The sequence below is a fragment of the Brachypodium distachyon genome, chromosome 2, assembly GCF_000005505.3.
Source record: "Brachypodium distachyon strain Bd21 chromosome 2, Brachypodium_distachyon_v3.0, whole genome shotgun sequence".
Classification (NCBI taxonomy): domain Eukaryota; kingdom Viridiplantae; phylum Streptophyta; class Magnoliopsida; order Poales; family Poaceae; genus Brachypodium; species Brachypodium distachyon.
In genome coordinates this window covers 3830831-4092982 of record NC_016132.3, presented here as the reverse complement: position 1 = coordinate 4092982, position 262152 = coordinate 3830831, and the positions used below count along the sequence as shown (strand labels likewise).

Below are 262152 nucleotides of genomic sequence, written 5' to 3'. Positions count from 1 at the left end.
GCCAGAGAATCATCACCGAGGGTCACTTGGGTACGTAAAGCTGGTCGCTTAGTTGTTCTTGTTCGTCCCGACTTCAGGTGTTGCCTTCCAAAAGGGACAGGTCGGAGAATCATCACCAAGTTCCCATGTTGAAATTGTGAATGCCAGGGCTTGTGAGCTCGATAGATGCATGTGCTCTTCCATCACGATTTATTAGGTCTAACCATGCATCTTGTAATGATCTCAAGCCCTTAACGCAAGCTGTTATAATGCAAGCTGTTATAATAATTAGATGATGTTCGGCACGTTATTGCTAGAATTTCCAGTTAATACGGGAAAAATTGAGTAGCAACGAAAGATAATTCAAAATTGAAAACATATAACGGAATTATATGATATCTTCTTTAATTCATAAATATTTTAAATTAAACTAACATAAACAAAATCTGAAAGTGTTCTTGTTTGGAAAGAGAACAAAAAGGACCTAAGGGAACAAATAAATAACTCGTGCTCTGTTCAGGATCAGGAGGCCTGCTGGCTCTAGCACCGGGAAAAAACGCGCTGTGAGAGGATAGCTGAAACAGCCCGTCAATGAGCATATGGGCCTTGCGAACTAGTAGAATCCCTCCCCGTCTGGGCTCAATGTCGTGTGTAATCTCTCAGCGCAGCAGCCCATGTCTAGCATACCGTAAATCCGGCAGGGCTTTCTCCACCGAAGAACGCAGAAGCCCACATCTTCAAAGCCTTCGCCGCAGCCGCAGCCCACTGCTGTTGCTGTTGCTTTTTCTTTTCCTGACAGTATTTACAAAATTCAACCGAATACGCACCAGAAACAAAAGCTCGCAAACTCCTCCTGGGCCCATATTGAACTCGGGAAACTATCTGCAGCTAACTGAAACTCAAATAAACGCTCACAAACTCCTTCCAAGCAGCTGGCCAGCAATCTTTGGTTGAGAAATTGCTATCCACATTTGCCCTTGGTCACTCCAAACAGGCTCTTGGAGAAAAGGAATCGATCCTCTGATACACAAGCAAACGGAATATTCCTGGCTTCCTGCTACTGATCGAAACGAGTGGCACTACATCGAATCATCGATCGATCCTCAAAAAGTACTGAAAGGGAGAGAAGGAAAGAACGCCGTACTGCTTATCGTGGTGTTTTATTTCTCATTTCGTCCATAGCTTAGCTGATAAGGCAGGTGCACGTGCCATCACTAGCTTGGCAAGATCCATCTTTAGCTTTAGGAAGCCACTAATCAACTTGCTAAAAAGCTTAATTTGCTTTGGTAAAAGGATAGATCGGCTCTTTCTTTTTCTGCCATCGCACACTTTAGTTAGACGTCCTATGTAAATGGGAGTGGAACTTCGACATCTTTTCGGTGCAGATGATAGACTTGTCAATAGCGATGTGTCTTTCTTGTTTTATAAACTCTCTCTCCCTCTCTCTCTCTCTCTCACTGTGCGCGGGCAAGCGTATGGTGGTATATATGAGCGTCTACAATATAATTCATTGTTTCTAAAAAACCGTGTTAGGTACTCTATTTGAAACATGGAGAGTTCACAATGTGAGGCTTGATTCCTAAAGATTTCACAGTCAACATTTTAATACTCCATATTTGTAAGAATCTAAAAATTACCCAAAGATGCATGGATCTTCTAGATAGATCGAGCTAGTGGAAAAGCTTGATCGAGCAAACTTAGAAAATATTTGTCGATCCAGCACTGGCAATCCCTATGAATCAAACATGTCCGGCTACTTTAGCAATGATTTTACTTGTAGCATATACGTGATTCCCACAATTATCATATATTCTTATTTCTTTGAAAAGGGAGGATCGCCCCGGACTCTGCATCGATTGAACAGGTCTCAACTTCTACATCTCCTCAGCTCTCCCTTCCTAGATCCTATCGCCAGTGTCTTTGACACATCCTCCTCGACATCACAAGGTAGGAAAGACCTCATCTTTTGTTGTCTTGGTAGTTTCGGTTGTGTTTGTGGTATGTTTTCTAAGTTTGTTTCTAGTTGTTCTTCCATTCATGGCATGAACAACAGTGGACGTCACAATAATCATGTTCCGGCCTCTCCATCGGCATGTCGGATCCTCTTCCGGAGCCTGCGGGGCTAGATCATCATTGTCTCTCCTTGGACTTTTCTTATTCGGCTCTTTCTTTCACCTGAGGTTTCATCTCCATAAGCCGGCCGGTGACTCCATACATGGATGTGCCAAGTTTGGAGCGATGCCGGGACCAACATGCATTCTATCATCGCCGTTACGGTCTTGCCTCTCACGTAGGGCTTCTGTTGTGGTAATCAACAGAAAGCGGGGCATATTTCAGCTTGTGCGGACAGGCACCTATGGGTCTGGCGGTCAAAACCGTTAATTCTTAGAAGCAGCGTGTGTCTTCGTGTGATTGTGTCTCTTTCAATCCTGAGGTCCATCTCTATTTTCAAGGGTTTGGTTTTGTAAGAGCACGTCTTAATTTGTGGTAGTTGCGGGCACGGTAGTCGTTCTTCCACGTTGATCTTGTTTTGTGCTCAGTTTGGTTAATGGACATCTCATTGCTTACTACACAACCTGAAAAAAGGGGGTCCTGCACCTCAATTATTCGCATATATTTATTATTCGGACTGTGATCCACGCCTGTGCTTCGAACACGTGTATGGAGCAGATAAGATTAAAAAACACACATGATAGACGAGAAAGCGAGATCCGGTCCTGTGCACATTATATGATCCTAGAAGAAAGGGTTAGGAAATTATGAACGAAAACGACATGGACGTCGGGAGCGCAACGAACGGGTTGCTATCCTATATGCCGGAAAAGCTGCTGCCGAGCTAGCTAGGTTCATGACCTGGCTAAGGTGTAGCCCCAGGACTATATTTTTGGAAGCATATGTGCAAGTGAATTATATAAGGCGGCCAATTTATTTCTTATATATCAGTAACACTTGGAATTAATTTTTGTAGTACACCGATCAATGATCATCTACAGAGGTAGCTAGAATATCCTGGCTGAAAACTCATCAGTGTGCATGCACGTGACTATTAGCTCATCAGCTCGTGTGTTAATTTACAAAACTTTTTATACTACGTACTACCAAATTCTATCTATCTTGTCTCTGTACGTAGTCTCGCTGAAATTAACATAGGGCGGCTGTGCTATGTGGAGTAGAAATCCGCTTAGGAGAGTAGACTATATATTTGGCCGAAATTTTGGAGCCGTGCAAGTCAGCTCGTTTTCTGCAAATAAACCGACAGGAACCTAACCGGCCGGCAACACCAGCTGCCAGCGTCAGCACAGCCATCAATACAGGTCCAATTGCTTTAATTTGTGCATGCTTTTGTCATCCAATAGCTGCATATATATGTTCACTGCATCAGGTCGATCGATCCCGTAATTTTCCGGGAAGACACCATATATTTTACGCGCATGGTAGCTAAAGTGCATCGAACAATCCGGGTAGTTTTCATTGTAATTAAGGTATGGATCCACCCTTTTGGAACGTACACGTGTCAAGGGATGCCGTTGGTCCATAGTATATACGCTTCTGTTGGAGAGGATGCTACGTGCGAAGCGTCGAAGCCTATGGTGGTGGAAGACGAAAGGGGAGACGGATGGCAGTGGCAGGAGAGGAGAGGAGCCAGGAGAAGCATCCAAAAGCTAAGCAAAAGTTCGAAGGCAGCTATCTAGCTGAGCCAGGAAGTCAGAGATGCTTTAATCCGTAGCAGTAGTAGCTTTCGACCATGCATGCATGGCACGGAAAGCAACCCGTGTAACCGTGTTACTACTGTAGGCAGATTGAAGAAGAAGATGATACACTCCACCAGTTGTAGCGCACGGTGTGAACCTACCTTCTCACCCTGACCTCTTTACATCTTTTCCCTGCTTGCATGCACCAGCGGCCGGGCTTGGGGTTTGATCTTTCCAACGAGATAAGAAAAGCTAGCTGACCATCACTGTGCATGCGTGCAACTCCCGGCGAGGAGGAGGAAAGGAAGAAAAGGGGTGAGGAAAAAGGTAAAGCAGAATGCCGTGCTACGCGTAGTAGCCAAAGCTCCATGCCCCTCCTCGTTGGGAAACGCACATGCACACATGCGCGCCATGCACATAATAATAGTATATGGCTGCGAAAAGTGCAGGAGATGAGAGACGAGATCGATAGAGACCGACCCAACTTCCAACCCCGATCCTATGCGGACCGTGCGGCGAACGGCAGCATGTATGTACGAGAGCTCTTCTCTCGTACGGGCCGTCCATTTTCCATAATCGTAGGATGCAGATCAATGTATACTTTCCTGATAAAATGAGCAGTATAAGGATTTCTTTTCCGCACGGGCCGGCTCAAACGGTGTGAAACTGGGCCGATCCTTTGGTTTCCTCTCTCAACCCGTCGTGCCCGCTCCCTCCCCCGATCTAGTGCCGCCGCCCTCCTCTCCCCCATCCAACGCCGCCGCCGTCGCGCCCTCCTGCCCCACGCGCTCCTCTCCCCCGATCAAAGGCCACCGGCGCTCCCTCCCATCCGCGGCTCCGACGACACGCCGGGAAACAGCCCGCCACCTGTCCCCACCGCCCCGGCGCCGATTGTCCGTCGAGGCGCCCATCGCCGCGCCTCCCGCCCCCGTTGGGAAGGCCCGAAGGACTAGCGGCCGTCCAAGGCAACGGCGACTTGCGTTTGCACATGTTTCTTTGCTGAAGAATGTTCCTGAAGTGGCATGCTAGTGAACCTGCTATTTTTCTGAAGAAAACGGAGTTGTTGCTTTGCTGTACAGGATCTTTCTTCAAATTGATATACTTAAATAAATGTGAATTTACAAGAAATTCTTTGATGTTCTATCATGATATCGTTCGGCATCTTGAAAATTGCAGTTTGCTTGCAAATCTCCATGGATTTTAATCTTGCGAGTGATGAGCGGGCGGAGCGAGACGTACGTGTGCGGCTCTGCCTGCCTGCAGCTGCCACTCTTGCAATCGCCTTCGAACCGATAAATGCTCAGGGGAGCTAGCTGCTGTAGCCCTGTAGAGTGTCATGCGCCGCCAAATCCTGCCAAAATCTCCATCTCCAAATGACTAGCAGTAGAAAACAAAACAAGGATCCTGCCAATCTCCTTTTCTCGCGGTTACCATCGGATGATCCATCCTACGGACTAAATGTTTATATTCAGAACAATCCGAGTAAACCCTTTTTAACTTGGACAGTAAATATATCCACTCTCTGTTCTCTTTTACTGTCTCTTTGGTACTTCCTCTGTCCGGAAATAAGTGACTTGGATTTGTAGAGAGTTTTTTTTCTTGCTCCAAAGAGCCACTCCTCCGTTCCAAATAAGATAGCGTGACAACTTTATCTAAATACGCATGTATCTATACGTGTTTTAGTGAGTAAGAACATAGAGACGGACGATCAAGGGAGTACTAAGTTTAGCTGATGTCTTCCTTTCTTCAATTAAACGGATCTGGAAAGAAAGAAAAAATCTGCTACGTTTCCGCACTGAGTTTTAATACACAGATCCTATCACCTTTCGATTCTGGTTTCAATCGCACAATTTCTACTACATTTGTGCGCTGGTTCCAACCATACAATTTCTAATGCCTTTGTGCAGTGATTCATACCGTAGTTTCTTCTCAGGATTGTAGTTTTCTTAAATAATACTCCCCGCGTTTCGTAATTCTTGTCGAAATATTACATGTATCTAGACGCTTTTTATTAATAGGTACATCCATTTTTGAACAAATTTGAGACAAGAATTATAGAACGGAGGGAGTACTATCTTGTAAAAAATGATTCGGTAAAAATACGTAAGACGACACGAAAATCAATCAAGACAGTGCACCGAATGTGCTTGTGATTCCAACTTTTGTTCAGTCTCAGGATTGTAGTTTTCTTTTAAATTTGTCAATAAAATCTCTTTCGCATAATAAAACACATATAAATACCTCGTCTTTCCTTAGAACCATAGACCTTCTATAGATTTCTAACTATAAATACCCATCTATCCTTGCGTAGCACTCGCACCGCTCCGGTACATAAGCCCCACAAATCTATTACAATATATTAAATTGAAATCGGTGGTGATGGGTGGGCGCCGTTGGTCGGTGTTGGTCGGTCAACTTCGTTAAAATTACAATCATGCCACTGCCCCTTATTTTCTTTCCTTCCTGCCTTATTCACGATTTCAATAGCAGAAATTCTACGGTTTAGATTTACCGAAAGTTATCGTACGGTCCAAATTTGTCACAGCATAATACGAACAGTCCTAAAATAAATCAATCTCCTTAGCATGAAATCCAAAATTCTTCGTATCCATCTCAGTATGAAAATCAATCCAAACCCAAACAAAAAATCTCGGTATCAATCTCAGTATGGAAATCAATCCAATCGAAAAATTAATGTTCAGACTTCGCCTCCACCGGCTCGTGCTTGATACACTTTCCGTTGTTCCGTAGCATCGCACGGATTCTTTTTCTAGTATTCCTAGATCAACAATCTGATCAATGAAATGTGTAGGAGTACTATTTATAACATTTTTACTCCGTTATACATGAACCAATACACAGCAAGTATTCGTCTCTCTGGCCAGTACTCCCTCTGTTTCTAAATATTTGTCGTTGTTTTTTACAAACTTGCACTAAAATAACGACAAGTACTCGCTCCGTCCCATATTAAGTAAGAACATATTACATGAGAGAACTTAATATGGGACGGAGGGAGTAGGCAGCGATCAAGAAATTCACACAAACTTGTAACGCGTCTTGTCTCAACGATAAAAAGGAAAAGGAAAAAAAAAGAACTTGGCACTTGTGGTCGTGAAGTTCCTCGGATGCTGCAGAGCCGACTTGGTTGTGTGCGAGTGGAGTTTTCCGCCGGCCGTCCGTTAACCAAGGTCACTCACTGACTCATCATGGCCTTTCTTGTCATTTCGTGCCAACGCACAACCTCTTAAATACTCCCCAAAATATCCCCCCCTCCCCCGGGAAAGAAAGAAGAGAGAAGAAACAAGAGCAGAACGCACACGGCGACGACGCATTTGGTACGTTCCGGCTCGCAACACCGCAGCCTCTGCCCCACGCGCACCAACGCACGTGCGGCGGCCGGCGGCGGGGATGACAAGGCGGTGCTCGCACTGCAGCAACAACGGCCACAACGCGCGCACTTGCCCCGCCCGCGGCGGCGGCGGAGGCGGGGGCGGAGGGGTGAGGCTGTTCGGCGTGCACCTCACGTCGCCGCCGGTGGCGTCGATGAAGAAGAGCGCGAGCATGAGCTGCATCGCGTCGTCGCTCGGGGGCGGGTCCGGGGGCTCGTCGCCGGCGGCGGGAGCAGGGGGCGGAGGAGGAGGAGCCAGGGGAGGCGGCGAGGGCGCGCCGGGGTACGTGTCCGACGACCCCATGCACGCCTCCTGCTCGACGAATGGCCGGGCCGAGCGCAAGAAAGGTAAGACTGTTTGGTACCGATCGCGCTTCATTTGGTTTGCCCCGGACTATCCTGCCTATGTTCCTGTTCGACGAAACGCGTTGATGAGCGGGAGAATTTTTGCTCCCTTGTTCGCTCTTCTCCTTGATGAAATGATGGATTGCCTCCATGAGCGAGCGAGGAAAGTGGCGTCTTTTGCGCTTCAGTTTTTGCATCTGTTTGCTTCTGGTTAACTCATCCGTCCAGTTCCATCTACCGACCGCATGTTTAGCGAGAGAATTAAAATAGAAATCTCAATTAAAAAAACCCTGCAGATTGCAGCTAGGAGAAGAAAGAGACGATTATTTAGTCGCTTTGCTTCGTATTCTTCTCTCAGGTATCGCATCTTGTGTACGAGAGGGTAAACAGAATTTTGTGGGTGAATCTCATAGTAGTAATTCACTCTTCTTTTTAGTTTGTCCACTATAATTCCATTTCTGTTGTTCACAACTGTTCCAGAGATTCATATCAAGATGCCTAATTAATGACAAGGAGATCTCAATTTTTTTGAAAGATGCCGTATCCTCTGAATATCAAATCGTGGCAGGTCCCAGGTCCATCAAGTAACCAACAAGCACTCCGAAGTTTTTGGTCTTTTGTTTTTTGTGATAAGAAATTATCTTCAAATGGAGTAGTTTGTATGACTGCTTTAAGGATTTGTTTTATTTGCCAGACTTGCTACTGTCATTGTTGAGGATGCAAATATTTAGGAACCGTCCAGAATGGCCGACACAAATAAACTTAGCTCAATATCTTTTCCCACCTAATTAAGCTACATGCACATGTGCATCACAAGACCTGTATAGATCACATTCCGGAGAGATAGTGACTGGCTACGACTAAGGAGCCGCACAAGTGCCCCCCTCGTGTCTCTTTGACCTTTAATTTAATCACCTGATCCTAAAGGAATCTAGCCATATTAATTTCCAGCTGTTTTGACCAGTCCTCGATGTTTGCAGTGATATGTTATTTTATTGTATGATTGTACGAGAGAGGAGAGACTTTATTATTTGGCACTTGGCTTCAGGGAAACTGTAGGAGCCAAGTGCCCTTTTAGTTGCTTACAGATTAAGGTAGATCTGTGAGATCACTTTTTCCCTTTCTCTTTTTTGCTATTGTATTTTGGTGTTGAATCATCTGTTCTGATGGTTACATAATGAAGTAAATTAGGTCGCTACAAAAATTAAGACCAGAATGAAAATACTTTATACTGGATTGAAAATACTTCTAGTGGAGAGTTCCCTTGTTTTATATTAATATAAAAATGCTGACCTCTTATCTGGCAACATCATGCAAATGAAGCTGATCATGAATGCTGCACCATGCTATTTCCATGTGTGTTTAACTTGGAAGGTATTGAACCTTTGGGACATTGGATGCCATATGGTTTGTTGTACTCGTTAACATGCATCCTTTCGCCACTGTAAATACCTGCAGCATGTTACATTTAGGAATTCACTCATGTAAAAGTTATAAAAATTGACACTTTCAGGGGATACATCCTGTTTTGAGAGATGCAGAGATTGTGGGTAATCTTGGGAAATGGAAGAGAAGAAATTTAGCGGGACAAGGATACTGATTTAGTAAAATAATACTGCCGTCACTATAGAATGAAATAATCTTATTTTGTGTGCGAGCAATTCTAAGTACTGTTCCATGCCCTATTTTTCTACTGGGAACTGGGCTTCAGTAGCTAATTAGTTTTTATGTTGTTGAAACCTTGAAGGTCAAAGACTCAAAACCAGGTAATAACAATGAATAGTTTAAGGGCATCTCCAATGGTTGATACTAAGCAGGTACTAGTCCTATGTGGCGGAGAGATAGGTAAAAAAGAATAGTACCTGTTACTTGCAGAAGTAACAGCATCTACGCGGGAACCAAGAACAAAAGGAGGGTGACGTGTGGGTCCATTAGGAAAGAGAAGTGAATAAAAAAGAGAAAGAACAGAGAGAAACCATAAAATAGAAATTAGTAACAGCTTGTTGTTGAAGATGCCCTAACACCATACTGGATTATAACTGTCTCTTTAATGCAGCTGCCTACTTCACCGGCATATTTTCAGCTTCATGAAAAGTTATTATTCATCTGATCTCAAACAAATTGAAGTATATAACAGTCACATCTAAGACATCTCCCACTAGATTCATCGAACAAACTACTTTCCATAAAAAGGTAAAGTTAAATGCATTGAAACTAGAAGTCTTTAAGCTCCTAAAGAATTTCTAAACAAGTTTGTCTGTTTAAAGGCCTAATAACCTTAGTATAGCTGATCTGGAAAATGATCTAGCACATCAAATGTTAATAAATGTAGTGAACCTGCTTAAGCGGAGCCTCAGATAAGACATATCCTGCAAATTGGCATCTCTACTGCCTGAGGATTCTGGATAAAAGATAAATATATCATGGAGGTGAATTGCCTAAGAAACATTCTGTTTTTGCCATGTTTATTTGCTTCCAGAATGTTTGTGGAGACAGCCTGTAAAATATTTGGTTTTGAATTAAGGTATTCGTTTTTTACCAGTAAAAAGTTTTGAGTAGTGAGTATTTAGACGCAAAAGTAGATTTTTTGTGGCCCTATGGACTTATGCCCCTACGAGTCTATGACCCTTACAAATCAATTCTCCAAGGTTAGGGATTTAGACAGCTCACTCATTATGTTAATGTAAAAGCATTTCCCCTTAAAAATTTCGTGTTTTTCGTGGTAACAGCCTATTCATTGAGAGTTTGAACTCGGCAACTTAATTTTCCAGTTTAGGAAATAATATAATATTAAATGGGATGCAAATTTATTTTCCTTTTCCCCTTTATTGAACTGTTGCTGTGTAGCTGTGGTGCCGGATAGTCTATTCTCTATTGCTTGAAAGATCCAATCTTGCCTGAATCAACCAGCATATTATCATACGATGCAAATTATGTATTTAGGACACACTAGCACAACGCCCGTGCGTTGCTACAATTTACATTAAAATAAATTAGAGTCAGATCGAGCCCATCACTAATAGGCTCGATGCATGCATTGTATTGGTAGTATTTTGTATGTGGTTCTTTCAGACTCTTTTGTAAGAACCGGCTTTAATAAATAAATGGCTGTGTAAATCACTCGATGCAGAGGCCAGGGTCACATCTCCTTTTCGAAAAAGAAAGATGCAACAGGTGGTGTGACCTGAAGATGAACGGACTTCCACAACACCACCACTCAATTGACATCTTTTATAGGAGTAGTGATATACTAAAATCACTCGATTGAGAAGTATCAAGCATCTTAATTGTAATACAGTAGGTAAACAAGTTTTTTTTCTGCTTTAGTCTAAGAATGCTAGAACGCTGTTATGGTTATTGTTCTGTTTTTACGTTTCTGGATCTTGCGGTGATGTATCGGAGTGTTGTATGAACTTCATGGCTGTCTATGTTATGGTCGGTCCAGCTTCCAATCATAGACTTATTTTTGCTTCAGGTACGCCGTGGACTGAAGAAGAGCATAGAATGTTTCTGATGGGTCTGCAGAAGCTTGGTAAAGGAGACTGGCGTGGGATATCTCGTAGTTTTGTTGTTTCCAGGACCCCAACTCAGGTGGCAAGCCATGCTCAAAAATACTTTATCAGACAGACAAACTCGTCAAGACGGAAGAGGAGGTCAAGCTTGTTTGATATGGTCCCTGAAATGGTATGCAATTCTTGCTTTATGTAATAACAGGGATGGTCTGTCTTCTCCACATAAGTTAAACTACATGCTGATCTTTGTGCTTTCCTCTTCAACTTGAAGCCAATGGACGAGTCCCCAACTGGCGCTGAAGAGTTTATGGTCTGCAGTACTCAAGAAGAGTCATCAAGTTCAAATAAACTGTCACTGTTTCATCTTGGGCAACATAAGGAAGCAGAGTTTGATAAAGATGTGCCAACTATGCACCTAAGGCAACACAAGGAATCTGAATTTGCAGAGCCTTCATTAGAAGCTCCAGATTTGGATATGAACCATGCTGTATCGTTCAAGGCCGCAACTGTCCAGACAATGCCGGCATTCTACCCAACATTGGTCCCTGTTCCACTAACGCTTTGGCCTCAGAATGTTGCTAATGTGGAAGTAGCAGGCACAACCCATGAAATCCTGAAGCCCACTCCTGTGAATGGAAAGGAGGCAGTAAAGGGAGATGAGGTTGTCAGCATGTCCAAGCTCAGCATTGGTGACGGTAGCTCTGGCTCATTGGAACCTTCTGCTCTCTCTCTTCAGCTTACCGGGTCGACAAATACAAGGCAATCAGCTTTTCATGTGAACCCACCAATGACTAGAACTGACCTAAGTAAGGGAAACAACAGCCCAATCCATGCAGTTTGAAGAATCATGGAATGGGCCTGCCCAGTCAAGTCTTACAGATTGTATTAATGGTCCCAATACCCTATAATGTCGCGTAAGCTCCTGAGCATGTATTTCTGTACTGTAAGGGTTCTAAGCTAATGTATCACCAACTTATGTTTCTTTTCATTAATAAAGGTAGAGATACAGATCTCAATGAAAATACCCTATCATTTACCTGTCATCAATCTCAGACTATTGTTTCCTTTGGATACAACTTCAATGCTTTGGTGAAAAGAAAATGATCTGTAGGTTTTGGCATGTAACTATTTATATGTACATATGACTTCTTTATGGTTACAAATTCACACACAGGCGTGTTTGCTAATATTCATGGATTTCTTATTCCCAAACATTACTTCATGGGTTTTATTTCTCAAAATTTGGCACTCTTACTTGGAACTTAAATGCTGAAAGAATGTTTCTTTTGTTTTGGAAACTTATAGTGATTTGGGTGGGTGGTGGGGGTTGTGTCAGCTTTTAGTTACCAGTAGAGGGCGATATTCTTTTGGCTCCACAAGGAGATAATTATTGTTAATATTTCAAATGGTATGTTTCTTAAGACACAAACCTACTGACTCCTGAATCTGTAAAGTTTCTCTTAGTGCCTACTTGTAGAACTAAGTTGTTCTTGACTGCCCCTAATTAAGTAGACTAATTCCTTCATACAAACAGAAGCAGTGGATGATTCCTGAACAACAGAATTGAATCTAAAAAAGAAAAGCAAGATCATTTCGACATTTGAGATGGCTAAATCTAAAGTAGCAGGTCTACAGACGACAATGTGTGCCTTCGTTTCGCTGCTTCTTTTTTCCGAATTATCTGTCTGCTCAACTTTTAGTTTTCAGTCTTGTAAGTTCTGCTAGGTTTAAGCATATAAATTCAGAATTATACAGAAGCATACCATCATGGGTTTGACTTGATATGATCCTCTTAATAATCTATTTACGAAATGGAAAATGTCTGGAACCCTGTTTATGTGAAATTGTATTTTCTGGTGCTATCAACCGACTACATCACTTGTTTCTTGGTGTATTCCTGAAGGATTTCTCCTAACACTCCCGATCTCATTTTTATCCTCAAGCAATGAACTTACTTTTGCCATATCCCATGTTCATATGGATTCCACAGGTCAGTCCAGAAGATGAAGGGGGAGATCATGATTTATTTTCAGGTAACAATGTCCTATTCTCAGTTGGTGCTCTTACCAGCTTGCTTGCCAATACGCGAGCTAAACCACCGTGCTACTATATTGTACAGACAGACAGATAGTTGTGCGACAAGTGTCTAAATGTGCGGTAAATTCAAGAAGACGAAAAATGGATCTTGTACTGCAAAGAAAATAATCCTAATATCCTAATTATCCTCTGTGATGAAGAAACAGAACATGACTAAAGACCAAGGTTTGTCTGTCTTTGCATATACGATGAAGAAATAGAACATGATTATAAATTTGGAGGTCTCTTGTTAGAACATATATGCAATGATTTGTCAAAGTGCTGTAGATTAATAAACAATTTACAAGTTCTTGTCAGATGTTTCACTTGTTGACTACGAATTTTCTAGGACTGTTATACATCGTGATCCTCAAGAAAAGACAGATAATGAAAAGAAGGGATGGGAATCAATTAGTCTGCTCCTGGTATTGTCAACGTGATCTTTGAATATTAGGGTTTATTACCTGATTTAGTTTTTGTTTATAAATATACCCCACCAATGACCTATTGAATTCAAAATTTTGTCATATTTTACTGTTGGTGATACTCTATCCTGGCGAGTTCTTATAATAGAAAATGTAGTATTTTCTTTATAATGGAAGAGCAGTGTAACTCTAGTATAAATAAATGGGTATAAATAAATGAAGCATTTGCTCAAACATAAAAAACAGAGGTTGTTTTTGCCAAAAATCAAATGAAGGAGTGTGTTTTCCATTATCTTTTATCGAACACACACCTAAGTGTGTGTCATTTTGTATTAGAAAAAACACCGAAATGGCACAGGTGTTGCAAAAACCAACAAAAAAAAACTAAAAACAAGAGTGGCCAGAGGCCAAAAAACAGAAACAGAAACTGTGCACCTAGGCTACACAAGGTCATGCAGTCCTGAATATTTGAGATGCAATGAAATTTTTGGGATATATTAATGAATTCCTAATCTCCAAGTAACTTGTGGATGTGGCACATCTAACTTGAATAAGTTGTTTCCTCAAGAACGGGAGTTGAATTGTTAGAGTCAATGCCTTATTAACTAGACAGATTAACTTTGGAATCAAATTGCGCTCGCTGCAATTAGATTTGATCTTCCGTCTGGTAATGCGCTGTTAACAAATAAAACGTTGAACCAATCACCCATGTTCATGCATGATCAGTTGTTGACTATGACTAGTTTTTCTGACACCAAATTTCCTGGATTTAGTTTATTCATTGTTGAAGCACATATGTCTTGCGAAGAGTTGACTTCTTTCGGTGCAAACGGTGAGTTGGCTAAACTGTTGGCGCATAAACTGATGGCCACACATGATTATTTTTGGCAAATTAGTGTGGACCTTAAAAAACTTCATTCATATATTGAGCTTCTAATTATAAAACAGAGAACGTCATCAATGTAACAAATGACACAAAGAGGATGATTATATGAAATCAAGCACATCTTATCCGGTGCATGCATGTCCTCCATTCTTCCATGAAAAATTCTGTTCCTTTCAACTTCAAGTGCAGGCCGGCAGGAGCAGGAGAAGCCATTGTTCACGGAGGAATGCAACAATTGTCAACGTGGCGATCAATAGAAGATATGTCTCTTAACTCCAGTATCCAAGTCGTCGATAATTAATCTTCTCTCTCTCTTTCGATGAACATAATGTGATCTGCCAAATCCAGAAAATGCACTGCTGTTACGTACTGCCATTGTTCCTAGTCAATGTTTCTCTACCTGCAGCGGTGACACATTCAGAAGAACCTCATGCTCTCCAAGCAAAATATTTGCCTCCTCGTCGTCGTTGCCATCGTGCCCGATTTGATCTGATCCTGAACTAAATCTCGCGGGATCCGGCGGACGGCAGAGCTGAGTGTTCTTCGTCAACACAGAATCGGGGTAAGCGATAATTAGACCGTCATTATGTGCATACATATTTTTCTCGTAGATCAGGAGGGGTTTAATTAGAGGATATGATGGCCGTGTCAACTTACAGAAGCAGGATTCTAATGGCTCAAGTCGATCGATCGGTGTCAGGCATGATCCTTGACACGCAATGAGATCTCTGGAGAGTTTGTGTTTCGTCTGCAGATTGGTTCATGCAGGGGGTGGGTGCTGACCATGGGCCTTTGATAGCGCTCTGACTTGCACCATGTTTCTTAGCATGATATCTTGGTGAATCTGGGATGCGTCCGACATGTAATGTAATCTATGATCAGTGGCCGGTCTCCGCTGGCACCCTGGACAGGTTCTTGCTTGCAATCTTGCTGTTAACACAGTTAACTAAAAAAAATATAGCAATACAAGCAAAAAATGGAAAAAGATGGTACATATTAAAATCAGGTTAAAATCAAGATAAAATAAGATTCAGTGCTCTAAAAAATATATCTTATAAGCACTAAACGTGTTTGATAAAATGGTCTTTTTTCTTTGTGAAATTTACAAGCACGTTAAGGACCCGAACTTTTACATATGTATATATTTTTCTCAGAAAAATTGACATTTGAAAATTCTTTTTTTTTTGTTTCCTTCACGTGGAGCTCGTACTTTTGGGAGCACCTTTGAACTAGAACTACCCTGAGGCACTTGCAAATTGCAATTCTCTCCTCTACTTAAGTTCCTCTTGAGGGAACAAAGCACCTGCTAATCCTTTCTTATGGTTGGCCCAGGTTAGGTCTGACTATATCGGCTCATTGGCTTGGATGGCGCCATGTGGAAGATGAGAGAGTTACGCTTACGCACTTGCGCTCCTCCCCTGACTTGGCCTCAGCCCTTGTTTTGCTGAACTCGTCCCGTGTTGTCAGCTTGTGGTCTGAGATGTAAAACCTAAAATCCTGTTCACTCTATCACAAGTACATATATGCCTAGTTTAAAGCGGATTGACCTTGTTATCATCATTAGATGCATCACTTAACATTTAACATATGGGACAGAAAGTTCCGAGTTGTCTTTACTGTCAAAAAACAAACAATAAACCTCGAGCTGTCAATCAAAGAAGCAGGCAGGCAGCCGGGTGATCTGTCAAGTAGTAGATCTTTAGACAGATCTCTGGCGTCAGGCAAAGGACTCGGCTGCTACCTCAGATAATCCCGGCACGTGTGTGTAATAAGTATGTACACTCCAGGAACACAAGACCAAGTGTGCTCAAATCATTGCCGTTCAAAACGAAGCGAAACGAGCACTTCTCGGTCTTTTTAATATGGAAGTCATACGCATGTGGGTTTCGCGTGATCGATGCAAACCTTAGTTAATTTGGCCTGAGATTTGGTTATGGTATTATGGGTCCATGTCGCCTACGAACGGACTGACCAAAGGCATGCAAGCAAACGATATTAGAAAATATGTGAAATCCTGAAAATGTGTGTGGCACGGGTCAATTTTTGTGTGACAAAAATCTTCAAATTTGGCCTGCTTGGCCTATCGATTCCTCAAGTGCCAAAACCATAACGATGGCATGGCAGGAGTTTCTCACACCTGGCGCACAATCGATAATTTTTTACAATAATCTAGAAAATAGGAGAATTTTTTTTCCTGCAAATTCAACTAAATTTGAAGATAAGGTAGGAAAGATTATAAATTTCAGGAAATGTACATGGGTAAAATGTTCCGAAATGAGATCTAATTTGTGCATCCACGGACGCCCTGAAATTGGGTGCCGAGCCTGATCAATTTACTGTAACCAATTAAGGAAGTGTGCACGAATATATAACCAACCAAGAGCTGGTCATCCAGGACATAGACAACTCCTGGATGCATGCATGCCCGGTCTTCGAGTGATAGATATATCATATACGTGATCCTGCAAGATCTTGCAAAGATACTGCAAGATCTCTGGGAAAGATCACCAAGGGAAGAGTGTGTGTGGCTTGCCGGGCAGAAGCACCGGCCGGCTGGTTTCTTCGCAAACATGCATGTGTATGATCGATGGGCTAGCAGCACACGCACGTTAGGTAGAAGAGCAGATATGTGACAGGTTGAGCCCAAAGTTGTCCTATCAAAAATTTGGCTAACCAAATAATTGATGATGGTTTTGCTAGCCTATGAGTTGGCCAACTTTGGCTAAAAAGTTAAACTAAAGTTGACTAGCCAAATAATTGGTCACCATCCAAACAAACACCAAATTTTAATCAACGACAAAAAAATTGACATGGTATGTTTTGATAGCAAACCAAACATACCCATAGGTCAAAATCATACGCCCAAATCTCATAATCAACTAAGACTGGCGTGCATAACGCGTACGTTAAGTATGTATTGAGAGGATAAAACTAAGCTGCTTGCTGATCTTAGTCATATTTTGCTTCCAAACTTGCCAAATTTGAAGTCACCAAAATCGGCGAATCGTTTGGCCAATGTACGTAACAAAAAATTTACCAAGTGCTATCATACACGGAATACAGATGCAGTGCAGAACCAATCAATTAAACGGAGGTGCGTCCCGTAGCTTGAGCTAGCGCGGCAATGTGCGGCTGGGAAGCAAATAATTTAAATCGGCTCTAAATATGTGCGTGCCACAAGCACCCACGGTAGGCTAAGCTAGGGGTATAGCTGTGGTCTGGCAGAGATATGGTATGGAACTATGGATGTACATATCATGGAGCTAGGTGCATAACAATATGTAGTATTCAGAAGAGCCTGACACGCTACTGCTACGCTTGATTCGGTGTGTGAGAATGGCAATGTTACCAAGATGGATCGATCGATTGCTGTACGTATAAATGTATACATGGTCGGCGATTTTAGAAACCGTCCAACCCAGTTGATCCAACGGTGAAAAAACAGGAAGTACTAAAACGTACTGAAACAAAATTACTGAAAAGTACTAGAAAGTACAAAATTATTGATTTATTTTTGAACCAATTTTTTTTATCGCGTAATCTCTCCCGTGCGCTCCGTTGCTGTTCGCGGTGCGCACATCAAACTCGCCGACCTACCCCTGGTCCCCTCCATCTCCATTCTCTCAGTCTCTCACCAGTCACCTGTCTCCACTAGTCCAGCAGACCAGCACCATCTCTCTCGACACAGCCGCCGCCCGCTGCACCTGCGCCCACCCCTGGCCTCCTGTCTTTTTCTCCGACGAGGCTCCTCACGTGTGGCAGCGGCAGTTGGATTGGAGTCCAAATCCAGCAGCTAGCAAGATTTCTTGATTTCGGTAGGACTGCTTCTGATATGAGATCCCATGTTCTTCTCCGATGAGGCTCCTCACGTGTGGCCTCCTGTGTTATTCTCCGATCGAGGAATAGGATCGATGCCAGTGGTAGGGATAGGCGTAGCGAGAGAGAGAAGCCGGTATGGGCCAGGAAACCAGCCCGTTAGCCATTTGTGGCCCATGAAAATAAAACTCTTGGGTACAGATTAACGGACATAATTAATTCTTGCAGGAGTACTGGAAAGTATTGAGAAGTACTCGACAATCACCGTAAAAGAGCTCATAAATGTATGGATTGCATACGGTGTGACTCAAGAATATATATGTATGGTCAATGATACGATCTAGCAGACTGCTACGTTATGCGTAACTAAAATTTAAAGTAGGCCTTTCTGATCCGATCCTCCGGATGTGCTAGTATAGTAGTATGCCCTCTTCTGAATGTGTTGAAATTAAGATGCCTTTGTCGCATCTACTATCCGTGTGTCCGTGTGTGCGCGGGAGCGTGGTCGTTAACAACGTGCCGAATTAAAAGAAAATTCTTGTTGATTAAGCGAGATATCCGTCCAAATATGTGTGCATTTCTCTATCCAACAGAAACCACGCATTAAATTTGGCTGTGGAAAGGAAAACATATCGATAGATTTTTCCTCTTTCGCCTCTCGGCATCCTCTTTCGCAACCCTCTTGTCTGCCTCTTGCTCTTGCACTTGTTGCTGCTTCTGCTGCCAGTCGACCAGTGTCGTTAGTGGGTTGGCACGCACCTATCAATTACTCAAAAACATGAGACAAATGGGCAACGATGTCAATACCTTCAGCCGGATTTACGATGCCAGATCAGAGTATGTCACAACCATTTTTGTTAATTGTTTGTCTCTTAAACGCTGAGTTGTTGAGAAAAGGTGAGCACTGTAATAAAAGAGGGCGAGAGCTAGCAGCTTGGCAGCCCGGGTGGGTAGGAGAAGCAGCAGCAGGCAATGGGTGGATGTGTGGACTGTGGAGAGAGGAGGTGGATCCCCTGATGTAAAGTCGGTGATTTTGTATCCACTGACATGTAGACCCCAGCTTCATTTGTCAGTGACCGTTGAAGGAAGGTGGATCCTACGTCAGATGATCGAGAGGTAGAGAGTTGTCAACATAAGATTTTGAAAAGATAAAGAAAGATAAATAAACATTTTCTAGAATACAAGATAGATAAATTTTAAGGCACACCCAAAAAAATGAGCCATACATCTTATGTCATCAAATATTCAAATGACACGTATATACTTATTAATAATTTTACCTCTTGGCGGCAAGCAAGAAGCTTATAAGGACATGCATAGCGGTAGAGATCGTTTTCTCTTATTCCCATCACACCATTTAGAATCACTACTGCACAGAGTTGCTTTGTCGAAGGCAAAAACACTCAGAAACACCCATTTTGCGTCCCTTAACTGAAGGCCTCCGGTAAAGAGTCTCGGTCTGAACAGTTTATGGTGAAGGTGTCTTTGTCGAAGGCCCGAGGAAAGCCTTTGGCAAAGCCCGATGCCATCAGCAACGATCGTTTTTCCGGTAGTGAATACAATAAAACATGTCATACCATATATTTTTTCCTTACTATGCAACTCTTTCAAGTAATGCTCAAATGAATATAAAAATGCATGGTGATCGAAATTAGTTAAGAAAACGTATGATGAAATCTAGCACAAAGAAAAAATTGTCTTATCTTTCTTAGGAAGAAATCATCTCTTACGTATTTATAGAGGAGATTTTCTTTTGGTGCCATCTCTTGCAATTATGCATGCATTAATATAAAAATATACGATGATTAAAACTAAGAAAATATGTGATGAAAAGATGAGACCGATCTAGTAAAATGAGATGAAAAGATGGAATGCAGTAGTAATGAGAAAAAAAAGGCATCTTTCTTGTTTTGAGTCCTCGTACCTTTTCTTTCTAGTGCAATGAGAAAAACTGCTATGCAGGGTCAATATGGACTTTACACCTTGCACAAACAAGGAAGTAAATGATAGTTTTAGAAAACAAGGAAGGTAAGTAATAAGCCATCAAAGCATAACGTTGTAATAAATTATTTCTAGTATTACCATGTTTGGCGCGTTACGTACCCTTGAATCATTTTCTAAGATACTCATAAATTCATATGAGTAGTAGTATAACCCAATGCACCCCACCAGCTGGCGCCAATGCCCACGGTAGCCAAATAATCAGACAGCCAGCCGGCCAGCAGTAACAAATTTCCACAAAAATATACTCCCTCCGTTCAACGAAGTATGTCTCAATTTTGACTAAATTTGAATGCATCTATACACTAGATCATGTTTAAATACATTTAAATTTTAACAAACCAGAGAGTATCCAATATGATAAGCACACGAACATGCAGTCAATTTTTTCTCCTTTCCCTCAGCTGGTCAACAATAAAAAAAGAAGCTTTAATTGGCAGCAGCTAGCATATCCTCGGATAGACACAGGATTAGCACACACGTCTATGTTACCCGGCCGGTCGGCCGATCCCCTCCCCCCCTATCTATAAATACCGGTGAAAGCGCAGGACTGCAAAACACACCACAAGCTAAATTTACCTTCCTAAACGCGTCGTGCTCGCTATAGCTAGCTTAGCTACAATGGCGGCTGCCTACGTGTTAGCACTGGCCGCGCTGCTCGCCCTGGCGTCATCGTCTTCTCAACAATACGCAAACGCACAAGCGTCGCTGCTTCACGGCGACGACGCTCTCGCGGCGCTGGCCGCGGCGGGGAAGCTGCGCACGGACGCGACCGCGACGGCAGCGGCGTCCACGGACTTCGGCAACATCACGTCCGCGCTGCCGGCCGCCGTGCTGTTCCCTTCGTCCCCGGCGGACATCGCCGCCCTGCTTCGCGCTGCGGCGGGCAAGGTCTCGTTCCGGGGCCGGGGCCACTCCGTCATGGGCCAGGCCCTGGCCCCCGGCGGCGTGGTCGTCGACATGCCGTCCCTGGGCCTGGGCCTGGGCTTGTCCGGAGCGCGCATCAACGTGTCCGCGGACGGCGGGTACGTGGACGCCGGCGGCGAGCAGCAGTGGATCGACGTGCTGCGGGCGGCGCTCAGGCAGGGCGTCGCGCCGCGGTCGTGGACGGACTACCTGCGGCTCACCGTGGGCGGCACGCTCTCCAACGCCGGCATCAGCGGCCAGGCGTTCCGCCACGGCCCGCAGATCTCCAACGTCCTCGAGCTCGACGTCATCACCGGTGCGTTTTACGGTTTTTTTTTTAACGTTTTCCATCGCTCACGCGGGCCGGACGCAGCAGCTGGCATGCGAGCGCAAGCTAGCAACGCGCCGCGTTCTTCGTCTTGTTGCAAGTTATAATTACGTACACCGCACTGCATTGTCTCGATCTGTCGCTACCTTGTTCAGGTGCAACTCGCAACTCTCCGGTTAATCCCGTCCGGGGACGCATATACGCACCTTTCTTTGTAGAGATATCGTACATAGCGGCACGTCGGAGACGACCTTGGTGTTCCACATGACCATATTTAACCGGAAAATTAAGGAAAAAGAACTGACACGCGACATGGATTTTACATTTCGAATGACATAGGAAAAGAATATCGGCATTAATTGCATTGATATTTAATTAATATGGCCCCTTCAAAAAATAGAATAGTTAAAAATATGAGTGAAAATATTAATGATGTAATATTGATATTGTAATAAATTTTATTAACATTGTAGCAATAAAATTTGGTTAATACGAAATCGATATTCAATGAAATTTGATTGATATTGGGATTATTGAGCTTGGTAGATAACAGAGCCCGTAGAGAAATTGCTCGCCACAGTAGTCGTATTATAACGTAAAACTGGCGACCAAGCTTATTACAGTGATCTTCAGTAAAAAAAAGATAGTATTGCTACTCTACACTACTCCCTCCAATACATAATAAGTGTCTCATATATTTAGTAAAACTAGTACTGTACAAAAACTGAGCACTTAGTAGTAGCATAACTAATTATCCGCCGGTTTAACAAAGCAAATAACCACAATTATATTAACAATCGTTACGACGGCCGCCGTCGTCCGGAAAAATAAATAAATCCTATGCTACCCATTGGCCCTAGTAGACCCAGGAAACCATCTCATAGAGTGGGCACGAGAGACGGAAGTTAGACTCGCTGAGATTGGACCGGAAAGATCAAGAGGGCATGCAGGGGCTAGCCAGGTCCATTGGGCGGTCGTATAGAAATTTTCCTTCGACGTCTATTCATTTGGTTTTGCCGGGCGGCGCGCATGCAACAATACGTGCATTGACTTTTGACATTTCCCCGCCCCGGCGTCCAATTAAACTAGTCTCGATCTACCTGCGCTGACCCGGTTGTTAATTATAATTGCAACTTAACGTTTGCATGCATCGCAGGCAACGGCGAGACGGTGACGTGCTCCAAGTCCGAGAACGCGGACCTGTTCGACGCGGCGCTGGGCGGGCTGGGCCAGTTCGGCGTCATCGTCCGGGCCCGGATCCCGCTCGAGCCAGCCCCGGCCCGGGCCCGCTGGGTCCGGCTCGTCTACACCGACTTCGCCACCTTCTCCGCCGACCAGGAGCGGGTGATCGCCGGCGCCGCGGATTCGGCGTTCGGGGCCGTGAGCTACCTCGAGGGCGCGGCGTACGTGAACCAGAGCCTCGCCTCAGGGCTCAAGAACGCCGGCGGCTTCTACTCCGACGCCGACGTGTCCCGGATCGTCGCGCTCGCCGCCCTCCGGAACGCCTCCTCCCTCTACGCCATCGAGCTGACCCTCAACTACGTCAACGCCACCGCCGTGGACCAGGAGTTTGAGGCGGTGGTGGGGGAGCTTCGGCACGAGACGGGGTTCGCGTTCGCGCGGGACGTGGCGTACGAGGCGTTCCTGGACCGGGTGTACGAGGAGGAAGTGGCGCTGGAGAAGCTGGGGCTGTGGCGGGTCCCGCACCCCTGGCTCAACGTGCTGGTCCCAAGCTCCCGGATCGCCGACTTCGACCGCGCCGTCTTCAAGGGCATCCTCCAGGGCACCGACATCGCCGGCCCACTCGTCATCTACCCGCTCAACAAATCCAAGTAATTAAGCACGCACACACACTCACTTCGATCGATCAGCAATGCATGATCAATTGAAGCTTTTGCACGGGGATTAACGTGATGGCGTGTTTGACTGACAGGTGGGACGAGGGGATGTCGGCGGTGACGCCGGCGGAGGAGGTGTTCTACGCGGTGTCGCTGCTGTTCTCGTCGGTGGCAAACGACCTCAAGAAGCTGCAGGCGCAGAACCAGAAGATACTGCAGTTCTGCGACATGGCCGGGATCGGGTACAAGGAGTACCTGGCGCACTACACCACACGGGGCGACTGGGCCAGGCACTTCGGTGACAAGTGGGATCGCTTCGTCCAGAGGAAGGACAAGTACGACCCCAAGAAGCTGCTCTGCCCCGGCCAAGACATCTTCAACTAGAGCTTAATTTGTTAATTATGAGTAGCTGTTACTCCAATTAGGTTAGCTAATTTGTACCGGTAGAAACAAAAGTGTGCGAAAACCTCCACCTGCATGTGTATATTCCGAACAAAAATAAAGGTCATGGTGATGGAAAGAATAATTTGTTGAGAGGAAATCGCACGTCGTCATGTTCCTTCATTTGTAAAAAGTCGTACACAAAGTCGTACACCGTCATCTGTAACAGACGTTTCGTTTCATTAACCTGTAGATACATAATTAACTATCTTTTGCTTCTAGTTTGGTCACCGAAAGAGACACGTGCTTCTGAAACTTGCACTGTCATCTCTTTAAAATGAAGGGTCGTTACATGATCGATTTAACAACCATTTGACAAAATTAGAAGATAGCTAGGTCAGTACGTCAACAGCTTCTTCTAAAATTGCATGTAACTTGGGACTGCACTCTCCCAATTTAATCGATGCTGCACAACTAACTCGACTGATGAGATCGAATTAACTCCGTCGGCAGAGAATTAGCGAAACGTTACTATCATTGCTAATGTGGGCATCACTCGCATGAACGAATGAATGGCCATATACCGAGATTGTCCGTAGTGGAGCACCGGAGCATTTGGAGGAGATGCTCAGGTTCTCTGGAACTCGGCTGAACTTTTGCTTATTTTCTCTGCACTTACCAAATGCATGCACTAGCCCCGCTCACAAACCACGTTCTAAAGAGAAATTCAGAAGCAAAGCTAAGCGCAATGGTTGACCTGAATAAAAGGCGGTCGCAGATTATTGGCGTAGTTACCATCACACATACGCAAGCCCAGGCTAGAGCCATCCTATTGCACGAGCGTATTATGTTGAGACGTAGAGTTTACTTTAGATTTTTACGGAAAGGTCAATGGGACTTGGGCAGCGATGTTTCGAGGCGAGCATGCTTTGTGCCGTTCGGAAGCTAGACGCTTCGTGACGTAATCTACTTGACGGCACTGGCAATGCCAATCTGACGTAAGCACCTGCGTAGATTAATGGAGGAGTCGCTTATTGGACGCCATATGCTTTGGCAACGGCAAGATGGCACGCAACTCAAGTGGGCGGCGGCAGTTATGGCCCGCAGCACGGGAACACGGCCCGTGATTACGTCGGGCGAATTGTTTACATCGGCATTTCGGAGCTGCCACAAGTAATTAATTTACAGTATATACAGACATGGAATTCACGCATGACATCAGTCGCTGTTCTCCGGCGACGCGCAATGCTGTTGCGCTGGTGTTTGTGCTAGCGCCGGAGTGGCGGGCTCCCACCTCCACACCTTCAGCTCGCCGGCGCCATCTCCAGTGAAGAGCAGCCCGCCGGCCACGACCGCCAGCTCAATGGCCTTCACTTCTTTCTGGGAGGAAAGCTCGCCCATCTCGCCAAAACTGAAAAATCAAAGGCATCTTGTCAGTAAGGCGGTGGCGCGATGTAACTAAGCTTTTTTTTATCTTCCTTGTCCAGTGGCACTTACGATGGCAGGTCGAACAGGCGGATGCGGTTGCTGTTGTGGAGGGAACAGAACAGAACTGGTGTGCTTCCTACACGGTGCATGCCGAAGAGAGTACGCAATCCCTGCAACAGAAGGCAGGTCGATGCCAGGTTCAGCGACACACGAAAGAAAATTCAATTGAAGACTGTTGACTGTTGGAAGAAGTTCATCAACAAACAATTACCCAAGCACTATTATATCGCGGAAGCGGAAGGGGCTGGACAGAGCTTATAAGTTTACTATAACAGTGGTACGTTCATGACTTGGAAGTACCAAAAACTTGACATGTGAGGAGTGCTTATCAGATTGTCAGAATACTGGACAGAAACATCGAGAACAATATCCAGTAATCTTGCATTGTGATCGGTTCCTACTGAATACAGGACAAACATATCGAGAACAACATCTAGTACTATTGCATTGTGATCGGTTCTTACTGTGCACAGATTTGTCAAACATTCAATCGTGCCTACACATTTCTATCAGTTGCCTTCACAGTTCTATGATACACGGGTACGTACTCTCACAATCCTAACTCTAGGCAGACTGGCGACCATCTAAAAGTTCCAAAGCAAGAGAGCTTCTATCTGGCTTAACCCTTTATGCACAAGAAAAACTCTCAGCAAGACCAAGAACAAATATAATACAGGCTCCAGCTCCGTTCCAACATGCCTTATGCAAGTCCATGTATGTCTGCGAACTATATTGCTCGACGAATGCAGACAGAGTTCCAACTTCCAGCAATGAAGGTTTTCATGAACTGACAGGAACGTAAGATGACCAAAGTAACAAGGTTCCATGGATAGAGAGCCAGTTCCAATAGACTTGTGGAAAGTTCCATCCACGTGCATGCTGAAGGAATTAAACGCACAAACAGGGATGTAAAACAGCACCGTATACTGCCCGCCAAGCCCATATATTGCATTCCCTAAGCTGTTCCAATTGCCCTTGTCAGCTCGTTTCTACAGTCCCAGACATAAACGGCAGCAAATGGACAATAAGTGGCAGCCATTTACATCCCTACGCATTACTCTGAATTGGGCGCATTACTCTGAGAAAAGATCTTCGATTTGATTCTTTTACAAAAAATTTGGCTATGGATTTTGTGACGTCACTTGAGAACAGACAGGTGCGGCTCAACGAAGCAACGATCGAGCAAAATTTAAATGAAATACAAGAAAACAAAGTAACAAACAATGAGCTGTATGTAGAAAGTTCAATTCCATAAACAATTTTACACATAATAAAGGAAGAATGCAGAACTTACATGCTCCTCAGCATGGGTATATATCACTCGATGGTTTCCAGACTCTGTAGCGGCCCAGACCTTTACGGTCTTATCCAGAGAGCAAGATAGTAAATTTTGATCCCAACAGAGGACAGAAGTAACAGCAGATTTATGCTCGGAGAGTGTCTCAATGCACTGCAGAGTTTTAAGGTCCCATACCTGATAAACATCAAGAATACATCAGATATAAACATAATATTTAGTAGTTGACAGAAAAAATAGAAGTCTTGCAGCATTTTCATACTTTGATGGTCTTGTCAAGTGAGCCAGAGTAAAGCCTTGTTGCTGAGGCAGAAAGTGAAATCACATGACGCTCGTGGCCAATGAGGATTGACACCGGTTCCGAGTCATTCTCCTCAGCAGGAAACTTCCAAGCCATGATGCGACCGTCCGCCGTGCCAGCAAACAGCATCTCATCCTTGATAGTCATGGAACAAACAAGCCCAGAAGGTCCTCGAAGACTTAATTTCATCCCTGTCCTTGTGTTCCAGGCCTACAGATCAGTGGAATAATCAAGATCCAACAATTCAACACCCAATAAGACCAACATATATAACACAAAATATACATACACTACGTAAATCATAATTTTCAGAATAATTACCTCCACAGATTTTGGGATTCCAACAAATACCCACGTGTCATGAGTAATCATGCAGCCAATCTTCCCTCCCATCTTGATGACATCAACGCACTATTGCATAAACATTAAGAACAAAGAGGGCAATATGATAACAGATTAGATTTTCTTCTCAGTTCTTTTTTTTTCCGCTCTGCTAGACAACAATCTTTTCTCTATGTTTCTCCTGTTTTTTCTTGAATCTTCTCTTTTTTAAGGTCATCTCTCTTTATCGCTCTCTTTTTCCCTTCTATCTACATTCTTTTTTCTTATTTTTATTCTTCCTATGTACAAGAATGCATGGTCATTTGCCAATGACACGAGCACTGTAATGACAGAGAGCCTCTTATTGCTTGCCAGCCAACCAGCCTGATGGCCTCCACCCTCCAGAAACTGATCCAGGGGACACGATCACCACAAACTGGCGAAGATCTCTGAGGAAAATCAGTCCAACATCTAGATAACCGCAGGCAAGGCAGACCAATTTGAACCAGAAGCAACCAGAGGAACTCTGACCATCTGATCACGCAGGCAGCACACATCAACAACAACAACAACGGTCAAGAGACGATTTGAAGCCATAGACTGATAGACACACTGACCATCACAAAGCAATCAAAGAACTCCCCAACTGATCAGGCAGGCAGAACAAATCAACCAACACGATGTGATACAGGAACCAACGCAGAAGCAACCCCAACTTGAACCGTGCATAAAGAGCTGAGGAAAATGCCCAGAGCGGATAGCCCAGCTACCTTGCCAGAGTTGGAGTCCCAAACGCGAACAGAGCCGTCGGCGCTGCCAGAGTAGAGCTTGTCTGAACCCATCGGCATAGAGATCCCACTGATAGTCTGCAGAATTCGATGAATTCAAACATAAGATCCCAGCCCCTCACAAGTGCTCAAAGCAAAACAAATTAACATGTAGTTACAACGTAACAGGTCACTGATTCCCACACTACGCATCCAATACGAACAGCGCGCACGTCATAATTGTGCAGTTTTACACAGAGCCAGGGAAAAAAAATACGCACCTCCGTGTGTCCGGCGAGGGTACAGAGGAAGGAGAAACCGCCGGTGCCACGGCTCTCCTCGACCGGCAGCACCTCGTTTGTCTCGGCCGGCTTTGGATTCGACTTCTGCTCCCCACGCCGCCGTAGCGTAGGGGCTGCAACATCCGACGCGGTGGCCTCCTTGCCACAGCTCGATCTGGAGGCTGCCGCCTTCTGTGCAGCGCCCAGGAGCCTCGCCGTGGCGGGTTCGAGGCGGAGGGGAGGACGGCAGACCTTGGTGCAGCCGCCACCGCCGCCGCCCCTGCGGGATTCAGAGGGGCGGGCGTACGGGCTCCACCGCGTGGGCGCGGGCGCGGGCGAGGGCACGGCACCGCCGGCACCGAGGCGCGCGGAGAGGGAGGAAGAGATCGGCATGGCGGGATCCCGTCGAGCGGAAGCGCGGCGAGGTCAAGGGCGAGGCGGCGCTAGGTTTTGGCGTGAGGGGGACTAGGGGAGGCGGCGATCGCGTCTGCGGGGCGTAACCGCGTGTGTATCCGGAGACGAGGGAAATAGCGCCGAGGACCGAGGCGGTTGCGATGTGCTCGTTTGACAACAGTTTCTCCTCTATTTTCTTTTCTTTTCTTTTCTCTACTCCCACTCGATTACGTATTTATTTAACCATAAACTCTTTTCCGACTGGCTCATGGTCAAATTTTCTACGCTGCTGTTTCTTCTTCCTCTACACGCAGTACAGGTCTATATGTATTATAACCTTGTACTTATAATCCTTTATATCTAAATAGGAGCCTGTAACTGATTCCTATCAACATGGAAACATGACATCTAGATGTATTTTAATCTTTTATATCCGTTATAGAACCAAAAGCTCTCACATGGTTTTTCGTAATCAACATCTATAGATCAATCTTTCGCATTTTGACGTCCTTTCATATGAGCTGCACACCTCAAATAATGAGAATCTAAGATCGCTAAACGCACCAGGACCGGACACACAACCCTTACAAAGTAAGCTGTGAAACCGTCGCTCCGTTGATGAATTGGTAAGGAAAAAAGACCAAATACACCAAAAGACGAGTCACAAGAATCACTGACTTGACTTCGTAGAGTAGGCTGCAACACCAACATCAAGACGGGGACAGAATCAAGACACCAATCTTATAGACCACGGCACTCTACCGTCAAGATGACACCACGAAAACACACAAACCTAACCAGATTTTTTTTTTTACAAAACTAGATGTCAGACGTTGATTCAAGATAGGGATTGTTGTAGTTCCATGATATGTAATGATTTTGTTTTCTATGACAGAAAATGCACGCACGTATGCAGATTTTCCTCTTATGTACCAATTAGTTTCGATTATATGTGCTGTTACAGAATGTGCATCACAAAGATCAAATGGAGTTTGGCGAAGAACGACTGGTGTGGATCACCAGAAAGTTTGTGTCTCATCTTGAGTTGCATGCTAGGTATGATACTCAGTCTGTACATCATTTTTTGGTTTCACGTGTCACACTTGGTCATTTTTGTTTGCAACTGGCCGTGTTTACGTGGGGCATGCCGCTAGGTAGTCCACTCCCACCTTATAATAATACTTCGTCCATTCCAAAATAAATGACTTGAATTTGTATACATTCTTATACAACGGAGGGAGTATATATGTATCTGGACGTCCGGTCATAATGTTTCCATTTTCTAAAATCTAAATGAAAGTTGTCTCGCGAGAAAATGCAGCAACACACCACAGCGAAGACACCGTCATCACGACTTGACATCAAATCCGAGCACTTAAAAGACAGTATATCCACAATCACAGTATCTTGCCAGATATTACAGGATCAAAATCACAGTATCTTGCCAGATATTACTGGATCGAAATCTCAGTATCTTTCCAGATATTACAGGATTGAAACGATAATATCACCTTGTATGTGTTAACGAAAACCATCAGGAGCGTTAGTTCTTGTCTTATAGAGTCAGATACAACAAAGGTTACACATTGATAACTCAACGCAAGGGGCAATGTCATAACATTGCAAGAACAGACACAGCAACAAACGTCAGCGTAATCACATCTCCCCCTCTTCAGTTAGCTTGGGTATTGTTTTTAACTCTGTGGTGTCTAAATCCTACAAAGAATGGATCAAGAACACCTTTATATATACAACAGGACACACGCTGTGACTACACATGATTAAGAGGGGTGTGAAAGTATGCATCTATAACCACTGCAGTTGCTTGTTTGACCTGGTCAATAAAGAAAGGCTTCGCTACCCCAGTTCTTTTCTTTTATCAACTCCCAAAAATTCGAGTTGTAAAAAGCTACCCAAAGCACCTTAGTTACAGCGCATGTCATGACTGCCAAAATATGCTTGGGTCATTACTGTATACTGCTCGGTCTTGAATCTCTAGATTACCAACATGCCAATCGACAAGCCTTGCTTGAATGCATTTCAACAACATGAGTCCAGTCGGAAAGAGCCACCAGCCACTTTCATCCCTGCATAGGATTTCAAAATGTGCAAGAAAATAGAGGATGAAGACAATGCAGCCAAAAGGTTTGGACACCTAAATTAATTGAGCTTTTTTTCAAATATATGCTTGTGTTTAGCAGAGAAAATGATTCTTACGTTCCCAGGTTCCATGGCTGTGTGCTTGGATGTCTTTTTGTTGACGACGTATAGTGTACCAGACCGCATATCAACGCCACAACCTGAACATGCATGTGAAGAAAGTTATGGAGATATCAGAAGCAAAATCCCGTATAGACAAGCTAATATTGTTGCAGATGTTCCCTCAAAAAATTGTTGTTGCGTGTTTCATAAAAAAATGTTGCAGATGTTCCTAGAGAGACAAGAGTCCTCCAATTTTTTGAGTACTCACAACATTGACCAGTGAAGTAATGTTCCACAATGCATATACACGAGCAAGGCCTGCTGACCGCCGTGGTCCATGACTAAATAGAGCATTTATTCCAGCAGGGAAAGGCGATAGTATCCCGAGAGGAAGAACAAACAGAACCAAGAGAACATCTGCCATAGAGTATGAATATAGCTGGAGAAAAGTAAGCAACACTAAGCTGAAATCTGCGAGAAGCAATATTGAGATTACTAAGCCAACAAGATCCTGCAGTTAAGAATAGAACTATAGTAAGTGCAAAATTTCATGATTCATAATTCAGTCACAATCATTCAATAAGCTGAAATGGTAGCATAGAAAAACCTGATGACCAACTGGTTTGGTATTGTGCAAGATTAGAGAAAAAGGGTATAGGAGATCGCCCCTGTCTTTAAGTGTCCTTAAAGTATTACTATCGAGAATGCCGCCAGTAATCCTTTTGCGCATAAGAGCATCCTTGATCCTTGAGCGGCTTAGTTGATTATCAGCAAGCATGTCATGCACTCTGCATGATGCAACTAAACACTATGAACAAATGGAGCTAAACAAGAAAAATGACAAATTCTGAGGACCAAACAAATAATAACTTACAGTGAATGGTGCTCTATTTTAATTCTAGGGCTGCCATCAAGTTCAGCGGTCAATGGTTCTCCTTCAACAGCATAAACAACAAGACCAAGTTGGCAGTACCCTAATGATGTAGCTTGGAACCAGGCAAGATCAACACGGACACCATTCACGCCCAAAGCAGGATTAGCATGAGTTTCAAGCCAGTTAAGGACAGGAAGAAATGTTACTTTGAGATTTCCACGTCGAACCAAACGCAGCTGAGCATTCAATCCAGCTACAAGACGGTGCCATATTGAAGAGGCTACAGCCTGTAATGTATATAACTTCAGGCTCTAAGGAAAACTTTGGAGCATGAACGATACAGTTTGAAAGATCTTAAGACCATACCTGGCTCATAAGACTAGCGAGCACACTGTCGCTATGAAGTGAAAATGGAGCCATGTAACTTCCATCACCACCAAATATCAAGGACATAGGAAACCTTTGACGGAGTCGAGGAGGAAGATCAGGCCTTTTCTCATCTCCCCCAAGGAAGAAATCTAAGTATCCCAGCATAAGATCTGGGGTTGCAGTAACCTGTAGATTGGGGAAATAGGTGATGTCTTAATTTCAATCGTGGCACATTCCTTTTACCCCAAAACATAACTTTGAGTTAGGAAAGATGAATTGAATAACCAGTTTACAACTGACACTAAAAAATTATATAATACAAATGGATCACCCCTGAGTGATTTATCTAAAACTTGAATTTAATCCATGTTGATATCAATAAATTTATGCACAATTTTCCTGTTTTACAGATTACTCTAAAAATCGATATTCAAGCTAACAGCAATTTATTATCTATCCATCATAACAACTTTAAAAGTACTACTTCTGTTGCTGCTATTCCATCAGTTACAAGACAAATAACAAGTTTCAAAATGTAACTGAAAAGGCATTCAATATTCTGAGTAAAACATGACGATGGTTAAAAAATTTAAGACTAGTGAAGGAAAAGATAAAAGATAAACTCATATTATCAGCACACAAACATCAAGTGTTTCCCGTTGGAAGTATAATGAAATGCAGAGTATCGGACCTTGAGACCTTCATAAAGCGCACGTGAACGGCAAGACCGTAAGCATGAATGATCATACTCAGATCGAACAAATTCACGAAGTCTCTGTAATTTCTTTCTTCTACGCCACTGTTGCCATGACCAAGCCAAGGGGTATGCAAGTATACAAAGGATACTGTAAATTGATCCTTCCCACCACTGATAAGCTGCAAGGGTGTTTATCTCATCGACAAAGCGATTAAAGGCATCCTCATACCTGACAATTCAAAGACAGCACAGATAATCACCAAAAACATTATTTCATGATTTCAATAGGACATCCAATAGCCTAGGTTTTGAATCATAAGAGCAAATCAGCAAATCACTGGAGACTATATTGAGCAAAATAACCAAAATGGATAAATCTGTGGAGTGACTAGGTCTACTTGAAGATGGGTACATACACAATCTCTGTAATTTGTTCTGGTGGAGTGTGTGGGAGATGCCAGGGTTCACTGAAGGTGTTTGGACCCATGAAATACATCCTGTGTACATGACCATGTGATTCTTCAGCTCTATTAGTTTCCAAGACCTGTAGCAATAGCAGAATTTCCACTTTAATTCAGCTTGCTCGTTTTCTCAAAACAGTAATCAGGATATTCATATGATATTTCAAATTAAATATGAATGGACCTGCACAATCCATAAAGTACCTCATTCAGTGACTCTAGGAAAGGGAAGGAGTGATCAATTTGCGACCCCTGTTGAGTTGGTGCTGGACCAGGTAACTCATCGGTGCCAACGAATTTCATCCGAGCAACACTTAAAACAGCTGCTAACAAAATAAGAAGGCCTGAAAGAAGTAGACCAAATAACCAAGGCCCCCCAAAAGTGTATATTAACTCTTCCAGGGCAGTATAACAGTGGGGCATACGATATCTATCGGACACACATATGTACGGGCATGGAGTTTCAGCAGCACCTCCTGTCAAACATAACGTATGCTTAGAATATTCAAGGTAGAAGTATCACCTTACAATTAGAACAGCCTCAGAATGAGATGTTTCCAAAGCAATCTACACTATATATCATGAAAACAGAAAGAAATGGCACATTGGCAAGAAAATATAAATCTACACACAACAGAGTTTAATGTCGTTACAGGGATATCTCAAAATAAGCACAAATGATTTCTTAGGTTGCACTTACACTATATACCATGCCAATCATATATAGAGAAAGTATTACCTCGGACGCTTGTGTATACAGCACGGTGAGGGAGTTCGCCTGAAGGGCATCGAAAGCAGAGTGATTTTGAAGATCCAGTAACATTCTTGTATGTTCCCAAAGGGCATTCCTGCGTTTTCCAAAGAAACACCTGCATGTTAAGTAGCAACTAGCAACAGAATTACAATTGACATAGGCATATGGCCACCACTATGCAATTAGAAATGTGATTGTTCAGTATTCCTGCTAAATGGAGTGATGGACACGAGAATTGCAAATAAATAAAAAGACAAAGGATAGATACCTTTATGACATATAAATAAGTTACCTTGCAAAATGTACCATAAAGACCTTTTGGGCAAGCTCTTCCTGTAACTGTTCCATTCTCGCCAGGAGATCCTAGCCCTTTACTGATGCCTCCACTGTACAAGAATATACAGACAGCATATTAACAATACATATAGGGGAAAATACCATACTACCGGATGTAGCTCTATATATAGATCTTATAGAGTTGTAGTCATGCAAGATATAACAACTGCTGGTAATGAAAGTAAAATGCTCGAATTACATTGCATCATGTACATCACGACTCGGTCATGGATTTTAGACAAGACATGTAGAGAAGTCAAAAATAGATTCCACGAATTGCAATATTTATTTTGAATAACTGAAAATAATAAACTCCCTAACACCATTAGCACTAGGTGGTATGCCCTAAACTGACAAAATTACTTCAGATTTGGAGTATCATGTATCCTAGCTTTGTAAATCCATCCAGAAAACCAGAACATTAGAAGTAATATTAGAGGAAAGATCAAATCAGACCTTGCAAGTATTGATCCTTTAACGGCTGCAACGGGAAGATACTCATCTCCGGTAGGAATGTCAGACCAATGGAAGTGGATCCTTCCCCCTCCACCCCCACCACTGCCAGCACTTCCAAAGCCCCCAACACTCGAAAGCACGGAGCTCCCCGCTAGGGACAAAGTGTGCACAAATAGAAGAATTGTTCCCCCAGAACCACCACCAGGTCCAATGGAAGCATTGGCTACAGCATCAGTCGAACTGCCACCATTTGATTCTACTGTACCATACAGCGTGAGACTTGGCAGAGAATACTCCCATGAGCCCAACACTGCGGTGCAGTTACAGCGAGCATAAGAGACCAGTTTCTAAGATCTGCTATGCTTCTATGACTAAACATGGGTGGGACATAGATATATGTGTTACCTATTATACCACCACCAGCTGTGGAAAACCCTGTGGTGTCATTGCCACTGCCACTGCCAAGTTCACAAGGCAAATCAGCATTACCATATGTAGGTCCACCCTCAGCATGGCTGCCATTAACAGAACCACTCCCCCCTTTACCACCATGTCCACCACCACCACTTAGGCCACTACTTAATAATCTTCCTCGTCCTATTCCACTTTTGCAGCCTGAAATTAGGAGAATTTGCAGACAAAAGAAAAATTTAAGTTCATCAGAATATTTTGAAAGATATGCTGATAGAAATGCACCATGAAGTAAAACAGAACGATCAAAATGATGGTTCATCCCATGCCCCGCAAAGGGGTTTACACCGGCGTATCAAAGCAGAGAATATTTAAGTAATCTGAACATTCGATTAGCCAATGAAGAAAATGCAGGGATAATAATATACAGCACGGAAAATGGAAAGAAAAACATCAGAATGCCTAGTTTTTACTCGTCTGGTTGGAATTCAATGTAGCATGTATTTTACTACTGCAAAAAAATGCACCGCGACATTTTCACAAACTAGTTGAATCTTAGACATTAATGTTGACATATGTTGAAGCATAAACACTGTCATCATAAGTTCATAAACAAGCAACCTGCAAATTTCTACAGTATTTTTCAAACATGTGACTGATACTCACAGGATCCACAGGAGACATTTAAGCCATTCCTAGAACTACAACAAAAGGTCAAAGAATATTCTGGCAAACAAAAGAAAGGTGGCACATTACCCAAGCCTGTTGTGCTAATGGTCCCAGATGTGTGCACAGTGACACTTCTTGCCCTATTGAAATGAATTACAGTTCCTTGTATGAGACCCCAGACATCAATATCTTCTACCCGGCACACCTAAAAGGAAGAGTGGTAGTAATGTTACCAACAAAGTACCTTTAGAAACACCACATTGGAAATATGAAGAAAATCAGGATACCTGGAGAGTAAATGACAGTGAAGAATTCAGATTGCAATCTTCCGGTGGATGAATTATTTCTACAGGACAGGTCTCGTCTTCACAGTTCAGCTTTGGGGCCCTGGTAGATGTACAATACTTTAACGAGCAAAAAACTTTCCAGCACAGGAAATATGTCAACAGAACATCTCAACACAATAGTTTACGGGTTGAAGTATTTACACGTCACCGTTACTTCCATTTACAAGTGGACCCCGTAAAATGGCGCCAGGTCCAACCTGCAAAATACATAACCATCGTAGATACTTCTTGCAATAGTTACAGAATGGGTAGTTGCCTCATGAAGCAACCTAAGCGACATCAAATCAGTGAAGTTAAACAGCAGAGAGGACTCATCCTGAACTAGAATTAACTTTCAGATCCAATTTGAATGAATAGGAACATATGAGAGCCATCTTAATCAGGACATCTCTATAAATGAGACCTATTTAAATCCAGCATCTGGGTTCGATAAAGTGGGGGGAGACACTGCAAAGGCTATATCATATGTAAACAAAGAGTAAATTGCAACAAAGAAAAAAAATCATCTGCAGCTGAGTATCATGACGAGGATGTTTGGCAAAAGCAGGAACAAAGAAAACAATTGCATGGTCATTGCTGATAAAGAGAATCCATAGTGATGTGCAAGAAATGAATATGCAAAATAACATGTGGACACAAACAAATAATTTGGTGATGGATATCTAAAAGATACAAAGAGAACATGTTATTTCTAAAGGAATGAAGGATATCTATCATACTCGTATGCTGTAGAACAGTGACAAAATAAGGCGTGGTGCCTCGATCATGTCTCCATCTCCAGACAAATTCAGCAGACCTTGACCACGAACTCCAAGATTAGCCGTAGAATGTATCACAGATGATTCCTGACAAACATATAAGATATTGTGTATACGTCAATGATTCCTGACAAACATATAATAAGATATTGTGTATACGTCAAACAAAAGCAGCAAAAAGGAATAGTGCATTAAGAGTGAGCCAATAATGAACCTTCAAAACTATCAAATTGCTAGCATCCAGCAAGGAAGTTGCAACTACTGAATCTCCACCACCATTAATTAACATTTTGGAATTCCACATGAGGAGCATCTTAACAGACATTCTCAAAGCACCGAACACCTGAAAAATAGTTCAAAATAGAGCATAGATTTGACACATGTAAACTAGATGCACCAGAAAGACAGCAAATAACAAGATGAACAACAGAATATCACCTTGATTGTTGAGTCACTCATAAGAAGCTCCTCGGCCATCATTTCAAACTCAGAGTACGGATAACGGGTCAGTCCAAATGTTAGAACAGCACCAGATAGTAGGCTAAGTTGCCCTTGGACCTGAAAATCATAAATAATTGATTGCAGGCTACTTTAAAACACTTAGGAAAAGAACATGGAGTCAGTTTGAGACAAAAGGGATGTCCACAGATACTGCCTTACTATAAGGGAACTGCAACTTGCATTTTATTTATAAGCATAAAAGGAAATGCAGAATAAAGTCGTGAAAGAGTTTTTTTTTTTACAAGCAAGAGAGCACAAACAGATTCCCCAAGACTACTTCAAGATGGCCATCAAATGGGCATTCTCCAAGTTTAAATGTTGAAGTAATTTTTTCACATGATATGCACACAGAGAACAACAGATGTAAACCTTCGCACTTCCTTTTGGTTATAAAGTAGCATAAACAGCTGTATCACATTGATAAACTGAAAATACCTCAGATGATTACAAATATAAAATCAAATATGCATTCCTCTTTTTGCAGAGAGTAGGATAGATAATTTGAAGAAGAATTAAAGGACATGAATACACATGATGACATGATCAGAGCACTAAATGGATCCATGTAAAGAACAATCAGATAAATACGGAAATGATGTAGTAAGGACACCATAACTGGTAGAACCGTAGTTATTATAACATTGCAAAGCCTTCAGTACCTGAACACGACTCCAGAGCAAGGGAACAGCAACTTTGGCATGATTCCTGATAAAAACATTTGTCCATAGTGGCTGATATGGGAACTCTAACAGAAGAGTGTCAGTCTGTGTACTCATGTTGTTGTTGCTAACAACAAGACTCTTAGGTACTGCATCATAAAGAGTTCCAGCAGCTCCTGCATTATCCGGACAGCCCGAACTCCTTCCACCTGTCAAAGGCGACACGCTTTAAATACAAACACGAAGAAATCATTAACGTTGTCTAGACAATAGATCTATCCCTAAATTAATAAGTTACTCAGCCTACTCAAACTGGGAGCTCCACTTCATCCAATAAACATGTTGAGGCCTAAGAGTAAGCGTACAAAAGGAGAAGATGAATAGTACCAGCATGCTTCTCAGCTGAATAGTGAATATACGAATATTATCAATTTTTTTAAAAAGCAGAGCAATCAGGTGATCAAGTCTCTTGAAAATGCAGAGATGCTAACCTTCACGGATACAAGAACGTTGAAAATTAAGATGACAGGATTTTGAAAGGCGACTTCAAAGAGCCAAAATTTCATATGACGGAATGGGCAACATAGAAACAGAAGAATATGGTAAAAGTATGAGTATGAGACAATATATGCAGATCAACAAGGATGTAACAGCATATGGTCTGCAACTTTGTACTAGCATCCCATCACAGAGTAAAAAAAAAAAGAATTAAGTGATTAAGTTTGAAGGAAAGATAAATGTGCATCGCATATTCAGATCAAAAGAAGTTACCATGAACAAATATCTGGGTGTCATCATGCCGACTAAAAACATTTATAGAAACCCGTCCTCCACCACCCCCTGCCAAACCATTGCCTCCAGAAGCACTGATCTTGCCACCACCATGCCTGTCACCAACAAAATATCAGAGGCAAAACCTGCAAGTGCTCACTGCAATACTGAAATACAGAGTCGAGGGATTTACAACAAAAGTAAAACAACATTAATCAGGCTAAAATGGCAAGACAGCATAAATTCTTCAATTCAAATGACACCGGTAATAAAACTAGCTAGGTGCACAGCAATACATCGAAGAGTTGTCTCCCCACTGGTCGGCGGTTGCTAGCATAGAATTCGATCATGATTGCAGTAGAATACCTGTTTTTATATATATTTTGTGTTACTGTGAAGTTTACTACCAATACAACGAATCCTTGCTAGATTAACGCACAACACAACAAACTTTCAACACTAGTTCGAACCAGACTACACTACTAGAATTTTAAGTATACGTTATGTTCTTTAGGTCATTACAGTTTGTGTGAAATCATCGATGAAAGATCGTCAAAGGGTAACCTGCACCTATTATAGTTACATCTTAAATTTCAGTTCACCAACCAGTTCCCCAAAAGCCCAAACATGTAGTGCAGTTGCTAACTTCCTGCATCATTATAACCCGTGGTTATCACAATATAAACACTGTCATACAACCCCACCAGTTCCTAGTGAACAGGGCCTACCAGTTCATGATCACAATCTCCAATTCGGGAAACCATTTACTAATCTTCAAGCTTATCAGTTAAATAGCTTAACTGCTGGTGCATCAGTTCAGTTAAGGAAGAACGGTGGGTATTAAAGCATTCCAGAAACACTCACATAGTAGCAGCCTTAATATAGATGCTCCCACCAGAACCACCCCCGCCCTTCTCGTTGCTATCCCCACCATCGGCGAGCACTGTACCATTCATTAACAGGTCCTCCGCAAACAGCCACAAGATGCCGCCACCGACGCCTCCGTAGTCCTTCTCGACACTGGTAGAGCCCCCTTTGCTTCCGTAGCTGAACGGGTGCTCCAGGTCTGACCACGCGTAGGCATCACCGCCCCACGAGTCCTCCTGCGTCTGCCCATCCTTGACGTAGCAGCTGGCACCGCGGCCGCCGTGGCCCCCTCCATCGCCGTGCGTCCCCGTGGGGACGCCGCTGGTGCGGTCAGGCGGATCGCCGGCGAGAGCGGTAGTGTTCACGACGACCGTGTCGGCGATTGTGATGTTGGTGGCGGTGAGGGAGACCATCCCGGCCGCGACGCGCACGCCGCGGCCGAGCCGCACCTCGCCGGAGAGGTTGGCGGATATGACGCACCCGGGCTTCTCGCAGGTGAGGGCCGCGCCGGAGATGAGCACGAGGCTGCCGCTGCCGGTGATGTAGACGTCGCCGCCCAGCTCGACCTCTTCGGACACCTCGCAGCTCGTGCTGAAGTCCCCCTTCCCGTGCAGGTCCCCTTCGCAGGTGGCCGCGGGCGCCTCCGGAGGCGGCGGCGGGGGCGGGGGAGACGGCGGCGAGTAGTCGTGCCACGTCAGGATCGAGTACGGGTCCGGGTCCGCCCGATCTGACGCCTCCGCCCCGTGGCCCCATCCGGCGCCACCCGTCCCGAGGCCTCCAAGCGCAACAGCGAGGACCAGCAAGAGGAGGAAGCGGGCGCGGAGCTGCAGGCGGGAGGCCATGGGGTGGGACGCATCAGAGTCCAGGCGGTAAGGGGTTAGCGCCAGCCCTAGGGTTTCGGACGCCGCGGTGGTCGCCGGAGACGGCGAGCGGTTCCGGGTTGGGTTTGGTGCGCCTCTAGTGAGAGTTGGGTTTAGTTTCTCTCTCCCTGGCTCCCTCTGCTTTCCTCTTCCTCTCGGTGGTAATGGATGGGGGAAGACTGTGGGGAGAGGGGGAAAGCGCAAAGGCGTGGGGGTCGGATGCACGCCGCACCGTCGGATGCGCGTCAAGATTCGCGACAGTTGGTGGCGGTTCGGCTTCGTGTGTGGACTGCGGTGGAGACAAGTGGAGCGGAGCAGAAGACGCTATTCCTGTTTTTTTTCACTTGTCATTTTCGTTTCTTGTACACTTCCTTCCTATGGACTTCGCTAGATTGTGTTGCTTGGGCAGGCCTCTGTTTTCTCCGGAACTAGCGATGCTTGCATTTACTCCCAGCTGCTATGTCAATTTTTGCTGACAGCAATTAGTGGAAGGTTTTAGGTTAAAAGGACATGTTAAGTCGATCAAAGTGCATGGAGAAGAAAAAAAACTTGGGCAAAGTGCACGGTGAGCTTTCCGAAAAGAAAAAAGGACACAGGTTATTGGACTTATCTGGAACCTTATCGAGGAAGACATCCGAAAAAGCCACCGTCATTTGCAAATACGTCCCTCCCTCCCTCTTCCCTCCTGCCGTCAGGCCACCGGCTTATCCATTTATCTCTTTTTCTTTTGGCCATTCATCATGTATATGGGCGCTATTTCTTCTACGTGCAGAAACAGTATATTTCGAAGAAAGGCAGAAAAAGAAATATCTCTTCTATTAGTTCTAACCTTCTAGGCAAAGTTTTCAATGAACAAAATGACCGAGCACTCGGTGCTCGTGCGTTGCTACTGAACAACAAAATTCGTTCTTGCGGTTCAGGCGTTTAGCATAACGTGTGATTTTGTCTGTGTAACAGCTCACCATGTATATCTTTTGTACGTGTGTAGTTCCCGCAAAGTGTTTAGCATACCCATATGCGGTGTATATTTGCCTACAGCGCTCACGACGTGCAAACCACGTCAGACCAAAAACAAAATAGATAGTGGGTCTACCGATTGCGTGTCGTGGGCCGCTTTACTCGCAATGCTTATCCTATCTTCTATATAGGTCACGAGACTAAACAAATTCTTCCCACCAACACCGTAAATTTTGATATTGTTGACACGCTAAATAATGAAAAAGATCTGTAAAGAAATAATAAGACAAAAGACATACTTCTATGTATACGCAAAGAAAAAAAGGCAATGTAAAAATTATAGAAAGCCGACAAATGGATATTTTTATAATATTTCTGAGGTGGATCCTGGATCGAGCCAGAGCGTTGAAAATGGTCAGATTCAAAAGAATTTACACCCTTAACTACATTAGAACCTCATAGTTACACCAGAATGAACCCAATGTTTGGTTTTTCTGGCTCTGCCCGTGGAGATTGCTTCAAATAATAGCTTCAACAGTTAATTTCACCTAGTTACATATGTGCATGTATTGTATGAATGTGTTTTATATCGGATACATAGTAGTCGAAAACTCTATTGGAAAAGGTTGTTGCACAACAAAGATCAAAACATTATCTGTTGTATGGAAAAGTATAGCACATCATACAATTTTCCCAACGCTATGGTTTGTGCGCTCCAACACAAACCATCCCAAATTTGAGCCACCAATATACTGTTTGGTTGCCCTGCATGAGTATCTCGGCCCAACCCACTGGGCCAGGAAAGGAGATGCCCGTATTGTTTGGTTTTCTACATTGCATTTGAGAGGAAACTAGCGGGTATTGTTCGGTTACCGGTATGATATGTATTTTGGCTCACCGTGTCAAGTTTAAGCTAATTTTTTAAATAATACAAAATATTTAATCATTTTTGAAAATAAGACGCGCTTTTAAAAATTTACAAAACTAGGCCACCCGCCCAAGCCGATTAGGGGCAGTCAACGACTAATCGGCTTAGGCGAAGCTGATTAGTTCCAGTTGGCCTGGGCGAAACTGATTAGTTCCGGTTGGTGTTGCCCAAGCTGATTGAAACTAATTAGCTTCCTCAAACTACTTAGTTGCATAATCAATGCATGTTTAAATGGATGTAGCTTGTGTTTCGTCCACAAATCCATCAATTCAACTGAAATTAAGAGAGCAAATTAACAGAAGCTGGTTACAGAACTAAGGCACGATTGCACTGAAATTGAAAATTAAGAGAGTAAATAGTTCAATCGTGCCTTAGTTATTTAACCAGCTTCTGTTCAATCGTGTCTTAATTTCAGTCAATCGTGCCTCAGTTCTGTAACCAGCTTCTGTTAATTTGCTCTCTTAATTTCAGGCGTGCCTTAATTTCAGTCGAATTGTGGGTTTATGGACGAAACACAAGCTACATCCATTTAAACATGCATTGATCATGCAACTAAGTAACTTGGGGAAGCTAATTAGTTCGAATCGGGTTGGGCGACACCAACTGGAACTAATCAGCTTCGCCCATACCAACTGGAACTAATCGGCCTAGCCCAAACCGAAGGCGTATTATTTTTGAAAATTCTGAAAAACACGTATTATTTTCAAAAATGATTATTTAATTCATATTATTTAAAAAAAATAGCCAAGTTTAATCGGTTGCCTACACCAGCATGTTTGTGCTCACCAGTCTTCTTGTGAGTGGTAACTGACAAGCTTACCCAATACATATAAATGGAGTTAAATTAAAATTTGGCTATGCCCTATCTCCTTTTGATGCATTTTCTAAGTTCTAACCATTTCTCACGTACGAGTACAACTTCTTCGATGATATGAGAATGCAACAAACATACAAATTTGTTACTTTCCATGTCACTTGGTTAGATGTACGACAGTTTCTAGCGAAAAATGGCAACGTATCCCTGACAATCGGAAAAATAAATAAATAAAAACCAAACCACCTGCCTCTAGTAGTCTAGCATGATGGGTGAGACCGCAAGACATTCAGAAATATGTGCTTGATGAGGAAACACGAGAGTATACATTAATCAATACAAAGATTTCATCTTGTTGTTTCTAGAAAAAATAGCGCGCTTGATCGATGTGGAAGGAACTATAAACAGGGTGCAATGTGTATTTACGAAAACTGTTGGGCAAAAGAAAGATCGCTACCAGGACCGGATGGCTTCCCTGCTGAATTCTTTCAAAAGTTCTGGGGTATGGTTAAAACTGATTTGTTTGAGTTATTTAAGACTTTTCATGCTGGCTCTCTAGACTTATCTAGAATTAATTATGGCATGATAACCCTCCTTCCCAAGGGGCAGGGGGCTGATAGTTTACAACTTTATAGGCCCGTTTGTTTGTCTAATACCTTGTTTAAGATTTTCACTAAGGTAGTTAATAACAGGACAATGCTAGTAGCTGATAAGGTAGTTGATAAAGTTCAATCTGTTTTTATTAAAGGTAGGTACATTTTAGATGATGTAGTTATTTTGTGTGAAGTAATGCATAGTACTCATAAGAGCAAGGAATCAGCTGTTCTCTTTAAAGTGGATTTCGAAAAGTCATATGATAAAATCAATTGGACCTTTTTACATGATATTTTAGGAATGAAAGGCTTCCCTACTAAATATATAGATTGGGTTATGAGTTTTGTAACTAGTGGCAAAGTAGGTATTATTGTTAATGACACTTTAGGGCCTTATTTTAGAACTAAGAAATGCTTGAGACAAGGAGACCCCTTTTCCCCTATGCTTTTTAATATAGTAGTAGATGCTTTAAATGCTTTAGTCAAAAGAGCTCAAAAACAGGAGCTTTTGCCAGGAGTTGTAAATAATTTGGTAGAAGGTGGCATTAACATGTTACAATATGCAGATGATACCATTTTTTTGTTTAATGGAGACTTGGAGGGGGCTAGAAATCTTAAATTCTTGCTTTGCATTTTTGAACATTTGTCTGGACTAAAACTTAATTTCCATAAGAGTGAAATTTTCTGTTTTGGAGAAGCAGCTGGTAGACACTTAGATTATGCAGAGATTTTCACCTGTGAGATAGGGACTATACCTTTTAAGTACCTTGGTATGCCTTTGCATTATAGAACCCTAGGCAATGCAGACTGGAAACCAACTGAGGAGAAGGTAGAACATAAACTAGCAAACTGGAAAGGTAAATTCCTTTCCATAGGAGGTAGACTGGTTTTAATTAACTCTTGTTTAACTAATGTTCCTTCTTATATGATGTCACTGTTTAGAATTTCTAAGGGAGTGATTAAGAGAATAGATTTCTTTCGGGTTAGACTACTTTGGCAAGAAGATGATCATAATAAGAAGTACCACTTGGTGGGTTGGCCTGTCATATGTCAACCTAAGGACCAAGGTGGTCTAGGTGTGCTTGATATCAATGTTAAGAATATTTGTTTACTTTGTAAGTGGCTTTGGAAGCTTGAAAATAGTGAGGGCATTTGGCAGTCTCTGATTAGGAATAAATACCTTCAGGATATGTCTATACACCAAGTTAATGTTAAATCTGCTAAATGTCAGTTTTGGGCTGGTATGTTAAAAGTGAGAGATCTTTTTTACTATTTCTGCACTAAACAAGTTGGTAATGGTCAAAGAACATACTTTTGGGAAGAAATTTGGCTAGGTAATACTGCTTTTAAATTTAAATTTGCTAGACTTTTATAATCTCACAGATAGAAAGTTTATTACAGTCTCTGCCGTTTTTAAATTTAGGCGGCACCTTAGTGGAGATTTGCTTATTATGTTTAAGGAGATGGTTAGCTTATGTGAACAGGTAGTTCTAACTGGAGACAATGACAGATGTATTTGGACTCTTGATAAGAAAAGGATTTTTTCTGTCAAGTCCCTATACACTGCCTTGATTACTAGGCAAATTAGCTTTCTTTTTAAGCATTTCTGGAAAGTTAGACTCCCCTTATAAATTAAGGTTTTTATGTGGCTAATTGTTAAGAGAAGTATACTCACTAGGGATGTTTTGTTACATAGAGGGTGGAAGGGCCCAAAATCCTGTGTCTTCTGCCCTGTAGATGAAAGCATAGATCATATTTTTTTGCATTGCTCTGTTGCTAAGTTCTTATGTAGTGTAGTTGGTTGTACTTTTGGTATTAACAAGATCCCTGTTACTATGGAGAATATTTGTGACTGGGTGTTCACCTTGTGTGAGATCGAGATAGGCAATCGGGGGGGCGGGGTTTCCGAAAGTTCAAACCCTAAATCACATTTCCGTCCGTGATAGTAAAACAGCCGTAACTTTTGATTGGATGAACCAAAAAATACGTATGAGTATGCAAAAGAAAGGTATTGAAATCATCTAAGAAACGCAAGAAGAATCAGCTCAATTGGACTTACCAATCAAAAGATATGATCAAATCAGTAACAGCTGACAGAAAGTTACGAGAATTAATCTATAATCGATTTCGAGGAATAACAAGAAAGATGAAGTAATCGCGATCTTCCTTGATCTTGTGGTAAACCTGCAGAAAAGTATTACGAACTCGTGATAAACCTCCAGTAAAGTGTTAGAAAGATCTAGCACGAAGAATCCACGAAGATCCGAGAAGAACAGAGATGACACCGCCAACGAATTTCTTTATTGCAACGATGTTGATCGATTACAAAAAATGCAACCATGCATCCAAGAACTCTCTAAGAATTGATCTAGATCCAAAGCTCTGAGTTCCCTCACGTCCTTGCTGAAACCCTAGTTAGGACGCCCTCTATTTATAAGGAAAAATTCGCGACCCTAAACCGAGTCCGAATCCAACACGAACTCCTCTGTCCCGGTCGGTATTTTGCCCGTGGGGCCCGCATACGACCTTGGATTGAGATGACTCCAAAAGCAAAGTTGTTAGTCTCGACGACCCGCACAACTTTCATGTGGACCACTTTTCCATCCGATGCCATCTTGATGACGCTAATGTTTAATCTTTAAACAGCTCTCATCCAGCCACGGCTGGACCTACATATCTTCACGTCGATGCCACTCCAAGCATCAACTCTTCTTGTGATGTCTTCAAAACTCGACCATCACGTATCGAATATCTCCAATACCGTACATCTTCGGTATAAACAACGTACAACAAACCGGTGCCCTCCCGGATCATCGTAGCCTTCACTTCCATTGTTCCTTTGCACGAACGTCCCGCATGACCTTGATCCTCGACCTCAGCTTCTCCCAAGCTTCGTCTCTCGATCCTGTCATCAACCACGTTCCTCTAGCTCCGGCAACACCTGAAAGCGAACACACAAATAACCAGTACGAGCACAAGTCCACGACTGACTCAGGGTAAGTTTCACACAACTCACGTCATGTTTTTCCATAAAAACTAATGGATCAGCACACCACTAACAAAGCACTAAGTCCAAACAAGATACTTTCACACCTTGTTGCTATTGGTGTCTCAGCACTTTGCTGGACTGTTTGGAAAACAAGAAATGAGACTTGTTTTCAGTCTAAATTTCCTAAAGATCCTTCTAATCTTGTGTTTCTTATGTGCTATTGGATCAAGTACTGGGCGAATCTTCAGAACGCTAGGATCAAGGAGAAGTTGATGCTGGGGGCTGATCTGTTGCAGTTGGTGGCGTCAGACGTGTTAAGCAAAAGGCACGGCTGGGGGCTTTACAACAGGCGGATAGCTGATCACTGAGATCCTTTAAAAAGTCTTGGTTCATGTGTTTATTTTTTAGCATATCGGCTGTAATGAGGACCTCCGTAGTTTTCTGACTTGAGCTGGGAGCTATTTACTTTTCTGCATTTATTTTTTGCTGAGGCAAAGACTTCTGAACTTCAAAGACCTTGTAGTGATTTCACTAATGAAATCGGGATCCCCCTTCTTCTAAAAATAAGAAAGAAAGATCGCTGTTCTTTCTGCTTTCCTTTCCGGGTAATGCATTAAAACGAGGGCTATGTATGGCTGTCAGTCAAGAAAAAAAAACAAAGACTGTGTATGGCTGTGGTGCCGCGTTGCAGCCATCGCAGGAGCCCATATGTGCACGGGCGTGCTGTTGATATTTTTCACAAACACTTTTTGAAGATCGTGACATGCATCAAAGGCTTTCATTTCGGTACAAAACGACTAGCCAAAAATGCATCAATAACACAATCACCAAAATGTAGATCCAAGCAAGGATGCACGCTCTTTATTTTCACGCGGACAGAACGCGAGACACGCTCTGAAATTTTCACCGAACAGAAGGTGAGACAAGCTGACAAGGTAAAAACGGAGCTCATTTGGAACATTGCATATGTCTTTGTCCGTCTTGTCGTGAGCTTGCGGCTGCGGAGGACGGCAGGAGGTGTCGCAATCTCCATCCAACTTACTTTATGTGCATTTATTTAAGTAAAGTTAAGGTCGGTTTTGTCAGCGTGGTTAACAAGTCCGACAGGGCAACATGGCAGGTAAAATCCTACCTCGGCTCGGCTGATAAAAACGCAAGTTGAGTTAAATTAGCCGTCCCGATGAAAGCAGTCGTGTGTGATAGTGGTGTTCCTGTTGGTAAGTCAGCTCGGACGAGAAAGTGATCCTCTGAAGCTATGTCTTGCTGCTAGAGTTCTAGCTGCTTCTTTTCTGCGCGGAAGGAATCCAAACACTTGATTCGTCGAAGCAGATTCTGCTAAGATAGAAATCCAACGGCTCACTTGACGACCCACGTCTAGCTCTAGCCGGACCTATCTTTGCCTCTTGTTTTATACAATTATACTACTCACTCCGTCCAATAAAAATGTCTTAGATTTATCAAAATTTGGATGTGTCTAGACATGACTTAATGTATAGATGCATTTAAATTTAGTCAAAGTTGAGACATCATTTGTTGGACGGAAAGAGTACCCTCTTTCCGTGGTTAGTGAATGAAGGGGCGCAGGTAAACAAACAAATATTGCCGGCGGCCCGATGTCGAAACTCGAAAGCGTCATCCACAGATTTGCTACGCGCGCACTATTTCGGGACGGAATACCGCGTTTCGGTGAATATTGAGAACTAGCCATATCATTCGTTTGCTCGAAATATAAAAAAAGTCATACGCATTCCGCCTGAATTCTCCTGCAAGCATCCATGCCCTCTAATTTACTGGTATTTTACCAAGCATCACGATCACAAAAGAAGAGCCTCTTGACATGACATAATCCTCCGTTCCAAAAAGAAACATGTCATGATCATGCAGTCTCATCAATCACCATTCAGATTTCTAGATCAGGAACACTATTGCCGGGATTCCAGTTTCTCAGATTCAGAGCCTCATCAATCACCACACGACGGCCGGTGACATTTGACACGAACGCCTCAACACTCTAGGTTCTATGCGCACGAGCGTAGTACTCCGTAGGAGTAGAACAACAGAGCCCGCCTGACGGCGCCCTTAACACTCCGGCCCACCATATCGACATACCTACCCACCTGCAGGCTACATCCACAAGCGATCTGGATGAAGTTAACCTCTCCAAAGCAAGCAAACCGTCCATCGGAGAAAGCAGCTTTAGATTAGAGCAGCAAATGCCATCACGCTGGCTGGCGCCGTCAGGAGATTTCGTTTTCCGGGTGTCAGGATCAAAAATTACATCTTTTTTCCCCACCCGGCTGCTTCGACGGAGCAGCGAGGGGGTCACTGCTGGACGTAGGAGTCGATCGAGTCGCCCTTTCGGCCAGGACGAATGACCCGTGAAAGGGACCAGGAACAAGAAACTGGGGAATTGAATTGAATTGAATTGATACGGGCCGGTATTACTGGTAATGGATGGATATATCACAGCACAGGAGCTATGCTTATGGATCGGATCGGGCTGAGAGGTTGAGAGTTCCCTGCCCTGCAATGCATCCTACTATCCCTGGACCTGGAGTCGTATTCAGGGCCTCTTGTACGTATATGTCTACAGATCCACGGCAAAACGGATTAAGGGATACACTTGGTTTCTCTCAAGATCAGGCAGGGTTGCTTCTTTCTTCGCAAGCGTCGCTGTCTTGGACTCCTCGGCGTTGTGTTTCGGACCAAGCAGTGGGTAGCCCACTGGAACCGACTGGAATCCATCGAGTTGTGAAAAATCAACTGTCATCTTTCTCCGGGCCAGACTTCGGTTCTTTTTTTATAACTTTTCAGCGAGCGACTGCCGTGCACCGGTTTTACTTTACCTACACTGCACGCGGAGGATCGAACATTGCAAGTCTGCAGCAGCACGTTTCACTGTCTCGGGCTCAGACGTACTATACGTGGGACCGACAAAGCCCGTGCGTGCAGGTGTTGTGTTGAGCTGCCGGCAGACGAGATGAGCGGTGGGAGGCCGAAAGGTCACAAGCGCAATGGGCCATGGAGCTTTTGAGTCTGGCCCAAAATGTTTCGGCTAATGAGTGGCCCAACTCCACGGTTAATTCACGACCGCGAGGACGGCTGACTGCGTGTGGGTTGTAGAGGAGGGACTGCACGATAAGGGTTGGGCGCGTTTTATTTTAGCCTGGCGATTATCTTATTTCTTGATTGGGCTGGGGACGTGTGCTGCTGGGCCGCTGGGGGTACGGATGGGCCAACGATATGGTTTCCTAGCCGAATTAAAGGCCGATCCGAACTGAATTGGTTCGATTGTCGTGGGGTGCAGATGTCATGGGATGGCTTATGTTGGGTCGATGAATGAATGAGGATCCGGAGGAGGGAGGACGTGAAGAGAAACACGCACAAGCACTCAAACACACGCAGATTTACTCAGATTCGGAGCCCTCTTGCCGAAGTAAGACTCCTACTTCTACTTTGTTGTATTAGCCGACATAACAAGCGCTACAATGGCGTTACTTGAGTTGTATCTTGAGGAAAAAGAAGAAGGGAAAAACCCTATATGCCTAAGTCTTCGATCCCTCTCCAGGGAGGGGTGGTGCTCTATTTATGGACCGCACATGTCCCACTGACATGTGAGTCAAAAGCTAACGTTATCTTCTTTGGGCCCTGCTGGGCACACGCTTTGGTTCCCTCCGGGTGGCACCGCAGGGGACAAGACAACTTTACTTTTCCTGGCGCTTTGCAACAAGTACTGCTGACAACTGCCGTCATGACCCTATCCGGGGTCATCCCCCGACACTAGTCCCCGAAGCTGTTAGTTAAGCACTCTTGTTTGTTAAGCACCATACTTTTAATTTATTTAAGTTTTTAATTACTGAGTTCCCCAACGAGTCCCCGAGTTTATTTTTTCTGTTAGTGAAATTTTATGACTTTGTTTCTTTTGTCTGCCTTGTCGACGTTCGACATATGAATCGCAAAGTCATAGAACAACTCTTTCAAAAAATTAAACTCGACAGACTCGCTTGGAAATACCCGAAAACAGAATGAAATGCCGGGTTTAAGTGAAACAACGCGCATCTCGGCTCGCTTCTTTGTTTGTTTCCGCAGTCTTTTTTCATGTGTTCAGTTATCTCGTTCCCAATCACTAGCTTACCATGAAGACGGGTTGCAGACAGCAGCGAAGTCATAGAGGGGATTTTCAATACCGACGTAGTACTAAACCGACATAAAATTACACAACTAAGCCATGCCGACATACAAAATGATAATTGCAATATAACACATAAATAGCATGAAAGTCCCCGAGTTCCTTTTGAGAACCCGGCGGACAATTTCATTGTCTCAAAACATTGAACATAAGAAGAAAACGATACAAATACTCATCTTTCAAGTATAGAACGGACGAAGTAAAGCTGCATTCCATGGCCTCTTTGTCTCCTCGCCTGACCGGTCCATCCTGTTTGCTTTGGGATCCTGCGCATCTATAAGATAGTAGGAATCATTGTGCAGCGCTTTGCTCACAATGAAGGGTCCTTCCCAGGGGGGCGACAGTTTGTGCATGCAGGCACCGCGACGTAAGCAGCGACTGCTTTCCCGTGATAAAGATAACGTTGCTTTACTTTGCGCCGCGCGGTGAGGATAAGATCGTTGAGACATCTCAGCGCTGGCCGAGATCAGAGTATTCATCCTCATCCTGCAATCTTATAAGACAAGATAGTTATGCCGGCATTCTCTAGGTATGCCGGCTTAGTATTAGTTTGTCCTAATGATGCCGGCATACATGATTATGCCGACTTTGCCTTCGTCATCTCGGCTAAAGCGTGTCGTCATTACTCTATCCGGGGTCATCCCCCTGACATCGATCCTCTCTAAAAAAAAACTGAATTGGTTTGGTTAGACAATAAAAATGATATACGGAGTGTACTATTTCTTTCCCTGTCCAAATTAATTGCCGTAGCTTTAAAATTCCTAAAACTACTTGTAAAGGTATAACAGACGCGATAAGAAGACAACCGGAAACGTATGCACTGGTTTGCCTGGTGGAAATTATGCGTCCCCAAAAAACAAGGAGGTATGGGTTTTCGTGATATTCAGTGTTTTAATCAGGCTTTATTGGCGAAACAAGCTTGGCGTCTCCTGGATAATCCTGACTCACTTTGTGCTTCGGTTCTACGGGCGAAGTACTACCTAGATGGCAATCTTCTGGCTGCTACATTGGGTAAAGAAACTTCTTTTACTTGGCAGAGTATCATGGCCGGTGTGCGTACACTGAAGCTCGGCCATGTATGGCGCGTCGGTAAGGGTGACAAGATAAATATTTGGACAGATGCCTGGCTCCCTAACTGCTCTTCAAGACAGATTATTACTCGTAGGCAGCATCAACTTGTCTCCAAAGTGGAAGATCTTATTAATCCGGGAACGAACCAGTGGGACGTTGATCTTATTAACAATCTGTTCTGGTCGGTTGATGTTAACCGAATTCTGGCCGTCCCAATTCCATCGTTTGACATGGAAGATTTCGTGGCCTGGAACTTGACAAAGTCGGGCGTTTTTTCGGTGCGCTCGGCGTATGCAGCGGAGTGGGAATTTCAACATGGAAGGAAACTCCGGCGCACGAACGGCATGGGACCGGCTGCTGACCACAAGGCTTGGGAGGCAATCTGGAGTTTACGAGCACCGGCAAAGGTGAAAATATTTATGTGGGAACTGTTGCATGGGGCTCTGCCTTGCCGTTCCATTCTTGTTGATCGACATATGAAGATCTCTCCCTCGTGCCCTATGTGTTCTAGCGGACCTGAGGATATTGCTCACCTCTTTTTCATATGCCCTAGAGCTCGTGCTGTGTGGCAAGAACTTGGAATTCTGGATATCATCAAGGAGGCATGTCTTTTTGATCGCTCTAGATCCGCGATTATGGAGTTTCTGCTCTGTCACCCATTCAAATCTCCGGTACAATCTGATCACATCAGAGAGCGGTTGGCCATTGCCGTTTGGTTCTTATGGTGGGATCGGAGGCGCTATGTCCATGGCGAGCAGATTGGGACACCACAGCGATCTGCTTTCTCTATCAATGCCCTAGTGGCCAACTTCGTGGGTGCTGCGTCCTCACGGAGCTCCATTGTCAGGCACGGGTGGGTCAGACCTCCGTCAGACTGCGCTAAGCTTGATGTTGATGCATCCTTTGATGCGGATAACCTCTGTGGTACTGTGGGGGCCATTATTCGTAACCAGGCAGGCGAGTTCATCTCTGCCATAAACAGGAAGCTTGATGTCGTCCAAGACGTGCTCTCGGCGGAAGCTCACGCCTTGCGGATCGGGCTGGAACTTGCCGCCCTCACGGGCTGTCACCTAGTTGCCGTTTGTTCTGACAACATGGATGTTGTGGACGCCATGAACAGCGATGGACCGAACTAATCCACGGCGGCTGCCATCTTTGATGATTGCTCCCGCCTTGCTTTAGACTTTATGAAGATTTCGTTCAAACATTGCCCAAGGGAAGCAAATACAGTGGCTCGCGAACTAGCTGCACTGGCAAAGTCCTTGCCGCCCTTCACCTGGTTTCATGATCCTCCTCCGACGATAATCCCTCTCTTGATCAAAGATGTAACGCTGGTTATAAATGAATAAAGGGGTGTTTTGCTGTCAAAAAAAAAATGCCGTACCTTTGTATCTATACATGAAACATGTCTAGACCTGAAAAACGATATACGGTTCCCACCCTTATGTGAATGTGATGCACTCATGCATGACTCATGCCACTAACAGGGTGGTACACGTGTTCGGAATTTACATCATAGTATGGACATAGTGTGTATACATGACACTCCATCTAGAAATAGAAGCCGTATAAATTTATTGATCGTAAAAATTTAAGGTTTAATAATCAGGCTTGTAGCAAAAAGATGTTAGCATACAGTACTATTATCAAATCAATAAGCTACAAAAACCATATTTCCTGGAAGATCTAGTGATCCTGATTCACCAATGTAAAGATGTTGATTTTTTTTCTACAGTTTTGCTACTTGTTAGGCGACTGAGAAATAACTATTTCTTAGTCAATGATAACAACCTTTTGATTCAATAATTGAGATTCATGTAAAATTAGTGTAGGTCCGATATATAAGAAAATTTTCATTGGATGGTTACGATTGTTGACTGAGAAATAACTATTTTTTAGGCGACTGAGGAATAGTAGACACTCCCTTTTTTCTATACACTGGTCCAAACATTAAAAAGTTTGAATTTGAACAAAATTTCCATGTTTTTGAACGGATGGATAGTACTACTCCGTACTACACTCCTTTGTTTTTTTACTCCTTCATTCGATCGTATATCCTTGTTTAGAGCTTACGATCGAAGATTTGCTGGGAAGAATTGCCACGCGCCGTCGCTCGAGGCTGCACCTGGCGACCGGGCCTCTGCACGTACACAGCAAATTAAGCGCAGCTGACCAACTATGACTTTATCTATTCATATAGACGACCTAGAGCTAGCTCGACACGCGAAACACGCGCGCATGCACTACTTGTTTTTGTTTGATCAGAGGATCCGACCGGGGAGGGACCAATTAAATATACGTGTAGCATAGGGTCATGTGTACAAGTGTCGGTCTTTGCAACAAGTGTCACTCTCCCCTGATTGTCTGGAAAACATAAAGTTCTTTAACAAACAGTACGTACAGTACACAGGACGCAAATTCAGATGCCTAATTAAGGAAAATCAATGTATGATATTGTCACAAAATAAAGTAAAATAAGAAAACAACAAAGTATGGCCACAGTTTTAAAACCGGAGCTGTCGGTCTCATGGTTCAGGTTTTTTCGATCGATCAAACCGTTTCTAAGATATATAAAGTAATATTTTGAGTATTTATAACAGCAGAATTTAGTAACTTTTGATGTCATGTCCTATGTTTTTAGGAACATAAATATGCAGTGATGTGCTTGATCTACATCGTAAGTTTTCTTATCTTCATGGGGAACCTAACGTGGATTTCGACCAAATAACTTGCTCCTGCTTGAAGGATCATTTACCTCTCGGGCCTGAAGAACTACACAAGCTGGATAGCAAGCCCATGGAAAAATATGCATGCCAATGGTTGACCCGAAAAAGAATGAGGCACCGAGGAACCGAGAAGGAAAAATATTACAAATTAAAATAAATTAGTTGGAGGAAGTTGACAAATACTAGTTGGGTTTAGTAATTAATTGGACCTCCCTCTAGCTGTTTAATTGTGTAGTTTGTACTTTGCCACAAATTCAATAACTAGCTAGCTAGGTGGTTGGGGTATGTCCCCACTTTACATATAGATGGGGAATTTTAGACTGTCGTGGAATGTTCACAAAACAAGAGCATATCCCTGAAGGCGCAACGACCATACATAATAGAAAAGGGGTTCAATGAACACATGCACCGCGGAACAACACAGGGATTGGACCGATGTTCATGAAAGCTCTCCCTGAATTTTTTGTAATAGTATATGGAAACAAATTTCCAAGAATGTGTGCTGTTTTTCGTTTTATGATTAACTCTAGGTTACTGTACGTGTGCATATTGTTAGTTATATAATTAGGTGTTTATTGCTGTTCGCAGAATCTGAAAGAAGGTGGAGTGACCTAATTAATTAAGCACTCCATATATACAGCTTCCTGTCATTTTTTGTACTCTTGAACTTTTGTTTAATTAGCAAGAAATCCGATCTGGGGAAAAGACAGATGAGTATTGACTCCCACACTATTTGACTTCATACGTATCGAACTCACAAAATATGCATGGCTGTTTTACATTTGCTAGTCTTAAACGCAAGTTGAGTATTGGATCTTAATTTGCTTACAAGAAACTGATCTAGTACACTGTCAAAACTTAAGTATATCTGCTTAATTATGAGAACCTTAATATATTAGAAACAGATACCCATGTCAATCCTCGCAAAAAAAAGATATCGATGTAAACAAAATTCTTAGCAAAAAAAATCTTGCAATCGTGTACATGAAATATCAGCGAATACAGTACCAGGTTCAGAATTCATGAACAGATTCAACTCATCCAAAGGAAGCTATGCCCTGCAATCAGCCCTACAGGGAACACATGTTCTTTGGGAGAGATGACCTCTAAGGTTAAAACACAGAGAGAGAGAGAGAGAGAGAGGGAGAGAGAAAAAGAAAACACCTAAGGTTCCAACCATGCACGCATTCAAGGCATATGCATCTCTAGATATACACATGTTTTGGACGAAGTTTACAGCACTGAACAAATCATTCAGAGTTCTGCGACCAGCAACTGACGCACACCGCGCGCTATGGAACTTCATCTTGTGAAAAAACTTTGAAACCTGGTCTCTGGAGAAGTCAGGCCAACGACGACCCCTGTATGTATTTGTGCTAAACAATATCTGTAATTCTGTATATATATTGCCCCTGGTCTGCATATCTTACTGAAAATGGAAACCAGGAATCAATTCATTAGTCAGTAGGGAAATCAATATATATGCAATACAGCTAGTATTTTACTGCATCTATATATGCAGAAACTAAACATGGTACATAAGATTTGGGAAATTAAGAAGTTCATCTTAGTACGTATGTAATTAACTTGATCAGCAGCTAAAAGGGATATGGGGCATGGTGAACGGCTGACAGAGAGAGGGTGAGCACGCGCAGCTCCCAGCATGGCTCCTGCATGCTAGGAAACCACCGCGTGTGCTCACTCTCTTCTGTCAAACCTCCAAAGACCCAGCTCCCCTCCATCTGCCTCTTCGATCATGCAAGGCAAATACTGCAAATTAAAAACCGTAGCTACTATGATGTGTATGAAGTATGAACAGCTGCGTGTGATCGCATGGGAGAAATGAAGCCTCATCAGTGGCTGGCTGACAGATAGAGCAGTGAGCACGCATAGCTCCCTGGCATGTCCTTGATGCAAACGAAACACCATGGGTGCTCACTCTCTTCTGTCAGCTTCCACTCACGACACCATTTCTCTTCTGCACATCACACATGTAATCGGCTCAAAGGAAGAGATCAAAAGTTACACAAACACACACACACACACACAGAGAAAGATGTAAGTAATGGCTGACAGAGAGAGAAGTGAGCACACATAGCTTCAAGCATGAACGCTCTTTCTCCCTCTCTCTGATTCACCATGCAAGAAAGGCACCATGTGTGCTCACTCTCTTCTGTCAGCCTCCATCTCATCACTCCCTTCCTCCCAACTCCCAAGAACAAACAAACAAGATAAACAACGCTAGAATTGAAGAATTCGATCTCCTCTGAAAAACAAGCCAGCCAATCTCCCTCGCTCTCTATCCCCTGTCTCTCTCTCAACTCATTTGGTACCTCCATTTAGCTACTGATCTACACAAGTACACTTGCATCTCTGCAGAACATTACTGTTTCTTTGGATGGTGAGAGTTGCTATGGGGATGCTACGGTATTTATAGGGAAGGGAAAGGACTTAAGGACGGCCGGGGTACTACTACTAGTTGAGCTATGCATCTGTGTTCCCGTTTGAACGGAATAAACGGGAAGATGCCTCCATTGGCCACACTGATGTAACAAGAGAGAGATGCATGGACTATAATACTCAGCCTATTAGTATAGCCACCTATAGCTAGCTTCTGTTCCATCTTGATCTCTTCTGATGTGGGACAAACATCCCATGAAAGAGATAAGCTTTGCCTTGGACCGTCCAGTCCAACCAACTAGCTAGGATCAAGTTCTTTCGAATTTTTAATTTGCATTATTGTTTCCTGGAGCACTATGATTCAGCAGTATACATGATTATCTATATAAAAATGAACTCCATTTTTGCAGAATCATATTTTTTCTTTCCAGGCATACGGGAAGCTTGTAGTAAAATATTGCTGGTGTATGCATGCATCAACTGTACTCCTGACCGAAACCAATGTTGACAGTACTACAGCTTGCAGCTAGGGGCGCGAAGCGCAGTACGGAGTACCAGTGCAGTACTACTTGTCCCAATGCGCCTTGTGATTCTAAACCAAATTAACCCACATGCACATGCATGCGCATCCTGCCCCACCGCCTCTTCCAGCCAATCGCCGGTGGTCATGCCATTCCTCTGGCCCTGATCTTTATCGTTCTCTCTAGAGCTCCTCTCCCTTCATTGAGAATCTGCAACGACGCAGAAATACTGTGCCGGACAGCCTGAGCATGTTGACATTTGACCACCGCAAGCTAAGCTAGGCGCTCTGTCTCACCTCTTGCAGCTACGCCTACGCGTGCATTTTTATTTTCTTCTAACCATGCATGCATACACTGATACACGCGATAAGTTTAAGAAGAGAACTCAAACTAGTACTCCCGTGTGCATTAAGAACTGGCGAGGTGCTGATGACGTTTATGCTTACTGAATGTTCTTTTTGATGTAAGATTTTCGTGTTCCAATTAACACATTTCTTACAAAATGTTAAATTATGTAGTGTAGTGCGTTTTGAAGAATCCACTTTGCAGATGTCACTAACATGTTGTTCGGAGATGTACTGGGAGTAAATTTCAACGAAATGATTTTCTATGAGAAAGTTTAGATCCTCACAATTAGTTTACAGTTTTGGCCTACCGTTTGTCGTATGTTGTGTGGTTGAATTATTCCTTGCCAACTCGTGCATATGCATACACACGGTGCAATGTGGTTCTTATGCTCTTCTGCAACTATAGGTGTTCCATTTCATATTTAAATCGTCGTCTGAATATATGCCTAAAAAATATTAACTTAAACATACCCGCATATATCATGTGTCTTACGGGATGCCAATCTCATAGATACACGCCAAGAAAGTTGAGCAAAAAGTTCAAAAGTTGAGAAGATATGAAAGTAAACCGTGTCCTGATAAAAGAAATACTAACCTCACAATTTTCAGTTTACTAGCTAAATGTCCGTGCTCTGCTACGAAATTAAGAATTTGTGTTATGCATGAGTTGTTTAATATATCTGTTGCTCATATTTTTAAAATTTCTGATAAATAAGAATTATGTCAAAATATTATTTTTGAAAAATACAATTACTCTTGAAAGTCATGAAAACCAATCAAACATAGTCAAAATATCATGATACGTATAGAGTGAGTGGCAATTAGATGATTCCATGGCCTTTAAGAAGTAGTCTTGTTGATGTGAACTCGCGACCACCAATTCAGATCTTTATAAGAGCATCCTCAACAGCTTGTCTTAATTCGGCTATCTATATCTCAATATAGACAATGGTCTAAAAAGTTTCTTTTCTAAAATCTTATAATCCTCCATCAGCTTGTCTATATCTGAGTCGTCTATATTGTCTCTCCTATCTTCATAGCTAAATCATATCTAGTGGGCATTTGGACATCGTCGCAGGATCGTCTATATATGGACATTGTGGAGAGAGATTTGGACGATGTCTAAATTTAGACAAGCATGTAGACAAGCTATTGGAGCCTTACTTTGCACTTTGGTTGTTTAAATGGCATATGGACAACCATATACACAAGCTGTTGAGGATGCTCTAAGTGTAGAGATTAGCCAAGGAGTGCCTAGTTTGGTGTTACATTGGGTATTAAAAAAACATGCACATATGTGAATCCCTCTCCTTCATTTGTTGGTTGGTTCCACGTTGGGAACCAAAGATACACATAATTAATGTGTATGTAACTAATATTTGCTTATTCCCAGAGCAAATGGACTAAAGTGAAATTTTGAAATTTTTGAGATGTGCCTAGCTAGTAAACTGAAAAGGAGAGTAAATAATAAGAGGATCCAGTTCGAATTAATTAAAGTATGTGTTTTCCTCCATGTACGATTGGATGTTGATCTCTGCTCCAACAAATCGATAGGCATCATCTGTACAAAGGCTTACTCTTAAGCGTTAGGCACAACTAAACCTTATTGTGCAAGCGTTCCCCCTCTGTTAGTCACAACTAAACCTTCTCGTGCGAGCGTGCCCCCTCTCCCCAAAATCACATCACCTTCTTCCTTAGCACACCGCTCCCTCCTACACATGCTTCTTGTCCTGCATGTCCTTGTTATATGACCCCTTCCTCTCCCCAAAGCTGCTGCCTAACCTCCCGCTCTGCTGGGCCTACACCAAGTCTGGACATCCGCTCTGATACCAAATGACAGCCCCTAGCTCGGACTAGCTCTCGCTCGCTCTTACGGACGGAGGTAGAAGAAGGAAACAAGAGATTTTTTCTGGCGACGAACGCCCTGACGCACAAACGTCTTGTATTCAGCTCGAACTGAAAATCCCCAACTAACAAGCAGTGGCAGCTCATGCACACGCGCAGGCACGCAGCTGCATGCCCACCTCGCTCGCGATCCGCTCGCCCAGGCCGCGCGCACGACGCGCTCGTACGCGAAGGACGCGGCCAGCTCCAACAGAACGCCAAGGCTACCCCTGCTAACGACTCGGACGCGGCCACGCACCAGCGTCCGACCTGAACCCGAACACACACGCACACACACATGGCACACCCGCCACGGCCACGTACACACTAGACACGCACACGCTAGTGGCTTATTCCTAACATAGATGTCAAAGTAGGGCGTCAGTGCCCCGATAAATTATCCATTAATTGTAAACATCTGGAGGCATCATATTACCTACTCAGCCCTAGTAAGTCCAGTCGATCAATAAAGCGTTGAAATTCTGTAATCAATTACGCCTCCATACAATGTGCAATTGTACAAACATGTCGGTTAGATACACCTTTGTCCTTGATAATGGCAACAATGAGACGCTCAACTGCATGTTAATTGCAACACTTCATCGAGCTCTCCACCAAGTCGTTCGTTAGACTATAAACCTTATAATTAATTGACCATCTCCCTGGTTCATTACATCTCCTCTAGTCTGGTTTCCTATCTGGAGGGTCAAATATATCGACTAAAGAGGGGTAAAAAGGAAAACCCTATAACTATTACGCTACGTGGAGAAAATGGTGCATGAAGCAAGTAAGGATCCTACAGTGCACACAATTATACTTAAGGGTAATCAACTAGTAGAATGTGAGTGTGGGATGTAAGCAAGTTGAGAGAAGACATTGTTTTTAATTAGGAGTCCAGATCGTTGGTAGTGGCACAACTGCTCATCTACGTTGGAGAGACTTGAGGTCACAAAGTCCTCGTGTTATCTCCTTGAGATCATGCTCAATCACTAGAGGTGGAGTTTTGGGAAATCCACAAAACCTCACAAACTCATTGGTTTCACCACATGTTGATAAAGACTCCTAGGTGCTTCTAGCCTTAACTCTCTCAACAAGAGGGTAGCTCAATGGCATGCAAAATGGAAGTATCAATCATACCCCAATTGATACATGCATGCCTACGTATAGCCAACCCCAACAATCTAGCTATTGCACAAGCAAACCAACCTTTCGAAGTTCCATAACTACATAGTTTGGAAGTTCCGAAACAATTAACCAACAAAGTTGTCTATGATCAACGTAAGGGTTCGCTCGTTAGTGCTAGCTAGAGATACACTCATTGATGGTTCCGAAGCGCAACCAAACTTTACTTCGGAAGTTTTGAGTTCCGACACAACACCAATCGATGATTTTGAATGTGAAAACCATCAATAAACCGAGTGAGGATATGCTACGTTCACATTCTAAGCACCGCTTTCCCAAGACGGTTCTTAGTAGTGTGCTTTAGCTCTCTTAGTGACAATATTAAAGCAAAAACTAATTCTCCAAAAAAAAAAGAGCTACCTAACAAATAACTTGTAGGGAATTATCTCAAAGTAGCTGTATATGGTTCCCCCAGATCAAGGAATGTATAGATAGTCAGCCCGCATTTGGAAATTGGATGTACTCATATATGTTACTGTATTTGGAAACCTTTTCCAAATAGACAGGAATAGAGGAGGGGCAACGTACTCCTCTACCTGCAGCTAGCTAGGTTCATTCTGGGAAAGAGACAATAGGCACAAGAATCATGCATACATCGACTACACACTGGAAAAGCTAAAGCTCATGACAAGGGCGAATAAGTACGCCCGTTTTATCAACGGAATGAACAGAACAAGGACCAGATCGATACCATTTCTAGATGGGCGGGGATGCACTCCTGTCGCCGTGCCATAGGGTGAGCTGCCCTTTCCCCATTTCCCGGCCATTGTTTATGGCCGGGAAAGCCACAAACGTTCACGTATGATACACTGTATATATGCACCCTTTGGGAAAGCTAGCTGGGTGATCAGGAATTGGAATCTTTGCATGCGCACACCCTTGCCGGAGCTACTACTCCAGCTAGCAGGTAGCTAGCTAGATCGGTCCATACGGATGGGTGTGTGGTGAGAGGTACTAGCTAGTAAAAGAGCGCTATTTGCACGCTTGCTTGCATCTATTCCCTGGCGATATGATTCCCGGCCGGCCTGAGTCGACGAAGGAAAAGCGAGCGAGGTAAAGTTTGGTCAAAGAGCGGCGATTTGTGTTTCAATTCGTTGGCTAGGCGACAACAACTGTCGACTGACTGGTCGATCGGCGGAAAAAGCGTGAACTGGCGGTCGATGCGCGTCGCGACCCAACTAAAACTGTTTGAGCAGATGGGTGGGGGTGGGGTGAGAGGTAGCCAAATTTGGTCGATCTGGCGCGCAAGTACAACGCAAGCGCTAACTTCACAGCTAGCCGAAGCCGGCGGCCGCAAAGTACTGCGCACGTTTGTAGGATCGAGTAGCTTGGGCATGCACAGACTGGCGACTAATTCCGCAATCTTAGTAATTTCTCCGATCCATAAAAAGTGTGGCACACTTATAAATTAAGTACAAAATTTATACTAACTTAATACAAAATGGACGACATTTTTATGAATCGGAAGGACTATTTAACTAATTCAGAAAATCATGGCATAAAAACTATAGCAAACCAGATCATGCAAACTATATACGGAGTATACTACACAGCAGTAAGCAGCGTGAATCGTGGCAGAACGCTCCCGAAAACCTTAACGGCCTTCTCCGGAAGAAGGACCTTGAAAATCGCGATTTTAGAGGGCGCTCTTCCGGCACTGGATATATATGGGCGTGTGGAGGCACTCGAGATTAGGGTTCTTTTCTGAGGTGACGGCTCACCTCATTGTATAGCCATGCGGCCAGGTCCTGCAAGCTGGATCAATTACTATGCGTTATTGACTCTGATTATCCCGACTGACAAAAACTCAAAACCGCATAGGCTGATGAGCTCGTCCGAACCAAACAAACTCGATTCACGTGAAACACGATGCGATGTGTGGTGAGCGAGGGAGCGCGTGTACCTAATTCCTTTTTTTGCTCTAAGGGGACCCAAGCACCTTCCCTTATAATAAGGAGGTCAACCTAGCTACCTCCCCACTAACAAAGGAGATGGGACTATAAATTAACTACACTCCCCATGCTTTATCACCTAATGGCCTTTGAGATCTTTCAGGAATTAATACTCGACATGATTTTGGTCCATAATATCCCAAAATTCCAGCACGAATCGCAAATTCCAGCAATTTTCAAAGAGGGGTAGGTGGAACTGAACCTAGCCATCGGAAATCAGAGCCACCAAAGATGCGATGTTTGCCGGTTCCCCTTGTCTATGATTGCCAATTTGACATTGGGAGAAGTAGAGAACACAATGTATCGTCTAGCTAGTAGTTTATACCTCCTTTGTGAATGGTGAGGTACGTGATAGTGTCCTGGCGGTGGAGGCGACAACGGATGGAATAATGGTCTCCCGGTTCCATCCCCGGCATGGCATAGCTAGTCAGCACGATCCATATTCCATGGAGCTAGTGGATCTCGTGATTGTGGCCATTTTCCTTAATTTTCAGTTTGATTGCGAATCAACGGTTCGACAATCTGCCTTTGAAAAAGGGGGTGTCCACAGCCACAATGTGTTCAATGATCTTAATTTTTCATCGTTCGAGCTAGTGAGCGACTGATGCGGCTATTTCAAAACCTATGAGGTTAGTCTAGTTTGTACAGGTTTGGTTTTCTACGGTTCCATCAACAAGTACAAAGAGATATATCAAGATACAGATGATGGGTATAGCCACTGGTGGAACCACCGCCTCGCCACCCTGGGCACTGCTCAATATGTGATGCCTCTTGTATAATCAGAAACAACCTTGGAGCAAATGCTTGCTAAATTGGTGATGATTCTTGTATAAACAATACAATATCAAGTCTCTGCCCAGGCTTCGACTCTAGGCTGACTCCACCGCTGGGTCTAGCGATTTTGAATTCGAAGAAAAAAATTGCGAAGAGTTTTTTCCCCAAAGAATTTAATGTAAATTTAAATTTATTAACAATCTTTGTTGACGGTTTTTATTCCAATTTATTTGATCCTTGTACTTTGTTTTTTATTCAACAAAACCAGATGTTTCAAAAAAAAATTGGGGTAGCTAGTATGTACTCCAGGTTGCAATGCAAATGCCGGGTTATCTATTTTTTGAAGAAAAAAAATAAGTAAGGCTGCAAGCGAAAAGGCGAAATCCCATTATATATCATTTCTAGACAGTTAAAGACTTGCTAGTTTATAAAATTTCTTTACAAGTTGACTTAATAATATTTGAATGTCTGCATAAAGCGCAGCCGGTAACGAGCGGAAGTGCGGAAGCGGAACACTGGAGAGGACGGGACTGGAGTGGCTATTATCGATCCGGCCGGACACTCTTCCGCAATGGCAGCAAACGGGACACAGACCATTTTACACTGGAGAGGACGGGAGTGGCGTGGCTAGTATCGATCCGGCCGGACATTCCTCCTCAATGGCAGCAAACGGGACATGGCCCAATGGTCCATGCAAAGGAACTCCGAGACCAAAGCCCGCGGGTTAACTCAAAAAGAAAGAAACTCTCCCGAACAGCCACTCTCCCGCAGAAAGGCAAGCCGCAAGGACGGAAAATATAAGCCCATGCACTTTGAGAAACACTAGCGCACAGAAGCATGAAGAGGGAGAAAGCCAGAAAGGGCCTGTCCGGCAAACTTAGATAGGCCTCCGTCCATTTGCACACTTGAGCAGCAGCGGCCATGTTCTCAAAAAAAAAGAAGGAACAAAGGTCTCGATCGGCTGCGGTGTCATGTTATCTTCAGACCGCCGCACCTGTCTAGCTAGTCATACAAAACGAGTCATAGTATAACATTCTAAAAAAACATTGTACTTCCTAGCTAGCCATGCCCAGATCTGAAAAATAATCAGCAGCATGTGTCTTTCCAGGAGATCTCTGAACTGTTTGGCGACTAAGATTGTCGCCGATGCTGGCTTTAGAAAGTCAGCCATCCATGCATGCATGAAGAAAAGAATGATTCTGGTCAACAATTTTTGATGATCTTGCGTTTCTGAAAAATACTGTGTTAGGCTTGTTTATTTAATTTGTATATATCTCTGCAGGACTTAATTTGTTGCTTGTGTTGCCATATTATTTGTCCCGTGACAGACGAGGCGCAGTGCTTAATCCGAGCTGCCATCATTATTGATTGCCTTTCATAGTGAATACTACAGGACAACGTACAGGTGCTTGGTGAATACAAAGATTACGCAGGTCAACATGAGGTAGTATGCAATTGCTTGAAGTTAAAACTCTGGCAATAAGTTATGAGCATTCATTGTGCGACTAATATTGGTTGTAATTTCCCTTTTCCTAAACCAAATCTTGGAATTAAGATATCATCTCTAGCTGGCTGCTCTCCCGCTATTTATCGTCCGTATATTCGAAAATATTCAAATCATATAACATCACACGTCCAGCTAGCGTCGTCAGCAAAGAACAACAGATACAGTTGGTGCTGTAGCTAGCTGCTGGCCTGCTTTTGGTTCAGTCCAAAGAAGCATGTATGAGAGAAAATATACATGGATCTAGATCGAACGAGAGAAAATATTTATGCAGAACAAAATATGATATAGTATGAAAATTGCTTATCCAGCTTACAATATCTTGCGCCAATAACACCTGAGGCAAAAAAAAACACAAATTGATCGAAAACACTAACAACGAAATTACAACCATGCACAATAGCATGTTGATCCAATGCATTATTCTGGCAACAAATGAACTAAAGAACCAATTGAACTGTTTGCCCCTCCGGATATTCATTCCCTCTCGCCTGTCCTCTCGGCCACCTTCCTTAGGAGGAGGTTGTGGGCGATGGCGTCGCGCTCCTGCGCGGCGGCGGCGGAGCGCACGGGGACCTCGGGGAGCATGTCGTCATCCTCGAGCTCGAAGGCGAGCTCCGGGTCGAGCTCGTCGCCGAATCTCACGCAGATGTTATGGAGCATGCAGCAGGCTTGGATGACATTGCTGAGCTCCGGGATCTTGACCTCGCTGCGCTTCCGGAGAAACCCCCAGCGCGCCTTGAGCCTCATGAAGGCATCCTTGGCCACGGCGGTGCCGGCTTCCACTGCCTTGTTCATCTCCTCCTGCGCCGGCGTCAGGCAATTGTCGGTAGCACTCGACGAGGAATAGGGCACCAGGAGATAGTCCGTCAGCGGGTAGCTGGCCCCGCCGAGCACACGGAACGGCTGCTGGCGCCGGGCGCCGTTGTTGAGATCAGAGAGCTTGAGGAGAACCTCCTCGTCGGATAACGATCCGGGGTTGCCGACGCAGACGTTGATGAAGGCGCCGTGGGCGTCCACCGTGCCCTGGATGCTCACGGTATAGCAGGCGCTCCTGTTGTAGTCGTTGCGGCTCGCCTGCAGGCGGGGGTTGTGGTAGTCGGCGACGTGCTGCCGGGGCGCGACGATCGGTACGTGCGTCGTGTACACGGCGCCCGTGACGCCATGGATCCCGGCCACCTCCTCGAACTTATCGGCGGCCACGGCGGCGGCCTGCGGGTTCGTCTCCGGCCACGCGATGAAGCGGTCGAGGAGCACGGAGTTGACGGCGGCGCAGAAGTCGACGCGGAGCTTGTGGACGGTGGAGACGCTGACCCCGAACCGCTCGGCGACTGTCAGGCATGGGTGGCCGTGCGCCAGGCGCCAGAGGCACGCCGCCACGCGCTTCGGGACGGGCACGGCGGCGTGTAGCCACGTGTCCTCCTTGCCCACGCTTGCGCCCAGCTCGTCGCACAGGTAGTGGAACGTGCGGCGGGAGACGTGGAACTCGCGCTTGAAGTCCCGCTCGGGGTATGAAGGGCTGCTCACCTCCCGCCACCACTCGGCGGCCCGGTAATTCGCCAACAGGCGCTGGTGAGCGTGTTTGCTGCTCCTTCCGCCGCGTGGCGCCGGCGTCGTCTCCGTCCGTGAGCCGGACGGCGAGCGCTGCGCCTTGGAGGACGACCCGCGCTTCTTCTTCCCCGTCCCCGATGCCGAGCTCTTCTTCCACTTACCCAGGTTCACAGTGGGCTGCTGCGCCGGCGGCGGCTCAACGGCTGGCAGCGTCGGTGCCGCCTCGATCTCGTCCTCCGATTCCAGCAGAAAGGTGGACAACCAGGACAGGTAGTCATCCGCATAGAAGGAGGGGGAGGAAGGCGACCCGGTGAGAGAAGGGTTCATGCCGCCGGCCATTATATCGATCAAACTTGATTCAGAAATGGAGGAAAGCCGTAGAGGAGAAGCAAAGCGAAGATGGTTGTCGAGGAGAGGAGACAAAGGGCGGAGATTTATAGTGTGCGGGAGGAAGCTAGGCGCGGGGGCCCCTGAATGTTGGCGGCGCGACCTGGGAGAAGGGAAAAATTCGAACGTTGCTGGCAAACCCTACCAGGAGTGGCTAGTACTACTGGCGCTGCCATGTGGGGCCGTTTGGCGGAAAGAGATTTTGGATAGAGGGATGGCGGCGCGGCGCGCACGTGGCGTTTTGGGTTTTGGTTCGGGAATATTCTTTTTCTGAGAATTGGTTCGGGAATATTCTGACGGCTGGCTGGAGCTGTTGCTTATTGGGCCGATCAGTGTGTTTAGGGATGGGCCGCGCGCGGTGGCCTGCCCGGCCCTGTGGTCCACTTCGATTTTTTTCTTTTTTTGAGAATCCGAGATCCGCCCCCTCAAAAAAAAAAGAGAAGAGAATCCGAGATCCTATAGACCTATACAGTTAACCGTGTCGTTTCCACTATCTAATTTTCCTGAGCTCTCACCTCCCACCATCACGCACTAATAGCTGCCCCTTTGCCTTCCAACAGCCTCCCTCCAAACAGCAGTCGATGGCAACATGTGAGAGCAGTACCGGCCAGCCTCTACTAGGTCCCCTGGAATGCACATCAGAAGTTCCTCCAAGATCTGTATGTGCCCTCGCCCCAACTTTCTCTGTCATCTCGTACGTGTGGTACTGCAGTTGCAGTCTTGCAGACATCGATACCCTCCGAAATACATCCTTGATTCTTCCTAGTGTCCTACCGTACTTGGGTTCTCCTATCACTTCTGGATTTTGCCGTGAGTTTATTAGCCATGTCTTTGGAGCCATCTTCCCACGTGATGGTGGAGGTGTCTATAAATTTGTTCTCGATCGTTGCTGTTGCTATGCCTGTTAATTGTTTAAATTAATGTCGGTGCTGAGTTTGCTATCATTGATATTTTTTTCCCAAGCTTAGTGCATCTTTCAAGTCCAGCGGCTCCATTTTCAGCATGTCATTTTGCTAGACTTGAATATTTCTTACGGCATTCCTGGAATCTTTGATCTTTATCAAATATAATGTGAAGAATTGTACGCAGCATGTCGTGGTGGTGTCACGGCAGAAGCCATAGGATGGCTTAACTTGGACCGATGGACGAAGGAGAAACCGGAGGAGGGAGGACGTGAAGGAAAATACGCACAAGTTACACAAACACACAGATTTACCCAGGTTCGGAGCCCTCTTGCCGAGGTAAGACTCCTACTCCTGCTTTGTTGTATTAACCGAGATAGACAAGTTCTACAATGGTGCTCCTTGAGCTGTATTCTTGAGAAGGAAAAAGAAGAAGGGGAAACCCTAAATGCCTAAGTGCTCTGTCCCTTTCTACAGAGGGGTAAGGTTCTATTTATAGGCCGTCCATGTCACATTGACATGTGGGCCGAGTCCTAACGTCACCTTCCTTGGGCCCCGCCGGGCACGCGGCTTGGTTCCATCCCGGTGGCACCGTATAGGACAAGACAATTTTACTTTTCCCTGGCACCCTGCAGCAAGTACCACTATCCTTTGCCGGCTTCCGTCAGAGATTCTCTTTCGGTGCTTCTTTTGTACAATCGCCTGGCACCGAGTACGTAAGCAGCGACTGCCTTTTCCACGATAATGACCGCGTGGTCAGGATAAGACCGTTGAGAGATCTCGGCGTGGGCCAAGATCAAGGTGCTCGTCCTTATCCTGCAAGCTCATAAGACAATATAGTCATGCCGGCATACATCCAGGATGCCGGCTTAGTGTTAGTTTGACTTTACGATACCGGCATACATAACCATGCCGGCTTTGCCTCCGTCATCTCGGCTAGAGTTGTGTCGTCATGACCCTACCCGGGGTCATCCCCCCGACACTAGTCCTCGAAGCCGTTGCGGTCCGGCAGGGAAGAATGTCTGGCCACGACAGTTTCCCATAGACAAACCACCAAAGCCTACTAGGGCTTAGCTGAAAAGGATGCTGAGACAGCCCCAAGTTCTCCTAGCCAAGATCAATTCATTCCGACTTTCCGGGTCGGCGTGCTTATCCAGCCCCTAGCCAAGATTCTTTTCACCTCCGTGGCCGACAATTGGGAACTTCCTTCCGCCGACATTAATGCCACCTGTGACTTGGACTCTGCACTCCTCTAAACTAACGGGAGGATAATATCCGATTTACTGCCGGTGCGCTTTTTGAGACGAGCACAGCGTTCCATCGGACAGCAAAGCCGGCAGCGTTCTGACGCGGACACTTATCCTCCCGAATCCGATGGGATTCCACGCCGCGCGGTAACCAAACGTATGCGCTTGATGGGAATAACTGCCCCCAAGTCGTGCGCACTCTTCCCGTAGGCCACACAAGTAGTGGGCGCGGGGGATCCGCGCCCCATTACTGCGCCGTGAGTATAAATAGAAGGGGGAGGGCGAGGGTAAAAAACCCTTCGCACTCTTCGTCTTCTTCGCCTTCCTTTGCTCTTCTGCTCTCTGCACACTCCGCCGTCGTAGCTAGCTCCGAGCTTCTCCGCCGCTGCGGTTTCTTGCTCTCCGCCACCGAGCTCGCCGCTGCAAGTTCGCTCGCACTCGCTTGGGTCTCTGCCGCACTTCTTTGCTTGCCCGAGCCTCACGCAAGCGCCTTCCTCACCGAAAACACAAACCCTAGATCTACTCCCAAACCATGGCTTCTTCTTCTCGTAACCCCGCCGTCGACCCTGCTGCTCAGTAGGTTGAGGAGAGGACCGGTTCGAAGCGAGCCGACTGGGAGGGCTCCGATGTCACTCCGGCGGACATCGAGTGGCTCTGCCGCTCCCAACGGATTCCGGAGGACGTCGAATGCCGGATTCCCGGGGACGAGACCGTACCGACTTCGGAGCTTGGTGAGCATGTCGTTTTCCTTGCTCACTTCGAACGCGGTTTCGCTCTTTCGGCTAGCGATTTTCTTAGGTACGTCCTAGATTTTTTCGGCCTCCAGCCGCACCACCTTCCGGCGAATGCCATCCTTACTCTCTCGGCATTCGTCACCTGCTGCGAGGGCTATCTCGGCCTCTGGCCTTCCATTGACCTGTGGGCCAGGTACTTCATGTTCCGGCCCCAGGTTCTTCCCGACAAGGAGAATCCCGCCGCCGCTAAGCCGATGACCCAATGCGGCGCCGCCACTGTTATACCTCGCCGAGGTTCGGCCTTCCCTCGGATTTAGGGTCTTGAGTCCTGTAAAAAGTGGCTCAAGATCTTCTTTTACGTCAAGAATACCTCCGACACTGACAGAATCAACCTGCCGGGATTCGAAGTCGCCCCCCCGGAGGAGAAGAGGAACTGGACATACGATCCGAAGGAAACCCTCCCGGAGGTCAACGAGATCCACGCCGGCATCCTCGAACTCAAGGATAACGGGATGACGGCTGACGACTTGTTGGCCACCTTCTTGTATCGGCGTCTATGTCCGCTTCAGCATTGAGTACACAAGATGTGCTTTTATGGCGGCCAATTTGACCCGGACAGAGTGTCAACTTTCAAGCTCACTCATGCTGAAGTCTGGCGCCGGGTCAAGGCGATCACCAAGACGAGCATGCCGGAGCGATGGACATGGGACATGCCGGCATACAACCGGGATCACCGCGCTCCTCCGGTAAGTTTTTGTTCTCATTTAACTCCTGTTCATATCCGACACATGGTTATGCTGGCATCCGCTGCCGAGTGAATAACCTGAGATGCACCGGGCTTGCCGTGCGTTCTCATGTATGCCTCATTCTGCTCATTAGTTGTGCGCAACAGCTCTTTCACGCGCAGCTGCTACTGGCGGAGTGCCTCTCCTGTAAGATTCGGCAGCTCTTCGGCCGCAGCCTCAGCAGCTTTGACAGGGGTATTGTATTTTGGCTTTAGCGCCGAGGCGTAACTTGCCGACACTGCTGGCACCCCTGCCATCTCTTGTCATCTCGGCATTCAAGTTTTTGCCACGGTTATGTACCTCCCCAACTCGGTTAGGGTTAGTAAACGCAGTAGAACTAAGACCATGGGCTTTGTTATACTCACGGAGTGAAATATCCAGTTGTTGCCGAGCGTGAGCGATGTCAACAGCTTCCTTCAACAGTTTTTGTTGTTCCAACTCCAACTCCGCCTGCAGCGGTGCCGGGTTAGCGTTCAACGCATCCGGCGCGGTCAGTCGTTCGATGGAGGCCTGGAGCTGGGTCGGCTTCGGCGGCAGGGTCGACGTGCCGGCTTGAGCGGCGATGTTTTCCGGCTTCTCCAATGGGAGTTTCGCCGTTCTGCCAGATTTGGTTGCAACCGCGCCACTTCCCCGCAGCGTCCCTTCCAACATCAACACCATGAGCCGTCACCATGACCTCCACACGGTCAGCGGGACAGTCGACATGCCGGCCACGAACCGTGCGGACGGCGGGGGGGTCTTCGGCCACCACCACCTGCTCTGGGTACCTGCAAGGGCTGTCAGTACCAACATAAACCTCGTGCATGCTGAAGTTGATGAAGCGGCCCGCGTAGGGAAGCGGTGTGTCGCTGAAGCAGCCCGCGTTGTTGTCGATGAAGCCCAGAGAGCCGAATCTCCGAACCAAACCGGAGACCACGCGCTCTCCAGTGGCGAGAAAGCTTCTCGTCCGGATGAAGACTCCAGCCAGCGCCGTTGCTGGCCCCACGGTGCGCGGCAACTGTCGTGGTGGTGTCACGGCAGATGCCATATGATGGCTTAACTTGGGGCCGATGGACGAAGGAGGAACCGGAGGAGGGAGGACGTGAAGGGAAACACGCACAAGTTACACAAACACACAGATTTACCCAGGTTCGGAGCCCTCTTGCCGAGGTAAGACTCCTACTCCTGCTTTGTTGTATTAACCGAGATAGACAAGCTCTACAATGGCGCTCCTTGAGCTGTATTCTTGAGGAAGAAGAAGAAGAAGGGGAAACCCTATATGCCTAAGTGCTCTGTCTCTTTCTACAGAGGGTAATGTTTTATTTATAGGCCGCCCATGTCACACTAACATGTGGGCCGAGTCCTAACGTCACTTTCCTTGGGCCCCGCCAGGCACGCGGCTTGGTTCCATCCCGGTGGCACCGTAGAGGACAAGACAATTTTACTTTTCCCTGGCACCCTGCAGCAAGTACCGCTATCCTCTGCCGGCTTCCGTCAGAGATTCTCTTTCGGTGCTTCTTTTGTACAGTCGCCTGGCACCGGGTACGTAAGCGGCGACTGCCTTTTCCACGATAATGATGACGCTGCTTTACCCTCTGCTGCGTGGTCAGGATAAGACCGTTGAGAGATCTCGGCGTGGGCCGAGATCAAGGTATTCGTCCTTATCCTGCAAGCTCATAAGACAATATAGTCATGCCGGCATACATTCAGGATGCCGGCTTAGTGTTAGTTTGACTTTACGATACCGGCATACATAACTATGCCGGCTTTGCCTCCGTCATCTCGGCTAGAGTTGTGTCGTCATGACCCTACCCGGGGTCATCCCCCCGACACAGTAAGAAAGGATTTCTTTATTTTTTGTGGATTTACATTGTTCTTTTCTTTGGGGCACAAAAAATGTTTTAGCATCAGGGCCAACGATAGAAAATACCAAAGAACCAACCTCACTTGGGTTCTTTGTAGCATGAATGTACAGTGTTCATTTATATCTGTACAGCTTTATGCACATTTTCATAGCTGAAGTTTTAGAAAATTTCAATTCCTTTTTAATTTATATCTGTACATTCCGTAGCTACTTTTTCAGCACATGTCTTCCAGCAACACACACTGGGTATCATCTAGTATATGGTGTGATGTAGTACTTCAGGATTTGTTTTGTTTAATTGGACCGGTGGTTTATCGATAAATGACAAACCTGGCCAAACGACAAATGACGCAGTCTGAAGATGTGACGGACGACCGCCGCCCCAATTAAATCTTTATAGGATTAAAGTTAAGGGAATATTAGCTTGCCTAAACATTGTTTACCATCAAATCAAACACCATATTTAATTTTGGCCATGGCCAAAACTAAGGTCAACTTTAGACTCTACCCAATTAAATATACACCAATAGAGCACCCATCTGTTGTGCTGCTACGGAGAACAATGTTTGCATATGAGCATAGCTCTCGTGTGGGCAATGACGCTACGGTGTGTGACTCTTTTCATTTGGTACTGAATATGACAACCGCTATCCTAGGTCAAGAATATATTTTACGTACGGAGTATCTGGATTGTATTTTGGTTAGTAATTAGTATAGATGAGCCTCATGTTTCCCATTTTTTATAATAATTTTACGTGTCATGCATGATCATGCATGGGTTAATAATGATGTAGTTGTGCAACAAAGGTTGCATAAAGGGAACTCTTTGTAAATGCTTGCTAAGGGTTTCGTTCTTCGCGACATGGTTACATTACGGAAGAAACTATGCGCGCGTATTTAGGCGTAGGTTGTGTTCCCTAGCTAGGGTGAATGATTCAATGCGAATGCAAATTATGATAGGATTTATTATACAGAAGCCATATTGTAGGTGAGATTGCTCATATATATGGTGGTTACCCTCTAGAGGACAAGCATGCACATTGTGACAACTCTATGTATGCCCCATAATTGGGGACCGCAAGTGAGGCGCAGTAATCATGTTAGCATACATGGAGCGTTCTTACAGGGTGTACATGCTGGTGCCGAGGAAACTAAAGCCCTAGCTATGCAAGATGCGGTCTTACTGCTTCGTGACTGCGTTCCCATGCCTGCCTTTGTTGAATCCGACTACATCGTGGTAGTGCATATATGTCTTGATGGCCCCTTAGGAGAGTTGCTCGGCCGTAGAGGGTTTGTATATATTGACACACGCCATCTAACGTGGGAGTGTCCTAGTATTGATGTCCGAAACTGAAGAGGGAGATTAATCCCTACCGCTCTCTATAAACTCTATAAAGTTGAAACCCACTAAATGCAGTAAATTTAGCAAGCTGCACATGCAGCTTATCCACATCAGCATCCCATCTTTTAATCACATCTTCTAATTTTTCACGTCAGCCTGGCCGCTAAATCTCCTTGCGTGACATGCTCCTTGCGCGATGTGCTAGCCGCCGCTGCCGCGGCGCTCTGCACAAGCCGCGGCCGAGCTCCGTCCCCGCCACCCACGGGCTCAGCCCCGAGCGCCGTCCCCGCTGGCAAGCCAAAGTGCGCAGCTAGCCTTAATTGATAAAGAAAATAAAACTTATTTTTTTCTCGATTGGATTCGGCCGCCGCGGGGAAGATAGAGGATGGGGAGGTACCGCTGCCGCAGGGGAGTTGGAGGAGCGGTGGGGCGCTGCCGATGGGGAAGATAGAGGAGGAGGAGGTAGTGGGGGAGTTGGAGGAGGGGTGGGGCGCTGCCGATGGGGACAATGGAGGAAGGGAGAGGCGCTGCCGATCTGGAAGAGCAGCTCGGGGCGCCGTCGCAGCTCTGGTATCCGGTGCCGCCGCACTAGGAGGGGAGGGAGCCCGTCGTATGGGAAACAGAAGGAGGGTACGGGCCGGGCCGAGGCAGCAAGGTCTGGGCAGGGGGCTTGAGAGTAGTAGGCGCGCGTGGAGTGATCAAGCAGAGCAGTAAGCAACCATAGACGAGAGGAAGACGAGCAACATTCGCGTGGTTGGTGGACATTAGTCAGCCAAGCAAGGAAGCTGTTACATTTTGTTGTTTTGTTGCATTCAATTTTATTTTATTCTGAAAAAAGGCCTTTTCATATGTGTGTTCACGCTGTGCCGTGCATCACTGCTGGATTTTGCAAGCTATACCAAATTTGCTACTCCCTCCGTTCATAAATTCTCGTCGTTGTTTTAGTACAAATTTGAACTAAAAACCCGACAAGAATTTAGGAACAGAGAGAGTATTGTATACTCCCATATCTCCATTGAAGGTAACTTTGATTATTTGTAGATGGTAGGCGTTGCAAATATAGCTGTTAAAATGGTAATTGAATTGGTAGTTCTAAGATACTATTAAAATATAGGACATAGAAATACACAAAATGTGTATAAACAAACTGCTGAAAAATTGAAGATGTTGATAGAGAATCTAATTAGATCGGTGTCTATACCTTCATATATACAACCAAATTAAATATACACGAAATGTTGAAGATGCTCTAATCACCCAACATTTGCTAAGGAAAATAAGCAAGTCTTGCAAAGTACTGCCTCAACTAGCACACCACCTACAGGTCCCGGTGTCAGGCAGTGCTCTCTGCCTCTCTCCATCATAATGTCGGCATCTGTTATCCTTTTTTCAATTCTATATCATTTCATATGTATATGACTACAAGGCGCCATTCATTTTCATTATAGGCAGACCCTCCTTTCATCATCTGTGATGCTGGTGTGTAAATAATAGGTCAAAAACTTGCCTAACCACTGATCGACATAGTGTCTCAGACCCTCAATTATCCGGTAATGAGAATGGCAAGATTTTGTCAATTTAATGAATGTTTTTTGAATTATATCCACATAGTGTTAATGCTTAATTGTTTACCCAGATCGGTTTGACTGAATTGTCAAGTGACTTTCAAGATTTGTTCCTAACTTCTATCTATGCATCTACGAGGGACTCGCAGATTCCCGCGGCAACACGAGGGGAATCCACTAGTTAATAGAGAAGCTCATGCATGAACTTCCTCAACTCGCACAATTTTATGCCGAGTCTGCAGGACTTGAGACGCCTTTCTATGTATTGTCTAGCTTCTCGCTGCCGACTATAACCCTACTATATATCAATTTATAAATCTTCCCGTTCGTTGCAAAAAAGGCTTAAGACTACGACCCACTCGGCGTTGCTCGCGACCCAATTATGTTCTGTCATGTGCATGTACCTAATTAATTAACCGCACACACTCTGATCTAAAAAAACATGTATTTCCAAGATATCTCTGGCTGTTTGGCGACGAAGATTGTCGCTGATACTGCTTTAGAACGTCAGCCATGGATGACAAAAAGAATAATTCTGGTCAATAATTTGTGAACATCTTGCGTTTCAAAATAAAATTGGTCAGGTCTTGTTTATTTTGTACATATCCACAGGACTTTGTTGTTTGTGTTGCCGTACTATTAGTTGTTCCATGAGACTCGGTATGCTTAATTGTGCTACCACTATATTGCGTTTCATGCCGGGGTGTAAAGGAAAATATCTATGCTTCGGAATTACTGCTGGACGGCCAGAGAAAAGAAAGACACCGAAGATATGTTTGACGACTCAAACAAGGCCAGGACCAGGAAAAAGAGAGACACCGAAGATATGTTGGACTCAAAATAAAAAGGCCAGGACCATATACAAATTAAATGTTTCCTTTAGTTACTATAAGCATTGCCTGTTCTGTAGTCAGATTTCGTGGTTTTGCAGATGGGCAATTGCGCGTGAATGTATAAATGGTACAAATTAATCGTGGATGTATTATCTCTACGAAAAAAGATCTTGGCTAGCTGTACTGATTTAAGGCAGTAATTAAGGTCCTAATGAATTGTCAGATTGGATGTAGCAAATGACCCGAATAGCATCCATCTATACTCTCTTCCTTATTTCCAATCATTTCAAAAATATACTCCATGATTAGATACAGTATCACAAGCATCATTAGAACTGTCGCCTAATACTAATTCCATGATTTCCTTAGCAATAAAGAACAACATGCCTTGGTGACGATCTGGCGAGCGTATAGAACTTGGTAAATAAACGAGAGGCAAACATTAATTTGCTGGAAGGTAAAACCTGGCAATAAGTTATGAGCATTCATTGTACTACTAATATTGGTTGTACTCTTTCCTTAAAAAAAATCTTCGTTGTAATTAAGAAGCTGGCAAGGGCAAGGCAAGGCATGCATGAATCGAAAAACTGAACTTTATTCAATCTTGGTGAAAGATTTGCCAACTTACAATCTCAGTACTAGAAAACATGAAACGATGATGCCTCTATATAGGCTTACAATCTTGTGCCAACAACTAAGGGAAAAAACAACAACTCGACCAAATCAAACCTAACAACACGAAACAAACGACTGCATGCCCGCATGCACATCTTTCTGACTGAAAGACGACGAAGATACGATGAACTAAATTAAAGAAGCACTTGAACTGGTAGATCTCTGAAATTCCTTCCGTCCTTCCTTCTCGATCGACCGGCCACCAGCGCTCCCTCAGTAGAAGGGCTCGCGGTTAATTGTTGGCACGGCGGCGGAGGAAGAGGCTGTGGGCGATGGCGTCGCGCTCCTGGGCAGCGGCAGCGGAGCGCACGGGGATCTCGGGGGGCACCACGTCGTCCTCGAGCTCGAAGGCGAGCTCTGGGTCGAGCTCGTCCCAGAAGCGCTCGCAGAAGTTGTGGAGCACGCAGCAGGTCTCGAAGATGACCCGGAGATCCGGGATTCTCACCTCGGTGCGCCTACGGAGGAACGCCCAGCGAGCCTTGAGCTTCATGAAGGCCTCATTGGCCACGGCGCTCCCTGCCACCACTCCCTGGTTCAGCTCCTCCTGCGCCCCGGTGAGCTCGGAGCTCGGCCGTGCATACGGCACCAGGAGATAGTCCGTCAGCTGGTAGCTGGCCCCACCGAGCAGACGGACCGGGGGAGCGCCGGGGATCATCATCTGGTTATCATTGAGGTTTGACTTGAGGAGCACGTACTCGTCTGACTTGGAGCCGCCAGAGCTGCCGTCGGGGTGGTCGGAGCCGAGGAAGATGTCGGTGAAGGCGCCGTCGGCGTCCACCGTGCACTGGAAGACGACGCTGTAGGAGGCGCTGCCCTTCTTGTTGGCGTTGCGCTCCGCCAGCCGGGGGTTGAAGTACTTGAGGACGTACAGCTGGGGCGCGATGATATGGACGTGCGTCGTGTAGACGGCGCCCGTGACTCCAGGGATCCCGGTTAAAGCCTCGAACTTGGCCTTGACGGTGTCAGCGTAGAGATCCTGCCCGGGGGCCGAGGGCGAGACGACGAACCTGTCGCGGAGCACGGCCCGGACGGCGCGGCAGAACTGCTGGAAGAGCTTGTGGGCCGTGGAGACGCCCATGTCGAAGTGGACGCAGATCTCCCTGTACGGCATCCCGTGAGCCAGCCGCATGAGGGCGACGGCCACCCGGGTCGGCACCGGGATGGCCTGGCGCGCCGGCGGGTCGTTCCTGACCATGGCGTCGTGGAGCTCCGCGCATAGCCGGTGGAACGTGGGCCGGCCCATGTGGAGCCCGCGGTTGAACTCCGAGGCCGGGTACCTGGGGCTCATGACGCTCACGTCGTCCCACCACCCGTTGTACTTGGGCTTCGCCTGCTGCTTCTTCTTCGTCCCCGACCCGACGACGCGCCGCGCTTCTTCCTCTTGCCGGCAGGGTTCACGGGGGCCGCCGGCGGGGCGTCAACGACCTCCGGCACCGGCTCGATCTCAGGAGCCTCTGGCACCGGCTCGATCTCAGCCGCCTCTGGCACCGGCTCGATCCCGGCTTCCGGCAGCAGGGCGTCAACAACCTCCGGCACCGCCTCGAGCGCTGCCGGCTCAGGGTGCGGCCAGGGCTCATCGGCGCCGCTGATGACCCTCGACAGGAACTCTTCATCGGCGTTCATGCGGTTCTTGAAGTTGGTGAGGAAAGGATCAGCCATGCCGGACATTTTCTAACGGAGATTACAATTAACAACACATCACAACACGCTACGCACGCTACCACAACGGAAAACAACCTCCGCAACAAAGCAAAACCGGCAAAAAACCCAAAACACACACCGAGAGACACTTCACTACAGAGCTAGCTAGAACCTTGGAACTGTGGCGTCGATCCGCAGAGCTTCTCCTTTGAACTTCGGAAATGGATGAAATTGGAAGAGCGATAGGTCTGTAAGGTGGATCTAGGGGAAGGAAGCGAGGAGGGATCTTTGTGGTCTATATGGAAGAGGGCCGGGATCTTCTTCTAGATATACATGGAGGAGCTAAGGGGGATCGAATATGGAAGAGGAAGGGGAGACTGATGTGTGTTGCTGGGTGTGAGGAGATGGGACAGGAGGGGGGTTCTATTTATAGGCTCCGGGTGGGGCTGAGCACGCGGTTTTGGGCGGCGCGAAGGGCGCTGGCGGCGCAGGGTGGGAAAATCGAGAGGGCGACAGACAGCAGACCTAGCTACCGAAACCCTAGCGGCTAGTACTGCCGCTGCCATGTGGGGCCGGCTGGCAGGCGACGATTTGGGTGGCTGTCGTTGCACGGTGCTGACTGGCTGGGCCGGGGTCGGGAGTGGTGGACTGCACCTGGGCCTGTACGTAGATTTCTTTTATCATCGACAACAGAGGAAGAAAAAACAATGAAATCGCTTGACCCGTCTATGATAGACGCTTCTGTGAGACTGATAGGTCCACGAACTTTCCGAGGTACGGGGAGCCTGCACGTACTGGTTCACCACAATCCTAAGTGCAATGCCATCTAGATCGTTTTACACATGCACAGCTTTGCTCTATATAGGCTGGAACAACGCTAGCTAGAGCTAGCTAGCTAGGGGTGTTCCAAACCGGGTCGTTGCACTCGACCCGTGGACATAGGCGATCGATCGACTAGTTCATCGGCCTTCAAGGCTTCAACACGATTGAACATTTCTTGTGCGGAGTTTCGCCCTTTCACCCTTTCCATGAGGGTATTGCATATGTGATCAGCCAGGCTAGCGTACGGAGATTGTGTTTCGTCTATGGAGTATCCATCCTGCATTGGGTGACAAGCTAGGCTCATGTTTCCGTAACGAAGATATTGTTTTACGTAATGAGTATAATGCTTGGTTAATTATTTGCAGGGTGGTAATAATGATGTAGCCATGCAACAATTGCCGCGAGGGGAACTCCTCGTAAATGCTTTCTTACGTATGCCGTTCATTGCGACGTGGTTACGTTAGTGAAAAAGCTACGTCTACGCATTTATGTGCCAGTTATGTTCCCTAGATAGAGAGAATGATTGTAACGACACCGTTTTACGTAGGAGTATAATGGTTGGTCGTTCCATGATGGTAATAAAGATGTAGCCATGCAACGATTGCGTGAAGGGAACTCCTCGTAAATGCTTTATTACGTGTGTCGTTCATTACGAGGCGGTTACATTACTGGAGAAGCTACGTCTACGCATTTATGTGCCAGTTGTGTTTCGTAGATAGAGAGAGAATGATTGTAACATGGGTCTAATAGTTCGGATTTATTGAGCAAAATCTCTCATATCTGCAAGATTGATTGGAACACGGTTACCTCTATATGCACATTATGGATACTAATAGATGGCCCGTAATTATCATATTGATTATGACATTGCGGACACGGTTGTAAATTTGTGATTGACTACGACTTTAAGACCAGACAAACATTTCCCAATTGTTGACCAAAAAAACCTAGCCTCTGTGTCGGTCGTTAAGGGCCACTCAAATGGATCAAGGTCAGAATCCTAGCACCAAGCCATCGCAACGCTCTTCCTCGCCTTAGATCATCGCCAACCCTAACCTTTTTGCTCATTAGGGACAATCTAGATCGAAGGATCGAGGCCGGAATCCTGGCACCAACGTCGTTATTCCTTATAGCTAGAGTTCCACTCTTTTACTCCATTTTTTAAATTGCTACTCTACATCATATACTCCCTCCGTCCCGAAATAAGTGACGTGGATTTGTATAGATTACTTATTTGGGACGGAGGGAGTATTTTCTTGACAAAAAACTTGGAGAAAACACAATCAACAGTAGCTTACAACTAAAACATGATATACAGTGTATACAGTTCCAAAGATTGGCTGGCACAAGGTGACACGACGTACAGTTAATTGAGTTACACACATCGTTTGATATTTACGGATCCATATCTGATGCAAATACCCATTCCAAAACGTCACTAAATTTTGCAACCAGCAACCAATTCAGAAATTTACGTTAATGTTGGTTGATCATGCATTGTGATCACGATGGTATGGCTATTAAGTATTAATTACCATATATATTCATCGTATCTTTCCAAAAAAAATTGCGGAAAATATCTTTGAAATAGCTGAGTCATCCACATAAATAGTTCCAAGTATTGGTGTCATGCGTATCTTCAAGATAAGCACATACACAACTGGCACAGGTAAATGACATTGATTGCTCCCAAAAATTGTATTGGTGCTATTCGCAAAAAAAACAAAAAATGTGCTGCCGCTTAATTTCTCTTCCAAATTTTATAATGGTGCTCGCTTGATCTTCCAAATATTGGTGATTAATTTCGTTTCCAAACATAGGCGCTGCGTACGTCATGCGTGACATCATGCATGATGCATACGCGGTCGATGTCTATCCAGTCTCTTGTATAATTGGAAACCCGTTTATTACACGACCCAAGTCATAACTTCCTGCCTGAAATAGGAGCGATAAAACGAGATAAGTACTGTGACTAAACTTAAGCGGGCCGCTGTTTTGACCCGACGGAAAAGAAGGTTCCAGAGCGTGCGTACATGTGCGCTGGGCCAGACCAGGCCCCGTTAACTGGGCCTCACGAGAGTAGCCTTGTTTCACTTTCACGTGTTGGCCTGCACGGTCTCTGAACCTCTGTATTCCAATTTTATTTTATTTTGCGAGAAGAAAATTATTCTTGATTACTCATTGGATACTATTACAACCATGTGCTCTACAGCTAGGAAACCGCCCACCTAGCTTCATACGGCGCGATGTTTAAAAACACACCCCACCCCATTTCTCTTCCGTTTCCTCCTGTACGACAGTGATATCTCATTTCCATGAGCTGAATTTAGACACGATCACCATCTCTTTCTTATCCCGTTTTCTCAGTGACGTACATATACGCACCGCTGAGCCGCGATCTAGTGACGGACAGCTATGCTGCGGCGGCTAATCGGTTACTGTCACGGTTCACCAGCAAGTACTAACACCGCGGCAACTTATGCGACCGTGACACCGTAACTTAATCCTTAATTTCCTCCCATCACAGAGCCTGCGCTGGTAGCTCAAAACAGCAGCTAGCTGAGCTTGCTACACGTACGTCGATAAATCGATCTACATTCTACAGCTAGTCAGCTGCCATACTTGCATTGCCAATAATAATATTAGTATTACCGATCCATGTCCAGACAAGGGGAGGAAAGAAAGAAGAAGAATAGTACTACTAATACTCACACGTACAGCTAGCAGTACTCGTACTGGTTTAATTTAACACGTTGGATCGACGGGCCGAATAGGAATCCAAGAGCGCCGAGATCTGACAGGGGGGATAAAGAAATGCCCTCTGTATCGCCCCCCTAGCCTGGCAGGCATCTGAGCTGGGCGGGCTAGGCAGCAGCACGCCTCGTGCAGCTAGCTGCTGCAATACATACATTCAGAAATTCAGATCAGAGATGTCGATCCGCCCATCCGTCAAACGCATGCATGCATATTCCCCGGCCGCGCACACACACAGCCTGGAATCCTCCCCCCGTGGCCCATTATTTATCTGCCGCGGCGCGCGCGAGGCCGGCCTCCTGCATGTTCCAGCGCACCCCAACATGCCACATTGTCAAGCCTGCATCTTAGCTGCACTTCTTCATGCTCCGCTAACCGGCAGCAGATCGATATCTCTGCAGGATATTGCGAGTGATAATTGCCTTAGTTTTCTTCGTCAACTAGGCTAGCTCGGCCAGCAGATTACTGAGGAAGCACGGTGGCATGGCCCTCCTGTCATCGCGTGCCTAGCGAGTTTCCTTGGATGTCGTTAACTAACGAGGAGCGGTAGCTGTCGTTGCTTGGATTTTGTCCAAGGATGTATGTTTGCGTATTGTCAATGTGTGATCAAAAGAAAGAAAAATATCATGCATGCATCTCTCTCCATCTGTAACATATTGAAGTCTCCTAGATCTCTCTATGCCTTGTGTTTAGCTGGCTTGTTAACTTCCTAATGGTCGAGAGTCAACACTCTGTGTCTCCCCTTCGGAAAAAACACACACACCGTGTCTATGTGAGCACCAATGCTACCTAATTCCACCGATTCATAAAAGTATCGCTCGCTTAACATGAAATTTGTACTAACTTAGTATGAAATGGAGACACTTTTGATGTATCAGAGTAAGTAAAAAGGAAACGATGCTGGGAGGGACAAAACCACGTACAAAATCCTGCACAAGGAAACAACGCTGGATCGAACGAAACCACGGTATATATGCATATATACAGAATCAGGTGATTTTTTGTTGGTCTGACTGCAACGTCTTTCAGTCACAGTTGGACTGTTGGAGGCATGCTGAGAAACCGGATGCAAGCGGTCTGGGCTCGGGCAGGCGTACATCTAAAACATCTGAGACCGGCACGACCGAGTCAACTCAGTCCACAAGTACAGCAAAAGCGTCAAGCTATATAGACAGCCATGCATTCATGCATGATGAAGCTATATATGGTCCGTTCAACAGTGACCCCTGGCCGATGCGACCACACGCCATCGACCGATTCGATCTCACCTGAGACCACCGTACGCACACGCCACGTTGCGCTGGCCGATCTGACTCGGACTCTGTAGCCTGGGCTTCTCGTGCGCGCGGGCCTAGGGAGTATCGAATATCGATCGACCTTTTACTTGCGCAGCTGGCCTCTGACTAGGAGAGGACCGAATCCTCTGCCTTCCATTCCAACTGTGATTCCCAGGGGAGAGCGGAAACTTGAACCTTCTTTCTGCCGCTTCGTCAGTGCGAGAAGAAGAGTAGTCTATTGCACTAGAATCAAATGCTTCTGCGTGTGCCGGTATATTTTTTGGGCACGCCTACCTCTCAGTCGAATTGTTTCTCAGTCGATGGCATCGCAGCAACGTGATTAGCCCTCCGCCTGCATGTGCCTGTGCGTGAGCGCGTCCGTGTGTGTGCGTTTCTGTGTGTGTTATCTATTCCAAGAAAAAGGCTTAGCTGATATATTTTCTTGATAGAAAATTACATAAGTTTTACGTTTCTATTATTAGAAGCGCACGTGTTACTTGTTGTTGTGTGCATCGATCGATGCGGAGGTCAGGATGTCCTTCTTTTCGTAAAAAAAACCCGTATATTACTTGTGCTACCGCCATCTTGGATTGTGCCACAAGAGAGATGGAGAATTGGGACCCGATACACATAAATAAAGCTCACGTGTATAACCTATTTTACCACGTGCCAAACACAACATGTAGTACAAAGTTGGGACGAACCTCGATGGTGAATCTGACGATTATAAAATCGTCTGAGCAATAAAAAAAATCTCATGCCACTAAGATTTAGCAAAACTCATAGAGATATATTTGTTGATAAATAAGAAATGTTAAATCTCGGTCATCTGCAACTCACACACACACACACACAAAACTCAATTGCGCATCAAGAATTGCACATTATAAGAGGTGATGTGCAATTCATCTAAAAAATATTCTTAAGTCTCGGTCATGAAAAACTACATTTAAAATAACAGTCATGCACGAATCACACATGAAATAACCCAATTGCACATTTGTATACTTGATGTGCAACTCACTCAAAAAAACAAATTGCACATTACTAGAGATGATGTGCAATTCACTTAAAAAAAAACTCTCAAGTCACAGTCATGTGCAACTCACACCAAAAAATGCAATTACACATCAAGAGTCTTAATGCACAGCTCCTCGAGAAAAAATAAATAAATTGCACATTAGGAGAGGTAGTGTGCAACTCATCCAAAAAAATGCTCTTAAGTATCAGTCATGTGCAACTCACACAAAAAATACTCATTTGCCCAACAAGAGTCGTAATGTCTTAACTCGTCCAGAAAAAATAAGCTGCACATTAGGAGAGGTGATATGCAACTAAAAAAAACACAATTGCACATCAAAAGGCGTAACGTGCAACTTACCAAAAAAGGCTTAATTAATGTGCAACTCGATCACGTTCAAAAATATTACTAAATTGTGCATCGAGGGAGATGATGTGCAACAAACAAACAAAAGTCAATTGCACATCAAAAGGCTTAATGAGCAATTCACCCCGAAACACTAAATTGTGCATCAAGAGAGATGATGTGCAACTAGCCAAAAAAACTCGATTCGCGTCCATATAGAGCACGAGCAACTAATCCAATACTCAATTACGCATCGGGACATATCTTGTGCAACTGGTCTCAAAAACTCAAATGGATTTATCCTCAACTATTTCTCTAACAACTTATATCTAGCAAACTCCAAACGAAAAATTTACCCCACTAGCATCTAAGCCAATGCATTGGTTGCTTGACCTCGAAAAAAAAGAGAGGCTAATCATCTTTCCAAAAAAAAGAATACTAACCATGACACGTGGCCAATCGTACGATTATGGAGTTGATTGGGTTCTAATAAAAACAAGCGATTGAGAGTTAGCAAATACCTAAAAATAGGACATAAGAAAAATAAATAAAGTGCAGATTACCTTCTTAATATGTTGCATTTTAAGTTATGTCACATATCTAACTTGTTCAATGATAGTGGAACTCAGAGCGTGGAGTAGGTCACATTTTACATTATTTTACTTTGAAAGTATCTCATTTATATAGACCCGAAAAACACAAATCAACCACTTGTGATTAACACAACCGAAGAAACTAAATAATAAAATAGAACATATAGATGAAAACAGAAAGTCAAGAGAAACAGAAAAACCAAAACCAAAAATCAATCAAAGCAAGGTGCAAATAAGAAACCAAATAAAAAATGAAACAAACAAAATGCAAGAAGATAGGGTCAAATCTGCAACCTCCATATACAGGCAAACAAATGGCACCATCTACCACCACGACAACAGGTTGCTAGTGCACATTCCCAGTTAATCACCTATGTATTGTGCCGTTTGTTTGCTTTAGCTGCAGCACGAATCTCAATGCCCGATCGGACGAACCAGAACATCGACTGAGAAATAACTATTTCTCGGGCAACTGAGAAATAGCAAATCCCATATTTTTTACTTTCTCCAGAGATGATTCCCACCATTATTTACACGCTCATGGCATCCACCCATCATGAGACCATCATAGCAGCATTCAACCAAAGGTCACAATAATTCACCCCACACCTACTATACTTTTTTTTTACTGAACAATGCATGTGCTGAAAATAAATGAAGGGCGTAGACAGAGAGTGAGGGAAAAAATATCTTCAGAAGGGAAAACGGCTTAGAGTTTATCGAATAAAAGAAATGGAAACGAAAAAGTGCGTAGCAGGCGTGAGCTATTCTGGCCCTTTCTATACGTGGTAACGTGTGTACAGCTATGTACGCAGACATGTACGGTTGTACACAGCAAATGCGCCAAAGACAGAGTGTACTGGAATGGAAGCGGAGAAGACAAAAAAAAAACACACGCAAAAAAGCGGTCGACAAAAGGGAAAATCCGAGCTGTTTCCATGCGCAGCTGTCTGTCGCCAGCGACGACCGGGTTAGTACTAGCCCTTCCTCCGCCATTAGGCTAAACACACCCCACCCACATAAAACCCTGTTTAATTAACCCCGAACCCGGCGCGGCCGACGGCCGTATATATAGGCCCCCCGGCGTGCACAGCGACAAGCCAGCGCCCGCAAAGCAATAGACGAACGCCGACCCGAGAGACGAAGGGCAGAAAAGGCAAGGAAAGGAGAGAGAGAGAGAGGAAAAAAACACCGGAGAGAGAGAGACAGCGAGGGGGGGTGTAGGGGTGGGCGTGGTCTGGGATGGAGAACGAGACGTCGGACGCGCCGGCGGCCGCGGTCGTCGCCGAGCAGCTCCCCGCGGTGGCGGAGGAGGGGGACGGGGAGGCGGAGGCGGTGGGGTCCACCCTCACCATGGAGCGCGTCGCCGCCGCGAAGAAGTTCATCGAGAACCACTACCGCTCGCACATGAAGAACATCCAGGAGCGCAGGGAGAGGTACGGTAACCGATCCGATCCTGGACTCGACTCCCGGGCTCCAATTTTAGTCGCTGCTGACTTCGGCCGGGGCAGATCTCGCGCGCCGCCAGCTCGATCGAGGGGTTTGAGCTGGGTTTGGGCGCCGTTCGAGCTTGGGCCATCTAGCTGCTAGATTTACGGGGAAACTTTTGCGGTAGTTGCTTGCGACCAAGCGGGAGGTGCCTAGCGGCGGCTGTGCTAACTGCTACTCTCCGAAATTCTAGTCCAGTATGGCGTCAGATGTCGCTTTAGATTCATTCTCGAATCAGTGAAGCTTTTGTATGCAATTTGGGGATGGAATGGCATGATCCAGCTCTTATGGATAACTTGGGATCAACACCAGTTATGCTAGGTGCTTGGAATTCTTAGATTCTGCTCAATGCACCAATTGAAAATGAGTGTGGAGTTGTTATTGTTTTGTTCTATTATGCGCGCAAAAAGCGGTTTAAGTGGAGCTTGGGCTACTAGCTACCGGCTTGCTTAGTTGGATAGCTGGATTTGGAATGTTACCGTTGCGAAGGTTCACGGATTATAAATGTGCAAAAATGATGTGCAGATGCTACTATTATGTACTAATTTTTAGGCGATTAAGTGGCGTGGATGTTTGTCGCATATGGTATGTTTTGCGTTTATAATTAGAGTGTACAGCGTGTTGGTTTCAAATGGAAAGCCGACAAATAATTGCCTGTAATTAGGGCATGTTATGTGATGGTTTTGAACTGCCAGAGTACCATTAGACATTCTTCTGATCTTTTAGTGAATGGGTGGTGGACACGTGGTTTGTGACGTATGCATATGATGTATTGGTTACGCTAGCGATAATTTAGCTTACTTGGAATCAAATATGTACGCAATAGCCTTTTTAGCTTTAGTGTATGTTTCTCCAGTAAGGGTCAATGAGCCCTGTTTCCTTTGTATTATTCATTTTTAGGAATGGACAGAATTCGATTCTGCTAGGTGTTTGGAATGCTTAGTTTGTGCACCAAGCAATTACTTGAAATAGCATGCTGATAGTACTGGCTACAGCCTACATGCCTGTTTAGTTGAGTAAAGGGATCCAGAGAATCGCCATTGTCTAGTTTATTGGAGGATAAGTGTGACGTCGATATGTGGATGTTTGTTTCATACTATGTTTTCTTTTTGTGTTTATAATTATTAATTAGAGCACATTGTGTTTCGTTTAAATTGCAAACTGTCAAATGGCTGTGTGTAATTAGAGCATGTCATGTGGTTATTTTGAATTCCTAGTGGGCTAGTAGACATTCTTATGATATTTTAGTGAGTAAATGGTGGACACTGGACACGTGTCATGGCGTAGTTTAAGATGTACGCATGTTGTATATATTATGCTGGTATTGATTTACCTCTTACCTTATTTAGATTCAGATATGAGATACACTCATAATACTTTGTGCCTTCAACATACTTTTCTCGACCCATGGTCAAAGAACTATGTTTCCTTTTTTGTTGGAAGGAAACAACAAAAGGAAAACACAATGTAGAGTATTCGATAAAGTACGACAGAGTAGTAGACATCTTTGCTTTGTGCAACACGTTTGGTACATGCTATATATGTAAGATGGGCATCATTTTCATTTGTGGTCTCATATTTTCATCTTTTATTAAAACACACTGTTGATATAACCACCAGCTAGGCCTCGCGTTATTTAAAGCCAGGTATTGCATTTGTTGAGCCATCAAGTTGTGCTGTATTTTTTTTTGAAAGTGGAAGTGTTTTTATTTTTTTTGAAAGTGGAATTTGTGCTGTATTATTAAACATTGAAGTTTACATAGTTTTTTTTTACCGGCAAAACAGCAGGAGAGGCTCCTACTATGATTGAATTAAATAAGTTTGAACGGTTAAATGCATTCTACTGCAATGTCACTTGCGTCATACTTATTATTCGCCTGTCATCCTTTTGTATTGCAATTTGACCATATAGCATACTCCCCCTTCAATGATTATTTTGTCTGCAATTTTTTTAAGTCCCCCAGCTTAGCACTTAATAAAATCTCAATGTATTGCAGGCGTGTTAGATTGGAGAGACAGCTAGCTACTTCTGAAGTTCCCAGGGAGCAGCAAATCAATTTAATTAAAGACCTGGAGAGAAAGGAAACTGAGTACATGCGACTTAAAAGGCACAAAATTTGTGTGGATGACTTTGAGCTGCTAACCATTATTGGGAGAGGCGCTTTTGGAGAGGTTTGCACTTACGCATGTAGTCTCTGTTACATGCTTCTCCTTTTGTGGCATGAATGCTATATTTCATCTCTGTTTCTGCCAAGGAACATAATGATCATGGCACTAGAAGTTCTGTTGTTGTTGGGTGTATATAGACAATAGTTTGATATGTCCAGAAGGACTTAAAATCTAGGAAAAGGAGCAGCTGTGAATTGCAGCATAAACTCTACTCTATGGGAAACTGCGTGTGTTTATGGCAATGCAACACTTTCTGTTTCTGTCACTTTTAACCCCTCACTAACCTTTTCTTGGTGTTTAAAATTTACATAACAGGTCCGACTGTGTCGTGAGAAGACCTCTGGCAATATTTATGCAATGAAAAAACTAAAGAAATCTGATATGGTTATCAGGGGCCAAGTAAGATGATTCTCATTTCTGGCTCTGGCTATTTCAGGTCTACTGCTTTGTAGTTACTTGTTATAATGACTCGAGACAATGTTTATGTTTGATGTGCTTAGCTGGTTGTAAGTGGTAATACTATCATTGTGCTTTACACTATATCCTGCGAGGACTTTTCTTGAATAACTTTTCTTGTGTCCATGAATTCATTTCATACTGTTGCAACAATTGTTTTAATATTTTTTAAACGTATGCAACATAGTGCAGATTTCTTTTCGGTTCACATCCTTGCTGTTTACTGTGACCTTTGTCCAGTAACTACAGGCAGCATAAAAATAAGCAATGCCATCAGTTAGGCTTAATCAAACTAATTATATTCTTGTTTGACAAACTTACATAGCAATTTATTTGTATCATAGTCGCCAAATTCTCCCCTCACTGAGGAATTGGCTTCACACGGCTTCTAGTCACCTTGCAAATAAAAATTAGCTAGGCCAATATAAGGATGATTCTTACCAGGATTCCTCTTTAGAAGGCATTATCCTCTTTTTCAGCTGGTAATTATATTGCTACCAGAACTTCTCTGTTATTCCTCAAGTGTCTGCTTAAAAAATGCTAGGTAGTGGCATTGCAATATCTATTTGCTATCTGATGTTGGATTTAATGGTTCTATTACATCTTTGTTAGGTGGAACATGTTAGAGCTGAAAGAAACTTGTTGGCTGAAGTTGCTAGTCACTGCATTGTGAAGCTTTACTATTCTTTTCAAGATGCGGAGTACCTTTACCTTATTATGGAGTACCTCCCTGGTGGTGATATCATGACCCTTCTCATGAGAGAAGATACCTTAACTGAACACGTGGCTCGATTCTACATTGCTGAGACCATCCTTGCCATTGAATCCATTCATAAGCACAACTACATCCACAGGTTATATATCTTCCATTTTAAAGACATTGTAGACATTTAGTTTATTCTATTTCTATCATTTATCTGATAAATGTTTGATTTTCTAAAACATGCAGAGATATTAAGCCTGATAATCTGCTTCTTGATAAGAATGGTCACATGAAGCTGTCAGATTTTGGGCTGTGCAAGCCAATTGATTGTTCTAAGCTCTCAACCTTGAATGAAGATGAACCCATGGGTGATGACAACCTGAAGGAATCAATGGATGTCGATCGTTCTCTCTCTGAAACTACAAACGGTAGAAGGTGGAGAAGTCAACATGAACAGCTTCAGCACTGGCAGATGAACAGAAGAAAGCTGGTATGTCTGCTTTACAATTTACATGTCGGTTATCTCATCAGTCCTGTGTAATTCTTCTTTTGCTTTCATGGTATTATCACTGGCCCTTGTCTGAAAAAACATCTCATTTGTATAATCTCAATGTTTCATGGCAGCCTTTTTCTTAGTATATCGGTATGCTCAAATGTACATTGATATGCAGGCATTCTCAACTGTTGGGACGCCAGACTATATTGCTCCGGAAGTTCTGCTAAAGAAGGGATATGGAATGGAATGCGATTGGTATGGTAGATCAGTATTCATGTTGACACATTTGTGTTTCTTCAGTTTAATAACTAATGTCTCATTTGTATTTTGTTACCATCCCAGGTGGTCTTTGGGTGCAATCATGTATGAGATGCTTGTTGGGTATCCACCATTTTATTCTGATGATCCAATAACCACATGCAGAAAGGTTTGTTTTGCTCAGTATTTTTAGTTACAAAGTTTCCAATTAAAAGTATGATTGTGTGGTTGTCCCAGTACGTTTTGCTACTAGTTCATTGAGTTTTGTTTGGGTTCTTAAGTTTAGGCTTTTCCTCAAAACAAGTCTATGCCAACTCATTTATTTCTTAGTGCAAAATTGGCTGCTAAAACCTGAAGAAAGCAGGCTGGTTTATAGGGGGCTTGGTCTACCTGAGCAGTTCATATTATCTTTTTCTTTACTATTCCCACCTCCTTCCGCATCCCTGAAAAAACTCTATTTTTTTTCTTGCAAGCTAACTTAAACATAACAAAGGCCGCCGCAACGAAGTAAATTAGCAGTTGAAGTGTGATGCCGGCCTGAGTGGAGATTGCCCGAGCGTGGCGCAGCATGGCCAAGGGCATGGAGCAGATGAGCCCAACAACAATGACTTAACGTACTGGGATAGTTTTTCTGGGCGGAACATAGTGAACATGGGTATTCAGGAAGTAGTTTGCTAAGTTAGCTTAAAGCTGGACTATGATGCTCGCCAAAACCAGATGGAATATGAGATACTTTAGCCAACAAAACAAGCCTCGAGTATTTTGTGTGTCGGTGCTGATTTTGGAAACTTGCTGATTAAATTGTACTCCCTCCGATCCATAATAAGTGTCTTGCATTTAGTACAAAGTTGTACTAACTTTGTACTAAATGCAAGACACTTATTATGGATCGGGGGGAGTAATTTGTTTAAGCGGACCGAATTATTTAAATGTCGTTCCTTTATGAAGTTTCTGCTGCGCTGATGTGTATTTATGAATTGCCATCTGTGAGCATATCAAATGTGGTTAAACTTGCATTTGCTCTCACCCCATGCTAGAGATATGCAATGTGGTTAACAGTCTTTCCATTTATGGCCTCCTGAAGCCATTGTATTCTCATGCTGCCAATTTATTGTCATTACTCCAGATTGTTCACTGGAGAAACCATGTGAAATTTCCCGAGGATTCAAGGCTGTCTCCTGAAGCAAGAGATCTCATTTGCCGGTTATTGTGTGATGTTGAACACAGGATTGGTGGTGCAGGGGCAGATCAAATAAAGGTAGCACCTCTGATACACAACATAAATGAATAGTTAAATACAATTCTTGTTTTGTTTAGCACACATGTTTTAATATATCCTTTTCTGTCATTAGGCCCATCCTTGGTTCCATGGGGTTGCATGGGATAAACTTTATGAAATGGAAGCAGCATTTAAGCCTCAAGTAAATGATGAATTGGATACACAGAATTTCATGAAGTTTGACGAGGTAAGTGGATCCCTTTGCTCTCAGTCGGTTCCTACTTCTCGAATTCTTTAAAATTCTAATCTTGATAATCTCTAGCCAGCATAAGTATTGCCTTGGAATTTTGGGACAGAAGCTATTTGTTATATGGTCTGCCAACACTATTTGATTCGACTTGCTCTTTTTTGTATTACAACTTGCAAGTTCAGGAACATGGACATGTGTATGGCAGGCGATCAGCAGAACTAGACAATCATTTTCAGTTTTCTTGATAAAGTTGGGATGAATGATCTGATGCTTTCCGTGCATTGAGCTGTTGTTAATATTTCTTCTATGTTCTATATTTACCCTGTCAATTGCATTCTTACAACTGTCTTCTTGATTTTGTGCCACAGATGGATAATCCTCCAGCAAGAACAGGTTCTGGGCAATCAAGAAAGGTACACACATTGAGATTCAGAAACTAGTGAAAGCATTTCTATTGTTTGATTAGGCATTTCTTAACGTAGTTTGAATTGGCTTTTGCATTGTTTGCTCCCTGTGTGTATATTTTTCTTTTGAGGATGGGTCGCGATAAAGTAACTTATGTGTTTGAACTCATGTTGCATTGTTTGCTTCCATGAGTGTATATTTTTCTTTTGAGGGTGGATTGCGATAAAGTCACTTATGTGTTTGAACTCATTTTTATGGTGGAAACCGTTTCTTATAGAAGCTGTAGCGGCCGCTATTTAGAGCAGTGTTTGTAGTACTAGACTACTAGTTCAAAATTCAAACCACCCGCCATTTTGAGAGCTTTGTTTCTCTTTGCACTCCCTAAGTTCTGACATAATTTTGTGTGGTACAATTTTACAGATGAAGCTGAATTCGAAGGATCTCAGCTTTGTGGGTTATACATACAAAAACTTCGATGCTGTGAAAGGATTAAAGCATGCAGGTTTGTGCCTTCTTGCAACATCACAAATATGTTTACTGTATTTTTGTAGGTTCAAGTATATGCTTACTTTTGTTAGGAAGCATCATAGCATAGCCATGCCCATGCTGTTATGACGCTTCACCACTACAGGAAAATGACCAGTATCCATGCAGGTTTTCTTTTCTAGAGTTCAATGATGGTTTCTCATAGCATAGCCCTGTTGTTAGGAAGCTTCATTACTTCATGAAAATGACGAGTGTCCACAACGTACAGATAGTTTATAGTCTTCGTAGTTTCTGATACTATAAATGCATGCAGATATGCAAAGGAGCTCATCCTTGACCAGGCCCTCCCTTGGTTCCATATTTGGTAACGCATTCTGCCCAAGTCATGTATCCCACCATGATAACTGCCCTCCCTCTGCTCCATCTTATTTGTATGCTTGTGATCTCAGGTGAGGCGCCTAGAGAGCCAAACGGGAAGGACACACACATGCATACAGATTCTTCTGAGGATCCGATGAGTCCATAACCTTTGTGGTTCTGTTTGTTCCTGCGGAATTTCTGAACTAAATTAGCATGCAAACGACTCAATGAGGCTCCATCCGGATGACCTGCTTGTTTTTAGCCAGGTTTCTGCCCTGTTAAATCGTTAGCGAGCATTTTGTAGAAATCCAACAAAGTGTCTAGCTGTAAATTAGTATGCTAAGGACTTGACAAATAGCCCATGTACTGGGAGGCTCATCGTGTTTGTTGTAGCGTGTTCCGACCAAGTGGAGATGCGCATGTTTGGGAGTACTTGCACCTTGGGGCTGGCTGCCCAGGTTGGCAGAACAAATTGCTGCCTTCTCTTGTGGCAGTTCCTGGTCCGCTGATATTTGATCATGGAAACAAAATAAGGTGGTTACTGCGGCAGGCTAAGCATTATTGTTGGTGTTTGACACATATGTACCAGAAGATTTCCATTCAGGGGCTTGACCCTTCGTCTATGGTCTCCCCTTACAAAAATGCCTAATTTTGTTTAATGTACTATTCGCCTGTTACCCCTCATGCTGTATTGAACCTTGCACTGTTTTGGTGGAAATGCCCTGCTTTTCTCTTCGCTGTATGCATATGCGAGCGAGAATTGGGTGTGATTTCTTCAGATTTACTGCATTCTTTTCTTGACAGCATTAGAGGTACTATGAAAAAAGGTTCTTTGGGTGTTGTCTCCTTTCTCTAGACTAACCGGTGAAAGGTTATTTTGAGTTAGTGGTGCACGCTATGTGAGCTGAGTCTATGGACTTTGGTCTATGGATGTGACTTGTAATAATTTTTTTACTCCTAATACACCTGAGCGGGTCTATGCAAATGTACCCTTTAACACTCCTTAGTTCAACCAAATGAACTAAAATCTTAAAATGACATAATTTTTTAGAAAACTAGTTCATTTGTTTGAACCAAGGAGAGTCGAAGGCTACCTGGGCGCCTCTATATACTGAATGAGAATACAACGACATGAGGGCGCAAACACAAATCGATTAGTCACGCCTGTACCACCCATCGCCCACGGAACCTACATCTCGAAAGAGATCATTCCTGGACGTACTAGCATTTTTGGAACGGAATCAAAGTAACGCAACCATGCAAGGTATCACCTGAGGGTGGAGATCAGATAGCAACGGAGTGCCGTTGAAAACGGAAACGCTGACACGCTGTGCATGTTCGATTCACTTACGGGCTTACGGCAACGCCTGCCATTGGCAATTTGGGATGGCATACTGCAACACAAGGCAGCCCGTGCGACACAACTGGATCGGGAACAGGGGAGGGAGAGTCAGCCAGCTCAGGCCTTGAACCTGAAATCAAAAGATTTAATCGCAAGGAACGTGTGTGTTGGACGGTGTCTACACCACTAGCAGTGGCACCGCTGTCTTCGCCCACTGTTTCTACGAGCATCCCGTATTTCATTCTCCACGGGGGCTAGAAGAGAAGAGAAGCCGCGGGCCAAATCCTGTGGGAGCCCACGGACACGGGACCGGTGGTCTGGAGGGAGCGTGCTGAGAGAGCATGGGGATGCGTGTAGCTCCTATCTGCCACGTCTCGCCGACGAAAAGGCGACTTGTCTCGCTTCTCCAACGCTCGCAAGAGCGAGACGAGCCGATGCGATATTTTGGTTCGATTATTTTTACGTCAAAATCCACGAAACCTGACACAATTTCTTTTTTTTTTGCACGGAAAAAAAATTTGGGAACTGAAATTCACAAAGGTTGGTGGGAGGCAGGAGGAGACACGCACATGAAGTTAATGGAGTTTCAGCCCATATAACTAATTGCAACTCTGCAACTGCAAGCAAAGTCGCGGACGAATCGCCACGCCCGCCGCGGCGATCAGGTCAATCATTTGCCCTGCAACTGCACCCAAACTCGCACACCACAGTCGACATCACAGATGAGAGCTCCCCCGAGCAAGACCAAAAACAAGCCCCAAAACCGAGAGCTCCGCACGCAGACCATCACGGTTTTCTTTACAGCCGTGCCCCTTCTTCCCCCTTCCACCCGCGCGGAGCAGATCTTTTCTCCCCCCGGTCCGGCCCCGCGCCCGATCACGTCAGTCACCGATCCGGCGTGGGGGCGACCCGAGGACGATGGAGAGCTCCGGCGGGGCACCACCAGCGGAGGAGCGGCGGCTGTTGGCGGCGTCGCTGACGGCGCGGTACTCGGACTGGGTGCTGGAGGAGCTGGACGAGCTCCCGGGGAGCTTCCTGCTCACGGACCCGGCCATGTCGGGCCACCCCATCGTCTACGCCTCCAGGGGGCTCGCCTCCCTCACGGGGTACCGGCCCCGCGACGTGCTCGGCCGCAACGCGCGCCTCTTCCAGGGCGCCGCCACCGACCGCGCCGCGGTCGCCGGTGTCCGCGACGCCGTGCGGTGCCAGCGCGCGCACCAGGTCGCCATCCTCAACTACCGCCGCGACGGCGCGCCGCACTGGGTGCTGCTCCACGTCGCGCCCGTCTTCCACGCCCACGACGGCAGGGTGCTCCACTTCCTCGCCGTCCAGGTGCCCATCGCCGCCGCGCCGCGCCGCCGCGCTGCTCCGTGCCGACGGCCGCCCGTGTTCGCGGCGTGCCGGGAGGAGGCCAGGGTGGAGGAGGAGCTGCCTTGCGCGAGCCACGCAGGGGAGGCGTTTGTTGATATCGATAAGAGAGGTCAGTTTGATTGACCGTGTTAATTTATTAAAACCCATTGCTCCTGTTTGGCTGTAAATTGCTCCAGGATAGGCAGTGATCAGCGGATCAACCATTACTTGCAACTGAGCTTTGTTGAGTTCAGGGCCCTGATTGAGTTTATTGCTCTGAATGCTCGACTGTGCCTTGATACGAAATGTACTAAAGGAGGGCATGCTAGTTTTCAGCTGCAATATCAAATCCATACCAATTGATGCAACTTGAAATATGTTTGCTTGGTCTTTATTTGGTATCCTAGATGTTGATATCTTTATCATTCAGGGAGTATGTTGTAAACATGATATGCATCAGATTCCTCATGAACGGCCCTGTTCGATTTTTTTCTCTTCTAGATCCTAGTAATATGGTAATTATAGTCCTGCTGAATTGTCTTATTCTTAAGTGTGGACAAACAAATAAGTATGTGATAATTATTAATTTAAGATTGCTCAGTAATATGGCCCTGTTTTGAGTTGTTCTTGCCTTAGTTCCAAGTTTGAGAACATTTTTTCTCTTTTTTTTTAATAAATGGTTACACTACTCTTGTTTCTTTTACCATTTCCAGGTCTGGAGACAACCAGATGTAGGTAAAAGATCTTGTTTGAGTTGATATTTTCTGTCTGTGTGTGTGTGTGTGTGTAAATGTTGTACTCCCTCCGTCCTAAAAAGGATGTCACAAAATTTTCAAAATATGGATGTATCTAGACATGTTTTAGTGTCTAGATACATCCAAATTTAGACAAATTTCAGACATCCTTTTCTGGACGGAGGAAGTATACATGATGTTGGATCTTGTATATCAGAGATGGGACAGACTGTATTATCATAGCAATTTTAATAGAAGAATCCATGTTTCCTTGGAGGATGGAGTTCCCACATTAATAATTGAAAAGTAAGAGATCTGCATTACTTATTTGTGTGAGTCCATGGGGCAGACAAACCTGATGCATACTACAGCTGCTATGCATGTGTAAGAAATAACACCAAGACTTTCAATGCTAAGGTTTTGAATTGCATGTTAAATACAACTCTTTCAAATGTGTGCATACGTATTGTACTGTCTGGCCATGCAATTGTGCCGGAAATCCGGCTAGTTCTCCTAAGTCCTAAATGGACATTCAGTTTAGGTAGCCAAACAATGCACCATAAATCTAGTCTTGCAGATTGTTGTCTTCTGCAAATTTTATTTGGGGCTTTCAGTTGACCTGGCATTTTCAAATTATGCTTCTCTCTCACACACAAAAGCATTAAACAGGCAGTAAAGAGAGCAGAAGTTCTAAATATGTTGTTGCTAGCTTGCTGTTGCAGGGTTGGAAGCTGGGGAACCGCGTGTGGCTAGCGGTTGTGACAAAGAGAAGGCTCTGAGCACAGCTAACAGCATCTTTTCTGCACTGAATCGCTATAGCAAACTAACTGGTTTGGTGGTTTGTGGAAAGAGATGTGATTCTGCTGGTATCCCAGCACTCAGCTCTTCCTTAAATCTCTCTCTCGGTAGAATCAAACAAAGCTTTGTATTGTGAGTTTTTTTGTACAATCCTGTTCATTCATTTGGTTGTCTTAGCTTGTTTTTTGGTGTTCAAAATATTATTTATATAACTCATGCCTGTTTATTAACCAAGTGCGCTTTGATTTTTCAAATGTCACAGGACTGACCGCCATTTGCCTGACATGCCTGTAGTCTATGCTAGTGATGCTTTTCTATCATTAACAGGTAAACTGTGTGAATGTATTAATATCACAGTGTGCATTCTATGAACTTCTATCAAGTATTCCTTCGTAAAAAGCAGCTTTTATTATGCAATGGATTGGCCTCCAGTTAAGGGAAAATATGTGATGTGCAACAATTTTTTACTACTCCCTCCGTCCAACAAAGGATGTCTCAACTTTAACTAAATTTGAATACATCTATACACTAAGTCATGTCTAGATACATCCAAATTTTAACAAACTTTAAGACATCTTTTGTTGGAAGGAGGGAGTACTTATTTTTGCACTTTCTAGTATGATGCCTTTAAACCTCTTGACCCAAATTTGTGAGACCTTATAATATAGGGATAAGCCGACACTGTTGTTTTTTGCATGTCTGTTGGGACGGTCTCATGTAAATAAGCACAAATGAGCTCAAATGCAACAGACTGAATCCTGATGTGATCTGCGGCTAATGTGGGCGTGATTACTATGGGTTGCATTTGATCACCTTGTAAAATTAAGTTAGAGATGCAAAGAAAACCTCTTCCTTTTATATGAAAAACATATTTAGCTCACAGCAACACGCTGAATCCTGGTGATGGTTGTTGAAGTGTAAGTGAATTGCTCTCCTTTCTCCATCAGCTTAAGCTTTTGGGTGAACTGGTTCGGTGCATGAAACTCTTCAATGCTGAACTCTTGATGTTGCTAGCTCTATGAAATGCTTACCTTGAAAAGATCGCTTATAGGCAAGACTTCTGCTATTCTAAAAAGAAATATTTGCTCGTTCAGGTTACTCGAGAGAAGAAATATTGGGCTGTAACTGCAGATTCTTAAATGGTCCAGGAACCAGTCTGGAGGTTTTAGAGGAGGTGCGAACCTGGATTTCATACTTTTTCTGATTGTTTTTCTCTATCTATGCTTGCTTATCCAATTCCTATTTGCAATTGGATGTACAGATCAATCGGAACATTTGCTGTGAGCAGGCTTGCACAGTGCATCTACTGAACTACAGGTGCACATTCTCAGAATATCTTGATTAGTAGCCAACAGGTTCTGTAAAGAACTCAACAAAAGTCTTATTGCTTATGTTTTCTATCAGGAAAGATGGGCTCGCGTTCCCTGATCTGCTACATGTATCTCCGATCCGAAATGCATCGGGCAAGGTTGGCTTACATCCTTTTCAGGTCTCAAGTCAATTTGTTTTTGTTGCATCTGCTTTGCGTTCTCAGTAACGTTGAACTGAAAAATAAGCGCAATATAATCACTTCTGTAGTTAGCATGTATTCCCTCCGTCCCGAATTAACTGACGTGAATTTGTATAAGAAACTATACAAATCCACGTGGGTTAATTTGGGACGGAGGGAGTATTATCTGTTTCATCTTCTTCTGAACTTTCAACTGTAATGGACTATTCACAATGTATCAGTCAAAGATGCTGCTCTTACAGTACCTGGTGAAAAAAACAACTTACAGTTAGCACATGCAGGTCGCATTTCATGTCTGGGTTCACCTGGATGAGAGCATCAAGCATGATTTCAATGGGCTGAGCCCCGAGGTATGGCAGCTGGGTGCTGTTGGTGCGGTGAGAGTTGCAGTCAGAAGCTTGTCCGCGTCAGGTAGCCTGTTGAGACCGTCCCAATAGCGTTGTTTTTCCTGTTTCCTTCCGATTTTGGGACATTCCAGTTGCTAATGTTTGTATGTAAAGTAGTTGCTCGGTGAATAATATTTTAGTGCATATCACAGTAACAATGGCGGGTCAATACATGTTGCGATTGTGTAAAATGCAAAATGAAGGAAAATGGGGGGAGGAAATAGTTGCAGTTTTTCTTCGGCTTCCACAGTTCATTTCCAATTTTCCTTCTCTTTTTTCAAGGACAGAATTAAACATCCGTTAAACATATGCATGTCTGTAAACAAGGACTGGAACTTCAGTCGACTGGAATCCAATTATCCAAGCCTACAAATTTTGTTTTCCTCTGGAATGGAATTGATGTGGAAGATGACATCGCGCGTTTTGTTTGTAAGCTCCAACAACGGACAAGCACAGGCAGAGAGCCCTATTGGGACAAGCACGGGTCCAACAAAATCTGATCTTATCTCAACTCTAACGCGGCCAGATACATTGGAGCAAAAGACAACCAGGCCACTTCAGTCGCATTCCAACGCTCACGTCGTCACGAGCGTCACCCCGGAAAAAGATCTCAGGCTGCTTAACCGGTTAAGTTCGGCGCGGTCGCCGACGACGACGACGGAATAGCCTCGCGGACACGTACTACACCACAAGTCCACAAGGGCATAATCACGGCCGGAGCTACGTGTCGCCTAGCATCGGCATGCACGCGGCCAACAGGTTAAATTAAGATTAGAACGTCCCGCCGAGGGGGGCGCACACGTACGATCCCGACGGAGGCCGCGTTCCACGCCACGGATTAGTTAATTAATAGAGCTCGATGACAGCTCTGAATCTCGCCATCTCTGCCTGCCGGAGAAGTTACGGCAGATGGAGGGGCCAGATATGCCCGTGACGCGCATGCTCAGGTGCGCACGAGCTTCGATGGGGATGGGAAGCTGCCATGCACCCGGGCCGGGCTCTCGCTGTGGCAATGCGTGGCAGTGGCAGAAGCACCCTGTTGCCAACGCCTTTGTTCAGTTGATCATTTCCTAATGCTGCGCTGGAGAAGAAGATCGAGAGAAGCTCTTTGTTTGCTCCGTTTTTGCAATTGCCTCTCGATTGTTTGTAATTGGACGACCTCAATATGCATGATCGTCTCACACTTTACAATAAGTCTCATGCTGACGCAACCTTAAGGAACATGTGATTTATTACTCCGGTATGCTATGAGATTCGTGCTAGACTGACGCAAACACAAATGATGAGACAATCGCGACCGGATGATTATAAACTATCGGCTGAAAAATAATTACTTCTAAATCAACTTAAAAAATAGACGTTCTCTATTATTTCTCCATTTTCCAGGTTTCGGTCCCCAGTGCAATCCCACACGAGCCACAGCCTAACTAGCCACCACGTGCACGTGCACATTTATCTGAACGAGACATCCCAGCTAACGCATTGCGGCGTGCATGGTTAAATACGTAGAGAAGTGCAGGTCGAGGCATACATGTCGATTTCACGATTTTTCCGCTGGTGTGTACATACATACGCAAGTTAGAGAAGTATACGCGACTTGCCTATGATCGACATCTTAACTTGACTAATCGGAGAAGAACAGGGGCGGCAGGGCTGGCAGGGCCGTTGCACCTGAACGCCCGGCGATTGATGTAACGAGAAGCTTATCAACATTACGTACGTGCGAAATGCATGTGTCTTAATCACTATAAGAAATGCAGACGCTTTAATATTCACTTTATTTAACTGATCGAGCAAACTGTAGCAAGCCACCACCCAAAAAGAAAAATGAAAAAAAGACTACTTGAAAAAACAAGATCTGGATGAGATCATTCCCGTCACTGAACCAGGACAATCAACATACATATGGAATGGAGGGAAAGGCACGGTGCATCCACTCGTAGTTAACCAGTAACGATGCATCATCCAGATTAACTGAGTTTCCAAATCAAGCACGTGCTGAAAACGGTTCAGTCGGCACGCAGTACGTACGCAGACTTTACCGCCTTTACCGCGATACTCGGGCATGAGGTGCGCATGCATCTATCAAGACGGCATTGGTTTCAGATTAGGCTATATATTGACTGCTCCCTCCGTTCCATTATTCTCGTCTCAAATTTGTTTAAATATGTATGTATTTATTTTTTAAAAACGTATAAATACATGTAATATTTTGACAAGAATTATGAAACGGGGTAGTAGCTACGTACTCCCTCCGATCCAAAATATATTTTTTTCGGCTTCCATTGCTCGTGGCCAAAGCTTCTCTTTTTACGGTGTACACACAGGTGTCGCGCTTTTGCCAGATTGCCGCCGGTCAGATGCACCGTACGTACACAAAAAGAGTTAATTGGTGCGATGGACCGGCCGGTGCGCGCGCACTGGACCAGACTCGATCCATCCGACGCTAACTTGGACCTGAAAAGGCGTCTGCCCGGACGCGACTACGACCGAATCACGACTCTTGGTTCATGGCCCTGTGCATCGATCCGACGGTGGGGATTCTATCTTCTTATACGCGCTGATCCATGGATCGAGTACTACACCTGCAGCATTCAGTGCAGTACTCCCTACGCGTACTGCAGCAAATTTGGCTTCCATTAGCCGCTTGGCAAAGCTAGGTAACGGTCCTGATAATCCAAGCCACACACTTAGTTTTTTTCTCCCAGCTTGACCGATTGACTAGCCACAGATATACAGCTAACGTACGTCCCCGTCGGAATACGAATAATCCCAAAAAAGGGCATGCGCATCCGTCGCGATCGGGAGCAATCAATGCATCGACGACATATATGCATCGATCGGAACCTTCGGACCACGATCGTTCGTATACCTGGCACGTTCCCATGAAGCATCCCTGAAGACTATCTTAGCTCGCCCTTCCCTTATTCCATCGCCAATCGGGGTCATATCCACGCATTGCATGGCGGCTCCGGATGCAGTATAAATTGCGCCACACCACGGACCTACACTGCCACCACAGTACTATACTTGCATCAATAACACGCACGTCTTTGTGTGTGTGCAAAGTGTACATTACATTGCCTCATGGCGGCTTCTTCGCTGGGTCGACCAGCAGGCCTTGAACTTGAAGCCTACTCCTCCTCCTTCTCCGCTCCCTTATACAGCTTCCCTCCCCTGATGGAAGCGGGAAACTTCTGCCCGCCGGATGACGCCGTACTGCCCGGCTTCGCCCCGGAGCTCGACGTAGTTCTACCGCCGCCGCTCGATGATCAGTACTCGCTGACTCTGGAAACATTCTCCGGCGGCGGCGGCCCCGTCACGGGGGGGAATAATCATGATTTAGACGGGATGGTCATGGACATGTACAGGATGAGCGGCAGCGGTTTCCCTTTGCCTGCTACTCCTCCATCGTACTACTACCACTGCTGCGGCAACCACAACAACGCCGGACGGAAGGAGGAGTTGGACGCGGCGGCGAGGGGTCATCGGAGGATCGGGTTCCGGACGCGGTCGGCGGTGGAGGTGATGGAGGACGGGTTCCGGTGGCGCAAGTACGGGAAGAAGGCGGTGAAGAGCAGCCCCAACCTGCGGAACTACTACCGCTGCTCCGCGCCCGGGTGCGGCGTCAAGAAGCGCGTCGAGAGGGACCGCCACGACCCGGCATACGTCATCACCACCTACCACGGCGTCCACAACCACCCTACCCCAGCCGCCTCCTGATCGATCGGCTCACTTAGAATGGTCGATCGGAGTCGGCCTTGCATTGCTCGACTACTGTACTAAACAGAGCATACAGTACTACTGGTAGATTTTAGCTTGTAGATAGCTGATCGGCAGGGTCCAGAGAAATCGTTGCCTTTCGTCTTGTGCCGTTTCTTGATCGGTCGGTCGGTACAGCGGCTGTGCTCCAGATCGCTCCCTCGCTATAGTAGTTCGGTTGGTCGCTTCCATGCACTGTAACGTAGTGGGCCGTAGACGACCCGGCCTACCATGCAGCTAATGTTAGACGGAGCGGGCCGACCGGCTGCGGCTTTGTTACGTTCGTCAGTTTTTTTTCGATAATGGAGTCTTCTGGACCAAAAGGGCGGACCCAGAAAAAGCCCACGAAGGGGTATCATGGGCCAAGGGCGTGGTAGGCCAATTGAGGTTCAATAGTTATGATAAAAGGATTTTTCTAAAAAAAAAAAGTTATGACAAAAGGATCGCTAAAAAAAAGTTATGATAAAAGGAAATCCACTTGACCCCGGCTTGAGCATGGCTAGCACGGTGCCTAGGCCCGCTAGACCGATCGATCGCACATCGATCGACCACTCTTCTCCTCCCGAGCAACGCCACAGCGCCGCTCCGCTCATCCCCACGTGAGATTTCACGGTTTCACCAATGTTGTAAAACCGCCTCATCCTCCGGGTCGTATTATTGCTCGGGTTTAACAAAGAAGGTTTTCGAAGAGCTTCATATGCAATCGAACCAGTTCATCTAAAAATTCACCTGATAGCGAAAACAGATCAATCCACTTATATTTCAACACCCCCTTCCCCAGATGTGGATCACACAGGCCTAAACATATCAAAAATGTGTCGCAATTTAACTGCAGCAAGCGGGTCTTGAACGGCCAACTGGCCTACCAAATCTGAGTTTTAATTTGTTATATTGATCTGATATCACGTGCAGATGACAAACACCTATCATTGATTTCGTTTCTCCGAATATTATGACAATGAGCGCAAATACTTTATGAACGATTGTTGATGATAATTATCGATTTGGCCCAACATTTAAACTTCTTGTTTTTTAGGTGATGTATGTCCATTGGCCCATTTGACGACTTGGCCACGGGAAGTCATCATTTCTCTCGTCGGCCGTAAAAATGCACATACTCCAGTTTGCTTGCGGTTATTACAAACAGTTTGCTAACCCGAGAGACCGTACAAACCGTGTGGTTTTGATTTTTTAAATTTACTTTTTTGTGTGTGTTTTTGACCAAACTTAATTGTCCCAGAATAAGCGTGGCTCACGCATGCCGCGCGTGCACGATAGGCCTAGTGAATCACCAGTGGCATGCACGCACCCCACGAGTCCCAAAGATGCATGGTAGCTTTCCTTCAAAAAAAAAAAAGATGCATGGTTTAGCTTCAACGTAGGGAAGACCTTTTGAGGTCGACAACTACACATGCATGGGAGGCCCGTCAACTACAAAATCACCTCCATGAACGATCGCACTCGGAAGGGTTTTATGCAAATTTATTCACAAGTTGACGAATTGCAAATTTCGTTTGAATTGGAGCATAGACAAGTTTTCTTAAATCACATTCCTGTGTACAGATATATAGCTGGAACAATGGCAATTGACCTTGATCAGAACTCTTTTCTCCCCAACACAAAGTGTACATACAGATGACTCGTCCCTATAATATATGTGCAATTTCTTGTAGTGCATCGATCGATCGACTTTTAACTCTAAAGATCGATCGCCATGTCTCCAGACTCCAGCCAATTTATCATACACCAAAACGAAGTACTAGTAATCAACATCTTTCGAAACAATAATCCACGGGGTCCTAAACTCCTCATAAGCAGAATTCAAATTTCTAAATCACTACGCGCGCACGGGCGGCGATCGATGGAGGTCACTTGTGCTGCTGCGCCGCCGCGCCGGCCCCGCGCCCCATGTAGGACGTGATCGCCGCCGCCAGCACGGACTGGAAGCTCGGGTCCGCCGTGATCGCCTTCGCGATCGTGTCCGTCACGGCCGGCGCCGCCGCCGCCTGCTGCTGCTGCGCGCCGCTCGTCGTCCTCAGCAGGTACGTCGGAAGCTGGTACATCTGCTCCGCCGCCGGCCTCTCCATGCCCAGCCCGAACTGCTGCATCGCCGCCGCCGGCAGCATGGACATGGACGAGATCGAGTTCGAGTTCTTCCCGTAGTAGGACCCGCCGCCGTACGCCGCCTGCAGGTACCCGGCGCCGCTGCTCCACGCGGGCAGCATCGCCTTGGACGACTCGTACGCCGCCGCGTAAGGAGACGAGGACGGGTGGTGCTGCTGCTGGTGCATGAGCGAGCTGTGCGGCGGCGCGGTGAGGTCGAGCGTGACGGTGGGGCAGGAGGCGACGGTGGAGATGGAGGTGGCCGCCGGGCCAAGGAGGCCGGCTTGATGGGCCGCGAACGGGCCGAGGAGGTGGGCCGCGGAGGCGGATGTGGATGGGCCGGCGAGCAGCATCGAGGCGGCGGCGGATGTGGTGGAGGCCATGGCGGCGGCGGCGGGCGGGAGCGGGTGGGTGTGCGCGCCCTCGTAGGTGGTGATGAGGATGGACATGTCGTCGGCGCAGCGCTGCACCTGCTTCCGCACCGGGCACGACGGCGCCACCGTGCACCGGTAGTAGGCCCGCGGGCACGGGTTCCCCTTGGAGATCTTCTGCCCGTACTTCCGCCATTGGCACCCGTCGTTCATCTGCTCCATCACAACAAATGAAAATCCATCAATTAGCTTCCATGATCTCTCTCACTACGCGATTTCAATTGAGATCCAGTTAAGGAGTTTTGTGTTTGTGCGTACCGTGGGGGTGTCGCATTTGACGCGGACGGAAACCCTAGCCTTCTTGGCCTGCTGCTGGAGCACATCGTCGTCGGCTCCTCCTCCTCCATCCCCGGCGCCCGGGCTCTTCCGCGCCTTGGCCGTCGCCGCCGGTGGGCACGCGGCGGCCGCGGCTTGAACGGCATCGGCGTCGGCGTCCGCGCTGCTGCTGCCGGAGCTGAGGTTGAGCAAGGTGGCCTTCTTGTCATCGTCGTCGTTGGACCGGCGGCTGCTGAGCCCGAGGGAGAGCCGGTCGTCGCGGTCGGTGTCGGTTCCGGACGACGAGGACGCCGACCTCTCGTGGCGGGCGGCGGCCTTGATCCGCCCCGCGCCGGCGTCGGGTCGGCTCCTGCCGAGGCTGAGGGAGACGAGGTCCTCGGCGGCGGCGGCAGTGGGAACCGGCGCGGCGGGGAGCTGGAGGAGGTTGCCTATGGCGGCGGCTTGGGGTTGGGGTTGAGAGGATTTGGGCTTGACGGCGGCGAGGAAGTGCGTGTGGAGCGACTGGTAATCGCGGACGATCTGGGAGAGCAGCGTCTTGAGCCGCTCGTTCTCCTCGCGCACGGAACCCATCTCCGCCTTGGTCGCCTCCAGCTTAGTATTATCCCCTTCCTCCTCCTGCTTGTTGGTGATCGGGTCTCTTTGCGTAGTAGATGTTGGGAAACTCTCGAAGACTATCGGAGGCGCGCTCCCTCTCTGCAGGCCAAATCAATCAACATTTAAGCTAATTAAGTCTATCTTTGTTTTTTGATCGCGATCTCGATCCTCAAGAACATGTACTACTGCATGCATGCGCAAGAAAAGGAGCAATGTATAGTTCATATGGGGTATACCTCCATGCTCTCCGCCTTCTTCTCCTCTTTCACCGGCGACGGCAGCGGCCTCTCGACGGCGACGTCCATCGCGATCGCGATCGCAGAAAGCAATCAATCAGACAGCTAAACGAGATGGGAAGAGAGCTTTATTATTGCTTTCAGCAAGGGAGAGACAGGAGACGCCCTTGTACTTGCAGCAGTACGACCATGCCCCTCCTTATAAAGAAGGATCGATCGTGGACGAAGCCAAGACGAAGAAGACGAAGCCTGCAGTTTCTGACTCGCGCTCCGATTACTTTAATCTAATCAAACAACCCCCAGATCCCAGTTGCTGGCTGGTAGACTGCCTTAAGTCTAATCAGCCTATCACGGCGCGGGATCGGCTTCTTCCCCGTCTACACGAGCGTATCGAAAATGTCAACGCGTCGCGCGTACCCTCGTGGCCTCATGGGTTGCAAAACAAACAACTCATAAGCGAGTGAGATCAGCAAGCTAATTTGCTGCCGATCGATCGGTCGCCGGGCCGGGGGCTAGCTAGGTTAATCAGCTCTGGCTTTGTTGATCCGTTGACAAGATCATGTGTTTTTATTGGTTAGCGTCTGGAGTCTGGACGCTCGCAGCATGAGCGCCTCTTCGCGTTGAACTTGTTTTAGGCCGGGGGTCCGTCTCGTTGACTTTGTACGGCCCGCGCCGCGCGTGGCCGGTGTGTGTGAGCCTGTACTGTAGGCTGTAGGCTGTAGCCAACCTGGAGAAGCAACCGAGGATAACGGAATCGTTCAGCCGTCCATGCATTGGTCTCGTCCAATATCAGTTTAGTCGTCTCTTCGAAATTTTCTTTTATCGGTTTAATCCGATCTATTCGCTCTCCGGAAGAAGAAAAACCCCTGAAATATTCTAAACGCATGTTTTCGGAATTTACGCTAGCTGGTCAACCAGCAAAAATCGGAGGCAAAAAAGCTGAAATTCTAAACGGATGTAGAGTAGTAGTATTCTTCAGGATCTACAGAGGTCAAACGGCGAAAAATCTGAGGCAAAGAACCTGAATTCTGAACGGATGTACAGTATTAGTCTTCAATATTTGTTCAGGTCAAACGGAGAAATATCGGAGAGGGCATGCAGGACGTACCGTTCATCACATTCTTACACGTACCCGTTCCATGCATGACTTCTTCCGTCTCAATCTGTCATGCATATTATGGTACAGTAGTATTTACGTAATAACAATTTGCTGTAATAATCAGCGTCTGTCTGTCTGCTGATTGCGTCTGAACTCTGAACAGTACATAGTACTCTGATTGTGCAGACCGCCGTGTATACGCAGAGTCGTCGTCGATGCACAGTGCCATTCATGCGAGAGACGACCGAGATCGATCATGTGCCGAATTGCAAACACGGCAGTATATGCATGTGATGGCGATCGATTCTCTGAGTAGTCCAAGTCTTCGATCGTGATCCGTCAAGTCTGGACGCGTCAGCCGTTGGGCCGGATACGATCGGTCCGACCACCGGCCTCCGGCAGCAGGTGAGCCAACTTGTGGTCATGGCATATCTCTGCGATGATGATAGTGGTGCCGACGGCGGCGGGAGACAATCGAGCCATAGGATACGAGGCGGGCCAAAAAAAGTGGTGGTGATTGAGAGTACAAGAGGAGATGCAGAGCGAAAGGGCGAACCCGTGGAGAGAGGAAGGCGGTCTCTGCTCCTCTTCTTAAGCTTATTCGGGGAACAACCCTGTCCTTGCACATTCCAACATTTCCCATCGCTTTTTTATTACTACGTAGCATTTGTAAATTAGCACAGTTGGAGATGGAAGTGGATATATTACTCGTTCTGGTTGGCCTACTTGTTGAGATCCCAGCGAAGCCCCGTTGAAACTGTTGTGCCGAAGAGAGATCGGCTTGCATCGCGCTCCATTTTATACTCTTATCAGCATCATGGAGAGCCTGACCTCACTGACCATGCATCTCCATCGCCCGTTAATTATTTCGCGCTCCTGCCTTGAACACGATAGTTCGCCTAATAAATAGGGCTTTGCTCGTATAGTCGTATGTGCTACATATGTTCCCATGAGTTCCTACGTACACCATGGCACGATTTTCCTTTTCGTCTTGATCAAGTAAGCTAAAACCTGGAGACGGCGGCCGGGGCCACTGGCATAGGCGTACAAAGAGTATCGGTGTGGGATCGGAACGAATCACACAAAGGCACACCTCACATATATCGTCACATGTCTGAAAAAAATTGATTTTCAAATAAATAACTCCAGAGAAAGAAAAGGCAAATTCTACCGCTCTCGCGGTGCTTGCTGTGTACTGTCACAAGATTGGTGTAATGTAGAAAAGTCTACTTGGGTTCTATTTGGCTATTTGTCCGGCCGTCTTAGGATCACGCGTACGTACGTCCAATCTTATCCAGGCTGACAAGGACGTTGTACATGGATAACTCCTTGATTGCCCGAATGTAGAAAATTCTTGTGCCTTTGGGGTTAAAATGCACTCCTCGCGTTTCAAAATACTTGTCGATGTTCATTATTTTCTTTCCTAAATTGATAGTCAAACATAAAACTACACAGGTGCTAAAACATAAAACTACAATCAGGACTACAATTTAGCAGCCTTAAACTGAATCTTTAAGGAGAAGAAAATTTTCAGTATGCCCCGTGCATTCCCTTGAAGAAATAATAGCAAGCAAAAAGATTATGTACATACCACGACTATATTTGAGATGCCTTCCGTTGACTAAATTCATGGATTTGGTCTTTGGAAGAATCACCCATGACACATGCATAGATTGGCCAATAAGATAAGCACATGGCGGTTGGGTGACAGAAACTCAGCTCAAGTAAACTGCACGGTTAGTCAATGGCTGCGTCGAGGAGGCGTCTTTCCTACCTAATTCCTAAACACTTATTAATCGTTTCCCAAATGAATACAGCTAAGATACAAAGAAACCGAAGGTGAAGACTTGCTGGATGATGCATCCATCATGTGAGCACCAAGGCTTTTTCAACGGTCTGGTCAAAACTTTGGACCTAAAGGTGGGATCATCACGATTTGATATTTCGAGCACATTTTTGTTAAGGAAAGACCTCAGGCTCCTTTGCCCAAGTGTATTAATCAACTGGGATAACAAATATACTATTCTTTGGCTCCTGTTTCCTCTAGGTGTTTGATGCTTGGAAGGCACTGCTACATCTTCCTCTGGCGATTTCAAAATTTCCTCCCTTCTGTGACGTCGAACGATCTTCGCAATTCAAACTTGCATCATCGACGATTCTTGCGAGTTTGCTAGCTGTCAAATGTTGTTGGTAGTATTCTCATGGATTACTGGGTCCTGAGATGAAAACTGCAAAGTCAGAACTCAGAAGCTAGTCATTTTTGGCAGGTCAGATGTGCTGCACATGGACCAGATCAAGGACACAGCATATGGGGGCATTTCTAATGTAGTTTAGACACAAAAGGAATAGTATCTGTGGGATCTTCTTGCAGTTTGTGCATCAAAATACTTGAGGTCAACAATTTGTCAGATGCTATGGAAATGTCAGATCATGGATCTGTGTTAGCAAAGACTGAACTATAGGACTAATAATGGATAGGTACAGTAAGAAGTCAATTGTCACAGCTCATACCGCCCTATAAGACTTCCTTGTCAGATTTAGAACATTAATGGCGATTTGTATCATATAGTAATTTACAGTTACTTGACCATGATCAAGATTTGAACAGTAATTCTTGAAGTCCATGTGAAGAGAGGGAACCTTCAAGAGAGCAGGACTAATAAAGAACATTAGCATTTATTATGTGAAATGCTAGTACATATTTCGCTTTCAACACAGAAACTTTGGATCTGCTATTACTTCAGATTGTTAAATTAAAGAGATGACTGCTATACAGTTTTGTCAATGTCCAATCTTCAGAGCAGTGTGTTACTGGAAGAATACCATACCACAACTAAGGGACCACATGGCAGGGGATCATTTCACTGTAAAGTTTGAGTATTCAGTCAAGTTGTGTCTCAAACCAGAAACTTACCAAGAAATACCAATATACCATTCTTCCAAACAGCGCCCCAAGTCATAGCATGCTTGTCATTGGCAGCGATGAAAGCAGTTAGCCACTAATCCCAATTATTCACTAGTATAATAACTGCAGCTGGTGTATGATACTCTACTTATCCAAATGCAAACGTCACAATCAAAATCTTAACACGGTTGTGCACCAAGTTGTTGATTTACTGGAGTGCAATGACAGCACACTATGAACTCAGTTTGGAAAACAACAAGGCCAGCATAGTCAAGCTTGGATCACTTTATTTAGTTAATGGCTTAATCTAACAAGTAACAACACAACATTTGGCAATTCATTAAAATGGCTGGTATGGTAAGGACAAACATGTAGATGCATCATACGATCAGGCTAGACTAACTGCTAATACTACTTAAATTATGGTGCACCGTGGCACGTACGATAGGGTGGGCTGGATGTAATTAACTGAGTTGTTAGCAAATTAGTCAAGAGATGATGCTGATAGTAGCTTACTTGCTATTCATTATACAACAACTGTACATGAATGCGGACAATTGTTTGACCCAGCTGTTGAACTATCAAAATGGAGTAAACCTAAATAAAAGACTAGGTGACTCACTATTCTTCCTTGAAAGGATTCAGACAAAGAATGCAGCAACCTGGTAGTAGCTCACGACACAGATGAAATGTTCACTTCTATTGACCTTTCTGGACCAGCCTGAATTTTCCTGGGGGTGATTCAGAATGGTATGATCAAGTGCAGTAGTAATTTTTTTTTGAAACATAACGTGTAGAGTATATTAATATGCTAGGTAAAAGCAACCGCATGGCAGCACAGAGCCACAGACACATGTAAAGGTGGGTAAGGTAACCTCAGAATTCGAGCTGAGTTCTTATGCACTAAAATTTTATCCCTGCATGCCAATTCTCTTAAGGTAGCATAGACTATTCTCTTGTGGCATTGACATCTCCATTAATTTTCTGGTAGTGCCATGACCTGTGATACAACAGTTGTTAAATTGCTAGGGTTAGGTTATTGCCCATGTAAGCATCATTAGCATTAACAGTGGGAATGAGCTAAGAGATGAGGCTGCATTAGTCAGTTTCCAGGAAATGGCCCGTCTCAACTTGTCTCTGCAGCACACAAGGATGATGCAAGCCATCCTCCTGTTCTCACTTACTTGAAACTGACTTCCTAAAAGGGCTGCAACAGAAGGCATATTCGCGGTGCTACATTATAATATTAGAAGTTGTAAACTTTCTGTCTCTACGTTGAGCTTCAGGTTGAGCTTTTGCTTCCATTATTAAAAAAAAAGGATGTATATAAGCTACTGGCATGAATCACAGTGAAAAGCTAAAGCAAATCCACTCTAATGAAATAGAAAACTGTAATTCACTCAAAATATTATTTTTGGGTACAAAAAGGATGTGGAGAAAATCTTATAAAATAAAATGTTATGATCTCAATTGAAATAGGAACTACGCCGACTCTCTGAGCATGAGAGGTGATTAGAGCTGGGATATTTCCTAATAATAAAAGAACAGAGTTCTGCCCCTTCAAACTTAATATGCAAACCCTGAAATGGCACATGGTTTATTCTTAAGTCTACTTGGAAAGCTCGAGAAAACCAACAGTCTGTCAACATCTAAGATGGTACCTCTTAACAGCTCAAGCAACTCTTATAAAAAGTAAACCCAAGACTTTCTCATGCCAATCAGCTCCAAGATTACATGTGTAACAGGACAATTGGTTCCACGGACTAACCAAAGATCTGTGACATATAAATGCAAAAGATAAGAAGATTACTAATTCAATGTCAACTGTTAACAGTAGGTAGAAGAAAAGCAAAGACAATTTGGTCACACCACCGATTTTTCCAGAGAGAAGATAAGAGGTAATCATAAGAGAGACTCACCTCTGTCCTTAGCAATAGCACCATGGGATTTGTAACGTGTGAACACTTGCATTGGCAACTTGGGCTGTGACATGACTTCAATGCACTGCAAGTTAAACAGGGGATGGTTGAATTGCACAAACCCAAAGTACCATTTTTTTAATAAGTTTGGGTAATAAACAATGGTAAGCAATATGTATGACCAGCCAATTCTCTGAAGATTACAGGCCAAAGTTCTTCATACTAGACTTAGACCTAGGTGAAGTCTTATGCACACTTTGTGTCCACTGTGGTAAAATCTTCTGCAGATTTTAAACTAACAATTGGCAGTCGGATTTACCAGCTCGATGTGATCACCAGATAATTTACTTTGTTCCTTTCCTATCTGGTATTATACGCTCACAAAATATTACATAGTAGTCTTTACAAACTTCACATCATGTGCCACAGTTCTTCGATTTGATGAACTTTCTCCAAAAATGTTTTTTGACCTGTGAAATTTCTAAAGATTCAAACTATCTTCATCTTGGTCACTGATCGCAATAACTGAGGCCATCAGACTTCTGAAGAGGTCAAAGTGTAGGGATGCTTCTTGAGATGTGAGAAAAGCTTACAATGGTGACATGATTGTCAGCAAAAGCTCGAAAACAGAAATTTGTGCTGCTGGACTTCTGCCGATACGCTATAGCTGCTTCAGCAGTTATACCTTTAGAAGAATACTGAGAGAAATACTGAGTAAATAGGTCGCCTTTTTGAGACTCAAGCTAAATTAACTGTAATTTAATAGCGAAGAGAACAACAGGAGCCTTTGCGTAAGCAGTGTGGCTGGATAAATCAAAATGATAATAATGTATGTAGCCACGGAAGATGTCCTCAAGCACAGTAGCTAATGTAGTATTCTTCCTGCATGGGTGGTACAGACCCCCTAAGCACAGAGAGGCTAAGAGACAGATGTGCATGAGCTAACATAACGCATGAGCTCTCAAAATCTCACCTTGTATGCAATGCTACCTTTTTGTTACATAGGATATACTTCTGCTAATCTTCATCCTCGCTGGCGCCATCGGCATATTCTTGAGGCCCCCAGAACTTGGAAACCTCCTTACCAGGTAAAGCTACAGGAACCGAGGAGCTCATAAAGTCTCGGTAGTGCAACAGGATGCCTTCTGCCGAACTCTCTGTGGTGGCAATCCTACATCCGTCCACGGCCATGGCTGACACTGTGGTTCCTCCTGGTGATTTACCAGGCTCGCCGCAACTCAACGTGTTCACCAAGCGGCCCGTCTGGGTTTCCCAAACATGGACCTGACCATCCAATGGTGCTCCAGTCACTACCTTGTATGGATCCAAGTGAAGCAATGTGACAGGACCATCTGAATGCAGTTCTGCAACTGTGTTTGCGAGTTCTTGAGACTTGCGGATGTCCCATAGAAGTGCCCTGTCCACCAAGTAATGGTAAATAGGTAAGGTCTCACAATTGTAGCCGAAGCTATAAGTGTGCCGAAACCACCGACACAGATACTGTATGCTTACTTGTCTTTTACACCAGTGCATATTAACCATTCAGAAGGCAGCATTTCACAAGAGATTATTCTTTGGTTACAAAGTGCAAGAACAGAAGCCTTCTTCATTGTCCTCAAGTCAATTGCTGTCACTTCAGATCCAGCAGCAATGTAACAAAGGGACTGATGACATTTCATTGCAATCGGTGGACCACTTGAGTTAAGGTGAGTACCCCCAACACAAGATGACGAGACACTGGAAGGAGGTGCCATCGTGTCCCACACTTTGACCTGTGATGCAGTATAGTGACATGGAAAGAAACAACAAAAGAAAAAGCTTACCATGAGCATCAAATGACTGTCCCAAGACAATCATGGTACTAACATAAAATGTGAACTGTGCAGCAGATACGAAACACTGTTTTTTTTAATTAATGTAGTTTCTCAGATGAAGTTTTTCATTCTGATGTTCCGTTACCTTTGAATCTTTGGAACTGCTCACCAGCAGGGAGGATTTATGCCTGAAGAGCAAAGAAGGAGCATAAAAGGACAACACTCAATAAATGTGCTGATGGATCATAATTTAAGAAACCTTAGGATGGTATGAGTATCCTTTTCTGTTCTTTAGCAACACATGTATGTGAAACTGTACGTACCAAGCAACAGATAGAAGTGACAGTGTTTTTTCATGTCCATGCAAAGTTGATATTAGAGAGTGACTTTTCGCTTTCGTACTCATAGACCAGAGACGAATGGCACAGTCTTCCCCTCCAGTTGCAAGTACTTTAAATTCACCATCACAAAGCAATTTGTCGGCCAGAGCAGTGACAGGTCCTGAATGGCCCTTGTAAGAGCGTGAGCAGCCCTACATGAAAATTCCAAATCACTCTCAATGCTAGCTTTGCACCAATTGACGACAAGTATGGCCAAATTAAAAGCATGTAAATGAAGATAAATTAGAAAAGGTTGTGATCACCAATCATTCAGGTGTGTATCCAGCAAGACGGATTCTGTATGTTATGTTCGAAGAAAATTCGAATAACCAGAGACAACAATGGAAGAAAAAAAAATCCCATGCCAGGGATTAAGAGGGAAAGCACAATACATCTATGGTCAGATCATCTGAATCTGAACACCGCTTTTATTAGTATAGATAAATAGGAACCCAAGTTCTGAAGTTCATGTCCACGAGGACTTGAACCCAGGTGGTGAGATTGTACATACACTTCCCCTCCCCTATTTTAAAAAACCTGTACGGTTTTACTAACTACTTTTTACAGCAATTCAATGATATAGGTAGTTAGTTCCAGTTGTTTTGATTGTCCAACAGAGGAGATTGTTTTATTTTTACTTCAAGTAACCCCCCAGTCCTCCACACACCACACATGTAAGAAAGTCGGTGATTATCATCAATTCATCATGGAATTTTCATGTTGTGTCCTTGCAAAAACAAAAATGCGCATGTATCAACAGGATACTGCAATGTTGAAATGAGGTACCTTCCAACAAAGACGAACAGTTCTATCTGTGCTTGAAGTGACTAATGCCTTTTCCTTTGTATGTGTATCACTTCGAAACAACGGGGTGTCGATTAGTGGGAATAATCTACACAATTAACCAAGGAACACTTTAGAGTTTAGATATTCACATCTCTGTGTGATTTTCAGCAATTAAAGGGGCAACAGCATAGTAATTACACCGCACACATGTAGAATATATATAGGAATTAGGGAAAAGGCCAAGGGCAAGCAGAACTGTGAAACAAAATAAAGTTGAAATTGTGAATATGAGGATACTATATCCTAAACAAGATAGTAATCATAAAATTGATCTACATGAATTCCTCATAGCTAGAAAAGAAGATGATGAAGTAAAAATGTCATTATCACGGTGAAGAGCCATAAAAACAAATCGACAACGAGGTAATGGCATGGATGTGAAGTTAACAATTCGCATGACCAATGGAAAAAAACATAAAGAATATTTATATACTCCCTCCGTTCCTAAATACTTGTCGTGGTTTTAGTGCAAATTTTGCACTAAAACCACGACAAGTATTTAGGAATGGAGGGAGTATTAGAATTTCAATGAGAATATTTTGTTCCAAATAAGAAGTCACAACATTGAACTATACCAAACATAAGGCATGAAGAAAATAAGCAGTATATAAGTAACCCTCACTGACATCAACCAAGAAAATAGTGATGGAATAGCTGCAAAGAAAGTATGGGTCCTGTTGTAATGAATAACTTGCTTTATAATTACCAATGTGTCGTTCAGTCAAATGCTCTAAAAGAAACAAAGTATTCAATGGTCAGCCCTTGATTGCCCCCACAAGGTAAGAATTATGAGTACATGAAAATGAAGGAAAAATGTTAACATTTGATAAGCTGACTAAGAACACCTACAGATGGCTAAAGAAAGCAGTTACCGCATACAAGTGATCCTTGCACTATGAGACCTGTAAGTTTCCACCAATTCATTGTCCAGCGAACCAAGTGTCACATTTAAAATTTTGGCTACTGGGCCCTGCACAGAAGAAATTGATGCCACATGTTGGTTCGAACAAAATAAGCTTTTGATAGTGCAAAAATCTGCAGTTTTATTTCTGCTTAACCAGAAAAGAAGATCTGCTCAATGAAAAACACATAATGCTGTTGTATTTTTACTTACCTGAGAGAAACAAACGCGGTTCTTATCAAGCAATAGATGGCTTGGTGTTGATCCTATGGGATTTTGATAATAAATAGATGACAGGGGATCGTCAAATTTCATTTGATGTACTTCAGTGTGCCTCTGAATGTATAGTTCTCTAAGCCCCAATGCTCCACAAGGTACTTGTTGAAATGGCCACTGCTCCCTGAGTAAGTAGTCATGACGCAACAACTAAGTAGGCAGTCAGATAAATGTGTCGTTTCCAAACAGTTAAAATAGTGATATGGTTTGAGACAGAAAGAACGATTATATTATGATTCGGAAATAGTATACTGTAAATGTTATCTTCTTTTTGTGACAAGTAAATGTTATAACTGTAGCTCCAAGCTTGAAATATTCTAATTTTCTGCAGAAATGTGAATTGTAAGCTCATTAGTTTGCAGCTTGGCAATCCTAACAACCAAGACAACTAATAAAGTTGCAACTTTTGTCCCACTACAAAACATGGACAGACGAATCTCTCCTAGTCTGACATGTAAGTTCACATATATCAAATGTCAACCAATGGGGATGAAAGTCATCCTGAAAGATGCTAGGAGCTTCTCGCTGTCAGTGCATCCCGACAATTAATTTACTGCTCCTAAGTTCGAAGCTCCTTAGCGTAGCTGCCCACAGGCCACAGCATATGTTCTCCCAAACTCAAAACGTATGTTGCTCAAAACTTGCCTTGTACAGAATCCAAACAGGAAACGACAGGGCAGGTTCATAGTTCTCCAGTCCCAACCATCATCAGCACACCCAATGTCGCTGCAAATCCATTCCCCCCTAAAATTTTACCTCACAAAAGGATTCGGAATCCCAATCATAATAGGACGGACACCACTCACTTGTAAAACTCGGGCCCAGAAATTTGAGCTTTCAGCTCCCAGTCATCACTACAGCGAGAAATCGCAAAAGCCAAACCTATTACGCCCTACCGAAGCATAAATCGAAATTCTCGAATCGGACAAGAGCGGGATGGAAGAGTCCTAAGGGGGCGACCTGTAGAGGCGATACCAGACGGCGTCGCAGTAGGCGGCGGCGTGCAACGGGCGGCAGGCCATGGCGAGGCTGGCGACGTCGCGGGCGCCGAGGTGGCGCGCGCAGTGGGCCAACACGTCGCCATCGAGGTCGACGAGCGTCCGCCCCGACGGCGGCGGCGGCGGCGACATCGCCGGCGAACGGAACCCTAGGCTAGGCCGTGTCACGGTGGCCACCGTCCCGAGCGGCGCTGGGAAGGGAAGCGGCGGGTCAAATTTTAGCTCGCTCTCAAGTCTCAACGGAGATAATCGAACGAAGATTGCCTGAAACTTGTATGTCTGCGTGTGTTTCGATGTTTCCTCTCCGGAGTCTCGACATACGTATGAAGGTGGGCTTTGATGACATGTCCGGTAGTAAGTCGTTCAAATATATAAATCCACGTCAGTTAATTTGGAACCGAGAGAGTATAATATTTCGGTACTTAATATGAAATGGAAGGAGTAAAAAAATTCAAGCTATCGAAGAAGAGGTAATTTCTCGTGCCTTTTTGGTTTTGGAAAAATTGAAAACGTATTTAAATAAATAATGAAAAAGACAAATCATCAAGACAATGAAGAAAAGCTAGGCAAATGATCAAAGCGAAACTAATATGAGACCAAGCCAAAGCGGCGATGATGTTGCACGTAGCGGGGCAACGGCGGAGGTTGATGAGCAACGAAAAGTTGACCCTTATGACCAAAGTTGGAGGTAGGATGACGAGCACCGGAGAAAAAAAACGCTCCCTCCCAAGCATAGAGGGATGGCAGAGGCAGCAGGAAATCACCCGTTAGAACAGTGTCAGCCGGGGAAGTTTCACTGCGGTTGTTCGTAAACTAACCCTCCTCCCCAACTACAGGTCACTAATTTCTTCAAACCGGTTTTGGTGGCGTATCATCCTTTGGCTTGAGGACGAGTGATTTATCATGTTATTTTGTTTGTTTTTCACATGTAATCTTTGAGATCTGTACGTTGAATGATTTTTTTCCGATGAAAAGATTGTGTGCATGCGATCCATGGAGAGTCCGAGAAATCTTCCTCCTTTTCGAAAGAAATGTGTATGTTTCATGAAAAAAAAAAGTTCTGGCCAGGGTACCCCTAACTATTATGTGTGTTTCAACTTTCATGGAGGAAAAAGGTATGGCCATTGTACCTGTACGTTGAATGATACAGTATTTAACAATAGAGCATTGTGTGCATCCATAGATGCAGAGTCCGGAAAATCTTCCTCATTTTAGGGAAAAAAATGTGGATGTCTGATGGGAAAAAAAAGTGAGGCCAGGGTACCTAACTATCATGCGCGCGTGTGTGTTTCATGGAGAGGGTTATGTTTGATGGAGAGGGTACCTTCCGAAGAAATTTCTGGCCTAAGGAGAGGTTGATTAAACTGTCCATGTAAAATCACTTCTAAATTCATGAGAGACGCCTATGAGAATGAGACAAGTTACTCCAAGAAACGCTTTCCTGTAATCAAATGCACTACTTATATCATTTTTATTGTCTCGTTCCAAACAAACGGTGAAAGCTTGAATCGGCTCTCTAGATTCTGTAGAATGTAGGGGACGTATTGACCAAGATGTAAGATGTAGAAGCCAAAAACAAATACAAAGCAGAAGAAGGTATAGTAAGGAGTAAGTATACATGAGAAGATAATACAAATACAACACCAACAATATCAACCAATCCACTCGACGCCCTGCCGAAGAGAAAGCTCAGGGCATGTCCTCCTTCATGCCGCGGACGAACTCGTCGGAGTGCTCCTTGGTGACGCAGCTGGCGAGCATCCTGGTGCCGTCGAGCGGCAGCGGCGCCTTGAGGATGACGACGGAGGCGATGAAGTCGTTGTTCACCAGTGGCCCGGCGAACATGGGCGGGCCGAAGCCGTAGTCCACGTCGGAGAACCCGAGCTTGCTCCAGTCGGACACGTAGATGGACTCGTAGTCGAAGCTCATCTGGAACGGGTCCTGCTTCGTCTCCTCTTTAGCAAACTGAAAGAACTCCACGGCCATCCTCTGCTTGGCTTCCCGGATCATGTCGATCACCTCCATCACAGACGACCCCAGCACCTTCTCGCTCGGCGCCGACATCTTGACGGGGAAGATGGAGTTCCCGTAGTATCCCGGGTCCAGCTTCAGCAGGTGCCGCACGCTGGCGAAGAAGCAGAGTTTCACCGTGGCGCCCGGCTCCAGGTTCAGCGCCCGGGTCCGGCATTGCCAGAGCTTCGCCGTCAGCACGTCGAACCCGGAGCAGAACTTGCCGCTGTGCGCCTTGTACTGCGCCTTGAGCCCGTCGATGTAGCCCGTGGGGAAGTCCAGCACGATGTAGTCCAGCGCTAGCACGGGGAGCTCAGGGAGCGGGCCGGGCTTGATGCTCGGGTTCGGGAACTTCTCCCTGTCCCACACCGGCTTCACCGCCGGCTCCGGGAGCCCCCGCGCCATGTCGCCCACGGCTTTGATGAACTGCGCCGCGCCCATGCCGTCCGCTGACGCGTGGTTGAACCGGAGGCCCATCACGAACCCGCCGCAGGTGAATTTCGTGATCTGGAACAAAAACAGAGTTCAGGTGTCGGCAAATTCTTATGAAAATTTAGATTCAGACAAATTTGAGTTTTGAGTCTCATTATCTTGCAAATGCCCCCTTGATTCGCTCGTAGGCTGTCTTTGTACAAAATATGAAACATGAGGGAATCAGCATTTCGCATATTTGTTCCGTAGAATCTTTCCACGGTATGGGCGACAGGGATCGATGCACGATCAGCACGCCAAGAAAGAACTCGAGGAAATGCCAGTCTCCCCCACCCACTACTGTCCAGAGTCCAGACTACACACTCGAAAAGGACCTTCACGAGCGGTCCATGCTCTATGAACATCCTCCCCAACCACCACAGCCAGCTATACTGCATCTACAACTTGTCTGTGGAGTTACAAGTAGAAAAGGAGGGGGACGAAAACCTTTGCTTAGAAGCAACACATGCATTCAGATACCGCCTGCTTTCTTTCTTTTTGGCTAATCCAGACAGCATCTGTCTGTCGATGACAGCTACAGCCTACAGACGCATTGCCATGTATAAACCTGCTAGGAAGAGGGGGGAGAGATGATAGTACATCTCTGTCATTGCATAATTTAACTGCAACTAATCTTGATCAAGACCACAACAGCCAGACCGATCCGGCAGTGAGTGTCCTGCCCGCATATCCATCCACATCCACAGCGGATTAATAACGGGCTAAGTGTCGCCATCACGGAAGGCAATTAATCCGATTCAGTACGATCTCACTCACTCAAGCCTCCCAACGCCCAGTTAGAGCTACTAGTGTGGCCCAGGGAGCAGGGCAGGGCAGTCACTTTCAGCAGCGGAATGATGGAAATCCTCTGCGTACGTCCTTAGGCGTGCGTGAAGGTGCGAATCCATCTTACCTACCTAATCATCGGCCCTAACCACCGATTAAGCCTGAGGCCGAAGCAAAGTCGTACTGAATATTGGTGGCACGTACCGACACCTTCTCAGGTAGGCAAGCAAAGGAAAGCAATGCTGATCTTTCAACGAGGCCGCCTGCCTAATTCTTCTTCTGCCTTGTCGTTTCGAAGGTTTCGTCGGTTTGACTGGAAACATCTGGCCTGAAACGCCAAGGATGGCAAAACGCAGCCTTATTTCGTTTCCCAGGCGATTCCGCCTGCGTCACCGGCGATACCCTCGCTGGGGCACGCGTCGACGGGACCAACCAACCAACCTACCCGATGGCGTCACGTTAAAGGCACGCTTCCTACACGCTGAATCCTGTCCGAAAGACCAAAGTGGAAAGCTTCGCCGTTGCTACTCACGGGCCTCATCGGCCGGCGCGCTCACAAGTTTTTCTAGAATACACATCACGAGCCCACGTGGACCTGTGTGCGGCGGGCCCACGTGGCAGCCTCCTCCACCGACACAGTCAACAGCCCACTGGAGGAGCACAAGTCCGACGCGACGACTGGAAACGAATTGTGGAAAAATGAAAAAACTATGAGAAGCTTCCCACGCCGCCGAAGCCGAAGACGACATCCATCTCCTCCTCCTCCTGCTAGCTTTTGACCTCACGGCACGCACGCCTCTGCTCCCCCTCCCCAGCCCAGATCTACTCGGCGCACGCGCGCCCGGATCTAACAAGCTAGCTTAAGCTCTATCCAAGCATTTAATTAGCCTAGCTCAGTCATCAGGATTATCGATCATGATTCATGTCATACTGGGGTGGTCCGGTAGTTACTCGTGCTAGTACTACTGTACTACGGTAAATAAAATCGGTGGCCATTTTCAAATTTTCAATTACCTGCATCATCATGATGGTGTTGTGCGGCTCGACGCTCCACTTGTCGGGTCCGGGGTACGGGACGAGGTCCTCCTTGGGGAGCAGCAGCGGGCGCTCCAGGAACCGGACGTCCTCCAGGCTGCACTCCGCCTCCGCCTCCGCGAAGTACACCCCGTCCCCGGCGCACCGCACGCCCAGCGGGAACGACGCCGCCGGGGCCTTCTTCTCCCCATCCCCGTTCTCCCCTGCCGCGGCCGCCGCCGCCGCAGCCGCCGCCTCTTTCTCCGGCTCCACGATGCGGCCGGCCAGCGGGTAGAAGAACACCAGCGCCTTGGCGAGCGCGTCCCGGATGACTCCCGGGGCGGCGTCGGCGCCCGACCGGAAGATGTGCATCGACTCCACCAGGCCCCGGTGGGTCGGGTAGCGGTCCACCCACGCCAGCGGCAGCGTGTGGCCCGGCGTGTCGGGGGACGCCGGCTTCACCGGGCCCTCCGAGATCCGGGTCACCTTGAAGCTGCTCGGCGACGCCATGGCTGGCTCTGGGCTTTCTGTGTTGTGTTGCGTGCCTTGGCTGGAGAGCTTTGGGAAGAGGAGCAGTCCTCTGTGTCTGAACTCGCTCTGGAGCTTGACCTGGGAGCTGGGGTCTTCTCTTTAAATGGAGTTTTTAGTTGGTTGGTGTGGAGTGCGGTGCGAGCGAGTGGGTCGCTGGCGCGTGGGCCACGGAGGGAGGTGAGGTGGGGTCACGGGGGGAGACGCGTTGGACTTTCTCGTGGGCGTTTCGGCGCTCGGCGTTCGGCGTTCGGTGGGCGCTTCTGACGGCCCGGATTGGCTGTCGGATTGGGGTGTTTGACGTACGGACGTCTCTAGCCGTTCAAACGCACATGCCGATCGGTGACCGACGGACCCGGTTTCATGCCCCAGTGGCCAGAGCATTATTTTGTGTTACGAAAAGGCTCGTGCTTCGAGCTGCTGACCAGTCCCAACTAGGAGTATTTTATTTTGAAGCGTTATTATTGGAGTATTTCATTTACTCCTTGGTACTCTTTTCTTTCTGTGATCTGTGTATCATTCTTCACCCTCTTTTCTTTTTCCAGGCCTAGAGATGTCTCGATTTGACTAAATTTAAATGCATCTATACACTAATTCATGTCTAGATACATTAAAATTTTGACAAACTTGAGACATTTTTTATTGGACAGAGGGAGTAGATCTTTTTTAGACATACTTATATTCATATTTGGGCAAATTTGAGTCACTTGACATGAAACGGAGGGAGTAGTATGTAGCTAGAACTTGTCTCTCAAAAAAAAAGTTGCTAAGTATTTAATCGTTTAGATGATAAGCGACCTATGCATGGTTATCTTTAGTTCTGATTAAAAAGTCAAATGATTCAATGCATGTATGTCCACTAGCCTAATTAACTAACAAAATCGATGGTTGTTCACCACGTAGTACAATTAATTTTTGCAAAACAATTGCATGTATCCGCAGCTTTTCCACAGAGTGGTGTTCTGGTCAGAAATAATAGAGACACGTACGATCTTTGCCATCTCAATTAACCAGGATCTCTTTTCTTTTCTTTTGTGGGGAAGCTCGATTAGGATCCAGTGGCAGCTGCAAATTAGCTCATCGCTTCGTCGACCTTTCTTTTTGAGTGATCATAAGTGCGTTTCAACTTTTAGTTAAGAAATTGGAAGAATGGTTCGGATGACGCGCGCGGGCTCTTCATGCACGATGAAAGCTACGGACAATGCAATCAAGTTCGATCGACGCCAACTTGGCATGCAACTTGTTTAGTTTGAAAGGTCTCTCGCGCTGGTCTCGACCTTGGTTTAATTATTGTTAAGTTTGTTAGCTTTCCTGTACTGGTTATACTTTGTGGATACCTAGCTACTACACTTTGCTACCGGCAGTCTAGGAATTGGATATCAGTCAAATGACACCCGCAGAATGTATAAGCGAAATGCTACGCACATACTCCTGCAACTATAGGGGTCATCCATCCAGACAGCAATTCTTCAATTAATGGCTAAGCACCTAGTACGCTGCTTAGTGCAAGCATCTTCAAAACGGCTAAGCATCTTGAAAATGGTCATGACAGACGTCGTCTTGTATCCAATCTTAGTGCAAGCAAGTAAAGAACAATAATACTTCCTCCGATACTAAATTCTTATCGATATTTTAGTTCCCCTCCGAGTCTAAATTTTTGTTCTTTTTTAGTAACAACTACTAAACTAAGAAATTATGATTGGAGGGAGTAGAAACAAGTCGCCGCAATTTCCATCGATAAAGAAGCATTATTTATTACTCACTCTGTTCCTAAATACTTGTCGTGATTTTAGTGCTGGTGAGTGAGGCAGTGGTTTTCTCGATTCCAAGGCTCCTTTTTTTTTCTTTTTGTGCGAATCAATGTGTGGTGATACGTACATTATGGCATTACCAGTGAGTAATCTATACCAATATATTAAATTGGAGTTGGTGGCGATGGTACGACCGTCACGGTACGTCACTTTATCGAAATTACGACTTTGTCAACGCTGTCCCCACGCGCCTTTTAATCTCGCTCCCGCGGTCCTCGAGCGCAGAAAAAACACGTATCGCCAAAAAAGAAAAAAAAACAACAAAGCCCTCCTCGATCCTCCTCCTCTCCTACGAATCTCGCCCCACCCCCTGCCCGATCCGGTTCTCGCCGCCGCCCTTCGGCTCTCGCCAGCGCCCGCCGCCGCCCTTGGTCGCCTCCACCAGCTCATGCGCATCGGCGGCGTCCGTGTGCGGAAGTCGGCTGCGGACCCACGGCTCCGTCGTGCGCCCCGACCGCCGGTGGACGTGCGCGCCGGTGGCTCCCCGCGGGACTTGGATGGCGATGGGATGAGCCTGAGGGCGGGATGGCGGTGGCCTCGCGCAAGGCAGCTAGGATTGCGTCGGCACGAGCCATCGGTGGCCCTCCCGACGGGCAATGGCGCATGGCGACCAGTGGTCGGACGCGATGTGTGGGCGGGCGGCGTGCGGACGGACAAGGCTGCGAGAGGGTGCAGGTGGGCATCGCATAGGCGTACCAGGCGGCAAGTGGGAGCAGGCGGCGCGGGAGCGGACGGGCGGTGGGAACCTACGAGCGGAGGCACTGCGCACAAGCGGGCGGCGTGATGTTCGGTGGCGGGATGAATCGGGACGGGGTGAGGAGGAGTTTGCACTCAGGGTGGATGGAGAGGATAGTCAGAAGGAGAGCGAGAGAAATTGGGAGAAGCGATTTGAAAAATAAAGTACGGAGTAGGAGTAATAGGACAGCGGGGCAAGGATCCATTAAGCAAAATTTAATACTGCCGCTTGCTTTATGTGATGGTTGCTGCTGCTTGCTGTCTTGATCGATATATCGATGCTTACTGTTTAAATCATCACCACAGTAGAGGTCGAGCGGCTTGGATGGATGGAAGTGATAAACACTATCTTTTTTTTACGGACAAGCAGGATTCACCGCGATTCATTAAGGAGAGGGAAAACTGTACATGGTTAAGAGATTAAACAAAAAGTAAAAAAGAAAAGAAAAGAAAAGACGATCCAAAGATCGTCCCTATAGGATCAGACTCCTCCTCCTCCCTAAAGAGGCTTATATCGGTGTTTATCAGGACCACCACACCTTCTTCTGAGATAGACTCCTTTTGAAAAATTCTTCAGTTTCTTTCTTTCCAAATGTTCCGAATAGTGTATACAACCACAGTTAGATCCTTGTGCTTCTCCTTTTGCCTTCCAATCTTGATGATAAACGTTATCATTGCTACATGTTTTTCATTATTTCATGATTATTTAACAATCATTTCATGATTTTAGCAAAAAATTGAAAAACGCTCACACGTGATTTTTCAAGTGAGGTGTACGTGAAAACAGTGATAACCTGCAGGTAGAGAGCAAAAGATTTGAGCATGTGTCAATTTTTTTTACGCGGATATAGAAATAAGACATGTGCAAAAGAAAAAAAGACCAAAGTATAGTCTACGAAAATAAACATATCATTATCGTTATATACATATGTGCTAATGAAACACATCCATATTTAATTTGACATTTTAATAAATTTTTCGTTGTTCCGTAACACCGCACGGGTCTTTTGCCAGCAGTGGTATATATTTTTAGTTAACACAATACTCCTACCAAAAAAACAAACAGCTGAGATCTCTGTTCAAGTAAAGAAATGAAGAAGCGCTGGCTAGTGGCTAGGCTCGCGGGCACCGACGGAGACAAGACAGACGTCGACGTGTTTGACGCGCCGCCGCACGCACGTTCGTGTCGAGGAGCAGGTTGCGCAGCCAGCTGCCAGCAGCCCAGCACCGGACCAAAATCTGGCCTCCCCCTGTATTCCCGGCCCTCTATCGGAAGTTCGGAACGTTCCGGCAGGCAGTAAAATCACCCACCCGTGAGCTATCGCCCAAAGAAAAATGGGTCGATCGCGTGGCCTGTGTGGCGTATACCGGCCGGCGTCTCTGCGTAGTCGCGTACACGTGGAGAGACGTGGAGTTGGTGTGCTTCGCCATGTTACTCCGAACTGCAGTCAATTAACGGCCACATGCATGCATGTTGCATGGTGTGCATGTATATATCTTCCGCTGGTCTTGTGTGTCTTTGATTAAAAAAAAATGTTCTTTCTTTTAAGCACGACCACCATGCATGCCATGTTGGTTGATTTGTCGGTTCGTTTTGGAAACCAATCTACCGGGGCGCTTTTCATGTAGTGTCCACGGTGCAAGTTGTTTTCCTCTTTCTGCGTTTCGCTAAAACCATGACAAGCCAAGACGAAAACCATTTCCCAATTTTCAAGGGAATGCTCAGTCACACCACCAGTCTCCGCCGCTCAGGAATTAATCAAGGGAGTACTTGCTCGATCACCAATGCCCTCAAAAAGGAACAGATCTCGCTCACCAAAAGGAACAGATCCGAGTATATGGCGTGTCTGGGTCCTTGCTGGTCGCTAGCTTAGCTACGTCTGCATATGTTTGTCGTCGTACCTTCACTCGCCCAAACAACCGTACTAGTACTCAATGTTATCGTTCCCCTTGCAAATTAAGGAGAAAGAAAAAGACACGCGTCGTGACAATCAATTGAAAAGACAAGCATACATTGCGTGCGGAGCAGGCTTGCAACGGAGATGTGTACGTAGAGGTTTGCAACTTGCAATGCATCCATCATTGCTCGTCTCGTATACATGGTCCTGCAGAAACCAAATGAACCTAACCTAACTAATTAAAGCCCGTTTCGGAAAGAAGAAGAAACCTGATTAAAGCGAAACGAATTAAGCACATGTGTGGGTGGGTCGTGGAGAATTGAAGCAGCCACGTACGCCAGTGAATCGGAACTTAAAATAAGTGCAGTGCAGAGAGAGAGAGAGGGGACGATACGTTCAGATGCCAGGCGTGCTTCCCGTGTTACTCACTAAAACCCCGGGCCGGGCTTCACAAAAGCCCGACTGTCAAACCTGAAGCCGGAGCCTGGCCCGGTCCAGTCCGGCCCAGAACCCCGAAAATTGGGCATTTAAGTATTAAAATAATTATTTTCGGAATAAATAAATGATTTTTATACCTATTTTTTTTAAAAAATACCTGTTTTTAGTCCTTTTGAGCTTTTTTGGCTTTCGGGCCGGGCTTGGGACTGGAAAGTGAGACCCGAGCGCTGCTCGGGACGTCGGGCTTCGGGCCGGGCCACCCATGCCCAGGTATACTCACGAACATACATATACCTGTGCTTCCTTGAGTTGTACTCACTCCGTCCCATAACAAGTGACTTTCTATTACATGTATCTAAACGTTTTTAAGACATAGATACATCTATATTTGGACAAATTTGACTCACTTAATATGGAACGGAGGTAGTAGTATTGTCAAAAATTGTGTGGATTGATATCCGGCCAACCGTGTCAGGAATTCCGCCATAAAAAACACACGACCAGCTCTGTGTGGGGCTGTGGAGTTGTGAAGGCATAATTCCATCTATCACATATATCACATACGCTTGTGCACTCGGTAACAATTCAGTGAATCCACATGTTTATCTTCACTCTTTGTGCGGTGTAAGGCCATCTCCAATCAATGTGTACTCTTAAACAAACACTTATAAGGGAAAGAAGAAATGCCATGTCACCAAGTGTTCCTACAAGAGTCTAACCCTCTAATGCAAATCGTCTTTCGAAATTGCTCCGCGTCCTACATTTTTCGTTTGATTCATGTCCGATGTTTCTTTCTCTCCGTTAGATGGTCAAAGCGACGGTTTGATGCAGTGTCGTACATGCGTCAAATGTAAAACATCGGACGTATGGCATCGTTGATCATCTTTCGTAGCCGCGTACGCATTGCTGCCAGGGGCTTCTACCACACACCCAAATTTAGTCGAGGCATCTCATGCTCCATGGAACGGCGATGCTATCCCTGACGCCAGGATCAAAGCCGACGCTTGGCCATCTCCCGGGTATAAAATCCTAAAGGCCTCTCGTCCACGTTCGGCATGGCCTAATGAAATGAAAGTACTTGTTCGTTGAAAATGCTGCCCTTCATAACACATTTCATTTTATCTCTTGACATAATAGTACACGCATGAATGTTGGACCTAATTATACTTCCTCCGTTTCATAACAAGAAATATTACATGTATCTAGACGCATTTTAGAAATAGATACATTCAATTTTGGACAAATTTGAGACAAGAATTATGAAACGGAGGAAGTACTTTTTTAATTATAGTTTGATGGGATTGGAGTATATAACACCCCAACCCCAACCCCAACCCCAGATACTTCACCGGCATCATTGGTTCTGCCGGATAGCAACCAAGCGCACAGTGTATTGGGAGCACAACACCCTTTGCGCACGATTAATAAATCGGTCTTGCTATTATAAAGTCGCCTATTTTTTAGTTAGATATGTTATTCATCGGATTTTAATCCAACGATAGCAAGTGGGAGATGAGAAAATGAAGATGGTCGACTTAGATTTAAGACCCATTTGTTAAAAACCAGATGAGTTAGAGATAGCCGCACTTTTAATTAACTCACGGAGCACAGGTTTCGTGGCAGCCAAGTGCTATTGCAGCTCACTCGTCATCCTAATCTCGTTCAGAAAATCAGAAGACAAATGCCTTGCAAGTCAAGGCTCCAAAAGAAGAGACAAGTGGCGGAAGACCAGATCAAACGCAATTCCCAATTTCGCACAGTATTCAGCACAAAAACGGACGTTGCCGATCGGACCAACGGAAGCCCGTGTCACCGTCGCCACCGTCGATCTCAAAAAGCTCTCAAGCTACCGTGGATTCCACTCAACTGGATTGAACATTGGGTTACACTAACGGCTGCGTGGGCCTTGGCCCTTGGGGGTTTATTTGCGCCCAAAACCCACAGTCTCTCTCCCCAATCCACACCGTGCACCACATTTCCCCTTCTCCACTCGCCGGACGGCCTAAAACCCTAGCGCGCGCCACACCACCCGCACGTGCATCTCGAGGCTTCCCGCCGGAGCCGGAGCAGGAGGAGGCGCCGTCAGCAGTAGCGATGGTGACCGGAGTCGACGGGGAGAAGGCCCCGGCCCTGCAGCTGGAGACGCTGCTGGCTCTCGGCCTCGACCAGCGCACGGCGGAGAACGCGCTCGTCAACAGCAAGGTCACCGCCAACCTAGCCGCCGTCATAGCAGAGGTGACCCTTACTACCGCTGCCCCTGTGGTTTTGTTTTCGAACAGCGAGCCTGGTTTATGTGGCTGCTCTGGATATTACGGTTCAATTTTGGTTTAGCTGGTTCCTAGTGTGGTATGGGATTAGGTGGCTCCGGTGTTTGAGTTGTGTCCCGGATGCCTGTTTTGTCGAGATTTATCCGAAACCTGCACTCATATTTATTCAATTAGCTCGTTCCAGCTCGTCCGAGGGCACTGAGGAGAAGCTTTATCTAGATATGACCAAATCTGACACCCTCTTCACGTTTTATTGCATCTCGATTTATTTTGCCTTGCTCAGTGTGGCCAGTGCCTTCTTCTAGGTGAACAGCTAAATTCATGTCGTTCCAGTTTCATTAATAGTTCTGACCAGTTACATACTCAGAGTATGCATTATCAGAGATTCCCTTGAAGCTTAGTGAGATTTTGTCTAGACAAGACTTACCCCGTGCTTAACTATTTACTATATCTGGAAATTGGTATTGCAGTATTTGCAGTCCTTTATGATGTCATGTTATTGATCAATGGAATGCCTGATTGCATCTTCAATCTTACATGACACGTTTTAGGATACATAACTCATGATCGCGTAACTGGTAGTGTTAGTTTTCAGCATTGCTTATAGTATATTCTCTTGCTATTTTATTTCTATTATGCTGCGATCCAGGTTGCATTGGCTTATTGTGACCAAATCAGTACAATTTATCTTTTCAAAACATACCATGTTTGCTCTTTTAACTGGATTTGCCTATGAACAGGCTGGGATAAGTGGATGCGACAAGTCAGTTGGAAACCTTCTGTATGCAGTAAGCACCTATATCAATTGCTCTGTAATATTTAGATTTGAGATTTATGGCGTTTCACTTAAGAGAGTGCACTTGCTTGTGGATGAAATAGGTTGCCACTAAATACCCAACAAATGCACTTGTCCATCGTCCTGCTCTCATTAACTATATTGTGTCAACGAAGGTATGTCTGCTACCTTTTCTTCTTTAATCCACTTTCAACAGCCAGTTTGCATTCCGTGTTCGTTTTGGCAGCGCAAGCGAAGAACTAACTCCCTTTCATTTCTTATTTGTCCTTATATTATCAATTTGAAGTATTTCTTGCCATTTTTCAGATAAAGAACCCTGCACAACTAGATGCCGCTCTATTATTTCTTAACAATATTGGTTCGGATTCTTTGGATGTTGGAAAGTTTGAAGAAGTGTGTGGTGTAGGTATGCTTTTATTATAAAAAATTATATTATTAATATGCTTCTGCAAATTCTGTCATGGTGATTTTATAAGGTGGTTGTATGAATCCTAAATAACTATTGTCTTAGCGTACATTTTTTACGATCGAATATTAAAGGAGCACCTTTTCCTGGAAGCAGCTTATTCTCAGTCAATCCTTTCAATTTACCACCTTATTTTTTGCCAAATTCACCACCTTAGTGATTGGAACAAAATGTATAACTGCAGGCGTGGTTGTTTCTATTGAAGAGATTCAATCAACTGTCACTGAGATTCTGAAGGAAAACATGGAAGCTATCTTGGAGCAGCGGTACCACATAAATGGTCTGGCTTGCAATTCACTTCTATATTTCTTCTATTTCTGTTACTTGAGGAGATTAGTCCTTGATCCTGCGGATCCTTCTTCCAGTTGGTAACCTTTGCGGACAGGTCAGGAAGAGGCACCCTTGGGGTGATGCTAAGGCGACAAAGGTGCCAATGATCCTTTGAATAAAGAATTTGAGTTGTTTTGGTTGCATTACCTTTATGTTGAACCTCTTGCTGTTTTGCTCATACAGGAGGAGATTGAGAAGAGGCTTGCAGAGATACTAGGTCCGAAGACGGAAGCTGACAATGCAAAACCAGTGAAGAAGAAGAAGGAGAAACCAGCAAAAGTTGAGGTTGGTGAGGTGAAGGGGACCCTTTGGGTTTAAAATAGTGATTTGATTATTGAGTTATGGTTTTTATGAACTGCAGGAGAAAAAAGCTGCAGTAGCCACTTCTGCCCCACCATCTGAGGAGGAACTGAATCCATACTCTATATTTCCTCAGCCAGCAGAAAACAATAAGGTACATAAACTGTGACTTAAATTGATTCTCAATTTTGTGCTAGTGTTGTCTGATATCCCCAAGTGGTTATTTATCCTTCCAAACACCTTTATTGGCTAATCTGTTAGTTTTGTATGCCAGTTATAAGAAATTAACTTAAATGGTCTTGATTTCTTTTCATGAGTTAGGTTCATACAGAAATATTTTTCAGCGATGGGAACATATGGAGGGCTCATAATACAAAGGAGATTTTAGAGAAACACCTTAAGCAAACTGGTGGAAAAGTGATGACCCGTTTCCCCCCAGAACCTAATGGATATCTTCATATCGGCCATGCCAAGGTTTTGTAATCTTCATGAAATGTATTTTTCATATATACTACTACCGTGAAATCATTAGATTATGCTTACACGCTTCACGTCATTCAGGCTATGTTTATTGATTTTGGCCTGGCTAAGGAGCGGAATGGTCATTGCTACCTTAGGTAATAATTTACAATTCCTTTTGGAACAGTTTTTTCCGGCTTGCCATTTTTATATGCTTTCCTGGCTTGTCAATGCCGCTTTAATGGCAATTTTGTACCAACTATTTGTTTTTCGTACTCATTTCTGTCTTGACCATGCCATGAAATAAACACTGGATAAGGTGTTTGAAATTTACGTTTCTTCTCTTATGCTGCTATACTACAATCTAATTAATCATACATTTCCCATTTCAATCCTGAGTTCTGATTAGTTTTGCCTGGGCTATACATGCGTACAAAGAATCCTTTATTCTTTAGCTTCTTCTGCATTCTCAATCATGACAAAATGGACTGATGTCTATCTGGATTACAGGTTTGACGATACAAATCCAGAAGCTGAAAAGAAAGAATATATAGACCACATTCAGGAGATAGTCCAGTGGATGGGATGGGAGCCCTACAAAGTTACATATACAAGTGACTATTTCCAAGCTTTACATGAGCATGCAGTTGAGTTAATTCGGAAAGGACTAGCCTATGTGGATCACCAGGTTCGTTTGCTTATCTCCTTTCTTTATCATTATCATGGTACAATAATGAATTAGAAAGGATGAATGAAATAAAAGTTTCTAAACTCTTGACTGGTATACAATTGCCAGACTGCAGACCAAATCAAAGAATACAGGGAAAAGAAGATGGATAGTCCATGGAGGAATAGGCCTATTGAAGAGTCTTTGCAATTATTTGAAGATATGCGACGTGGGTTGATTGCTGAGGGTGCAGCAACTCTCCGAATGAAGCAGGACATGCAGAATGATAACAAAAACATGTCTGACTTGATAGCATATAGAATAAAAGTAAGTGACACAACTCAATTGATGGATTGAATGTTCATTTCTCGTAAGTTCAACACTGAACATTTGATGTCCATACAGTTCACTCCTCACCCACATGCTGGCGACAAATGGTGTATCTATCCAAGCTATGACTATGCCCATTGCATGGTGGATTCACTTGAAAACATTACACATTCAGTAAGTTCCTTTTTAGGAGTAGCTTTGTACCTTTGTCTTGGTTAAACTGTAAAATGACTAACCGAGTGTGGTTATTTATTAGTTGTGCACACTTGAGTTTGACATACGTCGCCCGTCATACTACTGGGTACTTGTTGCCTTGGGCTTGTACCAGCCACATGTTTGGGAGTATTCGAGACTAAACATATCAAACACTGTGATGTCTAAAAGAAAGGTACGCTAACAAATCGGTGAGCTCAATGTTACTCTGTTGATCTATATTTATGGATATCCATTGTCCTTGTTCTGTTGCAGTTGAATCGGCTTGTGACAGAGAAGTGGGTAGATGGGTGGGATGATCCTCGTTTGTTGACACTGGCAGGACTGCGGCGACGGGGAGTGTCATCAACTGCAATTAATACATTTATTCGTGGAATTGGGATAACAAGAAGGTAAAATGCATGCATCATTGTCAACACACACTGTCTCTGCAACTCTATGAGCACAATCATGAAATCTCTGTTTCTGCTACTGATCAGTGTTATTCTTTCTATACAGTGACAATAGCTTAATTCGTGTCGACCGTCTTGAATATCATATCAGAGAAGAACTTAATAAAACAGCTTCTCGAACCATGGTTGTTTTGCATCCTCTAAAGGTTCGGCATTCAGTTACTGTTGCTAATCACTTAATGTCTTCAACCTGTTGAAGTTCCTAACACACTCATGGTGCCTCCTTTGGCAAAATTTAGGTTGTAATAACTAACTTGGAAGATGGAAAAGTCATAGACCTTGATGGGAAAAAGTGGCCTGATGCTCCTGCTGATGAAGCTTCATCCTACTACAAGGTCCCTCTCGATTGTATATGATATGTAGAATAGGTTTTGTTGGTATGGCACAACTTGCTTAAGGTTCTGTTTAAAGACTGCAATAACAATATAGTAACAGAAACATTACAGGTTCACCATTTCTTTCATGCTTTATATATTATACCCTGTACCTCATGCTTCATAATTTTGCTATGCTACATTTCTGCAGGTCCCTTTCTCAAAAACTGTCTACATTGAAAAAACGGACTTTCGTGTAAAGGACTCGAAGGATTACTATGGGCTAGCTCCTGGTAAATCTGCCCTGCTAAGGTAATTAACTAATGTTCTGCTGTTTAGAAAGTTGATCTGAATTTCCTTGACCATGAAAGCCACCTGCTCCATATGAAAGTAAATCTTCCAGCAATATTTGCAACGTGGTTCTTGTCTAATTTAATTGCTAGGTATGCATTCCCAATAAAATGCACCGAGGTTATCTATGGTGATAATCCTGATGATATTGTTGAAATTCGAGCTGAGTATGACCCCTCAAAGACTTCTAAGCCTAAGGTAACTGGTCATTAGAATCTTTTCAAATCTGGCAAATCTAGTTGAAAGATTAGACAAATATATTCTAGATGTTGACTTGGTTTGCAAATTTTGCAGGGTGTTCTGCACTGGGTCGCCCAGCCAGCACCTGGAGTTGAGCCGCTAAAGGTCGAAATAAGATTATTTGAGAAATTATTCCTATCGGAGGTATTGTTTTGCTTGTTGTTCCCGCTGTCATTGCAGATGTGTTTTGCACACTTGCACTAGAAATTCACCTCATTGTCATCGACCTGTGAATATTTTGTTTGCTCTTGTCTTAGAATCCTGCTGAATTGGAGGATTGGTTGGGTGATCTTAACCCGCACTCGAAAGAGGTGATAAAGGGAGCCTATGCTGTACCTTCACTCGCTACCGCGGTTCTGGGTGACAAATTCCAGTTTGAGCGGCTGGGTAACCTCTGAACCATATACAGTTGGCATTCCTGTCCAGTCTCCACATCTCTTTGATGCAACTGACAATCATGCTTCGATGTAATTCCAGGCTACTTTGCTGTGGACACGGACTCGACGCCTGAGAAGCTTGTCTTCAACAGGACTGTTACCCTGCGTGATTCATATGGGAAGGCTGGACCCAAGTGACCGGTAATTTAGAAGAAAGCTTTGGTTTTGCTCGACTGCAGAGGCGATAATGGAGAAAACAAAGTTATGTGATACATAATGATAACCAAAAGACCGTTTGTATACTGGACTGACGACTTTGGTGTCTGCTTCAATCAAATTTTGAATGATCAAGTGGTGCTCTGGTTACATTACTGTTAAAAACAAATGCTCAATGCAATCAGGGGAACAGATGTCGCACAGTTCAACAGCGACAGCGCACCACCATATATTGTGGTTATGACTTACAAACTGGATCTCAGTTTGAATTCATTTACTCCGATCCATAAAAAGTGTTGCCCACCATAAAAAGTGTTGCCCACTTAATACAAAATGGGCAACTCTTTTTATGGATCGGATGGAATATTTTCTAGTAAGTCATGCTCTTTGTGCTTCAGCGCAGGTGGTCGTAAATACCAAGTCGAGTACCTTTTGATCTACTATATGAAGGTTGGAATGCAACAACACACAACTATTTTGTTTTTTGAAAAGGAGGGGGAATTTTATGCACACAGTCTCAGGGCATGTCCAATGGGGTGACGTCAGCCATCTCTTAGTGATGTCATGTAGGATAAAATCTGACGTGGAAGAGAGAGAAATGAAGAAAAGGCACAAGCCTTCTTTTTAATTAAGAGATGATCTCTTCACAAGAATGATAAGGCAAAAATAAGGCAAATTTCTCATTGTACTAGATTTTGCCTTTTCTTAGCATTTATTTAGTTAATTTTATTCATCTAAGAATTAATTTTAAGATATAACAATAAGAGATAGCCCGTTATATAACATGTTTTATTGTCTTTTCTAATTGACGTGTCACAGCTAAGATAAGACAGTCTTATCAACCATTGTACATGTCCTTAGTCGGAACTATCAAAACCGCACTCTGAAGAAACCGCACCCTGAAGAAAGAGGGGGAAACTAAGAAGCCCCACGTACCTTGCGGAAAACATGATTGTGCATTCGATAAGCTTCAGATTGTATATCTACTGTCAATCCAGCAAGGCGACCTAATCTCGTTCCAGTTCTCAACACTCGAGTAGGGTAGCACTACATAATTAAGTCATAACACGGCTAGTTTACTGAAACACATATACGGCTAACTAGAGTATTCATCTGACATCTTCCTACCAGCCAATTCTTTCGGTGAAGCCAACCTATACGAGTCCGAGCAACCACGGAAGAAGAATCAGCAAGCAGGATTGACCGGCATCGACGGTGCACGATTGGCAGATTGCTCTAGCGCCAGCAGCCGCAGCCCAAACCCCAGACCCTGCTGAGAGAGGAGGAAAAAAAAGGTCCCAATCAGTCAGAGATGGAACAGCGCCGAACCATGGAAAGAAAATAAATAAAATCTTGTGTGAAAGAACTAACCGGGAGCTCCCCTTTCTTCCCGGAGCGTGTGACCACCGGTCCCTTGGGGCCTTCCTGTAGGAACTGCACATACATGAAAATGTTAGACAAAACTCAAGATAGAATAATTCCACACCAAAACACTAGTACACGGGAAGCGATTTTTATATGAGCAGAAGGCACAGCGAAGAGGAATGCATCGAGATTCATGCTGCCTTTTGTACTCTCGCGTGTATGGCTATTGGATATTCGATGTATTTGATTATTGGCAAACTGGGATATGTACTCGCTCCGTTCCATAATTCTTGTCTCAAATTTGCCCAAAAATGGATATATCTATTCTTAAAAAGTGTCTAGATGCATGTAATATTCTTAAAAAGTGTCTGAATGCATGTAATATTTTGATAAGAATTATGGAACGGAGGGAGTGCAAATTATATGAAGTTGGTCATTACCTCTCTATTGTTTTCAGATTATATGCTCCTGTAATTTCTTTTCAGGTTTTATGAAGATGAAGGCTATGTAGTTGTTATGCGCAAAGAAAAAGAGGTTATGTTGTTGCAACCTAACAATCTACTTTCCAAGATTAAGAAGATTTTTTTTTTCAGTAACTGGAGTGCTGTAAGCCTCTAATAAGTTATGGATCTTTCTTGATTTTGCCTATCAGATGATCATGTGGATCATGACAGAAGAACAAGACGTGTGATTGCAACATCAGTAGTTGACTAATTGTGCGGCATGGTTAGGTTCATACCAGGGGTAGCCTCCCACAATCTTGTTTTATGAATTGGATGGAGCCCTCCGGCAGCATCCCATGTGGTTCTATGAACTGGAGGAGATACGACACACCAGCCAACTGGAAATCCTGTTGTCACCACACAAGAAAGCTTAATCCCCCGTGTCAAGAGTAAAGGAAACAATTAAGATGATTGAAGCAGTGAAATAAAAATTTATTTCTAGGTTAAGGGCCTACCTGTTTGTGTTGAATAGTGTCCAATTTCCCATCCTACAGAAGCAAAAGCTTTTTTTGTTAACACAATCAGAGGACTGGCAATCGGCATTGTGCAAATGATAGATCAGATATAACCTTACCAGATTAAAAGCCAACTTTTTGAGATTTTCCATTTCTGAACCAATGTCCTTGAGTTTCAGTCGTGCACCAGTAACCTGAAGGACGAAAAGTAGAAATCTGAGAGTGAAGTCTCCATAACAAGTAATTTAAACTGTTTACTTCGTTCCAAATTAACCATGCAGTGGATGGCCAAGCTCACTGCTCTCAGCTTCAAACGAGGCCATATCGTGTGGAGTAGCCATTACAAATAAAGGCACGTAGCACGGAAATTTAGGAGTACCTCATCTCTTATTTGTTCAGATATCTCCTTTTGCTTATCCAATTTATCATCTACCTTTTGAATGCGCTGTGTTAAGTGCCTTTTAGCAGCCTGCGGAAATGAAAAAGAATGTCAGCCCCTGGGTATTCGGCAATCTAGTTACCATAAAAGGAGGAACGCTAAGGTTCCAGATGCAGCTATTCTTGCACAAAAGGAGGAAAAATATGTTCAAAAACTAATCAGCCCTTTCGGAATCGTATCAACCAAGGCAGTTTATGAATCAGCTTACAACCCAGGTTGCGGATAAACTTGATTTCAATAAATATATCACAGATTCCACATGCGCATATCAAAAGAGACAGCTGAACAGCATACATTCGTGAAACTGTTTTCTAGCAAAAACTTTTGAGTATTTTTCTATCAAGAACCACTACCATTGATAGAGTATTTAATGAAGAAAGCGTTAATCCACATAATTCAAACCAATACAAGTTTTAAAATAAGTTCAACAGAGAGATGATAGAAATATCCATTTTTACGATTACAATTTATTTAGATCTTGCCTCATTATTCAAGAATTAGTTTAAACCAAGTCATACAGTTCACTGGTTCTGAACTTCTTTTTCTGCTGGAAACAGGGCAACATCAAGGTGTTGGCAACTTTCTTAAGGATACAAATACATCCGAGAGCAAATGGTTAGTTGGATGGTGAAAAGCATACTTGGTACCAAATTCCAGCAATGACAAGCACAATGAGTGGTGCCGTTATCCTTTTTAGGCAAAAAGATATATCATGTCAAGAATGTTAAACCAATAAGGTTATAACAGGTAAGTATGCACAAATTAATTTACGAAGCAGGTATCATATTACTTCAAACTCAGAGGACTAATTTTTTTTTTCGAGATTACAGAGGACTAATATCTTCCTTAAATTCTACAAATAAAAGGGGCTGGTAACCTTTTTCAATTAAATATAAGCAGGGAAATTAGTTTATACTTACAGCCAGAGAGTTCTGCACTTGTTCCAGATGCTTGGTCATGCTTGAAACAGCACTAGCCATATTTTGCTTGGTGACATACATTATGCTAGAAAATGTGATGCCCTGAAAGTGTGCAGACACAATTAAATATGATAAACAAATCTATATAATACCAATTTGATCACAGTGTTAAAGCTTGAATCAAATTGAGCACTCTTAGGCGCACAGCCAGGACAGCATATTAAGACAAAAAGGTTCTGTTTGTGAATACATATGAATGGCGAGTGTCAGTGTCAAGGGCAAATTAGGTTTTAAAACGTTATGGACTTTTTTACCTTAAACAATGAACTTTAGGCAGGATTTCAGGCAATGACGAACAATGTGAATTGGAAGAAGAAATAACTTTAGTTTTTACTAGAAGAATGAGATACAATGAATTAAAAAAAACAGAGTAGAAAGGATCTATATCTATACTACTGTATAAAACTATGAATTAGTATATACGGGATGCATTAAATATTATGAATATACCTTTTTGCAACGGATTTGCAGTTTTATAAGCTGGGTATTCGGAATTGCCTCTTGCACTCTTAAAGACATACTCCCTCCGATTCATAAAAGTGTCGTCCACTTAATACAAAATTTATACTAATAACTTACTAAATGTGCAACACTTTTTATGGATCGGAGTACTTAAGACACAGTGACTCCCCTACTAATCACCTCTTTATCTAAATTACTTCATACGGGTTAATATTTAATGCATGTTTAATGCTTGACTTTTTTTTTAATGGAGGTTAACTTGTATTTTTCAAATTTGGCTTACACATATGTGATGTATTTTCTGTGCAGTACATACCGAGAAAAATGTGCACTGCACGTGCACAGTCTTCTTAAACATATGACTGATATCACTAGAAAACATACTTTCCACCACATGTAAGCATAGCCCACCGCCCCAGCAGCTGCAGCAGGTCCCATCAAAGCTGTCATAACTGCAAACATATTTAACAAAAATGTTACTGTCATGTAGATGCAGAATGAACAAAATACAATCCAGAATTTTGCTGATAACGTTGTCAAGGAACATGTTTTTGTTTCAAGCTGCCATGAACTTGGAAACCTTAGTTATTTTTAACACACTTTTCAACTGCAGCGTTTTATACTACTTGTCCACTGTTACGTTCTTATTTCTGCAGACTCCACGTTCCATATTTCCATATGCTGCGTTACTTGAACACATTAGAAAATATTTTGGGAGATCTAATTCTGAAAAGTAGTGAAACTCGTCCACTTGAAAGTTACTTTGGAGAACACTAGTTATGTAAATAATGTTTAGGATAGCGCGCATACTTGGAGGACATAACAATAAGACAGTAAAAAATCGAGGTCTAGCAGACAAACGTACCTCTGCTGCCATCTTCGTTCTGATAAATAATAGTGGGAGAGATTGACATAAGCTCTTTTATCTCCCTGGCCAGCCCTTCGATGGCCTATAAAAGATTGAAACATGATTAACTTTCTCTTGACTAATTTAATTGCACAATATGACACGTCGCACATACTACTAGCTAGCAGGGCGTCGATCAAAACGCACAGATCTTGCCTTAATGACTACTACATCAAATCAAACCAATGGCGACAACAGAGTAGAGGTCGCATACCTTCAACTGCGCGTTATCGGCGCCGCCGCCGCCTCCTCCTCCTCCTCTGTCGCGCTGGAGAATCTCCTGCGAAACCGCCACGCACGCGAGTCAGAACTGAGAACGGGAACAGAACAAGCACTCTCGCCGACGGCCGCGCAACCGCGGAGGATCGATCGGAACGGGGCAGAGCAGAGCAAGGGAATCGATTAATAGCTATCAAATCGCGCGGACGCGTTCACGGACCTGGACCTCGCGGAGGAAGTCGGAGAGGCGCTCGCCGTTTCTGAGTGCGATGGAGCCAGCAAAACCTGCGCGATCGATCGATCGATCGATCCACCACAAAATAAGCACGGGAAAACAATCGAGCAACCAGTAGCATGCGAAAACAGAGGCGGGTTCGCGTTACGCACCGGTGCCGACCAGGAAGACGAGGCGGCCGATGTTGATGGCCGGCACCACCATCGCCATTGCTGCTCGCGCTGGGGGGAAGACGACGACGGAAAACCCTAGGATTTCCCCTTGGCCTAGCTTGGGGAAGGAGTTAGGATTTAAGAAGCTCCGGCGATCGAGTTGTGCCCGAGGGAACGGGTTGCCGCGCGCGCCGATGGGAGTCGGTTCGCTTTTTTGTAGTAGCGGGCACGGCGTGGCGAGGCCGGACTCCGTCTGTGTTTGGCGCGCGACGGGGGGGCCACGGTCGGGTTCTAGTCCGGTCGCCTGTCCGAACAGTTTTCATTTTGTGTTTTTTTTAATCTGATAACGCAGTAGGCACAGAAAACATAATTTTTGGATAATTTGTATAAACACATAGTTTTATGGGGCAAGTATGTCAAAAATTCTCTTTAACCAAACTAAGCGGCCAAAATGACATGCAAGGTTTACGTCAAAAAAATGACATGCAAGGCCCGCATGGTAGCTCCCATGTAGCATGGAGATGTAAATGTTAATGGAGTTGACCTTAGGATTATCTAAAATTTAAAATTGCGGAATACCAGGGGTAATATAAAAACTTTGGACATACATTGTGCTAAAAAAATATACGGACTAATTAACTTGATCTGTTCCTTTTGACATGAAAGTTGGGATGAATTTTGTGTTGGGTACCCTACCCCTTGCCAAGTGTACCTACCAAGCGAGCCATGCATGTCAATTTTTCCAATTATCTTGATGAATAGAGAATTTAGGTTAAACAATACTTCCTCCGTCCCATATTAAGTGACTTTCTATTATATGTACCTAGACGTTTTTCAAGCATAAATACATCATATTTGAGCAAATTTGAGTCACTTAATATAGGATGGAGGGAGTACAATTGGCCTAAAACCTATAGTTATGTGATAAAAATTTTAAAAGCTGATATTTTGTAACCTAAAGTTTGGGTTTCTCTATACTCACTATTTTTTGAACGAAATCTAAATTTACTACTCTCTCTAAACCAAATTAGTCGTTGCAGTTTTTTTTTCCACATAAGTGAACCTACACGCTTAAATGCGTATAGATAGATGTATATCCAGACAAAGTTGTCACGATTTTTTTTTGACAGCTACAAAGTTGTCACAATTAATTTATATCAGGGTGAGTTTTTCCCCTTGTTGATAGTTTTTTATAACAACCCGATTAACTAGTAGGGTGTCGTGTTAACCGAGAACCGAGAATTCCACTCACCTGTTTTCATCCGCCGGGCCGGAGCCCATGTATATTTCCCTTTTTCTTCCTTTTCTTCTTGTGCCGCACCCCTCCTCCTTTTGGCCCATCTCGCTGCCGAACGTCCTAGACCTAGGCCTGGACATTTTACTCGTTACTCGGAGAGTACCTCGGCTCGTTAGGCTAATGAACAGAGTAAAGTATCTCCTGAAACTCGTTAACACTAACAGCTTTACGAGTCGAGCTAACGACTCTCGCGAGCATGCTCGTTATCTGGCGAAGATCAGTCCAACAAACCCAATCGCTCGTTGCTTCGTTAGGCCCAGCAGTTCCCCTCCTGAACAGGCAGCCCAAGCTACGCCAAGCCCACGAGGCCAAGAGCCCAAGACTCGTTAGGGCAAAAGCCTACTCGAAAGGCTTGGTCTCCTCTCGTTCGTCAACCCGCAGTCACGCACGGTCGCACAGGGGCACAGGGCACGAGCACGGAATCCTCGCCTCCTCGGTCACCCCAGTCCCCGCCGCCGCCGCCGTCCCTCCGTCCTCCGGCCGCCGCTGCCGACCCCCGGAACCGGATCCAGCCGCAGACCCGCAGTCCGTCCGCAGGTAAGCACCCCCACTCGGCCCCTCCTGCCTCCCTCCTCTCTTTGTCCAGGAAGAATCGGGCACGGCCGTCAGCTTGCGGCCTCGCGCGGTCGCGCCGCCGGCGGTCCGGCGCCGACGCGCCTAGGCGCCTAGCCGCCTTTCCCATCGACGCTCTTCCACTGCAGCCTCGCCTCGCCTATCTCTGGACCTCTCTTTCTCTCCAACTGCAGGCTGCAGCCTCGCAAGTGGCTAACGAACCAAGCCGAACAGGCCTTGATATTCGTTAAGGTTAACGAGCATAACGAGCCGAGCTCTTTTAACGAGCCGAGCTCTTAACGAGTCGAGCATGCTCGTTAGCCAGCCCAGTAGACCCCTGCCCTCGCGCGAGCGCCGCCACACCTCCCTCCTTCTGGCCCATCCCGCTGCCGAGCGCCGCCCCAGCCCCCGTCGCTCGTCTTCCTCCTCTCGCGAGCGGCTGCACCGCCGGTTGGTCTCCCCTTCGACTCTCTCGCTCCCGACCGTTTCTCCTCGCATTCACCCCACGAACCAATCCCGCTCTTTAGCTCCCCGTTTCATCTCCTTAGTTTTCTCCAATTCGTTACTGAGGCAAAAGTCATTCGGAGAAGAGAAGCAAACAGAGAAATGAGAGCGAAATGTCTGTCTCTGGCCTGGTGCCTCCGTCAGTGCCTGGGAGGGATCGGAGGGCTTGTAGCTACGTGGACCGATGAGAAATACTACGGAGTAGTAGAAGATGAGCATGTAGTTGTTTTCACATAGGGGTATTTGTTGTTAATAGAAACACGTTTAATAAGAGAGACAGCGCAATGTAACAATTGCCACATGAAGAAGATCTATTACAATGAAGTACAGGCTTATTACATGGGTCCACTCAACTTTGGGGCAAAAAGCTTATATCCCTTCCTGAATTTGATCTGTCTATTTTTTTTTCACGAGATGCACATTCTTTTCATTATACTGGTAAATTAATCTGTGTAATATATTCATAACAGAGCTGAAACAAGCAGTAAGCTACTTGTGTACTTTGGACTAGAGTTCATAATTTGACCTTTGTTGTCAGCATCCTTTGTTGATATGGGGAAGCTGAAGCCCGTCTCTGCGACAGCTACTCCTCGAGGTGCAAAACATTAGCCGTCGTTTCCTGCTTGAAGCTTTGAGTTTACCCTGCTTTCTCAGTTGCTTTATCCTGTTTCCACCGATGGGTTTCAGGTCAGAAGAGGCGGCGGGACAGGCCCAAAGGGCCAGTTCTTGACTCCAGTCTGCGAGACTCTTCTTCAGGTTCGATTTTGTTTCTGTGTTAATCATCTACTCTTTGTTGGTGGCAGATAATGGCAATATAACAGTAGCAGAGTTACCAGGGTACACGTTAACTCGTAGTGCTTTGATTTTCCTCCTCATTTTGAAACTAAATTTTTGTCTAATTGGATGCTGTTGGGTTGGAGGCTTTAGGTGATGTTTGCGTCCTAGAAGAATGTATAATTCAATGCTGAGTTCAGTAGTTCATGCTCTACTTAGAAGGTGAGGTACTGTGGTGGTACAGACTAGAATGTATTTGGAGATACTTTATAAAAAATATTTTTCCTGGGAATGCTTATCGTTGGAGCCAACCATTTTAAGACTCATTAAGCATGTAACTTAAAACTTAGATATATAGGATTCATGGAATTTCTTTTCCCTGGTTATCTTATTGGGGGAATTTGGGCATATGTCAAGGTTGTACTTTTGTGGTTGGATTTGTCCATTTCTTAATACAGATAGTACTATCTACAATAGGCATGGTTTATTCTCTATCGGATTGTAGGTTGACAAGTTTCTGTGCTATTTGGCTTGTGTATTACCAACACTTTGCATCCAGTAATACAAAGTGGCAAGTTGCTAACTAATACGTCTTTTCTAAGACATGAAATTTATATCAATAGATCCGTCTTCAAATGTTCTTGCTGATAATTGTGGTTTCCTATCATATAACTTCCATATTAATAAAGTTATTATTGGTCAAAGTCTTGTCTTAACGAAACCAAAGGCGCCAACCTTTGTGAAAAGGAAGTAGCATTCTATTAGGAGGTTACTGATGCTGTAATGATGTTGTTTTGGAAGACATCATCACTGGTGTGACATGCAATACAACATTGGGCCCTTCCCATTCTGGGCGCTTTTTTTCTTCATGCAGCAAAGTAGTGCATCCTGTGTTTCTCTTATTGAACTTAATTACTGAGCGCATGCAGCTGGGCCTGCTCGGCGTGAGAAACAATCAAATGGAAGCTCTCAAGGACGAGATCACAGTGATGAAGATGTCTTAACAGATGATTGCAGTGTTTCCAGTGAAGATGAGGCAGATGATATGATAAGAAATAAAAATGATGCTTTTGATGAAATGGAGTCTTCATGGTTGGTGCTATTGATACAACATTATTCACACTCTTTTTTTTTCATTGACTGGGAGACTTAACGACTGTTATTCTAAGCTGATTTCTTACTCTACGAACAAGTATTGTATTCTTATGATATCAGCTATCCAATTATTTTTGGTTATGATATCTTATGCTCCCATCTTTGTCCTATATGACTAGGTTTCAGAATGCTTGCTTAATGTTGCCTGTCTATTGAAAATTCTGTCGCAGCAATAATATAATCTTTATATACACTAAAAGACGACTACATATATTTTTCATGCTTTTTGTACTGATTTGCAGAGGTTTAAACTCCGATGCTAAATTCTTGTCGTGGTTTTAGTTCAAATTTTGAACTGAAACCACGACAAGAATTTTACTTCCACAAGTTAAAGATGATGTTTATCCTTACCAATTTTTCCATTATATTTTGCATTGTATATGATCTTTTCATTTAACTCGTTCTAACACCACCCTCTTTGGTATGTTCCAGTTCATTTCAGCGTCATGTTAGTCGCATACTAACAATTGACGAAGTCAAGGCACTAGCGAAGCAGAAGAGTAAATTTAAATGGGAAATGCCTGCAGAGGATATTCCAAAATCCAAATGGGTAGGAACAGGCGAAAGAATACAGGTACTTTGTGGAATTACACCATGATGAGTTACTGATTAATTCACATATTAAATTGTGTATGTTGATTATTGAATCTTATATGCTCCAAGTAATTTGGATCGGTTCAGTTCAGAATTTCATGTTCTGCCTGATGTAATTTGATCTTGTCTTTCCTTGGGAAGCGGGTTACTGAACTCAAACCTTTGAAAGCGGTGTATGTATTTATTCTCTAATAAAACGATAGTAGTAAGTGTATTTGAAATCCAAAATTTCATGTTTATCATGTGTTCAGATCACCTTATGACCTATATTCAGTTCTCCAACTTATTTGTGAGGGGTAACCTGGTGCATTTGTTTGTACCACAGCCATCCACATGTTTTCTGTTTAGTGATTACTGATTACTTACACTATATTTTCAATGGTATACAAATTGTGTTTTTGAAAAGGGCAAGACCTGCTGCAACATTAGTTCCTGCTGCTCTTTGTTAGCTACTTCATCCATTATTAGGTATCAAAGTAGTACTCCTTCATGAATCATGACTAGTGCAGGGATGATTTTCTGAATAATAAATAGGTCAAGAGACCCTTAATGATTTGTTCTTCCAGGAAGCTTATGATGATCTTGTTGATGTCAAAGGAAAGCTGAGGGACCATTGGGAAAAAACCCTCTCTGATAACTTCAATTCAAGATTGAGGTTCTTCTCACTTTGTAAGTTCTGTTTATTTATAGGGCGTATAACTTTTGTTGACTGTCAAACCTTTTAAAGTTCGACCAAGCTTTATAGCAAAAAGTATCAACATTTGCAGTGTCAAACCAAAATACTATGAAAATATATTTCACGGCGGATCTAATGATCTTCATTTGGCACCGTAGGTGTTAATATTTTGGGTTATAAAGTTGGTCAGACGGAGAAAAACTTGTACAAAACAGACTTAGGTGGTTTGGGCATGTCCAACGGAGGCCACCAGAAGCACCAGTAAACAGTGGGATTTTAAAGGGCTTTGATAATGCTAAGAGGTGTAGAGGACGACCTAAGTTAACATGGATGGAGGCAGTCAAAAGGGACCTAAATCTGGCTTCCGACAGGGCTGCATGGAAATCTGCAATCCATGTGCCTGAACCTTGATTATTTCTTTGTTTTTGTGTTTACTTTTAGTTTCCACAAATTTCTGTTTGGGTTTCATATCTAGCCTACCCCAACTTGCTTGGGACAAAAGGCTTAGTTGTTGTTGTTGTAAAGTTGGTCAAACTTCTGTCTATAAAAGTTACGCGCCCTACATTTTGGAACGGAGGAAGTACCTTACATTTTGGAACGGAGGGAGTACCTTATTTTACAAGTGTCATGACTAAGTTGAACATTAAGGTTGATGAGTTTAGCATTTGCACCTTTTAAGAGCACTAAGCATTCACTAGCTTTTGATATACGAATTAATCAGTTGTGCTGCTTTAGAGAACAGAGTTAATTTTGTAGGAGTAACAAAGATCCCTATGCTGATTAATTTTCACATCACAAACCAGCAACAGAAAAGCGGTCATCTATTGAGCTGGGTCAGGACTTACAGCTGTAAATTTCACATGATAAAATACTCTTTTATGTGTTTATGGGTGTGCTAGCTCCACACTTCTTTCCAAAGGAAACTAGACATTTTTTTTGGGGTCCAGATTCTTCCCAGTTTTAGGAAAAGAATTGTTACCAATATGGTTTTAGTATACCAAGGTACTGACTCCATTTATATCCCTTCCTTCAACTATAATTAAGATTGTTACTTGCAAAAAAAGAAGAGAGAGACCATGTCAAATTATGGCTTTCGCTGTCATGTTTCCTCGCTAAAGTGATGTATGTCATACTCTTTCTGTCACTCATGTTTAGTGTAATTCTAATCCTAATTGTTTATTGCAGGTAATAGTTATCGTGACATAATGCATTGTAATAAGAAGCCATTTTATCTTAAGGGTAGTAAGGTGGATTCCAGTACTATGGATGCATATCTTATGCATGCTGTAAGTTCCACAATCTCTGTATGGTAACTTATCACTTTACCTGTTATAACGCTGGCTAATGTGCAATGTTATGACAATGGCAGTTGAATCACATTCAGAGAACAAGAGATGTTGTCATTAAAAATGACGCAAAGCTTAGAAATGATGCTGACACCGATATTTTGGATGATAACTCATATCGTGATCAGGGTTTTACACGTCCAAAGGTATTTTGTCACCACACATATTGGAAAAATCGGGAATCCTTTTTGTTGTCATTCACACATAACATAGATATTGCTGTTTGGCTGCATTTTGAGTTCTATTGTAGTATGCCATACGTCCTGTTTATTTGCATGCACTATGTCTTGTTTCTTAGCTTTATTAATTGCAGATGCAGATGCAGATGTGTTGGCATGGAACTGCCTAGCATGCCATCACCTCCATTCATACACAATTTGTAATTTTGTTGTATATTTATCTGGTGAACTTATTGATATTTTCTTTTGTAATATTATCATGGCCTTAGGTTCTTTTCTTGTTACCTCTCAAAAGCATGGCACGGCGCCTCGTAAAGAGATTAATCCAATTATCCCCACTGACACAAAAGGTACAATTTTACGTTTCCAGTTACTTCTACAGACAGCATTTGGCTACCAGTTTCTACAAAATACGCTGCACAACCATATCATGGACTCCATGTACATCTGCACATTATTGTACAAACTTGGGTTGCCGGTTCAGGGATTATTTTGTGCGGTGCTAAGAGATAAAGATTGCGTACTTTTATTTACAGGACAATGCCATGGGACATTTCAAAAAAGAGTTTGGCGAATCAGATGATGAGGACGAGCCTGAAAATCCTTCGAAACCCGCTGACTTTAACCTTCTTTTCGCTGGAGATGTTGAAGATCACTTTCTTTTTGGGATAAAATATACAAAGTAAGTGTGCTAGACTGTTAATAACTTAATATTTCCTCATGTGTGTCTACTATGTACTCTCTTTCTCTCTCTCTCTCTCTCTCCAGAAGTCCAGAGTTTCTGATTAACGTCTCGATTTTTTATTCTATTATCATAGGGCTTCTAAACTGAACATGATTATGCTAAATGAATAGGCAACCTATATATTACAATTACAGAAATTCATATTGTTTTACTGTTTATTCAGGCCCTCGCTCACTAAGTCCCTAGCCTCTAGCTTATTCCTTTTTTGGACACGAACCTTGATTTTACTGTTTTCTTAGATCTACTCCCTCCGTTTTTTTATATAGGGCGTATAAAATCCAGCGCGAAAATTTACGCGAGCTCCTCAACTGCCTCTTGTTCTGATTCCATGCCCACGATCTGCTGCATGCAACTGTGGAAAATAACATTGGACCATTCAATGCCTAGCTTTACTCCACGGGAGCAACGATTAGGTGCTATTTTTCAGTTCGCATGCAAATCTTGCTAGGTGCGTGGACGGGACAACTGCTGGGTCAGAGAATGCACGCCTTATATTTAGGAAACCAACTAAGAATTTTGACGCCCTATATAAAAAAACCCGGAGGGAGTACTAAACAAGGATAATGTGTCACTTGCTTGACTCCTCCTGTAATGTTTTGATCTTGTATTAGAATTGGAGGTTTATTTCAGTTGTCTTCATTCTTATAACTTCTGCAATTTTTTTTTTCACAAATCACAATCCTAAGCTAACTAGTGTAGGTGTCTTGGTGGCAACTTTTGTGGATCAGTCTTGCAAGCTGTTATACATTTTGGCGTTAGTTTTAGATTGTCATGCTCTAACAGTTGTAATTTCACAACACTCCCTCTGTCCGTAAAGATATGACAGTTTTGGATATGGACATGGAAACAGAGCTCTTTTATCGCGGAATTAGACCATTTATTAATGTTGGCTTATCCGTCAGTCGCGTCGGGTCTGCCGCTGGTCTCCAACGTGCAACATTGACTATTATTCTGTATATAAATTTGTTAGTGAGAAACCTGAGAAGGCAACCGAGGCCAGTAGAAAGCTGTGCTCAATGATGTTTCCATCAGATTAGGCAACATACGCTTAGTTTGCTCAACAACAAGTCTGCACTGCGGGTAGGAGTCATTAGTTAGAAGTTCTGTTATGAGGTTTCTGAGTTTGTTTTATAATGTATGCTAAAAGCCTTGTGTTTGTTACACAACTGATAGTGAATGTACTTCAGCAGCTACTTCCACTATGTGCTAATGCAGTTTTACCTGTGATAGGGCAAGTTTATCTGCATGGCAGAGCATCTGGACTCAACAATTATAGATTAGCGGTTGCTTGCTTTGTAGTACAATTTCCTAACTAAGATATCAGCAAGTCTTAATGAAAGAAATGCTACTTCCTAGACTCAAAGTGCCTTAAAGGTCGTTCCTAACTTCATATTCAGCTTGTTGTCTCCAGTAAAAGTTAGTTACTTCCTCTAAATCAGAGCTCTTATCCAGTAAACCTTCCAGTCCACAAAATGAATGTTTTTAGATGTTTCAGTGTCTTCATGTTTTATGGTTACTCTTTGTATTCTGCCCTGTGAGATCTTATTCCTTGAGCAAAATATATGTCCTTAAATTCTAAAGTTAACATTGTAACCAATGCTTCTGCAGGAAATCCATTAAGCTGTACAGTAACTTCTATGCTTCTGATATCATAGTTGCATCTCCTTTAGCGCTTAAACTGGTTAGTATTCTTTAACAAAGTTTTTTTTTGCTACACTCATTCACTCATGATTATTCATGTGTCCAGCAGCTGTATATTGTTATTGTTCTGACCTTCTGGGGACACATTATAGGATACTGTCCAAATTAGCACCGGACACTGTATAAAAAACATAAGTAATTGCTAGAAATGCCACTATCCTACTTTTGAAACAACCCTGATGGGTTCACCAGCCCCCCAGCTCTAAATTCTGGCAAGGACCGGAAATGGAGTGTGAATGATAGTAAACCAGCAGTGAGGTTGTTGTTTGGCAAGGCAGGGCAGCATGTCGATGCACTGAGCCGATGGGTTTCTTAGGAGCATCAGAGTTTCTTAGGTCCAGAGGGAGGTACATATCGTATTACGGTACATTATGGACAAGGTGCTAAAGTTCTGCCGCTTGTGGCAATTACAAACTGCAAGTCTGTAGGAAGGGTTACTTGCCAAAAGGGAGGTCTTGTAAGGGTGAATAGGGTAGGGGAGGATTCTTTGATACAAGGTACAAGGTATCAAGCTGCTGTTGGATTTGCTGATCCACTGAGCAGGTGGTGCTATCCCATTCGAAGAAAGAAAACATGATCCCATCCTAACAACAAATCTGTGTTGTTACAATCCGTTATTAAGCACCATTTTGATTTAACTAAAATTGATCTTGATGTTCCCTTCCATTACTTTGCTTTTAAATCCATCTCATCTCTTGTGTTGCTATTCTGATTAAATGTGTACATTGTTGCTGAAGTTTTTATTATTCTCTGCCTTACTATGCCTTTTGTTATCAGAAAATCGACGGAGGTGAAGATATCAAGAAAAAGGGAAGTGCCAAGGAAGATTCTGATTTCCTGTCATCAATCGAAGTTAGTTCCACACTAATCCATATAAAATTTTCTATTTACTACTATCTCCACTCCTATATATAATTCATTCATGTAATAAACTGTTAATATATGTAAATAATCTATCGGTCACATGAAAACAATGATTAGGTTTCATTAAACTACAAGTATTCTTGACATAATTTTAAGGAGCTGTAAGTTCCAAATTAAATTTCGCCTAGCTGTATATTCTTTTCACAAACATTCCGGGCTCGTTTGGAACGCAGGAATCTAAAACACATGATTAGGAAAAATAAGGAATATGATAGAAATTTAGGTGTAAAGCAGAGGAATGAAAAACACAGTTTTTTTCTTCTTAACGACCGTTTGAAATGCGGGAAAAAGAAAACGCAGGGATTTAACGATCTTTATCAAGCAACTTAACAAGACGGTCATTTATATTTTCTTGACAATTATTGTTGTTAGTTAGAAAACAACATCTTCTTCTTTCATTAAGCATGAAAAACATAGGTGTTCTACTAAAATCATGGTTCTTCTAATTGACTAGTGGGCCCATGTTCCTTTCTTTCCCAACCTTATCTACACCGCAGGTTCCTTCTCGTCTTTCTCCAATCTTATATTTTCACCCTGAGTTTTCTCTCTCCTCCCTTTTCTCCTCACCGTGGTGAGCTCCAGCGCCGGCCACTTAGAGCTATACCTGGGCATGGGCAGCCCGGCCTGACGACCCGGCCCGGGCCCGCCCCAAAAAACCGGGCCAGGCCGGGCATCAATAAACTAGTAAACTACACACGCTAATTCCTGTTAAATGCTACTTCCTCTGACCCATAATAAGTGTTGCTGATTTAGTACAAAGTTGTACTAAATCAGCGACACTTACTATGGATCGGAGGGAGTACTGAATGTTATAGGTAACATGTGGACTTGTCCAAATGGTAATTGTGGAAGTTCTGGTTAGTGCAACACTTGTTCAAAGTACATGTGGACTTATCCAATTGAAATTTGAAACTTGTATTTTGACGTATGATTTTTTTTTAAAACTTGTACTCCGTAGCTCTTTTACTAAGTGTCAAAATATTTTATTTTAAAAAGCTGCTCATACTTGATAGATCGGTCTCAAAACTATTTCGCAACACTTCAGAGTTGCTAATGTATTGTAATAAAAGGCCTGTGTTTTAATTTGTATAGTTGAAGTCATGATAAGCCAACAGACTTCCATAAAGGAATAGCAAGTGCGCACACCATTCTATTGCTTCTTATTTTCTTACAAGGTTTAAACTCTCAATACATTTGTTCTGTGCAGATAGTGGTGGTTGATCATGCAGACGTGATATCTATGCAGGTTAACCTTCAACTCCACTAATTTGCTGGTACTAATTTTCTGATGCCTGCTGGTAGAAATGATTGTTACTTGTGAATGTAGAATTGGTCGCATCTGCATGCTGTTCTTGAACAACTCAATCATTTACCGTCAAAAGAACATGTAGCCAGTGTGATGCGGATTAGGCCATGGTAATTCTGATTATTTTGAAACTTTATTCATGCCATGCTCTATGGCCGTATTATTTATTCTTGATTTTGATGTTTATGAGGTCAATTCCATGCTTTTCACATTTTTTTTTGGGTAAGGTACCTGGATGAGCAAGCACGGTACTATCGGCAAACAATAATCTTGAGCTCGTATCTTACACCAGGTCTGGAAGTTCATTTGAAACTCTGACCACCGTTTTGACTAGTATTTTTTAGGCTTCAGCCTCAATTTTTATTTTTGATATCAACTAAAATTAAACTAGTTATGCCTGATCAGCATTTATTTGGTAATCACTATTGTTGTTTTGCTAGTGTGTTTGTGTTGACTTGAGTCGTGCATGGTTCTTTGGTATTCAAATAGCTTGCCTTAGTTGTGCATGTGGACCGAGAAACCTTGATTGCCTCAAATTTGTACTAAAACAATGACAAGAGTTTAGGATCGGAGGAATACTAATTTTAATTGTTCGGTAAAGCTTGTGTTCTAATATATTATTCATAAACCTATTTACTATGTTTCAATTGTTTGCCTGCGGTGCAGAGATGAATGCTCTATTCAATGGATTATGCTTAAATTATGAAGGGAAGGTATATAGCATGCTGGAGTCACTAAGTCAGCCATTTGCTGTGTTTAGTTCATGTTTCTAAGATGCTGTAACTCAACTTTTTTAGGTTAAGCTGGTGACTGAGTTTACAGGCGTTCTTCCCAAAATACAGCTTGAGTTACGGCAGGTCAGTTGATTCATTGTGTGTCTCAGACTGTGGCATTTTTGCAAGTTTACTGTGCAGATGTGTATCTGAATAATATTTTGATGCCACGGCTTCATGGTTGTTCCTATCTTCCTGAAAATCTTTACAAATTTAGGGTGAACTCACTCAACAGATACATACTTAGTGCTAAAACAATATACTAAACTACAAATGTTTCTCAATGTCCAATACACAGGTGTATGAACGGTTCGATGCATCTTCTATTGGTGAATCTGAGGATGCCCGCTTTGATTATTTCTGCACAAAGGTGAGTCTTTTTGTGCTTGTATAGTTGTATTGCAGGCTTGATCATGCATTATTGAAAACTTTAGCGCACTTAGCTCTATTCAAAATTATCACTCACATTATTTGAAAACTTGATACTCCCTCTGGCCGGAATTATTTGTAGAAATATTACATGTATCTAGACGCCTTTTACACATAGATACATCCGTATTTGGGCAATTTTGAGACAAGTAATACCGGTCAGAGGGAGTAATACATTATTGATAATGCTTGATAATGTATTAGAAGTATTAATACAGTTCTCATTTGGCCATATTTTATGGTCTTGGCTCTTGATTGTTTTTGCTCCCATATGTCTGTGCTATATATAACGTTTTATGATGTATTATTGCAGGTGTACCCTAAGATTCAGGAGTCTGATGAGGTATTGTTTTTCTATAGTCACTTCTGATATCCGCAAAACCATCATCATGTTCACTTTAATTTGGTACTTCTCGAAGTTGGTAGGAAAGGAACACCCAGCACCTAAACAGGCTAGATTGCCTTTATATAATATTTTGGATGCAAGCAACCAAACATAATATTTTGTAGCAGTGAGACGCACATTTTGTCACCACATGGTGTTCACTCCATGTTTTTATTACCCAGGAAAGTTCTGCAACAGTATTTGTCAGAATTTTACATACCTTTGGGCATTTTGCAATAAAATATTTTGTTGGTAAATGCGCCAGGCATGTCTGGAAATGGTACTACGTAGTAGGAACATACGTTGTCTGACACTTCATCTGGTTTTCTATATTTAATTATTAGTAGAAGATTCAAAATATCACCTTTAAGGTTCTCTTTGTTTAATCCAATATGCAGGGTGGAGTGTTGCTATTAGTCAGTTCCTATTTTGAATATATTAGGATAAGCAATTTCTTAAAATCTCAGGAGGCGTCTTTCTGTAGAATTGGGGAGTAAGTGGACCTTCCTTGTTCTGCTAGCTTTTCTTATTTGTTCAACTGAAAAGGATCTTCTTTTAATCTTTTTTTTAATTTAATCTGGTTTTTGGTCTTATGCATATGGTAACTGTCTATGTGTGCCCATATATTAGGGCTACATCGCAACAGGATATATCTCGTTCAAGGCTCTGGTTTTTTGAGGGCCAGAAGAAGATCTTGCTTTATAGTGAGAGATCCCACTTCTTCCACAGATATAAGGTCATAACATCTAAAAGGCCCTTGAGTATTTGTTACTCCCTCTGTCCCATAATTCTTGTCTCAAATTTGCCCAAAAATGGATGTATCTATTCCTTAAAAGCGTCTAGATACATGTAATATTTCGACAAGAGTGAGATGTATCTGTCTAGAATTATGGGACGGAGGGAGTATTTGTGATGTGCCCTTGCTGTCGTTTCATAAGCATGCACTTTTTTTTTTGCGAGTATCATAAGCATGCACTTGATTGTTTGTCCATGCAGATCAGGGGAGCACATCACTTGGTTATCTACTCATTGCCAGGAAGGAAAGATTTCTATCCAGAGGTATTGGCTATTGAGATGGGCTATATGCAGTATGTACTATGTCTTGTGTTATGCTGTGAAAAAGTTAAAAAAATATACGTACCTGGCCCTGGGGTTTTCTTTTTCTTTCAGCTTGTAAGTATGCTTGGTGAATCTGCAAACCCGAAGTGCAATGTCCTTTTTTCTCGTTTGGACCTTCTTAAGGTAAGATCGCTGTTTTACATAGTTTAGTTCCATCAGCAGAAATGTAGTCTATTCAGCTGTTAAGTTGACATCGCAGCAAAATTATAATCTGGATCTTTATAAAGCATGTTGGCCCTGCCATGTAGTTTTGTGTGCCATAGTACTGCATAGTTCATGTCATACCTTGACAAAACTATTTAGTACAGTACTGTTACGTTGTGGCCAAATTCCGGAAAACAATAATCACCCAGGTTTGAGCATTTGTCTGAAAGTAGGTTCAGCTGTTATTGGTTATGCATGTACCGCATGCTCTTCTCTTGCCACCGATAGCTGGGTATTGCGTTGCATTTCTTTTGCTGAATTCACTTTCGGGCTGATTCGGTTGTGCCCACCCCGGTGGGGATTGACGGGAAAACTGAAATTCTAGTTCAAATCCCTCTCAATCCCCACCGGTATTGTTGCAACTGAACAAGTCCTTAGTGGTACCCAATCGTTTAAATATTTATTATGTCCAGCAGCATTTTTTTCTTGTTGACACTGTCTTCTTGCAAATTTGCAGTTGGAGCGAATTGTTGGAACATCTTCTGCACGGAGGCTGATTTCTTCGGACAAGAGCATGTTCGTCTTCTGCTGATTTATGTGTGACCCTCCAGGCCCTGCATGAAATATTGGGACACAAGACGAGAATGTATTGCTTACCGCATTCCAGGGCCTGCCTAAAATTTTGGAATACAAGATAAAATATATTAACCAGAAATCCATTTTAGTTGGGCCGAAAGGTTATTTTTTTGTAACACTTGTAGTGAATTCTATAGAGAGCTATTTCTTCCAGATTTGTTTTTTCCTGATTAGGTTTTTGCCAAGATGTCTTCGATTGATAATTTTTAGGAACGGTGTTAAGATGTACTCCTTCCGTTCCATAATTTTTGTCAAAACATTACATGTATCTAGACATTTTTATGAATAGATATATCCATTTTTGTTCAAATTTGCAACAAGGATTATGGAACGGAGTGAGCACTCGGTAGACCTGCTTGGGGCGACAAGGCGTCAAGCTATTACGCATCGTTTGAGCCATGCTGACGGTGTGTTGAGTATAGCGTGTAGTATCACCCTAGATATTTCCATTTGGAAGTTAGGCAGGCTGCATGTGGCCTCAAGCTCGAACCCTAAACTCCTCCATGTGCGTATACGTGCTTACAGCATCTTGCTCTCCAGCTGTCCCCACCCCCAAACCCCAGAAGGCCCCCCAAACGTCAAATGGGGTCGCCAGCACTGAAAAATTCACCCAACTCACTCTCCTAAATTCAAAAGGTAGCCGGCGCCCTCAGGCCGCTCCCTACTCACAGGGAGGATAGCGGGGGTGCCGTCTGAAACTGAAAAACAGCGCGGGCCACCACTGTCTGTGAGACAAACCAAATTTGAAGGGTGTGGCTGGGTGCCGGCGCCTCCCATATGGCAATGCGCCGGACGATTTATGGGGGGTACGAGTGGAGATGCTCTTACCGCCGCCGATTTCCCTTCGTCTCGGCCAACTGCAGTTCACGATAGGTCTCCTGACATGCATAGGGAAGAGAAGATCTGCTTTTCGAAGCGGCCCGATTTTCTGATGTAAGAAAAGATTTGCTGCTCTGCATTGCGGATTCTAAGAGTATCCAGTATGGTGAATAAGTGGGTGTTTAAGATAATCTTTTAACAAAAGACGGAAGTAGTCACGCGAAGAGATGGGGTCACGGCCTCACGAGGATATTTCAACCAAACTCACGTCAAGCATCCGAGGACGAAGGAAAGCTATTTTACTAGAGAAAGTATCCTATGAAAATCGCCTCTACGGCCTCTTTGATTCATGGGATGGAAAAATATGAGAATAGAAAAATAAATGAAGGATTACAATGACATTTCTACTTGAACTATAGGATTTTGTTTGCTCCAAAATTTGTTTGATGGCATTAAAGAATTTTCACCAAGAGGTTGCGGTGGATGGAAAAATTCGGATGAAATATAGTACAAATGAATCCTTTAAAATATTACTATAGGATTCAATCATACGAATCAAATGACCAATATAGGGAAAATTCTTAAGGATTTCTAACCATTTTAAATCATATTTTGTTTTTACTAGATAGACCAGCATTATGCGCGTCCATTTGATCACGTAAATATTTTTGCTTTCTATATATGCGCGCGGGGCAGATATATAAATTGAAGCTGACTACATAATACTCATTTCCTTCCTTTGATCTAATTTTCAATAACCAACTTCGAAAACGATAATCAGCTCCAGCTGCTAAAATGCCTGCATGCAATTATCCGCCGACAACTCGAATTCTTTCGGGAGGACTGGCAGCCCATACTATACTGTACACAGCAACACGACTGATCCAGCGCGAGCTGGGATTGGAACGCACGATTTCAGAGCCCAAACCGCACCAGAAAGCAACAAATTCATCGGTCGTGTGTCTTGAGTCTAGTCGTCGGCGGATATGGGGTCCTCGTCCGCCAGATTGGCGCCAAGGTAGGCCGCGGACTCCTCCTCGTAGCGTTTCTTGTCGACCAGGGACTGCTGGATGTAAGGTTGTTTCTCTTGGGCTGCAGCTCGTTGACAAGATGGAGAAGGGAAATAGTGAGCACACGGGTTGTATTACTGTATTTATATATTGTGGAAAATGTGGATGCAACAAATAGGTGACAGGGATGGGAGAAAGATGGTTTAGGGCATGTGTAATGCGATGGAGAGTGATCGGGAATATTACTTGACATCTTCTGCCACATCAGTCCGAGCTTCTTTGTGATCTCGTTTGAATGTAAATCGGGATTGCTACCCTTCACAGCCTGCGCCAAGAAAACATCACGTAGGCTTTAGTTCAAGATGTAAGCTCTAGCAATCTAAATTTTATGCATTTAGAATGAATTTAACCGAAAAGAGCCCCACATCGGCGAGAAAAATCAATAGATGTCAATTCAACTCTTCATGTACATAATACTCATTCGTTTTGTCAGAGTAACTTACTGCTCGCTCAGAAATTGAGAAACACAAGAATGGTGTCATTGCTCTTTTAGGGGCATTAGGATCTTTCTTGCTCTTCCGTTTCCTTTTCTCTGAATCTTCGCCTTCCCCACCCTTAGGCTTCCTCTTCGCAGGTGGCTTTGAACTGCTGGCTTTCTTTCCGGATGATTTCTAGAAAAGGAAGAAGACAAAGAGTAAGAGATAATGATAATAGTGGTTTCACAATTCAGGCTTGCCACATCAGCAAATAAAAATTACCTCCTTTTCATCCCCACTTTCACTAGCATCTGATTCATCTCCACCAGAATCATCAGTAGGAGATCCGCCATCATCTTTATCCAGAACAAAATCTTCATCCTATCATGAAGTGATAATGAACACAAGTATATGGAGGGACTTAGTAACAATATTAACAAGTCAACATCAAGCAACAACAAGCCAATAAAAGGCGATCTACCTCTTCATCACTTTCCTCATCCCCGGCCTGATTTTTTATTCGCTCTAGATGTGGATCAACAGTATCATCACCGGAGTCATGTATAACATCTGTAACCCCACCACTTGTACCTTGACCATCTCCAAGGTTCATCATTTTCAAGTGCTTCCCACTTAAAATTTTCAAGGAAAAAGGAAGATACCTTTGAGTACGATGTATATAGGAAAAAGGATGTTGAAGCCAATAGAAAGGAACATACTTGATAAAGTTCGAGAGGTTCTGGCATTCACTCCTTCGAATATTTCTGAAGAGATGCTCTTGATCATTTTTTAACTTTACCAGGAGGTCAAAATTGTGAGATGACATACCGGCACCCCGAGCACCAAGGCGTTGGAATTCAACAAACTCAATCTACATTAAATGTAGTCAACGGGCATGGTTAACAATTTCCATGGTTCGGCAATGAATCATTTCGTTGTAGCAATGCATAAAAGGTTGTAATCAATTCCCAGTAAAAAAAAGATGTAAGCAATTTCTAGCATAAGAAAAAAGTAATACCTCTTCATCTAGAATGAGCGTAGGGGGCTTCGGAAGAAAGAAGAAACCCTTTTCAAGTGGGTACAACAGTCCATCTTCAGCTTTCAGTGATGATTGAACTGCATATCCATCTTGGGAACTTCTGAAAGAACCCGGCCTTGTGACTTTAGCAGCAGATAGACCACGCAGAACTTTGATGAATACCTCATGTATTAGACCCTATGGATAAATTGAACACTCATGTAAGTGAATAGATTTATCACGACAGGTGCTAGCAGACCAAAAGAACTGTTAACAGAAAAGAATAAGATAAGTAAGAACTAAGAACTGCAAGTTCAAACAAGAAAACACTGACTTATAACAGAACCTGATGTACAGTGGACATGCTGAGACTTGAGAGTAATGAAATTATGTGGTAATAAGCCTTTCTTTGATGCCTCATATAATCATATTGTGCTGTGTTCCATAAAGGAAACCAAATTTATCCCTTGTGGAGGCACAATTAGAAAGAAATGAGCATGATCCACCCAAAATAATGTGGTGTTATTTCTTATATAAATGAGTAGTTTTGAAAAAGGCATTCATTGGAAATGAAGGAAATTTCCTGCTTGGCCTTAACTTGTCTCAGGTTCAAATCCAATTCACGTTTCATAAATGCGATTATTAACAAAGCACAGGGAAGATTCAGTTTTCTAATGAAGTCAGGTGATTTGAAGGAGTTCTTTCTATCTCAAGCATACATAAAGTTCTCGGAGGACTTTTTAATACTAACAAACTTGTCGTGGCAAATTAACACGGAGTATATATTTTATGATTTCACAAGATTTCTGATTCCACTATTATCGAATCAAATGTAAGCAAAATAGTATCATTTCAAAGTAACAAAACTTTCACCTGATAAGATTCCTCCAACCTATCTTTGTATTTTTCAGCCAGAAGCTCTGTGCTTAATTTCACATTTATTTCAACTACTGTCTCTGTCTCAAACTGTCAAGAGAACAAGGGAAAACTGTCAGACAACACAAAACTGTCCAGCAAAACAAACACTGCGACAAAGTAGCCAAACCAAACATAAAATAACATCTAAACATTATGATCAAATTTTGCAGCACATAACCTGAATAACAATGTGAGGGTACAGCGTTTGGCCTTTACGGATTGGCGGATCAAGAGTGACAACCACCATTGTATGAGGATTGTTTGACTGCAGAGCACAACCATGGAATACAATTATTTTCATATCTAGCATGAACCAACACAAAATCACAGTAAAATACAAAAAGAACATAACCTTTGGCAAAATAAAGAGGCGAACAATGCTGGTGTATTGGATTTTAAAATCATTAGCTTGTGCTTGGAGTCGCAGATATGAAAGATGAAGCTCAACATTGTATCGTCCTCTGCATTGGCAAAGATCTGTTGTTAATTTGTGCGTGTACGGACTCTGTGTGTTTCCCACAGAATCTACAAAGGTGTGGGGGGGGGGGGGGGGGGGGAGGAGTCGATGGTCATATTTCCCACCTGGGTGTAAGAATAGCTATCCCTTCAAAGGTGGAAACTGCCGCTTCAGAAGAACCAGCATCAACTTCTCCCAGTATTGTTTCCCACAGAATCTACAAAGGAAAAGAAAAATGAGAAGATGTCGCTAGTATTTACAATGTCAATCTGCTTCGTGTTGGCGTGTTACCTGGGCTGACGAGCGGTTCTCGTCTCCAACAAATTGAGTATTTGACATAGGTACATGAAAACTCAACTCCATGAGCGAATCTTTCTACAATGACAGGAGATTCTAAACTGAGCTCAATACTCAACATATGCACAACAAGTGCTAACGTAGCACTATAACATTAAATAGTCTGGGATGGAAACATAGAAAACATGAATAGATGAGCTATAAAACCTCATTAGCCCCAGTAGTATCATCAACATGAAACTCCAAGAGAACATCTGTTTTGCCTTGCATCTGGGTTTGTGCGACATCTGGTAGAGAAACTTCAAATGCTTGCTTTGAACCAACCATAAAGGTGAGCGTGCTTCCTACAATGAAATAAAACTTAAAAATAGAATTCAAAACTAAGTAATAGTATTTACAGAAATAAAAAAGCTATGCAGCTTACCATCTATATCAATCCCTCCCCAGTTATGACCGGTAACAGAGAGCTGTTTTTCATCTGGTAAGATGCCCATATTCTTTTGCATGAAGTTGGTCAGGTTGCTTGTATCCTATGAAAGAAAGTTCATGGTGAATATTGCATTTGTAGAATACATTAACCTCACCACTCACTACCGCTAACAAGTTAATACTCATAGAACTAACTAGCAATATTTTGAAAAACAAATCATGCTTGTCGATTTTACAATCTGATGGTTTTAGTCTCCACTGGTGAATAACAATGACCTGATCCCACTCTATAGCAAGAGTGTTTGAAAATTCAAAGGATCCCATCTTGAGTGAGATACAACAATAGGGCATCCAGACTTTTCGTGCTGATAGTATGATAAATACAGCATGCTGTATCGATTACAGAAGCACTATGTGTAATCTTCCTTCAATATTTCCATAAGGTTCACATACATATACAAAGTATGGTCTTCCAACAAAATATAATAAATACTGCACGACTTAAATAACCCACGTAAAACATATGACACAGAATCAATCAGTTTACCAATTCACCATGATTGAAATAGACATAAAAGATAAAGGTAGAATGCCTCAGCCGCAGGTTTGATAAGTCATACATGACGAGTTCATACAAGAAAACATATCAAATAGCAAAACATAAATTACTCAGGTTAAATATAACTGGCTTGGCAAAACAAAAATATTTACAAAAACATGGCTACAGCACAGCAAATTAATATGGGACAATCTAGATAGCGTTGATAGTTCTACAAACAGAATTGATACTGTTACTTTTTAGTCTTGTAGATAGATTCTGCAAACTAGCAAGCATCACAATCAAGAATTTTTAAAAAAAAATATTGTGCACAGATGGTTGTAACTTCTAAGGCAAATATCTCTCCTGTTTTCTGTCAGATATACAATATCAGTACTCAATTACATTAAAAGGAAAAGAGTGATAAGGAAATAACAACCTGTTCGCGAAAACCACTAAACATGTAAACCAGGCCATCTGTGGTCCTGATTTTAAGCTGATAACATCTGGGGATTTTCATCCATGTCACAGAAGTTACATCAACTTTATCAATGTGGATCACGTTTCCTCCTTGTTTCTTCCATGAAAGCCCTCCAGGATGCACTTTAAACTGACCAGGATTCTGCAAGGAGTAAGAATCATGAAACCTATGACAAGATTCTCACCACACACATACAATATATCATGTCTTAACTTGCAGTCTCAAAGTCATTAATTAAGTACAACAAAGGATGGCATGGTGTGAGAGGACGATCAAAATCATGCGTTCATTAGTGATGACAGATGCGAGATTTTTACCGGATCAAGGGTTAGGGAAAGCATAGGCAATTCAGATAACCGCACAGCAGTTGAGAAACTATTTGCAGCCACGGCAAACATCTCTTCTAAAATCTGAACAATGGGGAAAAAAATACGCACGATCATATCTACTAATTTTGAGTAACTATAACCGCATGCCAAAACATTTGCAGATTATAAGCCCTTGTATCTAATCTAATTCGAGTAATGACTTCACAACAACAAGGTCCCCTGTTCCTGGGCTACTCCTAATCGTTAACATGCTTATGCAGGTATCTCCAGAGAAGCCTGCATCCTTTCCAGTTGCCGTAAAAGTCCCATTTCGCTGAAGCTGTCGCCCCTCGAACTCGAAGAACCCTAACCGCAAACACCCACCCCCACAACAGAAATATTTATGGTTTGGGAAAACCCCACAACAGAGGTATAAAATTTCGCCAAAAAAAACCACTCAACCAAAAATCGGGTATAGCAGCACTACAATGGCGACATTGGGAGAATCAGAGGAGGCGACATCCCTAGAAATCGGGGAAGGGCAAGCGAGGAAGACGGCGAGCCCACCGTGCCGCCGCGGCCTCCGAGTAGAATGTTGTTGAAGAGGTGGCCGTCCGACATATCCGCCGCCGCCCGCTACCCGGCCAGGACGTGCCTTCACCTCGAGCTTCTCCGCTTCCGCTTCTTCTCGGCGAGACGAACGCCAGCGGTTTCGCTTCTGCTTGGCGATCGGAGGGCGCGGCCGCGGCGCAGCGGCAGCCCTCCTAATATAGACTGAAGCCTTGCCTATGTCTGGCTGACCAGCGGGCCCTAGATGACAGGGAAGCGCGGACCCGACTTCTGACAGGTGATATGAGCTGAGAATAGATAGTTTCCACTGGCAGTTGGGGCCCACCCGTCAGCCGAGCTCCTTCTCTTCTCTTCTTCTTTCGCCCCTCTCCCCCTTCTCTTTCCCTGATCTCTCGCGTGCGCGGCCATGGCGGACTACCACTTCGTGTACAAGGACGTGGAGGGAGCGAGCACGCAGTGGGACGACATCCAGCGCCGCCTCGGGAACCTGCCCGCGAAGCCGGAGCCCTTCAAGCCGCCGGCCTTCGCCCCCAAGGTCGACGCCGATGAGCAGCCCAAGTCCAAGGAATGGCTCGACGCGCGCGAACCCGACGAGCTTGAGGAGCTCGAGGACGACCTGGAAGATGACCGCTTCCTCGAGCAGTACAGGTACCCCTCCCTCCCCCCTTCCTCGGCCTCGATCTGGTCTCTGGTCATGTTTGGTGATCCATGATGCTGCCTAAATTTTTTCCCGACAGTTAATAGTTGCGTCTTGGGATGCTATAGTACTTTTCGTGTTCTATTTGATCCGATTTGCATGGTAAAATGGGGGTAATTCGTGTGATTTCCATAGTAATTTGACGTTGTGTGTGCTCACAGGAGGATGAGGCTTGCGGAGCTCAGGGAGGCAGCAAAAACCGCGAGGTTTGGCACGATAGTGCCGATCACCGGCTCCGATTTCGTGCGTGAGGTGTCTCAGGCTCCACCGGATGTCTGGGTTGTTGTCTTCCTCTATAAGGATGGGTAAGGCAAAATTATTTCTATTGATAATATTGGTGTCAATAGTTATGCAATAAAATCAGTTAAACTGAATGTGAGCACATGAACTCTATTCATATTCCAACTATTCTGTATTTAGTAATCAGCTTAAGTTTTCTTTAGAATCAGTAATCAGCTAAACTGAATATCAGCTCATGGAACTTTGTTCATCCTCTTTAAGTTCTTGCCTAAGAACTGATATGAACTATGACTCGTTTTTCGATTGTACCAGTTTCGACTGGAAGCTGTAGGATTGTAACTCATTAGCCCTTTATCACATATTTGGCTTTCTACTTAGTGGAGCTTCTAGGAGATATTTGCAGTTCTTCTGTTTTCATGCTGTTTAACTGTTTCCAAAAGGTGTTTACAATACATAAAGTACTACAGAGAGAAATCCTACCTGATTTGACGCATTGGGTTCTTTTAAGTTGTCATCGTTGAGCTGTTCATTGTCTGAGACTTATATGGATCTGATGGCAGGATACCAGAATGTGGATTGCTTCAGACTTGCCTGGAGGAATTGGCGACAAAATACGCAGAAACCAAGTTTGTTAAAATCATTTCCACGGACTGCATCCCCAACTACCCTGATAGGAATGTTCCTACAATACTGGTGTATAACAACAGTGCTGTCAAAGGGACTTATGTCGGGCTGCAGAAGTTCGGTGGAAAGAAATGCACACCTGAATGTAAGTTATACAACAAAATCAGTTTCCAGTATCTTAGTTCTAGTTACTTTAATTTCATAGTTTATTGCTTGGACAAAAAAAATACTTCCTCCGATCCATAATAAGTGTCTCAAACTTAGTACAATTTTGTACTAAATTTGTACTAAATTTGTACTAAATTTGAGACACCTAAAATTTACATTTTTCTTTATCATACGATAGTAGATACCTTGAAGTGGCAATAATCTTGGACAGTATGATGAGATATATGTACTACAAGGAAAACATGGTCATTATGACAGTCATAACAGTGCTAGATATCGAGTCCTGATGCATTCCTTCATATTATGCCACAAAAATAGAGAGAAATTTTTAGATGAGTGTGCCTAACAGTGGCATGCTAGTTCGCAGTTTTGCATCGCTGTTACCATAAAATGGAGCTTCTTCTGCAAAAGAGAAGTGACATGAATTTTTCGTGCTCATTTAACTGACAGCAAACTGATCCGAGGCTTCCTTCAACAAACGATCAATCCCAGAATCATTCAGTTTTACACATGAGATTCCATCACATTATTCTGAACTTCTATTCTGTTTATTTCAGCGGTCGCATTGGCGCTTTGCCAGTCGGATCCAGTACTGAATGATGGACAGGGTGGCAGCGATTCATCGCGCAACAATGTCATAGAAGGCGTTCGCAGGAAGTTCATAGAGAAGGTTGTGGCCCAGCATGAAGCACGTGAAGACGAAGATGACAGCGACTAAACTTACTCTCCCTGCTAGTTTTTCCCTGGTTCAGTGATCTTGTTTGGTTCCGAGGACGATGTTTGTTGCAGTATACTGATCTTATTCGGTTGTCTGTGTGTGAAAATCTGAAAGCTGCTTTTACGATCGTTCTGTATAAGTTTTGTTTTGGTAGCCTGCTATGATCCGCGCCGTGGTAATTGTATCCTAGTGTTGTGGCTGAGAGATGATTATGTAACTCCAATACCTGAATGGAAATAATCGTCAACCCATAGCAAAGTATTGAGAGATAATTCCACCGATCAGTTGCTGTTATCCAGAGAACAATTTCATGGACATAACCAGTTCTGCTCACGGCAAATCACATTCTGGAACTCTGCCTCCATGACACAGAATTTCTCTAGATAAATCATAAACGACAGAAGAAAGTCTTGCCAATGAACTTGTGTTGATACAAAGAAGAGCGGTTACAGCGGAGCTCGTCTCCGTTCATGGAGCCCGAGCCCTTGGTCGCGTCCTGAGGCGAACGACGACGATGACCACGCTGGCGAGGATCCACGGCGCGAAGGCCGCGTTGGCCAGCCTCGACGACCGCAGCGGCTCCGGCACCCCGTACAGAGCCACCGCCGCCATCGCCGCAGGCGCCAGCACGGCGGCGGCGACCATGGCCGCCGGCTTCGTCCACGCCCACGACGCCTGCGCCAGAAGGAGATCGAAAGGCCAAGCCGTATAATAAGTTAAAATCCTCCAACGAGAGGGGTGAAAGGAAAGGAAAGGAGAAAAGCTTTCGTTTCGTTTCTTCTACCTTGGGCTCGCCGTCGAGGGCGATGGCGGCGCCGTCGCGGAAGGGCAGGGCGGAGAGGCCGCCGCGGTTAGGGTCGGGCCGGATCCGGAGCCCGCGGCGGGAGGCCGAGGGGTTGAAGGCGAAGAGCGCCCGGAGGCCGTGGTCGGCCTGGATGCCGCGCACGTCGAGCCGGTCGCGGCGGGGGCCGACCAGGCCCGACCGGAAGACCGCGGCCGGGCCCGAGCCCTGCCGGTACAGCCGCACCTCCACGGACGGGCTCGCCGCTGCTGACTCTAGCAACAGCGGCGTCGTCGGCGACTCCTCCGCGGGCTCTACGGCCACTTCGTCAGGTTCAGCCATTGGCAACTCGCTCAGACTTCGGAGCTAGACGACTGGTTGGGACTTGGCGTCGCTACGTAGTGAAGAGTGAAGACGAAGAGTGCAATGTTTGTAGATGCAGAACCTCCTTTTTTTTCCAAGCAAGTTTGTATCAGTATTTTTACACAGTTTTGTCAAAGTGAAGGTTCGTTATAAAAGGACTTCTTATTGAAGTTGCACGGTGACAGATGAACTGAATTGAGAATGAGTAGTTCAAACAGCTAATACGACCGAAGATACTTGCGCCCCTGATTCAGAGTCAATGCGACGCCATACAGCAATACAACTTGCACAAGATGTTACAATATGTTTGTGTTCCAGTCCAGACCAACCAGTAAAAGCATAGGGTTTATATGAGGCAAGACAAAGAAATCTCCATTAAGCAACATAGCAAGTTGCTGTTTCAGGCGGAGATGTGCGGTGGAGAGAGCCACAATAACTGCAGGATTCAGCCATTTTAGTTACAAAGCATTTGGGTGCGGAAACCACGTGTGGGCGCAGCCAAGGTGAGCTCAGTGCACTAGTCTGCCGTCCAGCTCTGCTCGACAACCTCCCGAACTTTGCGGTTGTAGTCTCGCTTGTTCTCGCTGAACATGCGGGCAGCTTCTGAGTTAGCAGGCGAATTCGGGTTTGGGTCACACAGCAGAGACTGCAAATGGAACACACAACTGGTTAGCCGAATGCAAACACAACCAATATCCTTGCCTCCAATAGAGACATGCAGTTCTTGATTAGAAATGGAACACGGTTGGATTGCATGTTGTTACATCTCATATATTTCCATATTTTGCGTAGGATAGACCGCTAGAGAGAAGCATTTGCTACGACCAATCGTTTCTTTCCCAAGACTGAATTCAGTAATAATTTCAGTGAGTACACCTGTTACAGGATTTAGAGGGAACCAAGGGAAATGGTATATGTTTGTATCGTGACCAAAATCATGGAATCAATTTTTTTGGCCATGACAATTGTTTTGATGGTTGAAACACTTTTGCATGCCAATGCCCTGTTGCCTGCTCTAGTTTATTTTTTTTGTCAACATTGGCCAATTCATGGGCAAGCAAAACCTTGACCAAAATGGCTGGCAAATATTGGCTATTTCAAGGTTGTCTTGGGCTCAAGCAAAACACATCCAAAGTTCTTGAGACCTTCAGTACAGTGGTGAATAGCATATGCCGAGTTATTTCTAGAAGAGACCATAGGGTAGACTTTCAAGCAATTGGAAGTCTTGCCCTGTGAAGTTCTAAACTGGCAATACACGGTACAATCCCTGTATGCTCAAACAATTGTTATTTTGGTTGCCTGCTGCTCATGACTTGCTAGTAAAATGGTATTTAAAACTTTCATTCAACCACAGCAAGCAATTAGTAATTACCATCTTGATGTATCGAGTAAGTGGTTCAACATAGAGCAGTGCTAGACGTATGACTGTGGCAGGTGCAAAAAATCAAGGGTGGATTTTTGCTTCTAGTAGGGCTAAAACAGAGGCCAAAGAATTGAATCATCGTAACACTATTGTACTTGAAAATCTGTACGCATAGTTATTCCATTCAAAATATATCTACCATTGCTACCAAAAAATTGTCCAAAATCAGAACTTTAAGGGATTCCAAATTTGAAAGAATGTTATGAATTTTAAAATATACACCTAGTAACAAAATAAAAAGCTGGCATTACAAAATGTTGAAATGTAAATAATCTGGGCTGGTAAGAAAAAAGAATTCTTTTTTACCTGGATGGACGTAAGTATAGCAGCTACATCATATATCGGGCTCCACTGATTCTGTAGGATATCTAAGCATATGCTTCCATCAGCATAAACTGTACAGCATAAGAAAAATGTCAGGATGAAAAATATAAGTGGCCAAAGCTTCCTTGGTCCAGATTTATATAAGGAACGCATGCCCTCAAAATAGGCTGCAAAGTCTGCAGCATGCTTGCTTGATGTAAGCCAGGTACATCTATCGAACATTCACAGCACAACCGAGAAGTGTACATCTATCAGGTAACAGGATACACAGGACATTTCTTAATTCTGGAACCTCTCGACCAAAAGACACCCAGGGTGAAAAGTTAAATAGAATCACTAACATGTGTTAGGTTGATCCAATCTAACTATTTCGCGCACACTCGGTTGTCTAAAGTTGGGGTGAAACAACTTACTGTTGGGATGAAACATCCGAGAAATAAACCGAACAGTTGGTGGCTTATTAGGATATTCTTCGTTAAACTGGAGAGTCAACTTAAACGTACCTGCAAAAACCAGACATAATTTAACACAGCAGTAAAGAGACAAACCAAGCTATGGCACAGAGAGCTAAGAGACAAGGACACTATGCCATAAGCGAACTAAAAGCCATATAAGAGTTGTACATGTGAATATGTGATGCCAATTACTACTTGCTGCATCGAAGCTGACATAGAATCTGTTTCATATTTAGTGTTTTCCTATAGAACATTGATCAACATTATAATGATGTTAACGGTTAACCCATTCTAAAAAATGATGCTAGCTCCAAAGTGGGTAATATTGTTTTACTCATCACAGTTTTATATCACTGGTATCAGCAGGCTTGCATACTTGCACATGAACTGAGGGCTAATCCCTGTCCATGTTAACTCTGATTTGTGATTTACTCAGTGTTTGCTAGTATAAGACATTCAACAGTGAGGGAACAAGTCGATCTGATGCCCTTTTTTCATTTTATGTTTGTTCCGGACACCTACAAGTCTGTACTGTTACAAGTAGATTATGGTGTTCAATATTATTTGATCATATTAGTGTCTTCGATATTAATCTGGCTTCACCAACACATATGTACATTAACTTAATTGTTTACATATGGCACCTGAAGCTCCAGTACAAACCATAAACTGCATCAGTTCAAGAAAAAACAAAATAAAAGGATACTAACTAAAGTTTAAAACATTATTGACATAGCTCTCAAATACACTGAAATCAACTAACCTCCATCCCACGGGCTATCGTCAGGCCTGCAAACCAACAGAAGGAAAGGCATGAGCACAAGATCACCCAAGTAATAGAAGGATATGTGCCGGCATTAAGTCTAGCACCATACCCAAAAATCACAGCATTCCAATGCATTATGTTATTATCCTGCGGGGCGCCGCTTATGCCAGCAGGAGGGTCCTGCATCAACCGCTTGAAGTCCCTCATCAACCTCTTCCTCGAAGGGGTAGTCATCCTCAGAGGGTCCCTGCACAAACCACACGTGACGTGAGCACACAAAAAGCTATGAACCAATACATACGTCATAGCACAAAATTACGGGCAGGGAATTGGGTCGCGTGCTCGGCTCAAATCCTCCTTCCTTTGAGGCATACGCTCATGCCCCCGCGCAACGATGAGTATAGTCGATGAATTTGACAAGAGAGCAACCGTCGCATCGAAAATCACAACCAAAGGGGGGAAAAACCAACCGAGCCGGGGGGGCGAAGCTAGGGATCGAGCGATCTGGGACGGGGGTCCTCACCTGAGGGGCGGCCGCCGGTGGAGGCGTGGGCTTCCGCGCACTCGTGCCTCTAGAGCATGGGGGACGGCGGAATGGGCGGCTTTAGGTCGGCCTGGGCAATGGAAGGCTCGAGGAAGGAAGGAGGGAGGCTGGTATGTAAAGAGGGGAAAGGGTTTGGATAGGAGAGTCGGAGAGGAAAGTCAGCGACGCACGACACCACCACTGATTGGATTCGCAGAAGAAGCAAGTGTTCCAGATATTATTCCGAAAGGGATCGTATTCCTAACGTTATTGTTCAGTTGCTGAATTTTTGTAGATTCGGTTCATATTATCATGACAGAGTGGAGACATGGACTAGGCGGAAAGATCGGATTTGAGATGGAAATGCTGATGGTGTCAAAAGAAAGGTGATGACAAAGGCATGGCTAGAAGTTAGGGTTTCGAAGGTTAGCACAGGATGGAGTCTCTGATAGAGAAGAATCGAATGCCATCCTGCCCTGCCCCCATCTCCAAGGAAGAGAGGGGTGTCGGGAGATGGTTGGGACGGCTACGAGGCCGATGTTGGTGGCAATCGGGTGAGAGCGGGACGCCGAGACGATACGTGGTGGCAGTTGGGTGGGCGTCATTGGACGTGGACGGGTGAGAACAAGACACAAGTGTCGTTTCACCAGATAGATTCTCCTCCTTCGCCGTCAGGTTTTGGCACCAGTTAGGGTCTTTTCTGAGCACTCCCTCTTGTGTTGTTTTGTAGGTATTTGTCAGTAATCACCAAGGCAACCACACATTAATCAACCTAGATGATGCCCACATGCAGTGCTACATGATCGTGTTAAAACAAACGGAATGCATAGATAGATGCTTAAAATCAACTAAAACTCATGGAAGAATATTTTAAGCGTGTTTTTGTTCTACCTTTAAAACAACAAAACCTAAAAGCACCATATGTGACAAGATGATGTATAAACGAAGAAATGTTTTCCTAAAAAAAATAAGACATAATATTTGATGATGTCGTGTTCTGAATTGATATAGGTTAATAAAAATGTAAATAAAGAACGCATTGATAGAAAAAAATCTACTTCCTCAGCTTATACAAATCCCGTGACTTATTTCGAGACCGAGGAAGCAGAAGCGAAGGATAGACAGTACTAGAGATTTTCAGCCATGTTTAAGCAGCAACAAAACAAGAAGACATGCCTTGAGATTCGTGCACCAAGGGCGTTCAGACAACTGCTCCCTTCTCTTCCATCACTGCACTGCTCTCTCTTATCCTCGACCTCACCCTTCCATTCCTCTCGCAAAACCCCCCGCCCCTTTCTCCTAATCTAAACCCTCCCCGCTCCCCCATGGCGATGGCCGCCGCCGGCCGATGCCTCCTCCTCTCCCGCCCCTCCCCTCTCCGCCTCCGCATCCTCCGCGCCGCCCTCTCCACCGCCGCCCCCACCCTCACGGCTCCTGCGCCCCCTCCCCGCCACGAGCTCCTCCTCGAGCGCCTCCGCCTCCGCCACCTCAAGGACTCATCCCCCGGCCCCCCGAAACCGCCGCCCAGGGAGAGGGCCCGGGGCGGGGACAGGGGCTCGCAACACCCCCAGCAGCAGCAGCGGATTGTTGAGGCGGACAGCTTCGAGGAGCTTGGGCTGGAGGAGGAGGTGATGGCCGCGATGCGGGAGGCGGGCATCTCCAAGCCCACCGAGATCCAGTGCGTCGGCGTGCCTGCCGTGCTTTCCGGCACCAGCGTAGTGCTTGGCTCCCACACTGGCTCTGGGAAGACGCTCGCCTACTTGCTCCCTCTTGTTCAGGTACATGGATTGGCTTTGTTGATTTGAAGGGGAAAAAACCGTGTAATAAAGAGCGACATTGCAGCATGTGTCTGGTGATATAGTAATGCCGTTATGCATAACTCATACCAGAGAGTCTCATTTCTAGCCACTCCAGTTACAGAGAGGGCCTATTAATATGTCATGCTTAGCATCTGGAGACCATTACAAGAGTGAGGCAGTTCAGTATTTGAGTAGCATGTAAGTGTTGAACAGAAAATACTACGAGTAATTAGTTCAGAAGTCTCAGGGGAAAGGGGATGTATTATGTAAGAATTACTTTATGAGCTATATGGTTGAAGCTAAAACTTGTGATAAATTATAATCAGTATGATAAAACTAAGGATTTATAGAAATTTGGATCAGTTGTTTATAGGAAATCAATGGCCTGGTTGCGGTCCAGGGAAAAATTAAAACTGGAAACTTATACCCTTCAGGTACGTACTAGCTCCATTGCATCTTCCAGAAGTCAGGAAATGAAAATGGATCTAGCTCCGTCTTGTTTCTGCAATCACATGGCTCCATTTTTCATTGAGAAAAAAAAAGAATGGTAGAGTCCAATCAGGCGAAATGGATGTTTCTTCTTTTGAATTTAGCACTCTGATCTGATTATCGCCTGTGAATTAAGACATAAAGTACTTTCTAAGTTATATCCAGAAGGTTCAGTAACCATGGTAGCTCTTCGATTTGTGTAGCTCCTGCGTCACGATGAAGCAACGTTGGGTATGTCATTGAAACCAAGGAGGCCAAGAGCAGTAGTTTTGTGCCCGACAAGGGAACTGACTGAGCAGGTTAGCAGTGATTTGAACACCTTTTTTTAACTATGATGTTATCTCTCTGTCATTGGCTGTTGATCATGTGATAATCGCAAATGGCAGGTCTTTCGTGTTGCAAAGTCCATAAGCCATCATGCACGTTTTCGGTCAACGATGGTTAGTGGAGGCACTCGTTTAAGACCCCAGGAAGATTCTTTGAACATGCCTGTTGACATGGTTGTTGGGACACCTGGAAGGATCCTTGATCATATTAAGGAGGGTAATATCGTTTACGGTGACATTAAATATCTGGTGTGTTCCTGAGTTATTACAAAAAAAGTTACCATCCTGCAAAAAATTTCATGATGTCATAATTTCTTTGAATCTGTTTATTTATCTGCATTGCAGGTTCTGGATGAGGCAGATACAATGTTTGACCAAGGCTTTGGAGAAGACATACGGAAGTTTCTCGCTCCTTTGAAGAACCGTGCTTCAAAGCCTGGTGATCAAGGTTTCCAGACCGTCTTAGTGTCTGCTACCATGACCAAGGTTTAATTCTGATCAGTTGTCCAGCAAATCCTATGTAGCTTAATAGACATGATGTGCTATCTTGTTAATCTTCCATCGAATATTTTAATTTTTAAGACAAACTTCTCTCTTTGTAAAGAACCATGTTTTACCTCTTTCAAATTACTTAGTACTGATGCTCAAGCCGGTAATTTTTTGTCCACGATTCTGAACTTTTAATATCCTTTATTGACCACCCTTCTACTGCAGGCAGTACAAAAACTGATTGACGAGGAATTTGAAGGTATTGTGCATTTACGGACATCAACCTTTCAGAAGAGGATTGCAACTGCGCGGCATGACTTCATCAAACTTTCTGGTTCAGAAAACAAACTTGAGGCTCTCTTGCAGGTTTGTTGAACTCTGTTTCCCCTCCTGTCCTCTGTGTGCATACAAATGTGTCTTGATGCAAGCTAGCTTCAAATTGGAGGGGTGTCCATTAAATTCTTCATTTGTTTATATATCTTTTTGTTGATACAGTTTAATGGGGTTAACAATGGGCTACCCGATATTAAGAAATGACATTCATGAATCAAGTAGTACAGACGATACTGAATCTGGAGAGTTTACTCACCTGAGTGATCTTTCTTCTGCTGAAACGACACCTTTAGGTTCTTGGACCTGTGGCCTGAACTTGCCAGTAGGGATTATTAGTAGACTAGTAGTACTCTTTTGTGCTTAGAGTACCAGTGGTGGGCCCAGAAGGGGAGACTCACTCTGCCACCACCATGGTTAGCAAAAGGGGTGGACGACTCAGCCTTCACTCGACAAGTCGTATTGGATTTGGTTAGTCCAGTCAAGCCAATGTCCCATGTTGGTAGTCCCTAGTCCAATGAGGATCAACCATTCTTATTCAGACAAGTTGTAAGCTGGTAAAAACCCTAGATACAAGAGTTGTCTAAATGATCTGTTCTCAGTTAGGGGTCCTAGAGATGAGTTGAGTTGGTTGCTATGTAAACCCATAGGAGGTAATCTGTCGAATCAAGCAATGAATTAAATGGATCGTTCTTTCTATGTGATGTGCCCTTTCTCCTTTAAGTGTCAATGTCATCCTCAAGAGCTAAGCCTTCCCTTCAAACTAAATTCCCATAAATCGAGCCATAGCATTTGCTTCGTGCCTTCGTCATGAAAACACAAAGCACACTTTGTGATGGCATGTGTGGATGTGGCTTTTACATTTGGTCTAATGGTCAAAATGCACACAGAGGACATAGCCAAAACGAGAGTAAGATAAACAAACCTGCAATATGTATTTCGTTTCTTTTTTTTCTGCGGCGAAATATATATTTTGTTTCAAGGTTATCTAGCAAGATCTTATATCTCCATTTTGTCCATATGTGGAAAATTTTGCTCCACAAATCAGTAGTGCACACTTGATGCTCCTTTCTTGCTAGTATTGTGTCAAATGCACGAGATACTGAAGGATTTTGTTATTGCAGGTTCTTGAGCCAAGCTTAGCAAAGGGAAATAAAGTTATGGTGTTCTGTAACACTTTGAATTCAAGTCGTGCAGTGGACCATTTTCTCACCGAAAACCAGATATCTACTGTGAATTACCATGGAGAGGTTCCTGCTGAAGAGAGGTCTGTCAGTTTGCCTAAATGTGTTCCTGCCATATGATATTTTGAATAAAAGGATAACTCTAGTGTAACTCGGTAACTGTTCCAACTCCCAATTTCGTTTTCCCACCATAGAAGGTGATGCAGCGGGTGTATCATTTTATTGGAATTTTTCAAGATTCGATTAGTCACTGGCCTGACTGCCTAGTTATGCCAGTCATGCCTTATGCTATTTACTTTTCCCAGTAAATACATCACCACATGTAGATCATAGAAGCACATGACTAGAGTGAACTTAATTTGTATAGGTAAATTTCATCATTAACTTATTGAGGATGGAATATATGCGTCACATATGGCCACATAATTTGGTTCTGGACTGACACACCAAGTTTATGTGTAAAGCCATTTGTTTAGGTATGGTGGTAGTATACCTACTGCTTTATTTTATGAACTAGTGATTAAGTAATACAGGTGTTAGGTGGTTGCTATTCTTACGATATTGTTATACTCCCTCCGATCCATATTAATTGTCTCAAATTTGCCCAAATATGGATGTATCTATGCCTAAAAAGCGTCTAGATACATGTAATATTTTGACAAGTAATATGGATCGGAGGGAGTAGTCTAATTTAGGCTGCTAATAACCATTTACCTTGACAGAAGAGGAAAAATAAAATTCACACGATTTTACTTGAATTATGCTGAGTGCTTCTAGTTTTAAACTTACTGTAGAGTTGAGAACCTGAACAAGTTTAGGAATGAAGAGGGGGATTGCCCAACATTAGTCTGCACTGATCTGGCAGCTAGAGGACTTGACTTGGAGGTTGACCATGTCATCATGTTTGACTTCCCAAAAAACTCTGTATGTGTTGGTTCCATCTTCCTTTAATGTCTGTTCTGAGTAAATTTACACCTCAAGGATTCTTATTATTCTGGTAAATTTTGCAATTATAGATTGATTACCTCCACAGAACGGGAAGAACTGCACGTATGGGAGCCAAAGGTATACTCACTTGTTTGCTGTAACTGACACATAGTCATTTTCTATTCTCACCTTGATCAGGTATTGCACTGCAATGCTACATTCAATATGATCTCTTCTTGACCTTGCATACCAATAACGCTTGCATGCGTGCTCCGCTGAGAATTCTAAAAATTCTTATTGCAGTTTAGATGCAGTAAAAAGATATATTGATCATCTAAGTACAAACAGGGTCTAATCTAGAGAAATAGGCAGTGGCGAAGTTAGAAAACCAGATTGTTGGGTTCAGTTCCTTTGTTTATAGTGTAAATCTTCATTAATGTGCAAGACAAAAACTGAATCAATGGTTATATGCCAGCCCTGCCACTGGAAATAGGTGACAGTAGTTAAGAACTTGGGATTGGAATGTAATATGTAAATCAGCGTTATGCAATTATTTTGGTTTGAAGTGAGATGATAAGAGATCGTCGAACAAAGATATGATATTTCTGCCATTCTCACTGATTTGTGGATTGTGATTGTAACTGGTTAGTCTTCGGGTAAAGAGGCAGGTACTATGTGTTCTCGCCTTTCATGCCAATACTCATGTGCCTAATGCAGGGAAAGTCACAAGCCTTGTCACGAAGAAAGATGTGCCTTTAGCTACACGGATTGAAGACGCCATGAAGAAAAACGAGAGCTTGGATGCTCTCACAACTAGCAATGTCAGGAGGGTGGCTGCCAACCCACAAAATCCAAGCACCAGAGGAAGGAATTCAACGTTGGTAAGGAGATCAGATGCTCCAAGAGATTCTCGTCAGAAGGGCAAGAGAGGAATCACACTTTCAAGAAGGTCACCAAAAGTTGCCATCAAGGATACAACTTCGACCAGAAAGCGCTCGTCAACCAAGAACCAGCCATCTTCGTCCAGAAAGCGCTCGCCGGCTAAGAACCAACCCAAGTCTAAGCCAGCAGAGGCCGGAAAGGCCAAGCCGGTGAAATCGGTTAGCAAGGGCGGGGTTAAGGTTGGAAAGAGCAGTGGCAGCAGACCAAAGCCAGAGGGCCGGAAAGGAGATGCTCTGAATAAGCTAGGACGTAAGCTTAGCGTGGTTGGATTCAGAGGGCGTAGCACTGGGAAGTCAGCGCAGGCTTCATAGTAATCCCTCTGAAATTTTGGATTGCGCAACCTGTACATATCGATGACTTGTTTTCTACCATTTTCCTTTTGTAGCTTACAATGAGTTTTTCTTTTCTTTAAAGGAGACTTATGAAGAACTGAAGAATGTTCCCACGAGATCTTTTTGCTGTTGGAGTTAACATGTGCTCTAGTATCCATGAATGGTGAATGCAGTCTTACATCTTGTTTTAATCTCTCTCCAGAAGATGTAGGAAGCACCTTCGGACGTGTTTTTCAGCTTCATGTGTAAACGGGAGAAGTGATTTTTAGAGAACTAGAAGCATCAAAAGTTGAAGCTGAAGTCCAGACAAACAGGGTCTTAGAGAAGGCCAAACCTTATTCATTGTGTCTGTACTAAATCAACGACACTTATTAAATATCGTTCATTTAGTACAGTTTAAGTACAAAATTGTACTAAATCAAAAACACTTATTATGGATCTGAGTGATCACAAACACTATGTTTTTACACGTAGTATATAGTAAAGTGATTTTATTTTAGTCCTCTGATCAGACGCACAAGCACACGCACCACAGCCATGTACCTAACAAGATCTACAACTTATACACTACACGTCTTAAGAAACTTCCGAAGCCTCGAAACACCCCCAGGTGAGACACCAACCCGGGTGCAGAGGCGCAGCAAGGGCCGGGCGTAGAAGGTTTTCTCTTTGATAATTTCGGTGATTTCATGATTTGGTCTGGGTCTTAGCTCGCTAATTCTAACGATTTGGCGGAACGGCATGGTCTTGACGAAATCCTGGTTCCTGCCCGGGTGGGTGGCGTGGCCGCTGCCACCTCCCACCACCGAACCAAGTGCTCGTTCTCAGTAAAGTGAAATTTGGCTCGGATGGTACCATTGGAGAAGAAGACACGAGAAAGTTCTGGAGAGCCAAAATATCCGAAAGTCCAGCTAAAAAAAATAGAATATCCGGAAACCGCAGGCTGCTTCAATCCGCGCCAGAAACGGGACACTTGTCAAGACAGATCACACCTCTCACCCGATGACAATGGGTCCCGCAAAGCCAGCCGGTCTACAGAAAGAAAGACCACCGAATGCGACGAAATCTCTAGAACTTTCTCCATCAGTTCACAGTCTTCCCGTAAAACACTCGCCCGCCGCGCCGCGCGCATTCTACCACCTTCGACAACCTTCCAGGCTCCCCCATCTCCCACCACCTATATAATTCCCCCTCCTCCCACTTCGTCACCATCAAAGCAAATCAAGAATCCAACCAAAAGCAGTCCAATCCAAGGAGACCGATCGAGATCAGCCAAGCGAGAGAGAGAATGGAGGGCAGGATGTTCGGGCTGGAGACCCCGCTGATGACGGCGCTGCAGCACCTGCTGGACATCCCCGACGGCGAGTCCACGGGCGGCGTTGGCGGCGGCGCGGGCGGCGTCGAGAAGCAGGGCCCGACGCGTGCCTACGTCCGCGACGCGCGCGCCATGGCGGCCACCCCGGCGGACGTGAAGGAGCTCCCCGGCGCGTACGCGTTCGTGGTGGACATGCCCGGGCTGGGGTCCGGCGACATCAAGGTGCAGGTGGAGGACGAGCGGGTGCTGGTGATCAGCGGCGAGCGGCGCAGGGAGGAGAAGGAGGACGCCAAGTACCTGCGCATGGAGCGCCGCATGGGCAAGTTCATGCGCAAGTTCGTGCTGCCGGAGAACGCCGACATGGACAAGATCTCCGCCGTCTGCCGCGACGGCGTGCTCACCGTCAACGTCGACAAGCTGCCGCCGCCAGAGCCCAAGAAGCCCAAGACCATCAACGTCCAGGTCGCGTGAGCTCGCCCCTCCCGTGTGGCACATCGTATCGGATCGAAGCTGAGTGGATAGTGTCGAGAACGAGTTCCCGGACCCCGGTGATGAGTGATGTGTCTCTGTTTTTAATTTTCTGCTTGCTTACTGCGTAGTACTCCTGGTACGGTTTATCTGAGGTTGTCTTGTCGGTTCGCAAGGACGGTGGTGATGGTTTGCTGTTTCGGTTCACCTGCTTTGCCTGAATAAATGTATGAATCTCTTGGCCATCTTTTATCTGAAAATTAAGAAGCGAGTTTGCGGGTTAACGACTGATTTTTTGTTATTTTAAACTAGCGTTTGTCGACAAAATGGTACTTCAAGTTTGTCAAAATTTCGCTAATAGAAGTACGATCTCTGCCAATGTTGTGCAAAGCAATATGAGAACTTGAACTAAAGATCATCCAAGGAAATTAATCTAGGATCAATCCACATGAAATTTGTTCTTCAAACCGCACTGGGGATCTCAACTACAGTGAACCAACCAAGAATGTAACCCCTATTGGCTGAGTAATAAAACCTCTTCTTCCTGTAAAAAAAGGAAATATAGGATCAATCCACATGAATTTGGTCAACAAGAAGCTTATCAAAAAAGCAAACATAGCTCCGTTTCACATAGTTTTGTGGACTGGGATTCAGTGAAGTCACGGACAGACTTGACTTTTCTTATCAGCCGTCCAAACCAGATCCAAGGGACAAGATGGAACCAAGGCAAAATACGTCCATGACTTGTTGCTTTCGGGACTCCATCCGCAGAGAGAAAAAAGGCTTACAGATTCTGAACAAAGAGAAGCAAATCTGAACATATTGGCTTACAGATTCTGAACAAAGAGAAGCAAATCTGAACATATTGGAGTACGCCAATAACAAAAGAAAAAACTGCATCACTGAGCAGATTATAAATATAAGAAGTGAACATATTATGAGGAGAAAAACTAAACCAATAACACAAGCAAAAATTGAAGCAAATCTGAACCTTAACACTGAAATTTTCTACAACTTCATACTGAGTCTGTAGCACTTGAGGGGCCACTAATTACATTGGAAATCTGAACCGAAAACTGAACCGAAAATACATCCAGTTTCTAATACATTAGGCCATTTCACTTGTACATTTAGGCCACAAAATACTATGGTTAGCCCCCAAAATACATCCAACAAACTATAGTTAACCCTCAAAATAACATGTAACCACGACATGTAGACACTAGAATAGATCCTCACCATAAAGAGTATCATCACAAATAGTAGGAGCTGTGATGAGCTGGGTAAAACTACCAATAACATTGTACTCATCATTTTTCACGTTTGGTTCTTCCTTTCGGGCATCATTCTCCACTTCTACTTGAGGTTGTACCTTTGCTCCTTTTTTGCTTGCAACGACAGGTTTGGTTAGCTTCCGCTTGTCCTTTCGCAACTTATCAAGTCAAGTTCTAGTTCTCTTCTTATGTTTGGATTGAACCACTTTTTTCTTCAGTTGTGAAGCTCTTAGCAAGTCATCTGTTTGCTGCACATTTGGGTCAGCATTTTCTTGCTCATTACTTGGTTCACTAATAGGACTAGTAGGTACTTTTGGTTTATCCTCTACTTGTGGGCCAAGGGAATCAAGTGCATTTTCTAACAAAAAACAACATGCAGTAGAGTAGGATGCTTTACGTGCCAAATTGTGAAATTTATAAGATAGTTTCTTGTACCGAAGCATGGCTTCTAGTTTTGGATTTTCTATCACATCTCTTCCTTGCTTGTCCAATATACTTCCTTTACGTGCTTCTCTAGTCCATCTCTTCAAGACATAATGTTGCGGCAATGTCTTTATGTTCATCAAATCAAGAACTTTCAGTCCATGTCCGCACAATATTCCTGCCCTTTCAAACATTCCACATGCACATGTTGCATTTTGGTTCAAAAGATCAGCTGTCACAATGCACTCATCCTCAAATGTGTAATCACCATGCAAATTACCAATAGCGACAGCATATTTATTTTCATCCAATACTCTAGTGCATGCAGCCATGGATCTTTCATACTCACCTTGAAAAGCTTCAAAAATAATTGGAGTGTACACTTTTCTTGCTTGTACCAACATAGGCGTGCTCATCTTGATTGCTGGTATTTTTTTCCTTGCTTCAAATTCAGATTCCAGCTCCTTGCTTCTTTTTACTTCCACTGTCCTTTCAAAATGCTTCAAAAATCTAACAATATGGAAATCAGATTTCAGATGGTTCTTCAATGAATTGTTGGAACTCTCACTTAGTTGTGTACTTCTCACTCCCAAACTGAAAACATCTCTCATAAATTCAGCCCATTGTTCTTTTACTTTGTAAATACTATCCAACCAAGTTTGCTTATGCACTTTGCACCTCATGTTGGCAAATGCTTCTTCAAATATTGCCCTGTCCTCATATTCATACATACAAGCTGCAAAATCAGTGAGAATATGTGATTCTTTGTCTTCACCCTGTTCGTTCTCATCATCCTCTTCACCCTTAATTGGAGATACATGTCTGACAGCATTTTGCATTATGTGAAAGGTACAAAGTCCATGATATGCTTCTGTGAACACAACCTTTACAGCTTTTCCCATTGTAGCATCTTGATCGGTATAAATAGTTCTAGGTTGCCTTCCATTATGTGCAGCCAGAAAAGTGTCAAAGAGCCATTTAAATGAGAAAAATGTCTCATCAAACAACAGTGCAGCACCAAAAACAGTAGTTTTCCTAAACTGATTGAGACTAAGAAAAACCCCAAATGGCCGATATTCCTTGTTTGTGCCAAAAGTGGTGCCGAAAGTGACAACATCACCAAAATGTGCATAGTCTAGCATCATTTTAGCATCTACCCAAAAAATGTTTGTTATGTGCTCCTCACAATCTAGCTGCAAAGCATTGAAATGATGGGTTTTCAACAATTTTGTCATGAAAGTACTTCAACATGCCCACCTGACCAAAAGCCAACTCCCTTTGCCTCTTGCTTTGCAAAAGATTTTTATGGTCACGACAAGTGTAACCGAGATTAAATGGTCCACCAACTTGATGAGAAGCAAGCTCATATGCAGCTTTTGGTCCAATTCCAGAATCATCGGCAGCTTCAATTTCAAAAGTTTGAAATTCTGAAATTTTCCTTTGGGAAGCCATGAGGTGACGTGTTTGTGGCAGGTGAAGGAAGTGATTATGTTCAAGAACTACATCAATTACATTAAAATTTCCAGAGCCTCGATCCAATTGAAGAGTCGTTCTAGCATGACAATTAGTTCTTGTTTCAGCTCTAAAATGCTTCCGAACAGATTCTCTTTCAACTTTTTTACGATAACCTTCGTTGGCACATACATATCTGCATGATGTCACTTTACCATCTAGTTTGCTCTTATTAGTCCACCTTTTCCTCACCTCAAAACCTGCATGACCCCCATATGCTACCCAAAACATCCAAGCCTCATCTAGATTTCTGAATCTCATACCAACTTCAGAAATCCCCTTAACAGAATTTGCCATTGCACAACACCCACAATTATACGGACGTCCCAATTATACTACAAAGTCTGCCCAATTTTAAGCCAACAACCCATTATCAGTGTACCAATTGCAAAGGGAAAACACTCAAAACTACACAACAATCAGCACTGAACTCTAAATCTAACTGATTTAAGCAGGAGCATACCTTCGGTCCAGTCTTCTCCTCCACGGCGGCGCCAACGTGCCTGACTCCTCCTGCCGCAGCCCACCTTTCTTCTCCTTCCCCGCAGCGCCGCGTCAACCTCCTCTGCGCGTAGACGTGCCCACTGACGAGGTGAGCAAATCCCGCCCCCGCGAGGCGCGGTGAGCGGAGCTCTGCAGATCCCGCCTGGGTGAAATTTTGGCCTGGCTCACGCCCCTTTCCCGCGGGAACCCACCCCGCCTTTTTCTCTCTGCCGGATGAGTCCCGAAAGCTGCAGTCATGTGCGTATTTTGTCTTGATTCCATCTTGTCCCTTGGATCTGGTTTGGACGGCTGATAAGAAGGGTAAAGTCTGTCCGTGACTTCACTGCACAACTTCACTGAATCCCTAGTTTTGTCCCCGGAACTGCTGCGTGGATTGCTTTAAATTCATGCTGTTGAATCAATAAATGAAAGTTCCACTTAAATCTGTATCAATTGACACCCGGTCAGATCTCTATGTGTTTCCTTCAAAAGATGTAAGAAGCCATTCTACAAGACCATGATCGGTGCTAACTCCGTGATGCTAACTCCGTGATTTTGTACGCATGGGTTTATTTGTTAAAGCTGACTTCTTCAGCTTTCTCCGAATAGAAAATATATTTTCAAATTTGAGCACAAGAATCACTTAAAGCATAGAGATTCTTGCAGACATTGAGTATAGGGCAGTTTGTTGGAAAAAAGATGAGGGAGGCTACAACGACGTCAATTAGTACAAAACAGAGGGACTACAAAGTGTGACCTACATGAGCTTTCTTGACGAGTCCTTTTCTTCTTCAGCCAGGAATGAGCACCCAGGCTCTGTTAGAAACTAGCCAATGCCCCGCGCGTTGCTGCAGGAAATCTGTGCATCAACTATAATACAGAGTAATGTTAGTTAAAATGAAAAATGATTATATTACAAAGATGCAAGTAGTCCGTATACAAATACTCCCTCCGTCCAACAAAAGATGTCTCAAGTTTGTTAAAATTTAGATGTATGTAGACATAATTTAGTATATAGATGCATTCAAAATTAATGAAAGTTGAGACATCCTTTGTTGGACGGAGAGAGTATAAGAATTAGAGAGATTGAAATAAAAATATAGTAGCACTGCCCTATTTACAAAACATAAGTCAGGGAATAACTCAACATTTGTTTTTCCATCCAAAAGGCATTGGCCAGGTTCAATAGTATGGAGATTTCCTCAAATTCTTTGACTCAATCAGTATGGACAACATGGCATGACGCATGGTTTTACTTACCTGCGTATCTACAATCTAATCTGCCTGTAGCCCCCGAAGTATATGCGCAACATAAATGAGAAAAAACAATCCAACTTATACGGAAGATTTGGCAAAGACATACCAATTTTTTTGTAGCCCAACAATTTAGGATTTTCGTTACTGATACACCCATGGGCAGTTTAGCACTGAATATATCTTCGGAATGCTAAATCTGAAAAGAATGAAGATACCTCCTCCACCACTTACTAAAACTTGTTAACCAATAGTTTAAAGAATGTCTTCGATTAGTCTGCAGTGCCTAGCATAGAAGACCTCAGACCGATCGATATTGTAGAATAGAAGGGTAGAATGTCTCTGAGGAGATCAAATTCTAAATGCTTCAGAGCAGAAAAAAAGAGGCAGGGAATCAACGGCCTAACTCGAAATGAGATCTGCAGTAATCAGCAAAGCTCACGCATAAAAATAGACGAACCAGGAGTATGCAGAGTAGTCGAAGACCGGGAGGACACAGAGATGTGAAAACCTGTGAAGTAACAACATCAAAGAGGACGGAGAACCAGATAGGATATCTATGTGATGGGCCGGAGATAAAGGTAAAATAGAGATGATGCTTGAGGGTGCCGGCCTTTGGTCGTCTAGATCGCTGCCATGGGCAGCGACTGTACAGCCATGTGCCGTATTAGTGCCCCATCAGCGGCCATAGCGGAGAAGACGAATCTGTCCTACTGCCCCATCGGCATCCAGCGCGGAGAAGACTAATGGCAGGGTATGGCATTTTGTGGTTGGGTTGGCTTCGGTGTGGGAGGAGACCTGTGGAAGGAAGGATCGAGGTGAGATATAGGCAGGAGAAAGTGCAGAGAGGACACAGGAGGCGGAAGGGCGCTTGTCGCTGGTGACGGGAAATGGTCAATGAAGAAGAGACGAAGAGGCAGGGAAGGGGAGAAGACAAACATGAGTTAATTAGAATGATATTTTCAAGATCGTGGGGATTTGGATGAGTGTGAAACGGCGTTTGGGTTCTTGCAGAAATTAATGGCTGCCAGTGGGGGAGAATACGAAGAGGGAGTGGGAAGAAGAAGCACAGTGCTGAGATATTTTTTCCTAGATAGAAGTAGGTTTACTTTGTGGACCGCATGTATGGGCCTACAAAGGAAGAGGGAGTGGGAAGAAGAAGCACAATGCTGAGATATTTTTTTCCTGGATAGAAGTAGGCTTACTTTGTGGACCGCATGTATGGGCCTACAAAGTGGGGAATTAATCGAGGGATCCCATTAATCAATCGGTTTTCTTTATAAATTGATTATAAAAACCACTTTAAAAAATAAAGAGACACTAAAATGCTGATGTGGCAAGGGGCTGGGGTGGATAGGCTGCATGTTGAAAGAAATAGGTTAATGGATGTCCGCTACTTAGATATAGATAAAAACCACTTTAAAAAATAGACACTAAAATGCTGAGAGAAATAGGTTAGTAATTAGATACAGAGGATTATCACTGGGGCACACACAGCAACAGGCAGACAATCTTCAGACAGGGCCAAAACATTGCTAGCGGGTAGATAAAATAAGCAAAACCTACTGTCAAAATTTTCTGTTCCAACATGTCAAACATACTTATGAGCCACAGATATCAATAGACGAAGAGACGAACATGATGCATTCTACATGTCTGCTTCAGAATCGGACTTGCCGTTCTCTCTGACCAGAGGGCTATTTAGATTCTTTGCGTACAAATCCTTCGCTGTTATCTTATCCCGCACATTTGTGGACATGTACGGAGAAACACATCCCTTGACCTGCGTTCAAATTAAACGTACATTTAAACTTGACTTCTAATGCATGACTCTTATCACCGCTACTCATTTCCTCTTAATTAAGCTTGAAAAACTCTCGCCAGGGCAAAGTGAGGTTACCTGCAGAAGAGATCTCGGTATCAGGATGAGCCCCTGCAGCAGCAGGTCTACACTTTGAAGACGCTCAACAGGAACAGGAGTGATCACGTATAACAGACCTCGTTGCACATCAATACCTCTGACAATACCTGGGCAGGTGTATAAAGTATAAACCAATGTCAACGTAGTTCAATATAGAAGTCGGACCTGCTATTGTCAACTGACCAGCTTACGATGGTTATTAATCAGTTACAAATTCATGACCGTAACAGAGAACCAGCAGAATTATGAGTTGCTTAAACTATCACTGCATAAAACAAGTGCTACTGCTTATTTGCTTCGCCTTATTTAACAGCTATTTTTTGCTCACAACTTTGTGTTCTATCTAACTCCCAACATAAGGGTACAAGAGTGGCCTTGGTGAGAATTTTTTAGTAACTAAAATGTGCAAGACGAAATCTATGCTTGCTTGATAGCTTCTTATTAACCTTTTTAACTTGTCTTAATAACCCATGATTATCTGAAGAATACCAACCATACACCCAAACTCATCTGAACTTAATGAATGGTTATTTAATGCAGCCAAACAGGAAGCTTATGCTGCAATTTTCAATGGTTGTTGCACTTATCACCAATATATGTGCATGAGAGAGAGAGAGAGTACCAAGACCAACACACCAAGGAATTGCATGGGCTGTCTCAGGTGTGTCAGAACTAATTGCCAAGCCAACTATAGTAGCATTAAGACTACGCCATATCTCTGTACGAGGTACCTACAAAGAAAGTATAGTAAACAGAATGTAATTTTCACTATCTGCAATCACAAAAACTTCAGTTTCCCACCCTCCTTTATCACCAATGGAAGAACACATAGGGTGGATTTTTTTAGCATGTGAATACTGCACATTCTTAATAAGACAACAAGATAATTCAGCAGCTAGCTCAACATGTTACAGAAAACTGATCTATCATATGACGGTACTTCAATTGCATAAGCACTTCTAGTCTAGAATCATTTGATCAACTCTTTGATGAACTGTCCTTGCATGCTTGGTCAGCATCATGTTTTACTTTGCAGAGTACTGCTAGATTCAATGTACTCTAACATCCTTTAACCGACATTAAGGTTCGGGTTCCACTCCGGTCAAGTAATGTGTTAGTGGCAGGTCATGACTAATCTTGAAGGTAGAGAACATAGCGATGTAAGTTGTTGCCCATCACTCACAAATGTTGTAAGAATTGGTTGCAGAAGTGACAATGACTGAGGTGTTGATGCTTACATTTCTGGCTACAGGTTGAGGGGCTACTAAACTAAGCAAACAAATGATACTAGTCTTATTGTAAACTAAAAGTAAGTGAACAGTAAAGAAAGTGTATCAGGTTATGCTCCAGATTGTAGTAAGGAGAGAGAGAACTAACCTCGCAATGAAGATGTATAACTTTGACATCTGAAAATAATACTTCATAGGGTGGGAGTGATGCTAAGGCATAAGCAAGCTCTTTATTTGTTGCTACTGATATGTCACTTGAAAAACATTGCTTAAAATATTCTACCAGCCGACGTTCACGCATTCCACCCCCATCTTTCCTCTTCAACGATCTAAAAGAAAATCAACATTAGCATTCCCTTTTCAGTTAAAACAAATGTCAGTACTTTTACTAGAATATGAATGTGGAATGGGAGAGTGGGAGACTGCGAAGCTAAATAGTAGTGGAACTATGTATTTACCAACAAAACTATACATGAGAGAGCATAAATTACTGGAAATATGCTATCCTATATATCAAAGCATTCTGCTAAATTTGACAGAGAAAAAAGAGAGGTATTAGTGAGTGATTCCTACTGCTATTCCTGATTCATTTGTTGTCTGCAAATTCGAGATTATGTATAGGTGTGAGTCCTGGCCAGAGATGGATACTTTCGTTCTTTGCTACAGCAAGTCAACAACAAGAATATTTTTGGGTAAAAAAAGAATACTGGTAAAAAAATGTAATGTCCACGAGCTGTAGAATTCACTGAAGGAAACTGGCATCAGAGTTGCTCTTATGACTTGAGCCGAGGTAAGCAGGGAGGTCTAACAGTCTCCCAACCACCATACAAGTTTCACGTTTCCATATTCATCAAATTACCATGGAGACTTTCGTGGTCCTAGACTTGAACCCAGGTGAGCATGGAGGTTAGACACTAAACAGCATCCTCACCACCAGGCTCGGACCTTCTCATGTTCATCACAACACAATCAAGGAACTTGATTGTCTGTTAGCTACTCAACTTGGAAACAAGTTACAATGACTTGAACATTAAACTGAGGGAAATAAATTCACTTACGATATAGATAAGGAATCGTGACATGCAGCATCAATTTTAATCACTTTAGGTCCCATTTGCTCATCATCCAACCAAAACATTCCATCAGGGAGATTCTTTCTCTGCCTTCTGGTGCGTATCTGAACAACAATTGTGGGACATATATACCTTAGCATCTCTACAAGCATATCAAAACCAGTACCTACATCAAAATGGAAAGGAAGGGCCTTCAGAACAGTGAACACTGAACGATTTAAACACAGATAAGTCATTGTGTGGTAAAACAAAGCTGGACAGCTTAAAATCATTGCTAATATACCTTTCACCCATCCAGGAGTGTTGACAATTAAAGGAAGCACTTCACTCCCAGTACATTGATATTTTTCAACAAAGTAGGTATACAAGAGAAATAAAGAGTTCAGATATGTTTCTGGATCTCTTTTTGAAGATGTATCACCAAAGAAGAAGCACCTGGTGGGTTTAGCATAAGGGAAATGTGTTGACATTAGAAAGGAAAAAAAGCTCCAAAATTCCAAATTAAAAAATGTTTTCTTCAGCAGAATCTAAAAGGCTACCTAGTGATGCAGATGAGATAATTTCTAAGATTTATCAAACCTATGGTGATTGATGGTAATAATAATAACAACATGAGACATAGTAAGCCAGTTTATAAGCAGCGATTGGAAGAGAAAAAGATGTCAACAGATAACTTACAACCATCAGCTATACACAATTTCTATGTGTCCTTGAGCTTGACGTTGTGTTGGTCAAGTTCCTCTTTTATTCTAACTTGTGCCATGGAGCAATTGATGTTATGAATTTTTTTGGAGTTGATGCATGGCTCTCTTTTTTCTTATTGCACACAAACTTCTCTACTTGAAACCAGTGACTGTGAAGTATGAATAAATTCCTGCAGATTGCCTGGTTTTCTCTCGCTCCATGGAATATGCGTGATTTAGTACAGGTCTGAGGCCAGAGGGTTGGGCGCTCAGCCTCATTTAGCATATGCATGATCTAGTACAGGTCTGAGGCCAGAGGGTTGGGCGCTCAGCCTCATTTAGCTGCTGGCAGGGCTCTTTACTGCTGTGGTAGAGAGGCTTGAGGGTTACATGGACTTCTAATACTTTATTGTTTGATCCAAACATATGACAGTGCTTAGTCCTAAATAGATAGCAAAGTAATAAGTAGATTGGGAAAGTGACTACTTGGTACTTGCCGTAAGAGGATGCATACATGGACTTCTTTTATTGTCCTTAATACTGTCGGTAGTATCGTTAACTTCCTAACTAATCTTGTATCCGCATCTCTGTATTTTAACTTCCACGGGGAGATTCTATATTCGGTTGGCTAAGGTTAGGGCTGGCATTTCTGCATGAACAATGTGTGCTACAGCCTACAGTTGCTCTTCCCATGACACCTCAGCTTCTGAAGCACTTGAGGAACACAAAATTACACTGAATTCTTATGCAATATTGCTGTACATGCGGCATTACAGTGCAGCTCCAAGAAAGACAGCAGGGAGAGCTACTCCCTCGGAACAAGCTAACTACGGCTTAGCTTATAGTTAAAAGTCTGGTGCCTAGCCAAATTTGATGCTATTCCTATACCTGTGACTAACCTGGAGCTTGTAATTTTGTAAACACATTTCTATTTGCGCTTGCTGTGCAGCACAAGAATAAGTCAGTGACCAAGCAGCTACAAACAAAAGTAAGAGCTAAGACTTTCCGCTTCACATCCTAAGCAACAATTGTAGAAAGTAAAGAAAGTTGAACAAATTCTCCACAACTAGTGGACGTTATTCTAAGCGGTAATAAGAACTTACTAAGCGGTAAGCACGGACTCCTAAACCTACGAAGCCTGAGGGGAAATCGATATCATCATTTCGCAAGATAACAAGAAGAATAGCAGGATTTTTCATACCTTTCAGCCTGTCGTAGAACAGGGTTCTGCAGATCTGCACACAAGCCAGTAACCAGCAAGTTAGTTAGCTAACGAACCAGCATCCGAGCAACCAAAAACAAAAATCCTCTAGACTAACACACAATCCACACCAGCGATAGCTTCGTCGACGACGTGTAGCGAGAGGCAACCCGGCGGTGAGAACTCTGGCTGCCCCACGTCGGTGTCCAGATACCCGACCCTTCCGTGCCTTGCAAAAGAACAATAATAGTCAGAGAACCAGCATACTGGTACTGCTGATGGAGTTGGATAGGGTTTGGATGAGGGTGATCACCTGGGGAGCAGCGAGTTGAGGAGGAGGCGGGAGAAGGTCGACTTGCCGCAGTTCGTGGGGCCGCAAACGAGGACGACCGGAGTCGAGAGTTCGGAGGAGATAAATGCGTTGGCGGATGCCCAGTCCGGAGGGACTATCACCGCCGGCGCCGGAGTTGGCGGAGGACTGGCGGAGCCAGGGCTTCTAGGGCTCGGGCTGGGGCTTGACATGGGAGAGGCAGCGTCGGTGGCACGAGGTGCAGGGGATGGGGACGAGTCCAGCTTCTGGCGTACTGTCCGACGGGATTGCCGCATCGCCGGTGGAGAGGAATAGGACGAGGCGCACGGCGAGGGTATGCGTCGGTGGCGGCGGCGGCGGTGGAGAGTGGAGAAGTGCGGGAGCAGACAAAACTGGGGAGCCGCCGCTGCAAAATTGCCCGCGCCTATAAGCCGTGAGAGGCCCAGCGAAGCGGTTGTCCTAAAGGTGCGAACCGGCCCGCAAAGCCCAACTACTCATTTTTTACATTGGTAAAAATTGTTGAGATCTTCAATTTATCCTCCAACTCTTTTTCACCGTGCTACAGTAGAAAATATTTGGAAACAGTAAATTAGTAATTCCACGGTGCTCGGGCCACCAAAAAATTTGTGTATCGTGCTCTCCACAATTCTCCCACTGGGAAGCGTCACTGTATCGTGGTGCCCGTGGAAAGTGATGGCAAAGATGGAACGGAAAATTCTGGTTGATACAATCACCAGTCAAACTTTACAGAAATGGAACGGCAATCGGGACATCGGGTCGTTGATTTCGATACATCACTGACGACCACGGAGCAATTCACCAAAAGATAAGTTTCAGAAACAAAGTTGACAAAAGAAAGAAAATAATGAGACAATGGCTTTGGTTAATACTACTTCCACAACTTTGTTCACACCCTCTGCTCCGGGGACATCTCGTGGAGAGCCCTCTCCGTCCGCGGGCGGGCGGCGTCGGCGGCGCGGATGTTGCCGCGGAAGAGGAAGTAGAACGCGACGCCCATGGCGACGGCCGTGACGACCCAGACGGCGATCTTGAGCGCCAGGTAAGGCATGGCGTCCGCGACCCGGATCGCGACGGTGTTCCCCAGCGCGACGGCCAGCGCCCAGACGGCGAACCTGGTCCGGCGCCGCTCCGGGTCGTCGATGGCCCGGCCCCGCAGGAGGTCGAGCTTGCCGAGGCAGCAGTAGAGCAGCGCGAGGAGGTAGTAGGTGGTGATGACGAAGGCCAGGTCCCGCCCGCTGTGCCGCGCCCGGTACACGGCCCACGCGAAGGCCGCGGTGATCGCCAGCGAGAGGATCGCTGGGACGGCCCATCCGGTCCGGTGCGGGCCGGGGGCCGCCCCCGGGCCCTGGCCCAGCTGCGCCGTCTGCGGGGGCGGCCGCGGCGGCGGGTCTCGCGCGACGGGGTAGGCCGTGGCGGCGGGATCCATGTTGCTCGCCTGCGTCGGCGGCGCCCAAGGTCGGTCGAGAGCGTGAGCTACCCGCGGAAGGGGCGTGGAGCGATTGGGGTATCGGAGGAGGCAGGCAGGTGATTCTTTGTTTGTTGTTGCTTTGAGCGATCCTGAGCTCGGCTCGAGAATTGTACAGGAGAAGAGGACTAGAGGAGCTGCAGCTGCTCGGAAAGCGCAGGGAAGAAGAAGCGGGCAGGGCGGCGACGACTCCGTGCCGCAGTTCTTCCGGGCAAATGGGCAAGCGCGTTTGACGCTTGACCCTTCCGCCGCGTACTCAGATGTGCTCGCGGTTACGCTTCTGACTCGTGAAATCTGACCAAGTGGTACTAGTAGTGCTAGTTAAGAAATCAGGAACAGATCAACTTTAATGGTGTTTTGCTTTGCATAAGGACTTCATTTGCCGGCAGATGTTGCAAAATCAGGAGAAACTGGCGCGGCGCGTTGCTACAAAGCAAAGATGAACAGAATTTAGAAGGAGCGAATGTTCACCCTAGCGAACGTTCTGATCCCAAAGATGAAATTATGCCGGTGCATGTCTGGATCTAGCTACCGCTCGGTGTATCCACTAATTTATGGAGATCCATTTTTTTCAATCACATCTAAGGTCCAACAGTCAGTTGATAATACATCGGACAGGTGGCAAAGGACCATGATACGTGGGCTCAAAGAGAGAACAGAATGTCAAATAATCTCTACATTCTACTCCATCCGTTTCTCAAATTAGGGTATACATTGTTCTTTTTTACCAAGCTTTTGACAAGAAATTAGTCTATTAATATATCGGAGATTCTAAGTGGGACACGTGCCCCACTTGGTCTTATTATACAGCGCCCGTTGGTCCGTCCGATCACATTTCCTCCTGGATCTCTTCTCTCGATCCCCTTCTTCCGGTAGCGAGCGCTCCTTGGTTCTCCTCACGATTGGAATAGGGCGCAGCGGCATAATCCTGAGCAGGGAGGCCACGGACGGGGGAGCAGCGTGCGTGCGGGTCGGCGGATCGGGTGGTGAAGAAGGGCGCGGCCATGGCGGCGGAGCATCGTCGAAGCAGGGTGGCGACCACAGCGGCCGAGCAGACGCTGCCCCCGAATCCCGAACAGGGGGCGGGCGCTTCGGCGGCAGTGCACCACAGGCGAGGTGCAGGTGTTTTGAACTCCTTTTCTTCTGTTTCCTTCCCTTCTTTTTGCATCCATGGTGCCATGGATGAGGTTGAGCTAGCTAGTGCTGCTAGGCTCTTGCGTGTGAGCGTGTGAATCTGAGGAGATCGAGGAGCGAGTCGAGATTATGTGATGATGACAAGTAGGAGATTTGCAAAGCATCTCTCTGCAGAGCTGGCCACATGGAGACATTGATTGTGTATCAACCGTGAAAAGCTCATCTAAAAACTAGCTCGTTGTATACGCAGGGTGTTCGACGTTTTGTCTCACCCAAATGAGCTTGCATGTACCACCGTTGGTTTATGCCATCTTCAGATTATTGTACATGCATACAACTTTGTTTGTTGCATGAATTTTGTGAGGTCATAATTTGCTTGATCGGCTTACCATCGTGTCAAAAGGCCACGGCTGTCATGACTGTAGGAACAAATGGAGTTGGAAAGATGATTTTGTTTTGTACTGACGATCCATACACTTCACTGTGATTTTGCTTCATCCATGGAATGTGTTTTATTTCTAAATAGTTGTCTTCGAAACTTCCATATAGAAGCAATGCCGTAAATTTTTGCCCCCATCGACCACGTTATTTGATCATAATTGTCACATTGTTTAAGACCGCTCAATTGCCATGTTTTTTGTCCCTAGCGATCAGATTATTTGATCCTATTTGTCATGTTGTTTACCGCCGCTCAATTGCCATATTTTTTCCCCAAGCGACCAGATTATTTGATGCTAGCTGCCATGTTGTTTACCACCGTTCAATCGCCATGTTTTTTGGTTATTTGATCTTGGTTGCCATGTTGTTTAGCACAACACAATTGCCATGTTTTTTGTCCATAGCGATCAGATTATTTGATCCTAGTTGCCATGTCGTTTATCACCGCTAAATTGCCATGTTTTTTGCCCCCAGTGACCAGATTATTTGATCATAATTACCATGTTGTTTACCACCACACAGTTGCCATGTTTTTTGTCTCTTGCAACCGGATTATTTGGACCTAGTTGCCATGTTGTTTACCACCGTTCAATTGCCATGTTAATTTGTCCCTAGTGACAAGGTTATTTGATCCTAGTTGCTATGTTGTTTACCACGACACAATTGCCATGTTTTTTGTCCCTAGCGACCAGATTATTTGATCCTAGTTGTCATGTTGTTTACCACCTTTCAAATGCCATGTTGTTTGTTCTTAGCGACCAGGTTATTTGATCCTAGTTGCCATGTTGTTTAACAACGTTCAATTGCCATGTTTTTTGCCTCAACGACAAGGTTATTTGACCCTAATTGACATGTTGTTTGCGCCTAGCGACCAGGTTATTTAACTGTAGTTGCTATGTTGTTTACCAGCACACAATTGCCATATTTTTTTGTCTCTACCGACCAAATTATTTGATCCTAGTTGCCGTATTATTTATTATTGCTCCATTGCCATGTTTTGCTCATAGGGACCAGATTATTTGATCTAGTGCATTTGTCAGTACTTCGCCGTAACGTCAGTTGTCATGTCTGACAGAATTTCTCAGGCCAGTGAAGAAATTGAGGTTCATGGGACAAGACTAATTATTCCGTTGTTACCTTTGAGGACCAATCACGACAAAACAAAAGAACCAATCGCTGTAACCTCATTTTCATCGAAGGATGACACAAGTACAACACCGCCACCAAAAGACGTAGGACATGCAAAGACTGAAGCAACGGAAATCTGTCCGGGTAGTGCATTTGCAAAATTCGAACAAATGACGGAGTAGCTAGCTAGTAGCGTTGACTGGGGCAAGAGCTGGCGCGGGTGGTCAGGCCAACGGCTACGCGGCCTTCGCGCGGCAGATTGCTAACACGTACGAGGCGTTCGGGAGGCCGTACCGCAACCGCTGCTAGCTAGGCTTAGGTGGGGCACGCCGCTGTGTAGTCTCGTCCTTTAATATATACCTTTTGTGAAATAAAATTGATATCATTGTATTCGTATTAAAAAATAATATGTTTAGTACATACGAATTTAGACAAATTGATAACATAAGTCATTAACACGTCGGTCAAAACTTAGGTCGAAGACAGCAATGTACGACTTAATTGAAGGAATGGAAGGAGTACATTGTCAAGAGTGTATTCTATGAAAGAAAAAATTCTTAGTACAATGGCCCGAAACGAATATAGTGCTACACAGTAAACGAAGTTCACAGAGAAAAAAGAAAACAATGGCTTGGCACGTCATGTTCAGACTATACAGACCCACCTCTGCTCTACGGACACCCCACGGACGTGGAGAGCCTCCTCCTCCTCCTCCAGCCGGCGCCCAGCGTCCGCACGGGGATGCCCAAAGAAGAAGAAGTATCCTGCGACGCCCGTGGCCACGCCGGCGAGCACCCGCACGGCGATCTTCACCGCCAGGTGATCATAACGGACGGTGGCGTCCGTGACGTGGCTGGCGATGTTAACACCCAGCGCCACGGAGACGGTCCAGGCGGCGATGCTGGCCCGCCGCCGCTGCGCGGCGGACTCCGGGTCGTCGCGCTGTTGCCGCAGGAGTTCCAGCTTCCAGAGGCAGAAGCAGAACGCCGCCAGGACGTAGTAGGTCACGCAGTAGTCTGCGGCCACGAGCGCCACGTCCCGCGCGCCGCCGCGGCCCGCCGCTCCGTACACCGCCCCCGCGAAGCCGGCGTTGACGAGGATCGTCGGAAGGACGGCCGGGCGGGCCCATCCGTGCTTGGGCTCTGGGCCCTCCTCCTGGTCCATGCTCGCGCCGGTGGTCGTGGAGGAGCCGGATGCGATGCCGTGAGCTCGATTGCTAGCTCGAATGGACGGAGAGATGCGCGGGTGTCGGCGCCCGCGCAGGTGTTGTGTTTTGCATTACGTTGAGCTTCGGCTCGAGCGGTGCTGATTGTGTAGGAGAGTTAGCCAGAGGCCGGAGGCGACTGCGTCCACAGTCGGGGAGTCGAGTCCGCAAGCGCGTCTGGCCGCGTCCTCAGATGTGGACATTTGTTAACAAAGCGCCAATTGGAGGGTGCTTTGCCCCAGGAAAAGACTCGCTCAATTGGACAGCTGTGTGACTGCGTTGGAGAGCAAGGTGCGGGAAGCCCCCAGGATCCTGCTGTGATGAAGAAGAGAAGGCTGACTCTCGTGCTTGGCCCGGGTACACCCCATGCTTCTGGATCGGGACGTGCACTGATCACCTGATTGCGCAGAAGCTGGCGTGAAGATGTGTTTTCAAGCGGCATGCTTATTTTTGTATATCTGGAAAACTGTGCCACAACCCGGCAGCACAAGCCGGGGCAAACGGACCATGACTTCTGGGCTCAAAGAGAGAGCGGCAAATATAGACTCCCTGTGACTAAACATGGATGTATCTATGGATAAAAAACGTTTAGATACATGTAATAGAAAGACACTTAATATGGAGCGGTGGTAGTATAACAGAAGGTCGAGTCAATGGCAAGCTTAAAGATAATGAAAGCGAGTAAATGGAACACGACTCCGGAGAACAAGCCAAATTGCATATACAACAAGCACACGCAGCTACTAGCCCTTCAAAATTCTGGTTCTGCCACAAAAGTACATTAATAAGTCCAATATATACTTAGCAAGATTCAGGGATTTAGACATCTACTGTTTGATAGGAGTTCTAGGATAATCAAAGTTGCCGGGCCACTCATTTTCACGCATCTGTTCATTTCAGCCAAGTGGGTGAACCATAGGGACGGTTCTCGCCGACTTGAAGTGGCGCCAACTTTTACCTTCTCACACATTACTTGTTCATTTCAGTGAAGGGGTGAACCATAAGAATGGTTCTTGTAGTGGCTGGTGTCGGTGTAAGTGCGGAGCTTGCTGATTGTTTGCATGGGCAGTTTCGAGGGCTTCCACGAGCTCCTTGGTCCCATGCTCGAGGTTGAATGCACACAGGTTGTTGTAGCCATCGATAAAGTAAATGCAATTTACCTTCAGATTCGGATGGTCCTTGGCTGGGAAACAGAAAGAGCTATAATGGCTGACAAACAGCCCGAATTCCCCAATGTCTGTAGTCTTCTCAAAGGACAATGTCTCCTTGTCCAGGACCCACAGCGCAAACTTATTCTGAGATTGGCGCTTAACCCTTACGAGATCACCAGCTGGGGTCTCAACCAGACAGTTAAACTTCTGCTGAGGATAGTGGACGAGGTTATGATGCACATGAGGATCCACCTGTGGGGCATCCTCATCCTGCCATGCACGGGGTGGTTCTGCCCACACCTCGACAGTACCATATATGTCAATGGTGTAAAGTTGCCTCCTGTGCTTGAACACATCCACCAAAATGTGTTTTGAATCAACAAATGACCAGCTCTTGCTTCCTTTACGTGCCACTTTATATCCTTTATGGTTGCCATATATGACAGCAACGGTGAAGTTGCTCTCACTCATGTCAAGCAATATGGCCTTGGAGAAGCGCCTGGTTCCAATTGGGGGAAGTTGGATCTGTGCGCTGCTGATTGGATTAACCAGCTGGATGGTTCCCTGAGTCGGGCTAAAGAAGATAAGCCAACCATGGGAAGAACCAACCGGAATCCACATGGAGCCAAAGATCGTGGCAGTACTCGGGATACGGATTGTTTGATTAATTTTTTCAGGTATACTGAAAAATTTAGCACCATCGAGCAGATCGGTTGGGAGCATCAGCCATGGGTCTACCCTTGGATGGTTGGATACTTCTCTGCAGACACGGTTCCACGAGGTGCATACAGCACGGAATTTGACAAAGTCAGGAATGCCAAGCTTCTTTATAATCAGACCAACAAGATCCGTCTGAAGATTAGCCCAATCTGCCAACCGGACAGAGCTAAGTTCCATGAGCCTGAAAAGGTAACTTTTGAAACTTCCATAAGTATCAGTGTACATGATGCATCAATGATACAAAATAGTAACGACATAAAGTTCCGGCAGCAACTTTTGAAACCATTCAAATAGGTTCATGAAGCAATGCATTCAAGCCATGTCCTAGTTGAATAACATATTTCTGATCTGTACAGTTAAAAACATTACAGACACAAATTTAGTGAATAACATATTTCCGATATGTACAGTTCAAAACATTAGACACAAATTTAGTGGAAAACATATGAAATGCCAGGCTCATTTAATTTTGGGTTGTGATCTAAGAAAAGAAACAGAAAGACAACCAAGTTCAATTAGGACAACCTTAATCCTTCATGAAACAAGTTGGATGATGCCCTACAGGTTAGTTTGATGAAGGCTACTTTTTCAACTATTATCTCATGGGATAGACATGATCCAAGTCGAACTTTGTTGATAGAAGTACAGTAAAATTAGTACGAACACCATTTTAAGACCTTCAATTAAACACCATTGAGCACAAGATTTGATCTAAAGACTAAACATGAATACCTTATATGTAATTACACTATCTGAATGCATGCATCAATAGTTAAGAAGTTTCTGGTAAGTGATAGTGTGATACCATTACCTTGACTCCTTGGAAGACATGGTAGTATAACAATTTCAGCTGATGTAGAGATCCTAACTCGACTCCAGTAACTTCAGAGCACGATGAACTAAAAAATCAGTGGATTGAAGAGAAATAAAATATCTTGTGCATAGTAGCATATGTAAAGACACAAGACAACAAAATGATCAAACAGGGCAGAGGATTGGCTATTGAGTAATTCATCACTTCGGCTCTAAAGAAAGGATAGCATACGTTCCACATATAAACTTAGGCTGCACTGCATTAGTACGGAAACTCAGATCAGTGACTATTGATGACCTATGTGTACTATCTTTCCTGGAAACTATACTTGAAGTAAATGTGTATGTACATATGAAATGCAACCCTGCACCTGCAGCATTAACTATCAACAATTTCAATTACCAAACTTCACATCTCATTGGATAGGAGATTTGGGGAATGGGATTTTGGGCATCACTTGGTGATGCTCTTAGGGTTTGTTTGGATGAGGTAGAGTTCAACTTAGTGGCTACAATAGAAAAAATACTAAATATTGTTGGGTGCTCCTTCGATGTTTAAACTCAGTTCACACTGGAACTTAGAAAATGACAGATTTCTATGGACATGAGCCCGATCCCTTTGAAATGGACACATGACAGCCAATTACACACGTTAGTACATACTGAAACACTTGTTGGCACCAACTAGCGAGAAACACTCGTGCCATAGGCCATCCTTCCCTTCTTCTTGGTCCTATCTAGCGGCCCAAATGCCTGGTCACACCCCCACCCCCACCCCAACCCGCCCTTGCAGCCTTGCTCCTTTTCCTCGCCCTGCCGCTGCACGCTCCTCCTTCCTACCCACCCTGCATCCCTCCTACTCGATCTACCGTGTGCGCCAACCAGGCCATCTTCTAATCCCAGCAGGCAGATCCCTACCCGTCCGGTCACCGCCTCACCATGCGCCACCCCTCTTCGCCTTTGCGGCCCACCTTCATCCAGATCAGCCACATCCCTCCCCTTCCTCTTAATCATCCCCCATATCATCCCTCCTTCCTCCTCTCCTCTGATCCTGCCGCTCCTCCTGCCACACCCGACAGCCCTCGAGCGTACTGTCCCTGAGAGCAGTTACTGAACTGTTTCCGGTACTTGTTACATCATGTACTTCTCTTTACTTACGAAGAGATTCAATTTCGCGAGCATCAAGGCAGTAGCAATCGGAAGTAGCCTTTGGAACGGCCACGGAATCACACCAACGCACGATAAGAACATCAAAAAAATCAATAACCGGCCAAACCCTACCAGAAACCCCGAACACCACGCCCCAGCCGCCGCTACCAAAACTCGCCGATCAGAACTACACAGCCTTCGATCGATCCTTGGATCACCAGAAAACACATAAACCCCAGATCAGATGAGGAAAAAAAACCAATCGGAGGTTGAAATCGACTGACCAAACCGTAAACACAGCACCCGCACAAGAGTTATGGGGATTGGGGACGCGGAGCCTCACCTCTCCGCAGTGACCAGTAGGAAATCCGGCCGACGTGAATCGAGGCGATGCGGCCTGGATCCCGCTGACGCGATGCGGCTGATGTGAAGATGCCGGAGAGGGATCGAGCTAGGGTTTGATTGCGGCTTCCGATTCGATCTTCCGCGGCGCGATTCGGCGCAGGGGTCGCGAGGAGAAGGCGGAGAAGAGCGTGTTCGCGGCAGCTGTCGCCGGCGGGGACGGGCACCGCCGGCCCCGGTGCGGCCGTTCGGGGGAGGCGCAAGCTGAGATGAGGAGAATTGCGGGGGAGTCGGGGTCCGGACGAAGCTTGGCTTAAGAAGACCTGACAGTCCGTCCGGGAGGGGATGACGCGGCGGGGTCCACCGGACCACCACTATGGTACTACACATACTCTCTCAAATTTGTCCAAGTATGAATGTATCTTTGTTTAAAAATTGTCTAGGTGTATGTAATAGACGGGTTTGGAGGGCTTGAGCTTACTCTTTTGACGACGGAATTGTGAATAAGACGGGAGGGAGAGAAAATAACGGGCAGTGATATTGTTTGTAATTTTAATGAAGTTGACTTACGGAGCCAACCATCACCACCGACTCTAGTTTAATAGATCACTAATGGAAATGTCCGTGCGCTGCCACGGCCCAACGCACACGTCATGACCACTTCAAATTCTGTACCAAATTTTCACATTCTAATAAGAAAAGATCCGATACAAAAGTTCAAAACATAGAGCAAATTTGTATACATCCAAAAGTTTGGAACCCATAGAAAGAAGATGCTAATTTCCAATCAAAGCATGCGCATGGTAATCATTCGGTGCATGGTAGAACATTAATCTATCTATTATCCATAGCAGCTACCATCGATCAGGTCGGGAGTACATCCCAATTAGCTATCGAATTATCCGTCGATTAGTGCAAAGCACCACAACAAACGAAAACAACAAGGACTCGCCGGATAGTTGTGCTATGGCCGGCCACCTACTGGATTTGAGGTCGGGGGAGAGAAGGGAGGCGGGTGGGGTGGGGTGGGGTGGGGGGTAGCCAGAGAGGAAGGGGGCTACGGCGGCGGGGGCGATGGAGCAGGTTGGGTGGGGCGTCGGGAGGGGATCGAGCAGGTTGGGCGCTGGGGGCGTCCGGGTCGAGAGAAATAACGAGCGGTGGCATACTGACCGTAATTTTGTGACATGACGCACGGCGGCGGTCGTACCATCACTACCAACTCCAATTTAATATATTATTATTACTAGTGGAAATGCCCGTGCGCTGGCACGGTCCAAACACAAGATGGTTGTCACTTGTATACACTATCTAAGGATTCTACTCTTCCCGGCCCAAAGCATATAAATCTAACACACTAAAAATTTGAAGGATGTGAGTACATGTATATAAATACACAAGGTGGCCTCATACAACAGATGCAAAAGATATTTATTGATTGAGAAATCGAATCAGGTTGGGCTGACTCAGATTGGCCAAATCTCCTCCTGCTATTCCTCCTCTTATGATTTTATTACATTCTAATTGTAATCTCTCTTCCTCTTTGTCTTCCCTGACCATGAACTAATTGCAAGAACTAAATGAAATAAGATCAGAAACACGAACATTTGGAAAAAAGATCTCAACCATGAACGGAAAGTAACAAGATCTGTCAAAAAAAACGCAAGAACAAATATCTGAAAAAACAAACAACCAAAACAAAATGCAAGAATAAATATCCGCGGCAATCACCACCAATTCCAATTTAATATATAGCAATAGATATTATATTATAGTATAGATAACAGATACGCAATATGCTTGGGGGAGCCCATGTCTTTTGCTCTGGCACTGTGATTTGGGTGGTCTTGTCCAGCCGTGCGTGACCCGCTTCTTTGAATCCGATATTGATCAACAGCTGTGTTGGACAACGACGTTATGAACCTAGGAGTGGATGATCCGTCCATTGACCTTGACTTGTGAGTCAAGAACTCGTGACGATGCTTCGGTCTCGAGAACGTCCTTGGAGTGATTAACTTTTGTTTTTTTAGATGAACACCGAGTACAGAACAGACACACACATCTCGTGTACTGAGATAGGAGCGTCGATATTAATGAAGTCGCTACGAACATTCGCTCCTCGCAAGTGACGATACGTACGCGCTCGCTTCAGACTTTGCACCTAGTCTTGGATGCGTCGTCAGTACAATCCCACGCTAATCAACCAAGCTATATTTGGGAAACAATTAGGCACTTGATTTGACAAGGGACAGAAATGGCTAGCACACATTCTCTTGTAGTTGTGAAATTAATTTTTTTTTTGTAGGTGTTTATGAACGAAAGCAGGACATTTTGCACCTTGCGTGTTCTCTTGGAAAAGTTAAAAAATAGACAACATCTCTATTAGATATGTTGCATATATGTTCGAAGTAAGCCCGTGGGCGTGTCGAATAATGAATCGATAGATTTGGATTCAAAGCAAAAAGGACAGCGGGCTGAAGAAAAGTCCACATATTCTGTTGCACAACAAGGAAAATTCAAGAATTTAGCAACGGAAAGGAATATACTATGTATGCCCATAGTTGTCACAGGCATGAAATTTAAGAGGTATAACATATTTCTAGCAACCTTGCTACATGTACGGCAAAACTTTATCCGATGTTTGTCCGACACTCAACCATCACCATGCGATCAAAAATCTTCACATCAAGCTGAGACAGGGGATGATGGATCATACACAGAACGTCATATGTAAAGCAATTTCGTTTCTAGAGTTCCCAATTTCGTTTCCAGAGTCCCACTTAACTAGTGGTAGAAAAGTAATACTCCTTTTAATCCATAATAAGTGTCGGGAATCTAATACAAAGTTAGTATAAATTTGTATAAATCCATAACGCTTCTAATGGATCATAGGGAATACTTACATAAGATTTTTTTTTAAAGAATTCATTCCTTCGAAACAAAAAGCCTCTGTAGAAATTATTCTATGGCTAGAATCCTAAAAATATATACTCCGTATCTGAAAATCGTTCGATCCAAGGATGCCCTTCAGCTTCTTCTGTTTAACAACCCCATAGCGCTAATCGTTTGAAAATCGTTCGATCCAAAATTTTGGGTTGCGGAAGCCTTAAAATGGCCCAGTTCATTTGGGCCCAAGCAGCTACTGAGCGGGCTCCGAAATTCCTAGCCCGAACTACGCGCGCCCGCGCAACCAATTCGCGCCGCCGCAATTTCGCAGCGAAATTTTCCCCAGAAGCAAGCCAAATACTCCTGCAAAAATTTCCGCGCGAACTACAGAAAGCGCTCCGCGGCTGGATTCGAAGTTTCAAACCAAAAACAGCAAGCGCCATCGCGTTCCAGACTTCCATTTCCACATGACTGCTTCCCCACCGATCCCAAAATCCTCGAAATCTCGAATCCCTCTCGCGCTCCTCCCTCCAAAGTCCACTCCAATCCAATCCCGAAAATTTTCCGCCTCCCCGGCCGAGATCCTTTAAACCCTCCATCTTCTTCCCCCCATTTCCCAAATCACCCACGCCCCGCGAAACCTCTGTTTCCTACCGCAAATTTCACGGTCACAATCTCGGATCCACCCCCATCTCGCCGCCGCGCTCCATGGAGATCGCCGCGGACGCCGCTGCGAGCGGTGGCTGTCGCATCCGTGATCTGCCGCCGTCGAAGCGGTTCAAGTTCGTCGGCTCCTCCCGCCTCGGACCGGCTCCGTGCGTGCCGCTGCCAGAGACGGCGCCACTCCCCGTCTGCCTTCCGGCGAAGAAGCGCGCGTATGCGCCGGCGGTGGCGGAGGTTGCGCTGAAGGCTTGCCTCCCGGCGAAGAAGCGCGCGTATGCGCCGCTACCGGATGACATCGTGCCGGCGTGTCTTCCGGCCAAGAAGCGCGTTTACGTGCCTCCGCCGCCGCCGCTGGAAGATGCTGCTGCACATCCACCGGTTCCGGCCAAGAAGAGGGTACACCCGCTGCTGCCACCGGGAGGCGCCGCCGCCGCTCCCTCCTCGACCAAGAAGCGCGTTCACATGCCGCTGCCGTCGCTCCCTGAAAATTCCGCTGTGTCTCCCCCCATCCCGGTGAGGAAGCGGGTCCAGCCGGTGCTACCGCCGAGAGGCGCCACCGCCGCTCCCTCAGCCTCGGCGAAGAAGCGTGTCCACGTGCCGCTACCACTGCCGCCTGCAGATGCCGCCGCTTCTTCCTCCATCCCGGCCAAGAAGAAGGTCCATCCTCCGGAAGCCATCGCCGCTCCTCTGTCCATCCCGTCCAAGAAGCTCGCTCAGACGCCGTCGCCTGCGGAGGACGATTCCAGTCTGGCCCCGGTTAGCCTACAGGCCAACAAGCGCGTGATGTCGCCGTTTATCTGCCCCTCGCCATGTCCACCAGTGGAGTCAGATGGGGCTCGCGTCGCTGCCGTCAAGCAACCCAGGTCTCAGCGATCCGTTAAGCGCGGCGGCGCCACCGATCCCAGAGCGGCAAAGGGTGCCGTAGACTGCACGAGAGCCGAAGCGTTCAAGGTGCCCGCCAACAAGCCCGTCAAGCCTAAAGAAGTCCAGGAGCAAGCGTCCATCAAATCCGGCAGAGCAAGCACCGCAAAAGAATCGAGTGATCTGCATCGCAAGAAGCTCTGCGATGTCGTCAATGGCAGGCAGTCTGAAGTCCAAGCTGAAGTGCTCGAGAAATTCGAGCAGGCGATTGATCCTCAAGTGGTAGCACCGGCACGTGAAGAAGAGCCAAAGAAGGAAGCTGAAGAAGTGGCGACAGAGCAAAAGCAAGAAGCCGCCGGAGAGGAGGATGAAGAGGACGGCGTCCTCTGCGCGGTGTGCGGGAGCACCGACGGCGACCCGTCGGACCCCATCGTGTTCTGCGACGGCTGCGACCTCATGGTGCACGCCTCGTGCTACGGCAGCCCGCTGGCGCAGTCCATCCCCGAGGGCGACTGGTTCTGCTCGCTCTGCTCCGACAAGGCGTTGGCCACAGCGAAGAAGGGCGGCAAGCCGCCCCGCCCGCACTGCTGTCTCTGCCCGGCGAGAGGCGGCGCCATGAAGCGCACCACGGACGGCGCATGGGCGCACATTGCGTGCGCTCTCTTAGTGCCGGAGGTGTTCTTCCAGGACCCTGACGGCCGCGACGGCATCGACTGCTCCCGGGTGCCGGGCCACCGGTACACCAAGAGGTGCTACATCTGCGAGAGCAGCAGGGGCTGCGCGCTCGAGTGCTCCCAGCCCAAGTGCGGCCTCGGGTTCCACGTCTCCTGCGGCCTCAAGGGCGGCCTGTGCATCGAGTACCGCGAGGAGAAGGCCGGCGCCGTCGTCGCCGGCTTCTGCAGGGAGCACACCAAGCTCTGGGATAAGGTAATGAAATCTTGCATTCTTTTTACTACCGTCTTCTTCAGACTGGATTTTCTTTGTGTTATACGCAGCAGCATGATCTAGCAAATTTGTGTATCTCTGTTGGTGCAGCAACAACTGACTGGCAAGTACAAGATCGTGTCAAGAGGGCATGCATGAAACAGAGGAGAAGGATCAGGACACCAGGTGCTTTGGAGAGTGGTGAAGAACTGCATCTCATTCTCATAATTTCTAGTAGGATTTTATTACCGTTCTAGTTCATTTTCCCAATTGGTGTGCCTTTTAGAAGCGTCTTGTGAAATGTTCATGAAAGTGGTTATTTTGGAGTTTTCTTGGGATAATTGTATGGTTTGGAAAACAATGAAGTTGTAATAGTTTTAGCCCTGGGGCCTTTTTCAAATGTCAGAATGTGAATTTTTTTTTTCAACCCGGGATCTCTCCCCTTTCCATTACTCGCATAACGGAAATACAAAGTTGTCCACACCACATACACAACATTGAGTTTAAGAGATGAAAATGGGGGAGAGAAACAAACTACTGGGACAGGAAACCCGCTGACCAGCCCTGCAATCAGGAAACTGACTACGGGACGAAAACTTGTCCCCCTAGAACTAGCCCTATTAAGTTTGAACAAAAGATAACAGTTTCAAGACATCCATCGTTACAAAAGGATCATCATATCAGCAAGCAAAAAGCACAGCCTCCTCAACTGAAATCAAGCATCAGTGATTCGGAGCGCCGACAGCGCCCCAGCAGGATCAGCAGTATGAAGTGCCCCCTCACCTAGTCGGCGCATCCGATTTTGTGCATTTTGAACCAACTGCTTAGCACAAGCTCTCAGCATCTCCGCATCAGGCGCCTTTTGAAGACCTACCTAAGACAGCAAAAAAGAACATGCGGCAAAGACAATCTCGAAGGGGGGAATGTAATTGTCAAAGGTCACTCTGTTTCGAGAGTTCCAAATCGCCCACACCAGGGCAGCTAAAACCACAACATATAATTTATCCCCATGCGGCAAAAAAGCATGCATCCAGCTGAAAACTGCCAAAGAGAAGAAGAAACATAGTTGATATAAAAGAGAGATCCAACAACAACCCAGATCACTCTGGACACCCCACAGGTAAAAAACAAATGTTGAACAGTTTCATCATTACTGCAAAAGGAGCAGATAGGAGATCCCAGCCAGTTTTTCCTACTCATGTTGTCCCTTGTTAACACAGCATCATGAAAAAAGAGCCATGTGATTTTTTTTCTACTTGGTCTTTAGTTTAATAAGCAGAGTTGATTTCTAAGTTAGAGAGGAAAACTCTAGTTGAAATGTGATTTCATCTTTAAACAGTATGTTTATATGTTTTTGCCGTTCTGCTCTCATGATATGTGTATGCAAAACACAATGATGGATTTGTGGCGAAATTGTTCAAATTGATATACTCCATGCTTGGCCTCTAACAAAAATCAATCCATGCCTCGATATCCACGCGGAGTTGTGCAGACACTCTAAGCATCTTTGTTAGTGCCCTGAAGCAGATGATTACGATTTAAAAATCATGGACCGTAAGTTTTCTGACTATCTCCAATTTACAATTGTATCCTGTTGAGCAGCTCACTACAGTTACTTTCTCCGTCCACCTCACTCGTTTTGGGATGGAGGTAGTATAAATTTCTGTAAGAAGCAGTAAAGATTCAATTTGCCATTGCCCGCTTTCGAAACAGAACCCAGGACAGTCATAGCACGTCTCAGCATCTGAATTGATACGAGGTCAGTTGTCCCCCTGTGAATGAATAATCTTGTCTTTCCCATGGAGAGATTTGCAAAAACATGTGCTAGTAGCATAACTCAACCCATATGGATTTGGCCAGTTTCATTCCTTTAATCAATACATTTTCAATGAAACTATGCATGTAACTTTTTATACGGTTTTGCTATTTCTTAGGCGATTGAGAGATAATTATTTCTTAGTTGATAAAAACAATTTTTTGATTCAATCATTAAAATTCATGTAAGATTAATGTAGATTTAATAGATAAAAAAAGTCTTCATTAAATGGTTACGATTGTCAACTGATAAATAACTATTTCTTTTGCGATCGGGAAACAGACACTACCTTTTTATTTATATAAAAAGTTCTGCATGGCAGCAGAGTGTTGTTCTGTTTGGCTTAATTTAATCAGGCGTGTGTCTCTCTCGAGTCTCGACGTGCAGTGCAAGTTGAGTGACTCCTATCAATTTAAAATTATTTCCCGATCTCTGATGGTATCAAAACATGGCCGACGTGCCCATGTGATGGATGAGATCGCACGGTCTCAAATCTGGCGGTAGGTGACAAAAAGAAAAATACGCATTTGTCTTATAATATAGAAAAGGATGAAACATACCTTGTTGAAATGAGAGAGAAGAAGCAAGTCAGCAAGAAACGGGGAAACTCCCCTTGGAAGTAAAGCAAGCACTAAAGGTCTAACTTCTTGGAAGAGTTTTGTTTGGTCGTAAATAATGAATAAATGACGAGTCAAAATAAACGTAGTCATGTCATCACCGTTGACACAAAATGGATTACCATTACTTGCGCACCTCTATTTGCCTTCACATGCGAGCCACGGAGCCACCGCTTATTACATTTTTTTTGACACGTAACATTGCTAATTACTCTTACGATTCATATTAATTGTCGAAATATTACATGTATTTATACGTCTTTTAGACATATATATATACATTCATATTTAGACAAATTTGAGACAATTAATATGAATCAGAAGGAGTACATGCTACGCATCAATACATACAACAGAATTGATACGGCAGGATTACGAGAATATATTTTTAACCACCGCATAAATCCTAGGCTCAAAATACATTGGCTGAATTCGTAATAAAATCATAATAATAGAGAAATAATTGTATGTATAGCCAGGCTCTTTTTTTAGATACTAAACAAAATAAAAAAAAAGATCCTGTAAAAAGAAAGACAACGGCCGTGTGTTTCTCCGTTTGCTCGGGTGGGTTTTAGTTTCAGGCAGGTGCACGTTTGACACCCGCCATATTGTCCACACACACCAACGGAAGGTGATTTGGAGCTCCAAAGCTCTTTTCCCCTTCATGTCTCCACTAAAATAAAATAAGAAAAGAGCTTGTAAAAAAAAGACAACATACGTGTGTTCATCCGTTTGCTCGATGGGTTTCAGTTTTAGATAGTTGCACGCACGACACCCGCCGTATTGTACACACACACCAACAGAAGGTGATTTGGAGCTCCAAAGCTCTTTTCCCCTTCGCGTCTCCACTAAAAAAAAGAGCCTGTAAAAAGAAAAGACAACAGCCGTGTGTTCCTCCGTTTGCTCGGTGGGTTTCAGTTTCAGGTAGGTGCACGCACGACACCCGCCGTATTGTCCACACACACCAACAGAAGGTGATTTGGAGCTCCAAATCTCTTTTCCCCTTCGCGTCTCCACTAAAAAAAAGAGCATGTAAAAAAAAGACAACAGCCGTGTGTTTCTCCGTTTGCTCGGTGGGTTTCAGTTTCAAGTAGGTGCACGCACGACACCCGTCGTATTGTCCACACACACCAACAGAAGGTGATTGGAACTCCAAAGCTCTTTTCCCCTTCCCGTCTCCACTAAAAATAAATAAAAAAAGAGCTGGTAAAAAAAAGACAACAGCCGTGTGTTTCTCTGTTTGCTCGGTGGGTTTCGGTAGGTGCATGCACCACGATACCCGCCGTATTGTCCCCCCCACACACCAACAGAAGGTGATTAGAAGCTCCAAAGGTCTTTTCCCCTTCGCATCTCCACTAAAAAAATATAAAAAAAAATTGTAAACTCAAAAGACAACGTGCGTGTGTTTCTCCGTTTAGTCGGTGGGTCTCAGTTTCACACCCGCCGTATTGGCCTCACAGAACAACAGAAGGTGATTTGGAGCTCCAAACCTCTTTTCCCCTTCGCGTCCCCACTCCGGTTCCTTCCTCCTCTAGCCTCGCCTTCCTTGTTCTCCCTCCCCCAAATCCGCCGCCGGCCGTTCCCCCAGAGTCCCATTCGTCGGTCTCCTCGCGTTTTGCGCTGCCGGCCGACGGCGAGGGGGCCAGGTCAGGGGAACTACCTGCAGTTGGTGTGCTGGTGCTGGGACTTGCGCGGTGCGGTTTGACGGTAAGGATCCCTAGCTAGCTCGATTGGATTGGATTAGTGGATTCGCTGTACTGTTGTCAGACTTCGTGTTGCGGGTTCCCTGTGGCTGTGGATGTGAGCAATCAAATAGATAGATGTCTGAATGTTTTTTTTCCTCCTCTCCGTTGAGTGAGTTCGTCGCCGATTGGTCTGCTGCTTGGTCTCCGTCATAGTTCGGTTACTTCTCGATCTTAGTTCGGTTGCTTCTCGATCTTCGGTCGGCGAGATCGATCTGGGTTGAGAGATTAGCGCACAGGTGCGGACGCAGCTTATTTTGCCAAAACAGATAAGAGGATTCAACTGTTGAAAAAAATTCTTCAGTGTCAAGTTAATTCTGGCTCGTCATTTTCGACTCAACTCTTTGAATTTAGTCTTGACGGTTATTGTAATCAGCTTTGGAACTACTAGCTCTAATATAGTTCATGCGCGGATTGTCTGAATGTGTTTTGGCTATGCGAGGGTGGAGGTCTGGGAGGATGCAATTGCAAATCCATTCTGGCCTGCCTTATCAAGGAATGGAAAATGGTATATTTCTTCGAGGTGTTCATATGATGCGTTGCGTTTTGGGATTCTGTTTTGCATATATTATACGATATAAGTAGCTGACACCACCATTGTCTTTGATGTCTGGTTGTTGATTAGCCATCCTAAATTCCTGACTGATATTTTGAACCTAAAATGTAATCTGCGATCGGGTTTTTTTTTTATTCCGTCGCCTCGCGTATCTTTGGATGCCAATGTTTGGAAATTTAGATGTGAGACAACCTGCTGATTAATATTTCCTGTTTGTTGTGAAAGAATACTTGCAATTGCTTGTATTTCTGTCAACTAGACGGATACGTGTGTTTAAACAGATACCTTATATATGTAACTTTGCTCTTGCATGCTGCAGAAACACGAGCATTATGAGAAAACTTGCATGATTGATGTGCCAAGTATCTTATTCTCTGGAGTTAAATCCAGATCTGCAAGGCACTTTGGTGTTAAGACTGCTGGCTGTTTCTTTCGCTGAACAGCTCTAGAGTAAATGGGAGAAGGTAACCACTTCCCAACTTTGTATCTTCATCTTTTGAGTTAAACTGAAGTAATCCTTGGCACAAGATATGCCTGAAATTTTACAACTGTAGCAACATACATCAAATCGTTAGTCTGTCATTCTGAAATATCTGTTTTCCAGTAACACATTACAGTGTGTATTGTATAAACATCTGATGACACAACAACATAATTTATAGTTATCTCAGCTTGTTAGGTTTCAGTTATCTTATTTTCATTCCAAGATTACTTCGACCAACTTTATCTAATTAACAACCGCACAGCAAACTCGGAGGAATTTTGCCATTGTCAGGGGTGTCTTGGTAAGTACACACTACTCAGAGATGAAGAAAATCCACGGTTGGCAATGTTCGAGAGACGGCTTCCTTGCTTTGGTTGTGGGATAGGATGGTCCTCGTAAGAATCCTTTGCTGTCTACATCAACTTCAGTTCAGATTTCGAAATTCTGCATCTAGCAGCATCAAACATGTTTCTGTTGCAGTTTTCTTTTAGGTTTTGTGTGTCCACTTATTTGGTACTACGCGACGACTCTTTACTGCTGCAAGTACTACAATAGGGATCCTCGAGAGCGTCCTGGTCTCGCTGCCTCAGCTATCGCGGTTCGTCTTCATTTCACAATAAATCCTGAACATGTTTGTATAATACTATAGCAGTCAGTAGATAGTACACACTAGTGTAATAGATAAGCCATATGTAGCTTTAGGAAGCAAAAGGTGTTTTCCTGGAGAAAGTAACTGTTTGTGTTTGTACAACATCACGCACTTGGAGTTTTGTGTTCAAGAGTGTTTTGGTTTTTGATTGTTTTATGACACATTAATTCGTAGTTATTGTTTTTGTTTTTATAGTGAAGGCTTGTTCTTTAACCATGTTTTCTCTCTCCTACATTATCCGAAGGCTTATATATGTCTGGAGGAGACTCATTTTAGCTTCTGTTTGTCTCTTTACATATCATTTTTTAGTAATGCAACTCCAAAGCTAGATTGTGACACAGTGGACATGCCAGCAACTTGACACGGTCATTTACGTTGTCTTTCACCCCTGACAAACTTGCTTGAATGCGACATTATTCTTAATATTTCGATTTGTTTGGTACGTGCAGGCAGTCATCTTCACAGCCGCGACTATTGTTACACTCTCCACCATTCTGATAATTTGGGCATACAAGTGATTTCTGCAGCATGGGGAACAGGCTTGCAGGATCCTCGTTTTCGTTGATCGATAGATGAGGCATACAGAAGGTGATGTTGGTGGTAGCAGAGCGTTTTGATCACCGTCATGTAATCACACACTTTCACATGTACAAGTTCTTGATTAAAGGGCTTCATGCCTTCATCTATACTCTTCCGTGTCGTTGTTCATACATTGACCACTGTTTAATCTCAAAGATAACAATCCATAGGCCATGGATCGAATTTCGGAGAAAAAACCACATACAGCTGAATTCAGCCTGCCTTGGCTGGGATTGGAACGAATCTACTGCTAACCTTGCTGAGCATAAGTTCTGCGGGGAAATGAAAGTAAACACAGGAAAATAAAGTCTGACTTGTTCCTTGTTACTAGTCACCTTGCGCGACAATGAAAGGAAACAGAGGGTCCAACTACGGTGGCAACCCATTTAAGTTCGACTCTTCGACCATTTATGTTCTTGATGGGAGAGTGCATCATACGCGTCCTTGAGAGAGATGTGCTCTGTGATTAACGTGTCCTCTCTCTCAACGACGCATCATACGCATCCTTGAGAGAGAGTGCATCATAAATTTGGGAAAATTTCTTATGTGCACTGTACAATCAAATATTGGAGAGCGTTCAACGCTACAAGTCCTAATTGTGTGCGTTCCGTGACGAATCTGCAGATTTAGTCTGTGATGGTATAGTGCTTATAACTGAGGAAAACCAATGCAATCAAATTTATTTATTTTGTTAATCCTCATATAATCGTCGGTTCTCCTAAAATCCACTGTTAGACTTGTGCTTCAGTCCACGAGTTCATTGCTGCTGGACGCCCGGTATTCTCTGCCCCGAGCAGCCTTGAATTACCAAACACTTGGGCAGCAGATTGCTCGTCCACTGTGCTCTGGAGTACCATTTTCAAGTTGTCCATTTGTGACCCATCCCATCGCTGCTGAGTGCCCATTGTGCTCTGCCCTCGAGAGGCCTGGATGGCTAAACCGGTCCAATATTGGATATAAACGAAGTGGGAGATCATAAGCACCGGAAACACAATATACACTTTTAGTTATCATAGCATTACAACAAAAGGAGACACTTAATCAATAAAAAAAAAACCTGCAACTTGAAAGTAAAATAATAATATAGCCTGAAATATTTTTTCTCTAACATCAACAAAGGCAGCTTAACTATGTACTCACTCTGATCCATATTAATTGTCGAAATATTACATGTATTTAGGCGTTTTCTAAGCATAGATATATCCATATTTGGGCAAATTTGAGACAAATTCATATGGATAAGAGGGAGTACTTGCTAGCATAAGATGGGAAAGCGTCTCTCATGTTTGATAGTTTAGTATCCTTTTTCCACTAACCTTTGTATCAGCAATGTATAAAACAATCTAAAGACTACAGAATAGTGCAGACCACAAATTCTGCTCCTTTGATCAAGCTGATAGTCAACAAGGTGACAGATAATGTTTGAAAAATGAGCTCATGGTTCAAATATATACTTGTATCCACAGTTATGAATTATTTTAGTATGTGGACATCAAAGGAAAACACACACACACCACGCCGAATTACCAATGAATATAATAAAGGAGAGAAAGGACAAAAGCATGCCATTACCTTCTGTCAAGCACATCCAGATCCAGGTACCTTGAGAACTCAGAAGGCAGGAATGGCTGATTGTACCAAATGTTGCATGACCTTCTGTAGCCTATTTCTTCAACAGATGAGGACCTTTCTAATGCATAGGCAATAGGCAGACCTAGTCTCTGGGTCAACATATCAGCAGGAACTAATAATGTCTTGGGACTTGAGATGGTTTTTTCTGTCAGCACAAAATAGATAGTGTGGGTTTTTTTTATGTCTATCAGAGGGAGTCCTGGCCTAATGTATGGTAGTTCCAGAATCTCTGTAAGGTCATAGAACCTATCAACTTGGATCCACCCATCAACCATCCATGTGACCCCATCGTTGCTCAATTTCCAGCAAGTGATGATGGGAGGAGTGGGAATGTGCTGCACTGGGCGGGAGGTGATGTTGGAGAAGTAATTTGGGCTACCAAGGAACCAATCATCGAAGGCGCAGGGCGATGCACGTACGTCCCTGCCCTGCGCCTTCTGACACCACGTACGTGCATCACGTACGTGCATCGCCCTCATCCCTTCCCTCCCTCTCGTTTGACCTCAGGCACCTTTTATTATTAACGATTCTTTTTCTGGATGTCCATGTATCCTAAACCTGGTTGGTCAACCTGATACACCCTTTTAATCGACAATTTCATTTGTTGCAGAGCCTGTAGTTGATCCTTTCGCACAAAGAAAGCAAAAGAAGAGGTGGGTAGAAAAGCAAGGAAAAAAACAGACTAGAGAACTTAAAGAAAGCTGCAAAAGTTGGTGCTTTGCCAAGGTTGTAATCCTTCACTCACCTACTGCTTACCCCTCCCTCCTATGAATTCATTTTCGTACCAGTAAGGAACCTTGAGAACTATGCAGTATAGTCATCTAACAGCTCTCCAATATATTTTGTGTGCAGTCATATACAACTTGCTGCAAAGTCCTTGCCCATCACAGGAACTAAAGCTGATCTTCCGAGAAAATCTAGAAAAGAGGATCTTGAGAATGTTTCCGGCATGGGATCTGCAACAGCAAGTGGTGGGAAGTTTGATGTGAAGTTGCCTGGCGAGAAACCTCCAAAGCATCCTGGCAAACATAGAAAGGTTCTTATATCTTAATGGTTTTGATTCCTGAGTCTGCCTTTGTAGGCTGAATTTGTGCACTAGCTGAATCATGTCGTTTCTGCAGTTTCTCCCAGTTGCTGAAGGGAAGGGAATGGGCAACATGGGGAAACAACAGAATGACAAAATCCTGAAGTCTCTACTTGCCAGAAACTCTGAACAGCTTGATGTTGGCAAGGCAAGTTCCAGGATTCAATGGAGTACATTAAATTGTGTTTTGCCCACCATCATTAGCACTGCTTGTTCTGTTTGAGTGAGCTAACAGCATCTGTGAACATTTTTGTAAGCACGCAATCACAATGTACAAGGTGAAGAAGGAAAAGCAAAGAAGGAAAGACAGAGAGATGTCCTCGAAATCTGAAAAGCTCAAGACCCAGAAGAAACCTTTCAAGAAATCATCTAAGAAAAAGGCTTAGGTCCACATCTTTCTTGTGACTTGTTTTTGGAGGTGACCACAGTTTTGGAGGCTCAAGGAGATCTGCTGCATCTTGCTATTGTATTTGTCCGGTTTGTATCTATGGGAGAAATATTGTTGTTCCTTTTACTGGTTATGAGTTATGACATAGGCCTGAATGATATAACAAGATCACAATCTGTTATGCTGCCCTGCTATGTGCGTATTATATTTTCAAATTTTGTTTGGATTTGGTTTGCAAGTCATCTGTATTGATTCCTGAAACCCATTCCAAAGGATGTCCTGGCAATGGACAAACTGGTTTGTGTGATTGGTTCTCCAGTGACAATCTTATGTTTGGTTCTCAAGTGACAATCTGAATCATCGGATAACCTGATCCATGTGTCATCGTTTGCAGTTGTATCGATATGCTTTGCTTACCCAGCAGCTTTAGTGTTGAAATTTGAATGCCTCGGCAAATGGCAACCATAACAGCCTCACGTGAACTGTCTGAAGTATAGATCAGGGTGCAACAGAACATGGTTAGTGTTTTTCTCTTACAACAAAACAGCATCAGGCTAAGCCTTTCCGGCGAAGGTGAGTGAAAGTGCACATGACCTCCCGAAGTGGGTTTTGTGTGATTGATGACAAAATGCTTGGAAAACTATTGTTAAAAAAACTCTATGTCATCTAGCTCCAACAAAGTTTAGAAGTCTACCACATGACATAGGTGGTGAGCCATCCCCAACAAAATGTTAAGTGTTAAGAAGTCTAGCACAAATAACCTACTTTTAGGCAAGTCGGCGAAACACCTTAGCCAGGAGGGTCGTTTCGCCATAAAAGATCAATGTATTTTTCATAACTGCTCTGTGATGACTATTGTACACAATAAGATCATAACAGATACAGATTTTACACGAAAATAAGTAAATACCTTCACAACAATCACTATAATACTTTGCTCATATCACAGAGTGACAACTTCAACACTACGAGCAGATGGCTTGCACCTTCAGTTATTCCATCCATGGGTAATGGATTCAGCAGCTAGTTCCATGCGCATACATAGCTGAACAAAGTAAGAACAGATAGCAGTAAAATCAATCAGTTGGCTCCCTTCTCTTGAGCCTAACCATCATCCCGTTCCGTGTGTGCAGTATCACAGCGCTTTCAGGCGTCACAGCATGGCCTTCCACGAGCTCGACCTTGAAGTTGTATATGATGGAAGCAGCTGCGATCTTCATGTTGCTGAGGCCAAGGTCCTTCCCCAGGCAGCTCCTGGGCCCGGTATTGAAGGCCAGGAACTTGTAGCTTGGCTCGTGCCGGAGTCGCCCGCTCTTTGATACCCACCGCTCTGGCCTGAATTCAGCACAGTCCTTGCCCCATATCCCTTCAATCCTCCCCATGGCATAGAGCGAGAAGATGATCCGTGTGCCCTTGCTCACCCTGGTACCGTTTGGCAGGACATCGTCGTCGAGGGCCTCCTTCTCCTCAAATGGGGTCGCTGGGAAGAGCCTGAAACACAGGCAGTGTCAGGGTTAGTCACATGGCTGGGATGAGTTAGATGAGGTGAAAGATGTGTACCTAAGTGTCTCGAGGAGAGCAGCTTGGAGGTAAATAGCAGGCCGGAGCATGTCACCCTCAAAAACGGAGAGGTTCCCTGGCCACCTTGTGCTCTGCAGGGACTTGATCTCCTCAAGGATCCTCGCCTCAACATGCGGATGCTTGCACATCATGTAGAAGAACCAAGTGAGTGTGACAGCAACAAGGTCCTTGCCGGCAAAGATGAACCCCACCACCGTGTCACGCAGGAACTGCGTCTTCTGCTGCTCACTCATGTTGGGATCCATTGGCCATTTCATGTACAAGGACAGCACGTCTCCTTGGCTTTTCTTGTTCACCTGTGCCTTCCGTTTGGCGATCTCCTCATAGATGAACTGGTCGATCACCACCCTTGCATCCGCCATCTTCTTCTCGCTCCCGACCTTGAGCACCCTCAAGAGCTTCCACAAGCTCGGTGGCACGACGTGCCTGAACAGCATTCCCTCCTCCACTTCCTTGGTGGCTTGGCCAAACACAGGGATCGGACGAGACACAGACAAGCAGTCAAGGTCAGTTGCAAACACAGTGGAGTAGGAGACATCAAGCGAGAACCTCATGAAGACGCCCTCCAGCTCAACCTCAGAGCCATGCTTAGCCATGTGGTCAAGGTAGGGTAACAATACTGTGCCGGCCTTCCTCGTGATGGTGGACATGGAGAATGACCGAAAGGCACGGCTAGCAAAGACGAGCATCGCCACACGGCGCTGATACTCCCAGGATTCAGAGTCCGCCACAAGGAGCCCGTCACCTAGGATGTCAAACATCTCTGCAAACTCACTGCCTTTCGGGTAGTTCTTAAAGTTAGTGTTGAAGCAGTGGTTGACTGTGGCTGGGTCGCAGGTTGACAAGAAGTTCATGTTGAGGAACCATGGGCCAATGATCATGAAGGTGCATCCTGCCTCGCGGAGCATATCTGCAACCTTGTCATGAATGTTGTACAGATTCCTCACGAGGAAGGGAAGCATCCCAACAACAGGCCAGTTCACCGGGATGGCACTCTCCTGGCACTGCCGTATGAGGCGGAAGAGGGAGAGGCAGAAGAAGCAGATGATGGCTAGGAAGACCTCAGGGTACGACAGAAGGAAGCTCCAGAAGAAGCCCATGGTTGCACAAAGTTATGAGATGAGAGGAAAAAAGGGCATGCAGCAATTTAGGCTTCACCCTTGCCTGCTAATGTCAAACGCATGGTTTTGGTATTGCTATATATAAACTGCCTATGGGCATTGGCTTCCCCCTGGGATAGGTAATTGGTTATCCAAGAGTTTAGGATTCAGTGATTCACAACATTCATATGTCCTAATATAACTGCTATAAATCTGGAGGTCATATTATATTCTTCTATCCTAAGCAGCTTTGTTCAGCATTTGATTTCTGAAGATCACTGGATACCTGTCGATAAGCACTTAATGTAACGTGCTGACATTTCCAAATATTATATTCTCTGAAGAATCAACTCTGACCCATCACATCAAATGTGTTTACACATAAATAACCCACGCTCGAGAGCAAACAAAGCTTATATATACTTATATTGTTTTCTTAAGACTGATTATAATCCTCTTTAGACTGGTAACCGACAAGGACTCAGAACAGAGCATTTGTGCAAACCAAAATGATCATAGTCCTAACTTGTTAATTGACTTGTTACCCATGCAAACACCCAAGACGTGTGGGATTAAACTCATGCAAATTTTGTGATGCTGATGTGTTCCACGGTAAGAGGAAAGCGAGCTGTCTGTTTGCGTCACACCGACATGCCTTGGTTTTCTAACCAGAGACATTAACCAAGGGCAACCTTGTTGGAGCATTTCATAGGCCAATGTAGTAGTGTACATCAGCTAAGTCACTACATACAAACCAAATCATTACCAACTCATTTGCAGAACAATAAATATAGTGAGCAATCGACGTACCATCATTTCTAGTGCAGTTTCTCTGGTTAGCATGTCTTTAACAAAGGGGCGAATCCTAGTGAACCAACAAAGAAACTGTGGTGTATCAGAAACTTAGTAATCTTGTTCTTAGCATCATACTAAATCCCAAAACTGATGAGATATAACTTCTCTATACATGCTAAAAGGGAGGAAAAGGAGCTAAAGACTATCAGATCCGCATCACAGCAGCCTAAATCAAGGTATGTTGCCATATCAGATCCTTGCAACGAATACACAGCTGGTAAGATGTAAGACAATTGCATACTTGCGATGATAAAATTCATAGGTTCCACTTCCATCACATAGCAGGTAGGAATAGTTCATAATCACTCAGGGCAGCAGTTCATAAGCACACATAGAGTGAGAGACACCTCTAATCTAAGTGACCTTCTGGAAGAATCCGTCGATGCGGCGGGTCCCGCGTGGCAGCGGCTTCGGTGCTGCTGCTGCGGCGGCGGCTCCACCGTCGGAACCGGATCGGGCACGAGGCGCCTCCTCGGCAGCGGGAAGGCAGTCGAGGAGGAAGTCGGCGGTGGGGCGGTGCGCGCGGGCGGCGGCTCGGATATGCGCGGCGCGCACCGCCCGCCGGCCACGTTGGGCGGCGGCCGCGTGGGCGCCGGCGGCGAGGGAGCCGAGGAAGAGCTCGGTGGCCGCGGCGATGAGCAGCGACGCCTCGGCGGTCACCTTCCTGATCTCGCGGTCTACCCGGATGATCTTCTTCACCCTCGACAACGGGAGCACCGTGCTCAGCACCCCCACCTCCTCCGCCTCCGCCCGCTCCTCCTCTTCAACTTGCTCCATGGCCTCCGCCGCATCCTCCTCCTCGTCTGCCGGATCCCCCGCCTCGACCTCCACGCGCTCCTCCTCTTCAACTTGTTCCATCGCCTCGTTGGACTCGGCGGCGGCCTCCGCCGCCCCCTCCTCCCCTTCAACTTGCTCCATCGCCTTGGTGGGCTCGGCGGCGACCTCCGCCGCCTGCTCCTCCCCTTGAACCACCTCCATCGCCTCGGTGGGCTCGGCGACAGCGTCGACGGTGGCCATGGCTAGGGTTCGGGTTTGGCCAGATTTCGGCGGCCGGCGTGATGTGCCTGGAGCGAAGTGGCGGGGAACTTTGGGGATTTTTCCCGCGCGAGCGACGCAGGCGGCGGCGCTGCTGCCGCGCCGGTAAAACGACCTGCAGGCTGCAGCTGCTGAGGTAGTGGGCCGCAAAAGGCCCAACAATGCTTGTTTGTCGACTGTTCCTTACCATGCACAAATCCATCGGCCCATTCCCATCATAGTTGAGCGGCTGCTCTTCGCCTTGCCTCGGTAACAAAAACCCTCCTCTCTCTCTCCAAACAAAAAAAAAAACGATAGCAAAAATTCAGCTGGGTGAGGAGAGAAAGTACTATTTATTTCTCTCCTGGTCAACGATATCCGATGGCGACCCTGGCGGGATATGCTTAGCCAGAGTTCAGACGATGAGCAGAAACACTGTTTTTTCTCTCTCATTCAGGTGGGTCAATCTTGCTACTCCGTATTAGTTATACAGAATGCGTAATTTAGGATTATACTCCGCGCCAAAGATTTGTGCTAGTATTAGGACGTTTAATTGACTCTTCATATTGTGGTTTGACAAGGACCTTGAGATTTGACACAAGACTCGGAAATTCTATTTGGCTAATCGTGCTCGTGCAGCACGCGAACCAACAGTGGCGTGCAAACTCTTTATCTTGCTGTAGTTGTTAATGACCATACGAGCGAGGAACTGTGCGTGAAACACAGCTAAAACCATAAGCACGCAGCATGTTAATCGTGCTCCGAGCAACGCTTTCCGAAAGTGAAAATAAAACGTGTACACGGAAAAGTGAAAACTGAGAAGGTTTTAATTGGGGAGGAAAAAGGAAACTATCATGGGCGTCAAACCACACGGTACCACTCTAAATATATGCCCTTCCATTTCACAGCCACACACATGTCCGCTGCTTCATTTAATATATTTCTTTTAATTATGTCTTACCTAATTAACTAAGAGAGAAGAGAAAGAAAACCAAACATGTAGCTATGAAGAGAGGTGCAAATAATTCACGTGGTAATCTCGGACCGCATGGCATTGTCCTTTTTGTCTTGTGTGGTTGGCGCTGATAAAGCAATGAAAGAGCCTAACTATTGTCTTATGCACGCGCAAAAAAAGGGCAGCTAGCGGCGCATTCCTGAATTTTTTTTGCCCACCCGAGAAATAGTGCTAGCTCCTCTCAATCGACCAGACCTTTAATTGGAGATGCTCGTGTTAACAATATAGGAAGCAGCAAACTAGAACGGCCAGAGATATATGCTAGAGTATTTGTTTGGCACAATCTTTAACAAGCTAATTAAATCGAATATACTTTTCGACAGCATAATTAAAAGCGTAGTACGTTCTCCTGGCTGATGCAAGGACGGCAGTTCAAAAAGAGCAGAAGAAAAATAAATGTAAGGACGGCGCCTTGATCGAAATGATAGTTTCGTATGGTAGCTGGTGAAATCAGCATGCTAATTCCCCGTATTAAAACATCAACATGCACTATTAATAATATACACCAGTCCATTCCCGGCCAAACAAATGCAATATAGCTAGAACCCTGAAGGCACACTTTATATATCTGTTGTTATTGGTCGGCTTCACGTTGAAAAAGTGGAGAGACATTTTCCGGCTAAAAACAAATACTAAAAGAAAAGTCTTAGACTCTAGTAGAGCTTTCGCTCGTTGTTTTTTTCTTCATTTATTCTCTAAGCCGCGGTCAGTCCTTGTGTCAAGAATAGCACACTTTATGAGCCGCTTTCTGGAAGGAAGTAAATCAATCAGCCGCTTATTTTGAGCTGTCTATCCATCTTTTTTTGAGAATTGACTGTCTATCCGTCTCGATTCGGCGTTGTGGTACTACACTGTCTCCACTCAGTGAGTCGATACATATACCCGTCTGTCGTCGTATCTATCCATCCATCACTTTTGGAATCTGATCTGATCTGTACGTTTTGCACGGTCCAGTATCGGCCAATTGGTTGGCGCACGAACCAACCGTAGCCATCGGCACCAAAGTGGAGTTAAGTACTACGCATTGAGCTGTACGATGGAGACCAAGCCTAAGCTTATCTTAGCCTACAGCGTGTTTGTGTGAGTGTTTTAGCTAAGGGGCTAAACGTAGCGGCGAAAGGAGACGCCGGATCGGACCGGATTGGGTGGGGGGAACCTATCGAATCTTGGCGAAAGATGTACGTTATGTTCTGTGACGGCGAGGGAAATTAAAGTGTGCCTGTTATTAGTTACGACTGATGCTGAGGTGCTGACGATGAGCAGAGCCACACAAGTGCAGGCTCTTTGTCTCGGGGCGAAATTAGACCGAGTGGATACGGGAGAGCGAATTCGAGGAGAAAATGCTCGGTCCTGCGTGCGCCGGTTAGGCTGATATATCTTGAATATCTTATCTTGCGCAACATTGGTCCTAAATTTTTTTATCAAGGGAAAGTTCATTAATTTTGCACCTGCTTTGGCAAAGAGGGTCTAAGTAAGGCCCTGCCCTGTTTGATTGGTTTTAAAACTGTCTTTTGATTTTTGACTTATAAGCCACCTACCACTAGGTGTTTTTGACTTTAACTTTTTGTTTGTACCATCATCTAACAATATTAAGTCAACTGCCAAAAGCCAAAGGTGAAAGCATGCTTTTGTGACTTATAAGCAAAAAGTCAGAAAACAGTTTTACCCTAACCAAACAGGGCCTAAGTTAGACTTAAAAATCACATATCTTTTTTGTTTTGAAGAACACGGTACAAACACAGACGCTCACACACGCATACACTCACCCTTATGAACGCACACACACACCTGCCCGTATGAGCACCTCCGAGAGACTGATCCCGCAATTCTTGAGATTGATGAAGTCATCGTGGGCGCCTCGCTGTTGACGGGTAAGTCACCTACCACTAAAAGAATAGCGTCGGTAAAATCCTGAAATAAATCCAGATAAATGTGAGCACTCACGTCAAGTGCAGGATTTGAACCTGGGTGGGCTTGTCCACTACAGGGAACCACACCACATGAGTTAGGCTTAATAAAAATCACATATCTGATAACCTGATTAACGCACTTTCAAGTTTTCGCACTTTGAATATTTGACTTTGCCTTTTGTCGATATGGCATGACTTGACCGGACATCTGGACGTCCATGTAAAGAAGTTCAAATAAAATGGGAATTTCGTCTTAAAAGACTTTCCAACATTTTGGAAAAGTTTAAATAAAGTGAAAACTCGTTTGAGGATACGTTTCGTTAAAATGCAGAAAATTCATGGCAATTGTAAAAGAACCCATCATATATACAAATGTTTTGAAACCTTCTCCAATAATAGAATTCTTATATTCTTATTTCTTGATTTCATTTCCTAGTTTTTGAATTTGGAATTTTGATTATTATATATAATATTTACATTTTTGGACATTTTGTTTTCGTATCATTATTATTATTAATTTAGCGTTATTACTTTGTCCCCATCAGGTCAATTGCATATGCCAACTTGCCAAGCCATTAGGTTTAAGTGATGTACAAAAAAGAAATCCATAGCTATTATTACTTTCATTCCTAAATGTAAAAGGTTATAACTTTATCATAAATTAAACTTCTTAGAGTCTGAACAAGTTTATATAAAAATATATCAACATTTAGAATATCAAATAAGTATACTATGAAAATATACGTAGACATATTTAATATGAAAATAGAACTTCTCACATTTAGGAAAGTGCATAAGTACTACTTATGTCTATGCACAATGGTTATGACATATCCTTCCACCATTGCTTAGAGATCCAGCTGGTGATTTCCAAGGGGTCCATGCGATTCAACTACATGATGATATATTGGCATGAGAAGATGGCCACAGTCGTGAGACATGTCAAGAATGCTTAAAAAAAGTTCTGCGACAGCTTTGCAAGAAAAAGTTAGATACTGGAGCATATACACATGCACATATGATTCACTTAGGCTCAAAAGCCAATCAAAGGATGATTCCCTTCATCATGAAGCGTAGATTTAGGGTTTGGTGGCGACTACCAATCGTACAAAACATTCTGTCCAACCTCCGGGATAACATTATCAAACACGCAGGCAACGGAGAAATATAATCAAAAAGACCAGAGTACAGCTGGTGTCATCACATAAGCTCAACGCGATGGTCTAAAATAATGACGTTGCTTCATCTTGTTTAGCCTAATCCGATCAATTTAATAGAAGTCGTCTACGAATAAAATGGATGGGATAATAACCACACGGTGCCAAAGCCTTTGACCGGTGGAGGGTGGAGGTTATAATTTTTTATTTTTTTGAAAAAATGGAATTGAATCGCCATTCTAGCATTTGGGATTTGAACAGACCATATTATCAGGGGATTTCAAACATGGAGAGCCATATTTTTTTTAAAGAAAACTAGTGTTAAATAATTGGCATCTGGAGTAGATGGCACCCCTCCCTCAAAGAGAAAGAGAACGAAAAAAAGATGGCATCCCTTACATTACCAATTTACCATGGCCAATCACCATGATGTGATGTCAACGGATTAGGCTAATTCGGCAGAGGTCAACGTAACTGCGCGTCAAAAGACAGGTAAAGGCGCTGTTTCCTGCCGAGTCGCCAAAGACAAGTACGCGTGGCCCAGAACACCCCGTCGAGGAGGGGCACGCACGGGTCACGACTCCGCTGCTCGCATTTTTGCATTTCCCATTCAGGCCGATTTATATATACAAGGCTCGTTAGGCGTCACCTGATCGCCTACGCGGCTTGGCTTGGCTGAGCGCTCGAACCCCATCCCCATGTGCTCTTGTTCTTGTTCTTGTCCTCTCTAACGACATCGATCGCGAGTTCACGGGATCGAGCCCGCAGCAGCAGAAGCTTTCAGATTCAGTTAGCTTTGCAGGCAGGCAGCGGAAGAAGGAGAAGAAGGCAGAAGCAGAGCTTTGTTGTGAGCTGAACTTTTGGCGCCAGGAAGAGATATGGTGGAGGCGGAGAAACAGAGGAAGCCAGGAGCTCAGGTACTGTATACAGTAAGTGGAGAGACTGTCTGATCTTGTTTTCGTGATTTGGTGCTTGAATTTTGAATTCTGGGTATGTGTGTCGTGTGCAGGCGTTCTGGCCCAAGGTGGTGCTCAAGAAATGGCTCAACCTGAGGAGCAAGGACGCCAAGTTCGACGCCGATGAGGAAGATGACCTCGACGACGGCGACCAAGGTAAGCAGTTGGCCTCTCAAGAACAGCTCGCGACGTAACCAATTTCCCTCCTCTGACTCTTGTTCCCATCTCCAGCAGAAGACAACTGCGGCTGCGACGGCGACGGCGGCGTGGAGGCTCCCGGTGAGTCCTTTGTTTCCGTTTTACTTGGATTCTGCCTTTTTTTTCAAGCTGGGATCGGCGAGGTGTTCTTTCCCGATTCTCAATTGGCGGGCGAAAAGTGCAGCTTTGGACTGCTTGTTTATCCCCTTTTGGGGTAAAGACACACGATACGTAGCCAATTTCCATTGGGTCGAATTAACAAACCTTCTTCGATTCCATTGATACCAAAATTTCCCAATTTCCCCATTCCAAAACCAATTGAAGTGTTAACGGTTTCCTTGTCCGGTCGTCAGACGAGGAGAGCCGCCCGGCCGCGCCGTACAGGCTGCGGCGGCGGAACTCGGAGACGATGCGCGCGCAGTACATCGACACCAGGGAGCTGAGGATCTTCGTGGGCACGTTCAACGCCGCCGGTGTTCCGCCGCCGCCGTGCTCCGGCCCGGACATTGCCGAGTGGCTGGACATTGACACTGCCGGCGGCGGCGAGCTGGCCGACGTGTACGTGCTCGGGTTCCAGGAGGTGGTGCCGCTGAACGCCGGCAACGTGTTCGGCGCCGAGGACGCCGGGCCGGCCATGGCGTGGGAGGAGCTGATCCGGGACACGCTGACGCAGGCCGGGCCCAGGCCCAGGCCCAGGTACCGGAGCCAGCCGGCCACGCCGGCCCGCTCCTTCGACGCCGCCGAGCTGTTGTTCCACGGCGTCGCCGGCAACGACACCGAAGACGAGGAGGAGGAGGAGGAATTCGGCTTCCCGGTGCTGCGGGCTGAGGAAGAGGACTACGTAGCTGTTACGCCCAGGAAGGTCGGAGCCATGGCGGATGATCCAGAAGACGGGGACCGAGAAGAGCAGCGGCAGAGGGCGCTTGTGAAGACGCTGAGCAAGACGGACCGGATCGGGCTCGCGTGGCCTGAGCCGCCGCTGGACTTGCTGGCAAAGCAGCACGCCCTGGCAACCGCCGACGACCCGGCCGCCATGGCCGACCCTGAGGACCGCGACCTCGGCAACTGCGACAAGACGAAGAAGACGAAGGGCGGCGGGAGGTCGCCGTTCGTGAGGATCGTGAGCAAGCAGATGGTGGGCATCTTCCTGACGGTGTGGGTGCGGCGTGAGCTAAGGAAGTGCGTGCACAACCTCAAGGTCTCCACCGTCGGCGTGGGCGCCATGGGGTACATCGGCAACAAGGGGGCCGTGTCGGCGAGCATGTCCATCTACCAGACCATGTTCTGCTTCGTGTGCACCCACCTGTCGGCCGGCGAGCGGCCCGCCGACCTCCTCAAGCGCAACGCCGACGTGCACGAGATCCACCGCCGCACGCGCTTCTCCGCCTCCAACGCCGCCGGGCCCGGGCTCGAGCTGCCCCGCGAAATCCACGACCACGAGTAATCAATCTATCAATCAATAATCAGCACGCATCGATCCCTAGTACATTGCATCGATCAATTTCATCACGAAATCTGACATGTTCTTCTGATTTGCAGGAGGATTTTCTGGCTGGGGGACCTCAACTACCGGATCGAGGTGCCGTACGAGCGGGCGCACGGGCTCGTGGCAGCCATGGACTGGGCTCGGCTGGCGGAGAAGGACCAGCTGAAGCGGGAGCTGAGGAAGGGGCGGGCGTTCGACGGGTGGGCGGAGGGGGTGCTGGAGTTCGCACCGACTTACAAGTACGAGATCGGGCCGCCGGCGCCGGCGCGGGGGAAGAAGAAGGGCAGGAGCAGGTACATCGGGGACGACGGGAAGGGCGGCAGGAGGACGCCGGCGTGGTGCGACCGGGTGCTGTCGTACGGGAAAGGGATCCGGCTGCTGCGGTACGCGCGGGCGGAGATGGCCATGTCGGACCACCGGCCCGTGGCGGCGACTTACGGCGCCGAGGTGGAGGTGTTCTGCGGGAGGAAGCTGCAGCGGGCGCTCACGCTGACCAAGGCCGAGGTGGAGCGCGGGGAGGCCGTCGTCGTCGTGCCGCCGCCGCCGCCGCCGGACCTCGATTTCTGATCTACATGTATTTTTGGGCACGGCTGCTTCTCGCTCGGCTGAGCTCCTGAGGAATTTTTGTTTCTGTGAACTCGGTCGAGAGATCACTGCAGTCCTATCTCCATGATGAGTCTGATTAATTCAGCGTTGGATTCACTAGCCTGTAACCTCTGTTTCCAGCCCCGTGTGCGTGTTTTTTTCCTTTCTCTTTTAGGCCTTTGTCCGAATGTTCTTTTTGGGCCTGCCAACTTGGGCTCTGTAGTAGTAGGCCTTAAGAAAAGCTCGAGAGTCCTGTGATGGAACTGAATTACAAAGGAGTGTAAAAAAAAACCCAAAGCCTAACGGACGCAGCTGCACTATTGCAACGCTCCTGGCGCACGCACGGCAACGCCGAACGACCGGGAATTTGCTTCTTCTTTTTTTATCAAAGGGTTCCCCCAGTTTCCTTAATGAAACATAGTATAGTTTACAGAAGTTTAAAACAGAAAGGAAAAAAAAACAGAACTGCAAACACAAAGACTTCTCCGAACAGGTGGAGCAACAGGTGATAGACCAGTCGCAGCCGATAACGAAAAAACGGAGAAGATGAGAACAGCAGATCATCCACAGCCAACGCTACAACAACGCAGAGGAGAAAGACAACTGCGAAACAGCGGCACGCAAGGCGTACAGGCCATGAGGGCACAACATATCACGTCAGAATTCTTCGACAGAGAGGAGCCCAGCCGCTGTAACGATTGAAGATCTCCGCAGCCACCATCTTCAACATCCTAGCTCCTTGTCGCAGCGCTTTTTCCACCTCTGTTTTCTGCAATTCAGAGCAAAACTCAATCCAGTGACAAATCTGAAAAACCACCCCAATGGGGTCATAAGGCATGACATTTTCAAAACATGCCCTGTTCCTGGTCTTCCACACAGCCCAGAAAAAAGCTGCAAGAAAAACCTTAGCAGCAGCTAACTCAACCCCCCAAACTCAATCCGGGAATTTGCTATCCGATCGATCGGGTTGGGCTACGTGTGTGTGCTCCTCTGCCGTTCTAAATTCTGATCCATTGGGTAATAGTTAATGATTGCACCAAGCAACCAGCTTCCTGGCCTCCTGGACCCAATAACTTCTGGCCTAGTTTCCCAGGGGCTGCCCATTGAGAACAAATCACAACAACTATTTGCTCTTAGTTTTTAAATACTCCCTTCGTTTCATATTAAGTGACTCAAATTTGTCAAAATATGCATGTATACGTATCTAAAAAACGTCTAGATACATGTAATATTACGTCACTTAATATGGGACGGGGGAAGTATAAGAAGTCACATTTTTTGTCTTAAATTAAAAAAATTAAATTGACCAAGTTTATATAATAAATATATTTTATATTATACTTATAAACTATGTCAAACTTGAAAATTTTGACTGAAGACAAAGACAGAACTTCTCATATTTAGAATCAGAGGTAGTAGCTCTCTAAACGACCAAGTGAAGGGGGTTCTCTAATGTACACTGAGAAATAAATTGTGAGTCTGCCATTATGCATTTGTATACAAATAAATGAACGAGCTGAGGTAGTAAAACATAGGAAAAATATTTTTAGTTCTTTATAGAATTACGAAGGTCAATGTTCCACATGACTACAGATGTTGCGCCATTGGCAGTTGTTTGACTCGAATTGGGGATTGCAGAGTTTTAGGTTCCCTGTGTCTCGTAAGGACAACCCAGTTAATTGTGTCTGTTGGTTAATCATGCAAAACATGTTTGATCAAGTTGTGCTGTCATCGTCTGAAGCTCAATATGTCCTACAAATATATATACGGGAGGCTGCAGCAGATCTTCTGTGTCATACGGGCCAAAAATAACGAGTAAGCACAATAGACCACGGGCTCGTCTGGGTCATTTATGAGAAATAATTTTAAAACGGTTAATTGAATGTGAGCACCAGTGGTCTAGTGGTAGAATAGTACCCTGCCACGGTACAGACCCGGGTTCGATTCCCGGCTGGTGCAGATCGTTTTTCTATTTTGGCCTGCTCTCTGCGTTTTTTCGTTCCGTGGAACTCATCCACGGTACAGCACAACTACTCTTGGCTGTCTGAACTATGCTGAGCCAGTGTGCGCGTAAACAACACCCTGCCTGCTCCGCGATTCCACATGTTAACACACAGGCCGGTGACAATGGATTCTGGTTTCTGAGGCAACACTTCCCCATTTATCCAGTCACTACACTCTCTCACTCGTTAAAAACATCTCTCATCAGTGATCACGCGACGCCCGTCTTGCCAGAGAAACCCGCAAAAAATGCACTACTGATCCGCAGCAATGCAGTAGAACAAGTAGCAAAAGATAACACCGAATTAATGAACATCCTCCTGCAGCTGCAGTGTGCTAATCAGAATTTTAACACACGTAGATCAGAACTCGAGGTCCGGCGGCGGCCGTGGCACGACGGCGGCGGCCTCCCCGCGCTCCACCTTGGCCGTGGTGAGCGCGAGCACCCGCTGCAGCTTCCTCCCGCAGAACACCTCCACCTCGGCGCCGTACGTGGCCGCCACGGGCCGGTGGTCCGACGTGGCCATCTCCACCCGCGTATACCGCAGCAGCCGCAGCCCTTTCCCGTACGACAGCACCCTGTCGCACCACGCCGGCGTCCTCCTCCCGCCCTTCCCGTCGTCCCCGATGTACCTGCTCTTCTGCGCCGGCGGCCCGATCTCGTACTTGTAAGTCGGCGCGAACTCCAGCGCCCCCTCCGCCCACCCCTCGAACGCCCGCCCCTTCCGCAGCTCCCGCTTCAGCTGGTCCTTCTCCGCCAGCCCAGCCCAGTCCATGGCCGCCACGAGCCCGTGTGCCCGATCGTACGGCACCTCGATCCGGTAGTTGAGGTCCCCCAGCCAGAAAATCCTCCTGCAAATCAGAAGAACATGTCAGATTTCGTGATGGAATTGATCGACGCAATGTACTAGGGATCGATGCGTGGTGATTATTGATTGATTGATCGATTACTCGTGGTCGTGGATTTCTCGGGGCAGCTCGAGGCCGGCGGCGTTGGAGGCGGCGGAGAAGCGCGTTCGGCGGTGGATCTCGTGCACGTCGGTGTTGCGCTTGAGGAGGTCGGCGGGGCGCTCGCCGGCCGCCAGGTGGGTGCACACGAAGCAGAAGGTGGTCTGGTGGATGGACATGCTCGCCGACACCGCCCCTTTGTTGCCGGCTTTGCCCGTGGCGCCCACGCCGACGGTGGAGACCTTGATGTTGTGCACGAATTTCCTGAGCTCTCGCCGCACCCACACCGTCAGGAAGATGCCCACCATCTGCTTGCTCACCATCCTCACGAACGGCTCACAATCCTTCTTCTCCTTCTTCTCATTGTAGTTGCCTAAGTCGGCGGTTGTCAGCTTGGCCAGCAAGTGCAGCGGCGGCTCCGGCCACGCGAGGCTGACCCGGTCCGACGTGTCGGTGTCGTCGCCGTGGAAGGAGCGAGCCGGCGTGGCCGGGTGGCTCCGGCACCTGGGCCTGGAGCCGGCCCGGCGCAGCGTGTCCCGGATCAGCTCCTCCCACGCCATGCCCGGCCCGAGGTCCTCCGCGCCGGACACGACGCCGGCGTTCAGCGGCACCACCTCCTGGAACCCGAGCACGTACACGTCAGCCTGCTCGCCGTCGCCGCCGGCAAGGTCAATGTCCATCCACTCGGCGATGTCCGGGCCGGAGGACGGCGACGGCGGGATGCCGGCGGCGTTGAACGTGCCCACGAAGACCCTGAGCTCCCTCGTGTCGATGTACTCGGCGCGCATCGTCGCGGAGTTCTGCCGCCGCAGAAGCCTGAACGGCGCCGCGGGGCGGCTCTCCTCGTCTGACTCACCGGGAATCTTCACGTCGCCGTCGAGGTCATCTTCGCTGTTGGTGTTAGAGTTGGAGTCCTTGCTCCTGAGGTTGAGCCATTTCTTGAGCACCACCTTGGGCCAGAAGGCCCAGACCGCCTGCACACAATGTCAACCAGAATTCAATATTCAAGCACCAAAGAAGAAGATCGACCACACAGAACGTCTCTCCTCTTACTATATACATTACCTGATCTACTGGCTTCCTCTGCTTCTCGGCCACCATATCGCTAAAAGTTCAGCTCAGAACAAAGCTCTGCTTCCTTCAGGTTTCTCCTCCCCCTCCCTCGCTCCCTTCCTTCAAGCTAACTGAATCTGAATGACTCACTCGCTCAACAAGATCGAGCACATGGTGGTTTTGGTTGGAGCGCTAGCTAAGCCAAGACGCACAGGCGATCAGGTGGCGCCAAACGAGCCGTGTATATATAACTCAAATGGGGACGGTGTAAAGATTCGAGCAGCGAGCTCTAGCTAGTTGAGTTGTGCCTTGTGCGTGAGCTCCTCCACGGGATGTCTGGCCCGCTGGCCGGCAGCTAGCGGCAGGGAAAGGCAGGCCACTGTTGTGGCGTGCGCGCGGCGCGGGCTGACAGTGCATGCAGGGGCCCGATCCGACGGGCCGGACTGATTCGATGGCACAAGCCCTGCCGGCGGCCCACATCGTTTAATTTGCATACGTGCGTCACGGCCAGGGGCGTCATGAGGTCGTCACGCCCCGGAGGTCACCATGGATCCGGTGGCAACGTTATTGGGTGACCATGGCCAGGTTTGCCACTGTATGTCTCTTTGTTGGGTTTTTGTCAATTTTTCAAAGTTAACCAAGGCCGTTTTGGTCGCCAGAAAGAGAGACCCCACAAAATTCAAAGTTCTCGCGAAACTGTGCAAGTTCTTTGAAATTTCTGATAGCGCCATCCAAGATGTATTTTTTTTAGGAAAGATGTTTTTTTTTTTTTGAAATTTCTGATAGCGCCATCCAAGATGTTTGAAAGTTCCATGAAAAGGTTGAAACTTCTCTCGGAAAATTCTCCAACAATGCGTGTGTATGTGTACAACTGTCATGCAAATTTCTTTCAGCTAGTTCTTGAACGCATACACAGGAAAGGAAAGACTACTGCCGCTCAGCCGCTGAGAGCTACTTCTTTCGGTCAATTCTTTCAGTGAGGCCGGCAGCGGCAGGCAAAGGCAGCCACACCCCGTGATGGCCTGGGCGAGGGAATCCAGGGTTCCGGTGTCCCGCCGGGCTGGATACGACGGCACCCTGCCAGGGCGCGGCCCGTGGCCTGGCCTCTCTCTGCGTACGGGCAGCTCGGCAGTGCCTTTAACGACTTGACCATTCCTACATCTCTACGTTCATGCGTGCCTGAGTCCTGAGTCCTGAGACCAATTCCAATGCTGGCTGGCTGTCACGTGAATCCATGGTTGTCGCAGCAGTTCCTTTAACGACTTGACCCATAGAGATGAGGAATATGCCCTCTCACGCTTCGATTTACACAGGCCAGAACTCAGAACACAAGAATTGCAGCAAAATATAGAGAACATGCCCATCATTTAGAGGTGAATAAGCTTAAGATATTCGCAGGGATAAACAAACCACACAAGAAAACTCTCATAAATTTTGATGTTGTTCGACGCACAGGAGTTTGCACCATAAATTCACGTGTGCCACCGACAGTGCAGTTCGCCATCAAAACGAGATGATGCAATATAGGAGTTCTTAGGCTACACTGCACAATGTGCCAACTGTTTTAAATTACGCCAAGCAATGTTCTTAGAAGCAAATTCCTATTGCGTGCTGAAAACGCTCCAAAGAACATGCTACTCCCTCTGTCCAACAAAGGATGTCTCAAGTTTGACCAAATTTGAATGCATCTATACACTAAGTCATGTCTAGATACATTCAAATTTTGACAAAGTTGAGACATCTTTTGTTGGACGGAGGGAGTATAAAATTTTCAAGCAATTGCGAACATTTGCGCTTGCTAAATACACTAAGTCATGTCTACATACATTCAAATTTAGACAAACTTGAGACATCTTTTATTGGACGGAGGAGGTATAAAATTTCCAGGCAATTGCGAACATTTGCGCTTGCTAACTAAATTTATGCATGTGAGCCACCATCAAGGTATGATGCTCTGGAACTCGCGTGATAAATTTCCAATGTATGGCCCACTAATATAAATTGTTAGCTTGATAAATGTAAACGTTTATCAACTTGCAATGTTCAGAAATGTGCAATGTATGTGAAATTTACAATGATTGGAAATTTACAGGTATGAAAATACACAATTTTACACGATTTGAACAAAAAAAAAATTGGTATGCAAGAGTTGTATGCATATTCTCAGGAGTAGTATGCAAAATTTTCACCACCACACTTGACGCAAGCAAAGAGAATGAAATGTACTCCCTCCGTTCCATAATTCTCGTCTCAAATTTGCCCAAAAATGGATGTATCTATTCGTAAAAAGTATCTAGATACATGTAAAATTTCGAGAACGGAGATAGTATAAACAAGACGGGATACCCTACTATGCTGGGCGTTGTCTTTTTGCTTGTTTCAACAGCAATCTGCATCTACAGGAAAGTTCCTGGACGGCAAGATATTCCAGGAGACACGCACAAGCATGTAAGTATCAGATGATGATATAGCAAAGGGCCACTCCCAAGTGAAAAAGTGACTAACTGCGCAGGCTTAATTACAGAACGAGAGTCAAAGAGAGTGCCAGTGTGGCCACACAACAAAATGAAATATTTGCACACGAAACTGGCAACTACGAGACGAATCATACAGCTGATAAACAACACTAGACGAGCTACTCAAAATGCCATAAACCTAGAAAAAAGAATGTGCTGCGGGAATGATCACTAATTTGCTCGTCGGAGTATTCCGGCCTTTGTCTGCCAGTACCGGTCAAATCGCTGCCTTGCGTACTCATCGTACTCGAAGTCAATGTTCTTGTTCACGTGCTCCTGGAGACAGATGGGAGAAATGAAAACCGATCAGCTTCAGTAGAACACTTTACTGAGTAAGATAAAATGCCTATTGCCGTGCCGTGGAGCTTACCGAGACTGCTCCCCAGAGACCCCAAAAGAGATGGCTTGCAAGAGTATATTTCCCAATCAATTCAAGTAAATTTTCAACTTCCACTTCTGGTGATTTTTCACCTGACAAACAGAAGAAACATTTCAGAAACGGCACACTTGAGGGTCATGTTAAAAGCAATTTTAGAATGCATTCTGAAGTATTCATTTTCTTAGTACAGCATAGTGTAGTGGTCCTCAAATAACTTCGCCGTTACCTGGATAGCTAAGGTAAGTCTGAACAAATCGCCGCTGTTCATCCATATCTGGAATTATGCAGGCGAATCAAACAAGTAGTCAACAAACAAATAGAAGCGCAAGACACTTCAAATTCAATATAGTTTGGCACATAATCTGGTTATGAATAGCACTTACCAGGGTATTTTGTGAAGTCCAGAACATGTGGTGTAGCTGTATGATAATCAGCAGACATCTCACAAAAGTGATTAGCAATGTCAAATGCTACAGGGTTAAAACTGGCGTACTCGTAGTCCTGAAGGGTATAAGAGAACAATCAGGTACAGAAAATATAAAGGGGCAACCAAATATGTCCCCATCCCTTGTTACTAAGCGATGTTGTAAGGGTAAGCTATTCATAATTCAGCATTTCTTTTTTGTACCTTTTTCTGATTATATGCAACCAGGTGTGAGTTTATGCATAAATAACAAACCCGATTGGGGTAGAAATAAAGAGCAACAGCTGTTTATTTGTGTTCACAGAAACAAGGAAGAACTACTTACAATTAAGGTCACTTGTCTAGTCTCTTCATATATCATAATGTTTCCATACTGTAAATCATTATGGCAAAACACTACTCTCTGATCAAACCCTGACAATGCATCCTCCAGCTCTGTAATCTCATTGCCAAGCGTCTCCAACCGGAATTCCTTAGCCTCCTCTGCCGAGCACCTGCCACGAGCTTCCTCAAGCCACCGTCTACAGCACGGCGTAATTAGCTTCTGATCATGATCCCCACGGTTGTTGCTATAGCCTAAGAAAAAAAAAATCATACCTCAGCCTCTGCCACAATGACACGTTCTTGGGTCCAGGCATGTCAAGCTCGTGAAACTCCCGCAGCTTCTTGGCAATCAGCGAGGATATCTGCTCGTCGCGCAGATCCTCCGCCGAGAGCGTCTGAGCAAACAAGAAGGCCAGCCGCATCAAAGAGGAGGAATGGCACTAATAAGTCAGTACTAAGGATCAGAGCCATTGACACATGGGCGATGGTGAGGCGTGCGTGCGTACGTACCCTAGCGTTGATGAACTCCTCGACGCGGCCCTGGGGGAAGCGGCCGAGGAGGCGGGGGCCCTGGCCGTGGCGGGACATGCACTCGAAGGTGCGGACCTCGTCGGCGCGGTCGAAGAAGACCTCGACGCCCTGGCCGTAGATGCGGACGAGCACCTTGCGCGGGTCGCCCTCGCCGCCGGGCCAGGTGATCCGGAAGACCTCGTTGGTGAGGGCGCCCTTGAGCTGCGACACGACGAGCGCGGCGGGGTCGACGTCGCCGCCCCAGAGCTCCCCGGCGAGGCGGTGCAGGATCCGGCGCGCCTCCTCGGGGATGCGGTCGATGCTGGTGCTCCGCTTCAGGGCGGCCCCGTTAGGCGCCGGGTCCACGGCGGCCATTGGCGGCGGCGGCGGCGGCGCGCGGAGGCGATCTGCGGGTTCGAGAGGGGTGGGGTGAGAGTCGTGGCGCTTGGGGAGTTGCTTTGATAGGGGAGGGAAGAAATGGGATTCGGGGTTTGGGCTTTTGGGCTTTTGGAATGGGAATCGGATCGGATCGGAATCGGGATCGGTGAGGGGAAAAGCAGAGGCAGGCGAAGCTTCCAGTTCCAGGGACGAGGAGCCACGTCAGGCGTCACGGTGGACTAGCTGTACGTATCAGGGGGACACGTGGGAGCGAGACAGATGCGAGTTTCCCTTTCCCGTGCATTCACGTTCACGTTTTGGCCGATTCAATTACGTAGTACAAGAGTTTACGCTGACAGCAGACTCTTTTCTGCTTTTGCTGAAGCCGGCAGGGAACAAAATCCAATACCTACAGATGGGTTTGGGTTCTGAATTTCTGATTGAAGCAGTAACTCGATGTACGATACTACGATTGTACGACTTCTTCTCTTTTTGTCGTTGAAAAACTCGACTAATTGACAGGCAGTTTTTTTTTCTTCCCGTTAAGTTAAGACTTCGTTGTACCGTGAGTAACTTCTGGGCTCCGAATGCATGTAAATTTGGAGGAAAAGGAATGGAGTTCCTCATAAGAACAGTTGCTGAAAAACTAAAAAAAGAAGGAACACACTCCTGCATATTTCCCACAATTAAAAAAAAAACTCCGTGCACTTGTCACCACTGGCTTCGCATCTCTACGCATCGGGAAAGAATTTCGTAGCAGAATGTGGACCGAGAAGAGTTGATAGAGCTGTGAAAGAGTCGCTGGAACATACATTGGTGGTTGAAGGAAGAGGCGGCGCTGACTCCGGCGGATGGCGGGGACGCCGGGAGACGAGGCGGTAGCGCTGGCCAGCGCGGCCGGACGACCGGACGCATTGGCGGCGCGCGAGCCTCCTAGGCCGCCGGCGAGATGCAAATATGCAATGCAACTAGTGAATGAGCTGGAAGCTGAAGGAGAAGAAGGCAAGATGCGATGCTGTGCTCGCGTGAAGCGTGTTCGGGGAGGCAGACAAAAATCCTCGTCGGTACCTGACAGTGGATCATTCATTTCTTACGGGTTTGCCCAGCAGACGTACGCGCCGACACCAGCAGGAGGTAATCACAAGCAAATCCTGATCTGACGGTACAGGGGAGCGCCTCCAATGCAAGAACTACATCTCGCAGCGTGCACAACTTAGGCAAACCAAAGCCTTGCTTTGGAGAATTCATAAACCACGGATAAAACCCAAGAGCCACAAAATTGCATAGTTTGGTTTAAATACAATGTGCGACCTCACCGCGCCATGCCAAATCTCTGGCGAATAAGCTGTAAAAAAAAACTCACTCCGATCGTCTATGTCCAGCCTACATGCTCAAAATGCTTTATATACAAAACCGAGAGCACCCGCATGGCCTCATCCACGCCAGAGAATTCAGAAGAAGAAAAAACTGATTGCCAGGCGACTAGGCCAAGGAAGCGACACAATATTTCCGCCGTCCTATATACTCCTGTAAGATTTATCCACCTTTCGGTGCTGCTGCCGAGTTGGAACTAGATACAAAATCAGATGATTTACATGAGGGGGAGGTATGCACCCCCATGACCCTTCCTCAGGATTAGCGGGCCGGCGTTCTCTGGAACCTTGTCCAGAACTCCATTGCATGCCTCAAGGACATCTCCGAACCCTGTTGCCAGAGTTGCCAACTGCAGCCTCAACCTCATGTCCCTCGTTCTACGCAGCAGGCTTCTAAATGATCTGCCGAGATGTTTCACCCACTCAGCAGGCAAGCCTCCAGGCGAAAGCCAGACGGAGAAGTGTGACTGGTCACCCCTGGCTGCAACCTCTGCCCGGTAAAATCTTGCAAGCTCCACGAGCATTGGTGGCTGTAAGGGCAGCACTAATACAAACTCAGCCACGAATAACTCGATTAGATCAGGTTTCAGCATCTGGTTCCAAAAGACTGGGGCCCATTCCATTGGCTGATTTATGCTATATGCTTCAGCAACAATAAGGGCCTCCTGGAACCTAGATTGATCCACAAAAATCCGCCGTGCGTTGGTTTCCGAAAGACCAATCCATACAAGATCGGGTATACGGATCTGAAGAGATAGGAGAGAAGCACGAGCACAAGCACGATGTGTCCTTTGACCAGCGTCAATTGTTGAAAGAACCTCAGCAGTCTGTACAAGGTTATGCATAGCCTTAAGGAGCTCATCATTCCGTCGTTCCTTATCATGTCGATCTAACCAACTTTCCATGTATTGGTCGGCACGTGACTCAAGGAGAGAAGCAGCCTCATGTTTCATGTCAAAGTGCTTGTATACCTGCACCATCAGACGTGTATGTTACAAGGGGTACACAAGGATCAGCGGGAAGACGTATCTTGTAATGGCAAGAACCAAGTTGCAAGGGAAAAACAACAAGGGCCTAAACAACACAAACAACATGCATTTGGACCTAAATCTACTCCCAATCTCAGGGAAAACATTTATAAATTTCTGTAATGAGAGGGGGAGAGACATACCAGAGAGAGAGCCTCATCATCATTTGGGTTAAAATGTTTTAGTGATGTTATAACAGCCATCCTAAACCCTCGAACCGATGAAGTTGTCACCGTGGCTGTGTCAGTGGAAGAATACTTTTGAAGTAGCAACTCCAATTGCCCATTCTCTATAAGGATGGAAAGAATGAAGCTCAAGGAGTGAAAATTGCTCACTCCAGTGACCAAGCGAGCTAAACAAGAAAAATCCCCCTCTGAAACATACGAGTCCACTCTATTAGCAGCAAATGTGACGAGAACATCCACACCATCAAGACAAGAAGACGACATGTAGAAGTGATGCGACAGTATAAGGAGTTCAACCTGCAATGACATTTGGCATGAAGAATTTAGAGGTCAATAAACAATAAGAAATCAATAAAGCTCAAACCAAACTGAACTCGATCAAACTGTAGCTTGTCTATGTCGAAGTTCCCATCAAATAAGTAATAACACCGAAAATATAAATGCCAATGCATGTTCGGAGAGCATGAATATCAATACATAATACCTTTAAGCAAATCATCAATACTATAGAATACTAGAAATACTGAAATAAATGTGATGCATGGCTCACAAAAAGGATAAGCTATGGTTGACACTGAAGATATGTAATTTAAATTGGAACTTGCTTCTTCACTTCACTCTATATTAGATCAATCATGACAGAATGGATTGAGCCAGGGCTTAGAAAAGTAGAAAACCACCGGTTACTGGCCAAGAAATTAAAATTGGACGATTGCCGTTTACCAACACCTGGTCTTCAATGCATCATCTGGTTCAGCACCTAAACGGCTAAACCTCCTATATTAAAAAAAATCAGGATACTGGAATACCATAAAATAGTGCAGCTTCATCTACTCAACATCCCCACCGAGTTCCTGCACCTTTGCTTGTCCCTGTGCATCATCCGGACTATCCAACAACAGTTACAGGCACAAGCACCAGTTGCCAGCCTGGGTGCCTGCATTTTGAGCACTGCTGCCAGTGCCTCAACAGGGCCGTACCGAGAATTTGGAGGCCCGTGCAAAATCTTAAAGTAGGCCTCATGTACAAAAATTATTCATCATAGAGGTAATCAATTTTCAATAAACTCTTAAAGCAGCTTGCATAACTTAGGATAACCTTTGGCAAATTATATTCAAGCACACCTTGATATTGATAAGCAATATTCTACAAAACATATTTTCAAGTGCTAGGTAGCTAATCAACTAGCTGTTAAGCAACTAGGTGTTTCCTGTGTCACTGTCAAAACGGTCCTATATGTAATAGTTGCATCACCGAGCATTCTAGTCATTTTACAAATTAATCACAAATCTTTTAATTTTGTTTGGAATGAAATTGTGGATTAACTTTAAGTCCACATACAACTTATTAGATTCACGACAACACAAAAGAGTGAAAGAAGAAGCCATAATTGAGCAAGGAATTAGAAGAAAATGACCCAAAAGTAGACGAGAGAACCAGAAGAGGACATACACCAATTCATTCACATCAAAAAAATTGTTTCTTCTTTTTTGCGGGGTTTTCAAACAAACTGGATGCCAGCTGGAGGAGAATCGAGACGTGTGTTAATTTCAGATGCAAAGTAAGACAGAGAGACTTTAGGACTTAGGAGTATTGGGCTAGGCTCAGGAGATTGGGCTCTGCACATCAAGAAAGCAGAGATGCCTTGTTTATGGCTACTAGGATCAATTATATTGATTAAGATTAGTACTACTAAGTATACTACTACCTCCGACCGGAATTACTTGTCGAAATATTACATGTATCTAGACGCTTTTTAAACATAGATACATCCATAATTGGGCAATTTTGAGACAAGTAATATGGGTTGGAGGGAGTACTTAAGAATAAATATGGGGGCCCTAATTAATTGGGGGCCCGGTGCAGCTGCTCATGCTGCAGAGGCTTGCCGTACAGGCCTGTGCCTCAGTGCTGTCCAACCCACCTGCTAGGTGCTAGCACCTCAACACCCCATTTGCCAAATCACTTCCCCTCCAACTCGTTGTCATCATCCCAAATCACCCTCCATAGCCACAGCACCTTCCCACAGTTGATTTTGTTCACCAACCACACTGCAGGCTATCCTAACTCCCAAGATCTATATTGGAGGACGGGTGAACCATGAGGGACCTCAGTGTGCACCCCTCTCATCACCATCCCAACTGTAGCTATCATACAATCGACATTCACCCCTCTGTTGCATCACGTTTGGTGATAATGTTATATCGTTCTTAAGCACCTCTCTAAGCCAGTTACAGACAGTCTTAGCCATGTAATTCCAGCAGATGGAAGGAATATGAATACATTAAAACTGAAACCAGAATAAGGGAATCAGAAGATCACAAACCTCACAAGCATGTGGTACTTCATGCCCAGTCATTACCAAACGCATTAAAGCGTGGCCAATTTCTGGTTCTGATGGGCATAGTTTTGCCCACTTCAAGAAGTCACTTGATCTCCACAATAATGGTGCAGGACCTTCTTCCTTTTGGGAGTCCAAATAACCTCCACGATGTGCAGCTAAAAGCCCCTACCAATAATTAAACATATCAGTCAAGATACACATAGTACATGCTATTCCATCCACAAACAAAGTTCACTAATAAATGATGCTGCAGTCAACAGACCTTTAGAAAGGAATCAGCAAGAATTCTTGCAATGCTAGATGCAGGCATGATGTGTGTTTCCACCAGAAATTTAGCTTCATCAAAAGAATCCTGAGCCTTCAGGGAAAGCAACTGCAAAAGTTCAATTGGCTGTTTCTCAAATGCTTCAGAAAATGGAAGTCCCAGTATTTTTGCAGTTTGTACAACTGCTATTATTCTCCTGATAAGAGCTCGTCCACGGCCCTCGCCACATTTCATGGTTAATTTCTCCATAGCCTGACATAAAAAAGAATCAACATTTACTAACAGAATTTAATGTACAATAATAGTGGAACTGACGGTATGACCATGGACAAAAGCAGTAGCTAATAATTTGCAGATCCTAGACCTGGCCAGCTAGCAATAACTGCCGCAGTTTTGAATTCCAGTCCCAGATTAGATATTGCTCAGACCAACTCACTCAATCATAAAGAAAGTGTTTTTGTTTGATACCAGATTTAAGGGCCTGTTTGATTTGCAAGATCCCCAGAATGCGGGAATATGAAAAACGTAAGATTGTAGTGCCATGCCATCTTGAATCCTACAGGCTACAAGATTGTAAGGATGTTTGATTGCTCATAAAAAAAGAAGGGAATCTTTACAAGAGATTAGAGTCAATGGAATTTTCATGTGAAATGTAGTGCAAAAGAATCGTCATATTTTTGCATTGACTGGACAGAATACCTGAGCAAATTAAACATGCAACATGTCTATTTTTGTGTTGAACATTCTTTTCGTGTTTTGCTTTCGTCAAGATGGAGAAAATTACAAGACATACTATTACCATGATTTCACTATTTTTGATTAATTAATTAACTAATGTACATAATCAATGTTAATAGAAACTCCTGGCAAAAATGAACACGATAAAATAACCAGACCTGTGATGGTTCAATCATATTGCTACTACTTGCTATTCCAAGTGATTGAAGTATTGAAAGGGCTTCTGTGTCAAAGCATAATAAACTGATATCTCCATTACTGCTGTTATTGGCAACTCTTAACGCAACATCAACAAGGACAAGTTCTTCAGGAATATATGCTGGAGATAGCTTTTGTTGGAGCTGCTTAGCAGCAGTTATTTGTCCAAATTCCAGTAAGGAGAGCACAGCCTTTTCCATATCTGCAGGCCTGACATGTTGCTCCCAACCAGATAAAGATGCTTCCATCTTTGCAAACTCGTCTTGAGATAGTAAATTTCTTGCTTGTTCGCCAATCTTTGAAGGTTGGAAAAAAATAGAATTATCATCAGAATCATTGGTGCTACATTCAATATTATCATTGAAACCTCGTCTAAGTGGTAGATTTGTTTTTCCTCTTCGCTTTGCTCTTGTGTTATTTGTTGTTGCTTCACTGTTATATTCAAATAGTTGCAAATGCTGCTGGCGTGACAAGTTATTGTCCCTTATGCCGTTTCTTTCTGCAGCTTTCATGCTTGGCAAACTCATACTATTGTCTATTTTTGTGATGACATCAGCCGTCTGTTCTATAATACTGCTACTGTTTCCAATAGCTAAATTCTGAGTAACAGCAGAAGGTGCAAATTCACCATCAACCTTACAGTGACTCTCTGACTCAACAGCCAAGAGCCAAACCCTAGTCTCAATTTCCCTGAGAAGATGAAGAGGATATACCCTGCAAAAATGTAAGTATACTTACGGAGAAGATGAGACTGAGCATAACACCGATATTAAAATTACAATGGAGCTTACGGAGAGGACTTAGTAATGGTTCCACTTAGCCATTGTAAAGATAGCAGGAGTATTTCATGAAGCTCTCGTGCTGGTATCTCTTTTCCTACTGCTTCAGCGTGCTTAAGGAAAAATAATCCAGCCTGCACGCATAAATGAATTGGGTATTACAATCACACAGGATGAACAGAGACAAGAGATTGCATATACAGTGTTCCGATGCATTTCACTGGTTGAATACCAGACCTGTAAAGGAGGCAAAGAATATCTCATGAAAAGTGACTGACAGTGGCCCCACAAAGCTGCACGTTCTTGTGGAATATCCCAGAGGAACTCTTTCCATTCAGCAACCATAGCTTCTGCCTGAGACAATGAAAGATGGATGTCAGCAAATTTTTTTGTAAACCAGCCATATATAGAAACTAAAGGATACAAACCAAATACCTGTGATTCCGTTACATGATCAAAAGTAGATTCCCAAGCTATGTCACCAGATTCCAACTGCCGTGCCCAAGTACGAGCTTCCTCCCACCGGCCATCCTTTTCTAATGCTGCCAAGAGAGAAGCATCATCCATGGAATCGTTCCACTCGTAGATATCACCATCTTTGCATAAGGAAGGCTCAGCTAGATTAATTTTCCAATAACTTCGGCAGAAGTAAGCTGACGAAGAACCACCATCCGCAAAATCAACCTCTGCAAGGAGCTGTAGCAGACACCTCTTCTCATAAATTGATGGGCAGGTTGAGAGTACTGCATCTGCGGCTTTTACAGCCGTAGCAACCACCCATCCTGTTATAGATGATGATTCTTTGGACGAGTTCGATTGAGAGGCTTCATCTTTTATTCTAGCTGAAAATGATGCCAAATGTGCAGAGGCCGCAGACAGACGCATTTGACAAAATGCCTTTCATTGTAACAAAAGAAAAGGTTCATGTTAGTTGCATATACCACCAGTACACTAAATGACCTGTTTCAACTAACCTGAAGAGAACGAATGAAGGGGAGAAGGGAGCACGATGGCAGAAACATTTCGAATGCTCTAAGCAATGGTAGGAACAGCTGTTGTTCACAGAGTACCGCTACTATACTTGATAAGGATGCAAGCTTTTCATCAATATCAACTGGAATTTTAGTCTCTTCGGAGGTGGACTTTCTTCTTTCCTGCTGAGCATCAATATCTGGAGGATTGGAAGTTGCAGTAGACTTTGGTCCACGTCTGCTGTCCAGCATTGCAAAGCTCTCTGGAGATGCCTCCAAAAACCGTCTTCGTTTTGGGTTCTTCCTGTTGTAACGAAATTCAACATTCCTACTCATGCTTGGCAATTTATTCGTGGCCTCGACAGCAGATCCAACATTCTTAGCTACTTTTGAGGAAATACCGTCCACCTTGATTGAGGACAACTCCCTGAAGAGAAACAACAAAAATGCAAATGCAACAAATTACATAACAAAGACAAAACTGAATCTTGCAAAATGCCGCAGACATCACAAACCCCTACAATGCCCAATGTGTTACCTTGCAGCTGTAATCTCAAGCCAAACACTTAAGCATGAGAGAAGACTCGCATCTGGAAAGCACGAAGCAATTAACGCCAATAAAGACCACTGCATTTGCTTCGCTTTACTCAGAAGTGTCTCCCCGGGGTTCTTTTGCTTTTCACAGACTGCTAGTATGCAGAAAAGTTCCATGGGGTTGTCGCCATCAACAGACAAGAAAGGTGACTCCCTACTTCCTGAGGGTATATTGCTAGACGATTTCTTTCTATTTGACAGCATAGTTTTCAAAACTGTTAATATATGAGTCCTCAATCTTGAATCCCTTATCTCTTTAGATGCCTAAACAAAACAGCAGGAAGAAGAGATGAGTGTATTGTTTTTTCAACTTCAATTATTATCAGAACGTCTACTGTTTACAGAAAAAGTACCACTTGGGTGACAACTTCAATTGGAAAACCAGCCATTTGAGCTTCTGTTAGAAAACCAACCTGACAAAAGCGATCAAATCAGTGTCCGGCCTTAAATAAATAAGTAAATAGCATAACCAGAAGACAAGGAAAAGTTGTGTTAGTACCCAATCATTGTCATTGGCGAGTAAAGCCAGATACTTTGTACTTAGTGGGAGATGATGTGCCTGACAAAATTCTGTAACCAAATTCCAATGTAGGCTGGCTTCATTTTGCTGCGACCGGTAAAGAGATGCGTCACCAATGCCACTAAAAAGCCAAAACCCACAGGTTCTACCATCGTCTAATGATGGCAAACTTGCTCTTTCCAGGTGCTCCATTATAGCAATAAGAGGCTGTGATGGCTGTTCCCTCTTGAGAACCTTAGAAGTTTGCTTCTGCTCCAAAACATGAAGATGATCAGACTGGACATAATCTTCTGCTAATGCTCGAGCAAGAGCAGGAGCAACATCAGCTCCATGGGAGAGCACTTGTAGCCCAGAGCTCCTCGGTGAAGATAGTTCACATTGTTTATTTCTCTGGGCGGAGCTATAGTATGAAGAGATGCGCTGAAGAGCAGCAACATCGAGACGAAGCATGTTGGTACACATACCACAAAGTTCCAACAGGAAAGTGCAGGAAGCAACTAGCGTCGAGTCCTCAAAGTTTGTAATAGCTAGTGGAGCTACCTGCAGAATTGATAAGATATAGCAGCACATCAAAGAAACTAAAGCATTAGAGCGTGAAGCAAAAAACTGAAAAACTCATCCTGGAAATATTACATGTATCTAGACGCTTTTTGAATATAGATACATTCATATTTGGGCAAATTTGAGTCACTTAATATGGGATGGAGGGAGTATATGAATATTGTTCTCAGAGCTTATGTTGATTATATGGCATGTCATCCAGGCATTTATCATAATATTATGATGGTATGAGAAGTTAGAACTGGGACAAAACACATCGGCATTTTGTATCGAGGAAAAGGTAACTGTATAAAGTAGTCCGTAACCCATATGACCATCCGAATTTTCACTAGATGTCCACGCTCCACAATATCCATTCATCTTTATAAGGGGCATCTTAGTGTTCAAATTACAAAATTTGAATGACGATGACCCAGTCTACAGAAATTTATTGCTATCGCAGAGCAAACTTTTAGTGGATACAAGTATAATTAGTTCTCAGAGAATAAAGCAAGAAAGGAACATGAACATACCGACAGAAGAACTGATCTTTCAGTTTGACTTAAAGGAGCAAGTATCAGTTGTACATCTGCTTGAACATCAGACTGTGCAGAGATCACTTGACGTGCATTGGCTGATTTTAACTGTGCAGCTCTTTTACCAAGAAGATGTCTGAAAGCAGCTAGTGCTCGACCACGGTGCAAATGATGCTCCACCCTCAAGTCTTTCTCCTGAAGGGGGTGATAAACTAATAATTCAATTGCTGATTTGGAAAGAAAAAACACAATGCTGGGACAGAATACACCAAAACTATGGACAATAACCATAAGTTCAGAGGATGCATGCATGGTGGATTTAAGAAATATGTTAAGGATTTTTTTTTTACCGAAAACTGCAGGACAGCTCCAACAGTATACATATTGATATTAACATATGGTTACAGGGAGAAGGGGGGGGGGGGGATATTATGTTAGGGATTGTATTGTATTCTTAAATCCAATAATCATGATGAAGTGTGTATTCCTCGTCATGACGAAGTATGTGTTGCATATTCTTAACCTTCATCATGGCAAGTGTATGTGTTCTTTGCATATTCTTGACCAGTGTCCAAGTACGAGTACTAGCACAGATTCAAGATAACATAGAATGATGTGCTTACCATTAAATATATCACGCAAAAGTGACGCGAGATACAAAACAATAAATTATATTTCCAGTAAGGTATTAAGTATATACATTGCAAGGTGAGCATACCTCAAGGGAAGAATATAATTCTTCTTCCACACTTTTTTGAATGGATGCTTCCAAGGATAACGCATTGGTTTCACTATATCCAGTGGTATTGTATATGTAATCAGTGACACTGTGAGTAAATAACTCTTCAGATGATGGTGCACTAGATAGCAATTGCATTCCAAAAGGGCCCTGATCAGTGATCACAGATTGTGGTTAATAAAAAGAAGAAAAGTTTATCTTGCAGCCAATACTGTTGGAAAATTAACATCTATATGGACTAAAATCTAACACAAACTATATATGGGTGAAGTTTGGCATGTCAAATATTTCTAAAGCTTGTAAGTTAGCCTTGATTTGTATCTCAAATACTTATACTGCTTTCATTCATGGTGAATCCATAATGAGACACTCAGTGAAATTAACATTTCTAATATGTAAATAGAAGAGTTATTGAAGGGCACTAAGACAAATTTGCCAAACAGCTTAGGTCATGTTTACATGTTGATTTTGGTCTACTACCCTTGGGAATGCCAAAACAATGCTGTAGTGGTCTATTCTTGGAAGTGTGATTAAGATTCTAGATGCCCTGCATACAGAAAAAATAAAGATACTGACAAAACACACACAAAGTTTCCAAGTCCACCAGAAGTGCTTTGGAAGATCCCAAAAGTTATGTTTTTTGGTAGAAATTTAGGAACATTTCTCAAATAGGATGTAAGTAGATTTTTAGAGAAAACACAAAAGCTTTGTGTCTCGGTATATTGAAAAGATAGGGGTTTAATTACAAGCCTGAGTGGGCAAGAAAAGGGAAAAGGGGAAAAAGGCTCGGTGGACGTCCCAGCCGTCAGAGAGGCAGGACCCAAGCCCAGCGGCTCCTGCTTTCAACCAAGCACAAGCCTCGTCCCTGATGTTGCAGAGCAGCTCGCGAGGATTGGGGCAGTCGTTGTCGAAAGTGCAGGCATTATAGGACCTAATAAGTAGTCATCTTAACATAGACGATTACTGTCTTACTGAGATGCCTAAACAAATTGCAGTTAGCACTCATTTATTCATTATAACAGATCCAGTAATCTAGTTTAGATATTTATGTAATGAACTCGATTAATGTCATGTGCTATAATTCAGACTGATTTATATGGAGCAGAATATAAACCAAGGCTGAAATGCAAAATATATTAACTACAAGATGCTATCAAAAGATAGAAAAACCTGTTCAAATAGCTGAATCAATCTTCGGATAGACTTTGGGAACCAACATGGGAGCATTTGCAACAATGAAGTGTCTCCTCCAGCAGAGGAAAATATGTTATAGCGCCAACGCAAGTACTCTGAAATCGGTGATTTCCCACAAACTGAAAAAAGAAATAGAATTCACTTTCTTTTTTTCCTTACTGAAGGAAATAGTGAGTGGTAGGCTCAAAACATAAGAAGAGAATGAAGTTGTATCTTGATTACCATTAGTAAGAGAATAATTTAGACAGCCATACCCATCTTGCCCAACAGAAGTGGAAAGAAGTGTCTTCCACATCGTTGGAAATTGCTGGAGACATGGACCTAGGTTCTCTAATGTGCACTGAGAAGACAACCCGCGATTTCTGTTCACACTTCCAGTACATATGGACTTTTGAATTGGTAGTGAAGCATACATTAAGGTAGCTAGTGCGGACATTTCCCCAATCCGTTCAGCCATATCATCCACAGTATACAATATTTCATCTATCTCAATTGCAGTTATGTTGCCATGATTAACCATTTTCTGTGACAGATTCCAACGGGCATTAGAAAAGGATGCCTCATACTCATAACCTTTGACTCCAGAAAAGAGTAACCATTGTGCCCACTTGCAATCACCCTGAATTGTTTTACATCATAACAACAAAGTGAGCTTATTATTTATTAAACTAGGAAGATAATAAAAAGAAACATGCCGAACAACTTAATCTTACATCTACTATGTTATAAGGCAGCATTACAAGTACTTTGTCTACCACTACTGGAGTAGTGCATAAAGTAATTTAATAGCATGTTCCCTAGTATCGGCAAATAAGCCAAGTCTGTAGGCCAATAATAGTTTGCATATCACTGAAGTAGTTGGTTTCTATAATACTAGGCATTGAAGTGTTCAGACGCAGGGTAGCAAATGCCATACTGTTATTATCAATGGAAATGAAATACAGCAATTTCTGGCAATAATTGGCCCTCTGTTAGACATAAAGTTTGCAAAGAAAGTGGACAGTTGGCCACTTGCATAGGCAGCTTCCCAGAGGAAAATTAAGGTTTGGCAACTTTGAACTTTCTGATATTTTTTCTAAGAATACGTAAAACAATTATTACATGCAAGAACCATGCAACAATTGATCAGGACCAAACCAGCCATTACTCATCATAGAAACTTTGAACACTAATCATTTAACAACCAAACTACCAAGTACTTGTTGTAACAAAAGAAATTAGTTTATCGCTGGTTCCAGTTCTAGAGAGGTCACAAAATATTGGCAAATTAGGTGGGTTCGAATCAAAGCTGAACACAAGTACCAAATATCATAAATTAAATGCAGTATTACTTTTTTTTTTCTTTGGGAAACACAATAGCTTTGCGTCCCAATGCATTGATAGAAAATACAGTATAACTTACTACCGCTTCTTTGAGCAAAGGAATAGAATCTTCTCCGAGAAGCAAATTGCAGTTGTCCAAATAGAGATCCAGTAGGTATGGAGAGTCATACTGCACACAGAAACGCATGACTAGTTTATGTAATGCTCTTTCACAAGCCCGACGATGTTCATCATTTGGCACCTCTGAATCACAAACTGGCATAGAACCTTCTTTCTTGGGACCAATCTCTGATGTATTAATAACTATGCCAGCACGAGCAAGTACAGGAATAATTTCAGTAGTACTTTGCCAGTACTCTTTCATAAAGATGTGTTTCTTTGCCAGTTCTTGCTGCATTAGCATTCTTGTCCATGATGTTAATTCATGATTACACAAGGATCTGAATACTTTGACATGTGGTACTCCCATACAAACAGGTTCTAGCTCCTCTGAGTCACATATATACATTTTATAATCAGGGATGGTCACATCCGACACATTACTGTAACCAACTAGTAAATTGTCCACATTCACTCTAAGAATCCCTTCTGGAAGTACACTGTCAGGAATGATGTCCAGAAGCTTGCAGACTCCCTCCACGTCATTATGAGTAACAAAATATTCAAACTGAGATTCCCATGGGAGATCAGATTGGGCGCACATATAATAAGGCTGGTCCAGTATTATCTGTAGAACATATAATAAGAATCATAAGTCCATAATTAAAAAACCAAGTAAAACGGGCCCTAATTCAGAATTTAGTATGAATAATCTAGTCAACTTGCAAAAAATATTACTAAAAGCAAATGAAATGGCAGTATGGCACACAACACACATGTCCAAGAAGGGAAAAATAAGAGAACGACATGAGAGGGAAAAACATTAGGTACAATCAGTAGTGTGACAAATTCCTGTGTCACTTGATTTAATAGTGATGTATAAGAGATAATGAAGGGAAAAAAAACTCCTTCACACTTATAGATGAGCTACAACACATGGTCATTATAAGGAACAAGATGCAATCACCAATTAACGAGTGAAAGGACAAGTCATGACTTACGCGGTCAACAGTTCTTTGATCCCAAGCATCAGACCACACAGCAGCACAGGCCCAATAGCCACTAGAAAGGTTGCTTTGAGAGAACTCCTTTAAATCAGTGTAATCATTAATGTTCACCCAAGAACCAAGAACAACTCCATCAACATCACCACATTCTATAGCAGGGTGATTACAGATGTGGAGAGCTAGTGCTGGTTTATCTTCTCCTGGAAGTGTAACAATATTTGCACCATCAGGAATGACATTCTCCCTGCCAAGATATGTGTCCCAGAAGCTGCTGCTTGGGTAAAACCGCTTTTCCATAGAGGAAAAAAAGTCGGTCAGTACGAAAACAAACAACATGCAAACATTATTTTGTGTATGTGTTGAAAACGTAAGACAGAAAAAAAAATTATTGAAGAACAGAATATCATCAATTAGCTAAAAGCAGCATTCAGAAGTAAACCTCAATCAGCGCTAAGGTCTCCAGCATCTTCCACTCATTCGATCTCATGTACCCACGTTGCTTCATCTCCTCAGCAATTTGTAGCCTAAGTGACCTTCTTACAGTACCTTGCATAAGTTGTCTGAGGTCTGACTCTATGTCATCTCCCAGCCTTTCTAGCGTTGCTACAGCCAGTTCACTTTCACCCTGTAAATTACATGTTAGTCAACAGGAAATGATAGGAGACATACAGGTACTAAGTTACCTTCATGAATAGATCATAAACAATGGATCTTCCTATTTCGCGAACTTCGGAGAAAGCGTCTTCTGAATCGTCATTGGAACATGATTCCCTCTGGCGCAGTAGTTGCAACTGAAGAACTGCCAAAGGTAGTCGACCAGATTGTAGTGCTTCTTTGACTACAGTTTTCAAGTCTAATTTATTCATTTCCCAACGATTCATCATATCCTTGATATTTCCTTGAGTAATCGGTCTTCCAACTTGAGCACTTCCTTGATCAGTGTCATTGTTATGAAACTGAGAGGCGCTAAGAGAGGATTCAACTGGCGATAACACTAACTGCCTGTCAATACCAGGCAGAAACTCAAACACAGTAGATGCTGACCCTTGCCTGCCATGAGCATCTAAATCACCTGATAGTCCTGATGAAACACCATCCACTACAACAATTGGGAGTGAAGAATCATTTTGTGATACTTCCTTGCCTATTTTCAGTGAGTTCTTATCATCTCCCTGCTACAAAGCATAACATACCAAATAAGAAGGTCGTTTGATTAATACATTTCAGTAGGGCTCTCCCCTACTGTTTCTGCTGAAAAAAAATCATCATGTGAAGATATAACTAATCGTAAAAGACAGCAGCTATCATCATTTTACCATCCGAATAGAAGTCTGGTTCTTTGCAGTGATTCGACTCTGGATACTTCTAATTACCCCCAAAAGGAAAGCCATTTCATGAAGCTTTAACGAATTATCTGGCATGACTTAGAAAATAAAGAGAATAAACCTCAGAAATAACAAAGCACATGTGTGTAAGAGAGAGAGAGAGAGAGAGAGAGAGAGAGAGGGAGGGAGAAGAAATATACCTTTTCTTTGGCTACGTAGTCCATAACCCTTGATTGTTTTCGTTGCAAAGCGGACAGCTAAAATCATTAACCTGTTTTCACACTGTAAGTTTACATTACATGAACCTTAAAGCTACAAGTATATGACATATTACGAGCTTTCCCAGCTCAAGAAGTCTAACTAGTATAAAGAATACAAGCAACGCCTCCTTGTAGCATTTTCTAAATATATTCTACTGCAGTTTGAAGACATGCACCGCGATATAGGTCAGTTGCACCCTTATGACATAGGTTTCTGTCCATTTGCTAGGCGCTAGATTAACATATGATTTTTCCTGTATAAGCTTTGCAGGATGACAGTAAGTATAAAGAAGTTTATGTTACACTGACATCACTAAACAGAAGTTTGAATCTATATCATTCCAATTTCCACCCCATTTTCTGTACACAAGTTATTATTGGCCATGCAACAGACTATATCTAATTTAACAGTGTATATTTGAGGTGGCGCACTCTTGACGTATTCCATTCCTTTCTATGAGAAACACCAAGTACCTATTAACTATTCTTTGGTTAGACATGTTTAACCCACGATATAATATTAAATTCAATTTTACTTTAGAAGTTGTTCTTACAAGTTCAGAACAAGCTAAACATTTTTGTATCAGCATGACTAATCTGTTCATTGAAAAAGATGACTAAGTTTTTAAAGTTCCGCTATGTAATACTCTGCTCACATTTACCTAGTGCGCAGCTCCTGCAATTCCCTTTTCTTGCAGAAAAAACCAATGAAAACTTGAGATGAAACATTTTTTCATAAGATTTCAAATGAACTCAATTCGATCCAATGAAAACTGGTGCAGTGAAGCTGAAGGTTCCATGTTTATCTAAATGACAGAAGATATCATTACTAGGATGGTGACAAGGGCAATTCAACCCGTAATTTCTTGGTAACCTACTCAGATACTCACTGAGGTAAATACTTCACTGGAATTTTTGTGCATTACAACTTAAACAAGACAGAGAACAACAAATTTTCAAGAATGGATTGTTTTTTCACAAGAATCAAAATAGTAATATGGGTTATCATTCATGACAAGAAACATGTCATCAGAGAAGAAAATATACTTGGATGACACTGCAGCTTCATGATCACTTCCTGTTCTACATAATAACCGGTAGACAGATGCCAATAGCAGTTGCAAAACACCATCTTCTGCAAGATTGACCTCCGCGAGCATATTTAATGATCTAGCAAACATTGGTGTTAGATATGTGTGCATACAGAACGATCATATCAACACCAATTAGAAAAAGTCTTCCAAAAAAGTAGGTGGGAAACAAACTGAAACTACATTAAAATAAAATGAGACAACACTTATACAGAAAGAATGTCCACATAGCATACAGCCGGAAGAAAGTATACACATATAACTCAATTTAGACTAGGGAGTCACTAAAAAAAGAGGAAGGATAACATGCAACCATCCACTTCCAACTTGGAACTAGGGGATAAATCTAAGAAATCATTTCGAACAGAATTCAACTTCATTCCTAGAAAGACCCCATATTTGATCAACCTCTAAATAGATAAAGATGAGTAACTGTAGAATGGTTGGTACTCCCTCCGATCCATAAAAATTGTCGCCCACTTAGTACAAAATTTGTACTAACTTAGTACAAAATGGGCAATACTTTCTATGGATAGGAGGGAGTAGCATTCTTGTACTGATCATTTAACTATGGAAATAGTTTCTTTCTAGAGTAAAATGCATCAGAGGTCCTAATTCTTTCACAGATGTCCCAAGTTAGTCCTAAATCTTTGAAGCTGCACATTTTAGTCCTAATTGTTTCATAAGTGGTTCATCCCGGGTCCTATGGTGGCTCTGGCGCGTGCCTGATGCCCTAAGTGGCTATTTGGGCCCACTCGTCAGGTGCCAACGTGGAATGCTTTTTTGCAAATAACCCCCTGCCTCCTTCTGTCTTCTACCCCGTGAGCCCTGCCCCCTCGTTCTCCTCCTCTTCTCCTCACTCCCCCGCCTTCTGTCTTCTACCGACATTGTGTCTTCCGCAACGGGGAAGGAGACGGCCGCCATCGGTATCAAGGGGCGAGCTTCTCTCCTCGTCGTTGCCATGCTACCCCTCTCCGGCGAGAGCCTCCGGTTGCTGACCATGCGGCACGAGCACCTGGGCGGCGGCGCTGATTGGGGTGATGCCGTGGGGGAACATGAAGACCACGCGGAAGGGACCCCGCGGCAGCCGCTGTCCGCTGCACAGACCACGGCCCCGTTCGCGTACCGCCCTTGAACACGTGGGCGCCAGCACGCACCACTGGTAGCCCGTGATTGGGTCCCATACGAGGAGGTGGTTACCGCGATTGCCCTGGGCGAAGAGGAGCGCATGGCCGTGGCGACAGTCGCGTTGGTCGGGGACGACGAGGGGGAAGGCGGAGGCGGTGGTGGGGATGAAGCCAGGGATGCGGTTCTCAAAGAGGTTGTGGAGGAATCCCAGAAGAAGGGTCTCTCGTGGCGTGTATGGAGGAGGCGGAGGATTTTGGGGTCGGATAGGCGGCGCCGCCATGGCTTGCAGACGGTGGAGGCGCGGAGGAGGCACGCCGGCTCGTCCGGCGGGAGGCGGAGGAGGATCTTCCTCGAAGAGCTCGTCCGGGAGCACCATGACCTAGCCTGTGGGCGGATGAGGAGCGACGGCTGGGTTTAGGGTTTGGGCGATTAGATTCGGGGTGCGCCGGCCATGGGGAAGAACGGGGGAGTGAGGAGAAGAGGAGGATAATGAGGTGGGGCTCACGGGGTAGAAGACAGAAGAAGGCGGGGGGTTATTTGCAAAAAAAGTTCCACGTTCGCACCTAACGAGTGGGCCCAAATAGCCACGTATGCACCAGGCACGTGCCAGAGCCACCATAGGACCTAGGATGAACCACTTATGAAACAATTAGGACTCAAATGTGCAGTTTCAAAGATTTTAGGACTAACTTGGGACATTTGTGAAAGAATTAGGACCTCTGATGCATTTTACTCTTCTTTCTACTGTACATTTAAAATTTTACTTTGAATACAATATGGGAACTCCAGACAATAGTAATGATCCATTCAACTCATAAAGGCACATCACCATGAATTTCGTTTCAGATGTTCAAAAATACATTTAAGGAAATGAGGACTCAGGAGTAACTAAGAGATATAAATTTAAGCCACAGCAATAACAAATGAAAGAAATTAGTGTCAGGACAAAAGAAAATACAGGATCTTACTGCTCTAGATCACTGATCTTCGTGTAATGCAATGACAATTGCATCGAACGTAGCCTGGAGATTTTCAGGTCCCATCCTGCCAATGCAATAAACAAATTAGAGTCCTTGCAAAACAAAATAGAGTGTCTGATGCCCTTTCTGAATAATAGAATTGTTGCACAGAATATCCAAGTCATAAGCGTCAGAACGTTGTATCATTTCAGAAATTGGACTCTCAAATATATACATATACCATTGGAGAGATGCATATTCCTTTTAATAAATATATGCATCATGTTCAGGTACTAGCCGTGCTATTGAAGCTTTGATTACTGAAACTAACACCCATACGGCGCATGATTCCAGCAAATACTGATCGGCTAGTCAACTAGAATGGTATCATTAACACTGACCAGCCGCAAAATCTTACAACATGTTTACATGGAAATAACACTTACGACAAAAACATTCAGTGATTTATAGGATCTAAAGTAATTTCTAATTTTTCATGCAATGTTCCTCACCACAAAACATTTCATTTTTAGCTAAAAAGTAGGAGCAGATTTGACAATATTCTCCCTCACGAAAACTAACATATAGTTTGACACAATTATTTTAACAGTCAATTACAGGATTAGACTGTGCCTGTAAGATAAACTATGAACGGAAATACTAAACAGATAAATAAAGGCCAGACCACAGCATAGGATAGGAAACTCTGCAACTGAAATACTGAAAATAGACTGGTGTTAGACCTAAACTTAATAAGTATAGCAGGATGACAGACAAGATGGAAAACCAAAGATATAGCCAACTGAATGACAACACACCGTTCTCCCAGCAGAGCCTGTCTGCTAATGTAGGTCCTTCATACAACAATGCTCTATCCAAAACCTCTATTTGCCAGGCCTTCCACCTTGTTTCAGATCTGTTTGCCGATGATAATAAATTCAGAGCATTGCATGCACTACCACCAGAAAACCCTGGTTGCCAAAATTTGATGGCATCAATATTAGATGAAAAAGATGAAACAGATACTGATGGAAGGACCACAGAAAGGCTATCATGGGTAATCAAATACAAATATCCCTGAAACGAGCAAACAGCAGAATCTCCGACAACAGAAAAATCCTTCTGAAATGAGAGCCTTTTGTCCAGAAAACCAGCATCAATATTTCTCTCGTCAGGCAAAGATGAAGCCATGAGCAACTCCGTGTGAACAATTTTGACATGCTTGTTTCCATCTGCATTGCAACCTTTAAAGATCCTCGTTAGTCCAAACGGTGAGAAGCTTATTACGTCCTCCTGCAATCTGCATGGAGGAAGGACTACTCTGCGCATGGGACTCGAAGCTGCCATTGTGCAAGGATAAGTTACCCCATCTTTAATATGTGATGTACTAGTAGTAGTACAGAAACCACTTGGCCAGATATCCACTTGATTTTCATTACACCTGCAGTATTTCCGTCTTTTCTTCGGTCTGACAACACCAACATTGTCTCTTTTTGAAAATCCACAAACCAATTTGTCTGGGTTTAGTGACCCTTGTTGGATGGACTGATGACTACAAAACGTTAGACTCCCAATCTCATGACCAGCAGTTTCCCATGCAGCAAAACTATCACCATAATTATCCATAGAAGGCTGTTCAAAGTTTTCATGTACATTGGCTTTGAAATTTAAGATATCATTAGCATAGAACACATAGGCTACCCCAACCTCATCTATGGCAGCTAGAAGTAGAGAATATGGTGCCAAAACTAACCTCTTAAATATTCTGCCACCAATAGTCTCAACACAGGTGCTTTCTCCGTCTATTTTGTTTGCAATGGGTATGGTGCTCCGTAGAGGCATCTCCAGATCTATTCTGCACCGCTTTAGAACACTAAACGAGGTGATAGGGCGACCGGTTTTCGCATTCCAAATGGCAACGAAACCCATTGCATTAAGACAGGCAAGAAATGTATCTGACAGTTGGAAATCGACCCATTGTGTATTAGGTCCTGCATCATCATATAGATTCTGAAGGTCCACCACAAAGTTCCACTCTATACCCCATTGGTTTAGCTTAAGGGTAACCACCAAAATATCATTTACATTGTGTTGATGGAGCTCACAACTAACTGATTCATTAGGAGTTAAGACTAAACCAATCAAATAACCTGAAGAACTAGGCAAAACTTTTAAACATTCCCACTGACAGCTGCATGATGCTTCAGCTACAGGTACATGACTAAGAAGACCTTCTGGATATCCACTGTCAGTTTGCATCCTGTTCTTCATAGGATACGTGCTAGACCAGAACTTCAAAAAGGACAGAGTAATGTCATATATGCTAAATGATACCACCTCTGCTGAATGAGGTAGCGAAGATTTCAGAGGAAATCTGGCTTGGTATTTTCCATTAGAAATAGATGCACTGATTGGAGTCAGAAAAGAACGAAAGCAATTGTTCAGACCTAACTCGCCTTCCTCCAACCCTGAGTACTCGGTAGGACGCCATTCCTTCCACTCCCCATGTAATTCTTCAGTTTCAAATGTGGAATTAATTGTTACTGTGCTTTTGTAAGAATGTCGAAATGCGTGAACGGTGATAGAATCATCACTAGATAAAACAAGAAATTCACTAAAAGCTGGAACGTCAAGTTGACTAGAAGCATCACCGCAGTGTCCCCATGCTAAAGACTTCACTCTGGGAATAGAAGAAAAGCATTCATAAACTGGCAGACTACTATCTGAGAGATCCATGGGTGATTCAACTTGTGATGGACTGACATTGGCCATTGACAAGACAAGATCGCCTGGGTTGTAAAATCATAATCAGTACGAGAATAAGATTAAGAAAAAGAAAAGCAACCGATGAATAATATAGGATAAAGGAAAGCATCAAATCCTCACCATTATTGGAGAGCAGTCCAAATAGGCGCCTTGAAGGAGATATGGAAGCTTCTCGGAATTTTGATAGTTCAAGAAGGGGATTTGATCTTTTCCATCTATATAACTGCAGTACGGTAGGCCCATCATCTACGTCACCAGATGTGGGCATTGTAATTATGGCCTGGTTCACCTGCTAATGATGGCAGCGAGCGACATTGCTTCCAAAAACAAAACAAAAATGACTTAGCAAACATAATACTGAAAAGAAAACTGCCAGGATTGCATATACAACACTACTCGCTGCACAGAAAATGATTTACCTCAAGATTGCAAATACTCACTAACTAAAAAACGACCCTGAAAATGATTAAGCAGCTAAAATTTTTAAGCTAGACGATATATTCTGAGTTCTTGTTTTTTTTTTAAATATCATAAATGAAACTGACGTTTACAATGAAAAAGGGCATGATTGGGACTAAAAATATTTCTATGGCATGTTGTAGAATGAAATAGAGAATTGCCACGAGGGCTGAGGGCAACAAACAGATGTAGCATCCAAAATGGCAACTCAGATGATCAGGCGAGGGCAAAGTGGACTGGAGGTCAGTAAAAAACCAAATAGGGGGCTCAACTCCCCTGACTTGATTGTCTAGTGAAGTTTCAACAGAGGTGATATGGTCAACAGTACGCCCAAGTCAAGTTAAATTCGCAGCTGATATGAACAATGCGCAGCCTACGAGTAACCAATTGGATCCTAATCTCCACTAGATAAAATCTGGCGCAGGAGGTGGACAAATACACCAAAATTACCAAGCCTAGGATAGCAGGAGCAACTGGGCATGCTCTAATCAGCGGATTTCACCTTGGGAAGAGCCCCCCGCCGCTCGATTCCCCTCAATTCGAGAGCGGTTTGCAAGTTTGCAACGGCGTAAGGAGTCCTCAAATCGAATTCCCCAGCCAGAAAAGCCCCCACAAACGCCCCCGTCCCCCACCCCCCTGCCGCACGCACCAACACAACACGGAGCGCGAGGCGAGAGAGCTCACCACGGAATCCGGCGACCGCTCCACGGCGATGCGGCGGCGGCGGTGGTTGTGGATCGCCGCGAGCGAGCGCGAGGCCCCAATCTCTGCGCCCGCGCGCCGGCGTGCGTGTCTCTCTTCGCGCTGGGCAGTTGTGCTCTCCTCCTCGCGGCTCCTCAGTTCTGGCTGGGCTTCGTGTTCGTTCCTGCGACATGAGATGCCAGCCAAGGCACGTCGGCACGTGCCGTCACGTGACGCAGAGCTGGCGGTGCGTGGCCGTGGGCCGTCGTCAGGCCTTTTTGCTTTCGGTGTTTGGGCTTCGGCCGTGGTCGGATATTGGGCCAGACGGCCTGCAAAGATCACTTGTACTACCTCATCGGGAGCGGCACCGCGTGGGCTGACGACGAGGACGACTTTCCAAATTCCAACACGGACGTGAAGGAAGAGGAACTCATGGGCTTCAGTCGCTCGGACGTGAAGCAGGCTGGACTCTGGACCGAAACCATTCTCACCATCGGGTTCTGAACCGATGATGGGCTTCGAAACAAAATAATGTACCTAAGCCCAAACTAAACTGATCCAACTAGAGTTTCGGCCTTTTTCGCCAAAACAAGTGAGCCCGAAATAGAAAACCGACCCACCAAAACCAGTTATTCTGGAACCATTTCCATTTTTCCAGGCCCTGCTCGGAGAGCTCAGCGTAGCATACAATAATACAATATGCTGCTGATCATACTCTCATGGTCCGAGCAGCACGCACGCCGGCCTGAATCGGATCAGCTACCCCGATCGCTGCATGCCCATCCACGGCAGATCCGGTGTCGATTACTAGAATTTGGAATTTCCCACGCCGGTGGGAGGCGGCAGGCGCTGCAGAGTGTGCAGATCGAGGGTCGTTCCGTCATGTGCTCTGATGATCTCCCGTCCCTGACATGCACCGTCGATCCGTATCTTTTGTACTACTCACTGTAGGCACGCACGCATTATTAGATTCTCATTTGGATCCTAAATTGTTATCAAAATATTACATGTATCTAAACGTTTTTTAAGAATAGATACATTCATATTTGAACAAATTTGAGTGAAAAAAACTAACTAAATATAAATTAAATAATTAAATAATTATATCATTAGAAAGTTCTTTCGATAACAAATCTAATGGAAAAAGTATACATGCTTATTTAATTAAATTAAAATTTTAAAAATGCGTGCGTGCTTCATATTATGAGACGGAGGGAGTACTCAGTACTACGGTTTGTTAATCACAGTGCGTCAGTTTAATGTTATGAATTTGTTCATGTATCATGATCGATCTGTTCTCTGTTTTATTAGTGTGACGGGGCCGGGGGCAGTGATCGAGGAATTGATGCATTTATTCGCAGATCGATTTCGATGGAGATCGATCGAGCAATCGCTACGTACGTACTGCATGGCCGGCATGATTGGCGAGATCTGCGCGAGCATCATCAGCTCACGTGCTGCATGCACATGCAAAATTGCAATCAAGGTCGTCGTATCCACAGTTAATCAAGTGCGGTAAGCATGCATGCATGCATCCAGCTGATCACTATATTGCAGTACTGCGTGATGTTAATCGCTACGTGTGTTTGAGCAATTGCAAAGAATAATTGACAGTTTCACGGCCCGCAAAGAGAGAGAGAGAGAGAGAATAATTGACAGTGCAAAGGCATCTTTCATAGATTTTACCTTACATGTGTATTATTGAGTATAGCCTGAAAGTGAATGTATGTATGCATGGGTCGCTCATGATGAGCAAAGGAGTGGCGAGGGCAGAGAGAGGTATGGCGCGCTGCTATAGCTAAGCCACCACCATGATGGCTCCCATCGTGCAGCACTGTGAAAAAGTGCTCGCTCGTATTGGGATGGATCGATCGATGGAGAGATGATCAGGATGAGTGCTCGATAGATCGAGCACATGCATTGCATGCCCTTCTTTCTCTCTCTCTCTCTCTCTCATTAATTATTGAGTACTCATCTACGTGTACACGGCCTAGCTACCTTTGTGATCATCATACACTCCAATATCTCTCAAAACCCATCAAAGTTTGCATATTGGACGGTCCAAGCTAGGATACCATGCCTTCACCTCTCTCTATTTATCAAGGTCTGGTACCAGCTCCTATAACCGTATATACTCACCATCTCCAATTGTTCTTAGCAGCGTGTATTATCATGCCGACTAATCGTTGCATTTATTAATTTGGGTTGTATATAAAACCACTAGAGTAATCTTGGACGTATCACGTCACATATATATGCATGATCAATCCTATCTCCATGCACCCATGCATATGGCCATATGGGTTCAAAAGGAGGTGAATTACATGTGTCCAAAAGACCAGGAATAATGTTTGGCTTTATAAAAGGCCGGGGAGCCTTTTACATCAGGTCTGAAACTTTGCCATCGATTGCCAAGACTAAGAAGCAGGTGAGCTTTTTGGACACGAAAGGAAGAAGAAATGAATTATTCGGGATCGCCAAGAACTGGTTCAAAGGTTGCACTCGATCATGGCCGGCCCGGATCGAGAGGTGCGTCTGGAACAGACTTGACCTGTGAATCTATTTGGGATACGGGTGCTCCGGCCGGCTGTGCACAAAACGGAACACTTGACATGTTGGTACACACTAGCTAGCTAGTAGCTCGTGGGATCGATGGGACTCCAGGAAGACATACATGGCTAGTTAGGAAAAGATATATTCATATATATTGCTAGCTATAGGAGGAGTTGGATTGATTTTGTTTTGAATATTTCTGTGAATTTTTTTTGAAGTAGTTAACTAGAACAGCTTACTTACTAGTGTCCCACCCATATAGTTTTGATTCACCGAGCTAAAAGATGGATGGAGCTACTCCGTCTCGCTGGCGACAAGATACGTACACCATTTACTATTGAAAGAAAATTTTGCCTTATAA

The 262152-nt window shown here is 44.5% G+C and overlaps 33 protein-coding genes, 2 long non-coding RNA genes and 4 other non-coding genes across 95 annotated transcripts; 16 read left to right on the top strand and 23 right to left on the bottom strand.

Moving 5' to 3' along the window:
* Positions 1-6935: 6935 nt before the first annotated feature.
* LOC100828575 (transcription factor MYBS3) lies at positions 6936-12041 on the top strand. The gene is made up of 3 exons (XM_003564576.4): positions 6936-7407; positions 10880-11088; positions 11188-12041. Exons 1-3 carry the CDS (start codon positions 7080-7082, stop codon positions 11755-11757), a joined length of 1107 nt encoding a protein of 368 aa, XP_003564624.1. The 5' UTR covers positions 6936-7079; the 3' UTR covers positions 11758-12041.
* A 1698-nt stretch (positions 12042-13739) lies between these two features.
* On the top strand, positions 13740-16111 carry LOC112270948. Its single transcript, XR_002963638.1, has 3 exons — positions 13740-14865; positions 14963-15214; positions 15636-16111. It is a non-coding gene; the product is annotated as an uncharacterized LOC112270948 (long non-coding RNA).
* Positions 16112-20669: 4558 nt separating this feature from the next.
* On the top strand, positions 20670-23796 carry LOC100833368 (cytokinin dehydrogenase 1). Its single transcript, XM_003565400.3, has 3 exons — positions 20670-21342; positions 22511-23186; positions 23288-23796. Exons 1-3 carry the CDS (start codon positions 20742-20744, stop codon positions 23574-23576), a joined length of 1566 nt encoding a protein of 521 aa, XP_003565448.1. The 5' UTR covers positions 20670-20741; the 3' UTR covers positions 23577-23796.
* Positions 23797-24584: 788 nt separating this feature from the next.
* LOC100833053 (zinc finger CCCH domain-containing protein 17) lies at positions 24585-28564 on the bottom strand. The gene is made up of 7 exons (XM_003565399.4): positions 28029-28564; positions 27751-27846; positions 26981-27070; positions 26621-26869; positions 26356-26535; positions 25071-25171; positions 24585-24984 (listed from the first exon to the last, which is right to left on the bottom strand). The coding sequence occupies exons 1-7, from the start codon at positions 28419-28421 to the stop codon at positions 24792-24794; spliced, it is 1302 nt and encodes a 433-aa protein (XP_003565447.1). The 5' UTR covers positions 28422-28564; the 3' UTR covers positions 24585-24791.
* Positions 28565-29811: 1247 nt separating this feature from the next.
* Positions 29812-40580, bottom strand: LOC100832747. The gene is made up of 22 exons (XM_003565398.4): positions 39551-40580; positions 38687-38802; positions 37916-38124; positions 37194-37313; positions 36970-37098; positions 36717-36842; positions 36139-36194; positions 35938-36037; positions 35738-35855; positions 34976-35185; positions 34571-34880; positions 34071-34164; positions 33764-33872; positions 33229-33500; positions 32980-33107; positions 32558-32792; positions 31864-32052; positions 31498-31784; positions 31231-31411; positions 30892-31134; positions 30639-30721; positions 29812-30508 (listed from the first exon to the last, which is right to left on the bottom strand). Exons 1-22 carry the CDS (start codon positions 40393-40395, stop codon positions 30361-30363), a joined length of 4308 nt encoding a protein of 1435 aa, XP_003565446.1. The 5' UTR covers positions 40396-40580; the 3' UTR covers positions 29812-30360.
* Positions 40581-56294: 15714 nt separating this feature from the next.
* Positions 56295-56405, bottom strand: MIR156G (microRNA MIR156g). Its single transcript, NR_126961.1, has one exon. It is a non-coding gene; the product is annotated as a microRNA MIR156g (primary transcript).
* A 127-nt stretch (positions 56406-56532) lies between these two features.
* On the bottom strand, positions 56533-56642 carry MIR156F (microRNA MIR156f). Its single transcript, NR_126960.1, has one exon. It is a non-coding gene; the product is annotated as a microRNA MIR156f (primary transcript).
* Positions 56643-56737: 95 nt separating this feature from the next.
* On the bottom strand, positions 56738-56870 carry MIR156E (microRNA MIR156e). Its single transcript, NR_126959.1, has one exon. It is a non-coding gene; the product is annotated as a microRNA MIR156e (primary transcript).
* An 8851-nt stretch (positions 56871-65721) lies between these two features.
* LOC100832430 (protein ANTAGONIST OF LIKE HETEROCHROMATIN PROTEIN 1-like) lies at positions 65722-67134 on the bottom strand. The gene has a single exon (XM_003565397.1). It carries the CDS (start codon positions 67132-67134, stop codon positions 65722-65724), a length of 1413 nt encoding a protein of 470 aa, XP_003565445.1.
* Positions 67135-77340: 10206 nt separating this feature from the next.
* On the bottom strand, positions 77341-78396 carry LOC104583034. Its single transcript, XM_010234698.1, has one exon. The coding sequence runs from the start codon at positions 78394-78396 to the stop codon at positions 77341-77343; it is 1056 nt and encodes a 351-aa protein (XP_010233000.1).
* An 8267-nt stretch (positions 78397-86663) lies between these two features.
* LOC100844250 (serine/threonine-protein kinase 38) lies at positions 86664-94593 on the top strand. Its single transcript, XM_003564543.4, has 13 exons — positions 86664-86997; positions 89047-89221; positions 89534-89617; positions 90287-90528; positions 90624-90867; positions 91049-91128; positions 91216-91300; positions 92258-92389; positions 92484-92597; positions 92969-93013; positions 93426-93507; positions 93805-93855; positions 93941-94593. The coding sequence occupies exons 1-13, from the start codon at positions 86804-86806 to the stop codon at positions 94015-94017; spliced, it is 1605 nt and encodes a 534-aa protein (XP_003564591.1). The 5' UTR covers positions 86664-86803; the 3' UTR covers positions 94018-94593.
* Positions 94594-95820: 1227 nt separating this feature from the next.
* Positions 95821-100216, top strand: LOC100841617 (protein TWIN LOV 1). Of its 6 annotated transcripts, none has more exons than XR_002963008.1 (8): positions 95821-96673; positions 97257-97274; positions 98000-98207; positions 98338-98402; positions 99170-99249; positions 99337-99392; positions 99485-99564; positions 99867-100007. XR_002963008.1 is itself a non-coding variant. In XM_024458564.1 (8 exons), the coding sequence occupies exons 1-7, from the start codon at positions 96112-96114 to the stop codon at positions 99501-99503; spliced, it is 1008 nt and encodes a 335-aa protein (XP_024314332.1). In that variant the 5' UTR covers positions 95821-96111; the 3' UTR covers positions 99504-99543; positions 99867-100010. The 6 variants fall into 6 exon arrangements, 5 of the variants coding, with proteins under 5 accessions (XP_024314332.1, XP_024314330.1, XP_024314331.1 ...); XM_024458564.1 differs by having other exon boundaries at positions 99485-99543; positions 99867-100010; XM_024458562.1 differs by having other exon boundaries at positions 95826-96673; positions 99480-99564; positions 99867-100216.
* A 2714-nt stretch (positions 100217-102930) lies between these two features.
* Positions 102931-104056, top strand: LOC100832123 (probable WRKY transcription factor 50). Its single transcript, XM_003565396.4, has one exon. The coding sequence runs from the start codon at positions 103059-103061 to the stop codon at positions 103692-103694; it is 636 nt and encodes a 211-aa protein (XP_003565444.1). The 5' UTR covers positions 102931-103058; the 3' UTR covers positions 103695-104056.
* A 1243-nt stretch (positions 104057-105299) lies between these two features.
* On the bottom strand, positions 105300-107702 carry LOC100831824 (probable WRKY transcription factor 72). The gene is made up of 3 exons (XM_003565395.3): positions 107374-107702; positions 106526-107236; positions 105300-106420 (listed from the first exon to the last, which is right to left on the bottom strand). Exons 1-3 carry the CDS (start codon positions 107440-107442, stop codon positions 105602-105604), a joined length of 1599 nt encoding a protein of 532 aa, XP_003565443.1. The 5' UTR covers positions 107443-107702; the 3' UTR covers positions 105300-105601.
* A 2387-nt stretch (positions 107703-110089) lies between these two features.
* Positions 110090-118843, bottom strand: LOC100833471 (guanine nucleotide-binding protein subunit beta-like protein). 26 transcript variants are annotated; one of them, XM_024458556.1, is made up of 12 exons: positions 118474-118843; positions 117451-117637; positions 117209-117306; positions 116277-116382; positions 115434-115642; positions 115256-115298; positions 114809-115068; positions 113297-114713; positions 113039-113152; positions 112040-112108; positions 111387-111438; positions 110173-110688 (listed from the first exon to the last, which is right to left on the bottom strand). In XM_024458556.1, exons 1-8 carry the CDS (start codon positions 118641-118643, stop codon positions 114314-114316), a joined length of 1473 nt encoding a protein of 490 aa, XP_024314324.1. In that variant the 5' UTR covers positions 118644-118843; the 3' UTR covers positions 110173-110688; positions 111387-111438; positions 112040-112108; positions 113039-113152; positions 113297-114313. The 26 variants fall into 26 exon arrangements, with proteins under 26 accessions (XP_024314327.1, XP_024314324.1, XP_024314320.1 ...); XM_024458552.1 differs by having other exon boundaries at positions 111387-113152; positions 113297-113381; positions 113890-113994; positions 114270-114713; XM_024458551.1 differs by adding an exon at positions 112253-112377 and having other exon boundaries at positions 110178-110688; positions 111387-112108.
* Positions 118844-119953: 1110 nt separating this feature from the next.
* LOC100830915 (acyl transferase 9) lies at positions 119954-123411 on the bottom strand. The gene is made up of 2 exons (XM_010232259.2): positions 122793-123411; positions 119954-121028 (listed from the first exon to the last, which is right to left on the bottom strand). Exons 1-2 carry the CDS (start codon positions 123300-123302, stop codon positions 120201-120203), a joined length of 1338 nt encoding a protein of 445 aa, XP_010230561.1. The 5' UTR covers positions 123303-123411; the 3' UTR covers positions 119954-120200.
* A 6733-nt stretch (positions 123412-130144) lies between these two features.
* On the top strand, positions 130145-136145 carry LOC100827357 (glutamine--tRNA ligase). The gene is made up of 22 exons (XM_003564489.4): positions 130145-130437; positions 131210-131257; positions 131349-131420; positions 131572-131671; positions 131916-132011; positions 132097-132158; positions 132245-132346; positions 132423-132515; positions 132683-132835; positions 132923-132978; positions 133331-133508; positions 133617-133814; positions 133893-133991; positions 134074-134205; positions 134286-134422; positions 134529-134628; positions 134722-134817; positions 135008-135108; positions 135240-135345; positions 135442-135531; positions 135645-135774; positions 135865-136145. Exons 1-22 carry the CDS (start codon positions 130297-130299, stop codon positions 135960-135962), a joined length of 2388 nt encoding a protein of 795 aa, XP_003564537.1. The 5' UTR covers positions 130145-130296; the 3' UTR covers positions 135963-136145.
* Positions 136146-136917: 772 nt separating this feature from the next.
* On the bottom strand, positions 136918-143256 carry LOC104582510. 2 transcript variants are annotated; one of them, XM_010232258.3, is made up of 13 exons: positions 142950-143256; positions 141698-142001; positions 141531-141595; positions 141306-141371; positions 141050-141134; positions 140569-140636; positions 139663-139764; positions 138683-138772; positions 138423-138497; positions 138304-138336; positions 138085-138195; positions 137352-137414; positions 136918-137253 (listed from the first exon to the last, which is right to left on the bottom strand). In XM_010232258.3, the coding sequence occupies exons 2-13, from the start codon at positions 141753-141755 to the stop codon at positions 137167-137169; spliced, it is 903 nt and encodes a 300-aa protein (XP_010230560.1). In that variant the 5' UTR covers positions 141756-142001; positions 142950-143256; the 3' UTR covers positions 136918-137166. The 2 variants fall into 2 exon arrangements, with proteins under 2 accessions (XP_010230560.1, XP_014755117.1); XM_014899631.2 differs by having other exon boundaries at positions 136918-137250.
* A 32-nt stretch (positions 143257-143288) lies between these two features.
* LOC100831526 (U3 small nucleolar RNA-associated protein 25) lies at positions 143289-157246 on the top strand. The gene is made up of 24 exons (XM_024458655.1): positions 143289-143531; positions 144589-144645; positions 144738-144806; positions 145754-145916; positions 146412-146553; positions 147140-147242; positions 148435-148535; positions 148619-148741; positions 149044-149124; positions 149311-149456; positions 151128-151200; positions 151998-152072; positions 153352-153390; positions 153472-153560; positions 153678-153742; positions 154117-154163; positions 154248-154307; positions 154522-154593; positions 154966-154995; positions 155436-155530; positions 155668-155773; positions 156034-156096; positions 156208-156279; positions 156818-157246. Exons 2-24 carry the CDS (start codon positions 144603-144605, stop codon positions 156890-156892), a joined length of 1932 nt encoding a protein of 643 aa, XP_024314423.1. The 5' UTR covers positions 143289-143531; positions 144589-144602; the 3' UTR covers positions 156893-157246.
* Positions 157247-158452: 1206 nt separating this feature from the next.
* Positions 158453-164461, bottom strand: LOC100822727 (FACT complex subunit SSRP1-A). Of its 2 annotated transcripts, none has more exons than XM_003564475.4 (16): positions 164255-164461; positions 163338-163520; positions 162356-162461; positions 162139-162275; positions 161926-162009; positions 161760-161851; positions 161530-161638; positions 161356-161442; positions 161133-161225; positions 160260-160457; positions 159961-160112; positions 159723-159873; positions 159524-159622; positions 159269-159436; positions 159012-159090; positions 158453-158847 (listed from the first exon to the last, which is right to left on the bottom strand). In XM_003564475.4, the coding sequence occupies exons 1-16, from the start codon at positions 164306-164308 to the stop codon at positions 158726-158728; spliced, it is 1914 nt and encodes a 637-aa protein (XP_003564523.1). In that variant the 5' UTR covers positions 164309-164461; the 3' UTR covers positions 158453-158725. The 2 variants fall into 2 exon arrangements, with proteins under 2 accessions (XP_003564523.1, XP_024314752.1); XM_024458984.1 differs by lacking the exon at positions 164255-164461 and adding an exon at positions 163697-164212.
* Positions 164462-164575: 114 nt separating this feature from the next.
* Positions 164576-166957, top strand: LOC100825492 (phosducin-like protein 3). Its single transcript, XM_003564483.4, has 4 exons — positions 164576-164905; positions 165116-165259; positions 165755-165963; positions 166544-166957. The coding sequence occupies exons 1-4, from the start codon at positions 164664-164666 to the stop codon at positions 166702-166704; spliced, it is 756 nt and encodes a 251-aa protein (XP_003564531.1). The 5' UTR covers positions 164576-164663; the 3' UTR covers positions 166705-166957.
* An 8-nt stretch (positions 166958-166965) lies between these two features.
* On the bottom strand, positions 166966-167903 carry LOC100831225. The gene is made up of 2 exons (XM_003565393.4): positions 167489-167903; positions 166966-167379 (listed from the first exon to the last, which is right to left on the bottom strand). The coding sequence occupies exons 1-2, from the start codon at positions 167825-167827 to the stop codon at positions 167173-167175; spliced, it is 546 nt and encodes a 181-aa protein (XP_003565441.1). The 5' UTR covers positions 167828-167903; the 3' UTR covers positions 166966-167172.
* Positions 167904-168043: 140 nt separating this feature from the next.
* Positions 168044-171533, bottom strand: LOC100842938 (ubiquitin-conjugating enzyme E2 2). Its single transcript, XM_003564456.4, has 6 exons — positions 171340-171533; positions 170926-171063; positions 170814-170839; positions 170009-170098; positions 169578-169666; positions 168044-168494 (listed from the first exon to the last, which is right to left on the bottom strand). The coding sequence occupies exons 2-6, from the start codon at positions 171048-171050 to the stop codon at positions 168366-168368; spliced, it is 459 nt and encodes a 152-aa protein (XP_003564504.1). The 5' UTR covers positions 171051-171063; positions 171340-171533; the 3' UTR covers positions 168044-168365.
* Positions 171534-172649: 1116 nt separating this feature from the next.
* Positions 172650-178348, top strand: LOC100840295 (DEAD-box ATP-dependent RNA helicase 39). Of its 2 annotated transcripts, XM_024458386.1 has the most exons (10): positions 172650-173117; positions 173831-173926; positions 174014-174202; positions 174299-174439; positions 174668-174808; positions 175897-176039; positions 176751-176880; positions 176973-177021; positions 177601-178135; positions 178240-178348. In XM_024458386.1, coding segments are annotated over exons 1-10 (1878 nt in total). In that variant the 5' UTR covers positions 172650-172664; the 3' UTR covers positions 178241-178348. The 2 variants fall into 2 exon arrangements, with proteins under 2 accessions (XP_024314154.1, XP_003564496.1); XM_003564448.4 differs by having other exon boundaries at positions 177601-178318.
* Positions 178349-179330: 982 nt separating this feature from the next.
* On the top strand, positions 179331-180224 carry LOC100837857 (17.5 kDa class II heat shock protein). Its single transcript, XM_003564440.4, has one exon. The coding sequence runs from the start codon at positions 179446-179448 to the stop codon at positions 179941-179943; it is 498 nt and encodes a 165-aa protein (XP_003564488.1). The 5' UTR covers positions 179331-179445; the 3' UTR covers positions 179944-180224.
* A 690-nt stretch (positions 180225-180914) lies between these two features.
* LOC106866198 (protein FAR1-RELATED SEQUENCE 5-like) lies at positions 180915-185994 on the bottom strand. Of its 7 annotated transcripts, none has more exons than XM_014899003.2 (4): positions 184996-185994; positions 184394-184502; positions 183613-184076; positions 180915-183493 (listed from the first exon to the last, which is right to left on the bottom strand). In XM_014899003.2, exon 4 carries the CDS (start codon positions 182870-182872, stop codon positions 181382-181384), a length of 1491 nt encoding a protein of 496 aa, XP_014754489.1. In that variant the 5' UTR covers positions 182873-183493; positions 183613-184076; positions 184394-184502; positions 184996-185994; the 3' UTR covers positions 180915-181381. The 7 variants fall into 7 exon arrangements, with proteins under 7 accessions (XP_014754489.1, XP_024314157.1, XP_024314160.1 ...); XM_024458389.1 differs by having other exon boundaries at positions 183613-184042; XM_024458392.1 differs by having other exon boundaries at positions 185347-185994.
* Positions 185995-186290: 296 nt separating this feature from the next.
* Positions 186291-191722, bottom strand: LOC100835086 (polynucleotide 5'-hydroxyl-kinase NOL9). The gene is made up of 9 exons (XM_014899005.2): positions 191307-191722; positions 191125-191222; positions 190994-191027; positions 189393-189544; positions 189095-189275; positions 188185-188365; positions 187430-187538; positions 186787-186914; positions 186291-186669 (listed from the first exon to the last, which is right to left on the bottom strand). The coding sequence occupies exons 1-9, from the start codon at positions 191597-191599 to the stop codon at positions 186535-186537; spliced, it is 1311 nt and encodes a 436-aa protein (XP_014754491.1). The 5' UTR covers positions 191600-191722; the 3' UTR covers positions 186291-186534.
* A 284-nt stretch (positions 191723-192006) lies between these two features.
* On the bottom strand, positions 192007-193174 carry LOC100833250. The gene has a single exon (XM_003564428.4). It carries the CDS (start codon positions 192748-192750, stop codon positions 192211-192213), a length of 540 nt encoding a protein of 179 aa, XP_003564476.1. The 5' UTR covers positions 192751-193174; the 3' UTR covers positions 192007-192210.
* A 4116-nt stretch (positions 193175-197290) lies between these two features.
* LOC100829685 (putative F-box protein At4g17565) lies at positions 197291-201174 on the bottom strand. 6 transcript variants are annotated; one of them, XM_024458384.1, is made up of 3 exons: positions 200870-201174; positions 199376-200734; positions 197291-198757 (listed from the first exon to the last, which is right to left on the bottom strand). In XM_024458384.1, the coding sequence occupies exons 2-3, from the start codon at positions 199393-199395 to the stop codon at positions 197671-197673; spliced, it is 1107 nt and encodes a 368-aa protein (XP_024314152.1). In that variant the 5' UTR covers positions 199396-200734; positions 200870-201174; the 3' UTR covers positions 197291-197670. The 6 variants fall into 6 exon arrangements, with proteins under 6 accessions (XP_024314152.1, XP_014754904.1, XP_003564464.1 ...); XM_014899418.2 differs by having other exon boundaries at positions 199376-199463; XM_003564416.4 differs by having other exon boundaries at positions 197291-198745; positions 199376-199463.
* A 3040-nt stretch (positions 201175-204214) lies between these two features.
* LOC100830918 (lysine-specific demethylase 4B) lies at positions 204215-206626 on the top strand. Its single transcript, XM_003565392.4, has 2 exons — positions 204215-206202; positions 206311-206626. The coding sequence occupies exons 1-2, from the start codon at positions 204460-204462 to the stop codon at positions 206356-206358; spliced, it is 1791 nt and encodes a 596-aa protein (XP_003565440.1). The 5' UTR covers positions 204215-204459; the 3' UTR covers positions 206359-206626.
* A 3435-nt stretch (positions 206627-210061) lies between these two features.
* LOC100823552 (60S ribosomal protein L18a-like protein) lies at positions 210062-212816 on the top strand. 2 transcript variants are annotated; one of them, XM_003564396.4, is made up of 5 exons: positions 210062-210339; positions 211250-211394; positions 211677-211809; positions 211895-212012; positions 212513-212816. In XM_003564396.4, the coding sequence occupies exons 2-5, from the start codon at positions 211385-211387 to the stop codon at positions 212579-212581; spliced, it is 330 nt and encodes a 109-aa protein (XP_003564444.1). In that variant the 5' UTR covers positions 210062-210339; positions 211250-211384; the 3' UTR covers positions 212582-212816. The 2 variants fall into 2 exon arrangements, with proteins under 2 accessions (XP_003564444.1, XP_024314151.1); XM_024458383.1 differs by lacking the exon at positions 210062-210339 and adding an exon at positions 210380-210882.
* Positions 212817-214869: 2053 nt separating this feature from the next.
* On the top strand, positions 214870-215961 carry LOC100830610. Of its 2 annotated transcripts, XR_001406083.2 has the most exons (3): positions 214870-215000; positions 215127-215310; positions 215396-215961. It is a non-coding gene; the product is annotated as an uncharacterized LOC100830610 (long non-coding RNA). The 2 variants fall into 2 exon arrangements; XR_002962882.1 differs by lacking the exon at positions 214870-215000 and having other exon boundaries at positions 215013-215310.
* A 590-nt stretch (positions 215962-216551) lies between these two features.
* LOC100844053 (noroxomaritidine synthase) lies at positions 216552-218464 on the bottom strand. Its single transcript, XM_003564379.4, has 2 exons — positions 217307-218464; positions 216552-217237 (listed from the first exon to the last, which is right to left on the bottom strand). Exons 1-2 carry the CDS (start codon positions 218425-218427, stop codon positions 216823-216825), a joined length of 1536 nt encoding a protein of 511 aa, XP_003564427.1. The 5' UTR covers positions 218428-218464; the 3' UTR covers positions 216552-216822.
* Positions 218465-219153: 689 nt separating this feature from the next.
* LOC100830304 (translation initiation factor IF-2) lies at positions 219154-220581 on the bottom strand. 2 transcript variants are annotated; one of them, XM_003565390.4, is made up of 2 exons: positions 219630-220581; positions 219154-219292 (listed from the first exon to the last, which is right to left on the bottom strand). In XM_003565390.4, the coding sequence occupies exon 1, from the start codon at positions 220297-220299 to the stop codon at positions 219637-219639; it is 663 nt and encodes a 220-aa protein (XP_003565438.1). In that variant the 5' UTR covers positions 220300-220581; the 3' UTR covers positions 219154-219292; positions 219630-219636. The 2 variants fall into 2 exon arrangements, with proteins under 2 accessions (XP_003565438.1, XP_014753807.1); XM_014898321.2 differs by having other exon boundaries at positions 219184-219312.
* A 4321-nt stretch (positions 220582-224902) lies between these two features.
* LOC100829999 (type IV inositol polyphosphate 5-phosphatase 3) lies at positions 224903-227988 on the top strand. Of its 4 annotated transcripts, none has more exons than XM_010232249.3 (5): positions 224903-225307; positions 225388-225490; positions 225569-225613; positions 225886-226972; positions 227072-227988. In XM_010232249.3, exons 1-5 carry the CDS (start codon positions 225257-225259, stop codon positions 227583-227585), a joined length of 1800 nt encoding a protein of 599 aa, XP_010230551.1. In that variant the 5' UTR covers positions 224903-225256; the 3' UTR covers positions 227586-227988. The 4 variants fall into 4 exon arrangements, with proteins under 4 accessions (XP_010230551.1, XP_010230550.1, XP_010230553.1 ...); XM_010232248.3 differs by having other exon boundaries at positions 225566-225613; XM_010232251.3 differs by having other exon boundaries at positions 224905-225295.
* Positions 227989-229491: 1503 nt separating this feature from the next.
* On the top strand, positions 229492-229562 carry TRNAG-GCC. Its single transcript has one exon. It is a non-coding gene; the product is annotated as a tRNA-Gly (tRNA).
* A 73-nt stretch (positions 229563-229635) lies between these two features.
* Positions 229636-231839, bottom strand: LOC100829688 (type I inositol polyphosphate 5-phosphatase 1). The gene is made up of 3 exons (XM_003565388.3): positions 231618-231839; positions 230556-231526; positions 229636-230456 (listed from the first exon to the last, which is right to left on the bottom strand). Exons 1-3 carry the CDS (start codon positions 231651-231653, stop codon positions 229967-229969), a joined length of 1497 nt encoding a protein of 498 aa, XP_003565436.1. The 5' UTR covers positions 231654-231839; the 3' UTR covers positions 229636-229966.
* A 2215-nt stretch (positions 231840-234054) lies between these two features.
* LOC100834585 (probable choline kinase 2) lies at positions 234055-236254 on the bottom strand. The gene is made up of 7 exons (XM_003564349.4): positions 235759-236254; positions 235522-235643; positions 235250-235445; positions 234884-235001; positions 234727-234774; positions 234492-234592; positions 234055-234397 (listed from the first exon to the last, which is right to left on the bottom strand). Exons 1-7 carry the CDS (start codon positions 236131-236133, stop codon positions 234293-234295), a joined length of 1065 nt encoding a protein of 354 aa, XP_003564397.1. The 5' UTR covers positions 236134-236254; the 3' UTR covers positions 234055-234292.
* Positions 236255-237349: 1095 nt separating this feature from the next.
* Positions 237350-259411, bottom strand: LOC100829381. 7 transcript variants are annotated; one of them, XM_014899056.2, is made up of 27 exons: positions 259242-259409; positions 258219-258415; positions 256151-258121; positions 255342-255417; positions 253202-253324; positions 252095-252165; positions 251886-251992; positions 251253-251744; positions 251009-251194; positions 250564-250857; positions 249543-250190; positions 248363-248759; positions 248117-248259; positions 246926-247096; positions 246205-246402; positions 245111-245671; positions 244965-245024; positions 244556-244875; positions 244021-244444; positions 243482-243943; positions 243284-243400; positions 243059-243180; positions 242228-242981; positions 241329-241583; positions 241049-241231; positions 238681-239019; positions 237350-238480 (listed from the first exon to the last, which is right to left on the bottom strand). In XM_014899056.2, the coding sequence occupies exons 2-27, from the start codon at positions 258364-258366 to the stop codon at positions 237728-237730; spliced, it is 9375 nt and encodes a 3124-aa protein (XP_014754542.1). In that variant the 5' UTR covers positions 258367-258415; positions 259242-259409; the 3' UTR covers positions 237350-237727. The 7 variants fall into 7 exon arrangements, 6 of the variants coding, with proteins under 6 accessions (XP_014754542.1, XP_010230549.1, XP_010230548.1 ...); XM_010232247.3 differs by having other exon boundaries at positions 249546-250190; XM_010232246.3 differs by having other exon boundaries at positions 251253-251741.
* Positions 259412-262152: the final 2741 nt, after the last annotated feature.

Excerpts from the sequence above, each read along its gene's own strand:
- LOC100835086 (XM_014899005.2), bottom strand. The coding sequence starts at position 191,599 with ATGCGGCAATCCCGTCGGACAGTACGCCAGAAGCTGGACTCGTCCCCA. Across the intron at positions 189,545-190,993 it reads GTTCTACGACAGGCTGAAAG|GTGCTTCTTCTTTGGTGATA; the intron begins GTATGAAAAATC and ends TAAACCCACCAG. Across the intron at positions 188,366-189,094 it reads CACGATTCCTTATCTATATC|ATCGTTGAAGAGGAAAGATG; the intron begins GTAAGTGAATTT and ends ATTTTCTTTTAG.
- LOC100842938 (XM_003564456.4), bottom strand. The coding sequence starts at position 171,050 with ATGACTACCCCTTCGAGGAAGAGGTTGATGAGGGACTTCAAGCGGTTG. Across the intron at positions 170,840-170,925 it reads TGGAATGCTGTGATTTTTGG|GCCTGACGATAGCCCGTGGG; the intron begins GTATGGTGCTAG and ends GTTGGTTTGCAG. Across the intron at positions 170,099-170,813 it reads CGATAGCCCGTGGGATGGAG|GTACGTTTAAGTTGACTCTC; the intron begins GTTAGTTGATTT and ends TGGTTTTTGCAG.
- LOC100832123 (XM_003565396.4), top strand. The coding sequence starts at position 103,059 with ATGGCGGCTTCTTCGCTGGGTCGACCAGCAGGCCTTGAACTTGAAGCC.
- LOC100827357 (XM_003564489.4), top strand. The coding sequence starts at position 130,297 with ATGGTGACCGGAGTCGACGGGGAGAAGGCCCCGGCCCTGCAGCTGGAG. Across the intron at positions 132,012-132,096 it reads GCAGCGGTACCACATAAATG|TTGGTAACCTTTGCGGACAG; the intron begins GTCTGGCTTGCA and ends TCCTTCTTCCAG. Across the intron at positions 135,532-135,644 it reads AGAAATTATTCCTATCGGAG|AATCCTGCTGAATTGGAGGA; the intron begins GTATTGTTTTGC and ends CTCTTGTCTTAG.
- LOC100833053 (XM_003565399.4), bottom strand. The coding sequence starts at position 28,421 with ATGCCGATCTCTTCCTCCCTCTCCGCGCGCCTCGGTGCCGGCGGTGCC. Across the intron at positions 27,847-28,028 it reads CCCTCGCCGGACACACGGAG|ACTATCAGTGGGATCTCTAT; the intron begins GTGCGTATTTTT and ends CGAATTCTGCAG. Across the intron at positions 25,172-26,355 it reads ATACCCATGCTGAGGAGCAT|GGATTGCGTACTCTCTTCGG; the intron begins GTAAGTTCTGCA and ends CTTCTGTTGCAG.
- LOC100829381 (XM_014899056.2), bottom strand. The coding sequence starts at position 258,366 with ATGCCCACATCTGGTGACGTAGATGATGGGCCTACCGTACTGCAGTTA. Across the intron at positions 248,760-249,542 it reads CTTTGCTCAAAGAAGCGGTA|GGTGATTGCAAGTGGGCACA; the intron begins GTAAGTTATACT and ends AAAACAATTCAG. Across the intron at positions 245,672-246,204 it reads AAAGATCAGTTCTTCTGTCG|GTAGCTCCACTAGCTATTAC; the intron begins GTATGTTCATGT and ends TCAATTCTGCAG.
- LOC100832747 (XM_003565398.4), bottom strand. The coding sequence starts at position 40,395 with ATGGCCTCCCGCCTGCAGCTCCGCGCCCGCTTCCTCCTCTTGCTGGTC. Across the intron at positions 38,125-38,686 it reads CACCCAGATATTTGTTCATG|GTGGAAGGAGTTCGGGCTGT; the intron begins GTAACTTCTTTT and ends CGCCTTTGACAG. Across the intron at positions 33,873-34,070 it reads TTTATGGTACATTTTGCAAG|GAATGCCCTTTGGGAACATA; the intron begins GTAACTTATTTA and ends TGGAAAACGCAG.
- LOC104582510 (XM_010232258.3), bottom strand. The coding sequence starts at position 141,755 with ATGGCGATGGTGGTGCCGGCCATCAACATCGGCCGCCTCGTCTTCCTG. Across the intron at positions 140,637-141,049 it reads GAACGAAGATGGCAGCAGAG|TTATGACAGCTTTGATGGGA; the intron begins GTACGTTTGTCT and ends ATATGTTTGCAG. Across the intron at positions 138,773-139,662 it reads AAGTGCAGAACTCTCTGGCT|GCTGCTAAAAGGCACTTAAC; the intron begins GTAAGTATAAAC and ends TCATTTCCGCAG.
- LOC100837857 (XM_003564440.4), top strand. The coding sequence starts at position 179,446 with ATGGAGGGCAGGATGTTCGGGCTGGAGACCCCGCTGATGACGGCGCTG.
- LOC104583034 (XM_010234698.1), bottom strand. The coding sequence starts at position 78,396 with ATGAGCCCCAGGTACCCGGCCTCGGAGTTCAACCGCGGGCTCCACATG.
- LOC100822727 (XM_024458984.1), bottom strand. The coding sequence starts at position 163,822 with ATGATCGTGCGTATTTTTTTCCCCATTGTTCAGATTTTAGAAGAGATG. Across the intron at positions 162,276-162,355 it reads GGGAGGGATTGATATAGATG|GAAGCACGCTCACCTTTATG; the intron begins GTAAGCTGCATA and ends ATTTCATTGTAG. Across the intron at positions 159,437-159,523 it reads AAAGTGGGGATGAAAAGGAG|AAATCATCCGGAAAGAAAGC; the intron begins GTAATTTTTATT and ends TTCCTTTTCTAG.
- LOC100830304 (XM_003565390.4), bottom strand. The coding sequence starts at position 220,299 with ATGGCCACCGTCGACGCTGTCGCCGAGCCCACCGAGGCGATGGAGGTG.
- LOC100844053 (XM_003564379.4), bottom strand. The coding sequence starts at position 218,427 with ATGGGCTTCTTCTGGAGCTTCCTTCTGTCGTACCCTGAGGTCTTCCTA. Across the intron at positions 217,238-217,306 it reads GCTCTCCTCGAGACACTTAG|GCTCTTCCCAGCGACCCCAT; the intron begins GTACACATCTTT and ends CCTGTGTTTCAG.
- LOC100829685 (XM_024458384.1), bottom strand. The coding sequence starts at position 199,395 with ATGTCTTCCAAGGAGTCAAG. Across the intron at positions 198,758-199,375 it reads ATGTCTTCCAAGGAGTCAAG|TTACCTTTTCAGGCTCATGG; the intron begins GTAATGGTATCA and ends AAGTTTCAAAAG.
- LOC100844250 (XM_003564543.4), top strand. The coding sequence starts at position 86,804 with ATGGAGAACGAGACGTCGGACGCGCCGGCGGCCGCGGTCGTCGCCGAG. Across the intron at positions 89,618-90,286 it reads ATATGGTTATCAGGGGCCAA|GTGGAACATGTTAGAGCTGA; the intron begins GTAAGATGATTC and ends CATCTTTGTTAG. Across the intron at positions 91,301-92,257 it reads CAATAACCACATGCAGAAAG|ATTGTTCACTGGAGAAACCA; the intron begins GTTTGTTTTGCT and ends TCATTACTCCAG.
- LOC100833471 (XM_024458559.1), bottom strand. The coding sequence starts at position 118,643 with ATGTCGCCGCCGCCGCCGCCGTCGGGGCGGACGCTCGTCGACCTCGAT. Across the intron at positions 117,307-117,450 it reads ACCGCGTTTGTTTCTCTCAG|GGCCCAGTAGCCAAAATTTT; the intron begins GTAAGTAAAAAT and ends TCTTCTGTGCAG. Across the intron at positions 116,383-117,208 it reads GCAAGGATCACTTGTATGCG|ATTATTCCCACTAATCGACA; the intron begins GTAACTGCTTTC and ends TTAATTGTGTAG.
- LOC100828575 (XM_003564576.4), top strand. The coding sequence starts at position 7,080 with ATGACAAGGCGGTGCTCGCACTGCAGCAACAACGGCCACAACGCGCGC. Across the intron at positions 7,408-10,879 it reads CCGGGCCGAGCGCAAGAAAG|GTACGCCGTGGACTGAAGAA; the intron begins GTAAGACTGTTT and ends TTTTTGCTTCAG. Across the intron at positions 11,089-11,187 it reads TTGATATGGTCCCTGAAATG|CCAATGGACGAGTCCCCAAC; the intron begins GTATGCAATTCT and ends TTCAACTTGAAG.
- LOC100825492 (XM_003564483.4), top strand. The coding sequence starts at position 164,664 with ATGGCGGACTACCACTTCGTGTACAAGGACGTGGAGGGAGCGAGCACG. Across the intron at positions 164,906-165,115 it reads CGCTTCCTCGAGCAGTACAG|GAGGATGAGGCTTGCGGAGC; the intron begins GTACCCCTCCCT and ends GTGTGCTCACAG. Across the intron at positions 165,260-165,754 it reads GTCTTCCTCTATAAGGATGG|GATACCAGAATGTGGATTGC; the intron begins GTAAGGCAAAAT and ends ATCTGATGGCAG.
- LOC100841617 (XM_024458562.1), top strand. The coding sequence starts at position 96,112 with ATGGAGAGCTCCGGCGGGGCACCACCAGCGGAGGAGCGGCGGCTGTTG. Across the intron at positions 98,403-99,169 it reads TGCTTTTCTATCATTAACAG|GTTACTCGAGAGAAGAAATA; the intron begins GTAAACTGTGTG and ends TTGCTCGTTCAG. Across the intron at positions 99,250-99,336 it reads GTCTGGAGGTTTTAGAGGAG|ATCAATCGGAACATTTGCTG; the intron begins GTGCGAACCTGG and ends TTGGATGTACAG.
- LOC100830915 (XM_010232259.2), bottom strand. The coding sequence starts at position 123,302 with ATGGCGTCGCCGAGCAGCTTCAAGGTGACCCGGATCTCGGAGGGCCCG. Across the intron at positions 121,029-122,792 it reads ACACCATCATGATGATGCAG|ATCACGAAATTCACCTGCGG; the intron begins GTAATTGAAAAT and ends TTTTTGTTCCAG.
- LOC100833250 (XM_003564428.4), bottom strand. The coding sequence starts at position 192,750 with ATGGATCCCGCCGCCACGGCCTACCCCGTCGCGCGAGACCCGCCGCCG.
- LOC100840295 (XM_024458386.1), top strand. The coding sequence starts at position 172,665 with ATGGCGATGGCCGCCGCCGGCCGATGCCTCCTCCTCTCCCGCCCCTCC. Across the intron at positions 173,927-174,013 it reads CAAGGGAACTGACTGAGCAG|GTCTTTCGTGTTGCAAAGTC; the intron begins GTTAGCAGTGAT and ends CGCAAATGGCAG. Across the intron at positions 174,809-175,896 it reads AACTTGAGGCTCTCTTGCAG|GTTCTTGAGCCAAGCTTAGC; the intron begins GTTTGTTGAACT and ends TTGTTATTGCAG.
- LOC100831824 (XM_003565395.3), bottom strand. The coding sequence starts at position 107,442 with ATGGACGTCGCCGTCGAGAGGCCGCTGCCGTCGCCGGTGAAAGAGGAG. Across the intron at positions 107,237-107,373 it reads AGAAGGCGGAGAGCATGGAG|AGAGGGAGCGCGCCTCCGAT; the intron begins GTATACCCCATA and ends TTTGGCCTGCAG. Across the intron at positions 106,421-106,525 it reads TCAAATGCGACACCCCCACG|ATGAACGACGGGTGCCAATG; the intron begins GTACGCACAAAC and ends GTGATGGAGCAG.
- LOC100833368 (XM_003565400.3), top strand. The coding sequence starts at position 20,742 with ATGGCGGCTGCCTACGTGTTAGCACTGGCCGCGCTGCTCGCCCTGGCG. Across the intron at positions 21,343-22,510 it reads CGAGCTCGACGTCATCACCG|GCAACGGCGAGACGGTGACG; the intron begins GTGCGTTTTACG and ends CATGCATCGCAG. Across the intron at positions 23,187-23,287 it reads TACCCGCTCAACAAATCCAA|GTGGGACGAGGGGATGTCGG; the intron begins GTAATTAAGCAC and ends TTTGACTGACAG.
- LOC100831526 (XM_024458655.1), top strand. The coding sequence starts at position 144,603 with ATGGGGAAGCTGAAGCCCGTCTCTGCGACAGCTACTCCTCGAG. Across the intron at positions 144,807-145,753 it reads TCTGCGAGACTCTTCTTCAG|CTGGGCCTGCTCGGCGTGAG; the intron begins GTTCGATTTTGT and ends GAGCGCATGCAG. Across the intron at positions 154,164-154,247 it reads GCTTAAATTATGAAGGGAAG|GTTAAGCTGGTGACTGAGTT; the intron begins GTATATAGCATG and ends CAACTTTTTTAG.
- LOC100834585 (XM_003564349.4), bottom strand. The coding sequence starts at position 236,133 with ATGGCCGCCGTGGACCCGGCGCCTAACGGGGCCGCCCTGAAGCGGAGC. Across the intron at positions 235,446-235,521 it reads TCATTGTGGCAGAGGCTGAG|ACGGTGGCTTGAGGAAGCTC; the intron begins GTATGATTTTTT and ends GCCGTGCTGTAG. Across the intron at positions 234,398-234,491 it reads GTCTCTGGGGAGCAGTCTCG|GAGCACGTGAACAAGAACAT; the intron begins GTAAGCTCCACG and ends ATCTGTCTCCAG.
- LOC100832430 (XM_003565397.1), bottom strand. The coding sequence starts at position 67,134 with ATGGCCGGCGGCATGAACCCTTCTCTCACCGGGTCGCCTTCCTCCCCC.
- LOC100829688 (XM_003565388.3), bottom strand. The coding sequence starts at position 231,653 with ATGGTGGCCGAGAAGCAGAGGAAGCCAGTAGATCAG. Across the intron at positions 231,527-231,617 it reads AGAGGAAGCCAGTAGATCAG|GCGGTCTGGGCCTTCTGGCC; the intron begins GTAATGTATATA and ends CATTGTGTGCAG. Across the intron at positions 230,457-230,555 it reads CGAGAAATCCACGACCACGA|GAGGATTTTCTGGCTGGGGG; the intron begins GTAATCGATCAA and ends TCTGATTTGCAG.
- LOC100830918 (XM_003565392.4), top strand. The coding sequence starts at position 204,460 with ATGGAGATCGCCGCGGACGCCGCTGCGAGCGGTGGCTGTCGCATCCGT. Across the intron at positions 206,203-206,310 it reads ACACCAAGCTCTGGGATAAG|CAACAACTGACTGGCAAGTA; the intron begins GTAATGAAATCT and ends CTGTTGGTGCAG.
- LOC106866198 (XM_024458387.1), bottom strand. The coding sequence starts at position 182,872 with ATGACAAAATTGTTGAAAACCCATCATTTCAATGCTTTGCAGCTAGAT.
- LOC100829999 (XM_010232248.3), top strand. The coding sequence starts at position 225,257 with ATGGTGGAGGCGGAGAAACAGAGGAAGCCAGGAGCTCAGGTACTGTAT. Across the intron at positions 225,614-225,885 it reads CGGCGGCGTGGAGGCTCCCG|ACGAGGAGAGCCGCCCGGCC; the intron begins GTGAGTCCTTTG and ends TCCGGTCGTCAG. Across the intron at positions 226,973-227,071 it reads CGCGAAATCCACGACCACGA|GAGGATTTTCTGGCTGGGGG; the intron begins GTAATCAATCTA and ends TCTGATTTGCAG.
- LOC100831225 (XM_003565393.4), bottom strand. The coding sequence starts at position 167,827 with ATGGCTGAACCTGACGAAGTGGCCGTAGAGCCCGCGGAGGAGTCGCCG. Across the intron at positions 167,380-167,488 it reads CCCTCGACGGCGAGCCCAAG|GCGTCGTGGGCGTGGACGAA; the intron begins GTAGAAGAAACG and ends CTTCTGGCGCAG.
- LOC100823552 (XM_003564396.4), top strand. Across the intron at positions 211,810-211,894 it reads TGTGGGATAGGATGGTCCTC|TTTTCTTTTAGGTTTTGTGT; the intron begins GTAAGAATCCTT and ends TTTCTGTTGCAG. Across the intron at positions 212,013-212,512 it reads TCGCTGCCTCAGCTATCGCG|GCAGTCATCTTCACAGCCGC; the intron begins GTTCGTCTTCAT and ends TGGTACGTGCAG.